Raw genomic sequence first — 218,880 nt, 5'->3', positions numbered from 1 at the left:
TCTGAGGGCTTGGCCTGAGCTTTGGTTTTGACGTGAGGAGCCTGGTGTCTTTTTTTCCCCTCCCTTTCTCCATCCTCCCTTCCTTCCAACCTACTTACATTCCTCCCTCTCTCCCCTCCGTCCCCTCTTCCTTCCCTCTTCCCCAGCTCCCTCTCTTCCTCCCTTTAAAGAGAATGGTGCTCTCCCTGCTGGGCTGCAGGTGCGCCAGGGGCAGAATTGCAACAGACAGCTTGAGCAAGCACTGAAGATCTTGCTACTCCTACCTGAAGCAGCCTCCTTGCTAAACTGGGCGAGCTAGGTTCCCAAAGAGCACTTTGCACACTTCAGGTGTCTTTGGTTTAGGGTGTGGATTTGGCTAGGTGTGACTGGTCTGCTCCTAATTTAAGCCACTGGTTGTAAATATAGGTCTTAGTGCCTATTAATAACCCACAGTCAGCACACTTGTCTCCTGTTACTCCAATTACTGCAACCGTGACCCCCTGTCTTCCCTGCCTCCCCCCTGCCCCACAGCTCAACATGCACAGGCTGAGCCATCCGGGTACCTCGTGAGCTGTAGCTGGGCCTGCCGTGTGGCCGTTCAGTATATCTCCCTTTCTCTCTTCGGAGCCATGACACTAAGTCACTAATAGGGGTAGGTGAGAAGGAAAGAGGAAAATAAAATAATATCAATTTATTCCAATAAATCTTGAAACCCTTAAACTTATACCCCTGGGCTCCTTCCCATCATTAGCTAGGACAACAGTGGTCCTGGTTCTCAGAGCTCCCAAGGTCTGTGGTTTGGATAAGGAGCCTTTCCACTGGGTAGGATTGCCACAGGTGCTGAATCCACTAACAGCCACGGAAGTTTCTCTTTTTGTCTGTGAAGTCTCCAGCGCCCCCATTCTGTTTGCTCCCTCCTGTCGGCTTCTCTCCTTTTTATAACTTGTTGCCAAAAAAGAACTGGAAACTTGAGGTATAAATAAATAGTTCCACAAGTATTACCTGAAATGGGGATTTGAAACTTAAGAGGAACCAAAAGAAGCATCTTGATAGAGGAAAACAAGAACTCTAGGAGAGGGGCACCTGGGTGGCTCAGCCAGTTGAGTGTCCAGCTCTTGATTTCAGCTCAGGTCATGATCCCAGGGTTGTGGGATCGAGCCTTGCGTCGGGCTCTGCGCTGCGCACGGAGCTTGCTTAAGATCCTCTCTCTTTCTCCCTCTGCCCTTTGCACTTGCCCTCTCTCCCTAAAAATAAAAAAAAAAATAAAAAAGAACTCTAGGAGAAACTGTCCTGGGTTCTATATCCTTAGTTACCAACTGGCCCTCTCTTGCCCACAGCTTCCTCTTTCATAAAACGGGGATGCCAATCCATACCTACCTTGGTGTAGAGGACGACACCAGATTGTTTCTCAAGATCTCTTCCAGCTCGGGAGAAACAGAGCTTAACAGATGAATGGCTGCTACCAGCAAGCTGGGGAAAAGGAGTCCAGAGCCTGTGATTTCCAAGAGCCTTTGTGGTTGGTGCCCCTGAAACCAGACTGCCAAGTGTGGCCTGTGCAGCATGAATATGAGGCCCTGACAGTATCTGACAATACTAATATCATCCTCAGGCCCTTTTGTAATTCAATCACCTCATAATTAACCTGTTATAATTCCACTGCTTCCTGTAGACATCGCTTCCTCTGCCTAGAGAATTCCTTTAAGACCTAGCTCCAAAGCTCGGCACACTGGGAACCCTTTCCTGACTATCCTAAAGACACACAGGTGGCTTCCTCTCTGGGTCCCGTAGGACTGACCCACACTCAGAGCCCCCAGCACTTTGCACTGCCATCTGCTCCCCATCCTGGATCGTCAGGCCTTTGAGAGAAAGGACTTGGCCTCTTCATCTTTGTGGTCACAGTTCTTATATGTCTTCCTTGAAGGGAGAGAGATAATTGTGCTTCTATAACTATCTCCCATCTATAAAGAGGTGGGACGATGGACACAAAGGGGTGAAGTGACTTGCCCAGGTCAGTTGGATAATTGGCGTAACAGGAAGATCCAACCCAGTTCGGAGACCATAAAACCCTCATAGGTATCCCTTACTGCTTCCTGTCATGTAGTAGAAAGCTTCCCAACATGGCACTGTCCTCCTCAGCTTCTTTCTCCTTTTTCTCCCATCAAGTTCAAGTTCAAATGTCAGACAGCTAAGATAGCTGAGTCAAGGGGCACCTGGGTGGCTCAGTCAGGTAAGCGGCCGACTCTTGGTTTCCACTCAAAACATGATCTCATAGTTCATGAGATGAAGCCCCACACTGGGCTCTGTGCAGACAGTGCGGAGCCTGCTTGGGATTCTCTCTCTCTCCCTCTCTCTCTCTCCCTCTCTCTCTCTGCCCCTCTCGTGTTCTTTCTCTCTCTTTCAAAATAAAGAAATAAACTTTAAAAATAAAATCAAATAGCCGAGTCAAGTCCCAAGGAAATGATAGTTTTTTTTAATAACCTTCCCTCTTTTCTTGTTTGTCTACCTCCTCTGACAAAGACCCTTTCTGGAGAGCTGAGGCTGTTCTGGAGGCCCCTAACGTCAGAGTCTTGGCCCTTTGCCTTAAGGTGTGATCTTTCTAAGCTGCTACATGACCCTCTTGCCCAGTTGGCAACCTAGTGTAAGCCAGAGCATAACTGGGGGCTCTTGAGGGGTCATCTGCATTATAATACTCTGCACCTCAATTTTCTTATCTGTAAAAATAGACATTCAACTGGTTGAGCATCAATTAGATGCCACCATGTATGGAGCCCAGAGCTAGGCATTACAGATATAGGTGCAAAGATAAAGAGGATATGGTCTCTGCCTTCAATAAATATAAAGTCAAGTGGGAAAGGCAAGAATTGAAAAACAGACACCATGGCAGAGTCAAAAAAAGTAGATATGAAAGAAATACTCTTACCTGATTATGCCTATCTCATACAGTTAGGCCAAGAATTAAGTATTCTTCAAGTATTCTTAAAGCGCTCTAGAAATAATAAGCAAATATTACACTATTTGGCTTCTGTACGAGACACCAGTTGGGTTGTCTGCTCACATCCCCCTTCCTTTCCAAGAACTGCTCTCATAGCCAAATTCATCATGTGATGGTACTCCCTCCCCCCACCCCACCTCCACCAAGAATCATTGGCCATCTTGGTTGATTGAGTCAGGGGCAGACCCCTGGCCCAATCTGGGCCAGGTAGAGTCAGTCCCTGCTCTGGGTTTGGAATGGAAATGAAAGTAACAACGTTTCTGTCACCCTGGGCTTTGAGAGGAAAAGATACAAATCCTGGAGGCATGGAGAGCTATTTACTGGCAAGGTAGACTGAAAATTAAAGAATGCCAAACTTCTGGAAGAGTGGAGCAGAGGCTTAGAGAGGAGGGAAGACAGGGCTGGAGGCTTCCTGATATTCAGGACTAGGTTCATCTCTGACCCTGCCTGCCCGAAATGATACCCCAGCAAGGACCATCTTTTGCTGAAGATAACTCTGATGGGCTTTAGTCACTTGCAATGGAAAGATACATAATTAAGCAGTTTCTAAACGAATTCAACTCAGCTAATGTTGAATAGAAGTCCTCCCTTAGCCTGTGTAAGAGTTGTATCATTCATTTATTCAGTCAGTTAATGAATATTATTGAATGTCAACTATAACAAGCCTTATAATGAGAAGAAAGAGGGGCACCTGGGTGGCTCAGTTGGTTAAATGTCTGACTTCTGATTTCTGCTCAAGTCATGATCTCACAGTTCGTTGAGTTCAAGCCCCACATCAGGCTCTGTGCTGACAATGTGGAGCCTGCTTTGGATTCTCTTTTGTTCCCTCTCTGCCCCTCCCCTGCTCTCTGTCTCTCTCTCTCTTTTTCTCTCAAAATAAATAAACTTTAATGAAGGAGAAGGAAGGGGGAGGGGGAGGAGGAGGAGAAGAGGAGGAAGAAGAAAGAGTTGGCTGTATCCTCTATGATATAAACTACCACTGGGTGTCAGCCAGCCCTCAGAGCTCCTGAAATTATCCAGTTGTGCCCTGGGAACATGTAGTGTTGCCTGAACTTGCTGTCACTTGCAGATATCCCTGAGTTTTGGAGCCTTGGACACTATGATGTTTGTCTGCCCCTCCCCTCCCCCTTCTGGTAGCATCCACTAGACCCCACTCCTACCACACACATACACACACTTTTGAGGGACTTTCCCACCCCTGTCCATGCTCTTCTGGTGCAGTTGTTAATCACAGGACCCGTCCCTTGATCATAGGGTAGACATAGGACCAAAGCTGGGCAATCAGAATCCCTTCCCGGGAAATCTGAATTTTGAGCTGGGACAAATCCAGAGGGTCATTCACAGTGGTATTCCATAGAAAAGATCCCCAGGTGCCTTGCTGAGCTCAGGAAGCTCACTCCCTGAACTCAATTGTTCAGTGTGTTCCTTTAAAGCTCTAGCCACTCCAGTATCCTTCACTCAGAACATATCTTTTGAACTAAATTAGCCCATCAGTTATTTATAACCAGAGTCTTGGCACATTTCCTTTTAAGATAAAAGCTCATGGATGGGTGAAGAAAAGACAAGGAAAGGGAAGGTGAGAGAGGAACGTTGCATTGTATCCCATACCCAAGGCTACAGCCCAAGCCTAGATCCTATTTTTAAGACAGTTTAATGAATCTATATTTACCATGAGGGTTTTTTTTTATTTATTTATGGAAATCTACACATGTCATTTGGCTGAAGGCTCAAGCTTATTTCAGGAAAGCAAGTCTGTCATTTCTCCAAAACCCCTGTTAGCTCCTTCCACACCTGTTTTCCATTCTGCCAAGCCTCCTAGTGCTCATTTCCAAAGCAAAGAATAAGGATCAGGACCCAGATTCCCGAGCAGGTTACCAGTGATGCTTGAAGAAACAGGCCTGTGTTTTTTGTCATAAATGTTCTTTTTTTTTTTTTTAAGTTTGTTTATTTAGTTAATAATCTCCATACCCAATGTGAGGCTTGAATTCACGACCCCCAGATCAAGAGTCGCATGCTCTTTCCACTGAGCAAGCCAGGTGCCCTGTCATAAATGTTCTTAATGGACATTCTGTATTCTCTTCAGTCAACATAGATCCCTCATGAAAATGCATGCCTTATCTCACAAAAGTTGTCTCCCAAAGTAAGACTCATAGAATCCCTAATTGACCATTAACCCAACTCCTTTATTTTACAGACTGGGAAACTCAGAAGCAGGGAAAGTAAATGGCATGCTCCAATAACATGGTGCTAACCAACAGCAGATCTAAGAAAGAACTCAGGTCTTACAGAGTGGTACAGATCCTTTTCACTACTTGATGCCTCCTTCCATGGTACAATTCCTTTTCTTTAAGAATAAGAATTTTCTTAATCTCTCTATATAAATGTTTCATTGGGCAATAAATAATTGACAAAGAATCTGGATACAGAAACCCTGAAGTGTTCGCCTCCACCACTATGTGAGACCTATAAATTATGCAAATTATGTCACTAAGGATATAGAATCCAAACAGCACGATCTGAACACGTCCAACTCTTAATTAAGTATAATGTAAACAAAGTAAGTTACCTGGTATGTATGTATGTATGTATTTTAACTCCTCCAAGTGACTCAATTACACAGTAGACTTAGAACCAAGGACAGAGGGGGCACCTAGGTGGCTCAGTCGGTTAAGCATCTGACTTAGTCTCAGGTCATGACCTCATGGCTCATGAGTTCTAGCCCCGCATCAGGCTCTCAGCTGTCAGCGCAGAGCCTGCTTTAGATCCTCTGTCCCCCTCTCTCTCTGCCCCTTCCCTGCTCATTCACTCTCTCTCTCAAAAACAAATAAATAAATAAATAATTTTTAAAGAGAAAGAACTAAGGAAAGAAAATGACAAGCTTGATTTGGCCAGGAGGTGTTTGGGGGGACTGCTCAGAGGTGGTGAGTTCCCCATGACAAGAGGTCAAGCAGGGTCTGGGCAAACGACCGTTGGTCAGGGATAGAGCATCCCGACTATTTCATAAGCAACAGAACCTCCCCAAGGGGTTCTCAAAACAGACCTTGCTGGGCCCCACCGCAGAGTTTCCGATTCAGGAAGTCTGGGAGGGGGCTTGAAGCTTTGCATTTCTAACCGGTACCCGGTTACTGCCAATCCCGCTCATCCAGGACCACGCTTTGAGACCCACTGCGGGGAATGGGAATTCAAAAGTCACCGACATGAGCCACTTCGCTCCATTTAAGCTTCACAAAGCGAGGTCACGTTTCTCTTGAATGTCCTATCAGACAGCTTGAGTCCGGTTTTGCCATGTGAGACTGGGGCTACCTTTGGTGATAGCCCTAAATCCTACGCAGGCTTCTCTGCGCTCACCTTGAAGCTGGGACATAGCTGCAGATCACCTCAAGTGCCCCTAGTTCTTTAGGATCAGCTGCCAGAGATGTGGTATCAGACTCACGCCTGGGACACGATATCCAATGGGACAAGCTACGACAGTCTCAAGACAAAGCACCAGTTCTCACTCATTCCAAGTGCCTCAGGAGGGAAGGCCAGAGAACCTGCCATGGCTGCCTGTGTGACCACAATTGAAAAGGGACATCTTGCACAGCCCTGTGCCATCCTGGTCTCCACCTGTGAATGCACATAAGCAACATTTGTTGACCTTTCACCCTGTGTCAAGTATTGTTCGAAGCAAGTTACATGCATCTTCTGCGTAACCCTTGTAAGGATTACCTATAGGTAATATTGGTAGGACTGGGGCTTGAACCTGGAGACTTGAGCTCTGCACCCCACACTCTTCATCAGAGAGAAAATAGTTGTCAGAGTATAAGGGATAGAGGAAGAGGTTGTCTCTTCTCGCACTGGTACACTAGGCCAGAGCTTTAACCTCTGGCTGTTGTCACGGTCTTGCCACACCTCTAAGGGCCCAGCCTCCTGAAGTTTCATCCGTGTGTTTCACACGTACTCACAGTTATTGTTTCAAAGCTCAGAGTGCCAGGTGACTGGTTCCAGAAAGGTTTACACACATTCTGCCCACCACCAGCCTTTCCAACATTACAATCTTAGTGTGGTGTTGAGCCCAAATTACCATTCCAAATTCCCCTCACTATTGACTTAAGTTGCCCTTTGGGGAGCGTTGGTATCCCTTCCTGCCCATTGACCTTAGCTGGAACCATCTGAGGAATCAGAAATGTTGACTAATACTAAACCCCAAAGAAATGTAGTCTTTCATTCAAGTAGGGTCCCTGGCCTCTAATGCATATTTCTCCAACTTTTCCCCAAAAGTCATCCACATACAAGGGATTAGACCAAGCCGTAGCTGGGAAGTTCACTCTATTTGCTTCCTTCCTCGAGGACAATGGGTCACCACTGACTTCATCTTAGGAAGCCAAAAAGCCAACTCAGACTATTCTTGCAAAACAGGGTCTGTCCCAAGGTCTTTTGTTGTACCCATCCTAGACCTGGATTTCAGCAGGTGCCTCTTTTATTTTTGTTTTTTATTTATTTTGAGAAAGAAGGAGCAAGTAGGGGAGGGGCAGAGAGGGGGAGAGAATCCTAAGCAGGCTCTGTGCTGAGGGCTCAAACTCACAACCGTGAGATCATGACCTGATCCAAGATCAAGAGTCAGATGCTTAACTAACTAAGCCACCCAGGCGCCCTTTAGCAGGTGCCTCTTTTGTTTTTATTTGTTTACTTTTTTTTAGTGTTTATTTATTTTTGAGAGAGAAAGAAAGACAGAGCATGAGTGGGGAAGAGGCACAGAGAGACAGAGACAGAATATGAAGCAGGGTCCAGGCTCTGAGCTGTCAGCACAGAGTCTGACACAGGGCTCGAGCCCACGAACTGTGAGATCATGACCTGAGTGTAACGAAGTCAGATGCTTAACCGACTGAGCCACCCAAGTGCCCCAGCAGGTGCCTCTTTTAAAAGGCAGCTTCCCTCTATAATGAAATAATAAAGTTTTTACCTTCCTTGGGCCTTTCTACCCAAGCACTGGCAGTTTAACAGTGTTTTTCATTCAACATATATTGAACACCCATTACATGAAGGGCACTGTGCTAGGATTAAGAAGTAGAAATAAGATACAGTCTGTCCTAAATGAGAAGGATAAAAGGCAACATCCATCCCAGGTCTCCTGCCCCAAAGATGACAAAGAAGGACATGGCATGGGGAGAAGGGGAGCGGGGGTAGACGAGAAGGAAGAGGTAGTAATCAGTAGTCTGAAACTGTCTGCTAGTAAAAAACAAACAAACAAACAAACAAACAAACAAACCAGAACAGCCTAACATCAAGACTATTTAAGGACAGACTCAACCGAGAAATCGTATTAGCCAAAGCTATCAAAATAGACCCCACTTTCTAAATATGTAGCTAAACTTTTTACTCTCTAACAACTACATATAGAAATGTCCTGCAAGAATAATTTTTCTCAACCCTCTGTAATACATAATGATGTTCCTGTTTGAAGAGCAAAACAATTGAGGTGCAGATGGTAGGTGACTTGCCCGCTGTTATGACACAAGACAGTAAAAACACGACACAGTCGTTCTTAGGGGCTTGAGAACTGCCTTAGATTTCACACGGGGCTGGCCCTTAGGTGAGCATTGCAGGCATCTTATTACTGCATAGCAAGCCCCCCGAAAATGTAACCACTTACGACAGCCATCTATTTGCTCATGATTCTGCAGCGGGGGCCAGGCTGACCCAGTCTCACCTGGGGTCACTCACGAGCTTGCAATCTTCTGGTAGGTTGACTGAAGCAGGATGATCTAAGATGACCTCACTTATGGGACTGGAGCCTTGATGCAAGCTGTCAGCTGCTCCTGTCCAGCTGATGTCATTCAGTAGTCTAATGCAAGCTTACATGGCTGCAGGGGTGTGCCAGGAGGGCCACCAGGGAGCTGCAAGACCTCTTAGGCCTACGTTCTGGAACTTGTGCAATGTCACTTTTGCCATATCCCATCAGTTAAAGCAGGTCACAAGACCAACCCAAAGTCAAGGAGCAGGGAAAAGACTCTACCTCCTGATGGCAGGAGCTGCAAAGTATTGTGACCGTGCTTTTCACAACGAGAGACGGCTGGGCTTCATTTTTACCAGTCCACGCACACATTCTGGCTCTTATTGTCACTTATAGGACCTGGCCAGCATCTACCAGCCCCTGCTGCCTATGGGGGGATAGTAGCAAGAAACATTCACATTGGAGCTTGGGAGCTTGGGGACTTAGCTGTAGCCCTTGGATGATACCCAAGCTCCTGAGATATTATCACAAATACATGCTGAAATGATCAATGAAATTGCAGACTATCAATCATCATGTAGACGTACTCGTGGTAGTTGCTGCTTATGCATCAATACACAGGTGCACAGATCAGACATCATACATTCCTGGGCACGTGATTTCTCAGGTGATATCCTGGCATCCCCAGGCATGGCCCATCATTTCTCCAAAGACCAGTTAATACTCAGTGATGAGTAAAACCATATTAAATGTGTTTAGTATTTTTTTTTTCAGATTTCAAAATATGCTTTAGAAGAAAATACTTTGCTCCCCTTGATCGTTGTTTGTCTTTACAAACAGACCTCTTACTATTTGGTGGAGCACAAGAAAATCCTGGCTCAGACAAGGCGGCCAGAGAGTGAAAGGAGAGCCAGAAATAGCTCTGTACAGGATATGTAAGAGGGGTCAGAATTGCTACAAATGAATTAAATCTGCCCAAGTGAGGGCTTATGAAATGTAAATTGTTTTGCAGCTTCGATGAGGTATGACCGAAATGGTTAGCCGCACAGATTTCAAGCAGACAAGATGATACTGAAACCATTATCTATGAACTCATCAGTACGATCAGGGTAATGAACATACAACTCCCTAAATGCTCTTGTGCCACTTTGTAATCCCTCCCTCCTGTTCCTCTCGCCTTTCCTCCTCCCCAGATCATCACTAATCTGCTTTCTGTTACTTTGATAACTTTGCATTTCTAAGGTTTTATACAAATGGGATCACCTTGTACATATCCTCTCTTTTGGTCTGGCTTCTCTCACTCTACATGATGATCTTAAATTTTATCTGTAGTGTTGAGGACATCAATAGTTTATTCCTTTGAGGGCACCGGGGTGGCTCAGTCGGTTGAGTGTCGGACTTAGGCTCGGGTCACGATCTTGCAGTTTGCGAGTTCGAGCCCCACATCGGGCTTGCCTGCTGTCAGCGCACAGCCTGCTTTGGATCCTCTATCCCCCTCTCTCTGCCCCTGCCCCGCTTGTGTGCTCTCTCTCTCTCTCTCTCAAAAATAAATAAACATTTTTTTAAAAAAGTTTATTTCTTTGAATTGCTGAATAGTATACCATTGTATGGATATACCATCACTACTTTATCCATTCTTCTGTTGATAGATATTTGGGTTGTGCTATGTACTGACATGCATCTCCCCCTTCTCCCGATTAATATGTTGAGGCCCTAACCCCCAGTGTGACTGTATTTGGAAATAGATCCTTTAGGAAGTAATCAAGGTAAAATGAAGTCATAAGGGTGGGGCCCTGATTGGATAGGATTAGTGTCCTTAGAAGAAGAAATACCATAAAGCTTGCTCGCTTTCGCTCTCTCTCTCTCTCTCTCCAAGCGCCCTCAGAGGAAAAGCCATATGAGGACAAAGTGGCCATCCATGAGCTAGGAAGAGAGCCCTCGCCAGAACCCAAACTCTATCGGAACCTTGATCTTGGACTTTCCAGCCTCCAGAACTGTGAGAAAATGAATTTCTGTTGTTAAAGCCGTGCAGTCTGTGGTATTTTGTTGTGGCAGGTGGATTAGACTAATATAGGTGGTTTACAGTTTGGGGCAATTGTAAATGAAGCTGCTGTGAATGTTTGTGTATGTCAGTGTGTGGACATCTGCCTTCATTTCTCTTGGGTAAATGCCCAGAAGGGGAACGTCTGGGTCACATGGTATGTGTACCTTTACTCTTTTAAGAAACTGTCAGCACGGTTTTCCACAGTGACCATACCATTTTGCATACCCACCAGCAGCGTATGGGACTTCCGATTGCTTTGTTCTTGCCAATACTTAGTGTGTTGAATTGTTTTAATTTTTAAAAATCTAACTTTTTTGACGGCGATTAATTTGCCATTCTGGAGAATGTGTGGTGTTATCTCACTGCACGTTTAATTGGCAGCCCCCTCATGGCCAATGATGTAGCTCATCTTTTCGTGTACTTACTTGCCATCCTTGTATCTTCTTTAGTGAAGTATCTGTTCAAATCTTTCACCCTCTTAATCATTGATCGAGAGCTAATGAAACACATATTTGAATAAGCATAAGCATAGAACATCAGATTGTGGGTCTTACCGACTATCCAGGTTGGCAGTCTGGGAAAGGAGACCAGAACATCCTGGAAGAGCACACGGCATTGAAACTTGGCAGAGGCTGGTGAGAGCTGAGGATCAATTCTGCCAGCTTCCCAGTTGTTTCTAAGTTTGGCCTTGTGACCTTCCTAACAGTTTTCTCACCATTCGCCCCCGGGGCTTCTGAGAACCCCAATTTCATGAAATTTCTGTGGGAGTCTCTTGTCACAGGAGTGCACCATCTGTGACTTTTGCCTCAAGAAGTTTGCCAAGATTGTAGGCAGAGACAGAGACACCCACAGAAGTACCTAGATAAGATCTGGTCTGGAGTTGAGAACAAAGTAGTGTCTAAAACACATTCCACTAGAGTGAAGTCCTTGGAAAGGAGGAATGAGGAGAAAGGACCACGGGATGATAGGAACGAGAACAGACGATAATAGTTGGAGCCGTGATCAAGGACACCGTGTTCCGTCATGGCCAACTCCATGCCTGGAAAAGATAAGCGGGGGAGACTCCGGGGAAGAGCAGAGAACATGATTAAAGAATGAAGACTCTGATTTATGAGGCCGACTTCATAGAGCTCACTGAAGCTCGTTCATTTAACGAAATGTAACTGAAGCTAATTTTCCATCAGAGCCTGAAAGGCAATGGAAATGCTCATATAAAAGATTAGGAAAATTGCAAATGTAGGAGTCAGATTGTCTAGCAAACCCATTAAGTAAAATGAAAATAACTTCTGCATTAAGCGGACCAGTTCGTGATCTAAACTTGTCTTCTCTGTGTCCTGACAAGTCCCTCGTTCACATTCTCTCGTTCTCTTCCATCTTTCTCTTTATTCCCTCCCTCTTTGTTTTTTCTGGGGAAATGTCATAACTGTATACAAAACCCCAGCTCCGCAAGTGCTTTTTTTTTTTTTTAAGTTTATTTATTTATTTTGAAAGAGAGAGAGAGCATGAGCAGCATAGGGGCAGAGAGAGAGGAAGAGAGAGAATTGTAAGCAGGCTCCACACTGTCAGTGCAGAGCCAGATGCGGGGGCTCAATCCTATAAACCATGAGACCATGACCTCAGCTGAGATTAAGAGTCAGACACTTAACTGACTGAGCCACCCAGGTGCCCCTGCAAATGCTTATTTCTTCACCTTTAGGGGAATCCTCCTGGTTGGCTCCTGTCCCTGGGTCCATCTATTCATGGACATATCTGTATTCTTTCGGCTTCATCCAGCTGACCTAGGTTGAGGTTTACCCCCATCCCTTCTCTTATATCTCAATTGCTCTTTGAATCAGGCCTTTCTTCAAGCCAGGAGCTCAAATGACCCTTAACTCCATCATCCTGTTAAAAAGAAATGACAGACCCCAGGGTGCCTGGGTAGCTCAGTTGGTTAAGTATAAGACTTTGGCTCAGGTCACTATCTCACCATTCCTGAGTTTGAGCTGATCATTGGCCTCTGTGCTGACAGCTCAAAGCCTGGAGCCTGTTTCAGATTCTAGGTCTCCCCCTACTCACTGCCCCTCCCCAGCTTGCGCTCTGTCTCTCTCTCTCAAAAATAAATAAATAAATAAATAAATAAATAAATAAATAAATAAAATTTAAAGAAAGAAAGAAAGAAAGAAAGAAAGAAAGAAAGAAAGAAACAACAGGCCCCAAATGGAGTCAAAAACCCCACCAAGACTTAATAACTAACCTAACTACAATTTCAGTAATTCCCAGGAATGGAATTTTAACCCAGTAAGTCTGAAATTTCCTGATTAGCACTAGTGAGGTCACCTGCATGTTAAGACCCTCTCTTGTTCCCCCAAGGAAAGGTGACCTTGCCTGAAACAATCCTTTCTTTCTTTTTGCTAATAACCTTGTCTTGCCCCATTTCTGCCTATAAAATATTTCCACTTTTTTCCCCCAAGTCTTTATCTAAATTCCAGTTAGTTAACATACCATGTAATATTAGTTTCAGGTGTAGAATTTAGTGATTCAACATTTCCACACAGCACCCAGTGTTCATCAAAGCAAGTGCCCTCCTTAGTACCCATCACCCATGTAACACATCCCCCCGCCCTGCCCCGAATCTTTCCACTTAGTACAGCTACTGGGAGCTCCCTCCTATTTGCTAGATGAGATGCTGTCCGATTCATTAGCTGTTGAATAAAGCCAATTACATCTTTAAATTTACTCAGTTGTATTTTTGTTCTTCAACAGTTCTAACACAGTTGCTTGTAGGATTTTGCTGTGTTGGCATCCAGAGAGCAAAAAAGCAAAAGGATTGATGCCCCCTTGTTAGATGGACACTTGGAGACTGGCAGCTGAGAGCACTAAGAGCCAGAGAGGTGGGGCGCCTGGGTGGCGCAGTCGGTTAAGCGTCCGACTTCAGCCAGGTCACGATCTCGCGGTCCGGGAGTTCGAGCCCCGCGTCAGGCTCTGGGCTGATGGCTCGGAGCCTGGAGCCTGTTTCCGATTCTGTGTCTCCCTCTCTCTCTGCCCCTCCCCTGTTCATGCTCTGTCTCTCTCTGTCCCAAAAATAAATAAACGTTGAAAAAAAAAATTAAAAAAAAAAAAAAGACAAAAAAAAAAAGAGCCAGAGAGGTGTGGAGAGATTAGTGGAGCCTCCCATCCCCCACCTTCTAGGAAGGGCAGCACCGGGGCAGGAAGTAGGGGCCCAGGAGAAGCTGAAGGGGAATGGTGAAGAGGTCCTTCCTACTCTGTGCCTCTCACCATTCACAACTTCACCTGGCTCAGGAGCTCCAACAGCTTCCCCAGACCAGAGCTTTATATTCTTATAAGAGAAGCCACCAGATGTAGGTGACATTGTCCTTGACCTTCTCCAAAAGTTCCCCCGTAGTTAACCTCCTTTCATATATAAGGTGTAATTTGTTTTCTTAAAAAAATTTTTTAATGTTTATTTATTTTTAAGAGAGAGAGAGAATGTGTGTGTGTTGGGGGGGGGGGCGGGGGACAGAGAGAGAGAGAGACACAGAATCTGAAGCAGGCCCCAGGCTCTGAGCTGTCAGCCCAGAGCTCAACATGGGGCTTGAACTCACAGACTGCGAGATCATGACCGGAGCCGAAGTTGGACGCTTTACTGACTGAGCCACCCAGGCGCCCCTATGGTGTCATTGGATGTGCAATGCACTAACAATCTCTTCAAGCTTATGTAGCTTTTTAAATGATGAGTCATTGAACATTGAGTGAAATCCATTGACACTGAGAGTCACAGAATAAACGTTTCTACTCCATGTTAATAATGCCAAAGTCTTGTTTCAACTGTTAAAGTCTAAGAGCGTCTATATTAGAAGATAAAGATGTCATTTCACCGTTGTCTTGAGCCAGTAGTGGAAGCCTGATGTGATTTATTCAAATCAAACCAGTTATAGCAATGGGTAGAGAAGGATGTGGGCATTTAGAGCTCTATCCCTGACTGGCTCTGTGACTCCTAAGCCATTTTACTTTGTCAGCTTCAGTTACTTCGTTGAAGAAATTAAAGGATTGTGCCAGAACATTTCATCAAACCTAACCTGTATTGATTCCCCTGGGCCGCCATCACAAAGCATCATAAAAGTGGGTGGCTAAAACACAGTTCTGGAGGTTAGAAGCCTGAAATCAGGTGTTGACAGGGTTGGGGCTGTGAGGGAGAATCTCTTCTGGCTCCTGGTAGCTACAGGCATTCTTTGGCTTGTTCATGGCTATCTTCTCCCTGTATCTTCATTTTGTCTTCCCTTTATATCTGTGTCTCTGTCCAAATTTGCCCTTTTCATGAGGACATGAGGCACATTGGACTCCCTCATCTTAACTTGATCATCTGCCAAGATCCTATTTCCAATAAGATCATAACCATAGGTATTTAGGGTTAGGCCTTCCATATATTTTTAGGGTGACACATTCAATCCATAGCACTAACTATGTAAAAAATCAATAAGGGGGAATGTATGTGAACCCAAAAGTATACTGAAATATCTACCAAGAGAAGCTGGAATGAATGCTGGGTGGGTCTCCACCGCTGTCCTCCTAGCCTGATCTTTGCCTAACTTCAAAGGTTTTCACAGGCTCCTTCCATAGAGATTACAGGATCTGTAGCAGGGATGGTATCCAGGAGGAAAATACAGTTTCAGAGGCTTCCTCAAACGTACCAGAAATGCCTACATACGAGTGCAAAGCTATATATGGATTTATTTGCCCTATGTATCTTTAGGGCCAGTAATACTCAAGCATATAAATCTAGCCTTTAACCCTTGATGAGAAGCCAGTATGAGTCTCTGATGTAAATATCATTTGAAAATTTGCCACTGGACTGTTTTGATTCATTTGTTCATCAACTAGATCCACCTGCCTATATAAACCCCATCTTTATCTTGCCTATGGGGTAAAAATGGAAGTCTCATTGGCTCACTCCAGCCCTCAAATTCTGAGAAATAAATGGTGACCCTTTCACCAGCCACACATTCAGGCCAGAGCCTAGAGAATGGTTTGTACACTGACCAAAGGTCAGTTATTTTATTTTATTTTTTTTTGCCTCTGTCTTCTTTGCTCCCATCACACGTCATACGTGGATTTCTCTTTCCTTACCCTTGCCACACACTCTCTGTCGAAAGATGCAAAAATCTTTGTTGAGTAGCAACCTCTGTAACAATGAGAAAATTCCTCCCCAGATGACTTGGGACAGATTGGAGCCAAACCATTTCCTTCAGTCCCCGAGCACATTGTTTCCCTCCAGTGACTTCTGCAATCCAGAAACAGCTGCAAATTCCAGTAAAACAACATTCTGATCCAATCCCTCAAGCTATCCTTACCCTTTTGTTTTTCTCTCTGGAGGGAGGAAAGAGAAAAATCCTTGAAAAGCTGCCATGGTGCATTATTTCCAAGCATCTATTAATGGAGGTATGAGCCAGGCAGCTTTTTTATTGGAGGAAAGGAGAGAGCAAAAATGTGAGAAAGAAAGAGTTTTTAAATGATGGAGGAAAATCTGAGTAAATGAAATAAGCTTGCACAATGGGAAAAAAAAAACTGAGTAAACAGTGATTTATGCAATGCAATTGAAATGTGCTCATTCAGGGTTGTCTGGGTGGCTCAGTTAGTTGAGCATCTGACTCTTGATTTTGGCTCAGGTCATGATCCCAGGCGCATGGGATTGAGCCCCATGTTGGACTCTATGCTGAGCAACAAGGAGCCTGCTTAAGATTCTCTCTCCCTTTGCCCTCTCCCCTGCTTGTGCTCTCTCTCAAAAGGAAGGAAGGAAGGAAGGAAGGAAGGAAGGAAGGAAGGAAGGAAGGAAAGAAGTATTCTCATTCAGAAAGCTTAGACTCTTTCATTTTGGGTGAGCCAGGAAGCCAGTTTAGTTCAATATTTAACTTGGGCCATTCTTACTTGAAACTAACCTAATAAGAGAACAACAGGATATATAAAAATGGTACATAAAGGTGTATAAAGAGTACATTACTTCATCAAATAATTTATAGTAATACCCCTGTAAGTAGCAACCTCTGTAAAACACTTAAATGGTATGCCAATTTATAAAATTATCTTTCATTTGCCCTTTCAGATTTGCTCTTTACCCTTTTTCACTCCTTGCTGTGCCTGAGAGACGTGTCTTTATGAATAAAATCAATTCCTGCCCTCTAGCTTGTGGTTGGGGTTGGCTAATGGGAAGCATTACCAGGATCCTGAAGAGTAGAAAGAATGAGGTTGAGATATTTATTACTGTGGCCCCCTCCCTGGTGGATTCCCACGGGTTGGCTGCTACTCTCTACTGGAGGTCACAGCTCCTGGGAGAGGAGAGTATCCCTTCCTCCTCATGCAGCTATGCTCTGCTTCTTCCCCTTGCCCTTGGATATGTAGGGCATGGGTAACAGAATCCCACTGCTGCTGGTCCCAGGGTACTTCATGTTTCTTTTCCAATTCCCTAAACCTCACCCACACCTTTATAAATATATTAGTTCCTTAAGCTCTCCTTAATTGTACAGTTTGAATGTGTTTTCTGTTTTCAGGAAGTGCCCTGACTCTTACAGTGCATAATTTTTTCCTTCAGCTAGACTGTCTCTTGAATGCAGCCTTATAGGATGTTCTGTGCCTCCTTCAAAACATCTAGCATGCTCCCGTGCCCCAAGTAAACATTGGTCATTCATGACATTGATGACCTCAGGAAAGTCCTTCACTTATCTGGCCCCTCTTTCACACTGCCAGGTCCATTTAGTGAATCATACAAGATTCTATCTGTTCACACAGAGTCTGCCCATCGTTGCTGCCAAAAGCTTGCATTTAATGGCATTTTGCTGCGTCTGAGAAGTAGTGTGGTATAATGGAAACAGTAGGTTTTGGGGAGCCTTACTGACTCAGGTTCAATTCCCAGCTCTGCTACTTACTAGTTAAGTAACCTAGGGAAAGCTACTCAAAGTCCCCAAGAACCACTGTCATCATCTATAAATGTGAGATGTGGAATCACCACATCTCTGCCTCCTCCCCTTGCTCCTTCCCCATTTTCACCAGTGTGGCTATGTAGATTTCCTTGTCCCCAATTTGAACACAATGTCTGGTGGTAGGACGAAGCCAGGTTCCTGAGAAAGAAGGGATAGAAAGGAAAGGAAGAGAAAATGATAGAAATTTTAGGCATATTGACAACACAGACTATACTTATGATCAGTATGTTTTGGGAAGATGTAGAGGAAACTGTGATATCTAAAGAAGCTAAGGAAAAAACATAAAAGGAGGTATAAAAAATGAACAAGGTGGAATATTCTGGTGCTGCCTGTCTGAAGCAATAGTGCTATAGTAGCAGACTTTTCATTGAGGGCAGAATGAAGAAAAAATGCATCCGATGTAGAAAATAGGGCACTGAGTAGAGAACATGTTCAAAAGAGGAACGTAGGAAGTGACCATAATTTTTCCACCCATTAAATGAGTTGGTGTATAGGTAACTGATAAGCTCCGATCAACATGGAATTTTTTTCTTTTCCAACCCTACCAAGAAAGTGAGGACCATAAAACAGAACTCTTGGAACAAGTTGATTTACTCTTACCACTTTTTTTTAAATAAATAATACCCCAGTTACTTTTATGATGTGGGGGAAGAGGTATCTAAGTACCTCTACAAGGCAGACTTGGGGTGGATTGAACAACAACTCAAGAGAAAAGGACTCGCGTGTTTGCATCATATCCTGGGCTTAGAGCGTCTCCCTCATTGGCTACAGCTAAATGTGTTCTTTTGGGCAACGGGCCAAGCCTGCATGCCTGCCTGGCTGTTGTGAAGAATCATAGCGGGGCCACAGGGATTATAATACCTCCTTCAAAGGGTTGCTATGACACAGTTCAGTGAGAACTACATAAAGAACCTAGCGCCCAGCACACAGGAGGAACTTCATACGTGCTCTTTATTATGTTTTGTGGGACAATTTAGATAAAAGACTTTTTTTCGTTTTCTTTTGGAAAATCACGGTGGTTGACATTCTCTTACTGGTCATGCCAACTATGGCGATGCCTCCAAAAGGTTATTTTCAACCTCCTTTACGCCTGTCTCCACGAAAAACAATAGAGAGCATCTGACAACACTGAGGACCAAATGGCACAGTGGAGTTTCTTACACAAGCAAACAAGTTGCCCGAAGTCAACTATATGTTCAATAAAAGAAAATGATACAGATGAATATGTACATATATGTCATTCCCCGCCCCCAACAATATGGCCCTTAAATTCACGCCAACTATTTCATCTGGTGCTTAACCAAAGAAACAGCCATGGCCATCTGTTCCAACTCTGGGGAAAAACTGGCTGTGTTGAACTTACTGAGAGATGGTGCAGAATGCATGGAGCACTCTAATCTATACCGCATGGCTGATTTAAGAGATTTTTGATGGCAATTTTTCCATATATGATTTTAGAACCCAAACCCCAAGCATGGGGCAGCACCACTCATTTCAAGTCATTGGACCCTAAGTGTATATGAAAAGTAACTCCTAACGATACCCAGTATCACTCCTAGGTTAATCTGGAGACTGTTTAGGCAGTCTCATAGCTGTGAAGACATCTGCGTGACCATGTTCCCTCCTATACGTTCCTTCTGTCAGTACTGTCATCATTGGTATTTTCAATTATTTATTTTAAAAACACTTACTGAGTACCACCTGCTAGGCCCTGTGATCAGCTCTAGGAATTCAGGAGAGAAAAAACTAAGCTTGGTCTCTGGTCTCACGGAGCTCACATTCTAGGAGAGGAATCAGACACACTGATCAATTAGTCAGTCACACAAATTCATTCAGTCGTTCATTCAACAAATATTCATTAAGAGCCAGGTATGTGCCAGGCATTATACTGGGCACTGGGGATAATATAAGTCAACAAAACAGACCCAAATCTCCTTCAGAGCATTTATGTTCTTTAGGGAAGGTAGAAAATAAATCAGATAACTATATGAACTATTTGGTGTGGTAGATACTTACTTATAAAGCCCAAGGAGAAAAAAAAATAAAGTAGGGAAGGGGGTTTTTAATGTTGGAGGAGTGGTAAATTTCAGATAGAAAGGCTAGACAGCCTCCCTAAGAAGGTGACTTTTGAGTTAAGCCCTAAAAGAAGCGATGTTTCTAGCCCTATGGGTATCCAGAGGAAGAATGTTCCAGGCAGAGGAAACAGTCAGTGGAGAAACATTTGTGGCTGGTGTGGAGAGGAAATGCTAACAGTCTACAGCAGTCTAGTCTAGAGGGATGGGTGACAATTCTCCAAACGGTCTCTGGGCAGAGCTGGGGCACTGAAGGCACGGGACACAGGAGTAATCTTTTCTGTGGGCTGTCAACTGCTGTAGAGTCTATGGTTCAAACTGATTGGTCTTCTATGACCTCTACAATGATGACGGCCTGTGTTCTCCTCGTGTGCAACCATCACCCTAAGCCGCCACTGTGGTAGCATGTGCTTTCAGTTGTGGTTGTGTTACTTTGTACCGAGATGATAGATCTGCACTGCTTTAATCAGACTCTTCCGAAGATCATCTTCTGAACAATGGATGTATTTACAGATGGCTGGCCAGAGTCAGGAGAGCAGTCTGCGGCCATAAAATAGATAAAGCAGGGTCACCACATTCTGGAAGAAAAGCCACAATCTTGGTTTCATCAGAAAGTGCTCTCCCCAGGTGAGCAAACTAGGCCTAGACGAAGCAGAAATGGTCAGCTGGGAGATTCTTACGCAGACTAGAACAGTCGTCTTCTCCTGCTCGCGTATGTAGCACATATGTGTTCTTTTCAACTGGTGTCGCACATTTTCATCTTTGCCTTAATTATATGCACATAGCACTCTTTAAATACCCTGATTATAATGAGGAGAAGAGACGGAAATGAAATGGTTCCATTCTATTCCTCCCCAGAAAGTGGATTCTGTAACTCTAACCAACTCTATTTCTGAACCATCTATCGCTCTGGGATATAACAGGGAAGAAGAGGATATAAAAATGTGGCACAATCAAAAGAGAACTAATGAACAAGAAAATGAAAATAGTTGATCTTTATTCCCATTTTCATGTGTATCATCCAAGGAGGTATAATCATTAGGCATGATTTACCAACGAAACACGGAAGCTTAGAGCAATGATGTAAATAGCTAGAAAGTCACAGCTCAGGCTCAAAGTCAGTGTGCCCACCCAGGAAGCCTAACTCCAGATTCTACACTCTTTTTTTTTCTTTAATGTTTATTTATTTTGTGAGACAGAGCATGAGTGGGGGAGGGTCAGAGAGAGAGGGACACAGAATCTGAAGCAGGCCCCAGGCTCCGAGCTGTCAGCACAGAGCCTGACATGGGACTCGAACTCACAGACTGTGAGATCATGACCTGAGCCGGAGTCGGACGCTTAACCGACTAAGCCACCCAGGTGCCCCCAGATTCTACGCTCTTAATCTCTGCTATAGTGCTTTCCTGAAATTAGCAAAGAATTAGAGGAGAAAAGGAGTGACAAGAAAAGGGAGAGTTAAATGAGAGAGGAAAAAGAAAGGAGGAAGGGGCTTCAGTAATTTCTGTGTTCCGGAAGATAAATGAGGAGAATTAATGCTGCCCTTGAGAGAAGACTACTTCCTGGGGCGCCTGAGTGGCTCAGTCGGTTAAGTGACTGACTCTTGATTTCTGCTCAGGTCACGATCTCACGGTTTGTGGCTTTGAGCCCCCCAAGTCCAGCTCTGTGCTGACAGTGTGGAGGCTGCTTGGGATTCCCTCTGTCTCCCTACCTCTCTGCCCACCCCTTCTCACTCTCTCTCTCTCAAAAATAAATAAACTTTCAAAAATAAATAAACATAAGAATTAGCTGTTCTTACTTCTAAAAGAACAACTTCCTCAGCCCTCATTCCACGTTTTTAAAAAGTCATTGCATTGTCTTCTTTTCTTTTTCTAACTTTGCACAGTGCTTAGAATGACACTATCCAGACAGCATGTGTTCAGTGAACCCTACTGAGTAACGATGGATTTGCACCAGAAGCACTAAAGGACTCTTAGGCCAGCAGACACACTCTAAGATCTGAGGCAGTAAGATCTTTTAGATGACACATTGTCCATTGTTTACTGCTTGTCTAAAGCGATAAGGTCGCAAGAACCAACCTTTAATGGGAGTGGCACCCATAAAACTGCTGTGTGATGGGTCTTGTAGTGACTCTCCATTATGGGTCCCACCACAGCTGCAGGGTGGTGGGCCCTCAGTGGTCTGAGCCCCACCCGCATCCCCACTACCAGTGAATGGGCCCGGACTAGGCCGGCCTAGGCCCATTTGGGCCAATGAGTCACCAAATGAGGTTTCTAGGCACTTCTGAAGAACATGCTTTCTTACCCTTACCTCACCCTTCTTTACCCTTCCTTACCCTGCTAACTAGTAGAATATAAAAAGGGAGGCGATTAGCCCAATAACTACTAGCAGACTACCAAAAACCAGGGAAGTTACTTTAGGATAAAGTTTAGGGTGAGGACAGGAGAGTGGAGAAATGGAGAGAGGCTTTGAAGCCGCCAATCCTGATCCCTCCCCTCATCTCTGACTTCCTTTATTCGTTCCATTTACTTACCATGGAAACTAGGGTGAAGTAGAGTTGGGTTTTCTGTTACTCGTATTTTAAATTATCCTACTGGTACAGCCTGGTAAAGATAAAAACAGTGAACGTGCATGGTCTGATGTTACCCCCAGCATGGTTCATCAGTTCGAGTTCTTCTTCCTTTTGCATCACTGTGATGGCCCGCTCCCCTGACAGATACAGCCTTTCTCCTGTCATGACAGCCCAGTGAAAAACCCCAGCCAGAGCCCCAATCCCTGTAATCTCCCATCCATCCATCCATCCATCCATCCACCAACCAGCCGATGGGTCAATAGATTTACAGCAAGCACGCATCAAGGCATTTTGCTAGGCATCGTAAGGCTACCAAAAAGAAAAAATTCAGGTGCTCACTGTTCTCAGAGACCCAATAGTCTAAAAGGGGAGAAAAATTATGTGTATACCCGCCTACGGTGAGATGTATAAAATTATTGTGTCACCAGAGAAGTGCAAATAAAGCCCCACAGCAGATCAACAAGAGGAAGGGATTGTTTGCAGCTGAGGGGATTAGAGCCATTTTTGTGCTAAAGATGGACTTTGAGCTAGATCTTGGACAATACAGAAATGGTGCAAAAGAAAATGAGCATTCCTGGCAGAGAGGAGCAGGAGGAGAGGCCCAGCAGAAAATAACAGAGAATGCACAGGGAACAGTTGTCTGGAATGGTGTTGGTACTTGGAAGGATCATTGAGGCCAGACTGTGAAGGGATATGATTCCAGATCAAGGAGTTATTCTGGGAGCAGTTGGGTAGATGTTGAATCAGGTGTGAACTGGGTAACAGAATGTGGTTTTGAAAGAAAGAAGGAATATTCAAGCCGGAGCAGAAAGGGAGCAGAAAGCAGAACATCAGCAGAGTGGTTTCCCTGTGTTAAATGGTAAACGGAGGGGCGCCTGGGTGGCTCAGTCGATTAAGCCTCCAACTCTTGCTTTGGGCTCAGGTCATGATCCCGTGGCAGGATCGAGCTCCTGCGTCAGGCTCTGTGCTGACGGCACGGAGCCTGCTTGGGATTCTCTCCCTCTCTCTCTGCCCCTCCCCAACTTGCGTGCATGCACTCTTTCTCTCTCAAAATAAATAAACTTTTAAAAAGGTAAACTGAGGCATATTAATTTTTTTTTTTTTTTACAAGGGTTTATTTCAAACTGGAAACCAAACCAACGACGGTAAGGAGCACTCCACTGACAGAAGCTAGGGGAAAGGGTTTTATAGAGAGGATGAAGAAGCAAAACGAGGATCTTACTTGATTGACTATAGCTTAAGCAGTCGCCTTATTTGGGAGAGTCTGATCGGCTGTTCTCAAGTTTCATTCCCTCAGATTTGAGTGCTTCGACTCTGGTTTCGACTTTGGTTTCCTTACATAGGCTGCCAAGGCATTAGAGCCACCTCAGTCTAATGGCCTCCTTATATAATTGCTTTAACACCTGGAACATCCCGGGAGCACTCTTCTGTAACCATGAGCCGGGCTGGAGGATATAGAAGACATTGCTTGTGAGGTGGGGTCTAGGGGGAGGGACAGTTATCCAGAGTCTAGGAATGTCACCCCAGTCCCTCACGGGGCAAGCAATACCCAGCACACCTATGAGCAGCAGGATGCGGAACCCCGTAGATCAGAACTACGTGGACAAGAAGAAATGCGTATGTGCCGTGTCTCTCCAGGGGCCGGACAGGTGAGCATCTGAGCAGGATCGAGAAGAGGTGCATACCTGGGAAGGACAGGAGAAAGGCAATTCAGGAGCTGACTGGGCAGTAGCATCAAAGCCCCAAGGATGGGGTTCAGGCAAAGGGTCAAGAGCCTGTTCAAGGAGCCGGGGCAACAGCTATGTTGTGGAGACCAAGTGAAGAGAGCACAGAGTCCAGCAGACCCAGGTTTGAATCCAAGGGCAGCTACGTATCTGCTGGGTAAACTTAGGCAAGCCATTTAACCTCTCTGAGCCTCTGTTTCCTTGACGGAAAAGAAACATAATAATGTCTTCTTCACAGAGTTGTTATAAAGAGTATGAATAATTCATGAGAAGTGCTTGGCACTGGGTGCACTCAATAAATGAGAGCTATTATTGTTATCAATACCATCATCATTATTTATATTGAACCACAGAGATTTCTTCAGCTCAGGCTCAGAAGACAAAGCAAGGGAGAGGAGCGTTTGCCAAGAGCAGAGAAACCAGGAGGGGGAGCCGGACCTCTCGGAGCAGATCACAGATGACTTCTCTCCCGTGCTGGCCATTTGTAACTGTTGGTCTGCTCATTTGTCCTTACGCTCGGGGCTGCTGTCATTGTCACCATTTCCTACAGCAGAAATGAAAAGAACCTTAGATTTCTGTCCAACCAGCCCTGTGGCTCATGCTCTGCTGCTGGCATAGCCATTCATCTTTTCTGTGGCGTGAGCTGTCACCAATACCCAGGGACACCACCTGCTCAGAGGTTTCGGACAACTGTCTCCATGGTTTCTGGCCAGATCTCATTAGCTAAGTGAGGTGGAGCCCAGTGGGGTTCATAGGTTAATGCTGGTAGGGGAGACCTTGGCGGCGGGGGCTAGGAGACACAGGTGGTTACAAGAGATAGTGCTTGTGATAGGAGGGTGTGACTGAGCCAGCTTGGGGCCGGAGGATGCTTACTGGGATAGAAAAGCAAGGTCACGACCTTCTGCAGCCTCTGAGGGGTCTGTGACAACATATTTCATCAGAGGAAGACGTTCACCACAGTGATCCCGCATGTTTCCAGTCGATGCGGTTTGCCCCCTTTATATTCGACTCACTACCTTCTTGGTGCCCAATCCAATGATGGTCGACATTTATGAAGCCATAACTGTGTGCCAGGAGGTACTGGGCTAATACATTTTACATACTGTCCCATTTAATTCTCACCACGACCCTATGAAGTTGGTACTATTGTTTGCTCCATTTTATAGATAAACAGAGGCTCAGAGAGCTTAAGCAACTTGTCGAAGGCCGCACAGCCAGTAAAACTGTGGAGCCAGTTTGAGAATCCAGCTTTTGTCGATTTCAGATTTCCAGCCCTGAATTGGGATGCTAACCCGTGCCTCTCACACTTTAATATGCATATGAGTCACAGAGGATTTGTTAAAATGAAGATTTTGAGTCAGAAAATCTGGATGGGGCCTGAGATGCTGCATTTCTAACCGGCTCCCAGGCTACGTGTATGTTGTTGGTCCATGGATCACACCTTGAGTAGCAAGAGGCTTGCCTGATGGATTTGGTTCACAATGGTTGATAGGTTTCTCCCCAAAGGAGGTTGTATTTTGGTCTTGGGTAAAAATCTTTGTTTTTAGAATTTTTTTTAATGTTTATTTATTTTTGAGAGAAAGAGAGAGAGAAAGAGAGAGAGCAAGCAGGAGAGGGGCAGAGAGAGAGGGAGAGCAGAATCCAAAGCAGGCTCCAGGCTCTGAGCTGTCAGCACAGACCCCGATGCGCGCCTCGAACCCACAAACCACGAGATCGTGACCTGAGCAGAAGTCGGCCACTTAACTGATTGAGCCACCCAGACGCCCCTTGGAGAAAAACCTTTTAAACCGTTTTGTATTTGTTTTCTGTTATCACAAATTATCACAGATTTAGCACCTTAAAACAACACCCACTATTGCCTCGCAGATTCCATGGGTCAGGTGTCTGGGAACAGCAGGACTTTCTGCTCAGATTCGCACATGGCTTCATGAAGTCGTCATCCAGGCTGTGTTCTCACCTGGAGCTCAGAGTTCTTGTTCAAGTACGTTTGGGTTGTCCTGAAATTCAGTGTCTTGCGGCTAGAGGATTGAGATCCCTGTTTCCCAGCTGGCTGTCAGGCAGGGGCCGGCTCTCAGCACCCCTAGAGACTGTCGCCTTGCTAGCTTCCTGGCCCTGCCATTTTCGAAGCCAGCAATGGAGGGTCTCCCTTTTGTTGACTCCTTCTCAGACATCAAATATCTTGGACTTTTTCTGTCTCTGACCTCTAGATCCGGATGTAGAGGGCCATGTGATGAGGTCAAGACCACCCAAACAATCTCCCTGTCTTGAGGTTAACTGATTTAGGATCTTAATTACATCTACAGAATTTCTTCACAGCAGGGCCTAGGTTAGTGTTTGGCCAACCAGCTAGAAGGCTTGAGCATACCAGGCACCAGACGTCTGGGCGGCCATGTTAGAATTCTGCCCATAACAAAGTATATTGGTTTTCCTGCTTGAGCTGTGTCGTTGACTGATGCATGTTTGTAGAGTCATGGAAACTGAGGCTGCGTAAACGGCCTCATTTCTGCTTTCATTTCTACTTATTTGTCGTAAGCCCTTTCTTTAGCATTAACATTTACCAACAGTTGTTTCAAAATAATAATGAACTGTCATGAGGGAGATTCCAGCAAATTGAGCTCAGCCCTTTTTCTTGTTTGTTATGTAAACTGAAAGGGCAGGCTGATACATAGATCATTTGGGGTTTTTCACTGACTCATAACCAATGTCCAGGAATAAGACTTCAGATGCAGTGATGTTTACATGCAAGCAGCAGCTTCTACTTAAGGAGGAGTGCTCTGTAGATGCCGTGAGCTGAAAAACATTTTTAAGAAGGAGGGTTTGTAATACCCTGACAGCAAAGATCTGACTGAGGTCCCGGGATTCCAGCCCATCCTTTGTGAGTCCTGTCCTGTTTCCCTTCAGTGGCACTGTCCTAGAGTTACGTGGCTCATAAAATGAGCCAGCGTCATTTTCCTTACTTGGGTCTGAAAAGAGAAGTCAAAGTAAGAAGTGGGAAAGAAGCTATAGAAACCTGCAGGGGGAGGGGATTCCTAGGAGTTTTATACAGGGGGGACACTGAGAGTGATGTAACACACACACCCTGTGGATTCTGGGTTTGGAGAGTGTGGACAGATTCAGCTCGTTGTCAAGAGGCAGGGCTGGGCAAGGCATAATCCTGGTGATGCTGCTTCCACAGCAATTCTCCTTAGTACCTCCAAAGCTATAGCAAGATCACCATGTAGGAAATACCCCAGGTTTCTTAGCCAGCTTGCAGCATAGAGAACAGTGAGGGAACCGTTGCAGGAAATCTATTGTCCACTGGAACCTCGCAGTGAGGGGGGGTGGGTATTGTAGGGATTGTAGGGATTGTAGGGACTGTAGGGGGTGGGGATTACTTCCTCTAGAGTGTGAAAGGTTCGACTGAGGTGACTGCCTTTAACTACATTCTTGCCAACACAAAATGCTTTGCATTTTTGGTTTCATGGCATCATTTTTGAAATACGAATCATAAAAGCAGTGCATTTCTGCTGTGTCTGCTGAGACTTACTTTATCACTCTCCTATTTCAGTGTCAATAAAATGATGCTGTCATTCCAGCTGGGAGGTATTTTGATTGTTCCAGACAGAAAGCTGGCTGATCACGTTGGGAAAGAGAGAGAAAGAGAGAGAACTTCTGTATGTCTCCTTTCTGAGGTTGAGAAGAAAATTATCTCATTTTAGCAATGGATAAATGCATTTTGATGGTAACTGATTACCGAGTTGAGACCTCCTATAAAGTCTTCTAGCACCGTGGCGATTTACTAACGGACAAAGAGAATCCCTTGCTAAAGTCATCATTAGCAAAAATCTTATGCCACTGGCTTCTAAATAAGCATAAATGTAGAGTAGTAAAATAGAGACTGGGGATAAAATAAGAGGGTTGGAGTAATGATCTCCTTTGATTTACAGAAAATTCCAAGCTGGATGTTGGAAGACTCAGCAATGATGAGAAATGCCTGAAGAGAGAGAGTATTCATTTAGGAAGGTAGTGGAAATCTTCTTAAGTGATAAATGAACTTGTGGATATGGGTGTGTGTGTGTGTGTGTGTGTGTGTGTGTGTGTGTGTGTGTGTGTGTTTGTCTCCAACTTCGAGGTGAATATTTTTTAAAGTCTTGGAATGGTGGCTCAGTTGATGGCAGAGTGGAAAGGACTCAGAGACCAGCCAGAAACCTTGGAGCAAGGCAGGCATTTCCAGAAGGTCTTGGCAGAAAGAGTCAGATGGAGAGACGGGCTAGCTGGTTAGTGCCAGGGAGGGTGAGAGAGGAGCCACAGGTGGGTGGGGCACAGCCCACATGGTAGAGAGGTCTGGGCAGTCTGAAACCCCAGTTAGCTGCCCTGGGTAGTGGGTAGGAGGGACTGTGCCTTAGAAAGCATGGTGGTGGGATTTGGGTTCTTGGGGGGATTGACAAAGAAGAGTACACACCCAGTCTAGAACAAATGGGATACAGCAAGGGTCCCGGAAAAGGGCCTTAATCTCCAGGCAGGTGACCAGTTACTAGAATCAGGGGAAAGTCTGGTATAGGCCCAACACAAGGCTGATCTGATGCTATTCTCTTAAGAAACCAGCCTAGGGCTCCTTAAATTCCCCAGACTAGAGACACTCGAGCACCTCAGATGTTCCCAACTGTACTAACTGCCAAATCCTAGAATCAGGCCCGTGATTTCAAGAAGTGTAAGATGTGGTTCTGTCCTCAAGGAGTTTATAATCTATTTGGGAACAAAGGGTCAGCACACATCAGACAGAGAAGAATATGTCTGTATGTCCATTAACTCTGTTGTGTACTAGTTGTAGGTATTATGAAAAGGGAGAAGTCAAGGACAGATTCATGGGAGAGGTGAGCTTTGGGGGATGGCTTGAATTTTTTCCAAGCAAGGAAGAACAGGTTCTGGGCATTGGGGGCTAGATGCTCACGAGGGTGGACAAAAGAAGGTAAGAACTCTCCTGAGATACCTTCCCCATCCTGCTCCAACCCAGGCAGGAATAGTTAAGCCCCTCATTCCTGTAAGGGAAGCCACTAGGGGAACAGCTAGAAAGTAGAACATAGAGAAAGGAAGTGGAGTTTGCTTGACAAGAGGAGAATGTGATCAGAATGGCTGGGGAGGGAGCTCCCAGCTTCTGTGTGTGGGACTAAGAGTCTGTTTCAGACTCCAAGCTAATTCAGCCTTGACTTGTACTAGTGCCATTCACAAGCCTATAGGGCATTTTCCTACATGCTTCCTGTCTATGCTCCCCACCCTTATCACCCTGACTCCTTATTTCCCTTCTATTAGTTTAGTGACTACAGCAGAATCAAATTTTCCTATTAACTAAAACCCTTGGGATCTTGGAGCCTTCATCCACTTTCCCCCTCACAGATGACATAATGATACACATTGTGATCCAGAAGCTCTGGATCTCGTGGCTGACAGAGTAGGCCACCTGTTCAGCATCGTCAGGATGAGTATCACCATCAAGATGACTACTCTGTATTGAGGGGTATGAGTCAACTCAGCATCTTTGTCTATCTTTGTGACTTTTACTGTAAAAAAAAAATGAGTTTTAACGTATTTCCTTAGCACTGGCAGTTGCCTTTCCCAGCCGGCTACCACTTAAGACATTCCTGATGGCTAATGTCAGATCTCAGGATACTGGCCTATGATGCTGGGAAAGGAGCTGGTGTCAGAGTCTTGGCTCTGAGCTGAGGTTTGACTCTGTGGGAGCAGCCACAAGCAGGAGCTGGGATAATCCTTTTCCTTTAGCAGCTGCTTAAGCAGACCTGACATTTGGGTTGGAAAAGGATTTCAACTCACCCCAAAGTAGAGAAATTACTTTTTCACCATCAGAAAGTAATGTACGTGCTGCAAGACGGAGGAAGCTTTTCCTGACTTGCAGCAGGAAAAAGCTGGACGCCTACAGGGCTACTGTGCAGGGAGTGGATGGCGACTGACACTTGTTTAGCAATTTACAGCAGATTGTTTTAAACCTCATTTAATCCCCCCAGCAAGCCCGAGATAAAGGGGTCATTTTATCATGTATTCCACAGACGAGGAAACAGATGCACTTTCTTAAGCAACCGTCAGTGAGTTGCAATCCAGAAATGAACCCAGTCTCTTTGAATCCCCTTCCCACATCCTTCCCAATAAATTAGAGGTTCTATTCTACCGTGTGGCAATCAGCTGTAGAGCACGTGACTTTTGATCTCAGGGTTGTGAGTTTGAGCCCCATGTCGGGTGTAGAGGTTACTTAAAAATAAAACTTAAAAAATTAGATTTAGTGGTAATAGGCCATTAGATTTAATGGAGTTAGACCATCTGGGATCTGAATCATGGCTCCACCAACGTTTATCCGTGTGACCTTGGGCAAGTTACTTAACCTCTCCGTCTCTTGTTTCCTCACTATTACAAGGGGGAACATAATAGTACCCACCTCATAGCACCGTTGTGTGCATTGAAAAAGGCAATGCAGGGGCGCCTGGGTGGCTCAGTCGGTTAGGGGTCCGAGTTCAGCTCAGGTCATGATCTCGCGGTCCGTGGGTTCAAGCCCTGCATCGGGCTCTGTGCTGACAGCTCGGAGCCTGGGGCTTGTTTCCGATTCTGTCTCCCTCTCTCTCTGACCCTCCCCCGTTCACGCTCTGTCTCTCTCTGTCTCAAAAATAAATAAACGTTAAAAAAAAAATAAAAAAAAAAAGAAAAAGAAAAAGGCAATGCACCGGGAGTTCTTTAGCTCAATGGCTGACACGTAGCTGTTGGGCGAATGGCAAGTATTGAAGTGTGGGATATATAAGCAGCGAAAGCATGCAATAAACACATTCCTATAGAGAGGGATGAGTGTACTAAGCTATAGGGATTCGAAGGAGACCAAGAATTTCTGCCCTTAAAAAAAACCTCCCGGTCTCCTGGGAAAGATAGAGACATAAACAAATAACTATAATGCGATGTGACAGTGCTACAGCAGAAGTCTGTCTGGATTTGCCAAAGGAGTTTTACTCAGCAGTGACCATGACATTCTGCTGCTGTGGATAGATGTTAGTTTTTATTCCACCAGAGAATCACAATGCATATTTCATCCTCCTTGAGGTAGAAGGGAGTTGAGTAAGTGTCCCTGGGTATCGGGGTTTGGCCAACCCCACTGCTAAAATCCATAGCTTAAGAAACGAAGATGTGTCTCCATTCTGTCTTTCCTGCTGAGCTCCCCTGTCCTTGGGTAGCCTGGGAGGGGGTTTCATACCCCGTGTTCTGCCTCTTGATTAAGACTCTGGGGGCTCAGCAGCATCTTATAATGCACCCAGGAGCAAGCTACCTGGCCTAATTCTACAGGAGGTTAATCATGCCATGTCTACAAAGAACCTAAATTAATAAAGAGAACATTAAACATGTCAGGTTTAAGTGACTGAAATCACTTAAGCTATACTTTGTTGTTTTCAATTGTTTATCCTGTGAGCTCATGTCCTGAGCAAGGACATTTGCAAATAGCCATCTGGATGAATATGCCACAAGCATTATTCCTTGTATGATTTCAAGACCTTTTTACCCCATTGTCTTCCCAACCTCCAACCCATATCATGGCCTAGGGTAAGTTACAGAAACCCTCTGAGTTATTGTTTTACTAATTAGAGTCAATGAAAACTGAGATGTTTTAAAACATTTACAGAGAATATTGGCAATACTTTCAGTGTCATAAAGCAAGAAGAGACATTATCATGTAACTGCATAAAATTAAAGTCAATCAAATGGGGAAAAAAAGTTGGATTATTCCAGGATAAATTCCAAGTGCACGTAATATTTAAATGTATAAAGATGAAGCCATCTTCTCTCTTAGAAGAAACTAAAACAGAGTTTTTCTTTCTTTTTTTTTTTTTTTAATTTTTTTAACATTTATTTATTTTTGAGACAGAGAGAGACAGAGCATGAACAGGGGAGGGTCAGAGAGAGAGGGAGACACAGAATCTGAAACAGGCTCCAGGCTCTGAGCTGTCAGCACAGAGCCCGATGCGGGGCTTGAACCCACGGACCGCGAGATCATGACCTGAGCCGAAGTCGGACGCTCAACCGACTGAGCCACCCAGGCGCCCCTAAAACAGAGTTTTTCACCTCGGAATAGGGGAAGGCCTTTTTAATTATGACATGAAACTCAAAACCGTGGAAGAAAAGATTGGTATGTTCAATCCCATAACATTAAAGTTTGCTGCAAGGAAAAAAACCATAAGCAAAGTCAAAAGGCAAATGACAAATTGGATGGAAACATTTGCAGCTGTATTACAGACCAAAGACTAATTTCCCTTAACGTATGAGCTCCCGCAAATCAGAAAGCGAAAGACTAATGGTGTAATACAAACATAGGCAAAGCATGTGAACTGGCTGGAAGAGGAAGAAATGGATCCTAGGCACACAGAAGTGGCTCGGCATCACTCACAATAGAAGAAATTAATTTAAATTAAAATCATACTGAGATGACAATTTTCATTCATCAGGTTAGCATAGATCCCTGAAATCTGATAACATGCCCTGTGGATAAGGGTATTCTGAAACGGGCACTTTCATACTGTGCCTGTGGGGGTATAAATTGGCACAACAGTAGGTAGAGCAATTTGGCATCAGCTCCACTTTTATTTAATTTTTAAATGAAACTTTTTAAATGTTTATTTATGAGACAGAGAGGGCATGCAAGAGTGGTGGGGGTGGGGGAGCACACAGGGAGGGGGAGACAGAGGATCCAGGGTCAGTAATAGAAAGGATGTTGCACTGTATGTACTTTTTGTTTGGTGTTTGATATTTCCTACCTATTGAACTATGTGAAGGTATCACCTATTAAAACTTCAAAAATGAAATACAAAGTAATAATAGGCCAAAATTTGCTGATGGTAATTAATTAAACACAATTAATTTGATTCATAAATTAAATGATTAAATGGCCAAGTTTCTAAACCCATGTGTGATTGTCTACCTGTTCCATCCGTATTCCTTCTCCCTGATTTAAAAAAAAATTTTTTTTAATGTGTGTTTATTTTTGAGAGAGAGAGAGAGACAGAGTGTGAGCAGGGGAGGGGCAGGGAGAGAGGGAGACACAGAATCCCATGAAGGCTCCAGGCTCTGAGCTGTCAGCACAGAGCCCGACGGGTCTTGAACCCATGAACCGTGAGATCATGACCTGAGCTGAAGTTGGACACTTAACTGACTGAGCCACCCAGGCACCCCAGCCTTCTCCCTGATTCTTAACATAATCCAGTTTTATTTAGGCATCTACCACTCCCAACATACCCCCTGTGTCTCAGTCTACATCTGGGACTGGATGGTCTAAGGGCAAGTCCTTTCCCATGGCCAGTAACTGGTTCAGGAACCGTGGCCAAAGTCAGTGTATATCACTGCCCTGAGAACAAGGCTTGACTCAAGAATGCCAGAGGCTCCTGGGAAAGACATGCCCTTGCTCTTAGGTGAACTGCGCCTCAGTTGATGGCATTTCTAGGTGGAACCAGTCACCGCCACAGCCATTTTGCCTCCATGTAGGGAGCAGCTTTAGGTGAAAGCCAACCCATTGAGGAGGTCATGTCAGGAGACTACAGAGAAACAGATCCAGAGCCACTACATTAAACTGCCCTTGAAGCCGCCCTACCTCCTGGGCTTGCAGCGGTATGAAGCAACACTTTTCCTCATCGTTTATGTGAGTTTGAATCCAATTTTCTGTTACTTGAAGCTGTAGGCTAATACCCATGTCACAGAGGAGTATTTCCAAGAATCTATGAAACACATGGGTAAGTCAGAAGGAAAAAATACCTCCTGAAGTTTCTCAGACTTAGCAAACTGCCAAGGCACATGGCATGTGTTGACATAGAAACTTTCCCAATCAGGCTCTGAACTCCGAGTAGAATATGGTACAGAAGTAGCCAGGGGGATGGAGTGGAGAGACAGAGAAGGATTCCAACATTTTCTGTGGTTGTGACTGGGTAGGGGGCCTACTGAGTGAGTTTTAGCTCCCTTTTCTATATTTCCTCTGATAAAAAAAAGTAAAAAAAAAATTTTTTTTATGATGAAAAACTAAATACCAGCCAAAAAGGCCACTTGGAAGCAGATTGGTAGAGAGGCTGGGCCAAGCAAATCCCAATAAGTTAAGGTCAGGTTTTCAAAGTACAAGCCTGAAGGCTAAATAAATAAATGCTTATAAAAAGCTCTTCATAAATTAGAGATTAGAAGTTTAAGAACTCCTAGTAGCCTGAGGCTATTAGGAGTGAAGGATTTAAAATGAAACCCCAAAAGCAAATATAGATCACAGCTGGAATACTTACAGCAGACCTTACTGTTCTGCTCCCGAGACACTAATTTGCACCAATAATTTGGAGGTGATGTGTTTCTAATCGCCCCTCATATGGACTCGGTTTTCACTTTCTGGTACTTTCCACAGGCTGAAGTCACTACAGGACTCAGGGTGGGAGGCTTTAGCATCCCCTGGAAGTGGGTAATAGGACATTTTTTCCCCTTCTTACTCCACTGACAACCTTTGAGGAATGCGAGGAGGACTCCATAGAGGAGACCGAGTCTAGGATAATCAGGGAGGGAGGTGACAGGAAACCAGGAAGAGAGTGCAATGACCCAGGAGCAAAAAGGTTAGATGAGACAGGGACCGAAAAGTGTCTGCTGGACTTGGCAACCAGGAGATCACTGGTGACTTGGGGCAAGAGCAGTGACCAGAGTTAAGTTCAAGGCAGGTGAGGAGCATCCTTCCAGTCTTAAGAAACGTGGCTGGGAAGCAGAGGCGAAGGAGGGTGGACGCTGGAGCAAGCAGAAGGCTTATGGAGGACAGTGCCTGTTGGTAGGCTGAAGGAAAGAATCAGTAGAATGAGAATGCTTTTTGGTGCCCAAGGAGTCAAGGTTAACAGGTTGAGTATGGTTCAGAGATTGCGGGAGGGGCATCCAGAGAGCCAGGTGGAGCGAGTTCCTTAGGCAGAACGACTCCTGTTCCACTCAGAGAAGGAAAAAAAAAGAGGGAAGGGAAGATGGATGCATGTGTAGATAAATACAGAAGTAGGAGGGCAGGAAATTGAGAGATGCCAGTCTGATATCCTCTATTTTCTTTGTGCCTACGGGAGCGAGAGGGGTGTAGATGTCTTGAGAACATTGGCAAGCTTTTTTTTTTTTTTAATTTAATTTTTATTTTTTTTAAATATATGAAATTTATTGTCAAATTGGTTTCCATACAACACCCGGTGCTCATCCCAACAGGTTTGGCAAGCTTTTAAAAGTCATTACGAGGGGTGAAACAGCTAATAACTGGGAACCAAAGAACTGTTAGGAAGAATCCAGGTGGCAGCTGAGGTTAGAACCTGGGAGGTTAGCCTGTGTGCTGAAGGTAGAAGAGGCAGATCGTCCTGGGTTGTGGTGTGGTGGATGTTAAGAGTGGGAGGGAAAGGAGTGAAAAAAGCACCGGCCTTGGAATGATTGCATTGCAAACCCCTGCACGAGATGAGGAACTGAGGGCAGGAGAGGTGGTGGTGGTGGTGGGAGGGGGGTCAGGAAAAAGAAAAGAAGGAAGGACTTAAAGAAAAAAAAAAAAAAGAACGGTTGGGGACAGTGGTTCTCAATACAGGTTTGCAGGATAGGGCCCTTAACATGCAGATCTCTGGGGCGCGTGTTAGAGATTTCAAGTTAGTGAGACGTAAGTGGAACCTAAGGATCTGCATTATTTTCCAACTTATTATTTTTTAAAAATGAGTAACATGCATGTGACATGAAATTCATAAAGTACAAAAGACATGCAATGAAAAGTAAGTCTTTCTCTCACCCCTGTGGCAACTCCTGCTGCCATTGTCTCAGATGTTCTGTTAGGGACATTCAATACACAATCCCATATAAAATATGCTTTTTTTTCCCTTTATGCAAACAACAGCATGTTATACACACTGTCCTACACTTCTTTTTTTCACTTAACCGTATATCTTAAAGATCAATCCATATCAGTTGTTAAAAGCTCCTTCAATGTTCTATTGACTGCTTGGAATTCTATCTTTTGATAGCGAAAGATGGAAAACAATAGGTGCTCATATTAATTCTCTGCTTCAGGGATTGCCAACACTGGAGGAGTTTTTCGATACCCTGCGTAGAGATGTACTAGAATTTGGAATGTTCTTAATAGATTGTGATTTGGGGGTGCGGGATTCATGGGTTACATGTTGAAAAACACTTGTCACAGGACGTGAGAGCAAAATGAGTTTAAACAATGGAAATACTGAGAGAAAGAGAAAACTGGATGGACTAGGAGCTTTTAGTTTGCATCATGATCTCTACTGATTTAATTGGGAGATTTCATCCTGAAGATATCATTCCCTGGGACATATATACAAAATACACTATTTGTGCATAATTAGAAAATGGTGATGTATATTAACAGCTGCTGAATCCCAGTGACAATAGGCAAAGCAAAAACAAAAATAAAACCCAAAACCAAAAACAAAGCCAAAAGAACAAACAAAATTCGTAAGAAATACATTCCCATGTGCTGTCGAGGTTTCCATAAAGAAAGCTATGGAAAATCTCCAAGGGACAGATCTTTTCATTACATCGTCGTTTATTTTTGCTGCTAGAAAAAGTAATTGAGAGGCGTCTGGCCGGCTCAGTCAGTAGAGTCGTGAGTTCAAGCCCCACAATGGGCATGGAGCCTACTTAAAAAAATAATAATGAAAAACTAAAAATAAATAAAAAACTATCGAAACTAAATGCAATGAGTCCGCCACATTGAATTTCCCAGAATTCTTCAATTCTGCTTGGATTTCTGGATTTGGGGCTAGGACAGCCTTAGAAAGTAGATGACTCTGAATTGAAACACAGGTTGATCGCACACCCCATAATATTTCCACTCCTGGCCACCACTTCCCACCAAGGAATGTTCTTGCCAGAGAGCCAGACATCCAGCCTCCAGAGGTGACAACTCTCATTTGCTGCGTAACGACAGGCAGGTGTTCTAGATGACACTGACGGCTACCAGTCAGGTGAGCTCTTCAGGGAATCACCCAGCGAGATCACTTGGTCCAACAGGTCCCGCCAGCATTACGCTACTGTGGCTGAAACAGAAAGGTAAGCAAGACCTTTAATATGGAACAAACACATCAGACATCCGTTGAGATAGAAGAATCCTTAAATGTGAAAAGATGGGAAATAATGCATGTGCATATTGTTTCTAATTCAGGGATTACCAGCATCTGGGGAGTTTTACGATATCTTATACACTTCCCCTTTCCTTTCATTGCCCTGCCCTAAAAGTGTTGTGTGTGAGCTTAAGAATAGTGGATTGGGATTTTGAGATATATCAGAAGATCCCCTCAAGATGACACAAAACCTCCTCACATGGAGTTGATATTTAAAAAAACCCAGTAGCGGGGCACCTGGCTGGTTCAGTTGGAAGATCATGCAACTCTTGATCTCAGGGTCGTGGGTTGGAGCACCATTGGGTGTAAAGTTTACTTAAATGAATCAATAAAAATTTTTTTAAAAGTTAAAAAAAAAATCTTGCGATTTCCAAGAAGGATGAGGTGCTTTACTTTTAGCTCTGTACCCAGATATTGATTGGTGTTTTATAATTATATAATGTAGGATTCACCTCCCCTGCTTTGACATTTATTTTCCCGATATGATATAAAATGGTATGTAGCATATAACCAAAAAGAGATTCAGGGAAGGATTCTAAGGCACTTCCTTTCTCTTCCAAATTATCCTAACCTTCATTCCATAGTTTTTCTAAGCTGGTGATAATGCCTTTGAATGTTGAAGAGTTACCAGGTGAAACCTAAGACAGGTGAAATCTTTAACTGAAAAGTCATTGCCTTCTGTAATGCTTTATTTTTTCTTTTTTTAAAAATTTTTTTTTTTAAAATCTTTATTTATTTTTGACAGAGAGACAGAGTGCAAGTGGGGGAAGGTCAGAGAGAGAGGGAGACCCAGAATTAGGAGTAGGCTCCAGGCTCTGAGGTGTCAGCACAGAGCCTGATTGATGTGGGGCTCGAACTCACGAACCACAAGATCATGACCTAAGCTGAAGTCTGACGCTTGACCAACTGAGTCACTCAGGCGCCCCTGTAATGCTTTGTTTTTTCAACTTACATGGATTGTCAATTGATCATAACAGCTTTCTGCTAGGCATTGTGGGACAGGCTGAGAAGTGCCTTGCCTTCAAGGAATGTACAATTTGGTTGGAGGGATACACAGTAGCACACAGTTCAGCGTTACATGAATGGAACAAAGGAGTGCTTTAGGCTATTCAAAAAACAGATGAATGGATTTGAAGTTAGTCACAGCAGACTTTAGTAGGCAGGTGGAGGAATAAGTTTTTCTAGGTAAGGCAAATGGCCTCAGTAAAAGCATAGAGGCAGGAATTAATAAACGGACGGGCGTGTAGATTAAATTAAATAAATGGATATACTGAAAGGGTTTACGATTGGGAGTAGTGGGAGCTACGTTAGAGAGGATAGTGGGATTCCGTTGTGGGGGACCTTGAAGGCCTGGCTAAGGAGTATACCTTTAGTACTGGAGGCACCAGGAGGGAATTGAAAGCTTCTGAGAAAAGGAGGGGCACAGAAAAAGTGGATTAGGGGCGTTGATTTGTTGGTGGAAGGTAGAATGATTTTGAAGAGAGATTGGAGGTGAGAGAGGCTGTTTGGTACGAGTTGATGAGGGTATCCACCAGGATGGTTAGATTGACCTTGCGAAGGAAGGGTGAGGCAGGAGAGAGACTGCAGGAGACTAGACCACGGGGGAGGGTATGTGAGGTTTCAGGTTGGAGTTAGTTGGAAAATACCGGTTTCATGAAGAGAAACACATCAGAAGAAGGGCTGGTTTGGGTTGAGGGAGAAAACATGGATACCTGCTACATTCAGGTTGCTGGCGGGACACTTGGGCGATAACGTCCAAGGTATGTAATTGTTGCTGCATAAACTGACCAGAGCTGCGGTTTGTTTGCCTCTGCTCCGAGGCGGGCTTGCGTGGGGGTTATTAGAAGGTTTTGCACACTCAGCTTTGTTCCTTTCAGGCAGGAGAGGAGCACATGCTGGCAGAGCATCCCCAGTCCTCAAGGGGCCCATGAAGTCAGGAAGTATAATTTTAATAGAATTAGCTGAAAGATGAGCAGAAGTCAGGTGGTGGTTTGGTAGTATGTCACTGCCGCTAACTTTGACATGCTAAGTGTATCATTGTTAATAGCTTTTGTGCAGGGCTCAGAGGACTAACACTTAGCAAATTAGATTCCTTAGTTTTTGTCCTGCTCTTATAATTTAGGGTATATTACCTTGGGCAAACCATTTAACCTCTCTGTGCCTTGGCTCCCTGTCTATAAAATAGAAAGCTCATTGTGGCAGCATTCATAAACATGTTGAAAGCTACAGATGAAAAGCATTGTAGGGTTCTCTCCTTCCACCCCCACTCCAAAGACTGAGTCAGTCTTTCAAAAAGGTCATCCATTTCATTGAATTCTTTCAATGGCTAACTTAGCTAATAAGCATTTTTCTAAAAGGCGTTTGCTAGTCCAGGGCTGAAAAATGTAGTCTATAACTGCCTTCCCTGCCTTCTGGGCCTGCTTATTCTGCTGGCCCCCTTTCACTCAGTGGCTGGTGGTCAGTCGATTCTCATCTCTAGGCTCCTGGATCAATCCCAGCCATATTGGAAGGGAATGAGAGTTCTGTATTAACATTCTGGGACCTCAGTACAAGGCAACCGTGATCAATGTGAAATTCAGTCTCAGTTCTAGGTATTAAGTTCCTGCTTTGTTTTTATGTCTCCCTTTGCCACATCTAGCCTTTGGATACCTGTCTTATCACCCTGAGCCCAAGTCCTTGCCCTGCAAGCTTGTCTAGTACATTATCTCAAAGACCTGAATTCTATTTGTTTTCATCAATTCCTTATAAGGAGAGGAATCCAGACCTGGAAGACGGCACTGAAGCTGGGGCTTTGCTACAAGCAACATATTTTCTTAACGCCTGCCACAATTTCCCAATTTTTGTCTGCTCCTGGATTTCCCAAGGTTGTGTTCCAGCTGCCCACTGGCTTACAACACTTGCATTCTCTGTGTTGAACCAGCGTCATGCTGGCTGCTTTCCTGGCTGCTGCCTGTGCCCTACCCTTCAGATACTGTCTTCCGGTTGCCTGCTCATCACGCCAGCTGGGTCTGCCTCCAATTCCATGATGTATCTAGGTCTGGTCTCCGCTTCTTCCAGTCTACCTCACCCTTATTACAGTTAATCCTTTTACATTAAACGAAAGCAGATATTCGCTGGTGTGGAAACTGACGTGGTACTGGAATTTTATCCTTGTTTACATCTTTGTTTGTGTTGGAAGTGCTTGGGATCACTTCCAAAACCTGCTCAGAGAGCTTTCCTGTCTCTTTTAGGAGAAATAAATGAACAGTTGACAATACCTTATGTCTAAAACCAAGCCTCAAGACCACTAGTTTCATTGTCAAATTACATTATTTAAATTTTTTTTCAACGTTTATTTATTTTTGGGACAGAGAGAGACAGAGCATGAACGGGCGAGGGGCAGAGAGAGAGGGAGACACAGAATCGGAAACAGGCTCCAGGCTCCGAGCCATCAGCCCAGAGCCCGACGCAGGGCTCGAACTCACGGACCGCGAGATCGTGACCTGGCTGAAGTCGGACGCTTAACCGACTGCGCCACCCAGGCGCCCCTCAAATTACATTATTTAAACTTGATTGTGCTTTCAGACATAAACATTTTTATGTTTATTTATTTTTGAGAAAGACAGAGAGAGAGAGAGAGAGAGAGGGAGCAGGAGTGGGAGGGAGGGGTGTTGCAGAAAGAGAGAGGGAGAGAGAATCCCAAGCAGGCTCTGTGCTGTCCACATAGAGCCCAATGCAGGGCTTGAACCCACAAGCTGTGAGATCAGGACCTGAGCCAAAACCAAGAGTTGGACACTTAACTGACTGAGCCACCCGGGTACCCCCAGACATACTAATATATTTTAAAGTATATTTTGGCCAGTGTTCATTTGTTTCTCACAATATGAAGGCATCTTATTGGAACTTGATGGCTTTGTGGTCACAAGGAAATAAACAAATCAAGGCTGGGGACAGTGTTCTACAATGGTAGTTTCAACCTCTAAGGTACATTGTAATCTTTTGGAGGGCTTGTTAAAACAGATTGTTGTGGGACGGGCCAGAGTGGCTCGGTCACTTAAGCTTCCAACCCTTGATCTCAGTTCAGGTCACGACCTCATGGTTTGAGTTCGGGCCCCACACCAGGCTCTGCCATGATGGCGCGGGGACCTGCTTAAGATTGTCTCTCCTTCTCTCTGTCCCTCTCCCACTTGTGCTCTCTCTCTGGAAATAAACAAACAGATTGATAGGTCCCACACCCAGAGTTTCTCTGGAGCGATGCCTGAGACTTTGCATTTCTAACAAAGTTCTCAGGTGTGGTGACACAATTGGTCCTGAGAATACACTTGAGAACCATTGGTCATATGTTTAAACTGGCCACAGGTAACCAAAAGCTGCCTAGCAGTACTGATCAGTTCAAATTCTTGTCTGAATGGATGAGGTGGAGTGCTGAGAAATAAACTTCTACATTAAATTTCAGTTGCAGCAGTTAGAATGACTGCTGGTTTCAGAGGTCTTCTCAAACCACTATTACTTACGAGAACACAGTTTCTTTACACTTCAGTTTCCTTATGCATAAAATAAGGATAGCGTCTGTGCTGTCCTTCCCCTAGCGTTGTGCAGGTCAGATGAAATGGGAATGAACATATTTGAACCGTAAAGTGGTATGGCCCCCGGAGGTATTGCAATGGTTTTTCAATACCTTTCTTAAAATAGCACCAGTTTCTTTTGGCCCTCTTGCATTTCTGATTAATTCCAGCAGCTTTAATGCAGGCATATAGAGTACTTTTATTGCTATAATAATTAAACTCAAACTTCAAACTTAAAAAAAAATTTCATTCAATGAGATCAGAAATACCTTACAAACGTTCCAAAGAGGCAAGAATGATTCCTAGTCTCTACAGCAGTAAGAGAGCTATAAGACCCACAGTTTAGATTGGCCTATTAATAAAAATGGCTACAAGTTACAGCACGTGAAAATATAAAATCACCGTGTATAGAATGATAAACCTGTCTACCCTAGACTGTTAACGTCTCTTGAAATTTCTATTAATTTATCTGTCTTTGTTAGTAGTAAATCCTCACAATCCTGGCGTGGCTGTTTTTCTCACCCGAGGGCCCCCAGCTCCCTCCAAGGGCCAACACAGTTCTTGCTCAAATTGAGCGCGTTTGTGACTTTTCATTAGTCACAGCTGTATTGAATTCTGCTTGGCCTTCAACTAAGCATCGCAGATATTAGCCTCACTGTTCCCAGGTGTTAACTAAAATAAACACGATAAAACGTCAGCCAGGATGCTGACATGGTTCTAAAGACAAGGTTTGGGAGTATGATGGTCCCCGTTTGGGGACTGGTCAAGGCACTTGGCAGGGTGGTTTGCCAGGGGCAGGAGTCTCCCAGAGCCCAGCACCACCCCAACTCCCCCCGCCCCGCTCCAGTCCCGGGCCCGGCCCGCGTCTGCGCGCTCTTCTCCCGGGCGCCGCCAGGAGGCGCCCGCCGCAGCCGAGGCGCTGCGCGCACCCGCGGAGAGCCGGCCCGGGGGGCGGAGGGAGAGGAGAGGAGGGGCTGGAGGGGGCGCGGCTTGCTCCCCGTCCCTCCCGGGCGCCGGGCCTCCCTCTCCGCCGGGCCCAGGGCTGGCGGCCGGCGGGGGGTCGCGGCGGCGGCGGCGGCGGCGGCGCTGACGGGCCGCGGGCACGGGGGCCTGGCTCCGGCTCCGGGTGTTAGGAGACAAGATGGCGGCGGCGCTGTGGAGGCTGGTCTCCTCCTCTTCTCCGCTCTCCTCCGCCCCGCCGCTCGCCGCCTCCTCGGTCTCCTCCTCCTTCTCGTTCGCTGCCTCCTCCTCCTCCTCCTGCAGCAGCCCTAGCGACCGCCGGAGCGCCGGCCCGCTCTCCCGGAGCTCCGGAGGGGGATAGACGGGGCAGCTGCGGGCTCCGGCGACCGAGGCCGAGCTGGGGCCGGGGCGGGGACGGCGGCGGCGGCGGCGGCGGCGGCGCCGGGTGGGGATGGGGTCGCAGACGCTGCAGATCCTCCGGCAGGGGGTGTGGGCCGCGCTCAGCGGGGGCTGGTACTACGACCCGCACCAGGCCACCTTCGTGAACGCGCTGCACCTCTACCTGTGGCTCTTTCTGCTCGGCCTGCCCTTCACCCTCTACATGGTGAGTGTGGTGGGGGCGGGGAGGAGGGTGGCCCCTTTCCCGCTTCCCCTGGTCGCTGGCCGGGCAGCGCTGGCGTTCCGCAGTCCGGCGGCTGCTCGCGCCTCCCGGGCTCCGGGCCGGGGTCGCGCCTTCTCCTCGCCCCGGCGCGCGCCCGCCCGCCCGCCGCCCCCTCGGGCCCACTGCCCCGCTGGCTCTAGTGCTCCCCTCCCCCACTCAGCCCCCCTTCTCTGCTCTTTAGGGTGTCCCCTACGTCGGTGATGACAGGAGGGACGGAGCAGTAGCAGCAGCCCCTACCTGCGCCCCCGTGTGCCCCACCCTTTTACGGGGAAGTAGTAGCCTCCGGGGCCCCTTCGCAGGGGTCCTGAACCTGTAGCCCCTCCAGCCCGTTGCACCCGGGGAGGAAAGCCCGACTGGGGCTCCCTGCCCTCCGCGTTTTGTGGCAGGCGCCGAGCACTGTGCTCTTAAGGGACGCCGCATTCATCCTTGGCACGCGTGCTTATTTGCGCTCCGTTCCGCGGGCGCCCGGGCACCCCTTGGGCACTCCCTTCACCCGAGGCGGTTCTCTCTCCGCGCTCCACCTCGCCTCGAATCCGCGTGCGGGGCCCTTGGCGCGGGGGAGGAGTGCGTGCCGCTCGGTGGGGAATGTAATTGCGGGGCGGCCGGGCTCTAACTCGCGACTAGGTGGTGTTTGAAAACCTGGCTCCTGACCTTCCTGCCTCCAAAAATCATTGTTTGTGCTGGTTCTTTTCTGTTCAGCTCTGTGGTCAGCGGCTGCTGTGTTTCCAGGCCAGCTTTGGGGGGAGGGAGCGGGGGAGATACGGGGAATCTGGCTGGCATTTCAGATTTGTTTGGATTGGTTCAAGGCCGTTTACTGATAGGAAAAAGGAAGTGCTGCCTGTTGCTGAATTCAGTACGATCAGCCTCTCCGAACGATCTGGGCTTGTTTTTACGCTGTCTTTTCGCTGAAAGTTGTACGCATGTTTTGTTTTGTTTTGTTTTGTTTTGTTTGTTTGTGTTTTTAAACACATTAGGTTAGGGTGGGGCGTTAGGGTGACTAATGTGGAAGAGAGATAATACTTAAATTTCAGTTAATATTTTTAAGCTTCGGTTAAATTTTTAAAGTAACCGGAAGGGAGGAAAGGATGATAACTTTTTTTGTTTTAGGAGCGTTCCTTTTAATGTATTTCTGTTAACTTTGTGGTTCTTTATGGAGCTATATAGTAAAGGCGCTGGATTGGAAAATCTGGGAGTATGCCTGAGAAGTGCTGTAGTGAGTGAGAACACCCGATCCTTTCCTAAGTGAAGAAGCTCCTTTTCACTGATTGGCAGGAAAGTGCCTGCTTGGGGGAAGACGTGCGAAATTTTACATTCCCAAGCAGATTTTAGTTTTACATCAAAATTGTTTTGAAGGGACTTATTGCTGCAGATAAAAAGGACATTTAAAAAAATGCTGATGACTTCTTATTTTATTATTTTTTTAGGGGACTTGTTCAGTCTTGTCCCATTCTGAAAATTTGTCGTGAAGTGTTATAATTTTCAATTAATTCTGCCCTAGGGGGTTCTATTTGCACTGCTCTACCTTCCAGGAATATGACATCATTAACGAACAGGTTAATTACTTTGGGTATAAGAATCCTCAGGCTGTCACAGAGCTTTCATGGCAGATTTCTCTTACATCCAAGAGAATTGTGAACTTAAAACTGAAAGTGGTACTTCAGATGTAAGGATTAGTTGCTGTGTTGCAGTGTAAGGTTTCCATGTGAGCACGTGAGCTGTGTTAGGGGCTAAGTCGCTGTGTAATCAGCAAACATTACTAAAGGAAATTAGCATAAATAGAGAGCAATACATTGAGTTTACTGTTTCATTTTGGGAGTTTATTCAGTTGAATTTAATTCACAAATATTCGAGCGTCTACTATGTCCTGGGCGATTTGCTAGATTCTGGGAAAACTGCTTCTCTGACTTTCTTGTCTTATTTAATGGTAATTCTGTTCTTCCTCATCTTTTAAAATCTCTCCTTGATTCATCTTTCTTTTCACATCCAGTTCATCGAATTTTGTGAGTTCTGTTTTGAAAACCTGAAATCCAGCTAGTCCTCATCATCGCCCACCTGGTTCAAGCCACCATTTATGGCTCCTCTGGATAATTGCAGGATTCTAATGAGGTTCACTGCTTCTGTGTTCTCTATTCTTGTTACAGGAGTCTGAGTGATTCTTTGAAACATAAATCAGATCATGGCACTCTTCTTCCCTCAGAGCCTGCCCTCTGTTATACTCCATCCCTTTGCCTTCTTAGAATTTTCCCAACATAACAACTATGTTCCTGCCTCAGGGCTTTTGCACTTGCTCTTCTCCCTCTCTCTCTGGATGACTCCTGAAGATATCTGTGTGACTTGCTCCACCTATTCAGATTTCAGTTATATGTGAGGCTTTCCCTGATAACCAATGTAACATAGCAACCGAGTAGCTCCTACAGTATTTCTAGTCCTCCTTTTCTCCTTTATTTAATAATGTTTATTACTAATTGATATATATTAGTATCTCTTTTTTTTAGTGTTATTTATATATTTTTGAGAGAGAGAGAGAGAACACGTATGTCAGCCGGGAAGAGGCAGAGAGAGGGACAGAGAATCCCAAGCAGGCTCCTTGCTGTTAAATCAGAGCCCGACATGGGGCTGGATCTCAACGATGATGAGATTGTGACCTGAGCCGAAATCAAGAGTCGGCCACTTAACCAACTGAGCCACCCAGGTGCCCCTATATTAATATTTCTTTATCTCTTTGGAGTATATGGTCTGAGGAGGGCAGAGACTATTTTGTTCACTGCTTTGTTGTCAGGACCTAGATCAGTGCAAGACACATAATAACTGCTCAGGTGTTGAACGATTAGAAATGAACAAGACACAGCTTCTGCCTTCAAGGAACTTAAAGTCTAGCTTGGGGATAATGAACAGTTGACAAACATTAGAACTGTTGTGAAAAGGTAAGTAGAGAGTGGCCCTGAGTTTCGAGTCAGGCGATTGATTCTTGTCTAGGGGCAGTCAGCAAAGAGGATTTGCCAGCATTTGAAGAAACATTACTAGTTGTATAGTGTTGAGATAGATGGAAGTATATACTTGAAGCAAAATTCAACATTTCACGTAAAAATAAAATGTCTTACGGGGGTGCCTGGGTGGCTCAGTCACTTAAGTGTCCGGCTTTGGCTCTGGTCATGATCTCACGGTCCATGGGTTTGAGCCTCGTGTCAGGCTCTGTGCTGACAGCTTGGAGCCTGGAGCCTGCTTCGGATTCTGTATCTCCTTCTCTCTCTGCCCCTTCCCGCATTTATGCTCAGTCTCTCTTTCAAAAATAAATAAACATGAAAAAAAAAAAAAAGAATGGAAAAACATAAAATCTCCAACAGTTATAGATTATTATGTGTATGTTCTCCCAATAATAACTATAAATGATAGTGACTTTTTTTTTTTAATTTTTTTTTTTTTTCAACGTTTATTTATTTTTGCGACAGAGAGAGACAGAGCATGAACGGGGGAGGGGCAGAGAGAGGGAGACACAGAATCAGAAACAGGCTCCAGGCTCTGAGCCATCAGCCCAGAGCCCGACGCGGGGCTCGAACTCACAGACCGCGAGATCGTGACCTGGCTGAAGTCGGACGCTTAACCGACTGCGCCACCCAGGCGCCCCTAAATGATAGTGACTTTTAAGTGTATAAGTTCTTTTTTTTATATAAAATTTTTTAATGTTTATTTTTGACAGAGAGAGAGCATGAGTGGGGGAGGGGCAGAGAGAGAGGGAGATACAGAATCTGAAGTAGGCTCAAGGCCCCAGGTGTCAGCACAGAGCCTGACATGGGCTTGAACTCACAGACTGCGAGATCATGACCTGAGCTGAAGTCACACGCTCAACCGACTGAGCCACCCAGGCACCCCAAGTGTATAGGTTCTTTATCCCAAACACTGTGTTCTCATTTAACTGGTGAGGACACTTGAGGTTAGTCGTGGATGACCTGTTTTGTGACCTGTTTTGTGACCTTTTGTTTAATCTAGCAATTAAAGGGCTAGATTTATACAGGGCCTTTGTAGCCATTGTATAGGTAGCTTTTTTTTTTTTTCCTTTAAATTAAAGGCCCAAAGTCTATGAAGAAGTAGTAGGTTAAGTTAGGTAGAGTCTTAGTGCTTTTTGTATAGGAGTAAAACACTTTTGCTATTAGTAGCTTTTGTGGATGCTTTGAAAGGTAAGAGTTTATAGCTTCTGCAATTATAAAACTTTTCAGTAGTGAAAATGAAGAAGTAATTTTTTCCTTCTTACTTTCATTGTCTTTTCTGTTCCTCTTAAGGCACTCACCCCACTTTGTCTTGTTATACATTTGACCCTTGAACAACATGGGAGTTAAGGCCATCAACCCCTACTCCGTGGAAAATCCACGTATATCTTTTGACTCCCCCCCCAAACTTGCCTGCTAATAGCCTACTGTTGACCTTAAGCCTTATTGGTCATATAAACAGTCAAGTAACGTATTTTGTATGCTATATGTATTATATACTGTGTTATAAAGTAAGCTAGAGAAAAAAGTTAAGAAAACCATGAGAAAATATTTACAGTACTGCACTGTATTTATCAAGAAAAGTCTGCATATTAGTGGACTCATGTACTTCAAACCCTTGTTCAAGGGTCAGTTGTAATCATTTTTGCACATGACATGTGACAGATGGTGAATGTTATAGTCATAAGCTTTGTGGCATTTTTGTGTGGTGGAAAGCAGATTGGAATTGGTGTTATCTTGATTTGTGAATTTTGGCTCTTCTTGATTGTGTGTCCTTTGGGAGAGACCCTACCTTTCTGGACCTTGATTTACTCGTGAGCCATGTCTTGTCTATTTTGTAAGGAAATATTTAGGAAATGAAATTATTCACTTTCAGAGTGGCCTTCAGTAAATGTCATTTGAAAGAATGGCTAATTAGAACGGTGTTTCCTCTATAATGTTGTATGTCTGGAGGAGATGAGATAACTCTCGATTAGTCAAACCATTATTGCTCAACATACTGTTTTCTTCTGTAAAGAGTTATATCCCTAGGTGATGAACTATAACATTAGAATCTATTTACGCAGGTGCTTCTCAGACTCCAGTTGTCACCAGAATCCCTTGAACGTGTTAAAAATGTGCATGTACTCGTCATTCTGATGCATAAGATCTGGAGTGTGGCCCATTTGTATTTTATGGACATCCAGGTCAGTTTAAAGAACTTGATCGATATGCCCCTAAGTCCCATCCCCTGACCTAAATCCAGCTGCCTACTCATCATATCCTTTTGGCTGTCTTACAGGCATCTCGAAGGTATCCTGTCTAAATTGTTCTTGATTCCCTGCTAAACCTTCCCCTCACCGTCAGGACCAGACTTGTTTTCTTACTCTGTCAGCCTTGTTAATAGCACCATCATGTGTGCAGTTGTTCATACGGTCTCCCTCCCCCTTGCCTTGTGAGCCAGTCTTACCAATTCTCTTGTCAGAATATCTCAGGCCTTCCTTTCCACTTCCTAGTTCGCCTGGTGTTTTGTTTTGTTTCCTTTTTTTTTTTTTTGTCTGTACTACTACTTTAGCTTCTATTCTTTCTTTTACAACTCCTTCTCTACCAAGTAAAAGACTCTGTCATTCTCCCTTTCTAATATTCTTCACTGATTTCTTTTTACACCTAGAATCAAATCCGGCATTCTTACTAAGCCCTCCCTGAAACCAGTTCCACCTTTGTCTGCAGTTTGTGCCATAGTCACACTGGCCTTTCTGTTACTTCAACCTACTGAGCTTGTTCCTCATCCCGGGCCTTGGCACATGCTATGACTCCCGAAGGGATACTCTTCTCTCCTGCTCTTTGCAACAAAGCCTGCTGTTGCTTGGTCATCAGGACTTGGGCTTTGATATCCTCTCCTCACAGAGGTCTGACCTGCTAACCGTAAGCGGGTTCTCTCTCTTTTGAACATCATTCCATCCTGTAACTTTTTTTCACAGTTCTGTCCATAAACACATATATTTATCTTTGTTTACTTATTTGCTATCTCTCATTCCCCTCCGTCCCTACCTTGTAAGCTGGGGTCACATGACTTATTTGTCATTGTACATCCCGTGTCAGTTCTCATGTTTGGCTTATATTAAGCTTTGAATAAATATTTGTTGAAGGAGTCTTTTATAATATATGTGAACCTTCTTTAGACTTATCAGCATAACTGGTAGAGAATTTGGAGGGATGGGAAATTACTGTGGTAGGTTGTATTATATGGTGGAGTTACAGCATACGTGGGGGTTAGGTTCAGTGTTTGCGTGCATGACAAAAATAAGATATAGAATTATTGAAAAACTAAATGCAGAATGACTGTTGAAAAACCCTTAAATCATTCAAAGTGTAGCATACATAGTTTTTTTGTATGTGCAACTTCACAAATATATATACACATGATATATAGTAACATATACTGTAAAATCAATAGATTATATTCAGAAACTAAAATATTCATAACATTTATGAAGGTTTTAATTTTTTTCTTCCAGGTGATTCTGTATCTTCTATAGCTGATATTTATCATCTACAGAATGATAAGTCCTTTATTAGTAAGGATTTCTCTGAGGGCTTCATGTCATTTTCTTTAGCAAAGATTTAAAAATATTTTAGGGGTGCCTGGGTGGCTCAATCAGTTGAGTGTTGGACTTCGGCTCAGGTCATAATCTCACAGTTCATGGGTTTGAGCCCCACTCAGGTTTTGCACTGACAGTAGGGAGCCTGCTTCAGATTCTTTGTTTCCCTCTCCCTCTGCCCCTCCCCCATTTGAGGGCACATGCTCTCCTTTCTCTCTCAAGAATAAACATTAAAAAAAATATTTTAGGGGCGCCTGGGTGGCTCAGTCGGTTAAGCGGCCGACTTCGGCTCATCCTGATCTCGCGGTCCATGAGTTCGAGCCCCGCGTCGGGCTCTGTGCTGACAGCTCAGAGCCTGGAGCCTGTTTCAGATTCTGTGTCTCCCTCTCTCTGACCCTCCCCCGTTCATGCTCTGCCTCTCTCTGTCTCAAAAATAAACAAACATTAAAAAAAAATTAAAAAAAATATTTTAAAGATCAATGTAAACAAGATTTTGTTACGATGACTGAAACTGAAATTGTCGTAGTTTATAATTTATATTTCCTAAAATGTTTAATTAGGAAAGTTATTGTATTATAAGTTAACAATTAAACATTATTGTAAGTTAGCAATTAAACATTATTTATTATTTTCTGTGTCCTTTAGGAAAAGTTTGATGAATAGTTGGTGGTCTGTTTTGACCTAAATCCTGTGTGTTTTCATACCAGTATTTTCAATAGTTAGTATCAAGGTGCATGTAATTGTTTCCATAATTGGTTATGACATAGATATAGCTCTTATCTCTTTATTATGTCATTGTCCACAGATGGTTTACAAATGAAGTTCCCAAAAAGCATCCATATTTGTCAACGTGCAGAAATGCTTGTGACTTTACAGAAATGGCAATTGATTGCTAAAATGTTTTAGTGTCTTTTGTTAAAGATGGGATGTTTTCTGCCGTTTGAGAAATTACTCCAAGCTGTAAAATCATTTGGCAATTGAAAAACTAGGAAGGTTTCTTCTATTTCTTTTCCTGCTTTCAAATGCATACATTTAACTAGGTAGTTTGCCTTTGCTAGCTGACTTTATTGAAAGTTAAATTTTTCCAACATTTTTTTAATGAGAATAAAAAAGTTGGGAGAATTTTATTTTTTTTATTTTAGAGAACACAAGTGGGAGAGAGGGGCAGAAGGGGAGAGAGAGAGAGAATTATTAACCTTTTTTTTTTTTTTTAAGGGGGATGCTTGTGAAGTAACTTGCAGACATCAGTATAGATCACCCTGAAACATTTCTGCACGCGTACCATCTGCTAGAGTTATGATAGGCACAGATCCTAAGTGAACCGTTGGATGAGTTTGAATGTTGATAAATGCACACACCTGTGTAGTGCAACACCATCGTGTTGTTGAACATTAATGTCACCCCAGGAACTTCCTGCTTGCCCTTCCCAGTCAACCCTCTCACCCTTATTCTCATTTTTTCCCATGGTAGAGTAGTTTATCTAATTCTAGAACTTAATTTTAATGAAGTCATGTAGCATATTCTTTGTGTAAGTCTTTCTCACTCAGCATAATGTTTTTGAGATTTATCCATATTGTATATATCAGTAACTTGTTTGCTGTCTTTTTTTTTTTTTTCCAGTTTATTATTTTTGAGAGAGGGAGGGAGAGAGAGAATTCTAAGCAGGCTCTGCACTGACACAGCGCAGAGCCTGACAAGGGGCTTGAACACACGAACCATGAAATCATGACCTGGGCGGAGGAGATCAAGAGTAGGACCCTTAACTGACTAAGCCACCCAGGTGCCCCATTAACTTGCTCTTTTTTATTGATGAACAGTATTCCTTTGTATGAATATATTAAAGTTTGTTCATCTTTATCTAGTCTCCTGTAGATAAGGACCTCTTTTGGCTTTATGTAAAAGGTGTCACTCCAGCATGAGGGTAATTTTTATCGGGACTCAGAAGAAATTGGAAAACTTCATTAAATATCAAAAACGTTTTCTCTCCCCAAATAAGAACATGTTTTAATTTAAAATACATTAATGATAATTGCATACCTTATTCTCTTAGTTCAGTTTTTGTAGTCTTGTACTTGTATTTGCTTAGTATTTAGATTTTCTCTGAATTCAATAGAATCTTTATGTATATAGGTGTTTTTGCTAAATTCAAAATTATATATAAGTAAAAAGGAGAAAGTAAAAACCTCTTGTAATCCCATTTACCCAGTCAGTTGAACATTTTAGTAACCAGAGTGTATTTGGAGCTTATAAATATGTATTATGCTTTCTTTAAAAAATGGGCTCATAAAATTTGTACTGTTGTGAAGCCTTCTATTTTTGTTTGACTATAAATTGTGAATGTTTCCATGTAAGGAAAGAAAAGTAACAGTTTTAATAGCTCTGTAGTAGGTCCTAGTATAGATGTGTTACGGTGTATCTAATCGTTTTCCTGCTATTTTACAGGTTGTATTTTTTAGCTGTTTAGAAAACACTAGGGTGAATATTCTCGCAGTTAAATCTTTGTGCTAGTCTTTTGTATAAATCCCTAGAAGTAGACTTGGTGAATCAAGGGATATACATATCTGTGTTTGATAATTGTTCAGTTTATGAGTGAATCCTTATATTGAGAGAGAGCATGAATGAGAGAATGATGGATAATAACGCAAGGTTCCTGAGAAGGCAAGATAACTGTGTCGTCTAAAGAGCACAGGCAGTAAGGGATCATCCTCAGAAAGGAGGGATGTGGGGAGAAGAAGTGATGAACAGTTGGTGGTCAGAGCTGAGGGAGATCTGTTTTTATTTTGATGATAATCTTGAAGTGTGGAGTGTTTTCTGTTGGGAGTGAGGGGAGAGGTCAGGAGGGTATTCAAGGTTTAAGGAGGATTTCCAGAAGGTGAGATGCTGTCCTAAGTTTTAGAGGGTGGGGAAGTGAACTGATGAGCAAGGGATGGTAGGGTTGCCAGGCAACTTTGAGGATGCCTTTGAAGTTGAGGAACATGAGTTCAGAGTGTTGCAGAGGAATGTTCAGGAGAGAAATTTGGGTTAAAATTTATTTAGAAGTTACCACCTTTGCATAGCTGTCACCTACAGTGGCTAACTCCAAGCCACAAGTAGACAAGATCTGGAGAGAAAGTATAATTCATTAAAAGGAAGGTGGTTCGGACAGAACTCCAAGGCCTAACAGCAGTTAAAATCAGTGAAGGAGACAAGAAGGCAAGCGGGAAATGGGAGAGAGGAACCTGTTACGCAAGCCAAAGAAAGAGAGTGTTTTGAAAAAGGAGAAAATGGTCAAAAATGCCAAATTGCCCTCTTAATTTTTCATCAACAGTGTTGAGAGTACCTCCCACCTCCGCTCAGCACTTTCCCAAACAGTGTTACTGTTGTAAATTTCTTATTCAGTGGAATGTCATATAAAACCATTTCAGTAATACTCTGGTTTGATAATTGCTACAGTTTCCCCTGAAGTAATTTTTAATTCAAACTTGGTACAAATTAAGGATGCTTACTGCACCAACATATATCACATAACATCTTTTATCTAATTTTTTTCCTGTATTCTCACTTTCATAGCAGGCAGCTGATAAATAAGCAGAAATGCTTCCTTGAGAAGAGATCGGTTGCTTTTTTCTGTTATTTGAGTTACATCAAACGGTTTTCCTGTGTCTCTGCATAACTGGGGAGTTCAGAGAGTTTCTGTGTAGGTGGGCTATGACGCCCCGAGATACCCTGGAAGAGTAACAAGAATCTCATTAAGTAGTGGAATGGGAAAGGGCAGATTACAACAAATATTTTCCTACTGCTCTTCGTTAATATAGAGGTGCATTTTGCTAAATCACAGTAAAATTAGTAGTTACTGATTCTGGTTCCTCTGCTTGTTTCCTGAAAAAGTTGGTGAAATGCTTTCTTTGGTAGGATTGTAAAACAGGTCAGACTTTTCTTATCTTCCTTTATCGCTAGAACCCGAGGGGTTGTATCTTTTTTAACTTGCACTGTTGGTGCTAGCTAGTGGAGACTAGCTTTGTGTTATGTTATGTTGCTTTGTGTTATGATAAGAAAGAAAAAACCTAGGGAAAGGCAAGCCATTTCCGTTTGAGGTTTTTAGGGGCAAAAAAAAGTTCTATTCCATAGAGCTTTGTACAAACCAAATAGAACCCTGAGTGCCAACTGCGCTGAGAATAGGCAGGAAGCTTAGTCACAGATTTGAGAAGCTTGAATTATGTATCTGGGTGTTTTCCTTTTCCTACCCCTCCTCGCCCCCTGTGTGTTGTCTAGACATAAACTAAACAGATTTAACCACTAAAGTTATCTTTAAAACTTTATATTTTGAAATAATTTTAGATTTACAGAAAAGTTACAAAAATAGCATAGAGTTTTTGTATACCCTTTGCCCAGCTCCCTCTAATATAAAGCCTTACATAACCATGGTGCATTTATTAAAACAAAGAAAGTAACATTAATACAGTACTGTTAACAAACTCTAGAATTTATTTGGATTTCACTAGTTTTTCCACTAATGTTCCTATTCTGTTTCAGGATCCAATCCAGGATACTTAATTGCATTTAGTATCAACATCTTTAATATGGGTTTTTTACTGCTTTCCCTTACCATGCTGGGAGTCTATTTTTTAAGGAATTTTACAATTCATAACAACTTACCAAATTGTATAAGAACAATTAGTAGAAGATTTTATGTCTGGGATCGATACATTTGAAATGGACAAAAGAGGAGTGTATCCTAAATGATTTTTGAATCTTGCATTGACCATTAGCCTATGTTAGGCTATTTTAAAGTTAAGATGTTTCAAATATGAAAAATTATATGAAATGAAATAATCCTAAAGACGAAAAAGACTTCAGATATCATTCATGCAGAATGGATGACGGTCCATTCCTATATAATGCTGTTTTTCCTAATTTATAAATTAGAGCCCATGAGATAAATTCATACCCAGGTTACAAGGTATAAATATGACTAATTCCTTATGTATCATACAGTGTTCAGGAATTGGAAGGAGGATGCAAATATTTACTGGAAGGCTTTATGCAAAGGATAATTCTTTATTCAAAACGTTTACAGTATGCTGGGCACTGTGGTAGGTTTTATGGTGGGGGGACCTTTATAAGTTTTGTTATTTGAGTTGGAACAGTGTTTCTCATAATCTTCCCACCAGGCAAATACATTTTTGTTTGGGGGAAGAAACTGTTCTTTAAAAGAAAATATGTTCTTAAATGTAGTGATTTGTTCAGCTACCAAGTACTTTATTATAACATATCCAATATATTAAGTCTTTCTCAGTGAATTATTATTTAAAAATTTTTTTTAAATATTTATTTATTTTTGAGAGGTGGGGAGGGGCGGAGAGAGAGAGAGGGAGACACAGAATCCAAAGCAGGCTCCAGGCTCTGAGCTGTCAGCACAGAGCCTGATGTGGGGCTTGCACTCATGAACCATGAAAACATGACCTAGGCCGAAGTCGGAAGCTTAACTGACTGAGCTGCCCAGGTGCCCCAGTGAATTACATTTTTAACTTCTCACAGTATCATTTATGCATATTACTGTCTCTCAATAAGTATCTGGAATGGTTAAACGAAAGGATATAAAAAGAAATAAAAACCCAAATGGGGTGCCTGGGTGACTCAGTGGGTTAAGCGTCTGACTCTTGGTTTCAGCTCAGGTCATGATCTCATGGTTCCTGAGTTCGAGCCCTGCATAGGGTTCCATGCTGGGAACCTGCTTGGGATTTTCTCTCTCCCTCTCTCTCTGTGCACCCCCCCCCCCCCGCCCCACTCATGCTCTCTCTCTGAAAATAAATAAACTTAAAAAAAAAAACCCCGAATAAACCAGTTATCATTTGTACTATTTCATTTATGCCACACCATACATCGCAGATGAAGCACTGCACATCATTTCCACAAGCATCACAGACCTTTAAGACAGAGCCCTAGTGAACTTTGCAAGGGAATAAAGAGAGCTTTTGGGTGCATTTTAGTAAGGAAATCCCCAACTTAAAGACTTTGAAAAAGTGAGAATAAATTTAGCTGATCTAAAAATATTATGCTGTATTATCAAAAAGTCTTACTTTTTTTCCAGTCCCTGTGCCACAGGAATATTAAAAGATGCAGTATTGTGCTATGGAAGAATAAGCGTAATTTTTTAATATGAAGGATTTTTACATGAACAAGGAAGTTGGAAGAATAATACATGATCTCTGCTTAGATTCGAAGATACGAACCTTTTAAAAGATCATATTTGCTGTAGCTATGTACTGATGTAAGATATATATCTGCACATACACACATTGATATACACATTCTGTCTTGCACATACACGCACACATGTATATCTGGTACATCATGACACCTCACCTCTAAGTGCTTCAGGCTTCACCCTCATAATTGTAACACCTTTATCACATTGAATATGATTAATAATTCTCTTATATCTCACAACCTAGTTTATATTTAAATTTCCCTAGTTATCCCCAAAATATCATTTATAGCTAGTTTTTCCAAGCCAGGGATCCAGTTAGGGTTTAATCATTTCTCCATCCAACTGACTTTTTAAAAAGTCTAGGCTAATTTTAGAATGTTCTACGTTATGGATTTGTCTAATTGTGGTGTCATGTTTTTTTTCCTGTTTAGTCTCTGTAGTTTCTGTAAAGTACATATTTTTTAATGTTTGTTTATTTTTGAGAGAGTGCGAGCGGGGGAGGGGCAGAGAGAGAGGGCCGTACAGAGGATCTGAAGCAGGCTCCCCACTGACAGCACAAAGCCTGATGTGAGTCTCGAACTCACAAACCGTGAGGTCATGACTTGAGCTGAAGTCGGACGCTCAACAGACTGAGTGACCCAGGGTGCCCCTGTAGTTCCTGTAAATTTAAACTTTATTTTATTGTCCCAAGTTAGAGTTTCTAGAATTTACATATTTCAGCATGATATTTAACATGAGTAGTGTTGTATTGCAAATTTTCTTTCATTGTTGCTTTGCCTTTGATTTGGGAATCTTTCATATTTACTGACAGATTTTACTGCCATAATTTTTGTTCATATCATTATGCAGTGTCATTGTTACTCAGGCTTTCATTATGTGTCTTTTGGCTTTCTTCCTTATTAAAGACATATCTGTGTGTCTTTAAGGAGTAAGGAAAAGAAGGAAATAAGGAAAGTCAAAGTAATTGTAAAATCACAGAATGCACCACATAGTTCTTCCCACTATTTTGGCATCTGGCTTTCAACTAATTATAACTTTATGTATTTTTGCTTACTAATAGGTTGAGGAGAATTAGAATTATCCATTATCAAGCTGTGTCCCCAATACTCTGTTCATTCTGAGTCACTGCTCATCTCTTCTTCTCCTGGAGCAAAAAGTGTATCACAGCATGGGCTAGAGTGAGGCCAACATATCTCTGCCTTTTATTTAATTTTTATAGGAAGTTATTGAGCAGCTTTGGGAGATTATTGGAAAGTCTTTTTATGTTTCTTAGTGCTATCCGTCTTGATGCTCCACTCGAGAATTGCTGGCCTGGAGCACAGGACACAGGCTTGGGGCAGAGCTGTCACTGCCTTTCTGCAACCCCAAACCCACCGTCTAATAATTGGGAATTAACTTGCTTGAGGTCCTGTTTTGCGTCATATGAATAAATCAGTACCCGGGGGGAGATTCTGGACATGTGTATTTTGAAAAGCAACTTCCCCTAAATGTACCAACAGAAAAGCCCATAGGTGATTCTGTTAGACACCTCAGGCTAACAGACGCTAGCTTGGGAGGTATTAGTGAATGTCTGAAAATACCTTATTGTTTCCTGATGAGGTTGTTGGTTTAGGTCATCTGCATTTTTCAGCAGGGAATAAATTACTGAATAATTTTGATTCGGGCTGTAGTGGGAACTTTTATACTACTGATAATACCAGTAGTAAGTACTGGTATGTAAGATAGCACTTTTTACTCAGTGTGGAATATTCCTCGAGCATTTCACCCTCCAGTTAAAAAAACCACTATTAGACTTTTATCATGAAAATAACTTTTTACTCAGTGTGGAATATTCCTCGAGCATTTCACCCTCCAGTTAAAAAAACCACTGTTAGACTTTTATCATGAAAATAATATTATCTGTAGAAACTGTATGAGTATCTACAGTCTGTAATAAAAACATGTTCTAAAGTGAAAGACCAGAATAAGAACAAACAGTGCTATGGTGCACATTTGTGTGTGTAAGATCTTATTTGTGGGAGTATATAGCATGAGTTTCTAGAAAAGAAATTGCTAGGTCAGAGTTTACATATTTAAAATCCACCTAGTTGTTGCCAAACTACACCTCAAAAAAGCGATACCATTTTATATTTTCACCTTTGTAAGAGGACGTGTTTGCCTCTGTTCTCACCAACATTGGTTATTACAAATCTTTTTCAGTGTAATAGTGTAAAATGGTGTCTTGTTTTAATTTGTGTTTTCTTAATAAGTTCTTTGAGTATTTTTTCTTAAAAAAATTTTTTTAATGTTTATTTATTTACTTAAAAAAAATTTTTTTAACGTTTATTTATTTTTGAGACAGAGAGAGACAGAGCATGAACGGGGGAGGGTCAGAGAGAGAGGGAGACACAGAATCTGAAACAGGCTCCAGGCTCTGAGCCATCAGCACAGAGCCCGATGCGGGGCTGGAACTCACGGACCGTGAGATCATGACCTGAGCTGAAGTCGGACGCTCAACCGACTGAGCCACCCAGGCGCCCCAATGTTTATTTATTTTTGAGAGAGACAGAGAGCATGAGAGGCAGAGGGGCAGAGAGAGAAGGAGACACAGAATCTGAAACGGGCTCCAGGCTCTGAGCTGTCAGCACAGAGCCCAACATGGGGCGCGAACTCACGGAGTGCAGGATCATGACCTGAGCCGAAGTCAGCGGCTTAACTGAGCCACCCAGGCGCCCCACGAGTATCTTTTCATATGCTTGGTAGACATTTATATTTTTAAATTGCTTTTTGTATGCTTTATCTTTTTCTGAAAGTCAGTCATGTTGTTGTGCTTAGTGATTTCTGAGAGACTTTATACGTATAAAAATTAGTTTTGTGGGGCACCTGGGTGGTTCAGTCGGTTGGGTGTCTGACTTCTGCTCAGGTCATGATCTCGTGGTTCATAGATTCAAGCCCTGTGTCGGGTTCTGTGCTGACAGTTCAGATCCTGGAGCCTGCTTCAGATTCTGTCTCCTCCTCTCTCTGCCCCTCCCCTGCTTGTGCTCTGTCTCTCTCTCAAAAATGAATAAACATTAAAAAAAAATTTTTTTTTTAAATTTTTTTTTTTCAACATTTTTTATTTATTTTGGGGACAGAGAGAGACAGAGCATGAACGGGGGAGAGGCAGAGAGAGAGGGAGACACAGAATCGAAAACAGGCTCCAGGCTCCGAGCCATCAGCCCAGAGCCCGACGCGGGGCTCGAACTCACGGACCGCGAGATCGTGACCTGGCTGATGTCGGACACTTAACCGACTGCGCCACCCAGGCGCCCCCCAAAAAAATTTTTTTTTAAATTAGCTTTGTCGTGTATTAAATCTGCCTACTTTGTCTTTTAACTTTATGTTTGGGTTTTTCAACATATAAGTTTAACATTTTTAGTAGTCATGTTTACTAGTTTTCTTCATGCTTATGAAGATCTTCCCCGTAAAAGGTTTGTTAAAAAAAAAAAAATCATGTTTTTATTTAACTTTTAAATTGGGAATAAATATGCATAGTTAGATTCTCTCTCTCTCTCTCTCTCTCACTCTCATACACACACACACACACACACACACACACACACACACTTCTAAAAGCTGATGGGGTGCCTGGGTGGCCCAATTGGTTGAGCGTCCAACTCTTGATTTTGGCTCAGGTCATGATCTCATGGTTTGTGAGTTCAAACCCCGCATTAGGCTCCATACTGGCATTGTGGAGCCTGCTTGGGATTCTCTCTCTCTCCCTATCTCTCTGCCCCTCCTGTGCAGCCTCTTTCTCTCTCAAAATAAATAAATAAACTTAAAAAAAATAAAAGGTTAAAAAATTGCCCTTCTTTACCTTCCCACCATCTTCCCAGTTTTGTACCTGCACTTCCTGTAAGAAACCACTATGACTCTCACCACAACCTACAGATTCAGATTCCTCCACCACAATATTCTATATATTGTTCTTCACACTTAATACATATTAAACATACATGCATCAGAACCAAAAGGGCTTCTTCAGTTTGGGTGTTTTGTTTTGTTTTGTTTTGTTTTGAGATATACTTGACATATAGCATATTAGTTTCAGGTATAGGACATGGTTCAATATTTGTATATAGTGAGATGATTACAAGTCTAGTTAACATCTGTCACCATGCATAGTTAGATGTGTGTGTGTGTGTGTGTGTGTGTGTGTGATGGAATCTTTTAAGATTTATTAGAAACTTCCAGATATCAATACAGTATTATTAACTGTAGTCACCATACTGTATATTATATCCCCATGACTTAATTATAAATGTTTATTTATTTATTTTGAGAGAGAGAGGGAGAGAGAGAATCCAATGCAGGCTCCACACTGGAAGCTCAGAGCCCATCACGGGGGTTGATTTCACAAACCGTGAGATCATGACCTGAGCCAAAATCAAGAGTTGGGTAACCACCGGAGCCACCCAGGCACCTCCCCCCTCCCCACTTATTTATAATTGGAAGTTTTTACCTTTTGACTATGTTTCTTCATTTTGTCTGTCACCACCACCACCCCACTCACCTCTGGTAATCACCAGTTTTCTCTGTTTCAAGGTCAGTTGTTGTTTTTTCAGTTTCCACACATAAGGGAGATTATATGGTATTTTTTTTTCCTTCTAATTTAATTCACTTACCATATATAATGCCCTCAAGGTCCATCCATGTTGTGGCATATAGCAAGATTTCCTTCTTTTTTATAGTTCAATAATACTGTGTGTGTGTGTGTGTGTGTGTGTGTATACACACACACAGTATGTATCAGTTCATCAATTTCTTTATCCATTCATCCATTGATGGACACTTAGATTGTTTCCATGTCTTGGCTATTGTAAATAATGCTGCGATGAATGAGGGGTGCCTGTATTTTTCAAAGTAGTGCTTTGTTTCCTTTGGATACCCAGAAGTAGAATTGCTACATTATATGTTCTATTTTTAATTTTTTGGGGAACCTCTGTACTGTTTTCCATAGTGGCTGTACCAGTTTACATTCCCATTAACAGTGCACAAGAGTTCCCTTTTTTCCCACATCCTTGCAACACTTGTTATTTCCTGTCTTTTTGATAATAATTTTAACAGGTATGAGGTGATATCTCCTTGTGGGTTAGATTTGCATTTCCCTGATAGTAATGTTGAGCACCTTTTCATGTACCTATTGCTATCTTTATGTCTTTGAAAAAATGTCTATTGAGGTCCTCCACCCATTTAAAAAAAATATTTATTTTTAAGAGAGAGAAAGAGGGCCAGAGAGAGGGAGACACAGAATCCAAAGCAGGCTCCAGGCTCTGTGCTGAGCCATCAGCACAGAGCCAACGCGGGGCTTGCATCCGTGAACCGTGAGATCATGACCTGAGCTGAAGTCGGACACTTAACCAGCTGAGCCACCCAAGCGCCCCACTCCACCCATTTTTCAACTGGATTAGTTTTTTGATATTAAGTTGTAAGAGTTCTCTATATATTTTGGATATTAGCCCCTTATCGAATATAGGATTTGCAAGTGTTGTCTCCCATTCGGGAGGTTGCCTTTTCATTTCATTGATGGTTTCCTTTGTTGTACAGAGTTTTTTAGTTTGATGTGGTTTCACTTGTTTATTTTTGCTTTTGTTGCTCTTGCTTTATGGTGTCAACCCCCTAAAAAACCTTGCAAGGACTAATGTCAGGGAGCTTACTTCCTGTGTTTTCTTTTGGGAGTTTTATGGTTTCAGGTCTTAGATTTAAGTCTTTAATCCATTTTGAGTTTACTTTTTGTATGGTGTAAGATAGTAGCCAAGTTTGATTCTTTTGCATGTGATTGTCCAGTTTTCTGAAAACCATGTATTGAAGAAACTGTCCTTTTCCCATTATATATTTTGGCTCCTTTGTTGTAAGTTAATTGACCATGTATGTGTCAGTGTATTTCTGGGCTCCTTGTCCTACTGATCTGTGTTTCTGTTTTTATGCCAATACCATACTGTTTTAATTATTACAGCTTTGTAATGTAGTTTGGAACCAGGGAGCGTGATGCCTCCAGCTTTGTTCTTCCTTTTCATGATTGCTTTGGCTTTTTGGAGTCTTTTGTGGTCCCATGCAAATTTTAGGATTGTTGTTAGATTTCTGTGAAAATTACATTGAAATTTTGATAGAGAGTGCATTGAGTCTTTAATTGCTTTAGGTAGTATGGACATTTGAACAATATTAACTATTTAAAACATGAGCATTTTATCCATTTGTTTGTGGTTTGCCTCCAGTTTCTTTCATCAGTGTTTAATAGTTTTCAGTGTACAGGTCTTTTACCTCCTTGGTTAAATTTCTTCTTAGGTATTTGATTATTTTTGATGCAATTGTAAATGGGATTGTTTTCTTAATTTCTCTGATAGTTTGTTATTGTGTATAAAAGCACGACAGATTTTTGTATACTGATTTTTAATCCTCAACTTACTGAATTTGTTTATTCGTTCCAACAGTTTTTTGGTGTTTTGGCTTAAACTGTCTTTGGGGTTTTCTTTATTATTATTTTTTAAGTTTTTAAATTTATTCAAGTGATCTCTGCACCCCACGTGGGACTTGAATGAGATCAAGAGTCACATGCTCTTCCAGCTGAGCCAGCCAGGAGCCCCTGGGTTTTCTAAATATACTATGTCATCTGCAAATGGTGAGTTATACTTCTTCCATTCTAATTTGGATGACTTTTCTTTCTTTTTCTTTCTTTTTTTTAAATTTATTTTTTTAATTTATTTTTGAGACACAGAGCATGAGCAGGGGAGGGGCAGAGAGAGGGAGACACAGAATCCGAAGCAGCTCCAGGCTCTGAGCTGTCAGCACAGAGCCTGACGCGGGCTCGAACTCACGGATTGTGAGATCATGACCTGAGCTGAAATTGGATGCTCAACCGACTGAGCCACCCAGGTGCCCCGTTGCTCTGGCTAGGACTTGAATAAAAGTGGCAAGAGTGGGCATCCTAGCCTTGTTTCTGATCTTAGAGGAGAAGCTTTCAGCTTTTCACTGTTAAGTCTGGTACTAACTGTGGGTTTCTTACATAAGGCCTTTGTTATGTTCAGGTATGTTCCTTCTATACCCACTTTATTGAGAGTTTCATAAACGGATGTTGACTTTGGTCAGATACTCTTTCCGCCTCTATTGAGCTGATCATATATGATTTTTATCCTTCATTTTGGTAATGGGGTCTGGCACATTGATTTGCAGGTGTTAAACCATTCTCGCATCCCTGGAATAAATCCTACTTGATCATAGTGTTGGATTCTTTTAATGTGATTGAATTTTGTTCGTTAATATCTTGTTAAGGATTTTTACCTGCATTCATCTGGGATATTGGTCTGCAGTTTTCTTGTGGTGTCCTTGTCTGGTTTTGGCAACAGGGCAATGCTGGCTTCATAAAATGAATTTGGAGCTGTTCCTTCTTTTTCTGTTGTTTGGAAGAGTTTGAGAAAGATTGTTATTAATTCTTCTTCAAATGTTTGGTAGAGTTCAGTGAAGCAGTCTGGTCTTGGATTTTTGTTTGTTGGGCTCTGTTTTTTTAAATAGTTGCATAGAAGTCTATTGTGTGGTTACCTGTTTCCTGCTGATAGACATTTAATTTGTTTGCCAACTTCTAACACAAACCATACTGGGGTAAATAATTTGTGTAAACATCGTCTCCGGTGTGTTCAGGTATAGTAATAAGATAAATTCCTAGAAATGAGATTGCTTGTTCAGAGGATAAATGCTTTTGTAATTTTGAAAGATCTGCCAAATTGCCCTTCTGAGGTGTTGTGTTACTCACTTTACGTTTGGAAGCAATACATGAGAGTATCTATGCTCACATGTTTTGCTCCTTTCATAGGTAACAAATAGTATCTTAGAGTGGTTTTGATTTGCATATCTCCTGCTTTGAGTGGGATTGAGCAGCTTTTCTTAAGCTTAAGGTGTCTTTTTTTTTTTTTAATTTCTCTGTGAAGAATTCATGTGCTTTATCCATTTTCTTCTAGGTTGTTTCTTACTAATTTCTAAGCACTGTTATATATTAAGGAGATTAGTCCTTTGTAATATAATTGCAGACATCTAATAGTTTTATAGTTTAGCCCATTTGGAATTTATTTTGCTGTAAGCAATGTGTGAGTATCAAGTTAAAAAATTTTTTTAGACAGGCAGTTGTCCCAATCAACCTAATTTATTAAACCATCTCCTATTTTTCTTAGTAGTTTAAATGCCATATTTTTTATAATTTAAGTTCCCACTGGGGTATTTGGTTCTGTTTTATCAGTGTCTACTCTTACATGTATACTAAATTTTGTTGGTAACCCTTGTTTTTTATATGTATACATTTTTCTTTCATAGTAGTAGTCTTGTTAGTCTGTCTTACTTGTTTTTTTTATAGCTATTCTTGCATCTTTATCCATTTTGTTCAGTTTCTAAGGGATGTCATTGAGTTTGTGATTGTAAGAAATTGAATTTGTGGGTTATTTCAGGGAAGGAAGTTTGACATCTTTATAATATTGAATTAAGGTGATCTCTCCCTTTATGTCCCTAAAGAGAATTTTGTTTTTAAGTTTTTTTTTTTTTTTTTAATGTTAGCCTTGTATATTTTCCCTTAGGATTATTATTCTTAGATTTTAGTTTTTTTTAAATTTTTAAAAAAAAAATTTTTTTTTTTCAACGTTTATTTATTTTTGGGACAGAGAGAGACAGAGCATGAACGGGGGAGGGGCAGAGAGAGAGGGAGACACAGAATCGGAAACAGGCTCCAGGCTCTGAGCCATCAGCCCAGAGCCCGACGCAGGGCTCGAACTCACGGACTGCGAGATCGTGACCTGGCTGAAGTCGGACGCTTAACCGACTGCGCCACCCAGGCGCCCCAGATTTTAGTTTTTAACGTAGTGTAAATAGAACCATTTTTTTTTCACTGTTTCTAACTGGTCATTGCTGCCATGTAAGGAAACTATTGGTTTTTATAAAAAAAACTTATTTTAGAATAGTTGTAGATTTATAGAAAAGTTACAGAGATGGTGGTACAAGATATCCCACATAACTGCTCATTTTCTCCTGTTGATTGCATTTTGGGTTACTGTGGTACATTTGTCACAACCAGTGGACCAATATTTGATATTTCATTATTAACTTAAAGTCCATACTTTATTCAGATTTGTTTAGAGTTTTTACCTAATGTCCTTTTGCTGTTCCAAGATCCCATCTAAAACAATTGATTTTGATTTATTGATTTTGCAGTCACACACTTTATGGAATTAGCTCATTTTTTTCTAATAATTTTTGTTTTAAAAGGATTTTCATATATGCAATCATGTTTATAAAAAGTAATTTGAAGTTCTTTCCAATTATTATACTTTTTTCTCTTGTATAATTGCCTGCGTGGTACTTTACATATTTGTATTAAATAATGCTGGCAATATAGACAGCCTTCCCTGCTTCCCTACTTTAATGGTCATTCCAGTGTTTTACCATTAAGCACAATATATTTTTTGTTTGAAGTATAGATTCTTTTTTTCTTTGCTGTGATACAAAAATATTTCTCTATTTTAAAAAAAATATGTATTTTTTAAAAATTATTTTTGAGAGAGACAGAGAGCAAGCAGGCAAGGGGCAGAGAGAGAGGGTGACGCAGAATTGGAAGCAGGCTCCAGACTCTGAGTGCTCAGGACAGAGCCCGACGCGGGGCTCGAACTCACAGACCACGAGATCATGACCTGAGCTATAGTCGGCTGCCCAACCAACTGAGCCACCCAGGCGCCCCAATATTTCTCTATATTTTTTAATGACTCTGGTTGTTCACTGTCAGACTAAATATTTACCACCGGGTATTCTGAGATCTCACAAGTCTTATCTAGCTCATTTCTCTGTAGCTCATCTTTGGTTCCTCTGAACTATTTCTATTCAGAGGTCTTTCTGTTTGTTTGCTTAGCTTAGTTTTGCCACCACGTTGCTTCAACATGATTAAAAACATCACGTGGTTATTGTGCTATTACCTCATACCCATGCACCATCCATTTTCAGATTTTCTCACTTAATCTTCATCATAGCCCTGCCCTGTGAAATAAAGACACTGTTATCCCGTTTTGCAGTTGAGGAAACTGCTTCAGGGTCATGCGTGTCGCCCTGCCTTTTTTCCCCTTTGACCCCAGGACCACCACCACATCACTGTTCAGCGTCCTCCTCCCACGGACGCACAAGATGCTTTTCTGATTAATCTCCTGAAAGCCAACCTGTGATGGATTTGAGACGAGTTTATGTCCCCTGATCTTTTTCAGTGCGTATTCTGAATCTGGAGCTGCCCTTCCCATCATCATCTAATTATATCCTTAATCTTGGCTGCTTTTGACCCGCATAGTGTATGACTACAATGGAAGCCCATTATAAAACACAATGTTCTCCTAGGGATTTTGTTATGGTTCTCATCTATACTTAAAGTGAGGTAATTTGTCTCACTCATCATTTTGGTGGGAGGGGTTACTTAGCCTTATTATGTGGCATCTATTATAAATGGATTTTATTAAAATTTAATGTCCTTTCACTTATTGGTCTAATGTGGGGTTCTCTCCCTGCTATGATTATATCAAATACTAGTTCCTTCTTGCCATGGCTGTTGTTACATGTGCTCCTTCATGCCGGCTACAGAGATCCGGCATTTGCAGCCGGCTTATATCCCATCCATTCCAGGTTTTTTGTGAACAAAGTCAGGAGCTGTAATTCTTAAGACTGTGTAAAGAGCAGCAAGAGAAGCAGTTGCCGCCACTTACCTGCATTTCTAGGGCTGGAAGATTTTAACCCAGCTTTGTCACGGTTACCACTTGGTTTCTAGTGGGCAGAGGCCAGGGACGGTGCTAAACAACTTTTAAAGTACAGGGCAGTACCAACAACATAGGATTATCTGGCCCCAAATGCCGGCATTGCTGGGTTAAGAAGCTTTGCTCCAGATCATGCATTCTCAGTAAGAATGAGGTTGCTTGCCCTCAAGGAGGTGAAAATAACTTACTTGATAGGGGAGGGTGGGTGGGTGGTGGTGGTAAAGAAATCTTTTTATGTATAACGTCCACTTGTACTTAGGGGACATACAGATGTAGTGTGTCTGTGGTGGTAAAATTTCATGAGGGGGAGTGTTTTGGAAACCTACATTTCCGTGTGTTTTCGTTTAGTCTTGTGCTGCTTCCCCACTCCTAACATTTCTGATACCAGGTGTGTATGGGTTTTCCCTTAACAAACAATCCTCTGAGTAACCAGCTGAATATCTTACAATTTAACTCAGTTCTGACACTACCTGGAGATAGCTTCAAATCCCACTGGTTAAGGGGCCAGTTCCACAAGACTGTCTCCTTCCCCCCAGGTCAGATGCCAGTAACAAGTACAGGTTGTCACCTATGCTTCTGTCCCATTGCCTACAAATTGGAAGTTTCCATGACCCCATTCTCAGGTTCAGTTAATTTGCTAGAGTGGCTCACAGAACTCAGGAAAACAATTTACTTACTGTCCACCAGTTTATCACAAAAGGGTGTGATAAAGGATACAGATGAACATCCAGCAAGAAGGGATATGTAAGGCAGATGTGTGGGAAGGGGCACAGAGCTTTCATGTCTTCTCTGGGTGCACCATTCTCTGGCACCTCCACACGTTCACCAGCCTGGAAGCTCTCCAAACTCCATACCATTGGGATTTCGTGAAGGCTTCATCACGTAGGCGTCATCAATTATTAACTCCATTTCCAGCCCCTCTCCTCTGGAAATCCCAAGCTTCTAATCATGGCTTGGTCTTTCTGGTAACCAGCCCCCATCCAGGAGCCCACCAACAGTTACCTCATTAGAACAAAGACACTCCTATCACCCAGGAAATTCCAAGGGACTTAGATGTTATCACTAAGGAATTCCAAGGGTTTTTTAGGAGTTCTGTGCCAGGAACCAGGGACAGAAACCAATTTATATATTTTCTATTATTTCACAGGAGTGATTAGGAAAAAAATGTCTGGAAAGACTTCTCAGTACGATAATGAAAAAAAAAGTTGTGAAACACTGCTTTGGGGGGAAGACTGCCTAGTGTTAGTGGTTGGAAACGCAGATTCTTAGGGCACCTGACTGGCTCACTTGGAAGAACATGCAACTCTTGATCTCGGGGTCATGAGTTCAAGCCCCATGTTAGACGTAGAGATTACTAAAATAAATAAATAAACTTTAAAAAACCCTCAGATTCTTACCACTGGACTTAGACTGTTTTTACTGTTTGCTGCCTACAGATGACTTCATTGCTTCAGTTTTCTTATCTGTAAAATGGAGATTATAATAGTATTTTATTCAAAAGATTGTTGTCAGATAATCCATTTAAAGTACCTGGCGCTGGGTTGAACAGGAAATTAGTCATTCTTCTGAGAAGCTCAAGAAGAGTAATGATATTGGGGCACCTGGGTGGCTCAGTCAGTTGAGCGTCTGACTTCAGCTCAGGTCATGATCTCACAGCTTGTGAGTTCGAGCCCCCCGTCGGGCTGTGTGCTGATGACTTGGACCTGGAGCCTGCTTTGGATTCTGTGCCTCCCTCTCTCTCTGCCCCTAACCCACTTGCATTCTGTCTCTGTCTCTCTCAAAAATAAATAGACCTTAAAAAATTAAAAAAAAAAAAAAAAGATCTTGTTTATTGCAGTATTATCATTCGTTAGAAGAGTATCTGGGACTTAATAGGTATTTAGTAAATATATGTTGAATGAATGAATAAAGTTCATATTCAGTGAGTTGTGTCAGAGTTGCCTTTATGGAAACTGAGTAAATGGTGGTATTAAGTATGCTGTATTCACTTCTTAATTCATTTTTTCTGTTAGGCATATTTACCTCACCTTAAATCTAGTGTGTTGATACTTTGCTTGATTTTAGCATTTACTTTATTTATTTATTTATTTATTTATTTAAAGAACTAGGGCCATATCTTTTTTTTTTTTAATTTTTATGTGTATTTACATTTGAGAGAGAGAGAGACAGAGACAGTGCATGAGCAGGGGAGGGGCAGAGAGACAGACAGATTCCAAAGCAGGCTCCAGGCTCCGAACTGTCAGCGTGGAGCCCGATGTGGGGCTCGAACTCAAGAGCCAGGAGATCGTGACCTGAGCAGAAGTGGGACACTCCACCGACTGAGCCATCCAGGTGCCTCTAGCGTTTACTTTTAAGGGTAGAGATGGATTATGTGACATGCAGTACCATCTTTCTGCTTCAAGCCAATTCAGCGAGCTAGGCCAAAGTGATATATGGCTTCTGTTAACATTCTTGAGAGCTAACATGCTTTTAATTTATACGTCTTCCTGATTTGCATTATATTAGTATCTCAGCTTGCAGTTTGTGTCACTAAATTTCAGTGAAACAGGAAAGAACACAAATAACTTTCAATAACCTAATTTTTGGTGTGTATTAATTTTTTATTTAAAAATATTTTTGGGGCACCTGGGTGGCTCAGTTGGTTAAGCGTCCAACTCTAGGTTTTGACTCAGGTCATGATCTCATAGTTTGTGAGTTTGAGCCCCACATCAGGCTCCACGCTGGCAGTGTGGAGCCTGCTTGGGATTCTCTCTGTCTCTCCTCCTCTGCCCCTCCCCAGCTCGCGTGCTCTCTCTGTCTGTCTCTCCATCTCTCTCTCAAAAACAAGTAAATGAACTTAAAAAAAATAAGTAAAATAAAAACATTTACTTTTTCCTTCACAGTTTGATTTTTCCTTTCGCTTAATACTTTGGTTATTGATGGAGTTATTTTCATTTTTTTTTAATTTTTTTTTTTAACGTTTATTTATTTTTGAGACAGAGAGAGACAGAGCATGAACGGGGGAGGGTCAGAGAGAGAGGGAGACACAGAATCTGAAACAGGCTCCAGGCTCTGAGCTGTCAGCACAGAGCCCGACGCGGGGCTCGAACTCACACACCGCGAGATTGTGACCTGAGCCGAAGTCGGACGCTTAACCGACTGAGCCACCCAGGCGCCCCAGTTATTTTCATTTTTAAGCCTTACATTTGAACTCTTGTATTATTATTTATTTTGTGCTTGTACAGTGTACTTCATCTATAAGAGTGTAGTAAATCAGTGCAAGAAGAATCCCATTATTTTATATATATTGGCCTAAAGATAATCCTATTGAATATATCCTCAGCTGACATTTTGTGAGGTAATAACCTAGCTGCTACTTTTCAAAACTGCAAAGTCATGTTGACAGACCTTGTTAATGAATTCTTATTTTCACTTATTATGAATCCTGGAAAAATTGTTTCAGTAAAATATATCAGAAACAAATGGAATAAAGAAATAGGTCAAGCGATTGGTTAAACTGATAAAAGAATGATTTATACACCACAATGTCAGGTTACCAGTTTACAAAAAGAAATACGAATCAAAATTGTTGTCAGCATGAGATATCCTATTCTCTTTCTGGGATGGTTAGGTTTACTCAGAGAAAGGTTTGCAAATCAAAGCATTATTGGTGCTTTTCAAGTTACGTTCTTACGTGATGATTCTTTCAGATTTCATTTGGGGAATCTTGGTGAAGAATGGAGTTCAGTCTCTAGATAATACTATCTGGGTAATGTTGAAAGATAAATCTGTGCCAGTCTCTTTCATGTAGAGGCGTAAATATCTCTACCTTTCCATTTTTATTTGCTGTTCTGACATAGTTTAATAGCCAGTTAAAATTTCCAGACGTATCAGTTATTTTTCATTTTAGGTTGGCTGCTATTTGCTGGTTTGGGAATAGGTACCTTAATCTCATTAGAAAGCCATTTCAGGGGTGCCTAGGAGGCTTAGTCTGTTAGGTGTCCGACTCTTGATTTTGGCTCAGGTCATGATCTCAGGGTTGGTCTCCATGTTAACAGCATGGAGCCTGCTTCAGTCCCTGTGCACACTTTCTCTCTCTCTCTCTCTCTCTCAAAAAATAAATAAATAAATAAATAAATAAATAAATAAATAAATAAAATAAAAAATAGATAAAAACCCATTTCAACACATAGGAGAGGATAAGAGGATGGATTGGTTTTGGAAAGGATTTTTGTGAATCACTAATTACTAATTCCATTTATATAGTTTAGATTATTGGATAATCATATTTGGGAGTATATATTCCCAAATAGTAAATCTAAATATGTTTATTATAATTCTGTATATATTTATACATTGTTATATATACATATATATATTTTTGTGGGGAAAAATGAAAGTATGGGAAAATTCCTATAAAATGTATATGGCTATTGTAGTCCATCATTATGCATCCTTTTGTTTCTCCTTTTCATATCTGTGCCCTATTTTTTCATAATGTATTTTAAGCTGCCCATCTCTAGCTCCTAGTACATATATGTTGATGATGAGTTTGTATGTACTATATATTACTCTGGTCCCTTTTCATCTGGGTAGTATGCAATGCATTTTGAATGTTACCTCCTTAAGAATAGCATTCAACTGTAGCTAAAAATGTAAATACAAATATAGAGTGACAAATATAAAATACAAATATAAACAGATCTAAAAGATAGTATCTAGTATTTTTAATGATTCTATTCATATTAAAATATTTACAAATAAACTGTAAACTTCTGCAGAAATATGGGTTGGCTCAACTTCTCATTTTTCACTTGTAAGTCAGTTAGTTGCCTTTGGGGAAGGTGTATTCTGGGTTTGTTGCAGAGGTTCCCAGTTGGCCCTCTGAAGTCACTTCGACTTACTGTGTAGTTGGATTTACAGAAAATTCTATTTTTGTGTTTTTTTCTACGGGAAAGTGTGCTTGCCTCTCAGCCCTGGGAGTGCTTGTCCCTTTCCCTCTTCAGCCCACTCTTCGGAAATGAAATACCTGCCTGGAATGCTTTATTACCTCCATCCCTGAAGGAGGCTGTGGCAAGAGGCCTAATTCCTAGAGCCATGATTGGGATATGAAGGCCTTTTTAAAGTTCTTTGGGGCAGCCTGTATGTGAAAACTGGAAGGCTTAAAACCATTCATTTCCTCTCTGATCTGCCCTCTCTCCTTACCCCTAATGGACACTCATTTTCTGCTGAGCCCTTCCTTCTTCCTCCCTCGTTGCCAGCATTTTCTCTGTTTGCCAGAAACGAAAGGTGGTACAGATGTGGAACGGTTCCGCACGTTGTAGGAATCAGCTTATCCATTGATACTCTTTTTGTCAGTAAGCAGAAAGGGATTTTCCACCAGAGTACATACGCAGAGGCAGGTTGCCCAGCTTCAGGTCTGTCAGTAGGAAAGCTCGAACCCCGGGCCGAGTGGCTGTCTCATAGAGCTTTACAAAAAGTGGTTCTTAGTTCTTTGTCCCTTTGGTCATTTGGACCCAGCCGAAACAGCTGTGGCATGGACTGATTTGGGGGCAGACTGTGGGAAGAAGGCAGCGCTCCTTATTGTTACAACTCTTTAGTTTTCCTTCTGAAAAAGTGTGAAGAAAAGTTAGTTCAGGTGTTATTGACGGATGGAAGTTACGGTTTAGGACAGGACCAGTACCTGTGGGTTTGGGTTTTGTTTTGTTTTGTTTTTTTTCTCTCTCCGCCTAGACCGTGAGGCGTACTGCTTTCAAATTATGCCAGACTTTTCATTTGCCAGATACTTTTTCTGTCATTTAATTTTCACTCCCGTTTCTACAGGAGATTGGCAGAGCGGACAACATTCAAGCTAGGAAAGATTCAGGTTCAGTTTTTCTCTAAATATGTCAGTGGTTGTCTGTGTTGTAACTTACTAGAAGCACCAGCTACTTTGGTAGTTGGCGACATTCAAAGATCTCAGACCACACGAGCAGAGAAGCATGTATTTAAAAAGAATAATCGGAATGAATGTAGTGTTTTGAATTGGGAAACAAAACTGCTACTCAACTTTTTCTTATAGCTGGATATTGAGCTAAAGGTATCACAAGGCAGCAAAGAAAGGCCTCAGAGGAATGAGAGTTGTATTTATTAGTTATGAATTTATAGTGAGAACATTTTGAGGAAAATGTCTAATACAATGTCTTCACATTTATTATTTTCACATTTAATGAGAAATACATACCAAATTAGGAAGCAGTGTAAAGATGTGACCTGTATTTGTATTTTTATTTATTTTTATTTATTTATATTTATTTATTTATTAAATATAATTTATTGTCAAATTGGTTTCCATACATGTATTTGTATTTTTAAAGACTGACCAAAAAAAATAGTTTTTACTTTCAGTATTCTCTACAGTTAACCTACATTTTTAGAGAGACAGATAGAGTCTTCGTGTTTGTGTCTGTTTAAAATTTTTCTTAAAAAACAAACAAAATTTTCTTCCTTTCTTTCTTTTTTTTTTTTTTTTTTAGTGTTTGTTTATATTTGAGAGAGAGAACACAAGCTAGGGAGTGACAGAAAGAGAGGGAGACAGAGGATGCCAAGTAGGCTCTGTGCTAACAGTAGAGCCTGATACAGGACCTGAACTCACAAGTCCTGAGATCATGACCTGAGCTGAAGCTGGATGCTTAATCAACTGAGCCACCCAGGCGCCCCTAAAAAGTTTCCTTTATTGTATTGATGGGCCCTCGGCCTCTAGTCCCTAGTGAGTTTTCTGTCACGTAACTTTGTCAAATAGTTATATAAGGCCACTGAAGGTTTTTTCTTTTTAATGTTTATTTATTTTGAGAGAGAGAGGAAACGTGAGCAGCAGAGGGGCAGAGAGAGTGAGAGAGAATTTCAAGCAGGCTCCATGTTGTCAGGTGGAGTCTGATGGTGGGGCTCAATCCCACAAACTGTGAAATCATGACCTGAGCCAAAATCAAGAGTTGGACTCAGCCACCCAGGCACCCCCAGGCTGTTGAAGTTTTAATCATTTTTCCAGTGATTTCTATGGAACTAATGGAATTTTCCCACAATTGCCCCAAACCAGTGTTTTCTGCTACAAATTAATTTTCTCGTTGAAGAGAAGATACCAAAAACAGCCATTGTTCAAAAATGTCATGTCTTCTAAAAAAAACAGGTATACTATATGCTTAAAAACTTGTGACCTACTTTTTAACATTAAAAATAGTTGTTTTGCTTGGAGAGCAAGGAAGATGAGTGATTTCCAGAATTTTCTTTTTAATGACACTGTTGAATGTGACTTGATTTTGGGGGCCTACATTGTGAAGAACAATTGTTTTCTAGCAGCTACTTTGTTTCACAGTTGGATGAAACTGGTGATGTTGGAGATTATAGGTTCATACTTCTCATATATGAGGGAGAAGTGCATGATGATGTTTTGTTTGGTTTAGTGGTTAAAGGAGAAAAGAGTATTTCATTCAGAGCAGATATTAGCAAAATGTGGCCCATGTAGTTTTTGTATGGCTCATGAATTAAGAATTTTTTTTTTTTACATATTTAGTGGTTGAAAAAAAAACACAAGAGTAATATTTCATTCTGTGTGAAAATTATATGAAATTCAAGTTTCAGTGTCTATAAATAATTCTATGGGAAAACACCATGCTCATGTGTTCATATATTGTCTGGAGCTGCTTTCAAGCAGCAGAGTTGAGCAGCTGCGACAGATTCTGTGACCTGTAAAGTATGAAATATTTTTTGTTTGGCTTTAAACAGAAAAAGTTTGCCAACCTTGATTTAGAGGCAGTTAGATGTCATGATTTAAAGCGAGGACTCTGGAGTCAAGCGGCTCCTTGATGTCTCATTTTGAGATCTTGGGCAAATTACTTATCTCTTTGTGTCTCACTTTCTCTGCCTGTAATATTAGAAGAATAACAGTGCTGACTTCATGAGGTGATCCTAAGGGTTAAATGAGTTAATATACATAAAGCACTTAGAAATGTGCCTGGCCCATGGTCATCACTAGCTATTAGATGTCAGTTGATATCTACGTATAAAATGTTAGTTGTCATTAAGTGTTATGTAGCTGATAATCACTTTGTAACATGAACTGGAAAATATGCATTGAAATTCTGATTGAAAATAGCTACAAATATATTAAGGAAATACTCGTTTGTAAACCATATGCTTCCAGATCTTGATTCAGTGGTGTTCAGTGTAGTGAAAATTATGAATCTAACACAAAGCATAGATAGTGCATGTCTTTCTTTACATTGCTGCACATAAAGTGAGCATTGTATTAAAGATTGCTTTTCTACCATGCATTGTGCTAGCCATAGGGGAGAATTACTCACTTGAGTTTTTGAAATAAAATGTAAGATAAAATGTAATGTAAGATAAGTTTACTTCATGCCTGAAAATCTAGTATGACTATTTCTGTGATTCCAAGTGGCTTTCTCAAGAGTCCCATCAGAAATATATTTGACATCTTGAATAGCTGGAACCTATCACTTGTGACTGAAATTAGTCGTTTTTTGTTTTTTTTTTTTTTTTCAACATTTATTTATTTTTGGGACAGAGAGAGACAGAGCATGAACGGGGGAGGGGCAGAGAGAGAGGGAGACACAGAATCGGAAACAGGCTCCAGGCTCTGAGCCATCAGCCCAGAGCCCGACGCGGGGCTCGAACTCACAGACTGCGAGATCGTGACCTGGCTGAAGTCGGCCGCTTAACCGACTGCGCCACCCAGGCGCCCCAGTCGTTTTTTTTTATGTTAAGCATAAACTATCAGAATTTAAGGGATTAAACTATGCACTTAACATAAAACTTACCACTTTAACACATTTTGAAAGTATATTTGGTAATGTTAAGTATAGTCACATTGTTGTGCATTGGATGTTCACAACTTTTTCATACTATGAAACAAAGTCTATACCTATTAAATAACTCCCTCTTTCTTCCTCTTGCTAGTCTTTGGTAACCGCCATTCTGGTTTCTATCTCTAGGAATCTGACTACTTTAGATACCTTATATAAGCGGAATCATCCAGTATTTTGTCTTTTTGTGACTGACTTATTTCACGTGGCTTATTGGCCTCAAGGTTCATCTCTGTTGTAGCCTGTGACAGGATTTCCTTCCTTTTTTTTTTTTTTTTTTTTAATTTTTTTAATGCTTGTTTATTTTTGAGAGAGAGAGAGACAGAGCATGAGCAGGGGAGGGGCAGAGAGAGAGAGGGAGACACAGAATCCGAAGCAGGGTTCAGACTCTGAGCTGTCAGCGCAGAGCCTAATGCGGGGCTCAAACTCACAAGCCGTGAGATCATAACCTGAGCCGAAGTTGGACTCTGAACCAACTGAGCCACCCAGGAGCCCCGGATGAATAATATTCCATTATATGCATAGACCACATTTTGTTTATCTGTTCATCCGTGGATGGACATTTGTGTTGCTTTTACCTCTTGGCTATTGTGCGTATTGTTGCTGTGAACATGGGTATACAAGTATCTCTTTGAGATCCTGCTTCTAATTCTTTTGGATAAGTACTCAGAAGCAGGATTGCTAGGTCAAATATGGTAATTATAGTTTTAAAAATTTATTTATTTTGAGAGCGAGGGTGTGCGTGCAGGGGAGGGGCAGAGAGAGAGGGAGAGAGAATCCCAAGCAGGCTCCATGCTGTCAGCGCAGAGCCCAATGTGGGACTCGAACCCACGAACCCTGAGACCATGACCTGAGCCAAAATCAAGAGTTGGCCACTTAACTGACTGAGCCCTCCGGCTGCCCCCATTGTAGTTTTTGGCATTTTTATCCATCCAGTTTTTAAGAGAGGTGATCTTATTAAAAGTATCTAACACAGTTCTCCATAGGAGGCTTACCACAACTTTTGGGTCTGTATTTGATTTGAATATCTAGAGCTATCTGACAGCCATTCATACTTTGTGTCATTATTCGGGATGTGTAATTGAGAGTTAAAATACTTTTTTACAGATAAGGAGTAAGGTAAAAAACTGCCTCGATTGGAACTTGATGTATTACTAAGTCATCCATTATTGAGATGAATATAGATCATGTCTGTGTAAAAGATGAAAGCTGATATATTCTTCTAATATGAAAACTTTTTTTCACTATTAAAATTTTAGCTCTTCTAATTATAAAAGAAATATCATTACAAAAAAATGAGGAAGATATAGCAAAGCACAAGTTTATATTTGGAATATAATACATACTGTATTTGTATAATTAATGTTGCTGCATTTGGCCGTAGTTTTCATTGTCCTGCTCCACACTGGTAACTAGTCTACAGCTTTCCATTTTCCTCTTGGTTTTCAGTTGAGGTTTTGCTCCATTTTGGGGATAAAAGTCTTCTAGGATTGCATGTACAAGAGTTCGTATCAGTTTTATACTTAGGAATTGCTAGATCTTCAGTGATTTATTTTTCAATTTGTATTTCTACCAGTAGTTTACTAGAGGTCTGGTTCTCCATACTTAATTTTTGTCTATACAGATGGATGTTAAATGACATACTGTGGTTTCTTTTTTTCTTTTTTTCTTAAGCTAGCTGTAGTCCCAACATGTGGCTTGAACTCACAACCCTGAGATCAAGAGTCCCATGCTCCACTGACTGAGCAACTGGTGTCCCTAAACTGTGGCTTAGAAGTTTTTTTTAATGTTAGTTTATTTTTGGGAGAGAGGAAGTGAGATAGGATGTGAGTGGGGGAGGGGCAGAGAGAGAGAAGGAGACACAGAATCCGAAGCAGGCTGCAGGCTCTGGGCTGTCAGCATGGAGCCCCACATGGGGGTTGAACTCATGAACCACAAGATCATGACCTGAGCTGAAGTCGGCCACTTAACTGACTGAGCCACCCAGGTGCCCCCCTAAACTGTGGTTTTAAATTCTATTTTGCTTATTACTGATGGAGTTGAACATGTTTTCATGTGTTGTTTTTATCATATCTTTTTCTGTGTTAGGTCTGTCTGTTGTCCTTTATTTTCATTGGTTTGTTTGCCTCTTTGTTACTGATTTTATACATCTTTATTCTTTATATATTACATATGTACTTATACATAAATATACACATATGTATGCCTACATAATAATATATGTTTTAATATATCTTCTAATTTGTAGCTTGTCTTTTCACTCAGTTTATAGTGTCTCTCAAACAGAAGTTCTTAATTTTAATTTATCAGTCCTTTATAGTGTATACTTTGAGAATCATGCTTAAGAAATATCCTAAGGTCATAAGGATTTTCTTTTATATTCTAAAATTTTTAAAGTTTTGCTCTTTATGTTAAAATCTTTAATCTGTCAGTTTAAGAACTTAAGATGTGATGAATCTCTATGTAAAACACATAGTTCATATGTTTGAATACCCATTAAGGCTGTGAAGCCAAAAGTTTGGTAAACATTGTCTTAAATAATAAGGTAGTTGCAATAGTGGAAAGAGAAAATAAACAAAGAAAGTGTTTTTACATTAATGATAGCTATTCTAAGAGATTTGTTAAAATATTTTTTTTCACAGCCTTGGTTGACCTCCGTTGTGGGTGATGGTCTGCCATTCTGATAACCTTTTTAGTTATAGACCACTGATTTCTGACTGAACTGGTCAGAACACTTGAGTGCGACTACAAGAGTAAGCAAATCCCTCAAAACAAGAAGTTAATCATAGCATAATAGAACTGAAAAACTACCCAGCTTGTCTGTTTTCATATTACAACTTTTCAATACATAAAATGTGTGAGCTGCAGAGACACTGAAGATGTATAAGAAGAGCACCTGAAGTCCGTGATGACTGTTCAGGTCTTGATCGTGAGCTCGCAGTGCTGTGACTTTCTGGTAATTCAGTTGAGGGCCTTGTTTATCCATCAGTGTTATGCCACCTGCTACCCCATCTTCATTTTCTGCTGTCCACTGTTTGTGGTATCTTAAGGAAGAAGTAAAATCAGCCTTCCCACGTAAGCAATTTATACTTGGAGATAGACCTTGGAGTGAACATAAAATAGACTTTTATTATCAGAGAGCAGTTAATGGGCTTGGTTGCATCAGCATTAACTTGAAGATAACATCTGTGATAAAATAGTCTAACTTAGGACGAAACATGACCTTTGAAAATATTAAAGTATTGTTTGTTATGAAACATAATTAACCTTAAGTCAATAAGTACCTGCCAGGAGTGCCTGGCTGGCTCATTCAGTAGAGCATGTGATTCTTGATCTCGGGGTGGTGAGTTCAAGCCCCATGTTGGGTGTGGAGCCTACTTTAAAAACTAAATAAATAAAGGGGCGCCTGTGTGGCTCAGTCGGTTAAGCATCCGACTTTGGTTCAGGTCACGATATAGTGGTTCTTGAGTTCAAGCCCTACATCGGGCTCTGTGCTGACAGCTTGGAGCCTGGAGCCTGCTTCGGATTTTGTGTCTCCTTCTCTCTCGGTCCCTCCCCCACTTGTGCTCTATCAAAAATAAATAAATGTAAAAAAAAATTTTTTTAAACCTAAATAAATAAAAAATAAAATAAAAAGCAAACTTAAAATATTTAAAAAATATATTATGATACATTTATGATCATACTGATACTGTCCGCTGGGCTGGAGTCAGCAGAGAGCCCAGTGAAGTAATCTAAGTTAAGTAGAAGAACAAGTTTACATAAAGTCACACAACAGCCCAGTGTGTGTCCATGCATTTTTATCCCTCCTGGGAAAAGTGGAACTGATAGAACAGCTGTCCTCTGTCACCTAGAAGCCTCCACAGCGTAACCGTTGATGGGGCTTAAACATTGAAACCACGGGGTGTAAAATAAATGGATAACTTTCGTAGTTAGAGTAGAAAATACAAGTGTTCATTATCTGATACTGGTTTCTGGTATGAAATGGTCACTTGAATGTTTATTTCACTTTGTCTTTTCACTGTTCAGTGTTTTTTAAAAAGAAATTCTGTCCTTATCCTGTACATTTAGTATGTTTCTTGGCATTCAGTCATGTGCTACTGCTAGCAGTATAATAGTAGGGAGAGAGTTTATTTCCATCTGTTTTAGCAGTCGTAATCTTTGACTCTTTGTAGAGGCAGACACAATAGACCATTCAGTATTAAGGTATCTCTTTTCTCTTTTCCCATTTGGAGGGGCCATTAACATTTCCACTGAATTTACTACTCTGAGTAACAATCGTGAACTTGTTCTCTTTCAATCCACTTAATTAATATAATAATTTTTATCTTAATTTGGGCTATGATGAATAATGATGGAATTCTGACTTACTTTGCATTGATACTTTACATTTAAAATGGAATTGGTATTGGTGTATACTTAAACATGCAGTGACACAGGCATGAGAAGTCTTGGTTAATTTTGTTACTAAGATGAGTAATCTTGGCTAAGTCTTTCAAAGTTAGTATGTCTCAATTTTCTGTCTGAAAATGAAGGTGTTAAACTAAATGATTACCAAGAACTATAATTCTTATGTGAACATCTTGTATAGAAACCAGCATTATGCAGAACTTTTGTAAATACTGTAAGTAGTATATGTGTCTGTATGTGTTTCTCTGTTTGAAATTGTTTTGTCAGTTTAAGTATGTGTATCTTCTGCTCAGAAAAGGTTATTCGGGATTTTTTGTTTTTTGTCTTTTTACAAAAATAATTAGATTTATTAAAGTTATAAATTAAAACAGTTTCACACTCAAATTGAACCCATTTTTAACAACTATGTTTGGGAGTTTGGTTTTTTTTTTTTTAATACAGCTTAAGACTCCTTTAATTTAAATTGTACTTAATGGGGGCATCTGGATGGCTCAGTAGGTTAAACTCTTGATTTCAACTCAGGTCATGATCTCACTCTTGATTTTGGCTCAGGTCCAATGTTTCTCACTGTTGGTGAGATCGAATCTTCAGTCAGGCTCTGTGCTGTCAGCATGGAGCTTGCTTGGGGTTTTCTCTCTCCCTCTTTCTCTCTCCCTCTGCCACTTGTACGGGCTCACTGTCTCTAAATAAACAAACAAACATTAAAAATACATTTTTCAACTTCAAATCATAAGCCTAGGGGCGTCTGGGTGGCTCAGTTGGTTAAGTGTCCGATTCTTGGTTTTGGCTCAGGTCATGATCTCGCAGTTTGTGGGATCAAGCCCTGCATCACCCTCTTGGGATTCTCTTCTTCTCTCTGCCCCTCGCCTGCTCTCTTTCTCTCAAAACAAATAAATAAATAAACAAAGAAACAAACTTAAAAAAATTATAAGCCTAAATCAGTCATTCAGTGACATTTAAATTGGGATCACAGGTTCAATTTTTTTAGATAGATACGCTAAAATGAATGCTTTCTTATTCCAAGTTTTAAAAATACCAAACTTATACCTATTATGCCCATTTACAACTCAAAAGTAGTATACTGTGGGCTTGATTTACTTTTATTTTCCTTTCCCAATTACATCCCACACTCTTTCCTTTTCTCTCCCCACCCCAAATAACTTTCTTTTTTTTTTTTTTTTTTTTTTTAACTTTTATTATGTTTGTATTGTAAACCTACCTGGTTCACCAGGACCTTTTTTAGTTTCACCATCTCAAGCAATTCGAAGTTATCTTTCTAAGCAAGTTTGGAACCATGTTGTCAGATGACTGAGGTTACACCTTATAAAATCTAGAGCTACAGACACCAGAGTGATTTGTGTTTCATTTAAGTGGGCATAAGTAGAACCTCGTTATATAGTCTCTGCCAGCAGTGACTCTTGAGGCCATGCCTCCCAAGTGGGGTGGCCTCCACACCTGTCACCCCTGGAGACAGGTCCACACCAGTGGATCCTCAAGTCTGACAGGTCTGCAGTCTTCATGCCCAGGAAGCATTGGAGTTTTTTCAGTTAATCTGTTTTTTTGCTTGATTCTGTTCTGTCTTCTTTTATTTGTCAGGCTACAGTTTTTAAGTGTATTAAAAGAAAACCTATTTGGATTTTGCACGTCTCCCATGTCTTATCTGTGTTTACAGTCCTAGTTCAAAGGTTTTTCTTCTAACAGTTCTAACTAGAACAGCTTTGTAGAGCCCAAAGAATGTTTATATCCTAAACAAAGTTACAGAGGGCACATAAACAGGGCTTCTATATCTGGACCACATTTCTGTCTTACTCGTGTATTATGTAATGTGATGTTTAACTCTCCAATTGTATCATAAGCTTTTTGGCATGGACTTTATACTGCGCTCTCCAGTGGAAATGTAATGCAGGCCACATATGTAATTTAAAATTTTCTAGTAGCCACATTAAAAATAAGTAAAAAGGAACAGATGAAAACAAGTTTAATAATGTACTTTATTTAACCTAGTATAATCTGAACGCTATTTCAACACGTAACCAATGTAAAAATTATTGAGATGTTTTACATTCTTTTTTCTCATACTGAATCATCAAAGTCCATTGCTGTTTTATTCTTAGTGCCCATCTCAGTTCAGACAAACCATATTTCAAATACTCAGTAGTTGCATGTAGCTGGTGGCTATGGTTTTGGGCAGTGCTGTCTTATACTTTTGCAACTTAGTTCTAGTAACATAATTGTTGCTTTGTGTGTGTCATTTTAGTTACAGATTTCTCTAATTGAATAAAATCTACGATATTTTTAAATGCCTATCTTTATTTTCTTTCTCTTCAAGGCTCTTCCTTCTTCAATGATTATAGTAGCAGTTTATTGTCCTGTGATAGCTGCTGTTTTCATTGTTCTGAAGATGGTCAACTATCGACTCCACAGAGCACTTGATGCCGGAGAAGTTATAGATAGGAGTGCGAATGAGTTCCCAGATCAGCGAGCCAAAGCTGAGCAAGGCAACTGTTCAACCAGGAGAAAAGACAGTAATGGACCGAGGTGAGGAAAACTCCTGCCACTCCGTTTTTACACTGCATGTGTACAGTGATGTGATGATTGTGTTGTGCCTCTGCTCTGATATGTGGTTTTAAGGCAGTGTTCAATCTTACCACCAGATCTTCCCGTTATATTAGAGGTATAATGACAGGTACAGATTGTCGCTTTAGACCCCAGCAAAGCTAATTGGCATATCTGGGGGATTAAATATGGCCTTATTACTAATAGCATGCTATACCAGTTATAACTTTAAAATATTTTATTCACACCAAAGACCAAAACCAATGAAAAACAGTGTAAGGAAATAATAAAGCATGGCTTGTAAATCTTAGCATTTATATTGAATTTATATATATAAATTAAATGTATACATATCTTAAGCAAATTGTGACATTTTCCTTGACATTTATAATCTGCAGTTTTTACTTAATCTATTGTAAATATTTTTCAATGATACATTCTCACCATGGCAACTTAGCTGTTTCTTCCCTCCATCTTTTCGTAACTGACCTCTTAGGATTCAATTTTGTATAGCTGTCACCTTCTCCTGGGGGTTTTCTTTCTCCATCCCAGTTCAGTATTCCTCCTATGGCTCTCAGTCACATTCTCTTCAATACCTTGGCCTCATCCCCTTTCTCGTGTTGACTGAAGGATTTACTTTATCCACAGTCAAAAGTTTATTGTGACTTCAAAGAAATGATAGGTACCACTAATATAGGTCTTCAGAAAACAGTGTATGAACACTTGACATATGTAATAGTCCTCAAAAGAATTCTGTGAGGTAGGTGCTCTTATTACTCCTGATTTTTAGATGTAGAAACTAGGGTGTGAAAGATTAAATATTCCAGGGAATCAGATCTGAAGTCCATGTTTTTAACCAATCTGTCATGTTTCCACTCAGTATAGTATGAAAAGTGAGTACTCATTTTTTAAGAAAGGTGATGCTTTCTTTTCCAGTGCATCGAAAGCCTTTGTTTATTCCTTTAAAAAAAATGTTTTTTTAAATGTTTATTTTTGAGAGACTGAGAGAGACAGAGCGCAAACGGGGGAGGGGCAGAGAGAGAGAGGGAGACACAGAATCCGAAGCAGGCTCCACTCTCCGAGCTGTCAGCACAGAGCCTGACATGGGCACGAACCCACGAACCATGAGATCGTGATCTGAGCCGAAGTCAGATGCTTAACCGACTGAGCCACCCAGGTGCCCCTGTTTATCCCTTTTCAGTTACATTTTCTCTACCCCAACGTGATTATCCTGTGTGTTCATTGAGCAGATATTTTACTTCTCTAATAATTTTGTTCATAGCACCAATCACTATCTGAAGTTGCCTTACTTAATCATTTGTTTGCATTTGTAAGCTTCTTGAAGGTAGGGGCCTTGTTTTTCTTATGAACTTCAGGTTCTAAATCAGAGCCTGTCACTGTACTTAGAAAATATTTGAAGTAGTGAAAGCATTTCTTTTGCAATATTTTTAAAAAAATTTTTTAAATGTTTATTTTTGAACAAGAGAGACACAGGGTGAGCAGGGGAGGGGCAGAGAGAGGGAGACACAGAATCCGAAGCAGGCTCCAGGCTCTGAGCTGTCAGCACAGAGCCTGACATGGGTTCAAACTCACGAGCAATGAGATCATGACCTGAGCCAAAGTCGGACGCTCAACCAACTGAGCCACCCAGACGCCCCTCCATTTTTAAGTTTTTCATTGTATATTGTCAAATTCCAAAGATTTTACTTTATACTTACTGTGACCAGCAATTTGAGGGCTGCTTTCTCTGCATTTTTGACAACATTGAGTATTTAGTATTTAGACAAAACTGTGGTAGATACCTCATTGTTTAATTTTAAGTTTTTGGATTACTAGTTAAATGGAGGTATTTTTCCCATGTTATTATTGTCACTTATATTGTGTGACTGGTATACATTTCTATTAGTGGTTAGTTTCTTACTATTGATATGGAGAAAATATTTATGAAGGACATTCTTTACATTTTGTGTGAAATACTTTTTTCAGTTTATAGCATTTTTTAAATTTATATGTCACAATTTATTTTTGTGTGTTCTCTTCTGTGAATGTTTATTAGTTCTGCCTTTGATATCAAATTGTGGAACATTTTTTCTTCCTCCATATAACATAAGTGTGTACCTGTGTCTACTTTCAGCATTTTTTGTTTTTTAGTTTTTTTAATGTTAATGTTTTATTTATTTATTTTAAGACAGAGAGAAACAGAGCATGAGTAGGGATGGGGCAGAGAGAGAGGGAGACACAGAATCTGAAGCAGGTTCCAGGCTCTGAGCTGTGAGCACAGAGCCCAACGTGGGGCTCAAACTCACGAACTGTGAGATCATGACCTGAGCCAAAGTCAGATGCTCAACTGACTGAGCCACCTGGGCGCCCCCAGCATTTTTCTTTTTATAATGTTTATTTATTTTTGAGAGAGGCAGAGACAGAGTATGAGCGGGGGAGGGACAGAGAGGGAGACACAGAATCTGAAGCAGACTCCAGGCTCTGAGCTGTCAGCACAGAGCCCGACGTGGGGCTTGAACCGCGAGATCATGATCTGAGCTGAAGTTGGACATGTAAATCGTCTGAGCCACCCAGGTGCCCTTCCTTTCAGCATTTTTTTTTTAAATTTTTTTTTTTTTTCAACGTTTATTTATTTTTGGGACAGAGAGAGACAGAGCATGAACGGGGGAGGGGCAGAGAGAGAGGGAGACACAGAATCGGAAACAGGCTCCAGGCTCTGAGCCATCAGCCCAGAGCCTGACGCGGGGCTCGAACTCGCAGGCCGCGAGATCGTGACCTGGCTGAAGTCGGACGCTTAACCGACTGCGCCACCCAGGCGCCCCTTTTCAGCATTTTTATAATTTTATTTTTCATTCTTTTTTTTTTTTTTTAATTTTTTTTTTTTTCAACGTTTATTTATTTTTGGGACAGAGAGAGACAGAGCATGAATGGGGGAGGGGCAGAGAGAGAGGGAGACACAGCATCGGAAACAGGCTCCAGGCTGTGAGCCATCAGCCCAGAGCCTGATGCGGGGCTCGAACTCACAGACTGTGAGATCGTGACCTGGCTGAAGTCGGACGCTTAACCGACTGCGCCACCCAGGCGCCCCGTTATTTTTCATTCTTAAATTGAAGTCAAGCTAAAAAATTCTGGTGGTTTTTTTTTGGTTTTGTTTTTTAGGTTAGTCCCAACACTATTGAGTGAATAATGCATTTTTCCCCCAGTAATTTTAAATGTTTTCCTTTTCATTAGTATACTTATATACACTTATGTCAGATTCTGGGCTTTATTTTCTGCCCCATTGCTCTCTTTCTGTTTTGTTTATGCCATAATGCTTTTATGACTTACTAATATGCTTAATATTTAGTGGCATGAATCCCTTTTCAGTATTTTTATTTTTTTAATTTTAATTTTAATTTAATTTATTGTTTTGAGTGGGGAGTGCAGAAAGAGAGAGAGAGAGAGAATGAGAGAATCCCAGAATCCCAAGCAGGCTCTATGCTCAGTGCAGAGCCCAACATGGGGCTCAGATCCCACAACCGAGAGATCCTGACCTGAGCCAAAATTGAGTCGGACACTTAACTGACTGAGCCACCCAGGTGCCCCCTTGGTATTTTTCTACTTTAGTGTTATCTTGGTTCTTATGCATATACAGCTGACCCCTGAACAACGAGGGAGTTTAGGCGCTAAACACCCTGCCTCATGTAGTCAAAAATACATGTATAACTTTTGACGTCCCTCACACCCCCCCCTACTCCCCCAGCCCCCTGCAAATTTACTACTAATAGCCTACTTTCCCTGGAAGCCTTACCGAGAACATAAACAGTTAACTAAAACATATTCTGTATGTTATATGTGCTATGTACTGTAGTCTTACAATAAAGTAAGCTAGAGAAAAATTATTAAAGTCATAAGAAAAAATACAGTTACAGTACTGTAAAATGTAAAAAATCCACATATAGGTGGACCTTCACAGTTCAAACCTGTGAAGTACAGGGTTCACCGGTACTTAGTTTTCTGTGAGATGTCCCTTGTGTGCTTAGCCTCCAGAAAATTCTATTAGAATTTTGTTAAGTGTATTTAATATAGGGAGAAGTCAGCCTTTAAAATATGAAGACTCATCAGGGACATGGTGTATACGTCCAATTTTTCATTTGCCTTTTATGTCTCATATATGAATTTTTTCTTTTGGGGTGTATGTATTTTTTAAGTCTATTCTATTAGGAAATGCGTAACCTTGTATTATGGATAAACAAACCTGCACTTAACCTGCCCGGGCTTGAATCACTGCATGATTGTATGACCTTGGGGACTGACTTAAGCTTTTTATGCCTTGGCTTTCTCATCTGAACGATGAGGCAAATAACAGTACTGTATCATAGGATTATTATAAAGAATGAATGAAAGATCATATATGTAAAACATTTAGAACCATTCCTGATACAGTTAGCTCCCGATACAGTAATTGTTAGCTCCTATTTTTTCTGGATATATGTTTTTAATTCCTTTTGTTAATGAATTATTTTTCCTTATTTTTTAGTTTAAAAAATTTTATTGTGAAATGTATATATTTCTAAACACTTTATCAATCATATTGTTCAGTATAATTTAGGGAATAATAATTAAGTGACTACTTGATTCCCCACCACACAACTTAAGAAATAGGATATTATACAAATACCATACAGGCCTTCATGCAGTTCTTTCCCATTTCATTCTATTCTTATTCCTTTAAGAGTGACCATTATCTTGAATTTTGTGTTAATAATTCCCTTGACTTTCTTTATCATTGTGTAGTCTTTGTAGATATTATTAAACATATATTTTATCTGCCTTGGGGTATCCTTAAGTGAATAATACTGTATGTCTTTTCTCTGCGAGGGGATTTTTTGTGCCAAATACTGTGTTTTATAGGCTTATTCATGTGGATGCTTATAGTCATCATTTATTCCTGCTTGCTTTTGCATACTCTAGTAAACAGGAATAGACTACAATTTGTCCATTTTACTTATCCATGTGTTCTGAAAACACATTGTTGTGCGTGTTTCTTGGTACACATGTATGTATCTAGTGAACATAAGCTGGTTTATAGGGTATTGTCATGTTCAGTTTTGGTAGATAATTCCAGCCTGTTAGCCAAAACGTTTGTACCAGTTTACACTCCCACCATTAGTATGTGAAAGTCCTTCTTGTTGCATGTCCTCATCAATATTCGATATTAGTAAGTTTTAAAACTTTGCCATTCAAGTAAGTGTGAAAGGTGTCTCATTGGGACTTTCTGATTACTAATGAGGTTGAACATCTTACCATATATATTTGGTCCGGGTAGCTTTTCTGTTCTTTTCCATTGTCCATTCGCATCTTGTTTCATTTTTCTTTGGGGTTGTCTTTTTCTTACTGAATAATAGGAGCTTTTGAAATATATTCACGGTACACTACTTTATTGGTTACATACATTACAGATATCTTCTCCCACTTTGTGGCTTGCTGTTTTGCTTTCCTTAAGGAGTCTTAAGATTATCATATATCCTTTAAGACTTATCATTTTTTTGGTAATCAGCACTTTTGTGTCTTAAGAACTTATTTCCTACAGGAAGATCAGAAATATATTCTCTTATATTCTCCTTTAAAAGTTTCCATTTCTTTTGTTTTCTCATTTGAACAAATTATTTTAATTGGTAGTGTCAGGTAGGGATTCAAGACTTATTTATGAATAACTGGTTTAATCAGTATTTGTTAAGCAGACTATCCTTTCCTTGGTGATCTGCAGTACTCTGTCATAAGTTAAATTTCCATATATGGTGGGTATGTTTCTGGCCTCTCTTTTCTGTCCTGTTGATCTGGTTCTCTATGCTGTGCCGTTACCACACTATCCCAGTTACTGTAGCTTCATAATATAACTTTTGATAATTGGTGGGGGGCAGACCTCCTACTTTGTTCTTTTTCAGGAGTGACTTTTATTCTTGGCTCTTTGTTTTTGAAATAAAATGTATGGTCTGCTGGGCAAAGTCTACAAGAACTTAAGATTTTTATTCTTTTGCTGAGAATCATTATCTTTACAATAGCAAATCACCATTTATTTAATCTTCTTTAATATCTTTCAATAAAGATTTATCATTGCTCCATTAAAAGGCTTGCATAGCTTTTGTTAAATTTGCCAAATTATTTTACAGCTTTTCTATTGTAAAACTCCTTTATAATTACCTTCTGGTTCCCTTTAAATATAGCAGTTTACTTTTTTTCCCAATGTTTATTTATTTTTGAGACAGAGCACGAGTGGGGTAAGGGCAGAGAGAGAGGGAGACACAGAATCCTGTGCTGTCAGCACAGAGTGCGATGCGGGGCTCGAACCCATGAACCGTGAGATCTTGACCTGAGCCAAAGTTAAGATGCTCAACCGACTGAGCCACTCCCTATTTAACTTTTTCATTGACTATGATTTCTAACACATTGTTAAAATGAAACAGTATTGGCTTACATCCTTGTCTTTTTCTAGCCTTAAATAGTGTTTTTAAAGTTTCACCATTAAATGAGATCTTTGTTGTAGATTTTTGTTCTTGACATGTTTTCCCCACCCTCCCACTTGGGACTTTCACATTCTGTTCTGAAGAGAAGAAATGAACAGGAAAATACTTTATTTCCAGAGCCTGTCACTGTGCTTGATACAGTATAGTTGTCAATTTGTTGCATGACTGAATGAATATAGTAGGACTACTTGAGCCTTATGGTTTTCATTGGCTCTGGGATAGCAGTTCAAAATGCTTATTAAATCTTTATCTTAGAAAAAGAGTCAAAGTCATTAATGTTTGTATTACACTTCTAATGTTTCACATTGGATTCCAATACAATTTCAGGACTGGAATACAAGTATATTGAAGACCATATTTTCTGTTTCTCATGGCCGTAACGCTTGAAATATTGTAAATTAAGGATCCATTTAAACTGTAGGTAAATTTTAGGCTAAAGTGTTTGAAGATTTATTTTGTTTAAGGATTTTGTTTTTATTATATTTTTATGAACATCATTGTAATTTTTTTTTTTAATTTTTTTTTCAACGTTTTTTATTTATTTTGGGGACAGAGAGAGACAGAGCATGAACGGGGGAGGGGCAGAGAGAGAGGGAGACACAGAATCGGAAACAGGCTCCAGGCTCTGAGCCATCAGCCCAGAGCCCGATGCGGGGCTCGAACTCACGGACCGCGAGATCGTGACCTGGCTGATGTCGGACGCTTAACCGACTGCGCCACCCAGGCGCCCCAACATCATTGTAATTTAGATTAGATTTGTAAATTTAGTACTGAAATGGTACTGTGAAGTTTTTGATTAAAGCCTGAGCAATTAATGATACTAATAACCAACAAATTAGTTTGTGAAGTCTCCTTTATAATTCAGATTAGACCCCTTCTGCTTTTCTGCCTCTCCGTGTACCTGGTATTTTTTTTTTTTTAACAGATGGGGAAATTAAGGCATAAAGGTAGAGATTCCCTGAATTTGGTGTATTGCTTACTGCAGTAGACCACTTTGCCTCTGTGAGAATTGTAAACTACTATACTTTCCAGGTATGTGCTGAAATTGCCATTGCCGAAAATCTGCAAGTCTTGCTAATAAAGAAAACTCTTACTCAGCCGTTTTGTGTGTTTAGCTATATTTAGGACAGCGACAGCTGGCTAAAAGTTCTACTTCTGAATTTGTAGAGAAGAGAGGTATAGTAATTTTGCTAGAGGATTATTTTGTTACAAAAATTGCTGTCCATTTTTTCATTCATCCTTTTTGCTCCCTTCAATTCCTGCTTCTCTCTCTGTTTTGGCCATTGGGCATTTGTTCTGGATGAGTGTTTGTCAGCTGGGGGCGATTTTACCCTTAAGGAGACATTTGGCAATATTTGGAGACATTTTTTGTTTATCACAACTGGGGAAATGCTGCTGGCATTTAGTGGGTAGAGGCCAGGGATGCTGCTAACTGTCCTACAGTGCGCAAGATGGTCCCCCACAATCAAGAACCAAGTGGCCCAAAATGTCAGTAGTGCTGAGATTAAGAAATCTTTCTTTAGACAGTGGTGTTCATTTTTGGCTTTGAACTGGAAAGAGAACTTCAGTGCTTGTTTTTTGAAAGGCAAGTATTGGTGTCTTAGAGTGGACTTCAAAGCTATACAGACAAGATGTTCAGATCTTGTCTTAATTCTCACTGGCCATGAGAACCTACATTAAGGTGTGTGGGGGGAAAAAGAACAGATATAACACATTGTAGAGTACTGTGTAAATATTATTTGTATCCTCCTTTTCCACCTGAACTGCATATACCAGTGACTCAGCTTATGTCGTTTACTCCTCTGACAGGTTTTTACACCTTTTGGTTTTCAGTTTTTCATCTGTAAAACGAGGATAATTGTATTTATATTGTAGATTTTAGGAGGATATTCTGTGAGAAAATGCAAATAAAGCATGTGCCCCTGTGACTGGAATGTATTAAGTACTTAATAAATATTTGCTTTTATTTATTTATAATAACTTTACCTTCAGATTGTAATCTTTTGTACCTATTGTCAGAAGTGGTATATAAAACTAGGCAATATTGTCCATCAGCTGATGAATGAGGAAACAAAATGTGTCCTGTCCAAACAATGCAGTATTATTAGGCCATAAAAATATGAAGTACTGATAGTTGCTACAACTTGGAGTAACCTTGAACACATTATGCTAGGTGAAATAAGCCAGTCACAAAGACCACACGTATTATGATTCCATGTATATAAAATGTGCAAAATAGGCAACTCTAGAAAGACAGAAAACAGATTCCTAGCTATGTAAGGCTGGGGGTGGATGGGAAGGGGGGTGGGGAGGTAACAGTGAAGAGGTTTGTTAATAAGGTGGTACAAATGTTCTAAAATTAATTGTGGTGATAGTTGTATAAGTTGATGAATGTATTAGAAACTATTGATTTGCAGAGTTTAAATGGATGAATTGAATGATAATGTGAATTGTTTAGCGGTACAGTTGATGTATATAAACTGGGCAAGATGAGGGCTCTCCATCCTTTCTCTGGGGTTGAATATTTGATTCCTTAATTCTCACCTTATGATTTCCATCTGCTCTCCATCTTCTGATTTCCGTGGGATGTGACTTAGAGAATGGATTCTGGTGGAGAGAACAGTGACATTGCTGGTTAGTCCTCCCCACTCATTCAGTGTGGTGATAGCAGTCTGTAAACCACTTACGATGTTGCCCAGTTAGCGGTTTCTCCTTCTGGCCTACATGTCTTGTATGGATTGACACCAAACAGCTAACAAAGCTGAGCACGTTTCACTTTTTCCATGTCTGGACGTTTGCGTGCTGAATTGGCTGTCACCTTTGTACCTGCGTTCCAGTATGTTTTATTTCTATGCACGGATAGCAAGTTAGAAAGCTAATTTTCTTTAGTGAACATGATAGAGTTAGGAACCCATTAAGTAACCAGGGACAGGATGGTTATGAGACCATTAATAAAAATTTGCTAGAGTTTAAACAGCTGTAGTGATAAATACTTATTAAATGAAAGGTATACTGGCTAGTGAATTCTGTTTTGCCTGTATCTTTTGATCGCAGCTGTCAGAATACCTCATTGAAATAGGCTTATGGGGATTTATGGCACACGTTACTGAAGAGTTTACGTGTGAGGGGTGTCTTCAAATTGGCAAGGTGCAGTTTCAGTCACTTCATGACCTGACTTATCTTTACCAGGCTGGGCTCCTTTTGTTCACTTGGTTTCTTAGCATCTCCCCTTATGGTTATAAAATGGCTGCAGCAGCCCCAGGCCTTTAATCATCTCAGCATTAACACTAGCAGGTATAGAGAAATATCCTCTCTTAACAGTAGAACCCCCCCACCCCTGGCCTGATTCATACTAGCCTGAGTTGGGTCCTGTGCTTATTCTGGAACTAAGTTCTGTGAGCAAAAGAACGGAACGTGCTGATCGACTTTGGCCAGTGGTGCTCCCCCCCAAACCTGAGAGTATGTGGTTAACATTACCCAAAACCATATGAGAGTTTGGGATGAGGTGGCTCACCAGAAGAATTTTGGGTTGTTTTTTGGTGTTATTGTTAACCAGATGATTGAACTAGATGGTGGATGGCAGGATGGTTTATATCTACTATAATTCTAGCTAATACTAGAACTTTCATCCCTGATAATAATAACTTAAAAGTTTATCGAGTGTTTCCTCTGTATGTACCAAGTAGAATGAGTAAAAAACTTTGGGTAAAAAATAGGATTATGGTAACTTTTAGGCCTGAGTTCTAAAAGTTATGTTCCTAAGGAACCTTATTATAAAACTTTCTAAGTTTTTTGAAATTTGGTGTGATGTTTTTTCCTAATTTGGGGATCCTCTTATCTTTAAGTACCATATGTAGACTTCTTCAGTTCTTTGAACTTAGTACTTTTCTCTCTTGTCTAATACCTATTTTACCACATCACATCATTGTATTTTTATTTACTTATTAGAAAAAAATTTTTTAATGTTTGTTTATTTCTGAGAGACTCAGTGACAGAGTGAGAGCAGGGGAGGGGCAGAGAGAGAGGGAGACACAGAATTTGAAGCAAGCTCCAGGCCCTGGGCTATCAGCCCAGAGCCCGACACGGGGCTTGAACCCACAAACTGTGAGATCATGACCTGAGCCAAAGTCAGATGCTTAACTGACTGAGCCACCCAGGTGCCCCATCGTTTTACTTTTTAAACTTAAGCCTTCTAACTCTATACAAAACTTAAAATCTTAGCTTTCTACTTCTGTAAAACAAGTTAGTATTGCAGTTAAATGCTGTTAACTTAAAAACTACAGATAGAGGTAGTTTGACAAGGCTGTTCTTTTGCGTGTTGATCAGTGTCTTGCAGCTCAGTGAGGCTGTGCTCTTAGAGATTGGTCGTCTAAGATGTGATTACTTTCTGGGTTTGCCATGGCCGGTTTCTCCTTGCTCTTGGGGAGCAAAAGGCAAATCGTGGTTTTATGGCACATGTCATAAAATACGTGCTATATTTAGTGTCTATAATTGTCATTAAGGCTGCTTTCTAATATTGGATTGGGTGAGAGTTTTAAAGATTTTCAAGTAGTGATGTGGTTATAAAATAGTTCAGACTATAAGACTTAGGAATGAAGAATGATCTTTTTTTAAATTGCTATATTCTCTGTTAGAAATTAGTATATTTTAGTTTTATAGAAAAAGGTATAATAACTTAAAAATAATAAAAAACCGTTGCTGGCAGAATAATGACAGTTACTCTCTTTTTCTCAATGTTCCCCACAGCGATCCCGGTGGAGGGATTGAAATGTCTGAGTTCATTCGAGAGGCCACACCCCCAGTTGGTTGCAGTTCAAGAAATTCTTATGCTGGCCTAGATCCAAGTAACCAGGTGGGAACCTGCTGTTTTGTCTTTTTCCCTCCTCTCCTCCTGATGGTGGTCTCAAGCAATTCTGTCTGTAATAGTCCATTGGTGTTGGGGTTTATCTTGCTGATTAATACATTTTTGATTGTTTATTAATATCTTTTGTTAGTATTCTTATTTTTAACTGAATTTTCACATTAATCAAGTCCATTTTTGCTGAGCATGCAGCATGCTCAGCAAAACTACTCAGGCAACTACCGTTGCTTGCAGTAGTTTTGATCACAACAGTTGTGCTGAGTGCCCTTCGGAAAATCAGGTCCTGGCTTTCACGGTCTCATTTACCTTCACTTTTTTTTTTTTTTTTAAATCTATCGGAAGGGTATAGATGTCTGGGGCTATTCCTAGCTTAAACATGGCAAAAAAAAAAAAATTAAATTTTTAAAAATCTACACTTACTGTGGTGAGCACTGAGTAACGTGTAGAATTGTTGAATCAATGTGTCATACACCTGAAAGAGATAGAATGTGTGTTGATTATACTTAATAAAAAAACTTTCTCAAAATCTTGCTGTTCAAGGTGTTAGTGGTAGAGTGAGATGTAGAATACAGATCTCCTTTTGCCAGTTTTAATGTCTTTCCATTCTGTAACTTTTAAGTTAAAATAGTAACTCTGAAAGTATGCTCTCAAAGGGTGACTGATGCCTGCTGTACTGTCATTGTGTGTAACCCCGGCTGGGCCTTTGCTGCTGCATTTCTCTCTTTCATCCTAAACATCTCCCACACTAATCCAAGTCCTACTTATTCCTGCCTGCCCTCTCCGCAGACGAGCCTGCTAGCTAGAGTAACACTGCATAAGCATAAGAGGGGAAACTTAGCCAGAAGCTTCGAAGTCTTGTCATAGTAGAACTTTAGATAACTATGGGTTGTAGTAGGTTATTATTTTATGTCAGCCTTTTCATTATGGAGAAGAGGAGACCACGGATTTGTATTAGGGTCTAGATCTCACTTCTTGATTTTCACTTCAGTCTTTCTGCTGTTCTACTACTCTACTTGTGGGTTGAAATCACTCTTCCTCCTTTCTGCTCCACAGACTTAGGTTTTTGTTTTGTTTGTTTGTTTGTTTGTTTTAACTTCCTGGCCTAACTCTAACTTTTGTTAGAGCCATCCCCTGTTTCTCAAGATTTTCAGAGACCTTGTGGTATTGCCTCTCTCTCTTGCATATGGAGCACTTACTGATGTATTTATTTAGCACTTGGGATTTGGTATGTGATCATATGTGGCAGTCTGTAAGCCTCTACAGAGCAGACTGTCTTCTTTCCTCCCCTGGCTAATAGACCGCCTTGTGCAGAGTTGACTTTCAGTGAATAGGTGCTAATTATCTTTATCTACATAGATAGTAGAACTTTAGAGGTAGAATCAGACCTGGCTCTTCATTTAAGAAAGGAACAAGTAGCAGACCTAATTATCCTGACTGCCCCACAGTATTCTGCTGTTCCACATTGTTTAACCCTACATTATCTCAGAACAGTATTAGGAAAAACACCATATTCTGTGAATCAAAATCTTGAATAGGGTCTTGTATAGAAGATTTGCCTCTATTTGAATTGTATTTCATCATTTAAACTTCCAAGTGGGTGAATTTTTGGTTGCAGTTTTAGTTGTGATTGAATGTAGTGTAGTATTGAATTCTTTCCATAACAAGCAGATGGGAAATGTCAGAGTTAAACACACACACAGAACATTATGGAAAAGGACTGTGACATTTTAATTAGGTTCATACCTTTCAAGTTTCGGTTTTTACAGTACCAGTTTTAAAGAAAAACGTTGCTATCCTTAACCCTCTTTTGGTTAGCCTGGCTTTCTGTGTCTCTTTACGAAATGAAATGACTTAGCCCTTAAATATGGCTGCATGTTTTCTATGCTTAACTAACTCTGACCTTTGTTCATACTAACACGTGTTGGCAATGTAAGATTACTAGGGAGTGAGCCTGTGTTTTCCCCACAATCTTTTGGAGAGCCAAACTTTTTATCATTTTTTTCAGCAGGACAGTTGAAAGGGTGCAGCCGTCTTCAGTAACTCTACCATGTTTTATGGAGGGACTCCCATCCTGAGTGTTATTAAAGCTTGTCTGCACACAAATGCATGGCATGCCTGATTTGGTTTTCCTTAAAATATTAACTCTTGAATAAAAATTGGCAAATATTGGAAGTTATTGTGCTACATGGATTTTGGTGTTTTAGTATTATCCTAACAAAAGGAATGGTTGGCATAATTATTTTTACCGCCTTTTTGTATACTGGTAGCCATATTACCAGAAGACATACTATATTTCTTGTACATATTTTATTATGTAGCATTTATTACACCTGATCTTAGTTATTTGTGTGAATGTCCTCAGTACTAGGTAGTGAACTGGAGCGTAGTGCCTCTATCTCAGTTGTTATTATCATTGTTTCCTTCTTGCCACTTACACCTTTGTCTCCCTTCCATCATCTACCCTCTGTTTCCCTTCCCTTTCTTTTTTCTTGTTTTTTTTACTGCTCCCTACCTCCCTCTCCCTCTCTTTCCTTTTGTCACTGGTCTTCCTTCATATATTTTAGTGCCAGATACCTTTCAAGTCAGTTTACTTGAATGGAGTTGGGGGGGGGGGGTCTTACCCTCAGAGACTTGACAGTTTCGTAGTAGATTTGCCATAAATAACCAAAGTCAGAAACATGACATATGTTACCAAGGAAATATAAATATAAGATACAAAGTAGTAATTGTCATAGGAATGGTACAGAAAAGGGGATAATGATTTTAGAGGAGAAAATAATTTGTTTCCAGCTAGAAGAAGGGGCAAAGTCTGCACGGAGGAGGTGGCCTTGCCTGATTGTTCTTTAATTGGAAGAAGTTTTTTTCTCAGACACCCATAATCCTTCCTGACCTTTCCTATGGCATTTACAAAAGAGAAGAAACAACCGGACCCTTTTGGTTTGTGCAGACTATTTTTTTTCCCTTAAATTTTTCATTTTCGAAATGTGTTCATTTTTACAAAAATAGCTAGTGAGGGAAAGCAAACAGAAGAAAATAAAAATCATCCATAATGTCATAATCAAAAACCATTTTTAAAAAAGGTGGGATTATAGTATGCATGCTGTTTGGAACTTGATTTTCTTTATTGACTGTATCATGAATATTAATGTCATTAAGTGTTTTTCTACAGTGACATTTTGGGGAATGCATTCTCCTATTTGGATGTACTCCTATTTGGATGTTCATTTTCTCAATCCCCTGTTTCATATGTAAATAGTCCCAATTCTTATATTTTGGGGGGATAAATTTAAATAATGCAGGAAAACATGAAGAATAAAATATAATCATCCATTCTGTCCATTAAGCCAGCAAGTAATAGAACTCACCTAGTTAAGTGACTTAAATAAGAGTTTATGTTTGTCATCCAGGTATGGAGGGGGCTGTGTGGCATTTGTTCAGCTCAGTAATGTTAGGACTTGGGCTGGCTTTTCCCTCAGGGTTGCAGAATGAGCACAGCAGCTTTAGTTATGACCCTGCTGGAAAGTAAGAAGCAGGGGGCACTGTGCGCAGAGTTGTCCTCGGTTGTCTCCTCAGACATGCAGAGATCTTTCCCTGAAGCCCTCCCGCAGACTCTTGCCTGTGTTCATTGACCAGGAACCAAGGCGTACCCCTAGACTGGAGACTGGGCCCCCTTCTCAGAGATCAAAAGATGGATACTCAGCATCTGAGCAAAGTGGGAATCTTGTTAAGGAAACAAAAGGGAACACTTCTGTGGTTGTGACCAAATGACTACCATAATCATATTCAAGTTTTGGTTTTTTTATTTTTTTTATTATTTTTTATTATTTTTTTATTTTTTTTCAAATTTTATTTATTTTTGGGACAGAGAGAGACAGAGCATGAACGGGGGAGGGGCAGAGAGAGAGGGAGACACAGAATCGGAAACAGGCTCCAGGCTCTGAGCCATCAGCCCAGAGCCTGACTCGGCGCTCGAACTCACGGACCGCGAGATCGTGACCTGGCTGAAGTCGGACGCTTAACCAACTGTGCCACCCAGGCGCCCCTCAAGTTTTGTTTTTTTTAATAGAAAGAGGTGATGTGAACCTTGACTTGGCTTTTTTTTTTTTTTTTTTTGAGAGAGAGAGAGAGAGAGCGAGCGAGCGTGTGCGTGAGTGGGAGAGAGGGACAGGGGGAAGAGAGAATCCTAAGCAGCCTCCTGACATGGGGCTGGGATCATGATCTGAGCCAAAATCAAGAGTTGGATGCTCAAGGTGACTGAGCCACCAGGTGCCCCCAAAAGTTTTTTTTTAAGTTTAAATTTGTAGAAGGGTGTGCATAAAGTGGGGTTTTTGTTTATTACTTGTTTTTCTATCTAGGGAATAATGTGTTTATTATTCTAGTTGAAAATAACATGAATTCTATAACTTATCTAGCGGGTGTGGTAAGAATGAAACTTTGTTTTGCAGTAGAATGCTTTTACATCTTTTTCTAACTGCAGAGCTTTTTATGGCTAATTGAAAACAAAGATAAGGAAAAATCAGGAGACTCAAGCTTAATAAATTGTTTAAAAATGTTGCAAAACTTATTTTTTTTTATTGGCCACATCAAGAATTAGTAGTTCTAACCTGTTGGTATTTGCTTTTTTTTTTTTTTTACTTACTTTTTCACTGACATATAACTATTATGCAGCATAGTATACACTTCTTAAGTGTACAGGACAGTGGGTTTTTACATATGTATACACCATTTAATTGCCATCCTCATGCCCTTTCAAACTCAATATTGACTTACATTTTGAGCAAATTTCTTATACGCCTAGTCAGTTGATTCATTGAAAGTAAAGATTTGGTAAAATGCAAAGTATTATATGAATATTCTTAATTTTATTCTAAAATATTAAATTTGCTTCACTATGTTCTTTTAATATCTCTTAAAAACAGGTTATAGAAAGTTGCTAGGACTTGCGGATTTAGTAACTGTCATGTTGTTATGTTTGGTTTCCCTAATGTGTTTATGGAATTTTTGGTATTTGTTTATATGATTTTTATGGTAGTGTAATGAATGATGACTGAGATTTTAGAGGAGTGTTCTCTCATCTGGAATATAAGCATTAAAAACTCAATAGATTTTAGTTTTCTGTTTATAACTCGTGCTAAAAAGTCATTTTTCATGGATTCCTTAGTTTTTTTCTTTTTAAAGATGTTAGTAGCAGTCTACAAAGAAGTACTACTTACTTTTTGTCTAGCACTCAGGAAAGTTCATATTGATACACTAACAAGTTGACAAGATTTACGTTGCTCTTTGTAGCATATGTGAATGTTTTGTCTGAACCTTCCTTTTATATACCCTGATAAGGGCATTTGTTTCAGATAGACTCAACACCCAGTTTTGCTTTTGTTTATAATATGAACATGTCATGATGCGATATAAAAAATGGTAGTAATTGTATGACATAGATTGCTTGATGTTGGAGGCATCCTGCTCTGTGGGTCCATCAATTCTAAGCATGCAGAGGGATTCAATCAGTGCCCTGGCACGTCTGTAATATATATGCAGAATGTGCTACAACAAATAGGTTATGTGGCTCTGATAGAACATGCCCAATGGGGATCTTTTAATATTGATAAAGTAACTGATAGCATGTTTTAATAATATGAAAGTTTTGCTTGATAATTTGCTAGTCTATATTGATAATGATATATAGCATTTTAATTAGTTTTAATATCATTTTCAGATTGGATCTGGTTCCTCTCGTCTTGGAACAGCAGCAACTATTAAAGGTAGACATTATCTAAGTTGAAAGTTGCCTGTGACTTTCCATTTCATTTTTGGATGTAATAAAGATAACAGTACTGTGTATTCACATGTAATGAAAAATCATTCTTGAAATTATTTTGTAGATACAGTTATGTATCTTGTATTAAAGGTTACTTGATTTAAATTTGGTTCTCCTTTCATCATCCAAATCTCACAAACGCATTTGAACATTTGCATTACATAGCATGAATTGTAAGTTTTGCTTTATAAGAAACTTCCTTGCCTTCAAGGACAATACTTTCATGGGTGTTGGTGAGGTGTGGAAAACTAAGTAATTTTATGTGAAACCTTTAAATTGGGCACAAATGAGACAGTAAAAAAGAGGGAGAGTCTTTTATGTATATCTATTACATCTATTTCAGGTAAATTCATATTTTTTCCCTATACTTTTTTTAGGGGACTTTTTATAATTATCTCTGGGGAGGAAATTTATATTGTTTCAAGTTGTTATTACAAACTTTACATTTCTTTTAGAAAATTGCTTCTTTTTATTTAAAAAAAAATTTCTTTTTTTTTTTTAATTTTTTTTTTTTCAACGGTTTTTTATTTATTTTTTTGGGACAGAGAGAGACAGAGCATGAACGGGGGAGGGGCAGAGAGAGAGGGAGACACAGAATCGGAAACAGGCTCCAGGCTCTGAGCCATCAGCCCAGAGCCTGACGCGGGGCTCGAACTCACGGACCGCGAGATCGTGACCTGGCTGAAGTCGGACGCTTAACTGACTGCGCCACCCAGGCGCCCCCAAAAAAAATTTTTTTTTTAACGTTTATTTATTTTTGAGACAGAGAGAGACAGAGCATGAACGGGGGAGGGTCAGAGAGAGAGGGCGACACAGAATCTGAAACAGGCTCCAGGCTCTGAGCAGTCAGCACAGAGCCCGACGTGGGGCTCGAACTCACAGACCGCGAGATCATGACCTGAGCCGAAGTCGGACGCCCAACCGACTGAGCCACCCAGGCGCCCCGAAAATTGCTTCTTTTTAAAGGAAGTTTTATTAGCAGTGTGAAGGTTTCCTTATTACTTGCCTTATAGTGCTGTAAGAATTAAGATGTGGTTTGATAGTCTGTGATGCTTCCTGTTCAGTGATCTTCCATTATTGTAACCCATACAAACAAAAACTGCTCTAGTAGCTATCGTGTACTAGTACAGTACATAGGAAATTAGTGTAGTTGACATCCTTTCTGGTTATGCCACACCGTACAGCCTTTGCTTTTAATATAATGTGCTTACACATTTCTCTTAATTTTGTAGGAGACACAGACACCGCTAAGACTTCTGATGATGTTAGTTTAAGTCTGGGCCAGAGCTCTAGTCTTTGTAAGGAAGGAAGTGAAGAACAAGGTAAGAACATTATACTTTACACTGATACCATATATTATGGGGTCCAGGATGACTTTGTAGAATATGTTTGATTGATACTAGTATGATTCCATACTAACAGTATGGCCACATAAGGGTAGAATTTTTTGTCTGTTCACTGATTTATTTACGGTACTTAGAATGGTACTCAGAACATGTAATAAGTTTATAACAAATTAATATGATATTTTGAAGAAGAATTAAAATAAAATTCTTAACTTGAATAATAGTAAAACAGTGTTGTAAGTACTTTTATTTTTTTAATTTTTGTAAAGGTTTTTTAAAAAAATCATTTATTTTTTGAGAGAACAAGTGCGCATGCATGCACTAGGGACAGGCAGAGAGAGAAGGAGAGAGAGAGAGAGAGAGAGAGAGAGAGAGAGAGAGAGAGAGAATCCTAAGCAGGTTCTACACAGCGCAGAGCTCGATGAGGGCTCAAACTCACGAACTGTGAGATCATGACCTGGATGCATAATAGACCGAGATCAAGAGTTGGACGCATAACCGACTGAGCCACCCAGGCACCCCTGTAAGTACTTTTTGCTTTCTGGAATTCACTGACCCGTGTTCTGCCAAGTAGACGTGGAGAGAAAAATTTTCTGAGCATGTGCCCTGGAGTGAGTATGAGATGGGAGATAATCTCCTAGTCTAGTGGGTCAGAGCTTCTTGCCTGGTTTAGTAACCTACTTGTGAAACTGTTGTTTTCCATCCAGTGTGACCCCTAAACGTCAATTGCTTCAGGTCTTGCCTAACAGTATGTTTTGGTAGAGAAATAATTTGCTGTTGGACTTACAGAGAAACTATGTCTGCCTCCAACATGGTGCCTCCTGTAGCAGATTTTTAATAGAAATTTGGGGTTTAAGTGATTTCTCCCTGCCTTTGTTCAATTTCATTATAAATGAGTATTTTGGATTTAATGGAGTTTGTTTTTTTTTTTAAGAACTGCCACATTTTTATGTTTCATTATTAATTTTCAAACATGAAAGGATGGATATGTTATCCTGTTTTCAAATGGAGATTATCCCAAGTTACATAATCAGACACAAACCTGTTTTCCTATTTCCAGCCTTTTGTTTTTATTAGCCTATGAGTGATTTTCAGAAGGCAGGCAAGCTGATAAATTTCCTGTTCTTAATTATGATGGGGCATCTGGGTGGTCAGTTGATTAAAAGTCTGACTTTAGCTCAGGTCATGATCTTGCAGGTCGCGAGGTTGAGCCCCGTGTTGGGCTCTGGGCTGACAGCCCAGAGCCTGGAGCCTGCTTCGGATTCTGTGTCTCCCTCTCTCTCTCTGCCCTCCTCTGCTCCTGCTCTGTCTCTCTCTCTCTCAAAAATAAATAAACATTAGAAAATATATTTTAAATTATGAAATTTATGTAGCTACAAATTGATCACCAAATTATGACATTTTCCTCTTAATTTAGTGTTATACCCAGGTCTAGTTCTTACAAGTGTGTTTTGTTCCTGTACTTGGAACATAAGTTTATCATGCTGTCACTCTGCTTTTTGGAATTGCAGTACCCCATCATTTATTTGCTTTTGTGGACTATCCCTCCCAACATACTCCTCCCCTCTAAACTTTCTAAACATACTGTATAATAAAGAAACTATCTTCTTATAAAAGGTGAAGGCAAACTGATCAGTTTGAGAATTACAGTATCCCTTTCTGTGATATGTAATCATAACATCTCAAAAATTAGGTAATGATCTTAGAGGGGCTAGTGCTGCTGCATTTATGGGTCATATTTCTTTGTTTTGTATCTGGGAAGTACCATGCATGAGCAAGAATTTTGTAATCTGTTGGGTTGGGAATTACATGCACACAAACCTACTCTGCAGATAACATACTGACATAGATAGTGATGTCTAACGTTCACTGAGCGCACACTATTAATATACGCTAGGAGTCAGCAGACTTCCAGTAAATGGTCAGATAGCTCCATAGGCCATATGGTCTCTCTTGCAACTACTCAACTGCCATTGTAGAGCTCAAGGAGCCATAAACAGCACATAAATGAGTGAGCATGGCTGTATTACACTAAAACCTTGTTCAAAGTAGGCAGAGGGCCAAATTGGCTCCATGGGTCTTAGTTTGTCAACTTCTGGTTTAGGTCTTCTTTTAAGCATTTCATACGCATTCACACAGTTAATCTTCATTGTAAGCGTTCGATGTTAATGTGATTCTCACATTACAGATGGACATATCATGGCTAAAAGAGAAGTTATAAAAAACCTGACCAGGGGCGCCTGGGTGGTGCAGTCAGTTAAGCGTCCGACTTCAGCCAGGTCACGATCTCGCGGTCCGTGAGTTCGAGCCCCGCGTTGGGCTCTGGGCTGATGGCTCAGAGCCTGGAGCCTGTTTCCGATTCTGTGTCTCCCTCTCTCTCGGCCCCTCCCCCGTTCATGCTCTGTCTCTCTCTGTCCCAAAAATAAATAAACGTTGAAAAAAAAAAAATTAAAAAAAAAAACCTGACCAAAGTCACACAGCTACAAAGTGGCAGTCCTAGAATTGAAATCTAGTTTTGAATCATAGTTTGTAACATCTATCGTGTAACATTTTAATATGACAACATTGAAAATTTGACAGATAGATAACACACATAGATAACATTTAACAGATACTGTTCAGTGCTTATTACACGCTCTGAACAGATACTGTTCAGTGCTTATTACCATTCTAAGTACCGTAAATAAATCAGTGAACAGACAAAAAATTCTACTCTTATGTGGCTTCCATACTTATTAGTATGGAATCATACTAGTATCAATCAAATATATATGGAGTGGTGGGGGTTGGGGGGATTTAAGTGCAAATGGAGTGGTCAAAGAAAAGCCTCGCTGAGAGCTAAGACCTGAAGGAGGTGAAGGAGTGAGCTATCAGGATATTCGGGGGGAAATGAGCTGTCTCTATGCAAGAGTAACAGCACAGGCAAAAGTCCTAAAGTAACAACATGCCTGTCAGGTTTGAGAAATAGTGGGGCTGGTGTGAAGTAAGTGAGGCTACAAACTGTATAGTCTTGTAAGATATTTTAAAGATTGTGTTTTAGGGGCACCTGGGTGGCTCAGTTGGTTGAACGTCCTACTTCGGCTCAGGTCATGATCTCACAGCTCCTGAGTTCGAGCCCCGTGTCGGGCTCTGTGCTGACAGCTCAGAGCTTGGAGCCTGCCTCAGATTCTGTGTCTCCCTCTCTCTCTGCCCCTCCCCCACTTGCATTCTGTCTCTGTCTCTCTCACAAATAAACATTAAAAAAAAATTGTGGTTTTAATTCCCAGTGAGATTAGGAACTGCTAAAGGGTATTGAGCAGAGGGAGTGTCATGATCTGAATTACATTTTAACAGAATCACTGTGGCTATGATTAAAAGGGGCAGAGGCTGGAGCAGAAGCTCAGCTACCAGATGATTGCAGTAATCCAAGGCATGGAGCAGGACAGTGAGAAGTAGTCTGATTGGGTGTGTAGAAGATATTAGGGACAGGATATGTTGATGTTGATGGATTAGGATATATCCTGTAAGAGAAATAGTACTCGTGGATGACTGTAAGGTTTTTGGGTTAAGTGACAGGGAGGATGGAAAGGGAGAAGGCTGAGAAGGAACAGATTTAGGAGTAGGGAGAGCAGGAGGAGGGTAAGATGGAGTTCAGTTTTGGGCATATCAGGTATGAGATGCTGTTAGACCTCTAAGTGGCAACAATTAGTAGTTAATTAGGGTAGGTCTGGATTTCAGGTATGAAGTCCGGGTTGAGGTTTTAAATTCATGAGTTTTCAGTGTATAAATTCAAAAAAAAAAAAAAGCGGGGGGCAGGGGTGTCATGTTAACTGTGGGTTGGGTTATCATGAAGTTCATAAAGTAACTGGCAAGCCTGCATGGAGTTCGGGCTCCCTGATCCAAATTTGTTGGTCATGGCTACGATTTGGCACCACCTAGTGGCAGTTGCTTCCTCTGGCTTAATTATCACTTGGGGCTCTTCCAGCTCTCTGGCTGGTTTGGGTTTACAGGGCAGCAGCATTTAGTTGGTTAGCAGTTATTGATTAGTTGGCACTCATTTTATGGACGTGACTGAGAGTGAACTAGGATGAGGGGACATGTGTCTCATTTTTTGCTTTTAAGAAGGGCTTATCTCCAATTTCCCTCTCCGGCTGCTCCCATTTTTTCCCTACCCAAGATCAGTACTTTACCCTATTCCCATCTGAATGTGGGCACTGGGTAAAAGATGGAGGAAGCTAATTACAAGTATTTCTGAATTTTAGTTATCATGGGACCAGAACACTGGATGAGATGTAGAAAAGAGGGAGTGTATATGGAAAACCGAAAAGTTCCAGGGATTGAGCTTTGAGCCAGTCCAGTGTAATAGGTGAAGGAGACCCTGTAGGAACAGCGGGTGAGGTGCAAGGAAGGCTTAGAGTGCTGTATCCCAGATTTTCAAGGAGACTGGAGTGCTCAGCTTTGTCCAACAGTGCCCATGGGTCAGGTGATACAAGGCTGAGACTTGGCCATTGGATTGCTGGTGACCTTGATAAGCACATTCATGGAGGGGGGTCAGAGTACCTGTAGGAGAGAATTAGAGGAGGAGAACTGAAAAGAGTGAATACAGACTACTCTTGGTGAATTTGTGTAAAGGGGATCAGTGACTCAGGGTGAAAGCCAGCAGGGGAAGGTGAGGATAAAGGAGAGATTTGGATTTTCTAAGGACGTGTAAGAGAAATAACAGCTTGTTTCTTATAACTGATGGAGATGATCCAGAAGAAAGGAGGAAAATGTGGTTTTTGTTTATAAAAGTGACATATGTTAATTTTAGAAAAGACAGTTAATATGAAGAAAATAATTCAGATTTTTGGCACTGACATAACTTTATTTTTTGGTGTATCACTTTTTAAAATTATTGTTGTATTGTAATATAATTCATGTACTTTAAATTTTTTTTTTTCAACGTTTATTTATTTTTGGGACAGAGAGAGACGGAGCATGAACGGGGGAGGGGCCGAGAGAGAGGGAGACACAGAATCGGAAACAGGCTCCAGGCTCTGAGCCATCAGCCCAGAGCCTGACGCGGGGCTCGAACTCACGGACCGCGAGATTGTGACCTGGCTGAAGTCGGACGCTTAACCGACTGCGCCACCCAGGCGCCCCATAATTCATGTACTTTAAAATTCACTCTTCTAAAGTGTACAATTCAGTGAGTTTTAGTATTTAGTAGTTAGTGTGCACTTATCACCACTGTCCAATTCTAGAACATTCTTGTCACCCCACAAAAAAAAAAAAAAAAAAAAACCATACCCATGATACTCCCATTTCCTCCTTCAACCAGCCCCTGGCAACCACTGATCTATTTTCTGTCTCAATTGCCTCTTCTGGACATTCATATAAATGGAATTATATAATAGGTGGCTTTTTGTGTCTGGCTTCCTTGACTTAGCATGTTGTAGCATATATCAGGACTTTATTCCTTTTTATGGCTAAATATGGTATATTACTTTTAATATCCCTACACATATATGCAAATATACTCTTAATATCCTTTTTAACTCTTACAGATTGGAACCATACTTTTTATATAGTGCCATCATTTTCACTCAAGTATTTTCTCACTTTATTATGTCATCTTTGAAAACATTTTTAGTACCTGTGTGATGTTTTAATAGACAATCCGATTTATTTGACCTTTTTTTATTGGGCATTTTCATACTTTTTATGTTTTAAGAAGTTTTGTAACAACCTGAAATGAACAATTTTTTGCTAAAACCTTATATACATAGGTGATTTTATCCTTTGGCAGCAATTTCTAGAAATAGATTACTGATCATGGGTGGGTATGTACACTCTTGTGAGGCTTTTGGCCACATTGCTAGATTGTTTTATAGAAGATTACGCCAGTGCATCCCCATGAGCAGTATGTGGGTGTGCCTTTCTTATCCTAAATGCCACTGGTAGCAATTATTGGTAAAAAGGTTGATTAGATGAAAAATAGTACCTCTTTGTGTTGATTTGAGCCTGTCTTAGACCATATTTCTACCAGTGAGAAAAATGTCTAAGAAAGCGTATTTACTTGAAAGTCTCCTAAAACCACCTAAGATTTCCTGACAAGATTTGATTTTTTTATGGTGTATTTAGCAACATTGGAAACAGTACACGTAAAGTACTTTTAAAGTAAGTTTGCGTGTGTCTTTTTAAATGAAAAATATGTTTCTGGTTTGTTAATGTCTTGGAATTGGTTTTGATAGCATTTTTTAAGTCTTTTCTCATATTTTAGAGTTAGTGATTTTCAGTTACTTGTTAAGTTTTCGTTCTATAAAATTCATAACTTTGAATTGTGAATATCCTATTTCATAATCGCTTATTATAGAGTTTTTAGAAATAACTTTACAATTTAATACTACAAAGAAGTAAATACAATGCTAACTTTTAAATTTTGATATTTAGAGATATCAGAACCCCAAATATAGTGACAGCTGTTTTGGACAAACGATAAAGAACATGAATTTTATACTTACGTTGAAGAGTTTAAAACATAAGATAAAGCCTAATAGGTCATTTATAAATCAATTTATATGGTAGATTCTAGAGGCTGTTTCTAAGTTTTTAATTTAAATCTAGTCTAGATTTAGATTTCTAAAAAAAAATTTTTTTTAATGTTTATTTTTGAGAGAGCGAGCATGAGCGGGGGAGGGGCAAAGAGAGAGGGAGACACAGAGTCCAAAGAAGGCTCCAGGCTCTGAGCTGTAAGCACAGAGCCCGATATGGGGCTGGAACCCATGAGCTGTGAGATCATGACCCAAAGTTGGATGCTTAACTGAATGAGCCACTGAGGCACCCCTAGCTTTAGATTTTTTAAAAGTACATACACATTTCTAGTAATTCATTTTTATTTTATATTAATCTTAGGGGGGAAGGTATGCTTTTATTATTGAGATTGCCTGGGAAGAGTGTGAGTCAACTATAGAATCTACTAATTGTATTTTTTCTATGTGGTTATAACAAATAAGATAGTTTTTCTTTTTATTGAGCTAATAGCAGATTCAGTCATCCTTGTCTGTCAAAAAGTATATAAAAAGTCAGCTATTGTACTGTTCAATTGCCAAACTGTATTTCAAGATAAATTACAGTGTAGGTGGGTAGGTGGATTTATTTATATCTGTATACATAGTACATATGGTAATTCCAGTCACTAATCACTGCCCTAAGTGGAGTGTTAAAGGAATGGTCTTACAGATATACAGGGATATGTAGTTTTTCATGAGGCATTTTGTAATTGTTGCATGAATGATGAAAGAGAAAATGCAGTATTTTGTTCTACAACTGTTGTTTTAATTTTTTTGGTCATTGTGAACAGCAAGACATCTCACATCATTATATTGCATCTTCTTTATGGATTGGTCGGCCTTTTGATTTTTTTGTTTCAAAATACTCTAGGTTTTTTTTGATTTGTAAGATAATCACATTGGTTTTTCAAAAATTTTTTGTATTGTGTTAGAGAGGTAAAATAATGACAGCTGCAGTTCATTGTGCCAGGCATTATGCTAAGAAATGCTTGTGCTAAGCACATTAACTCCATTATTTCATGGTACTACTTAGTGAGATCTCATTTTATAGATGAGGAAACCAGGGCCCTGGAAACCAGAGCTATCCAGTTAGTAAGCTAGAGACTGACTTCACATAAAAGCCCAGGGCCGTTTTATGGGGTGTCTGGCTGGTTCAGTCAGTAGAGTGTGTGACTCTTGATGTTGGGGTGGTAAGTTCAAGCCTGATGTTGGGTGTACAGATTACTTCAAATAAAATCTTAAAAAAAAAAAAATCCAGACTGTTTTAAATATAATCCTATGTTGCCCCTTATTGTTGATAGTGCATGGAACCTTTTCTCAGGCCATTCGAGGATTTGGAAGTTCAGTTCATTCTGTAAATAGAATGCTTTCTTTGTCCAGCTGTGAAATAAAAACCAACTCTTTGGAATGACTTGCCAACTTGTTGTATTCAGTGAACTACTTGGGAAATTGTTTTTCCTCAAGTTACTGTATGCTGTGAGTTCTTTCCATTGTTAAACAGTATATAAGCAGATCATAGATTCGTGTTAACATTTCCAAATATGTGTTTGAAACAGATTTGGCAACTGATCGGAAGCTCTTCCGTCTGGTCTCCAATGATTCCTTCATCTCCATTCAGCCTTCCTTATCCTCCTGTGGACAGGACTTACCAAGGGACTTTAGTGACAAAGTGAGCTTGCCGAGTCATGGCCACCACCACCACATCGATCAGTCTCTGTCCAACACCTGTGACACAGAAGTGGCTTCTCTTGTCCCTTTACATTCACACTCTTATAGGAAAGATCACCGGCCACGAGGGGTACCACGGACTTCTAGCTCTGCTGTGGCTTTTCCAGACACTTCACTGAACGACTTCCCTCTCTATCAGCAAAGACGGGGGTTAGATCCGGTTAGCGAGTTAGAATCTTCCAAGCCTCATTCTGGATCCAAAGAATCCTTGGTGGAAAATTCTTGTTTATCTGGGGAATTTCAGCTCGTTGGTGAGCTGAAAAACAGTAATTCTCAGCCACCTACAAAAAGTGGGAGGAGCAAACCTTTGAAAGCAGACAAAAGCGTGGACAGCCTGAGGAGCCTGAGCACGCGGAGCAGTGGGTCGACAGAGAGCTACTGCAGTGGAACGGACCGTGACACCAACAGTACCGTCAGCAGCTACAAAAGTGAGCAGACCAGCTCGACTCACATAGAGAGCATCTTGTCGGAGCATGAGGAGTCCCCTCAAGTAGGAAAGAAAAGCGGTAGGAAGAAAGAGGAGTGCTGTGCTGACCCAGAGGACCAGAGTAGCTGTACCAGTGACAAAAGGACTAACAGTGAGAAGACTGCCTTGGAAGTGAGTACAAACAGTGGGGTTCAAGAGGCCAAGGATCCCAGTACCTCTGATGATATGCACAATCAGAAAGGTCTCAGCACCTCTGCATCTGAAGAAGCCAACAAGAATCCCCACGCAAACGAATTTACTTCGCAGGGGGACAGACCGCTTGGGAAAACCGCTGACCCCAAAGACGAGCAGAGTGAAAAGTCAGCTGTCTCAGCGGACTCGAAAGTTGGTAAAGACGGTGGTGGAAAGCAAAAGGAAGGGGATGTACGACCTAAATCCTCTAGCTTGATCCACCGGACAGCCTCTGCCCATAAGTCAGGCCGGAGACGGACAGGAAAAAAACGGGCCAGCAGTTTTGATTCAAGTCGGCATAGGGACTATGTGTCCTTCCGAGGTGTTGCTGGCACAAAGCCACATAGTGCTATATTCTGTCACGACGAGGACTCTAGCGACCAAAGTGACTTGAGCAGAGCATCAAGTGTGCAGTCTGCTCACCAGGTCAGCAGCGATAGCTCTTCCAGCACCACTTCTCATTCATGTCAGTCTCCGGAGGGCAGATGCAGTGCTCTAAAGACCAAACATGTCCCGAAAGAAAGGGGCACTGACTCCGAGCACACACACAAAGCCCATCCGGGTCCCGAAGGAACTTGCAAAAAGCGGACGACACGTCGGACTTCCAGCACAAATAGTGCCAAGACGCGGGCCCGAGTGTTGAGCCTGGACAGTGGCACAGTAGCGTGTTTGAATGACTCCAATAGGCTGATGGCACCCGAAAGTATAAAACCCTTAACCACTTCAAAATCTGATCTCGAGGCCAAAGAGGGAGAGGTGCTAGATGAGCTATCTTTATTGGGCCGGGCTTCCCAGTTAGAGACGGTCACTCGGTCTAGGAATAGCTTGCCAAGCCAGGTTGCGTTTCCTGAAGGCGAAGAGCAAGATGCGGGCAGTGGAGGTAAGTAAATGACTGGAGGAGAGTTCCCTGAGAGTCACTGCGGTCGTGGGTACTATTGATTAGAGTGGTATTTACTAAAATATATAAAATAAGGCTTTGTGTTACTGTCCCTCCTTCTGCTGTGTTGGTAAACTTTCTTCTGTGTAGGAGATGCTTATGTCAGAAAAGGTTTCAATTTTTTCTTGGCCTTGGGTTTTTCAAAGTCAGTTGCCACCTCTTAATGTTTTACCAGGACTGACCAAAATTGGTTGTCTTCTTTCATTGTACAATAGTAGCAACAACAAAATGTAGAAATTTATTAGATCACAAACCATTTTTAATCATCTCCTATACAGTGTGTGCCACTGAGCTTTCAGAGTTAGATACCTCAACCAGTAAGATTTTGCCAAATATTACTTTATCTCTGACTATGTACTGTGAAAACTTGTGCCTCGTTTGTCTCTTTGGTTTTACTTCTCCCTTACTCAAGTTTCAGGCATTAACCATTTTTTTTCCGTTAGCTTCACACTTCAAGTTTATTAAATCAATGTAGTTTATATTGGCATTTAGTATCCATTAGTGGATACGTGCTGCTCCCTGTGATGACACTGATGGTGTTTGATTAAAGTGATAGCTTATTTACTTCAGACTTATGGTATATTGTGCAGAATTCAGTGGGTGATTTTATATTGCCAGTGTGTTTTGGACGTTTTATTTCTTTCGGAGGTGTTTCTTCCTGTTTTCCTCCTACCCAGAATAGTCAGTTCATTCTGTTGTGGATTTTATGGAATCTGGTTCTTGAGCAGGATCAGAAGAATCCTGACGTCTTCTGTTGCTGGAACCATAGCTTTTTCATCCTCCACTCCCATCCCCTGTATTCAGGCTGGTATCTTGTAAAACATTCTCTTATTTCCTTTGATACCATTTCTGATAAAGACTAATTTCTAATGAGAATGCAAAAAAATGATCTTTAGTACCTAAAGAAGAAAACAGTCTATCAAACTTAAGTATTGAGAACTAATTATATCTGAAGTGATTATAACCATTTGGTGACAGCATAGTAATTAAATTCCCTTAAGCCTTTTGTGTGGGTATCATTCTGTTTTTTATAAAAAGTCTTTTGAAATGCTTTTAGTGATTTCTCACACAGAGCATATCAGATATGTTCATGACCTACAAGAAACCATTGGGTTTAAAAATAGAGCTTAATTTTTCAAGGTGTCATTAAGTAAATTTTAAGAGTGAGCATGCTATGATAGAAAAATACTGCTGTTCTAAATACTGTTGAAATGTAAATACTAAAAAATATGTACAAGAGCTATAGTAAGTCTCTATGTCTTTGAATTTAAAATGCCATTTCTTTTTCACAGGGAATATGAGGTGTTCCAATTTTTAGGAAAAGTTACCTGAAAGGTTTTATTTGCTTTTCAGTGCAGATCTTTGACTGCTATGAGCTCATGCTTTTCCAGATTCCAGGTTTTGTCTTCTTTTTTTTTTTTTTTTTTTTTAATTTTTTTTTTCAACGTTTATTTATTTTTGGGACAGAGAGAGACAGAGCATGAACGGGGGAGGGGCAGAGAGAGAGGGAGACACAGAATCGGAAACAGGCTCCAGGCTCTGAGCCATCAGCCCAGAGCCTGACGTGGGGCTCGAACCCACAGACTGCGAGATCGTGACCTGGCTGAAGTCGGACGCTTAACCGACTGCGCCACCCAGGCGCCCCTGTGTTCTTATTTTTAAAAAACAAGTCATTGAATGTTAATAAGAAGCAGGTAATGAACTAAAAATTTCCATGTACTTTGATGTGACGGGCTGTTAAAAAACATTTTTTTGCCAAAGGAAGAACATTGTAGGGGCTGTTTTTATTTGAGTTTCATTTATGTTTAGAATAAAATAAGAGTAAAACTAAACAGCTTAAATGTGTGAAGGGTTTGTGTTTCATTGGTTTGATCACATTTCATTAGGGTTTTGTTTGGGCTTTTTGGAAGATTGGAGGTAGAGAGGGGATATGTTTTGGTTCTCATTTAAAAATTGTATAAAATCTCAAATAATTGTTAAAGATTTATTTATATCGACATTAAGTGTTACAGTCCTTTTTAGCAGTTTAGAAGACAGTTTTCTGGGCTATCTCTTCTACATACTACACTCCTGAAATGTGTCAACAAGACAGGACGCTGCTTGACCGTTCATGTGGCCGTACGTAAGCCACAAATAGATTTTATTCTAATGAACTTCGAGGTGTTGATGAGTTCTCCAATGATTTTGTTTTCTTTTTAAGCGTAGTTAGTGGAGTTGGCAGTGTGGAAGGACGAGATCTAGAAAATGTACTCTAAAGTACTAAAGTGAAATACTCTTAACATAGGAGGTGACTTAACATAATAACATGATGTTGGACACCCGTGCTGGCACACGGGCTCTGCTGTGGGAAAGCTGTCTATCTTCTTGTAGCCTCAGCCTCCTCATCTCACAGGGTTGCTGTGAGGAATTCATAGATGTCAGATGCTTAGAACACTGCCTGGCCCACACAAAATGCTTAATAGTGCTACTGTTTCGATTATACAGACCGCTGTTCTGCTACTCAAATGTGTTCTTTCCTTAAAGTGGAAGAAAATGATGAAATATAGAAATATATTAGAGATTTCTGATTGTGCCATTGTGAGACTCAGCAATAGTAAAAGTAAGAATTTTTACATAATACCTGATTTCTTACATAATACCAGCAGAAAAACATGAACATGTAATCTAGTAATACGGATTTTATCTTATTTTGGCCATAATATATCCTATAACTTCTCTCTTGGTATTCGGTTACATAGCAAATGATTGTTTTCATAGGACTTTTCACCATTAGTCAAGTACTTTGGTTAAAATTGGATTTCATCAGTTTTTCTGCTTAGGTGGGAGAAGAGTTTTAGATGCAAGCTAAGGCCTTTTGTGTTGATCTCTTTTGCATTTAATTCTTCTTTTATAATGATAAAGCATGTCTTTAATAACTGATGGTGAATATTTGAAGGAAAAAGTACAATTAAGTTCTATATCATAGAAGTGTCGTTTGGTACCTGCATTACTTTTAAAAGCCATTTTCTTTTGCGTCCCTTAATTTACTGCAAGATTCGACAGATTATAAAGAACAACCAGAATGGAAAGGTTTATATTTGCTCTATTATACTTCGTAATATTTTTCTGAATTTCTTAACCTCTGTTTTTCTGTTCGAGAAAATTATTTCAAATGTAATGTTTAAGCCCCTACTCTATAAGCATGAAATAGGATCCTATTATATTTCTTTTGGGAACCAAAGGTAATCTTTTGTTAAGGAAATATCACTTTACTCAAAGAAAAACCAAATCTCCATAAATAATTTATGAGAGTTTGTGCCATCTGTGTAAATTGGAGGTCAGTTATTTTGAATCCAAATATCATTGAATCTTAGAAAGACCCCTGAATAGACAAGAACATGAGAATTAAAGCTTTTGTACCTGAATTCCAATACATTAAATTTCTCATCTGTCACTCCATGTGGCAAGTGAGAAGAAGCAAAGTAGTAGAAGGGAATTGGTGCTTGGAGAAGCTAAAGTAATGACAACAACAGAAATGCGCCACCAGCACGAAAGGAGAAGCTGGAATGACCACACAAACCCAAGCAGAACACAGCGGGTGGGTCATTAAATGCAGGGGTAAACTGTCTTTGGAATTTGATAGGGTTGAAAGACATTGTGGGATCCTAACTTAACACTGTATTGTAGTAGGCGCAGTGATAAGTGTTCATGTGACTGGCCCTGCTTAAGGGAAAGGCTCTATCAGTCTATGTGGAGAAGAAAGCTTAGACATCAAACCACAGAGAAAGATGCTCATTCAGTGTCGTGAACAGATTTGGATACTTCATGTGCTTGGAAAAGTTGTCTACTCTTAAAGTAGTATGAAGAAGAGGTATTTTATTGATGAGGCAAGTAAGGGTTAGTGTATAGAATTCCCTGAACCAGCCCATGCCTGATTTTGTGTGGTAGGGGCAGACATTACACTATATATATGTATTTTTTCTGGTAGCAGTGAAGTTCTGGATGAGGAATCAAACAGTTACATTTTAATACCACCTCTAATTATTAACTGGATACTCTTGGCAAGTCATTAAATCTGTGCCTCAGTTTTCTCAGGTATAAAACAGGAATAACTGTTTAGGTCTGTCTCAGCATTAACTATCAGATTCTAGTGAGCTTAGATTTGTAAAAGTGCTCTGTAAATTACAGGTTTAGTGTGAGAACTAAGACACTGATGCCTTTTAGTCATTTGTAAGGAAGTTTCCCTTTTCAAATCTGTGTCACTTCAAATAGATATTCTTCACTAATGACCCCTTCTTAGGTGAATCTCAGAAAACATATGCAAAAGAGTTTGAGTGCAGTTTTCTGGAAGAGTCTATATGTCTCATCCCACTTGCAAAGGATTAAAAAAACATTTGGAGCCACCGCTGAGATAAGGAATCCTGAAACTCTTTTAGGAACTGTTGTGTGTGAATCATGACTCCAGTGTATCATCTAATTTCTTGAAAGCATTTTGTCTGCCCATCTGTATTTGTTTGGCTGTCTGGGATTGTGGAAAATACCAGTAGGACATGGAGATTTTCTCTCACTGAAGACACAGCTAATCCTTTGTCATTGGTTGCTGTTGTGTGCTGGTTTACTTATCAAAAAGTAGATTAGTCCTTTGAAATATGTTCACAGCTTGAAATTGTTTAATGTGGAATGAACGCTTTGAGGTTGTGCCATACATTCTCGGTGTGCTTTGGCCTCCCAGAAGATAACACTGATGAGTATTCGTTTTATTTTAGAACAAAACCTTGGCACACCGGTGTTGGCATCATCCTTGGCTGACATGGGAAGTAAGAGGGGGAGAGACGTTTAGATCAAATGGCAGTGTATTTCAGGATGTCTGCTTATATCTTTTATTTTTCTGAGATGTACATATACTTGTGTGTATTTTCGCCTTTCTTTCATGTCTCATTTCCGACTAGCATTTGCTGCTTTTCTGTTTGAGGTACCAAAACACAACTTTTTATTTGCAGTCTTCTCATATTTACTTTTTCCTCTAATAAACACTCCCCACTGAAAATAACACCTTTCTTGAGCAGTTTTTTTTCTGTCTAAATTTTTATTTATTTAATAGCAATCGAGCCATCACAAGAGGCCAGCCACAACTGTGCATAGGGACTAGAAAGTCACTTATCACCTATGAATCCTCTCACTAAGCAATCAGCGGCATGACTGACATGTTTTTGTGGCGTCTTTTTCTGTACATACTGATGCTTACAACTTTCCAGTATTTGAGATAGAATATGGATAACTTTCACCTCCTACCTTGCCATGTGTTGCTCTTTTATACCTCCCTGCCATTGTTGTTTTTTTAAATATGAAATTTATTGTCAAATTGGTTTCCATACAACACCCAGTGCTCATCCCAACAGGTGCCCTCCTCAATGCCCATCACCTACTTTCCCCTCTCCCCCACCCCCCATCAACCCTCAGTTTATTTTCAGTTTTTAAAAGTCTCTTATGGTTTGACTCCCTTCCTCTCTAACTTTTTTTTTTCCTTCCCCTCCCTCATGGTCTTCTGTTAAGTTTCTCAGGATCCACATAAGAGTGAAAACATATGGTATCTGGTCTTTCTCTGTATGATTTATTTCACTTAGCATAACACTCTCCAGTTCCATCCACGTTGCTACAAAAGGCCATATTTCATTCTTCCTCATTGCCAAGTAGTATTCCATTGTGTATATAAACCATAATTTCTTTATCCATTCATCCATTGATGGACATTTAGGCTCTTGCCATAGTTTGGCTGTTGTTGAAAGTGTTGCTATAAACATTGGGGTACAAGTACCCCTATGCATCAGCACTCCTGTATCCCTTGGGTAAATTCCTAGCAGTGCTATTGCTGGGCCATAGAGTGGATCCTTTTTTTTTTTTTTTCGTAGATCTATTTTTAATTTTTTGAGGAACTTCCACACTGTTTTCCAGAGCGGCTGCAATATACCTCCCTGCCATTGTGAAACTACTCATTGCCTTTAATGCTTTTCCTCTTTTCATTCAGAGTAAAACAAACTGATAGTCTATTTCAGTATCCTCACTATAAAAATAAATAATCGTACTAAAACAATTCAATATAGGATTTAGAGAATTTTCCTTAACTCATTTAGGTAACTGAGAAGTAACTCCTGAGGTGGGAGGTATGTATTGTGGATTTTGTTTTTTATTTGATCTTTAAGAATAGATCATACCACAGCTGTCTAAAATGTCTTAGGCTATCTGTGCCTTGTACAGGAATTGCCCTTAGGTACCCTGTAAATGTTTAAACTTACTTGAGTGATTGTATTACTACCTCAAAAGTAAAGAGCTACATGATCCAAGGTTCTTAAACTTGCTGGGCTTGTAATTCAGTCTGTTGAAGTTTGCTAACACAAAGAAATGATTAAAAAGTCAAGACTTGGTAATTTTAAAAATATACATTAAAAAATTCACAATTGTCTAAGTATATGTCCTTGAAAGTATTTTTAAATCTTTCTTGTTATTCATGGTTTTTGAGTCCATTGAATGTTTTTCCCCCTCCTATACCTATACATGCTTTAAATTTGGTTGTACCTAGAGTGTTAAATTTTTCTTACTTGTGTTTTATGCTCTTATTCTAGTTAATTTCATTTTTTTTTGCCAGAAGATACTGAGTTTTAAGCAGTGTCACAATTCAAAAGCAGTGTCAACTTCAAAACCAGGTTTTATTTATTTATTCATTTTTGTGAGAGAGAGCATGAGCAGGGAAAGGGGGGGGGGGACAAAGGATCCCAAGGGGGCTCTGCGCTGACAGCAGTGAGCCTGATGCAGGGCTCGAACTCATGGAATTGTGAGGTCATGGCCTAAGCTGAAGTCGGATGCTCAACTGACTGAGCCACCCACGTGCCCCCCAAACCAGGTTTTAAAGTGTTTTCTCCCTCCTGTTTTGTTCCTTAGTTCAAAGATTTTTGTGTGTGTGTGCTTTGTTTCTTTCTCTTACAAAGTTAAAAGATTCAAAAAGTTTATTATAATTGGGTTGTAGAAGTGAATTTTCAGCAAGTGTAGCTATAACTAATGTGATTGAATATGCTTGTGGCAAATTATTTTAAGCTTTTTTAAAGACACTTTTCTTTCCTTGGCGCTAATAGAACTGGACCCCCTTTGGACCCTATTCCAAATAGAGATGTTTTGATTTAGTAGTACGTTTTTCAGGGGGCTGAAATATTTACACCCTGAATATTACAAGGACACTGTAGGCAGTAATCATAACTCCACTTTAATACATTGTTCAGAGGATGTCTAAACTTTCATCTTAGGGTGTTTCTAAAACTATTTTATTAAGAGAGTAGTATTATGTAGTTCTTTTGCAGAGGACAAAATATGAATAGTGCAATAATAGCAAGAAAAAAAAAAAGTTTTCTGAAGAAGCCAAAGGACATTGTGACTATAAATGGACACTAATAGCTGTGTTTTCTTCTTAGTATTATGCAATAACTAGCTTTTACTTAAAATTAACACCATTAAGTCTTCAGTAGAAGGAAGATAATAAAGAAAATGTTTCCTGTTTCCCTTCTTTCTATTTATTCTCAGTCTTTAATGATTACATTTTGCTTTTATCCAAATCCTTCAGAGTAATTTTAGTACATTTTATGGATGGAATTATTCTCCTTAAATTATATCTGGGTAAATTTTACTCTTATTCTGGTTATCTAAAACTAGAGAGAATGTTTGAAAGTTTCTTAATGAAGTGAATTGACCTGTAAATTGAGTAGTAGTTTGTTACAGTAAAATGGAAATCTTCAATATAAGTTCACAAAGTGTCTTGAGTTGAGTTTTAGGAGTGGTTTTAAATTCCATAACCTCAGTTAACATTGCTGATGTCTGAGAGCCGTTAACAGTCACTCATGTAAGTTTTCATTTCTTCCTGCAAGTGGCTTGTTTTATCCTTTATCTAGTGACTGCCTGCCAGTACGTTTTCTCCTTTGTGACAGTGCTGGTTGCAGTTTCCTATTACTGAAATCATAGTTGTCAGGAATAGGCAGAGCATACAGTAGGCTTTGTAGATGGTGGTGACAGAAAGGTGTCCCTGAATTTCTAGATCAGCACTGTCCAGTACAACTTTCTGTGACGATGGAAATGTTCTCAATATTGGTAGCCACTAGGCACATGTAGTTCTTGAGCACTTGCAATGTGGTTTATGGATCTGATAAACTCAATTTTTAATTTTATTTAATTTTAAGTAGCCACATATGGCTAGTGGCTACCGTGTTGGGGACAGCACAGTTCTAGATGACCAGGTTTAATGATCATTTGTTCTCACAGGTCACATGTAATTTTTGTGTACATGAGCTTTTATATCACAAGTAACAGCTTTTTCACATTTAAAGGATTTTTCATTATATCTCAGTGAAACTGGAGGGGAAAAAAAGAAAAGAAATATTAGGAGTCCAGTCTGATTTGGAGCCAAAGCCGCAAAACCTAACTTCTTATTTAGTCGCCTAACTTAGAATATCACTGTAGTATGTGAGCTGAAAAATAAGTAGGCGTTCTGTCATTTGTGACTTCTACTTTTTACTGACGGAAGCTTGCCAGATGGGTGAAATAGTTGTGTTTGTCATTCCTGCAGTAGAAGAAAGTGACTACATAGAGACAGTTATCCTTTTGAAGGTAGTGCATATATTCCTAATCTAACACCCACCAGTGCAGTCTGAGGAAGGGGTACAGAATGTAAACATTAAAAAGAATACTTTATTAAAATCAACATCCAAATTGATGGAAATGGCTGTTGCTAAGCAGAAGAATTATTTGAGAATTAGTAACGTTTTTAAAATGTCAAGAAAACTTGCAATAGAACTGAAATCTGAATGCAACATTCTTGGATTTGTAATCTTTTTCATAATACTTAATAGAAAAAAAGTGTTTTGAAAGAATGTTTCTGTACTACATTTTGTGTTTATTTATATTTAGTATGCAGATACCCTTTGTCAAAGTCAAAATCATCCCTAAAATATTTAGATCACTAGGAAACCATTGTTTTAAATTCACATAGATAAAGCATCATTTTGCATTTTGTTCTAGAAACTGAAATCAGTCAATTAGAATGGTTTTATAAAATTTTATGTGACTCTATTAAGCCATGGTTGTGTATTTGTCATTGTTGCATATTTGGTTTTAGTTTGTACTTTATCGCTTTTGGATTAAACTATGAATTTCTGTACTTGCCATCTTGCTGATACTTGCTTCCTAATGTTGAGGGGACCTGTGCTGGTGGCGTAGAGTTGAGTAAAGTTTCATGGCAGCTCACTACTTCACAGTTAAGATATGTCCATGCTGTCTTGAATTAAACATTTGAAAAGCTGCCAAAGTTATGCCACAGTGCGGCATGGGATGAATAGCTTTCTTACCTCTGGCATCAAAAATGAAGTATTATCAGTCAGCTAAGCGTCTGACTCTTGTTTTCGGCTCAAGCCATGGACTCTCGGTCACGGGATTGAGCCCCGTGCTGGGATCTGCACTGACAGCGTGGAGCCTGCTTGGGATTCTCTTTCTCTCTCCCTCTGTCTGCCCCCCCCCCCACACACACACACTCGTGTTTTCTTTCTCTCTGCCTCAAAATAAATATTTTAAAAATGCAGTATTATTGTTTGCTTCTACTGCCCTCTTGACAGTAGGAAAATAATGCCCCATTCCTGTTAGTTGGAACTAACAAATATTGCACTTGTGAAGTTGACTTAATTCAAGAGTGTGTGATTTACTTGTATTTTTTTTCAAAATTCTTTTTTTAATTTATTTTTTCAAAGTTTTTTTATTCATTTATTTTGGGGGGAGAGAGAATCTCAAGCAGGCTCTGCACTGACAGCTTGGAGCCGGACATGGGGGGCTCAAGCTTACCAACCGTGAGAGCATGGCCAATATCAAGTCCGAGCTTAACCATCTGAGCCGCCCAGGAGCCCCTAGATGAAGGTTTAAACCAATGGAGATATTAAAATAGGAAATTGAGTTTGAAGAGAAGATGGTGAGGCCAGATATATCAAAAATATTATTTTTAAAGAACCAATTATCTTTAAATAAACAATGTGTATGTCTTGTGTATTCTTTGATGCACCATATTAACAGTGTATGTATGAAAGCCCTTGGGCTCAAGCAGATAGCTTCCCTTTACGTTTGAGGGTGGGAAGACGGGAGAGGCAGGCTCAGCTGCTATTTACATCTCTGACCTAGGCTCCTATTTGACCTAAGTCTATCTTGATACAGCAGCACAGGCCAGCGAGGAGGCAGTGTCATTTCGCCGTGAACGCAGCACATTTAGGCGCCAGGCAGTACGGCGCCGGCACAATGCAGGGAGTAACCCTACCCCTCCTACATTGCTCATCGGATCACCCCTCAGGTATGGTATTTTAAAATTCCACCAAGCTTAGCATGCATGTAACAGACCTTCTAACCTGTTCTGTCAGTGCCAGGAAAGCATTCAAATTGCTTTTTCTTTTCCCTCCAGTTTCTCCTATAGTTTTAAGCTCTTTGGGCTTTCTCTGCATGTGACCACGAGCCTGCTGCATTCTGCATGCCTTGCGTTGCACTGTTTAGACAAAACGATCAGATTGGGTTAGTCCATTTTAAATAGCAAAATTACTTTAGGGCAGCTCTATAAATGTAAATAGAGGCCTTAAGTCAGCTTTTCATTTTTTTTTCTACTCCCTATTAATATTATTGCAGCATCTTTTCCCCAACATCTTGATCAGTTTAATAGGAACAATTATGGGCTGAGTGGTGAGCTTGTTGAGGAATACAGATAACTGACCTCAGCTTGATAAGCCAGTTTATTTCATTTCACTAAAATATATATTTTGTATTGCTTAAAAATTTGTATCTTTTATTTCATAATCAGTAGAACCTGGTAAATGACATGGGACGAAAATACTCTATGGCAAAGTACGGTCAATTGGATATATATGTATATATTTGTATGTATCTGTGTTGAATTTCTCCACTTTTACTAGTGCTGAAGAAAAACATTTTTTGCATTTCCCGATATTCCTAATTAAGAAAACATCTATTTATAATATTGGGAATAGTTTTCCATTAAAATTTTAGTGTTTTATTCTCAAGTATGTCTTACACATCAAAACATTTATGCTTATGCTTTAATGCAAATATGGACAAAAATGCTTTACATGTGCTTGCTTAGGCAGTGCACATAAAATACCATATACTCTCATTAATCTCTGTGTTGAAAATCACCATTACCAAATTATTTTCCTACATTTTAATCTGGAATTCAAAAAGAACACTTAGTGAAACAACTCCTGTTGAATACATGGTAGATCAGAAGAGCTGACCCCCTTCCCTTGTTAAAATCCTGTTCTTGAGAGTAACAAAATCTTTCTCTTTACATTTCCCTGGAATTTAAGACTTGCTTATTTTTTCTGGGTTTTACATTACAATCAGGAGCTTCATCTTTTGTGGGTCATGTTCCTAATTAATCCTGCAGTAATACATAATTCTGTAAGAAGTAGTATGGATTAGTTAAACCAGCATTGAAAATATAAAAATGGGAAAGCACCAGTTAAAAAAACATTCGGTCTAGAAACCTTTTTCTGAGCACCTTTGCCTTTTATGAACCCTCCCCTTCTGCTCCCTGAATTAACTTCTTTCTGCTGATGGATTTGGGGTCTAGCCCCAACCTGCAGAAAGAGCTCAGCATTTCATTTTACTTTTTGTTTTGTTTTTTCTAACCTTTTCATTTTGCCCCTTTAATAACACTTGCCATAGACCTGTTTGCTTTCTTACTCCATGGTGCTGTTTATTAATCCCTTTTTTTATTTTAACCTTCTTTTTTTGGTCTTTGCAAACCCTTTCATTCTTTGCCACAAATAAGCCTGCTGGATCCCACTTACCCAACAAACGCAGACAGATTACTTTTTTCTTTGCCTGGTGGAATATTAAAGAACTGTGTTTTAACTCCAGCCAATCATGTAGAATTCTGTAGGGTTTTAAATACGTCACCGTTCAAATGAGGATAATGGCGTGAATCTTACTTGTAAAGCACTCACTTTAGAATTTTTGGCAGGTAATCTTCTAGTAGTCAGTGTGCAGATTTTGTTAAGATTCTAGGATATTTCCAGCATAAACTTTACATGCATCTTAAATAGGTGACTTCATCATGGGTGAAATAAGATACAATTTAGCTTAGAGAAATTAAAAACACCAATGGATAAAATCTTTTTTAAATTGCAAAAATATTCAGGTAGAAAATATTCGTGTTAATTCTGTTTGAATTACATAATAATACTCTCATCTTTAAGTAAATATAGGATTGCATGGTCATAGAAAACTTGAAAAACTTGTTTGTCAAAAGGAAATGGAATAGGAGTGACAGTACTTTAATTACAATTACATAACTATATAAGTACCAGTAAAACGTACTAACTTATTTTAAACTTTAATGAATAGTTCAAGTAATTGACAGTCAAAAGCAACTTGGTAAATTGTATGTTTTCAAGGATTGTGAGTGAATCAAATTTCTTCCTGAAGGGAAAATGCAGATTTTAAAAATAATTGTTAGAATGTCTTGTTTCAGAATTATTTTTAAGTGTCCTTTTCATTAAGTTAGGCTCGTAGGTAGCTTCGATAGGCCCTTGCCAGTTCTCAGTTACTAGAGAGAAAAGCAAAGATTAATATTTAAAAATTTTATAGTACTAGTATTAAGAGTTCCATATTTATCTATTTTTATCAACCCAAATATGGTATCTTTTAGAACTCTGGTTAATGGACTGGAATGAAAAATTAGTTGCATTTGGGGAGGGGACAAAAGCTTTATCTTATTCTTAGATCTTTTTTTTTTTTTTTAAAGTGTTAGAAGATTGAAAGATCTGTAATCAAATAAGGTCATAGTAGTAACAGAATACATGATTAGAAATTCATAGGGATCATTTTGTGGTACTCAGGAAAATCCACAAAATATTTGTTGTTTGTGTACTGTGTTCAAGGCATTCCTTTGAGTATTCTCTGGAATCTGTAGATTCATAAGAATAATGTGATGATACTCTTAGAGTTTACTTTTTCATCATGGAGACACAAATAAAAATAACCAACAATATAAGGCAGAAGGTGCCAAATTCTAAATAAGTGGTACAGAGGAAGAAAGACCAAGACCAACTATATTTTTCTGCTATTCCTTATTATTTTTAAAACTTTATTTGTGTATTTTTGAGAGAGGGGCAAGAGAGCACTAGTGGGGTAGGGGCAAGAGAGAGAATTCCAAGCAGGCTCTGTGTTGACAGATGTGGGGGCTTGAACTCAACTAACCGTGACCTGAGCTGACATAAAGAGTTAACCCACTGAGCCACCCAGAGGCCCCTGTTTTTCTGCCATTTAAATTGGAAATGTTAATGGGTAAGATTGCATGTCAGTGATGCTATTGATAGCCAATGGTTAGACCTAAATTTCTATCTTTCCTTTTACTATGTTGTAAAATAGTTGCTACCTTTTCTCAAACTAGTAGTTTTGATAGAGAATTGGTACTCTAAAAAATATTAGCTCCTGTCGGTTATTAGTTAGGTAAAGTACAAACATCCAGGAATAGTTTTCCTACCAACTTCTGTAAAAATGAGAGGTTTTTTTGTTGTTGAAGGATTTTCAAAACAGGAATTCAAGGGACATAAACACTTATGATTAGCTTTTGATGTTCAAAACCTTGACAGCCACATAGATTTTCACTAGTTTCTTTTGTTTCTTTATTCTGGAATCGATTTTCATGCATTGCCTAATACTTTGGAAACCTTTTTGTATATATGGGTATGTTGAGGATTATTGTATTCTCAATTGTGTTCACATTAAAATACACCCAACTGCCATACAGCACCTTTGTTTTTGACTTTAAGTAAAAACAAAAGAGGACAGAAAGATTTGTTGAGTACATATTGTATAAAATTCTTCTGTCTTCCAATTCAGAATCGGAAGGGACATAGTACTTGAACTACTTAAAACACATTTTTTGTCAGAATTTTCTCCCTTGTAAGATTTGGTCATTTTGGTAAGCTTTGTAAATAACTTTGGATTTTGAGGAAGAGTAACAGACTTATTCTATATGTATGGAAAATACAACGATATTTGATTCCATTAATTCCCAAGATCATCTCTCGATTTATGTCAATTGTACAAACATCTACTCCAAAGGAGTTATTAAACGAATACCTTTATAGTTACAGCTTAAAAAAATAATGCAAGTAAGCATCAACAAGTCAACATTGTGTGGACTTGGTTTTTTCATGTGTTCCACACATTCCTCTGCTCTATTTAGAGTGTATACTTTTTGTTGGCTCTAAAAGAAGCCTGAACTATGAATGTTCCAGGTAGTAATGGTTAGTAGGACTTTCTGTGGTGGTAGAAAGATCTATGTAATTAACACTGTCCAGTGTGGTGGACACTAACTACTAGCTTTTGCCCACTCCGGTAGCTCTTCACTACGGCAGCCACTAGCTACTTGATGTGGCTCTTGAGCACTTGCAATGAGCTTGGTGGAACTGTGGAACTAAAATTTTAGTGTAGATAGTCACATGTGGTTACTTTATCAGACAGTGTGATTCCAAAGTGTATTCTGTTGCCATAACCACAGGCTTCAGCAACATAAGCAGTGTTTTCTACTTAGTCTTTTATTACATGGTTACTTTAAATTGCAGCTTTCTTCACTGTCCATAAAGATGAGTTTATTTTATAGGCATCAGAGAAATCATTGCATTGAATTCAGAACATTAGAAAGAAGTTGGTACTCAAAAAAATGATAAAATAACTGAATAAGGCCATCCTATGCAGCAGTCTTGTTGTTGTTGTTTACTCAAAGGTCTAATTTAATAACAATGCAGTTACTTTGAACATCATGTAGAGAATGACATATAATAATTATACTCAAAATATTTTCATGAGTTTCATTGATTTAAATTTGAGTATTAAGCACATTAAAATTCATAGTATTTTAAACATCTAAAATATAAAATGAGTTAAGAATATAATAGTTTCTTAATTATAGGTAATGTTTAGATATTTAGATTTGATAGTTTTAATAAATGGCAAGTCTATAACAAAATACTAATAATGTATTAACAGAATTCTGTAAGATTTAAAAAAGACTGTAATATCCCTTGAGAAATTACAGGTTTCCAAAATATTTTTAAGATTTTCTAAAATGATGGGCCCTTGTTAATGAAATGATGAAATGGGTTGGAGAAGGTAATAACATGTATACAGAGCCTGTGTGGCTTTATTTAAAAAATATGCAGGCTTTTCATAGAAAAAATACTTTATAAATTAATCATACTTGCAGCATCCCAGCAGTCATTTGTATTTCACTCGGTTGAGTCGATGTTTGTTATTCCATTTCTCTTGCACTAGTTTGTGATTTTCTTTTGATTGAAAATTGTCACCTTGGTAGCATTTGATAAGGATTCTTTGGTTTTCAGGTGCATAGAAACTTTGTTTTATTGTGAATTCGAGATGCCAGAATATTTGAAAGAACAATTCTAGAATTATAAAGGTTATAAAGAGAAGTGCATATTTAAACTGACAAAGAGGATTTATCTCTTGGGGACCAGCTACAACCCCCATATATAGTTAATGTGCTTGTTTTTCTTTGCTGCTTTCTTTTTCCTTACACTAGAATTTTGTTGGCTTGGGGTGGGGAAAAGTCACAGATTGGTTAGTTTACATATACATTAAATGTTTGCTGTGTTCATCACAATGACTCAGTTTTCTAAGGACCAGAAGATTTAAGACAGCAGTGTAATCTGTATATGTTGCAAAGTTTGTTAGCTTTCTTAGGTTACATTGAAAAAATCAGGTTACATTTTGAAATCCATTTTCTATATTGACTTCATTCTAGCTGTTGTTTTTTTCTTTTCTTCCCTGTAATGTCTCCCCAATCCATGTTTTTTCCTAGCCTTCAAGATGGTCAGCAAGGCCAGCAGTCCACAGCCCAGGTCAAAGTCCAGTCCCGCCCCCCTTCCCAGGCTGCAGTGCTCAGTGCTAGTGCCTCCTTGCTGGTGAGAAATGGGAGTGTCCACTTAGAAGCATCACATGACAATGCATCTGCTGTAGGCGGCAGCAGTTTGCACGATGAACTTGGTATGCAGGCCTTATGTAATCTTGGTGATACAAAACTGTAATACAGCAGATGATGGGTAACAATGATTGCAATTTCTGTGAGACAGCTTCATTTGGAACTATGCATAAGAGCACTTTTTTATAGGATTTGTCGTACGTGTGAGGAAAATTTGACTTGCTTTCCCTTTTCGGTTTCTCTCAACTTTTACTGTTTTGTTTTGTTGTTTTTAGCATATTATTGGTAGATAGTTCAAAGTATTAATGTTCATGCTTTAGTGTTCTCTTAAAATGATTCGGGCAGTCCTGTTACTCGTTGGCACTTGTACCCTGTGGGGAAATGCTGATTTTTTGAAAAATGATTTAGATTAAATCTTAAATTCTTTGAATTTGCTGAATGTGCTGCAGGAAGGGCAAAAATACTTTCTGATGGTCTGTTGCTATGGAATCTTTCTTTTGGGTATTCTATATTTCATTTCAGTGTCTGTCACCTGAGATGGACTTACGTAATCCTAAATGCAGTACTCTGAGGACACCATGGCTCTATACTAATATCAATAAATTCATCAAGTTTTTTCTTTTTCCTGTTAATATACCCATAAATATTAATATAAGTTATTAAGTAGTTTATTCTCAGAGGGGTGGTGTAGTTTAAAACCTCAGTAATGCATAGCCACTCAGATACCTCTTTTGTACTTTACAGACAGTATTTTGTATTATACTTTGTATGTAAAATATATATACAAAGTATATAAAATGTAGAGTATTTTAGTCTTTAGTTTCTATTTCTCTGTATAATCCATCTTGTTCAGAATGCAGATTAATAACAAGTAAGAAAATGAAAAACAATGAAGAGAATTTTGTTATTAAAAAATACACAATTGAAAGCACCACATTTGCTCCCAGTGATTTTGTTTTGTTATAGCTGTGTTTCATTTATAGAGATGATAATCCACTTGGCACTTTGGCTAGAAGGATGTGTGGTATAAGGTGCCCGAATTAGATATAATAACGTTTCATATGCCATTTGTTGACATTTCCCATTTTGTAAAATCCTTAGTTATAGAAAGTTAACAATTAGACAAGCATATTGATGAAAATAATTATCCTTAGCAAATCTTACAGAAACCTGAAAATGGTCATCTAAGATATTTATAACATTGGCATATATAGTGATTTCTAAATAAAAAGAGAAGGCAATAAAACATTTTAATTTCAGAGTGCTTTTGCTTTTGAGTTTACAATTTGAAGAAGCAAGGGAGTTTATTAGGAGGGTCCTCAATTTGGTTACTTGCTTTGAATTAGAATGGTGATACTTTTTTAGTTACAAATAATACTCAGTTAATATCTTTTTATCGCTATTTCTCTCAGGTTCACTCAAAGTCCTTTGAACAGAGGATTTGTCAGTTTGTGCATATGAAATTTCAGTGGCCATCACCGTTGCCCATTCGGTTTGTGGTAGCAGCTTTGTGAAAATAAAAGGCTTAATTTTGACCCATTTTGGATTTTTAGACTTTTGCCAAATCAAACATAAAATGATGCGGTAGATGACTTTTCTCTATAAAACCTAATTTGCCCAAAAACTTGCTAAGAAAGCCTTAATGGTAAAATCCCATTCTGAATCCACTTGCAGATTATTGAAAATATGTACATATGAACTCATTGGACAGTTCTAAAGGTAAAGTCGGGAGTGACTTTAGCATCTGTGGGTGAATATTCAGGATGTTGTCTTGAAATTTGGATTTTTTTTCTTATCTGCCTTCTAATAGCTAGTCACTGGCCTGTGGGACCTGGCTGCGGCCAAATTGAATGTATTGTGATAATTAGCACAAAACAAGCAATCAGTGGACAGTGTATACCTGTTCCATAGCATATAAAGTTGGCCAAAAAAGATCCTGAAAATGAGCTACAGTTGAACTTAAAGGTATTGGTGGAGATACTGATTTTTATAATATATTCCACTAGAATATTCTTGTTACATAGTTTAATTTTCTTCATGATTCTAATTACCAGTGGTAAGATAACTTTGGGTAAATGAATTTGGGTCCTGTATACTCAAATATGTTAAAGTGAGTCATGATATTCCCTAAAAATATGAAATATTTAGAAAGGATTGTTTCCTTCCAAATTTAGCTTCTTCGGTTGAAAATTTTTTAATGTACGATATTTACATATGAAAATGTGTACACATAATGCATTTATATAAAACACTCGTACAAGCATACATATACATTCATACATATGTATGTTTGAGTGCATATAAATGTTTGCCTATGTACACATATATACGTAATACTTGGTTTACTTTAAACAGAGGAACAGCCTTTTTGGATTAAAGGAAACTTGCAGTCAGGCATTGTTTAATTCTAAGCCTAGGTAGTTTTCCTTAACTGTTTTCTACATCTTTACTTTGTGGTATCATGCTGGATAACCACAACTATAAACGACAGCCGTAAGCCCATAAACCCATTATTTCTCTGTTGAATTTTAACTAGCGTGTCAGGGTTACCAGGTAACATTAGACATGGTGGAAAAATTCACTGAAGGTGGTATTTTAAGGATTTTATTAGTGGCTTTTTCAGCAGAAGAAAATGTATTTTCATCATAGGTACTCAGCAGGCATAATTGTTAATCATATTTAATTTTAAAGGCTGAGTTATAAGTATATGATTTAGAACCTAGTTGGAAAAATTTGGATGGTTTTCTTTCTTATTTATAGACTTCACCTCCATGCAAACTTAGTTAAAAAAAAAAAAAGATTCCAATGATGTGACAGATAAGTTTTAAAGTTAGCATCTTTGAAAAGGCAGTTAGTGTCTAAGAATTTCTCAAATCCTTCAGTGTAACATACCACTTTTTTTTTTTTTTTAACCACATCTTAAGGGTTAAATTACCTCCTCACCAGTCTTCTGGGGGACTCCTTTCTTTGCACTTGGTTTCCTACTATATTCTGAATTAAATTGCAGTTACACTAAATAAAATAAGCTGTGCTTAGTGCCCAGATAAGTCACACGAGGGACTCTGAATTCACGTAGCCTTAAAGTTCTATTTTTTTTTAATCTATCAAGCTTTTTCTATAAAACTTGGCAATCACTTCTCAGTTTTATGCTAAACTCAGCTTTCTCTTGTAAATTTAGACTAATAAATTGATGTAATGATGCCTTTATAGTTGATAGTTAAATGCTTAATATGTGGCACATCTCAGAGGAAACGTTCTAGATAAGGCCTGGTAAAACAGGAAAATTTACGTGTGTTTTTTTTCTGTGTATGAAATTAGTGGTGGTCGTTGGTGGAGATATGCTTTGAAAAATTATATGTAATAGTACATAAAACTTTCATGTAAAAAATAAGAAATGAGGAAAAGTTTGTATCTATGTTTAAAATGTAAATATGAAATATATAAAAATTATAGGTGATATTCCTCTGACAGATATGTTTTCTTAATTTCATTAATGCATTCGAGGTTTAAAAAGTGATGACTGAACTTTTCTGAGGCTTTCTTTTATTTCATTGCTATGCAAGGATTGACAAAGAAGGTATTCTTTGAGATAATCTGCTTTACTACAGAATTTATTAACTTGAAAATGTGGTCAGCTCTAGAAAAAGACTTAAATCTGCCAGTACCCTACCCTCCCTATTGGCCTTTTTATTAAGCGGCTTATAGCAGCTATGCGTTGTTAAGCAGAAATATGATTTGGAGGCTTTAAAATTTTTTACTTTAAAAAGCGGGGCTCAGATGATCTATAATACTTTCATGATTTTTATTAGAGTTAGTCTTGGTGTTTAAAAAGGGTTATATGTATTATGCATTTTGTTATATGTTATATGTCTTATGTTGTATGCCTTAACATTTTGTGCTACATTACAGATACTTTTTCTTACTATACAGAGATCAGAGGGCTGTGGGACCTTGGAGTTTATACGTCAGTGCCCTATGTTACGGCAGATCATTTTCATTCATCTAAACAAAAAGTTATGTTCTTTTTGCAGCGGCCTTGATCTTTTATTGATATTTTTGAATACAAAAAAAGCTGCATTTTGTTTTTTATTGAGGGGAGTGCGACACAAAATATATACAAATGAAAGCAAAATGTTTATTTTTATTGAAGCAATAAAGATCCTTTATTATTATCTAAAAGGAAGAAGTGTGAAGTTTGGGGATATTGTCTTCATTTTGATAAATTAGAATGTATTTTTCTCATTCTTGTAACAGAAATACAAGTTTAGAAATATTAGAAACTATAATGAAAATTAAGTGATCTGTAATTTTATCACTTAGAGATACTCAATTTTGAAATTTTATAATTTTTTCCTCCCTGTCTTTTTTAATGCACACATTTTGTATACTTTCCTGAAACGGAATTGGGATCATGGTGGGTGACTTGGTGCTACTGTATGAGTTTTGTATCTTGCTTTTTTCACTTAGCATGTATGTTATTTATCCATGTTATTAATTGTTCTTTAACTTGTTTGTAAGTGATGGCATAATATTTTATCTCTGAAATCTCCATGAAAGGGAGTAGGATGTAGTGGACTCCATAGTCAGACTTCATGTCTTCCAGTCCACACTCTACTGCTTATGAGCTGTGTGGCCTTGGGCAAGTTATTTTCTCCCTGTGCGTCAGTTCCCTAATTTATCAAATTAATAACAGTATCTACTTCATAGGTCTATAGTGAGGATCATATCTATTAAAATGTGCAAAGCAATTAGAACAGTGCCTGGCAATGATAAGTCAATTACATAAATAATCATTGCTATCATCATTATTAACATTATTATGTAATTATAGTTTATTTAAACTAAGTTTAAGTTAAACTTGATTAATATATGCATTAGCTGAAATATAGGTTGAGTTCTTCAATGGAGGACACCCTCCTCCTCCAGCCCCTCACCAATCAGTGACTAAAATAAAAGAGAAGTTTACCTCTCTAACAGTCTCACAGGAGCTGTCCCTAGCAGGGGGGTTGGTTCTGTTATCTTCCATGTGTGGCTTCCCTGCTGGTCCATAGTGGCTGCTCCACTTGTTGTCAACAAATGTCATTTGTCTGAAAAGCAGGAAGGGGGGGGGGGTGTTGCTAAAAAGTAAGGACAGTTAGTCTTTATCTTTCAGATTGCAACTTGAGAAATGTGCCTGTCACTTTCTCCCACTTCCCTTGGGCCCATACGTAGTCACATGGCAACTTCTAGCTGCAAGAGAGGTTAGGAAATGTCTCTAATTAGGTGAACATAGGCTCAGCTGAAATTCAATGAGGGGAAGGTCCTATTAATACAAGGAATAAGGAAAGGATGAATACTGGAGGTCAGTCATCAGTCTTTGCTACATTAAGCACTTCACATCAATAAGATAAAGATCAGTAACTAGAAAAGTTGAAATACTAGTTGAAATACAGTCACATCAGGGAAATACAAATCAAAACCACACTCAGATATCACCTCACGCCAGTCAGAGTGGCCAAAATGAACAAATCAGGAGACTAGAGATGCTGGAGAGGATGTGGAGAAACGGGAACCCTCTTGCACTGTTGGTGGGAATGCAAATTGGTGCAGCCGCTCTGGAAAGCAGTGTGGAGGTTCCTCAGAAAATTAAAAATAGACCTACCCTATGACCCAGCAATAGCACTGCTAGGAATTTACCCAAGGGATACAGGAGTACTGATGCATAGGGGCACTTGTACCCCAATGTTCATAGCAGCACTCTCAACAATAGCCAAATTATGGAAAGAGCCTAAATGTCCATCAACTGATGAATGGATAAAGAAATTGTGGTTTATATACACAATGGAATACTACGTGGCAATGAGAAAAAATGAAATATGGCCTTTTGTAGCAACGTGGATGGAACTGGAGAGTGTGATGCTAAGTGAAATAAGCCATACAGAGAAAGACAGATACCATATGGTTTCACTCTTATGTGGATCCTGAGAAACTTAACAGGAACCCATGGGGGAGGGGAAGGAAAAAAAAAAAAAAAAAAGGACGTTAGAGTGGGAGAGACCCAAAGCATAAGAGACTGTTAAAAACTGAGAACAAACTGAGGGTTGATGGGGGGTGGGAGGGAGGGGCAGGTGGGTGATGGGTATTGAGGAGGGCACCTTTTGGGATGAGCACTGGATGTTGTATGGAAACCAATTAGACAATAAATTTCATATATTAAAAAAAAAAAGAAATACAGTCACAAACAGTTCAAGTTTACTCATATTTTTTTAAAATTTGTTTTATTTTATTTTTTAATAATTTTTTTAATGTTTATTTTTGAGACAGAGGGAGACAGAGTGTGAGTGGGGGAGGGGCAGAGAGAGAGGGAGACACAGAATCTGAAACAGGCTCCAGGCTCTGAGCTGTCAGCACAGAGTCCGATGTGGGGCTCGAACCCACAAACTGTGAGATCATGACCTGAGCCAAAGTCAGGCACTCAATAGACTGAGCCACCCAGGCGCCTGTACTCATAATTTTTTAAATTGCAGATTAAAAACAAGGTGAGATCTTTTTCATCTTTGTGTAATGTATCTATTATTGGAAAAAGTCTGAAGATTGAATGTTTTTAGAGAGCAGTTTAGAACTGTAGACCAAAAATGCCTATAGCTTTTAGTACTCAAAATTTGCGAACTTGAAAAGATATATGTACGTGGATATTCATTATAACATTGTTTGTAATTTTGACAAACTTTAAACAGTCTAAATCTCTTGTTATTAGAGAACCTCTAAAAGAAACGATAGTACATAAACAGTATAATATTTAGAACTTGATGCATCTTTACTTTTTCAAAAATTTTTAATGTTTATTTATTTTTGAGAGAGAGAGAGAGTGTGTGTAAATGGAGGAGAGGCAGAGAGAAAGGGAGACACAGAATCCGAAGCAGGCTCCAGACTTTGAGCTATCAACACAGAACCCGATATGGGGCTCGAACCCACAAACTGTGAGATCATGACCTGAGCTGAATTCAGAGGGTTAATGGACAGGGCCACCAAGGCAACGTATGCATCTTTATTATTGACATGAAAAGTTAAACTAGTTAGTAAGCAAAAGAAGTAAATTTTAGAATGTGTATGAGGAGAGTGATCCAATTGTCTTAGGACAAATGTACATAAAAATTGTTCAGAAGAACACAGTGGCTGTCTCTGAGGGAGTAGGGAACTTTTCTTCATTTTATGTACTACATGCTGTCTGATTACATGCTGATTACATGCTGTCTCACGTTCCTCCATCTACTTAGACTCTTAACCTGACCAGTCTTTTTTTTCTTCTTTGTTTTAAAATCAACTTTTTGATATATAATTTAGGTATGATAAATTGCATCCATTTAACATGTACAGTTGGTTGAGTTGTAACAGATGTGCACACCTGTGAAATACTACAATCCAGATACAGAACATTTCATCATCTTTAAAAGATTCTTTGTTGCCCCCATTGCAGCCCATCCTTCCCCCGCCCCTGGCCACAGGCAGCCACTGCATATTCTATGTCATTATGGTTCTCCCTCTTTTAGAAGTTCATATACATGCAGTTGTAATGTGGCCTTTTGCACTTAGTAGTGTTTTTAGTTCATCACGTTGCATGGGTTAGTTTATTCTTGTTTTGTGCTGAATATTATTCCACTGTGCAAGTGTGTGTATATTGTGTATCCATTCATCTGATAGATGTTTGTGTTATTTCCAGGTTTTGGCCATTGTTAGTAAAACTTAACTTTTCAAAGGTGGTTTTACATTCACACCAGCAGTGTATGTGAGTTGCGCTCATTCCCATTCTTGTCCCCATTTGCTATTGCTGGCCTTTAAAATGTTAACCCTAATGGTTGTATCTCATTGTGGTTTTAAATTTACATTTTCTCTTATGACTGTTGATCTTTTTTTTTGTGATGTGTGTCCAAATAATTTGCTCACTTTTAAAATTGGGTTGGTTGTATTATTTTTGAGGTGCAAGAGTTTTTGTGATATTTTAGGCATAACTAATTTGTCAGATACAAATCACAAATATTTTCTCCCATTCTGTGGCTTGCCTTTTTGTTTACCTTGTCATTTGTAATGTCATCAGTATCACTGTCCTGTTGTAGATTTTACCAAGATGAGGTTGTCCCTTTGAAAGAAAATGTGAGCAGATGATGAAATCATAGCAGAATATGAACTTGTGCATTCACTTTTGGAAGGTTCACCTGATCTGGGGATTAGGCAGTAAGAGTGAAACTTAATGAACGAAGGCATGTGGTGTTAAGTCAGAACTAGAGGACATTGGCCACGTCAGTAAAAGAGACCAGTATGTACCCCTATTTTATTGTTGCCGAGCAGTAGAGGCATTGGTCTCTTCGTACCAGTTCTCAAAACCTCTCTTCTAAACCAACTTTTCTTCTCATACCTGTTCTTTTCTGTACTCTCTTGTTTAAAAAAACAAAAACAAAAACAAACAAAAAAAAAAAACTAGCACAGTGGTGAACATCCCAGGAAGAAGGATTGGTTCTCAGTATTGAAACATTTATTTTTATTTTTTTATTTTTTTAAGTCTATTTTTAATATTTATTTAGAGAGAGAGTGAGCAGGGGATGTGCACAGGGAGAGGGAGACAGAGAATCCCAAGCAGGCTCTGTGTTGTCAGTGTGACATGGGGCTTGATCTCCCAAACCATGACCTGAGCCAAGATCAAGAGTTGGAAGCTTAACCGGCTGAGCCACCCTAGCACCACCCCTCAGTATTGAAACTTTTAATTACAAGTAGCATAGTGCCTTGATTACCATTCTAGTACATTTTTTTGGTCCAGGAGAGGGGTTGGCAAACTATGGCCTGTGGGTGAAATCCATCCAGCTTGATACTTGTTGATATAAATAAAGTAAAATAAATACATATTTATGTTACATGTTTTCAGTGGCTGCTTTCATGCTACAGTGGTAGTCTTGAATTGTTGTAACTATCTGACCCACAAAGCCTAAAATACTTATTTTCTGGCCTTGTATAGAAAAAGTTTGCCCACCCTGTACTATACGCAGAAATAAAATGAGTCATTTCTGTCTGGTGAAAACTCACGTTTTCTCGGAGACTCATAGGTACCACTCGTGATAATAAGGGTGGCACCATCCAAGAAACTGACACTAGTCTTAAAAGTCTTTCTCTACCACATTCATTGAGATAGCATTGTGAACACAGTACTCATCACATCAGAAATAAGCACTTTCTGGAGAGCACTTAACTTACCCATGTGGATGCATGTGGTCCTCCAAGAGCCTTCTAAAAAAGCACTTTATAAAGCTGCTTCCCTTGTGTCTAGCTTTGCTCTCATAGCCCTTGCCTGCCCTAAGAGTTAATACTTGAGAAGAGAGACCTCAATTAACAGTGTACCAGGATTAGGCCTAGTGGGAGGAGGGTCCACAGAAGGAAATCAAGAAATTTCCAAGGCCTCTGTTGTTGGTACTGGGAGGATTAGAAGAATCCTACAGAAGATCTGTCCTAGTAACTACCTCTTGCCAAGGTACATGAGTAAAATGAGTAGCATCAAGAATGCAACAGGAGTTTTTTAGTCGAGTGAACAATCTTTATACACTTTGTGCTGTGTAGCAAGGACTTAGGAGTTAGAGAATACCATTAATTTCTCATGTCTTTTATCAGGGTCTTGCCCCTGTCTATTTTGAGTTTATCTGCTGCACCATTCATGGCTTCAGGGAAGTGTTTGAAGGGTCCTTTTCTTTAAATCAGTATCTCGTTTTATTCATCTTCCTGTTATTCATCACTTATTTATTGATTTTTGGTTATTTGAAATTCTCCTACCTAAAAAAAAATGGTTTTGTGTAATAAAATGTAATTTTTATAGGCAGTAGCAATCAATTCAATGTTCAAAACTGAGAAATACCAGGTACGTTAACTTTTTCCCCCCTTAATCTCTAGATGCTATCTCATGGCCAATATCATTAAGCCTAAAATTCCAGCCGCCAGTCTTATTTTGTCAGAAAGTAATTGTTTTCTTTTAAAATCATGACAGAGCCATTCTGTTAGATATAACTAATTATTACCTGGGAGTTGAATATGTTGAGATGACTTAGTTTTTAATCATAATTCATGTGAGAAGGACACATTTCATTGTTGTTCTTCTCAATTTATATTCATCAGAAAAAGTCAATACTTACAGTATTTTTGTGGATACAGGATAATATAAAAATAGGATTATTAATAAGGGCACATTTTACTTTGGACCTAAAGGGTAACTACATCATGGGTTTGATTTTAAATGAGATATATATAAATTTGATATGTATGCTGAGGATCTTCGTACAGATTTGGGATATTCTTAATCTTTATTTAACCAATAGTAATATATACTTATTTCTGTTTTGGTTATTTTTGAAGATGCTTTTAGTAGACTATTATACCTTAAAATATTATGAAGTTTTTCACCAAGACCTTAAGCTAAACGGTTTCTAGTATAATTTTTCCTGAGTTGTTTATCCTCTGAATAAAATTTGTTTCTTTTCAAGGGCTAACTAGTTGCCAGGCCCAAAGGTACAAGAGGAGACCTAGAATCTGTTATTTTGGTGGAGTTACATTAGGAAAATACCAGGAAGCCTTAATACACTGTCAGCCTTTTCTGACCTGAACATGTTCTTTTTTTTTTTTTTTTTGACCTGAACGTGTTCTTAAAATTAGTATGTAGACAAAGCCTCTTAGGGGGGAAATAAATCAAAGTTGAAGTCATTGCACATTTGTTAAAATTATAGCCTCCTTTTTCATAGACATGTTTTATGCTTTGCTAAATTTCTAAAATTTATAACTTGTTAGTCATTGCTTTGTAAAGAAACATTCAGAGTTCTTGATTTATATAGTAATAAAACTACTCAATTTTTCCAGCCTTCTTTGTGTAAAGAGCTTTCTGAAGGGCGTGCTTTCTTTTTATGTTTCTATTTATTTAATGTGCAGCTATTTACATTTTATAACAGACATCTATACATAAAGGAGAGTATAGTTGTATAATGACTTAAGGTTCTTTGTTCCATTTGATAATTACAAAGAATAATATCTTTAGTTTATTTCAGTTGCATATAAATGTCATATTCAGTATTCCCAAAACAGAACTTGTATTATTAAAAATTCCACGGAATGCTTAAATATATTCAGAATATAGTCCAATAATTTAAATTCTATTGAATATAATATTATTTGTAAAATACACATTATATGACATAAATACTTATGTTTATCCATTCCATTCTTACTGGATTTCACACATAGCTTCCAAGCCATCCTAGCTCTTTGTTACTCTCTGATTTACTCACTTGCATGGGTTTATAATTATTCTGCTTTTATGCCATGTGTAATTTTGATCTGATGTTTCTTTTTTCTATTAATGTAAGCTATTTATAGTAGCACAGCCAATTTTTCATTTGCCATGATAAATGAGGAAAGAGCACAACATAAAAAATTACAATTTAAAAATAATTTTGAGATCTCGGTCAAGCCAGTATTTTTGTTTAGGTTTTTTCTTCGCTAACAATTTCTGCAGCCACTGTACCACTTCAAAAAGTATTTCAGCACTACACCTAAGAAGAAGCCAGATGGACAGCTTGTATTATTTCATTTTAGTTGAGGAATCTGGTTTGTGTTAGAAGTGCTGAGTGAATGATTCATGACTAGAAGATGAGGGTGGCACGTGGAGGTGACAAAAAGCAGAGTTTTAGATAATCCACATGCTGAATAATCCTCCCTTGAAAAACAGCAAATGAAATAAACATTTCACAGAATGCTTTTTTTCTCATTTGTCATAAGAATATATTTTTCTGAGAAAAATGCTACTACAGAAAACACCATAATAAAATACATATTCTGTCTGATCCATAGAAAGCACTCAAATAATCCTACTTAATAAAGAACTTCTCAGATTCTGATCCTTTTAAAGTATGAAGTGATTGTTGAGATGTTTTGCGAACCCTTAGTTATAGTATTAGTACATCCTGGGGTCTTTTATTGTTACTTTTCAGGCATTTCACTTATATAAAAATGGTCATACCATGTTTACATTGTAGTCATGGAAGAGAAATCTTTTAGCCCTGCCATCTAGTTGAAATTGCCCTGAAGATTCCTCCTATTTATAAACAGTCAAGATGCAGCCTGGACTAAGTCCCAAATGGTTGCAGAGTTCTATACCTCATTTCATTGTCCTACTGGAAATTTATATTCATTTATTTCTGCTCCCTACCCACTACTGAGAGGGCTAACATAGGTTGTCAAGGTGAGGAATGCATTTCAGACAGTCTCCAGATTTTTAAAATTTCACTATCAGAAATCATTTTATCTTATAGAGTTCATTTTAAGAGTTCTTTAAACCTGCATTCCTTTGCAACCAATATCATTTCCAAACCTTTTATTGGCTTTGTGGAGATATTTGGCTACAGCTAATGGTGTTCTTAATTTTTTTCAGAGAGTTCTTGTAGACTCATGCAACCAGTAATGTTCATTAAATACTGTGATTTACTTATTACCAACATTATACTTCATTCATTGAACTTCTTAGATCCATTTGGACACTTCATTTTTTCTTAAAAAACACAACATGATGGGTATTAAGGAGGGGACTCTTGTTGTGATGAGCACTGAATGTTGTATGTAAGTGATGAATAACTAAATTCTATACCTGAAACTAATATTACATTGTATGTTGAGTTAAAAAAACCCAAAACAAGAAACGAACCCAAAACTCTGTGAAGGTAATCTCAGAAATTTGCTGTCTTGCAGTTTGAGTTATCTTAAAACTTAAGCGGCTTTCCAAATGGCCACTCACCACTTGCAAAGTGGTCAGGTGACTTTTAAACAACGTTAATTCATTCATGTGATTACTTCAATTGAGAATGCCCTGAGAGGAGAAAAGAGGAAACTGGATTGCAAAGCTGACTTAAATCCCTTACTGTTAAAACCTGATTATGTATGTTGACATTTTGCCCCACTGTTCAGCATTCCTTTTCAGTTCACATCATGCTGAATTACATGCAGATCATTGTTTTTAGAATATTTTGGAAAAAGGTTATAGTACATTTTCTTAAATTGTAACAAGTTTGAAATTTAGTGTTTTATGATGGAAAATTTTTGAGTATTCTAATGGCTTTTTAAAAAAATCATTTATTTGCTAGGTAAGTTCTCTTCTACGCTTTATGAGACTGGTGGCTGTGATATGTCACTTGTGAATTTTGAACCGGCAGCAAGAAGAGCATCTAATATCTGGTATGTGTGAAGTCCTATTAGGAGAGCGTATGTACTTGCATATATTTGCCATGTTCAAAGCTTTGAAGCCTTGCGATGGAAAAGTGCTTTTGAAAATATTTGTTCGTATTGGCTTAAATAATTTTGTCATTGTGTATTTGTCTCCAGAGATGTAAGGTAGAATTTATTGCTCTGGAAAAAAGAAAGCATTATTCTTAAAATGAAAGCTGTTCTGTATTTTAAATAATTAAGTAAGAATTCCCTGTGGATCTTACAGTGGGATAGTGGTTTCCCACAATTTCAAGTTTAACTCTAGATTTCATGCTACACACACATACACACACACACACACGCACACACTGCATGATGTATAAAAAAGCTTCTTAAAGCTTATTAGGAAAATAATTATACTACTAACTTCAAACTCATCAGGTCTCTTTGTAATTGAAAAATTTTATTTCTTCATAAGGGTTTTTTGATCGTGTCTTTTTACGTGATCATCTTTCCTTGTGTTTTGAAATTTATTTATCACCAATAAGAAAGAGGAATTTCTTAAAACATGGGTCATATGTTATATTTAGTTTCTTTTCTCTCCTTCCCTTAGGAAGAAATTACACTGTAAGATAAGGGAGAAATTAGGAGAAAAGCAAGTAAGAACTAGAAATCTTGATGGCATAATCAGTTCTAATGTAGAATGTATTAGATTTTTTTCTTAAATTCTAATATTATTCATCTATTCAGGTTGCTGTCTTGAGGTCCATTAGTGACTGATTAGCTCATTTTTTTCACAGGGGTCATTTTATTTGATTCCTATTTTAGGACCTATTTCATAATGGGACACACCTGTTTAAATATTACACATGTATGTATGGGCAGTTCACTTAGTTTTTTAAAGTTTTTAGGAGCCATTAATTTTTTTTTATTAATGCTTATTTATATTTGAGAGAGAATGTGCGAATGGGGGAGGGGCAGAGAGAGTTGGAGACAGAATCTGAACCAGGCTCCAGGTTCTGAGCTGTCAGCACAGAGCCCAACGCTGGGCTCAAACCCACGAACTGTGAGATTATGACCTGAACCAAAGTCGGCTGCTTAACCAACTGAGCCACCCAGGTGCCCCATAGGGGTCTTTTAAAGCAATAGGATCTTGTAGTCACTTAGCTTAATCCACTGAAAAGATAGAACATGTAGAAAACTATACTCACTCAGCTCCTGTAGTCCAGTTTTGGAACTGATCCTGTTGAGAATGACCAGCTTGGAGTGTTAGGTGATTTTGTAATAGTAGAAACAATAGAAAGATGGAGCAATGGAAACAATTATGTTTAATATAATTTAAGAATGATTCCTTACAGCATAAATGTGGTAAGGTCTCAAGTTTCAAAAACGAAACTTGACTGTGGAAACAGATTTGTCACATTCTAGGCTGTTATATTATAGCTTAAATATGTTAATTGCTTTCTTAAACACTCTCCATAAGAACTTTGTGACAGAGGCATTATTCTCCTGTGTTAGTGATGCGGAAACTGAGGGGTTTAAAAGGCTGGATAACTTGTCCAAGATCTCATTTAGCTGATGAAGAGATTTGAATATAGATACTCTGGCCCAGAGGCTGTGCTCTTAATTACATCTGTAGGAAAATGCTATTTCGCATTTTGAAGTACAAGGAACAGTGAAGAATATAAATGTCATCTCATTGTTAAAAGATGTATTTTTCCTTCTATTCCTTGACAAGCTGTTTATTTCCTGAAGTTTTTTTCATTTTATTTTAGTGACACGGATTCTCATGTATCCAGTTCTACCTCAGTTCGATTTTATCCACATGATGTGGTAGGTTTTCCTTTACTTTTAGAAGACGATGTGTATTCAGATTTAGTTAACACAAATCAGAAAAATTGAAGTTATAAAATGTCAATTTTGTTGTAAACTATAGCAAAATCACCTTTGCTGTCTCCTCGTGGATCTTTTCCTGTAAGTCCCTTGTTAGTAAACAAACCTAAAACACCGTGAAATGTAATTAGCTATGTATGAATCAGTAATTACACTTTTGAGGTTATATAAAGGTTCATTTACTGACCAATGTTATAATCTGTGCCATTTTAAAACTTCATTTTGAAAATTATGATTTTGAATATCATCTGACGTAACTGTTAGTTATTCACATGCCAGTATGTGTGTAGCAAGCTTAGTGATGGTATCACTGTGTAAAAAAATATGCCGTGTGAGATGCAGTGGGGATATTTTAAAAAGATAACACTGCTTTTGTCTTCAAGATGCTTATATTGAACTTAGAAAAGACAAAACAGATGAAATTCTTACGTGGAACGCATAAGAGACACACATAAATAAATGTGCCAAAGGGATTAATTATTAGTGGCTTCCTGGAGGTGATTAGTTGTGAGCTGGGTTTTAAGACCATAGATGTGAGTTGGCATAGAGCAGTGGTTTTGAACATTTGGCAATGTCTGGAAACACTTCCATGTGTCACAGCTAGGAGAAATGCTACTGGCATCTGCTGGATAGAAGCCAGGGATACTATGAAACATCCCACAGTGGACAGCACAGCCCCTAAAACAAAGAATTATCTGGCTGAAAATACCTGTAGTGCCAAGGTTGAGAAACCCTGGCATAGAGGATAAGAAAAAAAGTGTTTGGGGAGGTATTTGCCAGTGTTTAGAGATAAAAATGGCTACGTTATTTATAGGAAGCAAATTTTCTTTACTGTTTCCCACATATGTGTTTGAAAAGTAAAGGTTGTCTCTGCTTTTTTTGCTGGAGTGTATTCCAGGAAACTTCATAGGAAAGTAAAGAATAGGGATATGATTTTTTTTTTTGTCTGTTTTTCACTGTTAAATAGTATGGGATCTTTGGGATAGTGAAATGCTGACTAGGGCTGTGCTACATTTGGGAAATTTTAGACTCTTTCATTTTTATTTTTATTTATGTTATTATTTTTAACATTTTTTAATGTTTATTTTTGAGAGAGAGAGAGAGTGAGCAGGGGAGGAGCAGACAGAGATGGAGTCACAGAATCCGAAGCAGGCTCCAGGGGCTCGAACGTGGGGCTCGAACTCATGAGCCATGAGATCATTACCTGAGCCCAAGTCAGATGCTAAACTGACTGAGCCACCTAGGCACCCCTCAATTTAATTAAAAAAAATTTTTTTAATGCTTATTTATTTTTGGGAGAGACAGAGAATGAGCACGCACGAGCAAGGGGCGGAGAGAGAATGAGAGAATCCCAAGCAGATTCTTCACTGTGAGCGCAGAGCACGTTGTGGGAGGCCCAGTCCCATGAACTGTGAGACCATGACCTGAGCTGAAATCAAGAGTCAGACACTGAACCAATTGAGCCACCCAGGGACCCCCTAGACTCTTTCAGAGGAAGGGAAAACTGGTGAACTGTTGAATGGACGAGTTAAAGCTAAGAGATGTAATGTGGTAATTTCCTGTATAGCGTCAGGTGAGCAGCCTGCCAAAAGAAAACAAAAGTGAAGGAGATGTAGGAGGGATTTGAAAACTACAGTGATAGAGACTGTAGGAAGAAATGAGAATTGAAAGCATTGAATCCAGTTCAGAGGAGCTTAGATTTAGTATAGCTTAATGAGACAAGGTCACAAACGTGACAGGGAGAAGGGAAGCCACTAATGGTACACTGTAAGTGATTTTTATAGATTCGCTGGCTATACAGTCATAACATGTAAAGATTCTGAATATTTTTCCCAGTACAACTTTTCTAAAAACCTATTGATTAGTTTGCTTTAAGTATATGTCCTATTATCACCTTCTGTAGTTTTTAATGATCATAAAATATCCATAAGGAGTGTAGAGAATTGAGGGGGCTTAGATAATCCGCAAGCTGATTAAGTAGCCCTTGAATCATGACTTGAGTAAAGATGTTTTAAGCCTTTCAGTGCTGACTTTCTTTTAGCTCTCTCTTCCACAGATTCGGTTGAACAGACTATTGACGATCGATACAGATTTGTTGGAGCAGCAAGACATTGACCTCAGCCCTGACTTGGCAGCGACTTATGGTCCAACCGAAGAAGCTGCTCAAAAGGTTAAACACTATTACCGCTTTTGGATCTTACCCCAGCTGTGGATCGGCATTAACTTTGACAGACTCACACTTTTGGCCCTGTTTGATAGGTGAGAATGTGGTGTGATATTAAAGATATATGTAGATTTTATTTTTAAATTGAAATGTCCCCAATTACCCATTGAAGTTTTTGCTTGGTTACCAAGTTGGAAAATGTTTTCTGTTTTGGTCCTTTTTGAGATAAAATTTAACTTAATAGGGCTCGCAAACATTGACTCTCTTGAATTCATTAAAAATTTTTTTGTGGCAATTTTAATATGTTTATATCAAGAAATCTTTTTTATTGTCAATAAGAATCATGGAACTCTACTTAAAAGCCAGAGAATTTGAGGTGTTAGTGATCACAAGGTTATAGGTAATATGACTCTAAATACAAAAGGTATTAGAGCACTCTTTGTATTTCCCTATTTCGTAGCACTAGTCTTAATAATGAACAACATTAGTCTATTAAAACTTGGTGCTTCCTGTTGACGGAAGTAAAAAAGATTGGGTTTACTCTCCTATCTGAAACAATGAAAGAGAAGAAAAATGCACAAAACCTTGGTTTTCAAGGCATCGGAGGTACAACAAAAAGGACAGTGATTCCCAAGAGATGAAACACGTTATGTGAGCCCTACAATTGCCCCAGCTTACTGCCTTAAGGGAGTTTCCAGGCTTCGTCGCCGGCTGCAACACGGGGAGGAGGTACTGAAATAGAGCCCAGCAGACTTCCTGAGTTGAGGAAATGGAGCCACGAGTCCAGGGAGACCAAGGCATCCAGCTCAGAATGTCAAAAAGAGGACTGCTGTTCACAGGGAGAACCTCTGAGTTCCACAGCAGGTCTCCACAGCTGTCAGCAGAGCACTGACACGTGAGTGTATGTGAGGAAACTACCTGAGGCCAGGGGAGAAGCATGTGAAAGAAATAGAGGAACAGTGTCTGACACACAGGGACAGGAATAGTGTCTGTTCCCACCTGTCTGAATGAAAAAACTCATAATTCAAGTTTTATGGTGCATTGTGTAGAGTACTCAGGAAAGTCTTGCCTGAAAAGTGGGCAGTATTAGCCCTAGCATGAGCACTGCTCCAGACCCACCAAACGAGTCATAAAAGCAAGACCTAAAATGATCAAACTGTTTCCAAGTAGCATAACAAAGTTCAAGAAGACTTAACAGAAATCTAAAAATTGTTAACCACCTAAAACTTTTCACAGCGGCATCCAACCAAAGATAACAAAGCATGCAAAGAAGCAGTAAAACATGATTTATAATGAGGGCAATAATGAATCCATTGAAACCAACCTATAATTATCACAGATGTTAGAATTAGCTGTCAAAGACATTAAAAAAAGTATAATTGGGGATGCCTGGGTGGCTCAGTTGGTTAAGCATTTGACTCTTGATGTAAGCGCAGGTCATGATCTCACAGTGCCTGAGATCAAGCTGCATGGGGCTCTGTTGTGATAACACAGAACCTGTTTGGGATTCCCTTTCTCTCTCCCTGTCTCTTTTCTGGTCTCACACACACAAGCACTTCCTCTCCCTCTCTCCCTCCCTCTCTCCCTCTCTCCCTTTCTCTCTGTCTCTCTGTCTCTCAAATAAACTTGAAAAAATATTAAAACAAGGGGCACCTGGGTAGTGGGTTGAATGTCTGATCTCACAGTTTGTGGGGTTGAGCCCCACATCACACTTTGCTCTGACAGCGTGGAGTCTCCTTCAGATTCTCTGTCTCCCTCTTTCTTTGCCCCTCCCCCCTTGCACTCTTTCAAAAATAAATAAATATTAAAAATAAATAAGTAAAAAATAAGTATTAATTGTACTCTGTGTTAAAAAAGTTGAGACATGAGAGATATTTTTAAAGATCCAAAACAAACTTATTGAAATAGTTCTTTTATAGAGATGAAACTACAATGTCTGAGAGATGAAAAATAAAACAGATGGGATTAATGGTAGATTAGATATCACAGAAGAAAATATTAGTGAACTTGAAAGCATAGCAATAGAAACTATCCAAAATGAAACAGAGAAAAGAATCCTCTCCCACTCCTATCCCCCAGTGAAAAGAGCATATAAATAAAATGAAAGTAAGCTGTGAGACAACTTCAAGAGACAGGAAGAGAGAAAAAATTTGGAAGAAGAGTTGGAAAACTTTCCAAATTTGATGAAAATGCTAAACATACACATTCAAAAATGTTCATGAACCCCAAGCACACGAAACATGAAGAAAACTACACCAGAGCACGTAATTGCTCAAGACTTGTGGTAAAAATCTTTAAAAACTGCAAGAGGACAAAAAGACTGTTGTACAGAGGAATAAGGATAAGGAAGACATTAGATTTATTGTTGGAAATAATGCAAGTAAGAAGAAAGTGGATCAACATTTTTTAAGTACTGAAAGGAAAAAAACCCACAAAACTGTCAACCTAGAATTCTTTACCCAGAAAAAGTATCTTTTAAAAGTGAAGATGAAATAAAGACATTTTCAGACTGCAAAAAACAGAATTTTTGCAGGCAGACCCATACTACAGAATGTTGAAGGATATATTTCAGGCAGAAGGAAAATAATACCAAATGGAAATACAGACCTACCCAAAGGAACAAGGATCACTGGTAATGGTAAGTTAACTACATGGCTAAATATACGATATTTTTTTTCTTGCTAATTCAGTCCCTTTAATAATTGGATATTTAAAAAAAACAATAACAATGTATTGTGTGATTTATGACAAGTAAAAGTAAAGTGCATGACAGTACCATAAGGCTGGGAAGGGACATATAAAAGCATACTACTGTTAAGTTTCTTATGTGAGTATATGAACTGGTATAACATCACTTGTAGCACACTGCCATAAAATGTATGTTATAATCCTAATAAACCAACCACTAAAATGTAAGAGTTCCAGCTAGGAAGTTAAAAAGGGAGATAAAATGGATTCATAAAAATTACTCTTTTAACCTAAAAGAAAGCAGAAAAAGAAGGAAAAGAGATCAAGAACATATCGACAGATAGAAAATAAATGACAAGATAGAAAAAGTCAAAAATTGAATTGGGGGAAAAAAGCAAGACCCAACTTTGTTGTCTATAAGAAATTTCTGCCTTTAAATATAAAGGCAGAAATAGGTTAAAAGTAAAAGAATTGAGAAAGATATACCATGCTGATACTAATCAAAGTAAAGCTGGAATAGCAGTATTATTGTCAGACACAGTAGATTTTAGAACAAAGAATATTACTCAGGATAAAGAAAGTCATTTTTATAAAGATAAGGGGTCAGCTCATTCATAGGATTCAATCATCCTGTATGTTTTTACACTTAAAGCGGAGCTTCAAAATAAAAGCTAATAGAAATAGAAACAGGGGCACCTGGATGGCTCAGTCGGTTGAGCGTCTGACTCTTGGTTTCAGCTCAGGTCATGATCTCATGGTTTATGAGTTCGAGCCCCATGTCAGGCCCTGCCCTGACAGCGTGGAGCCTGACTGTGATTCTCTCTGCTCCTCTCTGGCACGCGCGCGCTCTCTCTCTCTTTCTCAAAATAGATAAATTAAAAAAAAAAAAAGACAAATAGGAGAAATAGACAAATTCACATTATAGTGTAATTCAATACCCCTCTCTGAATAATTGATAGAATAAATATGTAGAAGATCAGCAAGGACATCGCAGACTTGAACAATACCAGCAGCCAACCTAAGTTGAGTGACATTTATGGTACTCCACTCAGAACAATGAAATACACATTCTTTTTTTTTTTTTTTTTTAAAGTTTATACATTTTTGAGAGAGACAGAGCACAGGTGGGGAAGGGGCACAGAGAGAGGGAGACACAGGATCCGAAGCAGGCTCCAGGCTCTGAGCTGTCAGCACAGAGCCTGACGCGGGGTTCGAACTCCCGAGCAGTGAGATCATGACCTGAGCCGAAGTCGGACGCTCAACTGATTGAGCCACCCAGGCGCCCCAAAATGTATATTCTTTTAAGTGCAGCTGGAACATTTACCAAGATAAACCATATTCTGGTCCATAAAATAAGGGTCAAATTTAAAAGGATTCACGTCATACTTAGTGTGTTCTTTGACTGTAGTGGAATTAACGATAAGTTAAAAACAAAAAGAACCTTGGAAAGTCCCTAAATATTTGGAAGCTAAATAATACTTCAGAATAACTCATGGATCAAAGAAGAAATTAGGAGGGAAATTAGAAAGTATTTTGAACTGAATAAAAATGAACACAACATGTCACAGTATTGGGGCTGACAGTAACACATTACTCAGAAGAATTTATAGCCCTAAGTAAGAAGAAAGGCCAATTCAGTGACTTCACCTTCCATCTTAAGAAACTAGAGAAAGAAGAATACACTAAGCCCAAGTAAGCAGAAGAAAGAGAATAGTAAAGAACAAAGCAGAAATCCGCTAGAAAACAAAAGCAATAGAGAAAAATGGAGGAAACCAAATAATTAAATTGATAAACCTTTAGCAAGGCTGATTAGGGAAAAAAAGAGAAAAGTGCAAATTGCCAGCAACAGGAATAAGATAAGATATCACTACAGATTCTACAGGTGTTAAATGGATAATAGAATATTATGATCAGCTGTATGTGAATAAACTTAACAATGTACAAATTTCTTGACAGATATAAATCATCATAGTTCATTCTGAATGGTACATTACCTTAATGGTACTATATCTATTAAATAGAAATTGTAGATAAACACCTGCCCACAAAAAAACCTCCAGGCCTAAATGGCATCAAAATAATATCCCAAATCAGTTAAGTGGAGAAATGGTAGGCTTTTCAACAAATGGTGCTGTAACCATTGGATTTTCATATGAAAAAAACCCTTTTATACTTACATTGTACCATATTATGAAATTATAAAAATTAACTCAAAATGGATCCTAGGTCTAAATGTATACTCTAAAGCAATGACATTCCTAGAAAAAAACAAAACATAGTAGAAGAAAAATTTTTGTGACCTTGAATTAGGCAAAATTTTGTACATGTGACACCAAAAACAGTAAAAGAGTAAGTTGGTAAATTGGATTCATCAAAATTTAAAACTAGCAGAGACTGAAGGGGAGCACACGTTGAGTGACGAGAACTATAAACAGTATGTAATGTAGGCCAAGGATCATTGGATTTGACAAATCTAGAATTCCACAACTGCCATATAAGAACAAATGAAAATACTAGTGTTTATTGATTTGAAAATACTATTGAACTTGTTTTAATCTGAGAGAACTATGAAACAAGCCTAGTACAGAGATACTTGTTAATTTTTTTAGGTCAGTTGATTATAAATATGGCATTGACTTAATAAAAACAATAAAAATTTTTTTTGATTATAAAGATATTTCTTTACCCATTCTAGAAAATGAAATATGCAGGAAGATTTTAAGACAACAAGGGCAAACCATAATCCTTCCACCCAGAGAAGACCATTGTTAGTAGTGTCATTTTGATATATCGTCTTTTTTAACCCATATGTGTATTCTTTTAAATAACAGCGTACATCTTCCTATACATATAGTTTTGTGTCCTGCTTTCTTTGCATAGTAAATGTACTGAGCGTGTTCCCATGTCAGTAAATGATTCTTAAAAATAAGACCTTTAGTAAATATTTAACATTTTGTGAATATAATTTCCCCAAGAAGTAATTGAGATAGATTCTTCTTTTTTGCTGTGACATATAAAAATCCTCTCCATTGCTATATATAGTATCTGGGTCATCATACTGTTTCTTTGCAGCATCAGTTTAATAAAATCTGGAACTGTCTCAGCAGGTTTGATAGAGGCAGCATTGGTGGTTTTTATTACTGTCTTCATTCTCAATATATGTAATAGCTTGTATAGAAGTAATTCTAGTAAATTAGTTTTGAGATTATTTCAGATGATTTCGAGATGTGGAAAATGAAACCACTTGGTGTCAAAATGTGGTTACAAACTTTGTCCTATAAAACAACTTTTCAATTTAACTTTCTAGAGACTGTTTTGAGATTTTGTTTTTCAAACTTGTTTGTGTGTCTCCTTTTATTTGCTATTCAGGTTGGTTAGTTATTTGGCAACAAATGTAGCAGAAAATGTGACAGATGTTACGAGTAAACTTTTAAAATAGAAATTAAAATTATGCATTATGATTAGAACTTCACAATTTACTGTAGCATGCTTTATTTGCACATAAGATTTTGTGTTAATTTTCCACACAAACTGGTTTCTTTTTCAGTATGATCCAAAACTTTATTCAAAACCAGCACCAAAAAAACATGTTAGCAAGGACAGTATCAACTCGTTATTGAGGTCTTCCCTTTTTTCGCTCTAGTTACTTTCTTACATTGATGATGTACTTACTTGTATATTTTTCTGTCCACAGAAATCGTGAGATTCTGGAAAATGTGTTAGCTGTCATCCTGGCTATTCTTGTGGCTTTTTTGGGATCTGTTCTTCTCATACAAGGCTTCTTCAGAGATATCTGGGTCTTCCAGTTCTGCCTAGTGATAGCCAGCTGTCAATACTCGCTACTTAAGGTACCAGCATCTCTCTCGTTTTCCGACTAGGGAGTGATATTTGTGATAAAAGGCGGAGGTTTTGTATCATTCATGCATTATAGTAAGATAGTAATTTTTAAATTTATTTTCCCTAGATGTTTACATCAGATAGGGAACCAAAGGACATACGAACTTTAAAAAATAATGATATGTAAATGAAGTATCCTTGAACTATTTTTTTGGCAAGGGTATTAAAATATTTGGGCATTTGTTAAAAATAAGAATTAGCATTCTTGAAATTCATTTTAAAAATGCCAACACCACCTCTCCCAATATTTTAAGTCTTCTGTAGGTGAAATTTATTAAAATCCATCATCGGTTAGATAGAGAAATGTCAAGACTAGTATATATATTCTTTGGGACACTGAAAGCAGAAGATTGGTATCCCTTTGCTATTTAAACAGTAGGTCTAAAGTGCCAAATGTTATTAATTTTAAGTTTTCTAAAAATGGAAGCCTCAAATACCTAATGTTTCACCTTCCATGCAAAATCAGTGTGGATTGTCAGTGCGGACTGTTTGCTTTTTTTCTGAGCTAGGAAAAACCCTTGCTTGTATTGGTTATTTGCCCAATAGATGCTAACAGGCAGAACTTCTCCCCCGTCCTGAAAACTATTTGTTTAGCTCTGTCTATACCATCAGCTGTACTTTTCTGTTTATAGACAGACATCTAGAATAAGCTGCCTGTGTCAACTGCTCCATTTCTTCAAGACCCATCCATACTTTTTTCCTCATTGCACTACTGAAATTATTATAGTGTGTATGAGTTAATAATCTCTAATTGCCAAATTTATGTCCTTTCTCTTTCTTCATTCTTTGTGAGTGCTGTATCATTTAGTACCTTGTGAATAATATCTTCCATTTTTATATTATCCTCATTGTTGATCTGTGATTTTGTGCTACTCTGATGATCATCATACTTTTCAGATAACTTTACCTTTGTTGATGCTTCTTTGGTCTTTGGACTACTTCTTAGTTTATGAGAATTTTTTAGGGTTTTATTTGGCCCTCTTTTCAGCCTGCAACTCCTTGCCGGTGAAGCCACACTTTTTTATTACCTTGTTACCCCTTTGAATGGATTATGTCTAGATTTATGTGTCACAGTCTTCATCCTTCTCACAAGCGTTAGTTCGGCATACTAAGAGGCATTTGGGCACATTAAGAAAAAAAAAATTTTTTTCAGTGTTTATTTTTTTGGGAGAGAGGGAGAGACAGACAGGGCATGAGTGGTGGAGGGGCAGAGAGAGAGGGATACACAGAATCCAAAGCAGGCTCCAGGCTCTGAGCTGTCAGCACAGAGCCTGATGCGGGGCTCGAACTCACGGACCATAAGATCGTGACCTGAGCCGAAGTTGGCCCCTTAACTGACTGAGCCACCCAGGCACCCCAAGAGCACATTGTAAAAATAGCACATCATCATCTTCTGACAAATGTTTTTCTTTCCCAGCTCCTATGCTTTTGACAATAGTGTACTGACTCCAAATCCCAAAGCCTCTATCCCTTCCTCCTCAGTCTGTAATAACAAGTAACCAAGTCCCTTTGATTAAGTTTGGTGATTCTCTGTCAAAATTTCTGGCCTTTATTCTTCTCATTCCAACCATTATAATCCATCCCTTTATTGCCTTAAACTATTTAAATTCTTGCTTCAGTGTCTCTTGTCCCACGTTAACTTTATTCACTGTTCTCAGGTTAATCTGGTTAGATATGGAAAGGTAAAAGATGACTGAGATTTTAAGTGTTTTAGATTTTAAAAGTCTGTTGACTAAAAGCATAGTAATATCATAAACAGAAGGACTGGAACAGAGACTTTTAGAGGCCAGATGTTGGAATTGAAAGAGTTTAGAGCTTACCTGGTGTCCTGTCCAACCAAGGGCCACATGGCAAACTCAGTGAGCTTGGTCCATTGTAGAGTTGTAGGGTGGTAAGAGATCATCCTAGTGAAATTGTTTGGCATGCTATTGGAAGTGAACTGGAACTTGGGAGAAAAGCCATGATTTGGGAAGTAGCTGCAAAATACCTTTTGAACATTTTTATGGAAAGTTGATAAAATCTCTTATAGGGAGACAGCTTAACTTGATGATTTTGAAAATGAAAATGATTTTGAAAATGCAGATAATATACTTAATACAAATACTATGGAATTATTTAGTAAGCTTGGAACTTGTGGACAGAACTAGAATTCTTATAAGAATTCTTATTTCCTGAATGGAGTGGTGTCATATAAGAAAGCATTGTACCTTAACTATACTTAAGTGTGGTAATGAGCCAAGGAGTAAGATGGACCTGTCTACCATATGCCATCTCAGTAATGTTAAGCTCGATGCAAATTATTAATGAACCACAATAAGCTTAAGAGTCTGGAAAGATTTGAGATCTCTTCTGACACCACAGTGACACCAGTATCTGGAGCTGATATTTCATCTGCTGTTGATATTTCAACAGAATTAATATAGGTCATTTCTTACCTGTAGAATATTTTACTTGAAATTATTTCAGACATTTTGAAAGTTGCTTATAAAGTTATCAGGACCTCAGTACCATAATCTGTCTTTTGTTTCATTTTTAGAGTGTTCAACCAGATTCTTCTTCTCCCAGACATGTAAGTCATTCTAATATGCCTGTCATTTGTAATTTCCTAACATTTATCAAAGCCCCCCCTTTTTTTGTTATATGTCAGATTAAATTAAGATTTCTGTTATTATTTTCTCATCTAAGTTTTGACATTCTACTAGAAATACAGGTGATGTATTAGCATGAAGTAAAATGGCATTGTAATTGTGGACTCTGAATCTAGTTTGAAAATGAGCATAATAATTCATTTTCTGACAGCCTGTTTCAGGAGGAGATAATCAGGTAGACTTGGTTCATAAAACTCTTAGTTATTTCATAACTTGCATTTAGTAAATTTTGAAGAATAAATCATAAGTATTAAAAAATAGAATTTTGAAGAAGGGGGAACTGTACATCATTTTGCTTAGGTAGCCATTAGGAGGAAGAAGAAAGAAGTAATACGTTGATCTGGTGTTTAGACCTGTGGACTCTGAGGAGATTAAAAACTTTATTATTCACTTTGTGACTTTAGAAAAATAGTATTAGCTGATACAGTATTTTTTGTGAAGTATGATCCAATTTTAGAACTCACCATAGAGTATTTATTTAATACTTAGAAAGTCCAAAGGGCATTCTCTTTAAAGTAGTTCAAAAACAGACTCCAAGAACGGTTTATGATGATGCTTCTTTCTTGAATGTTATTTCTACCCATACACTGGAATACTTAATAGAGTGTAGGTGAACAAAACAAGGAGGCAAATGATTTTCTTTCAACTGATTGTTTAATATTTTGTAAGAATGCTTTTGAAGTGTATTTATATATGGCAACATTGTTTTTAATTTCAAATTTTGACGTAATTTGAAATTTAGGGAAAAGTTGTAAGGATTATGCAAAGAATTCCTGATGCCATTTATCCAGATCCCTGTGTGAACATTTTCCCATATTTAATTACTCTCTTTCTAGTTCTTCTCCATCCCTTCCCCACCCCCCTGGCTCCACACACACTTCTGAGAGTGAATTGTAGACACACGTCCCTTTACCTCTAAATACTGCCATGTATGTTTCCTAGAAACAAAGGCATTCCTTTGTATTATTAATTCAATATAATTATTAAAATCAGGACATTAAACATTGATAGAATACTATGTACGAATCTACAGATGTTACTCCGGTGTTTCCTGTTGACTCGGTTGGCAATAGAAAATGCCTGATTTTGCATTTGTTCTTTTTTGCCTCTTTTAATCTGGAGCAATTCTTTAGTATGTGTTTGTCTTTCACGATATTGACACTTTTGATGAGTACATGCCAGTTATTTTGTAGACCATCCCTTAATTTGAGTTCGTCCGATGTTTCTTCTTGATTAGATATAGGACTTGCTTTTTTTGAAAGGAAAATTATGAAAATGATACGTTCTTCTCAGTGCCTCGTATCAGGAAGCACATGATGTTCATTTATCCTTTTACTAGTGATGTTAGCACTAGTGTGCTTTCATATTTTGGCTAAGGGTAGTATCTGCAGGGTTTTTCAGACTCTGCAGTATTATTAACATTTGGGGCTGGATAATTCTTTGTTGAGAATTGGTGGGAGGGAGGGGTGTTGTCTTGTGCATTATTGGATGTATAGCATTATCTCTGACTTCTACCCATTAGATGCCAGTAGCACACTCTGCACCTGTGACAACCAGAATGTCTCCAGACATTGCCAAATGTCCTCTAGGGACAAATTTTGCCTCTGAAGGACAAAATTCCCTCCCACTCCCTTGAGAACCGCTTCTTCTTATAATGTTACTGTTTTTTCTTCTAGAGTTAATATATGTCTCATAGAGAGACTTTATATATGTCTCCTTGCCCTGGAAACTTCCACCTACTTGTTTTCAGTAAAAATCTTACTGATATTTCTTGTCTGAATCAGTTATCATTTGATGGCTGCCAAGTAGTAGTTTTCTAATTCCATCATTCCTTCCACATTAGTGGACTTCTTACTGTAAGAACTTTCCCTTCTGTCTTTACTTACTTGTATTGGTATGGAATCATGGATTCATATTTTATTCAGTGGACAATAATGTTAGTAACATTATTTATTTTGATGCACAAATTGTTCCTCATCTGGCCATTGGGAGCTCACCAACCTGCCCAGAAAGGGCAGAAAGTCCTTTTGACATATCTTTATCACTCTTTAAGTACTTCCTTCCTTTTCACAATAATATGTTCCAGGCTTATCTTATAATTTCCCTAACCCTAGCCCAAAATCAGCCTTTTCTCTGTGAAGGCCTGGGTTTTTTTTGTTTGTTTTGTTTTGTTTTGTTTTGTTTTGTTTTGTTTTGTTTAACAAATAATGTTATCTCTGAACTAAGATTTTGGGTGCCTGGGTGGCTCAGTTGATTAAGCATCCAACTTCAGCTCAGGTCATGATCTCACAGTTTGTGAGTTCAGGCCCCACATTGGGCTCTGTGCTGACAGCTCAGAACTTGGAGCCTGCTTCAGATTCTGTGACTCTCTCTCTCTCTCTCTGCCCCTCCCCTGCTCATGCTCTGTCTCTCTCTCAAAAATAAAAATAAGCATTAATTTTTTTTTTTTTTTAACTAAGATCTTGATGCCAGTAATTTTTATTACTTGAATGCCATTGCTTTTAGGTCGTCTCTGGATAAAGCTAGGAAATATATTTATGTGTATACATATGTGCATGCATACGTGTATACACACATCTTATATCTTAGTTATGTGTGTATTAAAAATAATAACTTCAGGGACATCTGGTTGGCTCATTGGTTAAGTGTCCGACTTCAGCTCTGGTCATGACCTCACGGTTCGTGAGTTTGAGGCTCACATTGGACTCTGTGCTGACAGCTCAGAGCCTGGAGCCTGCTTTGGATTCTGTGTCTCATCTCTCTCGATCCTCCCCTGCTCGCACTCTGTCTCTCTGTCTCTCAAAATACATAAACATTAAAAAAATAAATAAATACTATTAAATTAAAAAATAATAATAAGTTCATACTGATACCTCGAATTTCAGCCCAGTATCACAGGGTTCATTTGATTCTTCTTCCTTCCCATGTTTGTAATTCCCTTCTGCCACAGTCAGAAACTTGGCTTCCATATGGATGCATTTTGAATCCTTAGAATATAAGCCATCACAGGTCTCACTAGCTGGTTGTGATTCTTAAAATCAATTAACTTGACTTTGTTTTTGTATCATTTTCAGGGCCATAATCGTATCATTGCCTACAGTAGACCAGTTTATTTCTGTTTGTGTTGTGGTCTTATTTGGCTCTTGGATTATGGTAGCAGAAACCTTACTACAACCAAGTTCAAATTATATGGAATAACTTTCACTAATCCACTGGTGCTGATATCAGCCAGGGATTTAGTTATAGGTGAGTCATCTTTATTTCAGATCTTAACACCAATTTATTTATATACAAACAGTTCCCTGATAAATAGGTAAAATGGTTTTAATAAGCTTACTTTGCTGTTTATTATAATTTTCTCAGTGAGGAACAAAACTGTAGGGCTATTATGAATGAAAAAAATTAATGATGAACACATATTATACTAATTCTTTTGTTCTTGAAACAGATGCAATGGAAGGTTTCCTTTGGATTCTGTATTGCAGGTTACTATTATATGAAAATGGTTGAAATAACTTTTTTTTTTTAATTTTTTTTTTCAACGTTTTTTATTTATTTTTGGGACAGAGAGAGACAGAGCATGAACGGGGGAGGGGCAGAGAGAGAGGGAGACACAGAATCGGAAACAGGCTCCAGGCTCTGAGCCATCAGCCCAGAGCCTGACGCGGGGCTCGAACTCACGGACCGCGAGATTGTGACCTGGCTGAAGTCGGACGTTTAACCGACTGCGCCACCCAGGCGCCCCTGAAATAACTTTAAAAGCTGTTCTTTGCCATTGAAAAATTAGGGGTGTCTCAGTGGCTCACTTGGTTAAGGGTCTGACTCTTGATTTCACCTCAAGTCATGACCTCCTGGTTCATGGGTTCGAGCCCTGTGTTAGCTTCTGCACTGACAGTGTACAATGCAGAGCCTGCTCGGGGGGTTTTCTCTCTCTCTCTCTCTCTCTCTCTCTCTCTCTCTCTCTCTCTCTTAAACAAACATTTAAATTAAAAAAAAGAAAAAAAATTATTTAAAATCCAAGAAGTTATGCAGAGAGAAATAACTTAAAATGGTATCTTTTTAAAAATTGCTTAGTAGTTGATATTCATTTTGGATTTTTTAAATCATTTTATGATTTTAAAATGAACAGAAGGATGGATGTGTGTACTGTTTTTAATATGCTTTTCTTTTCTTCTGTAGTGTTTACACTCTGTTTCCCAATAGTGTTTTTCATTGGTCTCCTGCCTCAGGTGAATACGTTTGTTATGTACCTTTGTGAACAATTGGATATTCATATCTTTGGTGGTAATGGTGAGTACTTCCTTTTAAACACAACAGGTTACAGTATTACTTTTACAGGTCATTAAGTAATAAACTGAACATTAAAATACTTTTCCAGTTTTCATTTTAGAATTTCAATTAGAAAGAAAAAAGGCATTTATTTGATAAAGACTGAGCAGGAATTAATTTGTAGATAGAAAAAAGTAAAGTCTGCCACTTTATTGAAAGATCCAGGAATAGCGCAGTTACTTTGTAAGAAGTGATGGCGTTCTATTGTCAAAAACTAGAAGCTGTAGTGAGTTTAGGTAGAATCTGTATAGATGTATGAAATATTTAAAAGTTATCTATCCCAAATGGATTGACCCCTGACACATGCCAATGTATTTGGATTTTGACCTAGTGTATATATTTGGTATGTCTCTGAATATGGTTTCAGAGCTTTATTATTTCTTTAGAATGGGAACATCAAAACCAGCTGCTTTTAGTAAAAGTATTTAACTAGATAAGATTTTTAGAAGTATCTGTTTTTAGAGTAGAATATGTGGCTGTGAACTGATATACTTAGAAATTTATTCCCCTCTTACATTTGTATTTTATTTTGAAAATGAGAAAGACCATGCCAGTATTACTCTGAAATAGGTAATGGTTTGCAGAACTTGAAAATAATTTTATTGGCAGACACTGTGGTTAAAATACATTGTTATTTATTTTAACCATTTAAAATTTTACTTGAAAGATGAGTGGACAACTAGGGAAAACATATTGAAAGGGTAAGAAATTACTGTAACTTTTATGGTCCATTTCTCTTCAGACTTCTTTATGTTGATAAAATGTTGTTGTGGCTTAAATTTTAAATAGAAACTAAGCATTTCCTATGTTGATGTGTATCTAGGGCATTTTTTAAGTTTTCGAAAAATTTTTGAAGGAGTGTGAATTTCAGCAGAACTTAATGGGTGGAAGACAGTTTCAGTATTTAGGGTATGGAGAGGGCTTCGAGTAGGTAATTTATAGTAGTCATTATATGGTCGGTTACAAACTTGTGCAAGGTATTAGTTTTTTAAATATCTCCTAAGGAAAAGTTTTTCCTGTAGGTGTTTTAAAAATGTTTACTATGTAAAATCACTATTAACAAAAATCTATATTTTATCTATATTTTAAAAATAAAAGATCGCTATCTTAGCCATTCCCTAGTCCTTATTATTAGTAATTCCATTGGACCTATTTTTTCCACTTGTAAGAACAGAATTTAAAAAAAAATTTTCAATCTTTTATTGAAGCATAGTTGTATGTTGACATAGAATATTATATTACTTTCAGGTGCACCACACAGTGATTTAACAATTATGTACGTTGAGAAATGCTCACCACCATAAACGCAGTTGCCATCTGTCACTCTACAAAGTTATTACAATATTATTGACTATATTCCCTATGTTGTACTTTTCATCCCTGTGATTTATTTATTTTCTAGCTGGAAGTTTGTCTCTTTATCCCTTTTACCTATTTTGCACATTCCCCCAATTTGGCAACCACCAGTTTGTTATGTGTTTGCGAGTCTGTTTCTGTGTTTTGTTTGTTTTGTTTTTTAGCTTCTATATGCGAGTGAAATCCTATGGTATTTGTTTTTTTTCTGTCTGACTTATTTCACTTAGGATAATATCTTGTAGACCCATCCAAGTTGTTGCAAACAGCAGTATTTCATTCTTCTTTGTGGCTGAATAATACTCCATAGTATACATACACACATCTTCTTTATCCATTCATCTGTCAATGCACATTTAGATTGCTTCCATATCTTGACTATTGTAAAGAATGCTGCAGTAAACATAAGGGTGAATATATCTTTTTGAATTAGTGTTTTCATTTTCTTTGCGTAAATACCCAGAAGTGGAATTACTGGATCCTATGGTATTTTTCATTCCTTAAAGGACCTCCACACTGTTTTCCTTAGCGACTGCACCAATTTATAGCCCATCAGTAGTTGCACGAGGGTTCTCTTTTCTTCACATCCTCATTGACACTGGTTCTTTCTTTTCTTCTTGATACTAGTCACTCTGCCTGGTGTGAGGTGATACCCGATTGTGGTTTTGATTTGTATTTCCCTGATGGTTAGTGATGTTGAATGTCTTTTCATGAGTCTGTTGGCCATCTGTATATCTTCTTTGGAAAAATGTCTCTTCAGGTTCTCTGCCCACTTTTTAATTGAATTATTTTCTTTTTTTTCTCCCATTTTGTGCTCTGTTGTATAAGTTCCTCATATATTTTGGATAATGACCCTTTATCGAATATGTCCTTTGCAGATATCTTCTCCCAGTCAGTAGGTTGTCTTTTTGTTTTGTTGTTCGTTTCCTGCACTCTGCAAAAGCTTTTTTAGTTTAATGTAGTCCCAATTGTTTATTTTTGCTTCTGTTATTTTTGTTTGAGGAGACACAGCCAAGAAAATATTGCTAACACTGATGTCCAAGAGACTACTGTCTATGTTTTCTTTTATAGTTTTAAGGTTTCGTGTCTTAACATTTAGGTCTTTAATCCATTTTGAGCTTATTTCTGTGTATGGTGTGAGAAAGTGGTGCAGTTTCATTCTTTTCACTTAGTTCAGTTTTCCCAGCACCACTTACTGAGGAGGTGGATCTATTTGTTGTTGTTGTTGTTAGTTAGTTAGTTAGTTAGTTAGTTAGTTAGTTAGTTAGTAATTAGTCATATCTGTACTTTTTTGTGAGAATTAACACATGAGAATATAAATTTACTTCTTTGGGTAATGCGCATTCTGTTTACAGAGACTAATAGTTTTAGTGAATACCTAATATATCACCAGTTCCTTTTTAGGCCTCTGCAAGCTTCATTTTCCCATACTTCTGTAAATAATAAGGTACATTCTTGAAGCATAATATAGGTCCAATTTCTTCTGCCATGTGTAAATTTTCATTACTTACAAGGTGAATATATTTTGTCTTGTATCAAAAATTGTGGATAGTACATCTTTGTCGTTTCAAAATCTCTGGAAAGGATAGGATGACATAACTGAATTTTTAAAAGTGAAATGAGTAGATATTTCATTGTAGTCAACATTATACCATTTTAAATATTTTTCAGTGACCTTTTCAGATGTGTTTTCCATAAATGTTTATAAAATACTAAATCTTTTTCCCTTCCCCTCTAGCCACTACAAGCTTGCTTGCAGCCCTTTACAGTTTTATCTGTAGCATTGTGGCGGTAGCCTTACTGTATGGATTGTGTTATGGGGCTTTAAAGGTGAGTGGTACATTGTAGTATGATTTTGTCTTTAAGGCTATTTTTCTTTATGGAGATTGTTTTAAATTGACTAATAATGATTAAGCCTCCCTCTCCCCATGCTCCCTCAGACCACTTTAGCATTAATTTCCATGATCTTCACGTGTTGAATATTATTCTCATTCTCATTTACTTTGAATTCAAAAGCAGTTTCATAGTTACCCATTATTAAAAGTAAATCTTTTGGGGGCGCCTAGGTGGCTCAGTCATTTGAATATCTGACTTCAGCTCATATCATGATCTCATGGATCATGAGTTCGAGCCCCACGTCAGATTCACTGCTGTCTGCGCAGAGCATACTTCAGAGCCTCTGTCCCCCTCTCTCTCTGCCCCTCGCCAACTCATGCTTTCTCTCTCAAAAATGAATAAACATTTATTTAAAAAAAAAAAAGTAAATCCTTTTCCACACGGTAATTATAGGTCAAAATTCGAAACATTATTAGAACTAGGTTGGTCTGGGGTAGAGGTGGGCATGGTAATAACAAAATACAAAATGTAACTACTGTTCATATCAAGATTTCTTAAAATGTGTAGGCACAAGCACGAGGACTGCAATTTAAGATAATTCCAGTAAAAATTTATGCAGCGAAATTTAATGTCATTATTGGTTTAGAAGGATCTGGATGAGCCTTAATTAGCTCCATCAGGGGCACCTGGGTGGCTCAGTCAGTTGCGCATTGGACTCTTGATTTCAGCTCAGGTCATGATCTCATGGTTTGTGAGATCCAGCCCCGCATCAGGTTCAGCATTGACACTGAGGAGCCTACTTGGGATTCTCTCTCTCTCCCTCTCTTTCTGCTGTTGCCTTGCTTGTGTACTCATGCTCTCTCTTTCTCTCTGTCTCTCAAAATAAATAAAATTAAATGAAGATTATCACCAAGTTGTAAACATAAAAAATTTAAATTTCTTGTAAACAACTCTTAAAATTTTTTTTAAAGTTTATTTATTTTGAGGTGGGGGGAGGGGCAGTGAGGGAGAGGGAGAGAGAGAATCCCAAGCAGGCTCCGCACTGTCAGCACAGAGCCCAATGTGGGGCTCAAATCCACGAACTGTGAGATCGTGACCTGAGCTGAAATCGAGAGTCTGATGCTTAACCCCAGGTGCCCCAGATTTCTTGTACACAACTCGTAACCCATGGCATTATTTTTTTTTTATAATTAATGCAAGATAATCAGAGAATGATAGGGTTGCAAGGACTAAGAAAAGTGCCTCATGGTATCCTTTCTTGCATCATTTATTCATTTGCATTTAGGGAGTATTTACCGTGTGCCCAGTACTGTGCTAAACACCATTTCCTGCTTTTAAGTTGCTTATATGTTACTATGATTAATGAGTCAGCCAGCACTTTGAGGATGAGGAAGGCTATGAAAACAGAGTGGTACAGGTACAGAAGTTAAGATACTACCTTATTCAGTCAAAAGGGATTAAAGATAGTTTTCCAAAGACAGACAAATAGAAATTAGCTAATAATTTGACAGACAAATAGAAATTTGTTAGTTGAGACAAGGGATGAAGAGCCATGGAGTTGTAAAGAAAGTGTGTTATGTACAGGAAACAGCAAATAATTTGGAATTGCTGGAGGTTTGGGTACATGCGGAAAGATGGCTTTCGGTAAGGCTGGAAAGGAAAGCAATGGTTGCATTATGAAATATCTTTTATCCTGAACATTTTGGGGTGGAAATGAAAGGCCATCTGAATATTCAAGGTAAGGTAAAGAAATGATCAGTGTTGCATTTCAGAGAGATTACTTGGTCTCTGGTGTGAAGGAGATTGAAATATAAGCAGGAAGGATCAGAAGTGGGTCAGTTGTGTTGCAATCTTGAAATTAAGAGGGACCTAACTAAAATTGGATTTAGTGAATATATTTAAGGACTCTATGGATAATGAGAAAAAAGAAGAGGGTCCAGTATGACTTCTGGGTAGGGTCTGGCTTGAACAAATGGTTAGATAGAGATACTTGTGCCTAAGATTACAAATCTTTGAGTTTAGCAAGGAAGGTGGTTGTTTACGTATATGGACACATTTATTTGTTGATATTTATGGGGTATCTAGAGATGCATAGTAGGAAGTGATATGTAGAGAGGTTTGAGGTAATGGTTAAAAGATTTAGAATTCATTAAAGTGTAAATAAAAGACTGCTAACCTGGATTGATACGAGGAAATGGATGCAAATAGAACCCTGGAAAATGCTGGTATTTAAGTGATGGATAGAACAGAATCCCACAAAGGACACTTCAGAGGCAATATTGTCTGAAAAAAAGCTTTTATTGCATTTGGCAGTTAATAGGTGATGGGTGACTTCAATAAAACAGCTTCTTTGGTGTTTTGGCTGAGGAAGCTAGATTAATACAAGCTTGAGTTTGCAAAATATTAAGGATTAAGGTAAGATACTTTTTTAAAAGCTTAAAAAAAATTTTTTTTTCGAGAGAGAATGCGTACACACGTGAGCTGGGGAGGGGCAAAGAGAGAATCCCAAGCAGGCTTCCTGCTTTCAGCACAGAGCCCAAAGTGAGGCTCGATCCCACAGACTGAAATCAGTGAAGTGAGCTGAAATCAAGAGTTGGATACTCAGCCGACTGAGCTACCCAGGTGCCCTGTAAGATACTCTTTCTAAAATACAGTTGGGAAATTTTTACATAGTGAAGGTTGTTTCCAAGTTTTTATATTTATTTATTTATATATATTAATGTTTATTTTTGAGGGACAGACAGAGCACAAGCATGGGGAGGGGCAGAGAGAGAAGGAGACACAGAATCCAAAGCAGGCTCCAGGCTCTGAGCTGTCAGCACAGAGCCTGATGCAGGGCTCCAACCCACCGGCTGTGAGATCATGACCTGAGCCAAAGTCGGATGCTTAACCAGGCACCCCTCAAGTTTTTATTTTTTACAAAGATCTAAGACTTGATTACATTTATAAGGAGAGAGGGGAAACCCAGTAGAGAGGGAAATACTTGATGGGGCTAATCCCAGGAAGCAATTAGAGACAAGGAAATCCAAATGCAAGCTTCTCCCAGGTGTACTGCCTGTAAACCATCCTGGTGTAAAGGTTTTAGATCTGTGCTTTGAGTCCTGTTTTGGAAACTGAGTCGTTATTTAGAAGTTGCAGTCACAGCAGTGCGATAACTTTTCTAGCCCAGTGCACAAAGGGCTGTTTAACTATAATTATCTAGCAATTAGAAAACTGCAAACCAGAACCTTGTATCCTAAAGGCAGGCAGGAAGATAAATTATTTTCCTTCGTTATTGGATGTGGTGTTTCCATTAGACATTTTACTTTCAGGTGTCACCCATTACAATAAACCTGCAGACTTAAAACAGAGTTTTAGGTGCTAATATGGAATGATTTTCAAGAGAAACCATTTGTTTTTTTTCAAGACTTATTGAAGTATAATTGACAAAATTGTAAGATACTAAAAGTGTATGTGATAACACATACACACTATGAAAGGATTTCTCTCATCAAGTTAATTAATACATTTATCACCTCATATCTTTTTTTGTGTGTGAGAGCATTTAAGTTCTACTCTCAGCAAATTTCAATGATATAATACAGTGTTATCAGGTCTAGTCCTGTTACACAGTAGAGCCTTAGACCTTATCCTTTTTAAAAAAAGATTTTGTTTATTTTTATTTAGCTTTTTAATTGAGGTATAATTGACATATATCATTATATTAGTTTCCAATGTATATTTGATATTTGTATGTATTGTGAAATGATCACCACAGTTAGTCAAGTTAACATCTTTCAGCACACAGTTACAAAGGTTTTTTAATGTATATCCTGATGAGAGCTTTTAAGACCTTCTCTCCTAGCAACTTTCAAACACACAATGCTGTGTTATTAAATATAGTTACCACAGGGGTGCCTGGGTGGCTCAGTTGGTTAAGCATCCAACTTCAGGTCAGGTCATAATCTCACGGTTCGTGGGTTTGAGCCCCACGTCAGGCTCTGTTCTGACAGCTCAGAGCCTGGAGCCTGCTTCAGATTCTGTGTCTCCCTCTTTCTCTGCCCCTCCCTCACTCATGCTCTGTCTCTCTCGCTCTCAAAAATAAACATTAAAAAAAATTAAATACAGTCACCATGGTTTATATTACATTTTCATGACTTACCCTATAACTGGAAGTGTTCATACCTTTTTACCTGCACTCATTTCTGGCACCCTCCATCTAGACCTTTATTGAAAGTTTGGACTCTTTTACCAACCTGTCCCTATTTCCCCCACATCCCAATCCCTGGCAGCCACTTTTGTATTATGTTTCTATAAGTTCCACTTTTTGTTAAAAAAAAAAAAAATACACACACACACACACACACACACACACACACACACACACACACACATACCATGCAGTGTTTGCCTTTCTCTGTCTGGCTTATTTCAATTATTATAATGCCATCCACTTTCATCCATGTTGTTGCAAATGAAAAGATTTTCCTCCTTTTTAAGGTTGAATAATATTCCTGAATGTGTGTGTGATATATATATATATATATACATATATATATATATATATCACATTTTCTTGAGTGTATGTGTGTGTTTTCAATAGAAAGGAAGGTAATGTATTTCTTTTAATCAGAAGGAAGGTATATGCCCCAAAATGGATGTTTCCTTTGTGCTTTAAAAACACACACAAACACACACAGGCGCCTGGGTGGCTCAGTCAGTTGGTGTCCAACTTCGGCTCAGATAATAATCTCACAGTTCACAAGTTTGAGCCCCACGTTGGGCTCTATCCTGACAGCTTAGAGTCTGGAGCCTGCTTCGGATTCTGTGTCTCCCTCTCTTGCTGCCCCTCCCCCGCTTGTGCTCTGTTTCTCAGAAATAAACATTAAAAAATATTAAAACACACACACATACACCAATGACTATGTATAGTCTATGTATAGACATAGAGTAATTATGGAAGAATATACAAGAAATTGACAACAGTAGCTTCTAGGCAGTTAGACACATTGGGAGACATCACTGCATGCCTTTAGAAATGGTTTTCCTTTTTATCTATTCATTAATATGGACTTTTACATTATTATTTTCTGATTTCTGCTTCCTTGTGTTACTCTTCCATTTTTCCTTGAACTTTTTAGCTCATTAAAAGCTAAATTTGGGGGTGCCTGGGTCAGACGCTCAACCGACTGAGCCACCCAGGCACCCCTAGATTTAATGTTCAGTAAAGTTGTTCTTGTATGTATTTCAAAGAGTCAGGTATTTCTACAAGACTTATTGCTAGGAACAAAAATCTGCTACCTGTTTATCCCTGCCTCAGAGTTACCACTTTCAGTTCTTTGAGCTGATTCTTTTGGTATTTACCTCCCTATGTTTAATTAACTAACTCACACTTCTTATATTTTGTCAAATTTTAGGTATTACCCATGGACTGTGCTTTATGGCCATTGTATGCTTAACTTATCTTTCACTTCTCACCCCACCTCTCTACCTTATGGTCTTCCTTATCTCTCTTGTACACCTCATATGTTTCCCTTATAATCACTGTGCAAATGCTATTCCTACATACATTTTGTTTTCTCTTTTTCTTTTTTTCCTTATGTATTTATCTCTCTTGCATTCTCAGACTCTTCTATATTGTTTAACTTCCTTCTCAGCAAATCCAGAATCTGGAGGTTCAGTTCCTGGCTCTACCACTTAACAAATTACTTGTATCCTCTAGAAGTGCCTAAGTTTCTCACCTATGAATTGGGGAGCAATAGAACATATCTTCAAGGATGGTAGTGAGAATTGTTTAAGAAATACTTAGCATAGATCTAAGAATGGGGCTTGACACATAATGTTCAATATGATGATAATGATATTTTGATGTGGCCATTAAAAAAAGGTCTGGGGGCGCCTGGGTGGCGCAGTCGGTTAAGCGTCCGACTTCAACCAGGTCACGATCTCGTGGTCCGTGAGTTCGAGCCCCGCGTCGGGCTCTGGGCTGATGGCTCAGAGCCTGGAGCCTGTTTCCGATTCTGTGTCTCCCTCTCTCTCTGCCCCTCCCCCGTTCATGCTCTGTCTCTCTCTCTGTCCCAAATATAAATAAAAAACGTTGAAAATAAAAAAAAATAAACTAAAAAAAAAAAAGGTCTGTATGTTATGATATGTAATAATTTTCAAGACTGTTATTAAATGGGGTGGGGGGAAGCAAGTTGTATAATAAAATACAATTTGGATTTCCACTCCTACCATTCTCCCTTCTTGAATCCCCAGAGAAAGAAGGAGGAATAGAGTGCTGTTTACATCATAGGCCATACTTAATAACTTCTAACTATTCCTTTTATCAGTATTATCTACTGTCTGCCAATTCCCATGCCAGTAGACTCCAGAGATAATTGTAGTGAGCAGACATGACATGACATATCCACATCCACGTATGGTTGGCTTTAGAAGCTAGCCTTTGCATTATTTATTATGGGGAATATGGAGTTCATTATTCAAGAGCACTGAATGCCTACTCAACTTTCTGGAAGATATAATGGCATATTATGAGCAAAGGTATCAGGACAAAAGCACACCAGTGTGAATATTCTTCTGTACCTAATGTGTTGTACCATCTGTTGCCTTTTCCCTGATTTATTATTATATATAATCAAACATGTGGTGTACCAAGTTCCTTGGTATTTCTAAAGGGAGAACATAGCTTACCATAAGCTTAATACCACTTAAAATATGAAAGAATTGGACAGCAGGACATATCAGAAGCAAATGTATTATTCCTATCTGAAGGTGATCTAGTTAGCTAGATTCTAGCTCATTAAAAAATAATCTAAATTTATGTGGAATAAAATGCAATTAATAATATAGCTGACAAGTTTCTGTTGAATTTAATTATCTTCCTCCAAAATACTGACATAAAAGGACTGTATGATAGATGATAAGTGAGAAGCAGATTTTTCTGTGAAACTTTTTTTTCCCCCCAACAGGATTCTTGGGATGGCCAGCATATTCCAGTACTTTTCTCCATTTTTTGTGGTTTATTAGTGGCAATATCCTATCATCTCAGTCGACAAAGCAGTGATCCCTCTGTACTTTTGTAAGTAAAATCAATTGTTATCGAATTAAAGAAACATAAGTTCACATTTCTTTCAAGTTTAACTTTCCCACTGCCTTGTCAAAGTACCGTTCACTTAATCTATATTAAGTTTCAAATATATTAACTTTGGAACATTCTAGCCAATTTGGCTGAGAATATTTGTTAGCGTTTTCTTTCCTAAAAAGTATTAAAACTATATTTTAATAAAAATATTCTCATTGTATGCTTATTTATAACATCTTAAATTTTTTAGGCATTTTCATTTGCTAATGACTAAATGTACTTGAAACACTTCATTTTTTATCATAAGTTTCATTTGCCTTTAAGTACTGGTTTTCAGGTTATGAATGTATTATTATTTTTTCATTTTTTAAAATTTCAAGCTCTTTGGTGCAATCTAAGATTTTTCCAAAAACAGAAGAGAAAAATCCAGAAGATCCTCTGTCTGAAGTAAAAGATCCACTGCCTGAAAAACTTAGAAATTCTGTTGTAAGTCTTAACTTTTTACAATCACCTGAAATATGTAAGGTTTAGACAGTTCATCATGTTGTCTCATGAAGGCCTTTTGTAACTGGGAGAAAATGTTTGTATAGTTGTATGTTGTTGATTACCTTTATGTCAGATTTTAACCTGTTAATGAAATGCTCATTCCTCCAAGTTGGTTTCTATGTAATTAAAACAGTGTGCTAAACATTCATTTTCAGATTAGGTGAAATGAAGTAATTTCATTGTTTATAGAATTCTTAATCCTATTCAGGTTAAATTGGGATTTGAAAGATGAGTATTAACATAAATCAGACTTTGTGTTGTTCTTGTTGTTAAAAACTATGTCCTTGTAAATCATCTGTTAGTCATTTAGTGTATTTTCTTTCTCAAGAGCAACCTGAAAAGTGTGTGTGTGTGTGTGTGTGTGTGTGTGTGTGTGTGTGTTTATTTTTCAGATTGAAGGGGAGAGCAATTATCTGTACTAATTAAATATACTTAAGAAAATATGGTAATTTAAAAATTTTCTAATTTAGTGAATTTATGTATTAGTAATTATCAGCTTTATGGAGATAGCATAAAACTTTCTTTTTCTAAGTTATTTTAGATTATTTCCATTTGTGAAAAACTGTATTTATTTCAGTCATGAGTTATACTACTTACCTTTACTGAACTTGAGCTGTTAACACATTCTTCAGAAAACTTTAGAAGTACAAAACTGCCTCACAATAGAATTCAGTTTTTTCTGGCTTTAGTTTCCATGTTGTCAAAGGACATTTCATGTTAAATATAGTAGGATATTTCTGAATCTCTGACAGGTGTGAGGTGGTATCTCATTGTGGTTTTGATTTGTATTTCCCTGATGATGAGTGATGTTAAGCATTTTTTCATGTGTCGGTTAGCCATCTGGATGTCTTCCTTGGAGAAGTGTCTTATTCATGTCTTTTGCCCATTTCTTCACTGGATTATTTGTTTTTTGGGTGTTGAGTTTGATAAGTTCTTTATAGATTTTGGATCCTAACCCTTTATCTGATACGTTGTTTGCAAATATCTTCTCCCATTCTGTTGGTTGCCTTTTAGTTTTGCTGATTGTTTCCTTCGCTGTGCAGAAGCTTTTTTTTTTTTTTTTTTTTTTTTTGATGAGGTCCCAATAGTTCATTTTTGCTTTTGTTTCCCTTGCCTCTGAAGACATGTTGAGTAAGAAGTTGCTGCGGCCAAGATCAAAGAGGTTTTTGCCTGCTTTCTCCTCGAGGATTTTGATGGCTTCCTGTCTTACGTTTAGGTCTTTCATCCATTTTGAGTTTATTTTTGTGTATGGTGTAAGAAAGTGGTCCAGATGCATTTTTCTGCATGTCACTGTCCCGTTTTCCCAGCACCACTTGCTGAAGAGACTGTCTTTATTCCATTGGATATCCTTTCCTGCTTTGTCAAAGACTAGTTGGCCATACACTTGTGGGTCCATTGCTGGGTTCTCTGTTCTGTTCCATTGATCTGAGTGTGTCTGTTTTTGTGCCAGTACCATACTGTTTTGATGATTACAGCTTTTGTAGTACAGCTTGAAGTCCAGGATTGTGATGCCTCCTGCTTTGGTTTTCTTTTTCAAGATTGCTTTAGCTATTCAGGGTCTTTTCTGGTTCCGTACAAATTTTAGGATTATTTGTCCTAGCTCTGTGAAGAATGCTGTTGTTATTTTGATAGGTGTTGTATTGAATATGTAGATTGCTTTGAGTAGTATTGACATTTTAACACTGTTTGTTCTTCTTATACTGGTGCATGGAATATTTTTCCCTTTTTTTTTTTTATATGTCTTCAATTTCTTTCATAAGCTTTCTGTAGTTTGCAGTGTATAGGTTTTTTACCTCTTTGGTTAGATTTATTCCTAGGTATTTTATGGTTTTTGGTGCAATTGTAAAGGGGATTGATTCCTTGATTTCACTTCCTCTTCATTGTTGGTGTATAGGAATGCAGCCAATTTCTGTGTATTGATTTTATACCCTGCAACTTTGCTGAATTCATGAATCAGTTCTAGCAGTTTTTTTGGTGGAATCTTTTGGGTTTTCCATATAGAGTATCATGTCATGTGCAAAGAGTGAAAGTTTGACCTCCTCCTGGCCGATTTGGGTGCCTTTTATTTCTTTGTGTTGTTTGATTGCAGCGGCTAAGACTTCCAATACTATATTGAATAACAGTGGCAAGAGTGGACATCCCTGTCTTGCTCCTGACCTTAGGGGGAAAGCTCTCAGTTTTCCCCCATTGAGGATGATACTAGCATTGGGTCTTTCGTATATGGCTTTTATGATCTTGAGGTGTGATCCTTCTATCCCTACTTTCTTGAGGGTTTTTAATAAGAAAGGATGCTGTATTTTGTCCAATGCTTTCTCTGTATCTATGGAGAAGATCATATAGTTCTTGTCCTTTCTTTTATTGATGTGATGTATCACGTCGATTATTTTGTGGATATTGAACCAGCCCTGCACCCCAGGTATAAACCACTTGGTCGTGGTGAGTAATTTTTTTAATGTATTGTTGGATCCGGTTGGCTAATATCTTGTTGAGGATTTTTGCATCCATGTTCATCAGGGAAATTGGTCTATAATTCTCCTTTTTAGTGTGGTCTCTGTCTGGTTTTGGAATCAAGGTAATGCTGGCTTCATAGAAAGGGTTTGGAAGTTTTCCTTCCATGTGTGGAACTAGCTTAATTTCCTTGGTATTGCAGTATTAAACCAAGATATCAGGAAATTGAAGAAGAAAAGACTTATAGCCAATTGTTATGTATAAGAGCTATCTAGAAGAATAGGGTCAATGAAAAATTATTTCTTATATTTTGCCAGTTGGGAATAAAAAATACATATTTTTAAAATTTTATGTAATTGTTGGCTAATTCTGTTTTCTTCCACAGAGTGAGCGTTTACAATCTGACCTAGTAGTATGCATTGTAATTGGTGTGCTGTATTTTGCTATTCATGTAAGCACGGTGTTCACAGTGTTGCAGGTAAGGAATCATTTTGATCTTTTGATTGGGGGAAAATAATTTTGTTTAGGCTAATTTTTTGATTATAATATTTGTCCATAATGCTGAAATATATGATGTTTTGTTTGGTTTTAATAACAAATATTTGTTTTCTCATGGTTTCTTTGAGTCGTGAATCTGATTATAATTGTAGCTCAGCTAGATGGTCCTAGTTCAGGATATGTTATGATGCTGCAGTTATTTGGGGCTGCCATCAACTGAGGCTGTTAGTAGGACTTAGTTCTTTACTGACCATTGGCCAGAGAGCTAAGGTCCTTTCCATGTGCCCTTACCATTAGCTGCTTGAGTATCCACACAGAAGGGCAGCTGGTTTTCCCCAGAGCCAGTGATCCTAGAGAGAGAAAGCCCAAGACATCATTTAGTAATTGATGTCGGATGTGACATACCACCACTTTTCTCTGTATCGGTTGATCGTATGGGGCAACACTGGTACAAGTTTCAGAAAAACTACATAATAAAACAGTGTAAAATGTTGACAGATTTTAGTTCTTACCTTCTCAAATTGACTTTGCTATTTTCTGTTAATAAGTAGAAATTGGACTGACACATTAGGAGTTCTATGGTTCTCAAAATCACTTTTAATTTTCTCAATTTTATTCTTCTTTTAGCCTGCTCTCAAGTATGTGTTATATGCATTGGTCGGCTTTGTAGGTTTTGTAACCCATTATGTGCTGCCTCAAGTTAGAAAACAGCTACCATGGCACTGTTTTTCTCACCCTCTGCTGAAGACAGTGGAGTATAATCAATACGAAGTTCGGAGTAAGTATTTCACTAATACTACTCTGTTTAATATTGTGGATTTTTTTTTTTTTTTTTTACACTTTAACGGAGACCATTAAATAAGTATCATTAAGTAACACTGTGGCTTGTGTTTGTTATACTTAGATTTGAAGCTGTGATGAGTCAAACCTTTTTCAGGATGCTTTAATTTCAGTTGAAGTATAAATGTCAATGCTACAATCCCGGCTTCCACAGAATAAAATTTACTTCCTCTCTGTATTGTTCTTCATAGACCTCTCATTGACAAATCCTTCTGTGCATGTTTGTGGCTTCTCTTTCCAGTCCTTATCCTTTCCTTAAATCTTTTCTATGTACAGGCAACCCAGTCCTCCTTAAGATTTCTGTTTGAAATATTTTTAGCTCAAAGCATAGGGGGAATAGAGAGAATTTTGTTCCTCTTTCCACCAGAGACACTATGTCCTACCAGAGAAAGGTAGGAAAGAGTTGATGAGATGAAAAGAAATTTAAAACATTTGTAATTGTTCTTACTTGTTCAGATTTTGGGGTAAAGCATAAAATGACTCAGAAAGAGGTAGAACGCCAGTCCACTTTAAATCCTGACTTGTCTTTCCTATTGTAAGTATTTGGTCTTTCTTCATTGGCCCCATGACTTGCAATATCCCATACTTGCTCGTTTTAGGGAAATAATAAAAGTTCATAACTATGTCATCATTCATTATATATCAAGATTAAACAAACCAGTGGTTTTTCCTCAAACCTTTTTTTCAGTTAATGAATTACTATAAAGAGTAAATTCCTCAATTGTTTGAAGATAAATTAACTTGTTTAGAGAACTCTGAAGCCTTTAGAAGTTTTCTATTACAAATTTGACTTCGCATTTTCAAAACAAATTTCTCGGGCCTTTTAGTAAAATTGCTTAGAGCATCATGGGACTGAAACCTTGGTCACCAGTTTGATCCTGAAGAGATAATGAAACATTAACCTGTAGGTTGCAGTAATGGCATTGTGCATACTTCTTATGTGTTCTTTTAATAAGGGAAAATGACATGGGGCACCTGGGTGGCTCAGTCAGTTGAGTGTTTGATTCTTAATTTCGGTTCAGGTTATAATCTCATGATTGATGGGAAAATGACATGGGGGACCTGGGTGGCTCAGTCAGTTGAGTGTCTGATTCTTAATTTCGGTTCAGGTTATAATCTCATGATTGATGGGCTTAAACCCCGCGTCAGGCTCTGTGCTGACGGTGCAGGGCCTGCTTGGGATTCTGTCTCTCTCTCTCCCTCCATGTGTGTCTGTCTCTCTCTCTCTCTCCCTTCCTTTCCCTTCCTCCTTCCTTGTCCCTCCTCTTCTCTCTCTCTCAAAATAAATAAACAAAAATTTTAAAAATTAAGAGAAAATGACATAAAGCTGTATGACAATCTGTACTGGTTCTTTCATACAGTCAGGAAAAGAACTTAGTAGAATGATGTATTATTTTGATAGTGAACTGTTAGTATTGCTTTCATATATAAAAAATAGCAAGTGTATCCAATTTGTTTTGAAGAGCAGTTTTCCTTACAGTAAGTCATTGATCATAATTATTTCTTTTTTGACCTTAACAAAATATTTAGTCTAAAGTTTTATAAATTTTGAATCAGTATAACATGTTTGACTTATTGAAAGCACTAGGTATTAGCAAAGTTTATTTCTTGTCCCTTCTATTGACTTTAGCAATGGAAAGAAAAAGATTATTCATTAGAGCATTTCCTGAAGCCAGCTATGTTTTCAGATTGCTAGAGAACCTTACTTTAAATCTTTCAGTTTATACTAGATACTTTCCCCAATGAAATAAGGTGAAAGTATTATAAAAAACATTACTGACAGTGCAATGACTTCTATGAAGTGTGTGAATCTAAAACATATCATACTTCCATATATGTCCCGAGATGTACATAAGATACACACACATACATATGCCCGTACACACACATGTACCTTAAGATTTTAAAAACAGATAATTTTAATAGGTCATTTATTTCTTTTTGGGAAAAAGGGCAGTCTCATAATCTTACTAACTTTTCTCCAGAAGTTATAGGCATAAATGAGAAAAAGTTATGGTTAAAAACTGAGGTTTCAAGAATTAAAATTTATTTATTTTTTTAATTTTTTTTTAATGTTTATTTATTTTTGAGACAGAGAGACACAGCATGAGCAGGGAAGGGGCAGAGAGAGAGGGAGACACAGAATGTGAAGCAGGCTCCAGGCTCTGAGCTGTCAGCACAGAGCCCGACGCGGGGCTCGAACCCACGAACTGTGAGATCATGACCTGAGCCGAAGTCGGACGCTTAACCGACTGAGCCACCCAGGCGCCCCAAGAATTAAAATTTAAAAGGAAATACATCTAAAAATTTTTTAAGTTTATTTAGAGAGGGAGAATGAGCGGGGGAGGGGCTAAGAGAAAGGGAATTCATATCATTCCAAGCAGGCTATCTGATGACAGCGCAGAGCCCGATGCAGGGCTCAAACTCACAAAGAGATCATGACCTGAGCTGAGATCAGAGCCACCTAGCGCCCCTCATCTAAATTTAAGTCACATCTAAGTTGCAAAACTGAACGTGTATCAGAATTCATAGAAGTTGACAACTGATTGAAATACTGGATTTCTTACATTATTTATTTATAGCAGAGACAAGTTTGTGCCGTAAGATTTTCCTTTCACATCACTTTGCCAAACTATCGGCATACCTGGAAGATATTGCTGGTTTGGTTGTGGACCACTGCAATAAAGTGAATATCACAATAAAGCAAGACAAGTCAATTTTTTGGTGTCCCAATGCATATAAAAGCTATGTTTACCCTGTAGTCTAATAAGTGTGCCAAGATCATTATGTCTAAAAAGACAGTGCACATACCTTTTTAAAAAAATTCTCTTGGGGCGCCTGGGTGGCGCAGTCGGTAAAGCGTCCGACTTCAGCCAGGTCACGATCTCGCGGTCCGTGAGTTCGAGCCCCGCGTCAGGCTCTGGGCTGATGGCTCGGAGCCTGGAGCCTGTTTCCAATTCTGTGTCTCCCTCTCTCTCTGCCCCTCCCCCGTTCATGCTCTGTCTCTCTCTGTCCCAAAAATAAATAAAAAACGTTGAAAAAAAAAAAATTAAAAAAAATTCTCTTGCCAAAAAATGGTGACCGTCATCTGAGCTTCCAGCGAGTTGTAATCCTTTTGCTAGTGGAGGCCCTCACCTCAGTGTTGATGGCTGCTGACTGATCAGGATGGTGGTTGCCAAAGGTTGGGGTGGCTGTGGCAATTTCTTAGAATAAGACAACAATGATGTCTGCTACATCAGTTGACTCCTTTTACGAGTGATTTCTCTGTAGCATGCTATTTGATATCATTTTACCTACAGTGTAAGTAACTTCCTTCAAAATTGGAGTCGTTCTCCAAAATCCTACACTGCTTTATCAACTATGTTTACGTAATATTCTAAACCCTTTGTTGTCGTTTCAACAGTCTTCACAGCATCTTTACCAGGAGTAGATTCCATCTCATGAAACCACTTTCTTTGTTCATCCGTGGGAAGCAGCTCCTCATCCATTCAAGTTTTATCCTGAGACTGCAGCAGTTCAGTCCCGTTTTCAGGCTCCACTGCTAATTCTAGGTCTCTTGCTATTTCTACCACATCTTCAGTGACTTTCTCCACTGCAGTCTTGAATCCTCAGGGTCATCCATGAGTGTTGGAATCAACTTCCAAACTTCTGTTAATATTGATATTTTGACCTCTTTCCATGAATTGCAAATGTCCTTAATGGCATCTAGAATAGTGAATTCTTTCTGAAGGTTTTTCAGTTTGCTTTGCCCAAATCCATCAGAGGAATCAATGTCTATGGCAGCTATAGCCTTATAAAATGTATTTCTTTTTTTTTTTTTTTTTTAATTTTTTTTTTTTCAACGTTTATTTATTTTTTTGGGGACAGAGAGAGACAGAGCATGAACGGGGGAGGGGCAGAGAGAGAGGGAGACACAGAATCGGAAACAGGCTCCAGGCTCTGAGCCATCAGCCCAGAGCCTGACGCGGGGCTCGAACTCACGAACCGCGAGATCGTGACCTGGCTGAAGTCGGACGCTTAACCGACTGCGCCACCCAGGCGCCCCTAAAATGTATTTCTTAAATAAGACTTGAAAGTCAAAATTATTCCTTGAATCCTCACGGGCTACAGAATAGATGTTGTTTGTAGACACTGTCAATGAGCAGTAGTATTTTTTTTTAATTTTTTTAATTTATTTTTTTTTGAGAGAGACACAGCAAGCTGGGAAGGGGCAGAGAGAGAGAGAGGGAGACAGAATCCGAAGCAGGCTCCAGGCTCCAAGCTATCAGCACAGAGCCTGACATGGAGCTCGAACTCACACTTAACTGACTGAGCTGCCCAGGTGTACCCCAACGAGCAGTAGTATTTTTGAAAGGAATCTCTTTTTCTGAGCAGTAGGCCTCAACATTGGACTTAAAATATTCAGTAGACTATGTCATGAATAAATGTGTCATCCAGGCTTTGTTGTTTCACTTGGAGAGCACAGGTAGAGTAGATTTAGCATCATTCTGAAGGGCCCTAGGATTTTCACAATGGTCAGTGAGCATTGGCGTCAACTTAGAGTCATCAGCTGTGTTAGTCCCTAACAAGAGAGTTTTGAGGCTTTGTAGCCAGGCATTGACTTCTCTCTAGCTATGAAAGTCCTAGATGGCATCTTCTTCCAATAAAAGGCTATTTCATCCACATTGAAAATCTGTTGGTTACTGGAGCCACCTTCATGAATTATCTTAGCTGGATCTTCTGGAGAACTTGCTGCAGCTTCTACATATGCACTTGCTGTCTCGCCTTGCACTTTCATGTTGTGGAGATGGCTTCTTTCCTTAAACTTCCTGAACCGACCTCTGCTGGCTTCAGACTTTTCTTCTGCAGCTTCGTCACCTCTCAGCCTTCCCAGAATTGCAGAGCGTTAGGACCTTGCTCTGGATTAAGTTTTGGCTTAAGGGAATGCTGTGGCTAGTTTGATCTTCTTTGCAGACCACGCAGACTTTCTCCATGTCAGCAATAAGGCTGTACTTTCTTATCATTCGTACGTTCACTGGAGCAGCACTTTTAATTTGCTCGAAGAACTTTTCCTTTGCAGTCACAACTTGGCTAATGCTTGGCACAAGAGGCCTAGCTTTTGGCCTGTCTTGGCTTTCAACACGCCTTCCTCAGGAAACTTAATAATTTCTAGCCTGTGGTTTAAAATGAGAGATGTGTGATTCTTCCTTTCACTTGAACATGTAAAGAGCATTGTAGAGTTATTGGCCTAATTTTAATCATAAGGAATAGAGAGGCCTGAAAGGAGGGAGAGAGGTGGGGGAACAGTGGATCAGTGGAGCAGTCAGAACACACACATTTATTGGTTACGTTTGCCATCTTACATTGGTCCAGTTTTTGTTATCCCCAAATACAACAATAGCATCAAAGGTCACTGATCATAGATCACTGTAACAAATACAATTATAATGAAAAAGTTTTAAATATTGCAAGAATTACCAAAATGTGACAGATGCTGTTGGAAAAGGGTGCTGATAGACGTGCTCAGTGCAGAGTTGCCACAGACCTTCAATTTGTAAACAAAAAAACCAAGAAGAACCCCAGTATCTGCCAAGTGCTGTAAAGTAAAGCTCAATAAAATGAGGTATGCCTGTATTTTGTACACTAGATGATGTGATCTTCTTACGTTGCCTTGTTAGATGCAGCCACTATGATGTGGTTTGAGAAACTTCATGTGTGGCTTCTTTTTGTGGAGAAGAATATCATCTACCCATTGATTGTTCTTAATGAACTTAGTAGCAGTGCAGAGACCATTGCTAGTCCAAAAAAACTGGATACAGAGTAAGTACAGTACTCCTCTCTCTATGTTTAACCATTAGCGGCTGTCATAGGCAGTGTCTTCAGACATTGATCAAGTAACAAATAATTGAGTATCTCATTAGTGCAGTGCACTGTAAGATAAAAAAGTGAGGTGAAATTCCTGAACATCTGTTCCTGCTCTTGTATATCACTACTCTAGACATCTTATTGTCAACTAATATTTTATGAGAGAACATTTATTGAATAAGGTTCATTTCTGTTATTGGATGGTCAATTTGAGAGATGTCTGTTTTTGTGTACTGTGTAAACCAGACTATGTAGGTGGTCACTCACCTATACGGTCATCGTATAGGCCTACGCACTAGACTAGGTACGTGTTGTTGGGTAAGCATTAATACATGTTTTTTATGTGCTAAATCCTATTACTATTAAAGCAATACAAATATTAAGAAACTGGAGAACCATATATTAGAAATGCAATGCTGTTATTTATTTGTTTAAGTGTGCTTATTTATATAAAGAAATAAGAATCATAATACATATTGTTAAAAGGTAATATAAGAGTTTATTATAGGATGTGATTTGCTTGGTGTATAAATCATTTTTAGAAGTTCACTTTGGATGTAAATGTATTGTAAGCATAGTAAATGAAATAGTGATTTTTCTGAAGTTAGTAGATTTTCTGAAGTTTTCAGCCATTGATTGATGAGTTGTGCTTTCTTTAACTTATAGATTAGGTGCTTTAATGATCACCATTGCTGGTCTGAAGTTGCTACGATCCTCTTTCAGCAGCCCTACATATCAGTATGTCACAGTCCTCTTCACTGTGCTCTTTTTCAAAATCGACTATGAAGCGTTTTCAGAGACCATGTTGTTGGATCTCTTCTTCATGTCTATACTCTTCAACAAGGTAATTTGTCACTGAAAGGAATATCCCTATCGGTAAAAAGTAGCTCCCTAAGTAATATAGCATTTAGTGAGGATTCTGCTTGCATTCCATTTGCTTCACTGTCTTTTAAGTAATATCTTTCTTCAATCAACCAGTCATTTAGAAGCATAGTAGAATCCCTAACCAATGTTACTCACTATGATCCATAAAAGACGTGTTTCTTGCTATATAGCTAGGAAGATAAGGTTAAGTTATATGGAAAATTTAGAGAAACACCACTAGCTGTGTATTTTTAAATCCATAGGATCTTCCAAAAGTGGATGTGATTTTGAATAATCCTAGAAATAGATGTGGTAATAATTGCACTGGGCTGTGGGCTACTAGATAGATGGAGGGAGGAAATAACCTGATAGCTGAATGAAGATGGTAAATACTGAAGGCAGTGAGGCCGTGTGGGAGGAATCAGAAATTAGTTTCATGGTGACATTTGCAGAATACTCTGAAAATTACAAAATGCTTCTGAGATTTATTATCCACCCATAAGAGAGGTACTTTTAGTCCTTTTACAAATGAGATGACAAAATCTGGGTCTTCTGCCTCCCATTCCAAGAATCTTTTTGCTGAACCATACTACCTTTCTCAATGAAATAAGTTGTGCAATCAGATTATTTATAAATTAAATAGAGTTTAGATTTCATGTTAACGCTGACCACATACAAAGGACTTTGACATATATTATCCCATTTGATAGGTAACAGAGAGCTGAAGCATATGAGCAGCTACAAAACACAATGAAAGCCCAATTTTAGGCAAGTTAGCCTGGTCAGCTACATTGGGATGACTTGGGGAAGAGAGAACCCAAAGGTACGGAGAACAGTTTAAGAGACTGTGACAGTAATTGAGATGTGATAGAGGTCTAACCTAGGATGGGAATAGTGCAAGTGGAAAACGTTAATCTGAACAGGTTTTAGTGATAGTCCATTTCAAAATATTGTGCTAAATGTTGTACTAAGTAGCTTCTAGAATATCGCAGTATTATGTTTGCTCGGTCACTAATTTGTATGCATTTTTATCATTTATTTCCTCTTCTAGTGAGCATGGTTAACCAAAGGAGGAAGCCAGAAAGTTAATCAAAGAATTGTTTGTATAAAGAAGCATGTGGTTTCTCACAAATTTAAATATTTAGACTGGAAATTGTAGGGCATCTTAGTATACTGTTGGGGGAAAAAGTGAAAGTTGCCATAAAATAGAAACAGTCTTTGAAATAGTCTTAACTTGAATTAGTTTGGATTTTCTTAATACTTTCATTTGTTAAGCAAATTGCTCTTGAGAGCATACAGTGTTCCACAGCTGTTCTAGATGCTGAGGCTACATCAGTGAACAAAATAGAGAAAGCTCTGCCCTTAAGGGGTTTGCATTAGTAAGGTTAGTTGATAGAATTTAACAATGATAGTAATTTTTAAGAGATTTCTAGATATAGTTTTTAAGATATCATTGTAAGATGCACCATCAATTTAATAATCTTACAAGAAAAAAATTACTATGAATGTATACAGAAATGTTTATCCACTACCCACTTATGCATGTAATTGCATATCATTTTTTCCTCAGTGTTACAGTCAAAATTTGAGTTCAGTCTGTTTCATATTTAGAACCTGAAGTTTTCTAAATCACTGCTTTTAGACCATGAATAATGGCATCTTGATAATACACACACTGCTTTTACTTCCTGACATCCTGATCACGTTAGTATCAAGGATTACCGGCATAAATTTGAGTCACGGAGAAGAATGCAGGAGTTCATCTGCTTTTTCTAATTGGTTGAAGTTGAGGTTTCTTTGTTTTTAATTGGGAGTTAAACAGGTTCATTTGCAAATTAACTGAAATCGTTCAGTTAATTGAGGTGCTTGATGCCTGAATCATGGCACCAAGTTAGTCTGAACCTCTTGTTTTTAAGATTCTGTGTCTGTTTTGTGAATTGGACCTTGCATTGCCTGCCATGCAGAGGCAATTTTGGACAAACACAGTAATTCTGTTTCAGTGTTGAAGACATGTTCAACAACAAAACAAATATTAATTTGCATAAAATTAAAACGTGTGTTGTGTTTCCATTGACCATACCAATTGAGGTTATGATCAGATGCCTAATATGCACTACTAAATCCTTAGGCGAATAGGCAGTGACAACTGTATTACAACTTTATTTCCTGCCTGGCTGGTTTCAAATTTCTTCTGACATTGCATTTAAAACATACTCTGTTTCCAAAGCACTACAGTTTGAGGAGAATGTGTCTTAGGGATAAAAATATGTATGAATTACTTAAGCTTTGCAAACATCTAAATGTCCTACCTTTTTTTAATTTTGCTTGTAGTAGTAGTAATATAGCCAATAGAAGGCATAGAATTTTTTTTAACAGATGAAACACAAATCCGTAAATCAGCTAGCTGTCTTTACTTAAGTATATATTCAGTGTTTTGGCAGTTGATTTATCTTTTCCTTTTATGCAAATGGCAAATATTTTCAGTGCCATTTTCTTATAGGAAAAAAATATATTTTAAAGGTCTTTCATTTTCTAATTCAAATATCTGATAAGTTTTTTACTGATTGTTTTTCTTTTCCTCCTACAGCTTTGGGAACTCCTTTATAAATTGCAGTTTGTGTACACTTACATTGCCCCATGGCAAATTACATGGGGTTCTGCTTTCCATGCTTTTGCTCAGCCCTTTGCAGTACCCCGTATCCTTCCAATAAAAGTTGTGTAAGAAAGGGCGGTCATATCCTTATTGTGAATGTTGGTTTATAGACATTTAAATTACTAGGTGATAAATTATCAAATATTCTCAGTGCTTTGGGTACACCCACAGATCATCTGAACATGAGGACAGTATTAAAGTTTTATAATTAATGCTGATTTAAAATTTTATGTTTACAGATATGAGTACTTTTAATAAATACAAGATGTTTAGAAATATTTTTTAAATACTTATTTGAGAGAGAGAGAGAGATAGAGATAAAATATATCCCAAGCAGGCTCCGCACTGTCAGTACAAAGCCTCATGCGGGACTTGAACCCACAAACCATGAGATCATTACCTGAACCAAAACTAACAGCAGACGCTTAACTGACTGAGCCACGCAGGCACCCCTAGAAATATTTTTAAATGAAGATTACAAACATTTTTCATAATCATGATTGTAATTTAACTATGTCTAAAATTTTCTAATCTCATCATTTCTTAAAAGTACTTTCTAAATAAAAGTAAAGGTTAGTGACTACGTGGATAGAAATACAGATTTTCTGTTTGTGTAAATTTTAGTTTAATCTTGTGGAAAATTAAAGCCAGCATCTTTATCCCAGGGTAATATATGGACTTTTCCCAAATACGTATTAGCAGATGTTTATTTGATTCCCTTCAAAGCATCATGCCAGGCTGTACTATCCTGGCTTGTCTTCCTACTTGTACCCCCTTACATTGTCCAGTGACACCCTCTTCTGTATTCCTGTGACAAACTTCACATTGTTTTCATTGCGGTAATGGCAATGTGTTTGTGAGATGTATTTGTGTGTGTGTGCGTGCTTACTCAAATGAATGTTAAAGTCCTTAACCAGCTTTTTATAGATTCAGCCATGTTGTTTGTTCAGGCTGCTGTATCGGCCTTTTTTTCTACTCCACTAAATCCCTTTCTAGGAAGTGCAATATTCATCACTTCGTATGTTCGACCTGTCAAATTCTGGGAGAGAGACTATAAGTGAGTACAATAAAGCATTTGAAAGCCAATTTTATCTATTTTTTACTAGGAAAAACTATCAACAGCATTATCATAAATATTTCATGGTTAATAATTTTTGTGTTGAAACATTTTGCTAAAACTTTATAAATACTCTTGAAGTTTCAAAATCACATAAAATTAGAAGAGTCAGAGTAACTGTTCTATATTTTCTCTGCCATTTTTCCTGAGATTTTTTAAAAACCTAGTTCTTGGTGAATATATTCCTTTTTCTGTCTTTTTTCTTTTAATGCTGTTTCTTAGAGTTCCACATTAATACAGCTCTGAAACTTTATGCTATACAATGTTGTGTCATTATAGCAGTCATAACTAGTTATCTCAGTTTCCTGAGGAATATCTATTTGTAGAGCTAAATTTTCTATAGATTACATCTGGTTTCTCATGAGCAGAACTTTTTAATGACCATCTCTGTGCATAAAGTATTTTCTCCATTTAGATTTAGTTTCTTTGGCTAGCTGTTTCATCTGATGCCTGCTAACTATCCTTATGTGTAATCTCTCCAAACTTCTTTCTTTCTTTCTTTCTTTCTTTCTTTCTTTCTTTCTTTCTTTCTTTCTTTCTTTCCTTCCTTCCTTCCTTCCTTCCTTCCTTCCTTCCTCCCTCCCTCCCTCCCTCCCTCCCTCCCTCCCTCCCTTCCTTTTGGAAAGATTATCCAAAAGGGGAATTACTGAGTCACGGAACCTAAACATTTTAAAGGCGTTTGACATGTATTGACATTGATTCAAAAAGAGCTTATACTAATTTGTAATTCTATGGGCCATCTCCATGACTGCCTCTTTTCTCTCTACACTTTCACACATCAGTGCACCTAATAGGTGAAAATAGTGGTCTCACCTTTTAAACAGTGGAATAGCTTGTGGATTGGAAGCTTTTGCTCTGGTCTTTTATCTAAAACCACACTTGGTGTTTCTCTTTTTGATGAATTTCTGTGTTACTGATGTTCTCAGGTTATTTAATTTTGGTCCAAAATATTGTCTGTGGCAGCAGTTTTGGTCTCAGAACCCCTTTACTCTCTTCACGGTTATTGAAATGTCAGGAGTTTTTGTTGACACAGGATTTATCTACAGATACTTACTGTGTTAGAAATCAAAACTCAGAAAAATTCAAATGTTTATTAGTTTAAAAATAGCAACAATAAACCCATTATGTGTTAATATAAATAACAGTTTTTAATGAAAATTACTGTAATTTCTATACCAGCAAAAAAATCAGTGAGAAGAGTGTCACTGTTTTTGTAGTTTTATAAATCTCTTTAATGTCTGGCTCAGTAAAAGACAGCTGGATTCTCATAACTGCTTCTGCAACCAATCTGTTGTTGCAATATGTTGTTTTGGTTGAATTACATGGAGAAAATCTGGCCTCGCACAGACACAGAGCTGGAAAAGAAAGAAGTATTTTAATAGCCTTTTTAAACAATTGTGGATATTTCTCTTTGATCTTTCACTAGAAGTCGACACATGGTAGTTTCCTAAAGATTAGTTGCAATATGGAGTCTTAAAACCATATCTGTTGTTGGGGAAGAAGAATTTCCTCTACCCTTCAAGATCCTTCTAGCTCAACTAAGAATCAAATTGACATGAGACAGATGAACAGGAGGAAATCAAATTTAATAGTGTGCATATGTGGAATCCACACAGATGTGGAAATTCCAGAGACATGTAATGTGATACTTACATGAGCTAAGGAGAGAGGTAAGGGTCTTAGGATACAAAGGGGAGAAGATCATTAATAAGAAGGTGAAAGGAGGTGTAAGGAATGTGTTTGTTGGTAAGCTCTCAAACTCATTATAGTAAATATACATTTTCCCAAATTCTGATTTTTGCTGAAAAACTTGAATTTTGTTATTGGCAACAGGACAGACTCACTTCCTTCATTTTTGAGAAATGTCTGTCAAGTATGCAAGTCTGAATAATCACAGTAAAAGTGATGTTCCATGAAAAAAAAAAAAAGTACCAAGTGCAGCTTGCAATTCAAACAGTGGCACAAATGCAATCCCTTGAGACAACCATCACACAATATGAAAAAGACCTATACTGAGGAGGTGTGATTTAATAAAACTAATTTTTTTTATTGCTTCATTAAAGACATTTTCAATTGAAATGTGAATTTTTGTTTTATTGTTTTTTCTTGTGCATGTGTGGCAGTAAAAAACACAGTTTGATAACACTGCTTTGATTCAAGTTGAAGTGCTGGTAGTCATACCCACCGTTACTTTTGCGCCATCAATGCACTTGTCGACATGGTGAAAAAAGTCAGTAACAGCTCAAGATTGTTATGAAAATCATTTTGATCTGGAAAACTGCCTGAAAGGGTCTTGAGGCCCCTGCTTCCAGTTCTGTGGACCACATTTTAGGAACGACTGTTCTAAAGAACACTGTGCCATTGGACATTAATAGATGTACCTTCCCCTTGCAAAAATGTTTCATGTACTGTATATCTCTAAGAACTATATATGGTACACATTTTTAATCAATTTTTTTTTTTGCATTAAACTCATTAATGTCTTTCTACCCACTGTTCAATTTAACATGTTAGGAGATAACTGCTGTGTTTATGTATAATGAAGGTGGGAGAGTAAAAAACCTTACCCCTAAACTACACTAATGAGGAGTTTTAGCAATATGCCAATCATAGATTTTTCTCAGAGATATACATAAAGTGATAATACTTAACTTCAATTATATGGTTTTCTCCTTTTTAATTAAGGCTTAGTAAAAATGTTGTTTTGCCCTCTTCAGCACAAAACGAGTGGATCATTCGAATACCAGATTGGCTTCCCAGCTTGATAGAAATCCAGGTAAAAGTTCCATTTGTGAGTAAAGAAGCAAGTCTAAGAAATGTGTTATTTATATATATTTCGCTTCCTAACTGATCGGGAGTCCTCTGTCAGTTCCAAATTGTCATTTTTCAAAGACTATACAGTAAAACCTTGGTGTGTGAGCATAATTCATTCCAGAAACATGCTTGTGATCCAAAGCACTTGTATATCAGAGTGAATTTCAAGAACCATTGGCTCAGTTGTGATCATGTGACATTTGGCGTCATGTACTGCTTATATCGTAAGACATCTCTCGTTTATCAAGTTAAAATTTATTAGAAATGTTTGCTTGTCTTGTGGACTACTCGCAGAATAAGTTACTCATGGTCCAAGGTTTTACTGTCTATCCTTTGCTTTTTGTTCTGCTTTAGCAAAGTATATGTGAATTCGAGTATCTACAATGTATATACCCATCTTTTATAAAGTGCACTTTAAGAATGCTCAGAGGAATTAAAAATGCCATTGAAAGATACTGTCTTCCAGAGGTTAAAAAGTAGAACAGTTAAACTGGTCAAGTGTATCAAAGAATATGCAATCTGACCAATAGGTATATTTATTAATATATTTGCTTCCCCTGCTTCCCTGAATATTTAGGTAAATATTCATTTAATTTCATTTAGTTTATTGTGTATAAAGATGTCATGTGAGGGAACCATTCAAGATAGAGCTTCAGTACGTGGTATTTGGGTGGTGGTACCATTATCTAAAGTCTGTCTGGCTCCTTAGTTTTGTCATTGGGGAAACATCCTTTTGTCAGCCCACCTGTTAGTAATTGGACACATAGAGGGTGAATCTCACTAATCCAACTGTAAGAAATTAACCAGAATTCCAATGTATCAATTTAATAAAAGAAATCTAACTCAAAGGTAGACTGAAGTGTTTGTATCCATTTGACTCTCAGATTCCTTCAAATACTCTGTCTACTTGAGAAACCTAATTAATAATCAAATGGTTTTTGTAACTCTAAAATTGGATTACGTAGGATTAGTTACTTGATAATAACGACTGTTGTCACCACATACTGGTAGATAAAACAGCCATCTCAGCTCTATGTGCTTGGAATACGTCCTTGTGTAAGGGGCTTGGAATTCTCATGATGCAAATGATGCCATTGTGTATGTTAAAAAAGGCCAAATCCTGAATTAATATGCATGCTTTTTTTTTAACTTTAAAAAAATGTTTTAAAGATTTTATATTATTTTTAAAGCTTATTTATTTATTTTGAAAGAGACAGAGCATGAGCAGGGGAGGGGCAGAGAGAGACAGAGAGAGAGAGAGAGAGAGAGAGAGAGAGAGAGTGTCCCAAGCAGGCTCCATGCTCAGTGAGGAGCCCCGATGCAGGGCTCAGTCCCACCTGAGGTGATGTCAAGAATTTGGGGCTCAGCTGACTGAGCCACCCAGGCACCCCTGTAACTCTAAATTCTGAACCTCTTCTCATTACCCTGTTTCACTTTTTAATAGAAATTGTTAGGGTATTAATATTATTTTTCTTGTCAAAAAAAATTTCCCTAACTAGAAATTAGCTTTAATATTTTTAACAATCTTGTTGACGTGACAGAGATGTAGGGTAAAGTGTAACATTTTTAATCCCTTCTTACAGGATCAGACGACAACAATCTGAATTCCATCTTTTATGAACATTTAACCAGATCCCTACAACACAGTCTCTGTGGTGATTTGCTCCTAGGACGGTGGGGAAACTACAGTACGGGGGACTGTTTCATTCTTGCCTCTGACTACCTCAATGCATTAGTACACCTTATAGAGATAGGCAACGGGCTAGTCACTTTCCAGCTGCGGGGACTTGAATTCAGAGGTAAGACATTCACCTCTTATTTCTATTGGGTTTTATGTGTTTACATCTCAGATCAAAAATCAGCATAAAATTAGATCCTTAGTCTTTGGAATTGTGGAATGAAAAGAGTTGTTAAAAGAACAATTTTTAGATACTCTTCCAAATTTCACATTTAGAGAAGAATCTTTTTTTTTAAGTTTGTTTATTTTGAGAGAGAAAGAGAGATGCATATAAGCACAAGTAGGGGAGAGGCAGAGAGAGAATCCTAAGCAGGCTCCACTCTGTCAGTGGAGAACCCCAATGCAGGACTCGAACGCATGAACCATGAGATCATGCCCTAAGCCAAAATCGAGAGTTAGATGCTTAACCAACTGAGCCACCTGGGTGCCCCAGAGAAGAATCATTTTTGTGGTATGCCAAAATATGTAAAGGTAGCATCATTTGTGTATAACTGACTATGTTCCAGGTGATGTTGAGTTTCTGTTGCTTTCTGCTTGCTGTCTTGTCATTTTCTTTGTGAGAAGTTGCATATATTTGTTAGATGGCTAGCAGCATCTAGAATGCTGTATTGTGTGAGGCATAGAGTAGCCAACCAGGTACTTTCAGGTAGACACCATGCCTTTGTCCTCAACAAATGTTTGTTTTGAAGTGAAGCTCCCATAACATCAAAACAGTTTTAAAGGGAACAAGTCAATGGCATTTAGTGCATTCACAGTGTTGTACAACTATTAGAGTAGGCAGTTGGTTAGGTTCAAGCAGGATGCCTGGAGGTCAGTAAAGAAGAAGCCAGGGCTGGCTGTCTGGAAAGTCAGAGGCCTGTCCTGGCAGGATCTCAAAACAAAGCCACAAGAAGCCCGAACAAACCAGATAGGCTCAAGATGACTGACAAAATAGGCCAGTGACCCCTGACCAAATATGAAAAAAAAGTGTGAAACCTTGCTTTCAAGAAAACCCCACCTCAAGTAATGAATATTCCTCCCCCAAGTTAACACCTGTCATTAAGTGATAGAAACCCAACGCCCTGCAGGCGCAGGTCTCTTGCTCGTTCTCTCTCTGTCTCTCTCTCTTGCGTTTGCCCACTCAAATCTCATGAGTGTACTTCTGCTTTAATGAACTTTCTTGTGTTGCTCATCTGCTGTGTTGTGCCTGTCCTCGAATTCTTTGTGGTGACAAGACCAAGAGCCTTCAGCCACATCTTTGGGACATGTTGGGTTGAGGCCTCAGGACCTGGAGTCTCCCCGTTTCATCCATCTACACACCATCACCTCTGTCTTGTTCAAAGCATTGCCATCACCACAAATAAAACCTCACACCCATTAAGCGGTTACTCCCTATTCCCCTACCAGCCCTCAACAATTTTGTATAACGACACATGAAGCTGTTTCTACACAGAAAATCATGTGTTCAGAAACATACCAACTTGATGTTATCAACTGCTATAAGTTGAATATTTTATAAACATGAATAGAAACTTGTTTTATAGGAATTGAGGAAAGTCATATTAATGTGTAGCTTTTCAATCTAGGGAACATTTGAACTTGAGAGTTTTTAGAGAGAACATCCAAGCTGTGTTTTGATCTACTCTAAGAAGTGCCTTGCATGCTTTTGACTTGAAATGGGAAATAAGAAAGCATTTGACTAGATAGAGGATCAAATCAGGTTTATACCCTATAGCTTTATTTCCACCCTGGTATTGAATCAGAAGGTTTGGACCTTTGTTGGGTAATACCTTTGCTAATGGAGCAAGTGCTTTTCTACAATTATTCCATTCACTGAAAGTAAGATTGTACTTGTGTGACACTCGAATTAAGGCACTAAATGTTGATGTTTGTTATTCATTTATGATGTTTGTCATCCAATCTCTCTCTTTCAAAATGTCCTATTCTTGTTTTATGATTTGTTTCTGCCTCTCCAACAGAGCCCAAGACCTTAATTCCATCTCTCTAGAGTCTTATCTAATGTTCAGAACTGACCCAACTAGACTCATCCAAAAGTCAGCACCCCCTCACCACGACACCTACTACTGCCGTGACCTTAACTTTTTAAAAAGAATTCACCTTTCTTTTTTAACTTTTTTGTTTTTTTAAACAAATGTGTGTGGGGAGGATATTTTATCTAGCATTTCTGTATGTGTGAGTCAGAAGGGGGTCCTTCTTAGGATCTGCTAATTTCACCATAGTGGTCAGAAACTCTCCAAATCAGAAATTGATCCAAATTCTCACTCTTCCAGCTTTCACTCTCTGGTACCAAGTAGATTCAAATAAAATTTTGGGCAGATTTTTTACCATTCAGACTCTCACTATTTGCCAAACAAAACTCAAACTTATGTGGGAACATAGTATGTCTTACCATCTGAATTTGTGCTGGATTTGGATAGCAAGAGATACCTATAATTCTTTACTCAGCCATAGTGATTTTTTAAAAATGCTTGTTTATTTGGGGGGAGGGAAGAGAGAGAGAGGGAGAGAGAGAATCCCAAGCAGGCTTCACGCTGGCAGACACCGGGCTCGATATCATGAACTGTGAGATCATGACCTGGGCCGGTATCAGGAGTCGGACACTCAACTGACCGAGTCACCTAGGTCCCCCAGTGATTTTTTCTTTACAGGCAAATTTGATCATATCCCTTTCAGACCTAAAATTTTCAGCGGCTTTCCATTGCATTTAAAATAGAGTTCATATCCTTAGCATGCCCTACCACACTGTTTGTTATCTGGCTTTGCCAGTTTCTCCAACCCCACTTTATCGCACCGTCCTCACTCACTCTAGTCACACTGGCCTTGCCTTCAGGGTCTTAACTGTGCTGTTCTTTACTAAGGACTTTTTACTGCCTTTCCTTTTGCCCAAAACGTACCAGCCATCCCCCCTCCTCCCACCAGTCTTCCACCTGGCTAATTCCTTAATTATCTTTAAGCATTAACCTAAATATCGCTTTCTCAGAGAAGCCTTCTCTAAACACCTAGCCCACATGATTATCTCATGTTGCCATTTATACCTCCTTAGCACTCAGCATAATTATAATTTCATATTTATTTGTGTTTGTTTGAGGTGTATTTCTGCTTTAGCCCAGAGGTGGCAAACTTTTCTGTAAATAGCCGGATAGTAAATAGTTTGGGCTTTTGGAAGCATGCACATTTTCTGTTGCATATTTTTATTTGATTTTTTTTTGAAACAATGCTTGAAAAACAAAAACCATTCTTAGTTTGGATTTGGCCCTGGGCTGTATTTTGCAAACCTTTGCAGTAGGTTGTAAGCTCCTCAAGAGCAGGAATCTTGTCTGCTGTATTCATTACTGTGTATCCAGTGCTTACTTCAGCAGTTAGCATATGATACATAATTAGTTAATTTTGTAGAATGATTAAGTAAGTATATAGCTGTTTCTCCTTTCTTTTTATTCCAGAATTCTCATGAGGTCTGTTTATGTTCTTGCCTATATCTTGTGATCTTTGGTTATTTTCTTTCCTTCACAGTGTTATCCCCTGTCCCAACTACCTACTGCCTCTCAAAACACTAATCAAGAGTGTCAGTATTTTGCCAAAAGGATATTTGGATCTGCTGAGCATTTTGATGTATCTTCTGGGTATAGTCCATTACGCCAATTTAATTCCTTGATTTTACTGTGTCTCGTAGTGGATTCTAAATATTAAGTGACATTTAACTAAACAGATTTCTTTTTTAAAAATTTTTTTTTTCAATGTTTATTTATTTTTGGGACAGAGAGAGACAGAGCATGAACGGGGGAGGGGCAGAGAGAGAGGGAGACACAGAATCGGAAACAGGCTCCAGGCTCCGAGCCATCAGCCCAGAGCCTGACGCGGGGCTCGAACTCACGGACCGCGAGATCGTGACCTGGCTGAAGTCGGACGCTTAACCGACTGCGCCACCCAGGCGCCCCTAACTAAACAGATTTCTTGATCAGTTTGCTATCCATCTTGGTTAAATCCCTTTATATTTATTTCATTTCCATTTTTATTTTACTGATATTCTTAATATTATTTTCCATGTAAATTTTATGTCAAAGATTTATCAATCATTTTTTTGTCTACCAAAATTTTATTATTATAACTTCTACAGTGTTAACTTTTTATTTGTAAATGTTACTTCTGCCAAGCACAGTTTTCCGGGTCAAACTTTATAGGTCAAAAATGTATTATGCTAATGGGATTCCTCTCAGCTTTTACTCACATTACTTTCGACATGTCTGTTTTTCATAATTGCCAGTTTTATTTAATTTCATCAGTAATATTCACTATGAAGTGACTGAAAGACATAGCCAATCCAGGAAATAATTGGTAATGGGTTCCTTATAACGTATTCTAGAATCCCTTTCCAGGTCTCAGCGTTCTTTTTTTCAGTTGCTAGTATTAATTCCTATGCTTTTTAATGACTTTATTTTCTAAGCCAAATGTATTACCAGGGTATGTTGGGGTAGGAACTGTTCTTGGGATTTGTATGGTAGAGTAAAAACACCCCACATTAATGCAGTTACTCAGTTCACTGTATTCTGCTGCTCTGAACAAGGGTCTCATTCTGTCTCCTCAATAAATGTCAGCATCTCCAAGTTCCCTCTTGCCATGTGTCTTTTCTATATACTGCTCACAAAGTGATCTGCACAGAGTAGAGCTGTCTTTCATTGTGTCTCTCCTTTACTTAAAAACCTTTGGTCTAGTCAGACCTTCCAGAAAGATGACAAAATGAATAAAATGAAGTAATAACATAAAATCTAAGGAACAGACCCAGCTTCATGCCACACTTTTAAAATGCCGGTCTCAGGATGTTTCTTCTAGAAACTGAATAATTCTTTGCCCTCTCTAGCCTGTTCTGGCACATGGAAAAAGGAGAATTTCTCCAGGCTTGTTACAAAGCCAGTGTAATACTGATAACAAAATACAACTAAACTGACTAAAAAAGTAACTAGTTTAACCCACATGTGGCCATAGATGCAAAATTTTTCAGAACCCAGAATCAGCAGAAACCAGGAGTTCCTTTTTTCAGGTTCCTTTTCCTAGTTGAGTCATTTTCATTTTTTAAATTAAGTATTAGAAAGCAAATTAATAGAATTCATCTTTTTTTTTTTTTATTTTTTTTTTTCAACGTTTATTTATTTTTGGGACAGAGAGAGACAGAGCATGAACGGGGGAGGGGCAGAGAGAGAGGGAGACACAGAATCGGAAACAGGCTCCAGGCTCTGAGCCATCAGCCCAGAGCCTGACGCGGGGCTCGAACTCACGGACCGCGAGATCGTGACCTGGCTGAAGTCGGACGCTTAACCGACTGCGCCACCCAGGCGCCCCAAGAATTCATCTTTTAATAGGTTATAGGAGAAGACAATAAAATACGATGTTCCAGAAGATGCTAGGAGACTTTTGATTGAATTTCATTTCCTTTATTGGTCTGAAAAGTACTTCCTAAAATCACACACATTCTTATTCTGAAAAGGGAAAAAAAAAAAAGTTTGTGAATATAGATCTATAGTCATGAGCGTGTGTGGTGGTCAGTTGCAGCAGACGTTCCTGTTAATGTCAGGTTCAAGCCAGGGTTTTTCTTTTTACCACGGTGTGACATTGTTCCGGAAGTACTCAGCAATGTACTTGAGTAAGAAATGAAACAGCAGAGCTGTTCAGAGTTCTAGAGTGATAAACAACATGGCTCTTGAGCCCCGTCCCAGCCTACCTCTTCAGCCTTATCGTTCACACCACCACCAACACCAACAAAAACCACCACCACCACCCGGGTTGGTTTTCATGGCATCTGTTTCTCTCAGAGCAGTGTTTTTCAAACCTGGATGGTGTATATGTTCTCTTTAAAGAAAAAAATTATTGTAAAGTCTCATATAAGTTATTTAGCCTAAATATGTGCCTTTATAAAATTATGTGTAATCCCCTTATAATTATTATATAAGGAATTGACTAAGTGGAAGCAAGACCACAGAACAAGATAAGATAAAAATTAACATCAGTGTGACAGGTGATATCTTACTGGCACTAGATTGCTATGGGTGTAATTGTGTATTCCAATTTTGTATTTTCCCTTCAGTAACACTAATGCAGGAAATGCCTGTTTGGTATCTTGTATAAAAGAATGTAACTTCAAAGAATTGTTTGCTAGTGCTAAATAATCAGATCTCATAACTAATTAAATTTTATCAGCAGATAAGCTTCAAATGCCAATAATATAATTTTAACCAATTATTGTTGGAATTGGCAGCAGAAAAATTATGTATTTAAGATTAAATTATCATGAACCTTTACAGTTTATATATCCAAATAAGCAGGATGTACATAATATTCCTGCTTGCAGTATGGACATGATACTGATAAACAGAGCTCAGATTCTTTTGAGTTCTGCATGTCTGGCTGTATTGTGTGCCCTGTGACGATTTACTTCTAATTCAGTCCTTCCCTTATTGAATTAACTCAAACCTTCATGAGATGTCCCTTTACTCATTGGCCTTCATTTGACATAAATGCTATTGTAAACCCAAATTTGAAAAGTTTGGGATCAGTGAATCAAAATTAAGAAGGTTACTGCGCAAATTTTCAGAACCTTCAATGCACTAATGCATGTTGTGATTCTTCAGGAAATGAATATATAATATGTCTACTTTCTGGAGCTTCCTGCAGTTTGTTAATGAACATTCCAGGGTAAATCAGTCACATACTTTCAATTACTATAAAAGGTGTCTTTTTTCTAAATTTCTTGTGTCTTTGAAGCATTTATTTTTCTACTTCATATTTTTTTTCTCCTTTGTATTCACTCGTGTCTCTCTCTCTCTCTCTCTCTCTCTCTCTCTCTCTCTCATTCTCTTTAAGGTACTTACTGTCAACAACGGGAAGTAGAGGCCATTACTGAAGGCGTTGAAGAAGATGAAGGATTTTGCTGTTGTGAACCTGGTCATATTCCTCATGTGCTTTCATTTAATGCTGCGTTTAGCCAGCGCTGGCTAGCTTGGGAAGTGATAGTCACTAAGTATATTCTGGAGGGGTATAGCATCACTGACAATAGTGCTGCTTCTATGCTTCAAGTCTTCGATCTTCGGAAAGTACTCACCACTTACTATGTCAAGGTAAGGGAATGTGCCTCATTAGATCTTCTGATAGTTGGAAGTTTTTCTTGGGAAAGACTTATGTATATTTTTTGTACCTGTGCTTTGCTTCTAAGTAGTGATTTAAATTCTCTAGTATCCAGTAAGTCAGTAAAGTATACCTATGAAGGTCTTGTTGTTTCTTTTTTTAGTTGAACTTACTCCATTTGTTTATTAATAATAATAGCTATTATTTGTAGTTCGTGTGTTTTAGGCACCGGGCTAAGGAATATGCATATATACAAATATATGTATCTTACCCAGTTTCCTAAGGGAGTATCACATCTCTGTTTTACAAGTAAACAAAAATCAGATGTTACCTGTCCCAAGTCCTCTAACTAGCAAATGGAGTTATGGATTTAAAACATAGGCTTGTCTGACTCCTGAGCCCTTGCTGTTGACCACTGCTTTGCACTGCTTTCAATAAACTGAATAAAAGTATTGCAAGATTTGGGAGTTCCCCAAGACCACCCTCACTTGTGACACCACTGCAGGGGCCACTCTCAGATTCAGTAATTTGCCAGAAGGACTCACAGAACTCAGCAAGGCCATTATACTCTTGATTAGGATTTATAACGGTGGAAGGATACAGATTAAAATCAGCCATGCAAATAGGCATATAGGGCAGGGTCCAGAAACACCAAGGCATGAGCTTCCAGTCGTCTTCTCCCGGTGTAGTTGTGCACACAATGCCCATTTCTCCCGGCAGCAAATGTGTGACAGTATTCACAGAGTATTGTCAACTAAGGAAGCTTGCTTCAGCCACGGTATATAGAGTTTTTATTGGAGTGCAGTCACTTAAATGTGGCTGACCACCCACACGGCCAGCCTTAGTTTCCAGCTCCTCCAGAGGTCATGGCTCTAAGCCCCAAGTGAACAAAGAGTCTTAATCAGCCAAGGCATTCCAAGGGAGTAGAAGTTATTTCCCAGGACCCAAGGGCAGATACCAAACCTCTCTTTGGGCAAGGCTAGTTCTTTACTACACCGGTATTCTGTTTTTGCTGAAGATTTTACAAGATTACAGCACAGCTATGATTTGGCGGCCTGCAGACAAAGCCAATATTTTCAAGAGGGAAATGTATGCTAAATTTCGGTGACCCATGTCTGGATTTTCCATATCTGTTTTACTTCCTCTATGTATCACCTTATTTGTGCTGATTGGGATGAATGTTAAATCTTATATTTAATGTTTGGTTAAACCCAACCTCAGGGAGATAGATTTTATAGTTTTTACATGCTGTGCGTCTGCATGTGTATATGGGATTTTCCAATTCTGATTCTAAATAGATATATTTCTGTCGCTTTATTATTATAATTCTATAACTTGACCTAGTATCACAAGCTGATTTAATAACTTTCTATGAGCAATTTCTCAAATCCATCACAGTAAAGTTTTTCTGCCTCTCTTAAAATACCCTAAGCTCAAAAGTTCTAAAATCAATAGAATTATTTTGAATTTGCCTTGCTGAATTTATGGTTGTGATTTTTAAAGTATTAAATTAACTGTTCATCCAGAAAGACCTGAGGTACATTTTTTACAGCATTCCTAAAATGTATTCTTACAGTATTGAGCTAGAATAAAATATTAAGTTATACAATCAGTATAAACTGTTGGCATTTATTTAGTGAGAAATTGGAGTTAATCCAAATTATAATTTAACCTGGATTTTTTTTTTAAATCTTTTCCCCATTAGGGTATCATTTATTATGTTACAACTTCTTCTAAGCTAGAGGAGTGGCTAGCTAATGAGACAATGCAGGAGGGACTGCGTTTGTGTGCAGATCGAAATTATGTTGATGTAGACCCAACATTTAATCCAAACATTGATGAAGACTATGACCATCGACTAGCTGGCATATCCAGGGAGAGTTTCTGTGTGATTTACCTCAACTGGATAGAGTATTGCTCTTCCCGGAGAGCAAAGGTAGAGGTTATTTCATTTATAACTGTTTGAGCCTATTTTTTCAGAGATGGAAAGACTATCCCTGTTTGTTATTATGAGGTCAGTTTTTCCAGATCTTCCTCTTCCTGATCATCTGAGTAAGAGAATCTGCAGTTGTTAAAAAAAATAAAACAAAACTCAGAGGTTGAGGGGAAGCAGTATTCTCCAGATAGCAATTTGATTTTCTTTACTATAGTTATAGTCACTGGGAGGGTAATACAGCCGTCACTAATAGCCAGCTTATGTCCAGAAATAACTAATTAATAGATAGAATATTGTATTTTCAGGAGAGGACATTATCAGTAATGGTGTATACCAGTAAATACTTTGAGATGTTTTGCTAAGATCCTTATACTTTATAAAATAGCCAGTTTTTTAAGTTTGTTCTGCTATTATAAAGTATTAGATTTTACTTAAAGGTTTCAAAGAGCCTCCTCATACATATTGATACTTCATTTTATACTGATTTGCTAAGCTTCTTCTCATTAGAACTATTTGAAGACATGGAAATTGTATGCTAGTTGAGTTCTTCATTCTGATTTGTTGAATATCTTCTGATTTGTTAAAATACCTTTATACCTTTCTGATAACTAATGTTCTTTGTTTTTTAAAGCCACTGGATGTAGACAAAGATTCATCCCTGGTGACTCTTTGTTATGGACTTTGTGTTCTGGGACGGAGAGCTTTGGGGACTGCATCCCACCATATGTCCAGGCAAGAAGGCATTTCTGTTTTCAGGAAAAGAGTAGGGGGAGTTATATAACATAAATCTGAAAAATCTGAAATAGCTTTTCAGAATGCTTATTCTATGCTAATTTATTGCAAAAGTCTCTTCTGATACTGGTTTTTTATAGATCTTTGAACATAGTTGAGTTCTCTCAAGTGGTTAATAGCTGGCTTTTAAAATTCACACGTGTGGGTAACTACTGGTAACAAGAATTTAGTGGAGTTAAGGCATTTTTAATAATCACCCCATAAAGTTTATTGGTCTCCCCCTGTTTTATATCTGTTTTTCTAATGATTTACCTCTTTTTATTTTTCCATATATCCATGTAGTTTTTGTCCAAAGCATTTATGCTTTTAATATGGCTAATCTAGTACATTAGATTTAGGGAGTATAAATATAAACTGAATTTCTTGACATACGCATCTTAATGAATTAGAATTAAGAAATATTACCTGGTTTAGATTCTTTTGTGATTACTATGTGTTTTCCAATAGGCCCTCCTTAAGTTTTTGTAGCTTATATACTCTTTGTTGTTGATTTTCATGGACTCACTGTTATAGTGGTTACTAAACAAGGATCCCAGCTCAAACAGGCCCTATATCCCTTGTGATTCTGATTGAGGGGTTCTGGCATTAGTACAGTCTTTGGAATCTGTATTTGCAAAACACTCCCAGATGATTCTGATGTACAACCACATGTAAGAATCAGTGTGATGGTAGATCTTTGTCAAAATGTGTAAACTTTTATCTCCAATCCTAACAGTAATTTAGAGTCATTCCTCTATGGACTGCATGCCCTATTTAAGGGGGATTTCCGTATTTCTTCAATTCGAGATGAATGGATCTTTGCTGACATGGAATTACTAAGGAAAGTAGTAGTCCCGGGGATCCGCATGTCCATTAAACTTCATCAGGTAAGAAAAGGAAAACTATAATGTATTACTGGTGTTTAATGGTGCTGGTTCACTTCCAAATTATGTTCCTGGGGAACTTTTTGAGAAACGTTTCATTTGAAAAACAGAAAAACATGATTTATGGCAAGATATTAAATCTTAGAAGCCTGAACGTATGTTTCTAAGAGTAAATTTGAATATTAATATTAAAGAGTAAATGATCTGGGCACGAACTTGAGGCAAACTGTAAGCAGTGACAAACTGGAAATAAAGGTCCCTCACCCTTAGAATTCTTGTTTTGACCTCACATTTCACATGTGATTCAAGCCTCTTCCGTAGCTGAATGTTAGCCAACTCCCAGTGCAGTGGAGTAGCATCTCGGCGGAGTTGTAAGTGCTGCTATTACTGAACTCTGTGTTTAGTGTAGCAAGTTATACAGAACGATAGATGGTCAGGACAGATTTAGCCTTAGTTAAATAATCCTAATAGGGTAATAAAAATTAAAATGTAACCCCCAAATACGTTTCCAAAGCCCTGGATCATTTCAAGACTATATTATGAGATTAAGAACTGGTGCTTGCTGCCCTAATCATTCCACTTGACAATAGTCATCAGATCTGGTGACAAAGACTGCCTGATAAGCCTCATTAAAATGCATCTTTTATACTCAAATCTGTTTGAATATTTTTCCCCCCACATAAAGGGTGAATTACTCTGCAAGTGATAATACTATAATCTAAGACTGCTGGAATAAAGTCAATGTCCCATATTATTTAGGAGATTACTGATCAGGGATATATTATTTGAAAGTCTCTGTTGAAAATGGAATAGTATTTTGAGGATCATGGAGAAAGTGTACATTTGGGAACAAAGAGTTGTCCATCTTCAGACTGGCTTTCTGGTTTTGAGACAATTCAGTGTCTTTAAAAGAAAAAAATAATGACTTTAGGTTAAAGTGTTTTTAAAACTTCAGAATTTCTCAAAAGGCACTGATTAATATATCTGCTCTGTAAGAAATACTCTTTTACATAACATGATTATCTAACAACTCCAAATAGATCGTCAGTTAATTCTAAAAGTTATGACAAGTATTTTATCTCCATTTGTCAGAGAAGAAACTGAGGCACAGGGTATCTGTATTTTCTGATACCGTAGGTCTTTGCCGCCATCTCTCCCTACAGGTGCTCTTACCTGTTGCTGCCACGTTCATTTCCTTACATGTTCCTTTGGCGGTGGCATTATTGCCTGTGACAGTGTTTCTCTACCTTACATGATGGCCCAACAAAGTTGGGTAAACTCACTCTCATTAGCCGTGACTGACAACAACAGTGACAAGCAGGGGGTAAGGGGTTGGAATCAGGAACCCAGGAGCCACGGAAGGCTGGTAAGGGGAAGGTAGGGAACACAAGTGCCCCTGGAAAAATTCCATAATTCTGACACACCTTTGAGAAGGCTGAGGTGGACCCGTTCAGTGGTAAGAAACAACCACATATGAGCATCATTTTGAGACAGAATTTGGGTTGCCCATGAGGGACTCTCAGGCCAAGAAAAGATAGATCTGTAAATAGGTAATCTCCAAGGTTTGTATGTTGTATACTCCTGAAAACTCCCAAAAGCAAAAAATGGGCAATGTTAAGCGAACAATATTAAAAGAGAGGATATGCATACACATTCCATAGAACCCAGAAACCTAAGAGAATGAAAGTTTATGTCTGTACAAAGAACACACATGTGTGCATTGGAGTCTTAATTGTAATTGCCTCAAACTGGAAACAACTCAACTGTCCATCAACAGACGAACAAACTATGGTATATCTACATGATAGAATATTACCTAGGAATAAAAAGGAATGGACTACTGTTAGACTCCACAACATGAATGAATCTCAAACATTATGCAGAGTAGAAGCCAGACATAAAAAGAGTACATATTGTATAATTTTATCTATATAAAATCTAAAGCCAAACTAGTCTGTAGCCACAGAGAGCAGATTAGTGGTCCCTTGGGATGTGGAGATTGATTGAATGCCAAAAGACAGGAAGGAGTGTTTGGGGATGAGGGAGAACTTTTATATCTAGAATGTAGCAGTGATTACATGGGTGTGCATATTTGTCAAAATGCTTCTAACTGCATGGTTAAAATGGTATCGTTTGTTATATGTAACTTATACTTCAAACTTAAAAAAAGGTTTTTTTTCCCCAGAAAGTGAGAAATATAAAGTTTCTCTTAACCCTTGCCTCTCAATCTTTGCTAATGTGTGTTTAGTACTTTGTAGGTGTTTTTAATTTTTGCTTTTTCCTTTACAGTTCTTTTTTGATTTTTTAATTCTCCAATCTAATGTATTATGTTTTTACTTTATAAATTAAAATTTATAATCTGTGTAGTAGTTATAATTTTACACTGTTGTACAGCATATTAGTGTTCTTATATACATGATGTCTCCACAACCCAGAAAATTATCATTATTATTATTATTTTTTAGTAAACTGGGGGGGGGGCAACCCATTTATTTATTTAATTTTTGAGAGACAGAGACAGAAGGTGAGTGGGGGAGGGGCAGAGAGAGAGAGGAAGGTACAGAATCTGAAACAGGCTCCAGGCTCTGAGCTGTCAGCACAGAGCCCCACACAGGGCTCGAACAACCGTGAAATCACCACCTGAGCCGAAGTCTGATCCTTAACTGACTGAGCTACCCAGGCGCCCCAACCCAGAAAATCATTTAAATCCCAATTTGGTAGGTGAAGACTAAGAACTCAGAGAAATTAAGCAAATTGCCTTTTTTATGTGTTCTCTTGTTCATGTGTTTTCTTCTCTATTTAATCATTTTGTAAAACACTTTACCTCCTTGTTTTACCATTTTCATTAGTCTCAACATCCAGTTTGGCTTACAAGTGACATGATGAAAATCTTACAGTCAGTCTGTGATTGAGGACAAAGATGTTTTGTTTTGAGAGTGTGTGCGTGAGAGAAAGCAGGGGAGGAGCAGAAGGAGAAAGAGAAAGAATCTTCAGCAGCCTCCCTGCTCAGCAGAGAGCCTGACATGGGGATCAATCTCACAACCCTGAGATTATGACCTGGGCCAAAATCAAGAGTCAGATGTTCAACTGACCGAGGCACCCACGTGCCCCATATTTCTTATTCGTCTTTACATCATCATTGCTTAGCACAATGCTTGGCCACCAATGAATGCTAAGTGAATCAGTTTCATTATCTTCAAAAAATATATCTTGTGCATTGGCTTATAACTTCTCAAGTGTATTTTTAAAACGCCTTTGAAAAACTTTTGCCAGAACTGGGAACATTTGCTCTTTTTATTTGAAACATAATGAAAAAGATCACCCAAGAGTATCTTCCCATCACCCCATACCATTGTACAGCCCTTCCAAGAAGCAGCCACTGCCAATAATTTGATGTATATCTTTTCTGATTTCCCTAAGTTCATAGACATTTCCATCTATATGTATAAATATTTGCCTTTTTAAAAATATAATTGTGCTACATAAAATGATCTGTGGCATATGCTTTCCCCCCTATTTAATATAACATGGATGGGGTATCTGGGTGGCTCATTTGGTTAAGTGTCCAACTCTTGATTTTGGCTCAGGTCATGATCTCACAGTTCGTAAGATCAAGGCCTGTATTGGGCTCTGTGCAGACATCAAGGAGCCTGCTGAGGATTCCCTCTCTCTCTCTCTCTCTCTGCCCCTCCCCTGCTCAGTGCACATATGTGTGTGCTCTCTATTTCTCTCTCAAAATAAATAAACTTAAAAAATACATATAACATGAATAGCCAGCACATACAGAGGCACATCACATTTTTAACGGCTCTGTAGTATTTCAGGGTATGATTTTTAACTACCGTTTATTTAGCAATTTCTGTATTCATGGACATTCTGCTTGTTTCAAATACTTTGCCTCCAAAGCAATATTCATTCAGCCCAATGAGAAGAAATATTTGAACAAGATAAAACATACTCCATTTTGACATGCCTAATATTTTCCAACTTTGTCCATTTTATTAAGAATATAATTATTGCCTAGGTCTGCACTTTTATTTTCCATTCAAAAATTATACCAACACTACCATACAAAGGAACTGTTCCTTCCCTAGAGGAACTATTTGCTACAAGAGAGTGCATTAAATGAAATCTGGTTATCTGCTGATATGAGAAAGTGAGCTTAATATTTAAAGGAAAGGTTAGGAGGGTTGGTGTACAGAGGTATTGTTAATTTGTAAACGTGGCTTAGGCCACGTTCTTTAGAAACAGAGTCAGAGTCCAGGACTCCTGTGCAAGAGATTGACAGGGTGCCCTCCGGGGAATTTGTAAGGAAGGGAGAGAAGCAAGGAAGAAGCTAAACAAAACTTGTATTTCAGCTGAATTCTAGCTTCCGCTGAATTCTAGAGTGAGTTCTGGAGTGTCAGTGTCACCAAGAGTTATATTAGAGGGAACTTTTATGTATATTAGAGTTGTATGTAAGAGGGAATTTTTATGCAGTTTAGCCTTCCTTAACTGATACCAGTGAGACAGTTCTTGAACAGAAAAAAATTATGTTGAATGAAGACATGTAAAACCCAACTTGAATGAGAAAAAGAAAATACATAAAAATGGGAAAGGTATTTATTTATTTAAAACTTAGAGGATAGGGTTGGATTGAAGAATTTACAAAAGTAGTACGGCAGTAATGAGCTAATCCCTAATCTGATTGAATTTAAGAATCTCTGATTTATCTCTAATAATAATAATATGTATGGATATGAAACATTCATATTAAACCAGTTTTTAAGAATTTTCATTTACTAACTGAGTAGTAACTATAGAAGCTTTTATCAGTACACTGGAAGTCCTTCACTTCCTATAAACCATATTTTGGGGGCACTTGGATTGCTTAGTTAAGCATCCAACTTCGTCTCAGGTCATGATCTCACAGTTCGTGAGTTTGAGCCCCACGTGGGGCTCTGCACTGACTGTGGAGTCTGCATGGGATTCTCTGTCTCTGTCTCTCTCTCTCTCTCTCTCTCTCTGCCCTGTTAGTGCTCTGTCTCTCTCTCAAAATAAATAAACTTTAAAAAAAACACATTTTTTATTTCTGTTTAGGATCATTTCACTTCTCCAGATGAGTATGATGACCCTACTGTGCTCTATGAAGCCATTGTGTCTCATGAAAAGAACCTCGTAATAGCTCATGAAGGGGACCCTGCGTGGCGGAGCGCGGTTCTTGCCAATTCTCCCTCCCTGCTTGCTCTGCGGCATGTCATGGATGATGGCACCAATGAATATAAGATCATAATGCTGAATAGACGATACCTGAGCTTCAGAGTCATTAAGGTAAGTTTTTGAGGCGTTTGTGTCTGAGAAAAGAAGAAAGGAACTTACATAACCTTGTCCTAACTTTAAAAAGTCATTGAAACTCTTTTTATAGACAAAAAAAAATGACCATACTACATTAGCATTATTTATGAGCACTTAATTTGATTTATTTTAATGTAATTTATTCTGTCCTCTGAAATTTTCTCAAGTACGATAGAGTCTTATAATGTTTGCTTATTTTCTTTCTGTGGCAGTCTTATCTATTATATATGCTGTCTCTTCTTAGAATATCAGCATCTCTTCTTAGAATATCAGCACCATATTGCTAATCTGATTCCTAGGTTGCAAAATAATACCATAGTTTGTACTTTTCATTGTTTTTTATTTTTTGATTTTTTAAACATCTCATGGCTTTAGGTAGCTTAATTTCTGAGATTTTATTTTAATAGTTTATAACGATTTGCTTTTTATCTACTTCATTTAATCAACCTGCAAAGTCACAAACATCCTTTTAACTCTAAATATTTGTTACTGCTCATTTCTATCAAAAATATCTTATTACCCCGATTGCAAAATGCAACACTCTATCAATTTGGTAAACTTGGTATTTTTGTAAGGCAGACCAGGGAAGAGAGTACCGTGGCTGCTTATTATTTAACAGCCTACGAATGACAATGGAAAATTGAAGAGCTCCTATTCAAATGTGACGTACTTGTATTTCTTGCTTTTCACTGTTATCATAGGTCTTTTGTATCTCTCCCATTTATACTCTTCTGTTTATATGAGTTTCATTCTTGGCCCCTTAACCTAATTCCCATGTGTTCTGGTTTTCAGGTTAATAAGGAATGTGTCCGAGGTCTTTGGGCAGGACAACAGCAAGAGCTTGTGTTTCTACGTAACCGTAATCCAGAGAGAGGGAGCATCCAGAATGCAAAACAAGCTCTGAGAAACATGATAAACTCATCTTGTGATCAACCTATTGGCTACCCAATCTTTGTCTCCCCCCTGACAACTTCTTACTCTGACAGCCACGAACAGCTTAAAGAAATCCTTGGGGGACCTATCAGCTTGGGCAATATCAGAAACTTCATAGTGTCAACCTGGCACAGGTGAGCCATGGGGTTGCATATTTCAGTGATGGTGTGTCCTGACCATCTTCATCCAAGCAGTTTTCATGAGCATCACCTGGAAAGCTTCTAGAAAAAGTACAGATGCCATGGCACAATCTAAACCTATTCTATCAGGAACTTCGGGAAGTAGTCTATTTCAAACTCTTATTCAATACATCAAATGTACAACTCTGGTCAATAACCACTGCTCCAGGGGCACCTGGGTGGCTTAGTCAGTTGAGTGTCTGACTCCTGATTTTGGCTCAGGTCATGATCTTGTTCATGGGATTGAGCCCCACGTCAGGTTCTGTGCCTGCTTGAGATTCTCTCCCTGGCGCTCTGCTCCTTCTTTGCTTGTGCTCGCTCGCTTGCGCTCTCTCTCTCTCTCTCTCTCTCTCTCTCTCTCAAAATAAATAAATAAACTTTAAAAAAAAAAAAAAAGAACCATTCCTCCAGCATTTGGTAGAATCTTGAATAGTTCCCTTTTCTTTAGCTTTTCTTACTCTATATTGCAGCATAGTGCCACTATTAGGATGTGTGAGCCAACAAAAGGCAAATTAGAGAAAAACGTAGGAAACCTGAACAAGCTGATTACTTTTGTTTTATTCCATTCTAGCAGTAGGGGGCGCACACTGTATTTGCTGAAACTCCTGCTTGTGCGATGCGGAGATACTACTGCCATTTTAACAATCCAGTCATCACTCAGATCTCGAATCGGTGGTGTCTTCAAGTGTGCACATGAATTTTTTCTCTTCCTTTGTCTAGTAAATTACGGTGTTTTGTATAGGAACATCATAGTTTGGTGACTGGTGAAGAAAAGTCACGGAGTATCTTCAATTTCTTACAAGCTTTTGTTCAAATCGTTAAATAACAGAACTTAAAAACAGGATGTGGAATTGGGGTGGCAAACTCTCAAATAGGCATCTTCTAGGCATATTCAGAAAAAAAAAAAAAGTTTCACCATTTTAGTATAAGAAAGAAGAAATAAACCAGAGTGGCGTTCAAAGAAATTTCTTTCCAAAACTATCCGTTGTGCTGGAATTGCCTTGAAGAGGTTGAGTTCTCTTCCCCCAAGAGAAATGGTATAGAGATTAGAGTGCCTAACTGCCCTGGTTTGCCCAGCACTGAGAGGTCTCCTGGGAAGCAAGACGTTCAGTGCCAGACTGAGACAATTAATTGTAGGCTATCCGGGATAGTTGGTCACCCCACATTAAAAAGGCAGGGGCGGGGCAGTGATTACAGCAGTGCTCATCCAAGTGTGCTACAGCAGAAATGAGGTCTTCCGGGGTGCACACTTCAGAGGCGCTGAACAGACGCTGCCAAGAATTCTGTTTCCATCTGTAATCTTAATGGTGCAGTTTTGTTATGTGCAGTTTATTATGGTTCAGGAAAGATGGCAAGATCAGAAAAGATGATAGAGTATATAAAAGTGAAGGTAGATTGGGAAGAATTGAGGCAGTGAGTATAACAGGGATAGTTCTTAGGCCATCCTTTGAAAACATAACTGACCTTTTTTTGTTTCTCATATTTACTATACTGTAAAGACTTTGAAAGGTGAATGTTAGTAGCATTAAACATTCTGAATAGCTGGAAATAGAATAAAACCCCTATCTTGAGGTGATTGTGGGATAATGCTGCTTACTTTGGTGTTTGTTCCCAGGTTAAGGAAAGGGTGTGGGGCTGGCTGTAACAGTGGTGGCAATATTGAAGATTCCGACACTGGAGGTGGAATTTCCTGCACTAGTAACAATGCAACAAGTGCCAGTGACCCCCATAGCAATGTGTCCCAGGGAAGCACTGCAAATCCAGGGCAAGGGTCGGGAGCAGGACCCCATCCACCTGTCACATCTTATCCTCCAACACTAGGTAATGTGAAAACAAACTTACGTGTCTAAGCCTCTTAGCTCTGGGGCTCAGTTAGTATGCATGTCTAAAGAGAATTCTAGATTACCTACTTGGAAATATGTAAAAATATTTTGTTTGATTCCTGGTTGGATGTTACCCTATTTATATTTATCCCTTTATATGTATGTAAAATTTGAAATGTCATGTCTTTGAAAGTATAATTTTTAAAGGCTAATAATAATCTAGTTTATAATGTGATTAACTTCTCTTTCATTGGTCAATGGTTTGGTTTCTTCGAATGTTACAAATAAACTTTGTGACTGCTGTTGTCTTGGGCTAGAGACTTTAAAAATGCAATCACTAAATCAAAGTTTATGGGAATATTTAAGATTCATGACACATAAGGCCAAAAGTCTTTCCAGGAAGCTTTTGTTTTTGTTTTTGTTTTTTTAACCAGTTGGTACTCTCACCAGTTACACAAAGGAATGCCCATCCTGTAAACTTTGACTTGGAGTATTATCGGTTCCCTGCTTGCTCAGAAGAACAGGAGAAGGGGTGGTCTTTAATTTCATTGTTTTAATTTGCATTGCTGTGATACCCAAAATTGAAAGGTTTTAAATTGAGTTTATCACCTGTTTCTCTCTTTGAAGTACCTGTTAAATCTCTTGCCCGTTTTTCTATTTGGGTCTTTTTATTTTATTTGTATATTCTGTATTCAAGTTCTTTGTCAGTTTTCTGTACTACAAATGTCTTTTCCCATTCTATCCCTTGACTTGCGATTCTCTTTCTGTGAAGAGTGCCTCCCCTTCTTTTATATATATATGCATATATAATTATTAATTATATATCATATTATATAAGTATATTGTATAAATTAATTTATATGTGATTATTATTATATATTAATTGTTATATAAATAAATATATAATTAATTTTTTAAGTTTATTTATTTTGAGAGACAGAATCCCGGGCAGGCTCCATGCTGTCAGCACCAAGCCTGATGCAGGGCTCGAACTCAAGAACTGTGAGATCGTGACCTGAGCTGAAACCAAGAGTCAGATGCTTAACCCGCTGAGCCACCTAGGCACCCCAAGTAGCTTCTCTTTTGACAAGAAGTTCTTGGTTTTAATGTGGAGCAATTTGCTGATCTTTTCCTTTCTGATTAGTACTTTTTGTGTCCTATTTAAGAAATTTTTTCCTATCCCAAGGCACTGATGGTATTTTTTTTTTTTTTTACTAATTTTCCTTTTACATGATATCTGCAATCCACATGGTATGCAGTAGGAATCAGATTTAATCTGTTTTCATATGGCTGATTGGTTGATTCAGTGCTGTCTCCCTCCCCCCCCCCGCTTTCTATGAACGAGATGAAGTCTTAAGACATTTACTTATGTTAAAAAAAAATCCAATAGCATTGTAATCAAGACTAAATAGGTATATTATCAACATCTTGTGGTTCTTTTTTAACTTCTGAGTGAAAAGTTAAAACTTTCAGTATGCTTTTTTACATGCTGTTTGATCAGTTCTTTGTGTTTTCAGATAGAAAGTACATGGAGGAATTTTTTCATTAGAGTTAAAACTTACTTTCTAATTCTCACATTACTGTTAGGAGTCAGGAAAAAGACAAACCTGAGGAATTCTATCAAGCAATTTGAAAAAGGACACAGAAGAACCTGCTATTCAGTATCACTGATAATTCATGTATAGTAGCAATCCTGTAATGGATACGAAGATTGCAATGTGGTATCATCATCTCTCTATGGACCGTGTAGTGTGTCATTGGAACGGATTGAAAGGCCACTAATTCTATACCTTGAGAAATAGTTATGGATCTTGCCACATGAATCCTTAGTAAATATTTCTCATGGTCTCGTTTCCACGAGATACTTAATTTCTGAAGTAATAAAGAGTTATTCTTGTTATTCTGAAATATTTCTGTGGAAGATATTTTAGGATTTATCCCAGCATTAAATCCAGATACTTGCTGAAATTATTTGTGTCTTTCTTTTACTCCAGAATTTTAATTTTTAAAAAGCTTTAGCAAATTGGGTGGCAAATTGGGCAGCAAACTGACTGAATGGCTCAGTCAGTTAAGTGACTGACTCTTGATCTTGGCTCAGGTCATGATCTTACAGTTTGTGATCTGCATTGACAGTGTGGACCCTACTTGGGATTCTCTCTCTCTCCCTCCCCCATTCACTCTCAAATAAATAAACTTTAAAAAAAAATTGACAAGCTTTAGCAAATTAAAATTATATTATCAAAACCACACAAGAAAACCGATCTCAAATATTTATTTATTTTTGATAACTTAAAAAGTTTTGAATATAAGCGTTAAATTCAGTACATTCAAGTCATTTTGCTTAAGGGATGAAGATTTAGGGAAAAAAAAAAGAAAAGAACCGCGTTTGAATCACGCCATCTGGAACAAGTGCTGTTGTTTCTCCCTCGCTAGGCACTAGCCACAGCTCCCACTCTGTCCAGTCAAGCCTGGTCAGACAGTCCCCTGCTCGGGCCTCAGTGGCCAGCCAGTCGTCTTACTGCTACAGCAGCCGGCACTCGTCTCTCCGGATGTCCACCACGGGGTTCGTGCCCTGTCGGCGCTCGTCCACCAGTCAGATATCGCTCCGGAACTTGCCGTCCTCCATCCAGTCCCGCCTCTCCATGGTGAACCAGATGGAGCCCTCCGGTCAGAGCGGCGTGGGCTGTGTGCAGCATGGCCTCCCCTCTTCCAGCAGCTCCAGCCAGAGCATCCCGGCCTGCAAACATCACACTCTCGTGGGCTTTCTTGGGACAGAGGGAGGTCAGAGCAGTGCCGCCGACGCCCAGCCGGGCAACCCCTTAAGTCCTGCCAATAATTCACACGCCAAAAGGGGGGAAGTGATTTACAGAGTCCAAGTGAGTAAGCCCACAGTGCTGGCACTGTCTCACCTGTTTGTGTTTATTTCTCGTTTGTCGAGTGGAGGATGCTGGTGAAAACACACCTCATATTACTTAGTCTGAAGACTAGGACGTTTTTGAATGTTGAAAAAAGTTTCTGCCAGCCTGAAAACTGGAGGCAAGTAGTTTCTCAGTGGTGATTGTTGTTCCGCACTCAGCTGTTGTCATGTGGCCCTGGCAGTAAGGTCTGCTGTAGGCTAAAAGGAATTCAGGAGGTGGCCTTTCAGATTGTTTTTTGTCCAGTTATAGGCCATGGAGAACTTGAGACTTAGTCTGGGAAAGAGATTTTACTTGAGATTATATAATCTGTCATCATCCAGAAAAAAATTGAATTAGAAATGACCCATATTTATTTACAATACAGATCGTGGATCCCAGTCAAGTTCTGGATGGGATCAACCTATCAAAAAGGAAAGAGCTGCAGTGGCCTGATGAGGGTGTCCGGTTAAAAGCTGGGAGAAACAGCTGGAAAGACTGGAGTCCTCAGGAGGGCATGGAAGGCCATGTGAGTTCTCTTACGAAGCTGACCCCTGCTCTCACTTTTTGTGTAGCCTGACCGACTTGTGTGCACGTTTTTAGCTAATTGATGTTCATGCTTTTTTAAATGCACCTTTTGCTGAATTATCAAACAGAATGACTGTCTCTAATTTTAAGTGAAGTTTGCAAATGCATTCAAGGTCCCTGCCACTAATTTATTTTATTCTGAATCATTAGGTGATTCACCGATGGGTGCCTTGCAGCAGAGATCCAGGTACTAGATCCCACATCGACAAGACAGTACTTCTGGTCCAGATTGATGATAAATATGTGACTGTCATTGAAACCGGGGTACTAGAACTTGGGGCTGAAGTGTGAGCCAGTGTTTTATAACTACATTTCTCTTCCCTCTCCATTCCGAGACGTTGGAAAAAGAGAGGAGAGCGCAGAAGACGCCTGCAGGTTTTCCTCTGCTCCTGTGTGGGAGATACTTGGATGTAGAGTGGGCTCGGCCAAGCGCCTCTCCTTCGCCCTTCACCCTGACTCCTGTCACTGTCTCCATCCCCAAATAAAGCTGAACTATTTTTTTAAGTTAGCTGCCGACAAAACATTTTGCATGAAGGATAAAGTTCTGTTAAATTACATCCTTACAAAAATTTTTTTCCTATGCATTGCCTATGCTTTAAATCAACAAACTCTTCATTTCTAAACTACGATCTCATATTTTTCTAATTTCTTTGCCAAAAATAATTGCCATGTTTTGTCATAGAACATGAAATCCATTTACCTTGATTTTTAAAAACAGACCAGTGTAGAAACCTTCACTTTGACGTTTAGCAGTATGAAAGTTTCATGTACAGTGAAAGAGACTATGAACAGACATAGATTTATCTTATTCCTTGAGCGCTAAAAACTTTAATGAGAAAACTGCACTAATTTTTTACAACAATGCACTAAAGTCTGAGATTTCTCAGAACGTTTATTTATATATAAAAATAAAATACCATTATTTAAATTGCCTTTGGGATTAACCCCTGCCCTTTCCTTAAACATACATAGCAGGAACTGTGCTGCTTATTTTTTTGTCAGTAACCTATACTCCATGCCAGTACATTGGGTGTTTTCTCTAAAATGAACGTTAAGGGTCAAGAGGTACATAGCTTCGTCGTTGGAGATAGCGGTCAGTGCGTCGGTCCTGTGAACACCACTGCCAGCTCCTGTGTCCACACATCAGAGGCGCTCCAGCACCGGTGTGCCCCAGCTCCTCTTGGGGCAAGCTCTGCTGGGGTCAGTTCTGGGAAGAAAATACTTTTATTTTTCAAAGAAGAAGATGAGCATCCAGGAACTTAAAAAAAGGATTGATTGCTTTTCTATTCAGAGTCATTAGCTCTTGAAGTTACTCACATGCAGTTCAGTTAATCAAGTAAAATTTTTTCAAACGAAATTATCCAGATGGTGCAGTTCTTGTTATGTCCCTCTTCAGTAACCTCGCCTCTTATTTTGCTCCTCTCTTCTTTTTCTATTACTTGAATTTTATTTCCTGTAATTTATAGTGTGTAGGTGTAATTTGAAATATTTATAACTGTGAAATTGACTTAATATGTTGTCTCATAACTTAAATTTTATTGTTTTTTTTTTTTAAATACGCGTGTATTCAGGGAAATATATAATTCAGATTTACAATTGGGCTAGGTGGAAACTGTGGTTTAGATTTAATTTTCAACTTCCGGCATTTTTTAAATCCTTCTGAAAACTTTCCCCTTTTGTGTGAAACTCCAAAGAATATATATACATCTCCTGAGCATTTAGGAGCAGCCATCTTTCCACCCTACTGCAAACGGGAAGTAGAAAGCAGGTGTGAAGTTAATCTTCAATGTGTATTTTATTTAGTCTGATACATCCAGAGTGTTACTCTTTCCCCATGTGGCGCTAGCCACATTTCAGGTACTCACCGGCCACATGTGCCTGGTGGCTCCTGTATTGGACGGCACAGGTGTAAAGTATCTTTTGATGAGGTGACAGGAGAGAGAAGCTGTTTCCGCACTAACCCCTACTGTCGCTCTCACAGTATAGCATAACACTTCCGTAGATGGAATGAAAACTAACATCCGACTACATTTCCATTCCACAGTGTGGTTATTTTGCCCTTTTCTAATTTACAGTTTTCGTAGTTATTCAGGATCCAGTGTACCTCGTGCTGACATTTCCAGACTTCGCGCTTTGCCAAATGTACTTTTTAAAAACATTTGTCAAGTGATTTACTGAACCTTTACACAAAGGTACCCTTTCTAAATTGACCAACTAAAACGTATTTTCCTGATACTGTTGTTACATTCTGTATTTGCTGCATTTTGGCAAATCTACAGTATGTCATTAAGGTCCAAGGCTTTTATGTTTCTCTTCTGAAACCGAATATATGATCTGTCTACCTAACCATCTATATTTATTTAAAATCTTCTCAAAGGAATTATGATTCCTGCTGCCTGTTCTCTTTCTGAAATGAATATGATCTTTTCATGGTCATTACCTAGATGGGAAGATAAGTGGAATCCTTTCAGTCCTAAATGGAAGATAATTCATTTTCCTACACAGAAAAAAAAAATCTGAGCTTCAGATGATTCAGTCAGAAGGGCTATTCCTAGCCTCACACCCCCTACCCCCAATTGTTAAACACATTACACGCTCTAAAAATGTAAGACTAGATTTTATATGGAACATATATATTGGGTCTTGATTTGGCATGATAACTGTGGACATTCTTCTCAAGACAAGTTGAATTTTGTTATAACCCTTGAGGGAATTTATAGAATAGAAACCCTAACAGGAGCCCTGTTTTTATTTTTTAGTCTAAACCTGATGGTCTTTTAAAAGTCAGAATACTTTTCTAATAATTACGGCAGAGGAAGCAGTGATAATTGAAGACTCATGTCTTAACAACTGGACCTAAATTATTATGTGGAAATATACATGCTTTCATTGAGTAAATTGATCATACATGTCTTATTTTGCCTTTCCCAGCCCCCCTTGGAGAATAGTGAACTGCTTATTTAGATTCCCTGCTTAACTGTCTTCATTAGTGTACAAGACTCCAGCATACACACACTAGTGTCTTCAGTTCACATTTGCCAAAACTTTCAGAGTTCCATAATTTGAAAGTAAGAATATGTCATTAAAACACTAGCTTTTTATGCATTTCCCTTCAACAGAGTCTCATTGATACCTTTCTGGTCTTTGTCTTGTGTGAGTTTGTTTTTTCCCTTCTTTTGAGAGAGAGTCCTGGAGTGAATTATAAATTGTTACTTTCTTTTCTCATTTCCTCTCATTCAGTGGCAAAAATCATTTTACAACTCAAAGTTAAGTTTTTGGTTAATCTTCGAGCTTATAACTTGGTGTGAGCCCTCTTTTTTACATCATTTTCAGTACTTGATAGAAATTTAAATGTTCATTTTTTTCTAAAGAAATCTAAATTTTCCAAGAGTATAGATTAATATAAGATGTTGGTATTTAAGGGACTTGGGAGAGTAGGTGGTGAGGCTGTCTATTTTTACGATAAGAGGAGATTAATTACCTTTCAGGAAATTAATGAACAATCTTCACCAGTGTTCTGCCTTCTTTGAGTTGCTATTATTGGAAGGTGAGCTTCCCTTAGATTTGAAGTCGTTTTAAAAATATTTCAAGTGTAACTGAGATACTTCTACTAGTCCTTGAAACAGAAGTAGACAGATAGTATTTCTATCCTGAGTGAGGTATGGAAAATTATTCTGTGTACCGAATGTCAGGTCATAGAAGTTTTTATGTAGAAACTAAGTTTATAAGGAAGATGGGTTTTTCTTCTTGGGTTGGTTTATTTTTCTGTCTTCTATCAAAATATAAAAAACAGCCTCAAACCTAAGCAAGAGTAGTTAACTTAGCCTTAATAAATTCCACTTTGCTTCCATGCAACATCCTTCTGCCTCTGCTTAGAAATTCATTTGGTGGATTGCTGCATCGGTCCAGAAGTAGATGTCTTTTAAACTTACGATTTGTCCAGAGTCTAAAATTATCTTTTTCTTTTAGTTAACTTTCAAAAATCTTTCCTTCTAAATATATGACTTGAGAAAAAGATACCTTAGTAATTTTGCATCAGAATTCTTTGAATTTATGTTCACTAGCTATTAAACTATAAACTGCTACCCAGATTAATTACTTTTGTGTTTATCTTCCTTATTCTTTCATTAATATAGACAATCCCTTCCGTTTTTGTTTTTTTTAAAGTCCTCAGTATTCATTCTTGTTCTCTTTTGTAGTGTAATATAATCATACAGAATTACTTTGCCTGGACACAGACCCAGTGCATTTTTTTCCCTTTGATGTGATAAATTGTTCGGGTGAAGTATAAAACATCAGTTTTTATTCTAGAGGCTTTTCCTTTAATTCTAAAATGAGTGGAAAGAATAATGTCAGTCAAGGCTAAAATGATACTTGGAACCTGTCAAGGGACTTTGAACTTTCTGTTTTAGTCTTCTGACCATGCATTTGTGCAGCATAAGTTTTAATAATACATTGGAAATCTGCAGGTTTTTTTTTTTTTAATTAAGTTTTTTAAAACCAACCTCTCTTCATTTTTCTTTTTTAAAAATCTGGTTGATATATACCTAGGCCTTCTCGTTTTTGACTTGCGAAATGTTGAGGTAAGAATTGTGACTGGAAAGGAATTAATTATTATACAAATAGATCTGGTGGGTATGTGAGTAGAGTGTTAATTTTGCTTGAAACAGAAGTATATTTTCTGCTTTGAATCTCCTCACCAGAGTCCTCTGTCAAGAACTATGTATGATAAGAATTTCTCTTTATTGCCTATCAGCCCACATATTCTTTCTGAAGTAGAGTAAATAAGTTCTATTTGTGAGCTGAACTTTATCATCTGCCATTTTATGGAAGCAACACAGCATTCTTTGGGGGAAGCAGAACTGATTGTCCTCGCAAGGTTATGTGACGACTCTGCTCTCAGACTTACACCTGTTGTATAGGGTTATACCTTTTTTCTTACGCCTCAGCTCTGCACCTGACAATTGATGGTTCTGTGGAGCCAAGCTAGAAGGAACAAAGGTCATGTGAGAGTGGCGAGGATGGATTCCTGGGTGTTACTTGTGCAGGTGAAGGGGCATCCTGGAATTCTAACCAGAGTAGTTGTCGGAAGTGAGATGGCTGCTCCAGATGACTCCTGGGTTTAGTGTAACTGTGGTTGAACAAGATTTTTTTATGTATGAAGCTTGATTCCACAACCAAAATAACAGAAACGTGGGGAAAATCCTGTCTGCTTATGCTTTTTAAAGCTTACGGTTTAAGTGAAAATAAATTGTAAAAACTGATTACCTTAACCCTATACAATGAGCTCTGCATGAGGAAATGGAAGGAAGAATACTACAAGTGATTCAGGAAGGTATATGTGAGGAAGGAAAATGGGTTTCCCTTTTCTGATCATGGGCTCTGAAAGTATTCATTGCCTTTACCAGCATTCAGTATAAACCAGAGATAAGAATATATGTACTCGCGTGGGTCTGTGAGTGTGTGTGCGTCTGAGTGTTTGTTATTCTAAATAGCTTGTAAATATTGTAGTTGTTTAAAATGGAAAATAAAAGCTGAGATTGTTTTTTTCTTTGCAAATATATTGCATCAAAAATACAGTATTGACAGTGGATAAAACACTGAGGAAATAAATTTTTTTTCATTTTGCCTTCTGTCCATTTTTGTCAAGAAAAAAGAGTACATCATATAAAGCTCTGCATAGCATATTTTAAAACATGTACTTGGTTCTGAAATAATCATTTTAATCAGAAGCTTTGGCCTATAAACATGATTCAGCTTATAAGAGAAATGTACATATTTCATATTAAAAGGACACCTTTTCATACTTGGTAGAAAGGTTGTACTTTATGTCTTTTGAATTTATCTGAATATGTTATAGTAATGATACAACATTAGATGGAAAACCTAGGGTAATAAATGTGTGTATTGTTCACTGTATTACACTACGTTACAATATAGAGAAAGGAGTGCACGTTTGGATTATGGTCATCAAAATCAGACAAACTAACCTATTGTTTACATGTGTAATACTTAAGAGAAAATGCAAACTGAGAATGAGAATAGATATACTCTTTTTTTTTTTTTTTGAGTTTATGTATTTTGAGAGAGAGCTCATGAGCTCAAGTCGGGGAGGGGCAGAGAGAGAATCCCAAGTAGGCTCCACGCTGTCAGCACAGAGCCTGATGCAGGGCTTGAGCTCATGCACTGTGAGATCATGACCTGAGCCAAAGTCAAATGCTTAACTGACTGAGCCACCCAGGCAGCCCGAGAATAGATATACTCTTGATTAAAACCCTTATTGAGCCATTAGTGAGTCATTTTAACTATTAGTAACAATCAAAACCATCAGGATGCTGATTATGTGCCATCTATATCAGAGTCCCAGACAGTTTTCTGTCTTCCTGTCCAGGATCACAATGGCACGACTGGGGATGTAGTAGTATTTAGTCTTAAAGGACATTATGTTTTCTAGTGACAAGAAACCTGGAGGTTAAATGAGACACATCTTCAAAGAAAATAGGCTGGGTAAGTGAGCTGCATCAGCCTTACAGCCAGAGATTGAAAGGGCAGAAGACATGAAATTTGAGTCCCATAAAAGTTCTTCATTGTTCTTAAAGCGCAGTTTACTTAGGATTTTTCCTACTAAAGAAAGGATCCCAAAGTTTTGCCGACCTGTAGCCACTAAATCTCACTAGGTAGATGCATTTTCCTGTGGGGAAGGCAAAAAGCACCTTGTGAAGTAAGGGCATGACCCAAATGGTGGTTTCTTATGTATTCAGTCAGCACTTGTTACACACAATATTTGTTTTATTCCCCCCTTCATAGGTACTTATTAAAGGAAATTAGGTATAACTAAACTTCATACTTGGGAAAATGTAATTTGGTACAAGAGGATCCCTAGATTGCTTTGTAACTTCATAGGATGCACAGTAACAGCAAATGGCTAGAGATGAATCCATCTTGTCTGGTAGCCTTTTAAAACTATTCAGTGTTGGGGCGCCTGGGTGGCGCAGTCGGTTAAGCGTCCGACTTCAGCCAGGTCACGATCTCGCGGTCCGTGAGTTCGAGCCCCGCGTCGGGCTCTGGGCTGATGGCTCAGAGCCTGGAGCCTGTTTCCGATTCTGTGTCTCCCTCTCTCTCTGCCCCTCCCCCGTTCATGCTCTGTCTCTCTCTGTCCCAAAAATAAATAAACGTTGAAAAAAAAAATAAATTAATTAAAATAAAATAAAATAAAATAAAATAAAAAAACTATTCAGTGTCAATATGCAGTAAACTGTGCCAAAAGGGAAAAGTCATCCTTTAGTCCAGGGCTCCCTTTTGTTCCCCAGAACATTGTATGAATACATAATAATTGGCCCATATAAGAATACTTCAGGTCTTGGGGCACCTGGGTGGTTCAGTCAGTTTAAGCAGCCAACTCTTGATTTTGGCCCAGGTCATGGTCTCACAGTTCCTGAGATCAAGCCCCATGTTGGGCTCTCCACTGGCAGCATGGAACTGCTTGGGATTCTCTCTCTCCCTCTTTGTGCCCCTCCACTGCTTGCTCATTCATTCTCCCTCCCTCCCTCCCCCCTTCCCTCCCTCCCTCCCTCTCCTTCTCTCCCTCCTTCTCTCCTTAATAATGAATAAACATTAAAAAAAGAGAATACTTCAGGCCTCCATTCCAATTCTGAAGCACACAGTCTTGACCTGTCTTTATCAGGGAAAATCAACATCCCAAGATAACATTGAATTTAAGCAGATACCAAGTAGCACCTCTGTGTTCATAATACTCTTAATGGGTTTGCTCTCACACACCACCCACAACTTATTGGTTTTCTATCAATTAATAACATGTACCACGAGTGTTCCACAGTGTAGTCCAAATGGAAGGTGTACCTTTCTTTAGACAGAATGCAGGTTCGTCTAGCTTATACATTTGGGAGTGACTCCTCATACAATTGCAATATGAAACAGTATTCGTTTAAACAGTTTGAAAATACAAATTTACTTGGAATGCTTATAGTTTCAAGAAAGAACCCATTTCAAAGTTGCTGAATACAGGAAACTGGTTCACTACAAAATTTAGGGTAGACTGGGCTTTCAGGGTTGTTTTGTTCATGTTACTCTAACTCTGTATATCTGTGATTTTCTCTACTCCATATGCATGCTATGTATCCTTCCTTTTCAGACTGGAGCTAGCTAGCTGTAGTTCTGGACCCCATTCCATACACATCATCAAACAGAAAGAAATAATGCTTCCAGTTACCTCTCACATGGGGAAATTTCCCAGAAGCCTCGGTGTATTTCTCCTTGCATCTCTTTAATGTAAGATTTGATGTAGGCAAGATCCTTAACCTGTCCCTATGTCCTGATTTTCTAAACCAGTCATGGACAAGAGAAACAGAATTACCATGACTGATTGGCTCAGACATATCAGAGCTAGCCTTGAAGCTGGAGTCCAGTCCCCAAACTATAAGGTTGCTACATAGTGCATATAAAAGTGTTGACTAAAATGTCCACAGCAGATGTGTATATAGCTCTCCAGAGTATTGTTTTCAAGAAACAGAGACCCAGACCACCTAAGAATTAAGGTGTTTCTTTTAAGCTGCATCTGTAGCAGATTTAGAGCAGAAAGTTAGCAGAAGCTTAGGCAGACACAGGTCCAGATGTTTGCTCTTTTCTTAGGGGCTGCCTTACATCTCATGACATTCTTGCTAAATTGTTTCCTTACTTAGATTGGCGGGGGGGGGGGGGGGGGGGGGGATGGAATTCACCAGTGAAGCCAACTGGACCTGGATTGATCTTTAGAGAAAAGCTTTCAATTAGGGATTTGGATTTTCTGTTTATTAGTTTTGGTAGGTTGGGTTTTCTAGAACTGCAGTTCTCAAACTTTTGGGTCTTGGAATACTCAGAAAAAATTACTGAGGATTCCTCCCTCCCCCATCCCAAAGATCTTTT

The 218,880-nt window shown here is 38.8% G+C and overlaps 1 protein-coding gene across 6 annotated transcripts; it reads left to right on the top strand.

The window, feature by feature from the left end:
- The first annotated feature begins 43,128 nt into the window (after positions 1 to 43,128).
- Positions 43,129 to 215,586, top strand: PCNX1 (pecanex 1). Of its 6 annotated transcripts, none has more exons than XM_047079415.1 (37): positions 43,129 to 43,281; positions 82,454 to 82,662; positions 93,933 to 94,038; positions 99,761 to 99,806; positions 101,095 to 101,184; positions 109,295 to 111,004; positions 121,277 to 121,406; positions 126,951 to 127,135; positions 140,210 to 140,300; positions 142,046 to 142,103; positions 144,205 to 144,422; positions 150,710 to 150,863; positions 153,449 to 153,481; positions 156,635 to 156,806; positions 157,740 to 157,850; positions 160,981 to 161,072; positions 168,029 to 168,138; positions 168,522 to 168,627; positions 171,521 to 171,613; positions 172,261 to 172,411; positions 178,131 to 178,272; positions 178,984 to 179,161; positions 181,769 to 181,877; positions 182,762 to 182,891; positions 185,669 to 185,727; positions 187,349 to 187,564; positions 194,356 to 194,609; positions 196,322 to 196,552; positions 197,184 to 197,284; positions 198,060 to 198,210; positions 203,287 to 203,517; positions 204,334 to 204,608; positions 206,269 to 206,474; positions 208,910 to 209,352; positions 209,759 to 209,899; positions 210,109 to 210,145; positions 210,294 to 215,586. In XM_047079415.1, exons 1-37 carry the CDS (start codon positions 43,129 to 43,131, stop codon positions 210,578 to 210,580), a joined length of 7,209 nt encoding a protein of 2,402 aa, XP_046935371.1. In that variant the 3' UTR covers positions 210,581 to 215,586. The 6 variants fall into 6 exon arrangements, with proteins under 6 accessions (XP_046935371.1, XP_046935372.1, XP_046935370.1 ...); XM_047079416.1 differs by having other exon boundaries at positions 121,274 to 121,406; positions 144,220 to 144,422; XM_047079414.1 differs by having other exon boundaries at positions 121,274 to 121,406.
- Positions 215,587 to 218,880: the final 3,294 nt, after the last annotated feature.

The sequence above is a fragment of the Lynx rufus genome, unplaced genomic scaffold (genome assembly GCF_022079265.1).
Source record: "Lynx rufus isolate CCGP_SWC_20201006 ecotype Redwood Valley unplaced genomic scaffold, mLynRuf1.p SCAF_17, whole genome shotgun sequence".
Lineage (NCBI taxonomy): Eukaryota > Metazoa > Chordata > Mammalia > Carnivora > Felidae > Lynx > Lynx rufus.
Note: the sequence above shows the minus strand (reverse complement) of the source record. Positions and strands in the feature narration are given on the sequence as shown.

Bases quoted from the DNA above. Each gene is read 5' to 3' on its own strand.
- PCNX1 (XM_047079414.1), top strand. From the start codon at position 43,129: ATGGGGTCGCAGACGCTGCAGATCCTCCGGCAGGGGGTGTGGGCCGCG. The intron at 43,282-82,453 runs GTGAGTGTGGTG...TTTCTCTTCAAG, and splicing joins TGCCCTTCACCCTCTACATG to GCTCTTCCTTCTTCAATGAT. The intron at 168,628-171,520 runs GTAAGTCTTAAC...TTTCTTCCACAG, and splicing joins AAAAACTTAGAAATTCTGTT to AGTGAGCGTTTACAATCTGA.